Genomic DNA, 259,529 nt, shown 5'->3' on the forward strand with positions numbered 1-259,529 from the left:
TGTCTTTTGGACAGCAATATTTTAAAGTAGGTAAAGAGGAAGGAGGGTGGTCGGATGACCTTTAGAAGCTGTGGAAACCAGGTGGTTGAAAGTGTAGTGACCTCGTATTGTACCTATATGAAATTATAATGTTCATAGGCCTGCATGACTTTTGTTGATAATAAGCCCTGCATGTTTTGGGTAATGTCTATCATGAGCCAGATGCGACCATGCAAAGTAAATTTCATCTCCCTTCTCAAGATTCTGGACATTAATACAGGCCTGTTTAGCAGCAATATCTTTAGGAAGGTAGATAAAACTGGAGCCCCCCGATTACTGGATTTAGACCGGTGAGTAGACATCGAGGTAGAGTTTTGGTTGAGTACCAAACTGGACCCCCTTTCCTGCATTTCAGAGAAATGACCCAGTGTGATACTCTTGGCAAAAGTTCCAAACCAGTCTGCAATTGAACTGCCCTGTGATATCACTCGAGTTTTCCTCCAGATTTAGCAATGGCCTTTTCCTCAGCACCATTATTACCTTCTTTTGGAGTGCGAGAGTTTGCAGTGTAGAACTGCATAGCACTTAATGGCATGATACTGTGGGTCATTGATGGTTCTGGGAAACTCAATTTCCAAGACGATTAGGCACATGTTAAGGGAACTGATAGTGTCTCTGTAGCCCACATTACAGTTTTCTATGCAAGCTTGAAAGATCTGATCCGCAAAAGCGCAAGTGACCACAGTATAGTCCAATGCAGTTGCATCATTTACCTAATGCTCATATAAGCACGAAACAAACGTTGCATTGCTTTCAGTTATTTTTCAAGGTCATCCAACTACCCATTTCCCCCATCCAAAAGGCGCACATGTAGATAATAAAAAATAGAAGACTTTTTAGACATTTGACAAGTTAGCGAATAAGAAAACAAATGTTCTTTTACAAAAACTTTTGTTAATTTCTGCAAACGGATTTAAACACAGAAGACAGCTCTGTCTTTACCTTCGTTTGGCGTAATTTTAATAACAACCAGCTTAACTTTTAATTTCTACTTTAAATCTACATTAGGATCATCTAATTCTTTTTCCAAGCGGTACCTTGACAAGTACAAAGAAGTTATGTTCTCGGAATCTAACAAGCATTTAATTTTCTTCTGGTAAACATTCTCTTTTATGAGTTTAACAATTAGCTCCATTCTTTCTTGCCAGTCCTTCTAGCTGAGAGCGTTTGGGAGTTTTAATGTTGCCTCTTATTTCCTACACAGTCTTACTATTGACACATTCCACATCTTCCTGTATGTACATTGACAACTCTTCTGCTGCACAGTTTTGTGGAATTTCAGTGTAGAACATTAAGCGTAGAACATGAAAAACTAAGTTTTGAACTTCATTATGTTCAGGCAGTTTTGATTAAATGTAAAATAGTTATACAAGAAATATAATTTCAACTGTATAAATATTTAATCTGTTTTCTAATGGAATACAAACAAAATATAAGATATATGTTGTTTGTTTGATATGAAATATGTTTAAAAATTCGTAAATAATTTCAAATTATGGTCTAGAAGTTAAGAGGTGACATGACTACAGTGGTGGTCATGGGCAGTGTTGATGACGAAGAGAGCAGAGCATGTTTAGAGGTCTTTTAGTGGCTGTTCTCGGTCTGGGTAAGAGCTTGTGTGGTCTACAAGTCACTTATGATAACTTGGTGTGCAGATAATTGAACTTAATTATTTCAGTGCAACAGTTTGTAATTCTGGAGATGGGTTTTCACAGTGTGTTAGTATTAATAGTTACACTGTATTTTATTTGAGAATCATGTATTCAATAGATTTCAGTAGACTTCAGTCAGTAGATGAGATGTGAGAAATGTGCTTACATTAATGAACCAGTGTACTACGAAAAACTTTTGGCACAAAAGTAAATATTGTCTGTGTATGCTATGCTTCATTTGATTGTGCCTATATTCCAAAATCATACTTAATTCTTGAGTGTATTATAATGAAGCACCATTTCAAACAACTTGTTCTCTTGGCTTACATACAATTAACATTGAATGCAATTCTAGTGTCAGAATACAGCTTTAATCTAACGGACCATTCTTAATTCATCTTCTACAATATTTCATGTTTTAAGGACACAATGCACAGCACACAACCAGACCTGTGTGTTAGCAGATGAGTTACTAAATTTATTAAATAGTTGCGTGGTTGCCCATCTATTGTTAGGTAGCAGCAAACTGGTTCATCTGATAATTTCATTTCACTTTTCTTTGTTGTTGTTGTAGATCAACTGCTACATCACGACTGGTTAGCTTTTGTCAAAAAATAAAGCACCAGAAGCAAATCAGAAGTTGCAACTCCTTTCATCCTTTCTCTAATTAAACGACACTTCCTGTCCCTCCATGCCTGCATTACCAAGTCCCAGCATCGGCTGACTCCTTTCACTTTTCACCTCCCCCTTAAAAAAAATTTGGATGGATAAAACTTTTCCTAGCGAACCAGAGCGTTTTCTTTACATATAGTGCATACAAGTCACGCGAAACATTTCGACAAATTTATAAATGTATTAAATTTCATTTACACTTCTTAAATACAAATTAAAAAAAATTATGTACAAATTACATACAATTGTCAGTACATATGTAGTTCATCAGGCAACTTGTTCCTTTGACTTAGATAAAGTTAATACTGGATGTTATTCTGATGTGTGAGTGTGTGTGTGTGTGTGTGTGTGAGAGAGAGAGAGAGAGAGAGAGAGAGAGAGAGAGAGAGAAAGAGAGAGAGAGAGGGGGGATACACACGCATTCAAAGACGTGCAGCTTTATCAAAGTGGTTGGTTATTTTCCGTTATTTATGTCAATGGTTAAGCAGACACAGCTTTACAACATCTTAACTTTCTTCGGCATTTTTTATTTATAACTATTTGGTCTTATGGTTATTATTATGCTGTAGCCGTTCAAGAAAAGTCTTAATAACATTAGAAACTCACTCGTCCATGAATGACTTTTTCTGGCGTTAGAACTCTCTATGTTCAGCGCCTTAAATCCAAACTACCCAAATGCCCTTGCACGTCGTACATTTTGTTTCTACCTAAACTCCAATATCTGTGATCCTAGAATCGTGAGCCGTGGCGGATTAATATAAGGTACGTGTGGACGGGTGGCTAATTGCTCAACTGGCCTCTACGGAGCAATTTCCACCCAAGATATGGCCGAGAGTTGTATCAGTTTTTGAGATCTCCCTGGAGAAAGAAGGCGAGTGGAGCGACCTCGTGATCAAAAGATTAGAGAGAGAGAGACAGGAGCGAAGCACGAACACGATCGGCGCCACGTCAAGCTGTTGCAAGTCCAGCAGAACTTCCTGAAGTATCGCCCTTGCACACTTCGGCGTCGTTGCGATTAGTAATGTGTAAAAAAGGGCAAAATACGAAAATTATTCGAATAGACATTCATCTACATCTCATCTACGTGACCACTCTGCTATTCACAATAAAGTGCGTGGCAGAGGGTTCAATGAACCACCTTCAAGTCGTCTCTCTACCGTTCCACTCCCGAACGGCACGGGGGAAAAACGAGCACTTAAATTTTTCTGTGCGAGCCCTCATTTCTCTTATTTTATCGTGATGATCATTTCTCCCTATGTGGGTGATGCCAAAAGAATGTTTTCGCAATCGGAGGAGAAAACTGGTGACTGAAATTTCATGAGAAGATTCCGTCGCAGCGAAAAACGCCTTTGTTTTAATGGTTGCCACTCCAATTCACGTATATGTCTGTGACACTATCTCCCCTATTTCGCGATAATACAAAACGAGATGCCCTTCTTTGAGCATTTCCGATGTCATCCGTCAGTCCCACCTGATGCGGATCCCACACCGCACAGCAATACTCCAGAATAGGGCGGACAAGCGTAAGCAGCCTCTTTAGTACACCTGTTGCACCTTCTAAGTGTTCTGCCAATGAATCGCAGTCTTCGATTTGCTCTACCCACAATATTATCTATGTGACCGTTCCAGTTTAGGTTATTTGTAATTGTAATCCCTAAGTATTTAGTTGAATTTACAGCCTTCAGATTTGTGTAACTTAAAGGGTAATGGAAATTTAGCTGATTTCTTTTAGTACTCATGTGAATAACTTCACACTTTTCCTTATTCAGGGACAATTGCCACTTTTCGCACAGATGTACATCGTCACGACTGTTAGGCAACGTCTAGCACATTAAATAGAAGGAAACGATTGTGGGACCAGTTTTGTTTATTTATGAACCCAATAGTTACTTCCATCGTGAAGGCAGTAATCTTGAGAAAAAAAAGATAGAAATAGATCTTAATTTCAGATCGTGGAACGTGCTTAACGGTACGTTAGTTTGCTTCTCGCTAAGGTCGAATTAGCCAACTTTTGTGGAGAAATCGAAGAGCACTCTCACTTCCTGCAGAGAGTTACAATGTCCATTACTTTCTGAACAAGACGGTCCGGATCACGTTTTTATTTGGCGGCTAACCGTGTGAACGGGAGGATTTTCTAGTGTCTAGCCGTTACTAAGAGTTGAGACATAATTAATATAGAATCCAAGCACAGCCTCGAATTTTAGAGAGATTACAAACCAAATGACCGCAGTTATGCTTTGATTCCATAGGTAATTAAAGAGGTGGTAAATTTGACGGGTAAGATTCGCCCACAAAAGTAATTGTTCCTCCCGATTCCGAACACACTGACGTGTTGCCAAGGAAAAGGACCACTGAATGAAATGTTACACATAATTTTTAGACTTCTGGAAATCAGTTCAGTAAAATAGTCTTTATAGGTACATAAGGAAAAGCCCCAACAAGCTATGACAAAAATTTAAAACCAATGATAATAATTATTAGCGCGGCCGCTGTAAGCGCCGATAAAGATGTATTTTGCCACGCCTGAAGGCGGATAACAAATGATAAAAAATTCCATTCAATTTTTTTTTTTGTTATAGAGAGACTCTGTCCTTAGTTCTCGAGTGGAGAAGATGTATTTTTGTAAGATGTGTGTGGTAGCCATTTGTGTTGTCTAAATAAAAATGAATATTTGTGCAAAACAACGAAAGTTTTCCTTTCTTCCGCGCAATACGTAAATGTCATGTCACTAATGCAGCCTAAGTACGAGAAATTAAATTTACATTACCTACACGGTCAAGAAGAATAAGTTTTGCGACGTCAGAAGAAGAAGCACCTAACATGGAGTGTGTAGATCTCTACTGCAAGGAAGTAAGTTCAGCTTAATACGGACTCAAAGGAGCGAAACTCTAAAAACTAAAATTTGGGCATTAGTCGAAAATAATTGACTTCTATTAATCTCTTTATTTATGTACCTTTTCTTATTATTGCTATTTATATGTATACATATATAAATTTGCACAAGTCCCAAGATGGCGCGTTTCTCCAAAAGGAAGTCAGTGATTGTTGCTTTCTAACTTTCTCCGTTGCGAACCTTCCCCGGAGACAAACCTATTTCCCGTGGTGATTTTGAGCTGGAGCCACTGCAGAATGGCCGACTTAAAAGCTAAGGAGTCTCCCTCGCCACTCTGCTTGAACTGCCGCAGGAGTGTCAGTTCTGCCTCCCTGGGCAAGTTGGCTGCAAAGAACTACCTCCTACCGTAGGAGCCACTCCACAGCGTCTGCACTGAGGCAGCAAAAAAGTGAAGTACACGCTCCCATGTTCACCCTGGAACGGCAAAGTGTCACGGCCATTCTCATATTGTGAACGCTGCCTCAACATTTAACATGTGCCTGAGATCAATATACGGATTTTGAAGTCAGGTGTTGCTCTCTATTAGGGTAATCCAAAAAGAATGCTTTGATTTTCAAGTGCTACAGAAAAAACTGTTCAAGATAATGTAGTCGATGTGAGCTCCTTTTATTGCTCTGCGGACATCAAAATGATACTAGATTCACGCTATGTGTTTTGTAGCATCTCTGATGTTCTAATCGTAATGGCTGTCGAAATCCACTCCTGCAGATGCCTCAGATTTCCATTTTTTCTGCGTAGACAGTGTTCTGCACATAGCGCCACAGAAATAAGTGCGAAGGTGTAAGATCAGGACTTCTGGGAGGCCAGGGATATTGTGCATACCTGTCTATCCAGCTTCTTGGAAATCTGTTGTTTGTTGTGTTGCTGAATTTTGTAGGCATGCACTCGAAATGTTTTTTGCGTGACATTGAAGAGTGTTGTCTTACGTATGTCTCAGGCAAGAGACTTTTTCGGGCTTCCGATACAACACTGCCAGATCTCCTCAACTTTGTCTTCACTTGTTCTCGGCGTGCGTGGTGAATGTCCTTTCAACAAGCTTCCTGTCTCTCGAAACTGGTTGAACCATCGACGAATAGCTTCGTCGTTGGGTGATTTTGTTCAGGATAAGTTTCCCGAATGCGACGCTACGCACTAACAATCGATTTAAGCTCAGTAGACCAAATAATGCACTGTGTCTTCTGCTGCACCATCAACAACGTATTGGCATATGAGCCAAAGTGCCGGCACGCCGGTGCTCAACTCTTTTGCGCGTGTCAGTGTCAATGTTTAGCCCCATGCAATACGGTAAACAAGACTTGGTTATTTTGTCTTCAGTTAGTTCTTCAGAAACTCTTGTTTAAAATATCGGCGTTCTTTTTGGAGCACCCTGTGTTGTTATTCCGCAGCCCATCTACGTGTCCCCAAGAAACTCAAACAAGCCCATATTGAAACACCTGCTATATGTTGCTACCTCCGATGCTGAACGATTAAGGAGATTTGACGTTTTTGGAGGTAAGCTATAATTCGTTTGTAAAACTGCAGGAAGGAGTGACAGAGTTACAGGTGTACTGGTAATCATCGATAGGAATCAGCTATTACATTTCCATTTTAATCATAATTATCCTATGTGATAACTTCACGGCTGCTTTTCATTTATTGATCCCTGCACGAGCGGTGACGAAGCAACGCAATACATTTCTCAAGGGCTTCACAGGTCTGGAATATACACCAGTCCAAGAGGTTTGTATAACACCAGCTACAACAGGTTACGGCCGAATTGAACCATCTTCAGGTTTAAAACCAGGATGAAGAGAAATAGAAAATTAGTTATTGCCCATTGTTTAAGCTACATGACAAATAATATGTGAAAATGTTCAATACGTAAACGCCCTACGTTACCCAAAATACAGGAATGTCGCTACATCGGCGTCTTTTGCTGTGCTTCATTCGACTGACAACACACAAAAACTCCCGCCATTAAATATGACAATGAGTCAGATACTTGGCGTTACTATTACGATAAACTGACAGCGACAAATCATGGTTGATTGCTTGATTTGGGGAAGGGGACGAAACATCGGATTAGGGAAGGATTAGGAAGAAAATCGGCCCTGCCCTTTCAGAGGAAGCATCTCGGCATTTGCCTGAAGGGATTTAGGGAAATCACGGAAAACCTAAATCAGGATGGCCGGACGCGGGTTTGAACCGTCGTTCTCCCGATCGAGAGTCCATTGTGCTAACCACTGCGCCACCTCGCTCGGTGACAACTCATGTACGTATTTATTTGTGCAGTAGTTTCACTGGTACATTCATCACAAAATGCTAAAATGTATTAAAATGTAGTAAAGTGAAAGCAGTGTGCTGAGTGCGAAACCCATGCCCCTCCATACCGCATCCGCATGACACCACATGCCAGAGGATGACACCGTGACCGGTCGACATCGCGTGGTGCTAAGGGGCCTGATCATAGACATCAATTTTTTTCTAAATAAAGTAATGTAGTTTTTAAATGAAGCTACCGTTTTACATTCTACATCAACACCTGTGCTCCACAAGCTAACTTACGGCACGTGAGGGAGAGTGCCCTCTCCAACAGCCCCCACCCCTGCACCCGCCGAGTTAGTGACACTCGTGCGGAGTGGAGATGGAATGTGTTGACATTTCTGCGGGGCCCAAGACGTTTCAAGAAGCTTTCTTATTTTCGCATCCGTTGGCTTCACCAGCTTACTGCCTGTCACGTTCCATCCCAACCTACACTCATGCTCATGAATTAAAGATAATTGCAGAATGTGGCACTACACAAAACTGGCGGTAATAGTGTAGGCACATAGGGGACACACACGACACAGATCTTTAAGTCCACGTATTAGTGATAAGTTGAGAAAACCGTCCCGAAACACATGTGCTACAAAACGCCACTGTTTCCTGCACATGTACTCTGACATCAAATGGGATATGATCACCATGGACACGTACACAGACCGCACAATGGGTTGGCATACTATGGATCAGGTGGCCGAGCAGCTGCTGGGGTATAGCCTCCCATTCTTGCACCCGTGTCTGTCGGAGCTTCTGAAGTGTCCTAGGTGTTTGAAGACGTGCAGCGAGCGATACGTCGACCGAAAGCATCCCAGAATTGCTCGATGGGGTTTAGGTCTGGAGAACAGGCAGGTGACTCCATTCTCCTGATATCTTCTGTTCCAAGGTACTCCTCCACGATGGCAGCTCGGTGGGGCTGTGCATTATCATCCATCAGGAGGAAGGTAGGACCCACTGCACCCCTGAAAAGGCGGACATACTGGTGCAAAATGACGACCCGACACACCTAACCTCTTAAAGTTCCTCTGTCAAAGACATGCCGGGGTGGACGAGCACCAATCATGATCCCACACCACACCATCGAACCACGACCTCCATACAGGTCCCTTTGAGGGACATTAAGGGATTGGTATCTGGTTCGTGGTTCACACCAGATGAAAACCCGTCGAGAATCACTGTTCAGACTATACCTGGACTCGTCCGTGAACATAACTTGGGACCACTGTTCCAATGACCATGTACTGTGTTCTTGACACCAGGCTTTACGGGCTCTCCTGTGACCAGGGGTCAGTGGAATGCAGCTTGCAGGTCTCTAGATGAATAAATCATGTCTGCTCAGTCGTCTGTAGACTGAGTGTCTGTAGGCAACTGTTCCTGTGGCTGCAATAAGATCCCGATCAAGGGTACCTGCAGTACTCCGTGGCCGTCTGCAGGCACTGATGGTGAGATATCGGTCTTCTTCTGGTGTTGGACACTGTGGACGTCCCGTACTGTAGCTCCTGGACACTTTTCCTGTCTGCTGGAATCGTTGCCATAATCTTGAGATCACACTTTGTGGCACACGGAAGGCCCGTGCTACGACTTGCTGTGTTTGACCAGCCACCAGTCGCCCTAGTATTCTACCCCTCATAACGTCATCAATATGTGTTCCTTGAGCCATTTTCAACACACAGTCACCATTAGGACGTCTGAAAACGCCTGCACACTTATTCGCTGCACCCTACTCTGACATGCACCAACACAACGCTGCGTATGTGGACTGCTGCCAGCGCCACCGTGCGACAAGCGCAGGTCAAATGCAACGCATGGTCATACCCCGAGGTGATTAAAACCCGCAACCCGCCCACCAGAGAGTTGTTTCACCATGTATCAGCATTATCCTTAATTTATGAGCATGAGTGTAGATTTCACCTTAAGGTGGGTAAACCTGCCTGAAACTGGTAAAGGAAAAATAAATTATCAAAAAAAGTGACTGTTAAAACTAACTGCTAGTAACACGTGCCTTGAACTACTTCACGCATGCTACACTGGTAGACAAATTCTGTATAGTACCTGCGGAGAGCCGCTTATTCCACAAATGTCTCTCCTGCACAAATGTTCCCCCCCCCCCCCCCTTTCCCCACCCTCAAACTTTGGCCTGTTCTATTCGTGAATGGCGCGTAGCAAGAATGATTGTCGCTAAACTTCAGTTTTTCCGATTTTCTCGTTGTGGTCATTTTGCGAGAAGTATGTGGAAGTAATATGTTGCTTCCTGGAAGCCACTGTCTCGGAATGTCAATAGGAAACTGTACTGTAATAGTTGGGTTATCAACACAGTCTAAAATAATAAAAAAATTTCTTAGTTAGGATTCCAACTTCATACAATAAAGACAAAACGCAAAGCTATATACAGTGTAAAAGCTTGTCAAATAATTGCCTTTGTGTCATGTGCACTAATATAGGTTGATGTACTGATATAGGATGATATCTTTATAGATGCCACCTTGAAGCTTACTACTTGCTTACTCAGTGCAGGCTCAGTTGTCGTTCTGCCGTCGGTGTAGACGCGCCCCTCGCGTCACTGCTTCACGTCAAGTAACACACTAGATGTTTAAACTAGCCAGCCAGCCTGGGAGAATGCCAAAACTATCGACATTGAAGCAGCAGTAACTCTTATGCCTCTTTCATCAATTGAGATGTTTTGACTTAGATTAAAAGTTTCTTTAAACTTTTTGGAAAATAAATCAATTACGAACTGCACTTTGAAAAGCCGGTCGGCATTATCCGGTTCATTGTTGCTGTCGGAAAAATGCAAAAATGATAATATTTGTCTGAATCGGTTGCGAGACAACGTTTTGCGAAATATCGGTGTGTTTATCAACGGATTCGTTGACCAATAATCATCGATCCTTGCATTTTTTTTACATTTCCCATAAGGATAACAAGCCCAAACCATTTTCTAAGTTCTGGTTCCGTACTGGCATTTTTTTATCCAGTTTCCTTCTATTGCAATTTTGACTGTAGTACTTCTTGGTTTCGTTGCTCATATATTCAAATAGATCGTTCCGAATATATAATTCTACGATATCCTCGGCGCTCTGTGTATCTGTGGGAAATATGTTTGGATCCGGAGATCCTTCAAATTTATTATTGGTCCTCGGTAAATCAAAATATGACCACTATTCACTGTCTTCTTCGTCTGATTCATCAGAATCACTTAGCAACCGTAGCGTTCGCCGAATTCTTCTCGGATGTGTTTCACTATCTTCCGACGACTCTGCTTCACTTCCATTTTTTTTATATATATCCAACGTCTTCTTCCCAATCGACCAAGTCGTCCGGAAGGTCAGACAAGACGTCCGCGTATTCATCGTAAATAATCGTATCGTCTCTTTCGTCTGCCATGATGAAAGTACTTATAAAAACAAAAAACTTATTCACGTGTGTAACTTATTGTTACCTAAACGAAACACCAACAGAATGCAAAAGACACTAAAGTGCTGTCGCCGGCCACTGCGCGATACTATGCTCACGACCCCACTGTGGTGTCGCCGGCCACTGAGCGATACCATGAACACGACACCACTGTGGTGTCGCCGGCCGTTGACCGCTATTTCACGCACGACACCACTGTGGTATTAAGATTGTTGAATGTGATACATACGTTTATTCAATGCCTTTATTTTCTGTGAAGCTGTCCTTCCCCTCTGTGCAGTGGTTGGCAACATAGAGCGGCACAAATGTGACACAGTGCTGTGCGGTCAAAAACCGTGGGATCCCCACGAGTCAAATCTCACCTCCGGAACTGAGGTCTCTGAGGGGCCCCACAGCTGAGCGACGGTTCACAGCAATCTGTCGATGGCTGTCTAGCTATTTTGTTTTGTTTGGTTTGGACCACGCGGAGTAGGGACCATACGCTAGAATTTCTACTGGATGAACCAGAACTCCACCGACAAACGTTATGAGGTGATAGAATGAATCAAAACAAGAAAAAAGTCCAGTAAACACGGGGAGAGCTATGAACACTTGTTCATCTTTGCTACTATGAAATACATCTCTTCTACTGCTAGTACATCTTAAGTTGTGCACTTTACAGCCCACGTTTACTGGGCTTCTTTTTTTCTTGATGTGTTCCATAGTGCCTCCTCCAAAAACATGGAAAGCAAACAGCTTGCAGTAGATGAGATGTGTTTCACAGCATCGAAGATGAACAAATGCTCGTAGCTGTTAACGTATGTATTTTAGAGTTCATGTTTACTAGATATTTCTTTCTTGTTTTGGTCCATACTTCCATCTCTAAAAGTTCGTCGCTGGAGTCCTGGTTCACGCTAAGTTTATCCAGCGAAAACGAACCACTCTGAGAAGTTGAAGGCGGAGATGTTACTAATATTAAGAAAGAATACACGGATGAAAACATTGATACTCTTAGATTTTGCAGTGAGCAGAATTGTGTAAGCTGTGCTTTAAAAGGAGAAATTCGTTGGAAGTTTATAGTGAGAGTCGCCATATACTGGATTCCAACTGGTGATTTTAAGCTAACAACTAAACGCATTACTAAAGTTCTTAACTTCTAAACCAACTGCGGCAATATTAAGCGGACATTTCAACGGTTGTTTCCGACGTACTATTCTACAGTTATACGTACACTCATGAGCAAAAACATGATGCCTACCTTCTTAATAGCTTGCTTGTCCGTCTTTGGAACGAAATACATCATTGATTATGCATACCACGGATCCGAAAGTTTCTTGGTAGGTTTGTGGAGGTATGTGGCATTAGTTATCTACGCGCCGGTTTGCAATTCTCGTAAATAACGGGCCGCTGATTTGCGATAGCAACACATATGGGTTCCATAGGATTTACATCTGGCGAATTTGGCCACCGAGACATCAACGTCAGTTCAATACAATGTTCCTCAAATCACTGTAGCACTGTTCTGGCTCCGAAACAAGTACAATTATACTGCTGAAAGATCACATCGCCATCGGGCAAGACATCAAGCATGAAGGTGGTTCACAGCTGTCAGTTTGTCTTCAATAACTGCCACGAGTCCCATGCAAGCGCAGGGAATGTCTCCCATACCATAATACCGCTCCCGCCAGCCTGCTTCCGCATCGCGGTGCACGTTTCGAGCTGCCGGTCACCTCGATGACGGTGTTTGCGGAGTCGACCACCGACCTACCGTAGAAAAAATGTGATTCATCTGAAGAGCCGAAACTTTTCCACTGATCGACGGTCGAATCTCCATGGCCTTGTGCCCAATTCAGTCGTAATTGACGATGTCGTTGTGTCAACACGTAAACACGTAGGGGTGATCTGCTGCGAAGCTCTATGTTCAACAACGTACGATGAACGGTGTACTCCGAAACACTGGTGCATGCACCAGCATTGTGCTCTTCCGTTAGAGATGCCACAGATCACCATCTATCCTACTTTACAGAGCAAACAAGCCTCCGAACCCCACATTCCGCGCGGGGTAGCCGCTCGGTCTATGGCGCCGTGCCACGGTTCGCGCGACCTCCCCCGTCGGAGGTTCGAGTCCTCCCTCAGGCATGGGTGTGCGTGTTTTCCATAGCGAAAGTTAGTTTAAGTTAGATTAAGTAGTGTGTAAGCCTAGGGACCGATGACCTCGGCAGTTTGGTCCCATAGGAAATTACCACACATTTCCAAAATTTTCCCACGTTCTGTGAGGAGTCGTGGGCGCGCAACCATTTAGGGCCTAGTGGTAATTTCACTGCCCTTCTAGCTCTTTCCGTAGATGCTCACGACAGTAGCACGTGAACATGCGACCAACTTCGTCGTTTTCGAGATACTCGTCCACAGCTTCTGCAAAATAATAATCTCCCGTTTGTTAAAGTCGCTCCTAATGGATTTCCCCATTTGCAGCCATTTCTTCGCTACGATGATCCCCCGTCCGTGGCTGTTCCGCTTACATAATTTTGTTACCGCGTCACGTGTCCACAACGCCACCAGGCGGCATCCAACGTCGAGGTGATCAGTGGTCATAATGTTTTGGCTTACCAGTGTATCTTCCTTGTACTTCATAGGACTTAACTCCTCCTCAGACAATTTTGCAACAAGAGCTATGGTAAGCAGCAGTGCTGCAATCGATTGCCTTTCTGTAGACAATGGATGTCGTAAAGCCGTTATGTAAATATACGAATTTGGGGTACTGCCCTGATAAATGAAAAAGGAATTCAGCACCCATAATATTTTTGGGAAATGCAGACTGGAAAAATGTACAAAACATACTTGACTTCAATGAAAAATGTAACATATTCTGTAACACAGCCTGTGGTTCCCAAAAACACCGTTCCGAAACAAGCTTCATAAATTTCAACTCCCATTTTTTTAAAGTATTCGTCGACTTTCCACTGGTGCTAACCATAGAAGTTTGTTCTCCACACCAAAATTCCACAGATACAGCGCTATTCGAAATACTAGTGGAAACTACTTGGCAAATACAGGGCTTGGACAAAAATATGGAAACACGGCGAGAAATGCGTGCTTGAACATAAATGCAGATGCTAGACAAGCATGCACCATTGTATCTGACCGCGAGTGGCACCTGTGCAATGTCCGCAATACCGTGGAAGTGCCAGTCGCGGTCACAACATTGTTCTGTGTAGTGGTGAGTGCACTATGTCGAAGCTAAGTGAATTCAAATGCAGACAAATTTCTGGTGCTCGTAGAGGTTAGGTTAGATTAGATTTAGTTTTCCTTCCACAGACCCAAAAATGAGATGATTCTCGTGGGTGTGGAACATGTCAGAAAGTATAACAAAAAATAAAAAAATAAAAGCATTTGAATATAATACTTACTACACTGATCATTTGTCAGGAGATTGTCAAAGTTGTTGAATACATTACAGTAAACTGGAATTTACAGAATTAATACAATGTCAGAATAAAGCATTGTTATATACTTTTAATAAATTTATCTTACACAAAATACACTCCTGGAAATTAAAATAAGAACACCGTGAATTCATTGTCCCAGGAAGGGGAAACTTTATTGACACATTCCTGGGGTCAGATACATCACATGAACACACTGACAGAACCACAGGCACATAGACACAGGCAACAGAGCATGCACAATGTCGGCACTAGTACAGTGTATATCCACCTTTCGCAGCAATGCAGGCTGCTATTCTCCCATGGAGACGATCGTAGAGATGCTGGATGTAGTCCTGTGGAACGGCTTGCCACGCAATTTCCACCTGGCGCCTCAGTTGGACCAGCGTTCGTGCTGGACGTGCAGACCGCGTGAGACAACGCTTCATCCAGTCCCAAACATGCTCAATGGGGGACAGATCCGGAGATCTTGCTGGCCAGGGTAGTTTACTTACACCTTCTAGAGCACGTTGGGTGGCACGGGATACATGCGGACGTGCATTGTCCTGTTGGAACAGCAAGTTCCCTTGCCGGTCTAGGAATGGTAGAACGATGGGTTCGATGACGGTTTGGATGTACCGTGCACTATTCAGTGTCCCCTCGACGATCACCAGTGGTGTACGGCCAGTGTAGGAGATCGCTCCCCACACCATGATGCTGGGTGTTGGCCCTGTGTGCGTCGGTCGTATGCAGTCCTGATTGTGGCGCTCACCTGCACGGCGCCAAACACGCATACGACCATCATTGGCACCAAGGCAGAAGCGACTCTCATCGCTGAAGACGACACGTCTCCATTCGTCCCTCCATTCACGCCTGTCGCGACACCACTGGAGGCGGGCTGCACGATGTTGGGGCGTGAGCGGAAGACGGCCTAACGGTGTGCGGGACCGTAGCCCAGCTTCATGGAGACGGTTGCGAATGGTCCTCGCCGATACCCCAGGAGCAACAATGTCCCTAATTTGCTGGGAAGTGGCGGTGCGGTCCCCTACGGCACTGCGTAGGATCCTACGGTCTTGGCGTGCATCCGTGCGTCGCTGCGGTCCGGTCCCAGATCGACGGGCACGTGCACCTTCCGCCGACCACTGGCGACAACATCGATGTACTGTGGAGACCTCACGCCCCACGAGTTGAGCAATTCGGCGGTACGTCCACCCGGCCTCCCGCATGCCCACTATACGCCCTCGCTCAAAGTCCGTCAACTGCACATACGGTTCACGTCCACGCTGTCGCGGCGTGCTACCAGTGTTAAAGACTGCGATGGAGCTCCGTATGCCACGGCAAACTGGCTGACGCTGACGGCGGCGGTGCACAAATGCTGCGCAGCTAGCGCCATTCGACGGCCAACACCGCGGTTCCTGGTGTGTCCGCTGTGCCGTGCGTGTGATCATTGCTTGTACAGCCCTCTCGCAGTGTCCGGAGCAAGTATGGTGGGTCTGACACACCGGTGTCAATGTGTTCTTTTTTCCATTTCCAGGAGTGTATCTAATCTTGATATTTGTGACCATGCTGTCAAAATTGAAATCCAACAGGCATTTTTCCTTAAGCTGGTCTAATTGCCCTTGTAAAGATATTCATGTATAGAGTAGAAGGAGTTGCCTATCAAAAAGTCTTTCAAACTCTGTTTAAACATCGCTTTATCTGAAACCAAGTTTTCAACGGTTGCTGGCAATTTATTGGGAACATGCGTTCCTGAATACTGGACCTGTTTTTGGACCATGGTAAGTGATTTTAGGTCTTTATTTAGATTGATCTTATTCCTAGTGTTGATACCATGTATTGAGCTATTGATTGAAAATAGAGATATATTACTTGCAACAAACTTCATTAAGGAATAAATATATTGAGAAGCAACGGTTAGAAGGCAAAGTTCCTTGAACATGTTCCTATATGATGTTCTTGAATTTACACCACAAATGATTCTTATTACACGCTTTTGCACACTAAAGACTTTTGCTCGGTTTGATGAGTTACCCCAGAATATGATCGTATATGACAAAATGGAATCAAAGTAAGCAAAGTATGCAGGTTTTTTTATATAGTTGTATCTCCTACAACTCACATCATTCTCACTGCAAGTACAGACTTGTTGAGGTGCTTCAGCAATTCTGTGGTATATCCTTCCCAACTGTTTTTGTTATCGAGTCGCAATAACCAGAAATTTAACATTGACAACCTCTTCAATCTACATGTCTTCGTGTTATACACATGCTGGGAGCAAATCTCTTACATTTTTTTAACTACATATAGTGTGTCTTTTCAAAGTTTTATGACAGTGTATTAGCTTTGCATTTATTAATGTCAGTAAAAATTTGATTAGCAGCTATTTCTAAATCTGTACTTGACTAGTTACTTATTGCAACATTTGTATCATCTGCAAACAGCATCTGGCAATGTAACAGACGAGAGAAAATTAATGCACACAATAAAAAGCAATGGATCTAAGATGGAACCCTGAGAAACACCACATTAATTATTTCCCAATCAGATGAAGACTGGCCACTTACTGCACAGGTACTTTGTAATAACACCCTTTGTTTTCTATTAGTTAGATTAGACTCAAACCATTTCACAGCATTGCCACTGACACCTTAACATTCTAATTTAGTTAAGAGAATTCTGTGATTCACACAGTCAAAGGCTTCCGGCAGGTCACAGAAAATGCGAGTACCCTCTAATTTATTACCTAATGAATTAAGTACATTCTCACTGTGAGTGTAAATAGCTTTCTCTATCTCGGAATCTTTAAGAAACCCAAACTGTGACTTGGACGATATATTTTGCAGTCAGTTGCTTAAGGAGACGTTTTAACTCAAACTTTTAAAATATTTTTGAAAACGCCGGCAAAACTGTAATGGTCGAAAGTTTGATTGTATCTCTTTATCCCTCTTCTGGTAAAGAGGCTTAACTTCAGCATATTTTAGCCAGTCTGGAAATGTTCTGCCGATAAGAGATTGATTAAACAAATAACTTAAAATAGATCTTACCTCACATGAGCACTCTTTGATAAACTTCGTTGATAAGTTATCATACCCACTAGAATACTTAGATTTTATGATGGATGGTACTTCTTTGGGAGACGTGAGTGTCATTTCCATTTTATTGAATTTATTTCTAAACACTGGTCTCAGATCGCCATTTCACTGTTCACAGAACCTGATAACGCCAGACTGCCAGTAACAGAAGCAAAGTACCTGTCTAAGAGATTTGCAACACTACATGTACTTGTTGACAAAATCTCTTTTATTTTGAGAACTATCTGTTCTTCTTCCTTTTTGGCCACACCTGTCTCATCTTCACTAAATTCCAAACAGTTTTTATTTTGTTGCCTGGTGTATGTATCTTTTCCTCACAATAAAGCTGTTTCGATTTCTGGATTACTTGCTTCAATATTTTGCATCGTTCTTTGTAATGCATTACAGTGGTAACATCAGAGCTGTTCATAGATAGTAGATACAGTCTCCTTTTTGTCCCACATGATATCTTTATTCCTTATGTAATCTATGGTTTATTTTTTAACTTCTGTTTCATTTGAGTTACCTTTAGGGGAAAACAATTTTCAAGAGCAGAAGTAATTTTATTAATGAATGCTTTGTATTTTCCATTTGAGTCAGAAGTATTGTAAACATCTATCCAGTGTATGTCCTTGAACAGTCTTTTAAAGTTTTCAATTTTTGACTGATTTATTACCCTCCTGTACTCAGATTTAATAGATGTTTCATCCTGACAAGTTTCAACATTTAACACAACATGCTGCATGTCAAGATCATATAGCCCATTTACTACTGGTTTTGTGACATAACTTTTTTCTTAAATTTATCTACAAAGATATTATCAATATCAGTCTCAGAGCATTTATATATCTTAGTTGCAAAGTTCACAGTAGGAACTAAATTGCGTGGCAGTATTACTGATTGCAATAACTGTTCACTGATAGAGCTTTTCAGTAAAGCCACATTAAAATCACCAGCAACGACTATTCCCTTGTTTTTATTGTGAGACTGTACAATAGAGTTTCCAGATTTTTAAAGAAGAGGTTAAAGTTTCCTGAAGGTGCTCTATGTATGTAAAGGACTTATTACGAAATACTACTTCTGTTGCACAAGCTTCTATGTGTTGCTCTGAGCAAAATTTATTAATATCAGTATTCTTGAAATCAAGACAGTTTCTGACAGATGTGGCAACGCCTCTTTTCTGTATATTTTCTCTTCAGAAATAAGAAGCTAACTTGAATCCTGTAACATTTAACATAGCTGTACCAGTTGTCACATTATGTTCAGAGAGGCAGTTTATATCAGTTGGTTTGTTCAACTCTAATTCTTAAACACTAATAAGCAACTCATTAAGCTTACCTTTAGTCCTTGGCTTTTCTGATGCAATAAGGATAACACATTTTGTGCACTGGATGAATTACAAATGGATGAACCTAATTTTTCTATCTGTTTTTGAATATCTCTAGTTTCAATCAGAGGCCATCTGCATGAATTGTGTACATTAAAATTTGCTTTCTGGCTGCCTGTTTTTTCAATGTGAATGTCATTTTTAGCCTTTCTATGAACATCTTTTGTTTTTGCCCTCCCACCCTTCAAAAAACTGCTGTTCTGTCACTTGTAACCACTGGTACTTTACCACTTGTGACAGTGTCTCGTTGCTGAAGCTATCGTGACCAGATCACTCTCAACTGAATAATTAGGATTCCTGCCTGTGCTGTTGCCTGCACCACGCACTATTACCATGGTGTCTTCCTTTGTGAAGTTTTTGCAAAGTGAACCTACATCCTCTGTCACCTGACCCAGACTTGCACTAGGTTTAAAAAACATGTGACCTGGTAACCTGACCCTAGTTCATCCTGCAACAGTTGGCCAACACCTCTCGCACGTGAACTATTAAGCAACAGAACTTTCTTCTTCTTCACAACTTTTTCTGTCTCCTTACTTTTCAAACACTTTTTGAAAGTTTGTTGTGTCCTGTCTACTCCTACATCTACTTGTGGCTTATCAGTTTCCAAATGTGACAACAGATCAAACCTGTTTTCCACCTTCACAACAACACTGTCCGAGAAAGTCCTATTCCTGTTTCTTCTGTAACCTTTTGTCACTTCCCACTTCTCTTTTCCCTTCTCCCTCCTTAACTTTTCCGGATCTTGTTTTGCTTTATCTAGTTCCATCTGAAAGGCAGTAATCTTCTCCTCCTGTTCCACTATCTTCCTTCTCTACAGCAAATCCTACACAAACAATGAGCCTTCTTTATTTCCTCAATTTCCACGCCGCTACAGTCACCCACATGAAATAAACTGTAACAACCCTCACACCACACCCTGAAACTAACAACCCTACAAGTTTTACATGTCTCGCTCACGGAAAACAAATTTTAGCTTTAGTCTAAGTTAAACAAGAATAACTTCCTAGACTACTCAGTTAATATATTAAATTTCTTAGAAAGTTCAGGCTTAAAGTTCGGATACTAATTCAAAACTTCGAGAGAAACAGAAACGATTAAACCTGTATTGTTTACGTGACGAAACAAAAAGTAAACAAAGAAGTGAGCCTACACTACATGAACTTTTTACGTATTTCGGAACTTTTCACTTCGGCTGTTTACTAGAGAATCAAATAGATTGCATGTAAGACTACACTAACAACACAAACTGTACTTTATTGAAGTAATCACGCAACTTACAGTACACGAAAATGTAAACAAATCCTAGTCCAAAATTCGCGCCTATGAAATGTTTTCTTTTTCCGGAAAATGACACAAAAAATGTAAAACCTTCAACTGGCAGCTTACAGTAGATATTATTTTAGTAATTTATGATGTAATATTGCCTCAATTAATTGTTATTACTCAATAAAACACTTACCTTTACGAGAGCTCTGAATGTACACCTCTCATCGTCCAAAGATGCAAGAACCTTATCGTATGGTGGCTGCATCCGTAACCAAGGTAACCGAAGTGTCTGGTGTTTCAAGAGGCACCGCATACAGCGGAAAAAAATCATCCTCTTGTCACAACGCGGACGTAAGTGTTTGTTGTGTAATGGACGGCCTTCAAGAGAATTGAAGACGAAAACTAAGAGGACGACAGCTGCAAAAGTCACTGCAGAACTGACTGTCGCAATCCCGAAGCATGTCAGCACCAAAACAACACCAAGGGAGCTCCATAAGCAGGGAATCGCTGGGCGAACTGGAATTCCAAAACCGCTTATCAGTGATGCAAATGTCCGTCATGCGACACGTGGTGTCGAAGCCATAAAATCTGGGCTATGTAGAATGTCATGTGGACGAACGTGTCATGTTTCACTCAGGCCGGCCGCGGTGGTCTAGCGGTTCTGGCGCTGCAGTCCGGAACCGCCGGACTGCTACGGTCGCAGGTTCGAATCCTGCCTCGGGCATGGGTGTGTATGATGTCCTTAGGTTGGTTAGGTTTAAGTAGTTCTAAGTTCTAGGGGACTTATGACCTAAGATGTTGAGTCCCATAGTGCTCAGAGCCATTTGAACCATTTTTTGTTTCACTCAGATTCCAACTTCTGGCCATGTTTACGACTCGAGAATGAAACACGGCAGCATAGGGTGAAGATCTGGACAACCATATCGTGGTATTGGATGGGTCCCTTAGGTACTCTGCAAGATCGGATTACTGCCAAGGATTATGTGACCATTATGATTTATCAGGTCCATCCCATGGTACAATGTGTCTCCCCCAGTGGTGACGTTGCGTTCCAGTACGACATGACCCATGTTCACACAGCTCGCATCAACCAGGTTTGGTTTTGTGAGCACGAGGATGACTTATCGCATCTGCCCTAGCCACCATAGCCAGCAGATCCCAGTGTCATTGAGGCTTTGTCGTCTATTTTGGGGAGAAGGGTGAGTGACCGTTATCCACCTCCAGCATCGTTATCAGAACTTGCCACTATTTTGCAGGAAGAATGATGTAGGATGCTCTTGAAAACCATACAGGACCTGTATTAATTCCATTCCAAGACGTTGGTTTTCCTACACCGATTAGGCATGGAAATCTGTTGTGTTTTTGGTTTTTCCATATTTTTGTCCACCTCGTGCGCGGCAAAGTGGAAGCGAGCGCCTGACTGCAGGGAATATCGCCAGCGGTTTTGCCTCTCATTTCCAGGGCCCGTAAAGCACGGCACTGCTGCAGTATTCCAGCCGATTATAACCGTTGCAGTGGAATAAATTGTCCTTGCAACTATTTGGCCGGATGGGGGAGGAGACGTGGCGTAAACATCGTTTTTATCAGATCTTGCCCTCGTGGCCAGAGTTAAGCGTATAGTGATGATCCACTCGGTGGATCGGAGTTTTAAGCTCGGCGCCCTTCATAGAGCTAAATCAGGGAGGTAGCGTGTGTTGGCGTTTGTATAGCTATTCTCCTTCGCTCGTCGTTTGTCATCAACAATGCGAATTGTACGTACTACTGCAGCCTCTTTCACAGGAACACACTTGCGACACAGCATTTGTAGTTTGCAGGGAAAACATACCAAAGGACATAGAGAAAAGGAACTCAAACAATTAGGCCACTCGATGTTTGATGCCCAATAATACCATAAAAATCGACTGTTGATCTTCCACAGATCTCATGTCTGAAGCTATGTTCATACGTAACAAGTTAACATTACTGAAACTTGTCACGGATGCTTCCCTCCACCATCCTCCATACCTACAAGGTTTTTATCCGACCTACCCTCACCTTTGCAAATGTAGCCTGGATACCTGCCCCACCAACACTATGATCCTCTACAAATAATTGAACGGCACGAACTTCACCTCGCATTCCGAATCTGCTTACACTCGTCCACAAGTTTCGTTTAGCATCTGATCTCGAATCCCAATCCCTTCACGCCCACTGAAAACCTCCGTCTATCCCGGACTTCCTGTAAACATGACTCCAACAACCGTATGGTTTCTCCCCTCATCACCAATGCTGCTGTGCGTGTATCAATACATCTCACCCACTCTACACTTACAGTCTCTCCATATCACCGAGTGAGGCGACGCAGTGGTTAGCACACTGGACTCGCGTTCGGGAGGACGACGGTAAGCCCTCGTCCCGCCATCCTGACTTAGGTTTTCCATGATTTTCCGAAATCGCTTCAGGTAAATCCCGGCATGGTTCCTTTGAAAGGGCACGGCCGACTTTCTTCCCCATCCTTTCCTATTCCGATGGTACCCATGACTTCGCTGTTTGGTCCCCTTCCCACAAATCAAGCAACCAACCAATCTCCATATCCTCTCCAAGCGCAATTTTAACAGACTACCTCTCCCTAACAGCAGAATCCGCCCTGGAATGTGTCCCTTCTGTCAGTTTGAACCTGCTCCTTCCAATCCCTGTCCAATCTCAGGACTCCCCTCCCTGCCCATACTGTCCTTTTCTTTCTTCTTCCTGTCACCCACCCCCTTTTTCCGGTGTTTTTATCCCCAACCCCGTGTTTTCCTACAAACCGTCCTCCCACATAATATGTATCAACTCACTTGAACCCAGTAGCTCAACAAACACTGTAACTACCCACAATGGACCAATCCGCCTTCCCCCCTCCCATTAGTCTTCCAAAATGCAGGTGAAGTTTAAAACAAGCATTGTTTGGTATAACTTTCTCGCAACTTGTTGCTTTTAAATTTCGCACAACGGGTTTCTATGCATTATTTTAAATGTCATCAACGAAATGTGTCCTTTTATGTATAGGGCTAGTATAAATGATTCATTCGTTGTCATAGTTACATATTTCCCAAACTATTACCCGTACGAATAGATTGATGCATGAATAGAACGGTTAACTCACCAAGTTTCCACCGTGTTCACCGGTTGGCGTTACGCGTGCAATGACTTGACAAAATGACGACAAAGCAAGAAAGAAGTTTTTGTTTGTTGGAATATGTGAGATGTTTACCTGTTATAATAGCGCTGCGTGCATTCAGAAGGAATTGTGGAAGAGAATCCCCATGTAAACAGAGCATTCCATTTATCTGGCAAGGTTGATCATCACAATATGAGGCACTGAATTCTCATGAAAGAGAGTATGGTGCTCCGAATCCTCATGAAATTGTGGCACATGAACGAGTTTCGCAGAAGGTTATTGTTTTCTGTACAATTTCTCAGACGAAGCTGTAAGGGCCTTTTTCTTCTGTGAGAAGACTGTTACGGGGTAGCAGTAGTGGTTGTCCTCACAACCGACTGCCGATTAAGAGAATTTGATCTTCCAAAAAGACGGAGCACCTCCTCATTGGATCACCGAAGTTAGTCGTGTAGTGGTGAAGATGATGCGGCTCTGTTCCCTTAGCTCCCCATATCGCCTGATGTAAAGCCTTTTGACTTTTTCCTTTCGGTGTACGTTAAGGACCCTGTTTAGTACGCCCACTACCAGGAACACTGGAACGACTGAGAGAGTGCGTCATGCTGCAGTGATGACCGTTGACAGAATGTGCTACATAAACCGTGGAAGTAATTTGAGTACCGCTTGGATGTCTGTCGTGTGCAAAATGCAAACTTGGCGAGTTTAAAGTTCTGTTCATGAATTAATCATATTTCTATGCGTTATATTTTGGAAATACAGAGCACTGAAAACGAATTAATAATTCATAGTAGCCCACGTAATTTAAAAGTCTGAGTATGATATATTCTTTTAAAATGTTTATTCCAAATTTGTGTCTTTTAAACTCTGTTGGGTGAAGAGCAGAGTATTGTCCCGCTGGCAGGCCACCCTCCCTCCTCTAGAACGAGGAACTGAAATTACAACAGAAAAAAAAGGTATCAGAAAACACTATCAGGACACATATAATAACGTATCAAGCAGGTTTATACTGTGAAGGGATAACACTGATATTAATCGATCTGTGTCGCTGGCAAGAAAGAGTAAATACTCTCTGTGGAGGATACCGCGGTACACATTGGCGTGGTACTCTTGTAGAAAGAGGTGAAGGACGCTGTCTTCTAGGCAGCGATATTTATTGCGTGGCTCGCGTAGACACGGAGACCTTCACTCTAAGACAACAAGCAAACAAGTGCACCGAGGCTGAGCCACAGTGGATCCTACGTCGCAAACCATCCAAGAGAAACACTCAGTTGCTATTCTGCTGGAGGCGCAGGTGCGTTTTGGCTCAGCGAATGCAACAGTTCCTGGCAACTGGCCAGCTCGACGCTCCAAACAAACATACGAGCTGTTCTCGGTGTACCACGTAAGAAGGGAGAAGTCCCTCTATAAACATGGCTCAAACAGCAACAATATCTATCTGTAAAGGAACGTCCTTCGCAGCAACTAATGCGAGTGTTCGAATTCCGCCACTCTCGTGGTTCAAAATGGCTCTGAGTACTATGGGACTTAACATCTGAGGTCATTAGTCCCCTAGAACTACTTAAACCTAACCAACTTAAGGACATCACACACATCCATGCCCGAGGCAGGATTCGAACCTGCGACCGTAGCAGTCGCTCGCTTCCGGACTGAAGAGCCTAGAACCGCTCGGCTACAGCGGCCGGTTCAGTCTCGTGGCTGTGTCTCTTTGTTAATCAGAAACTTCTTCCTGAAGACAGTTTTGAACATACGAACTGGCTACGTTCAGTGTCCAATACAACGTAGGTAAAATTACACAGCATTCTCAGTGCAGTTCAACAGAGCACACTTTGTTTGCGGTGGTGAGTGGGGGAATATGGCTCGCGTATAGTGATCAGTCGGTCATCGCGCCTCGAAGGATCGTTTCAAGCTCTGTCAGCTTGCGCCAAGCAGAGCTGTCAACACGTAAATTGTCCGCCGAATGGTGTTCACAACAGTAATGTCATCTGAACATTTAACGGCTGTCATGACACACAAAACTTTGAAGATGTGCCTTGTAATGGTCGCTCGTGGTCCAAACCAGCAGCTGATGACCCCTGTTGCGTACATCATTCGTAGAACAACTTCCGTGCTGACGACTCTTCTTGGCACAAGATGGTAGCTTGAAATCATCGTTCGAGGCATAATGACATACGGCATGCTTGAACATAAACGCATATGGTAAGGAAGCCTGCGCGTGGGCCTTTGTTTTTAATCACGTCCGGCACCTTTGGAGCGTTCTTGATACGTTGCAAGTGTCAGTCGTGGTCAGAAAAGAGTCCTTTGTAGCTGTGAGTACGTTATGGCAGAGCTAAGTGAATTCGAACGTGGGCTAATTGTTGATGCTTGTATGGTAGATCCTTCCGTAACCAAGGTAGCCGAAATGTTTGGTGTTTCAAGAGATACCGATCGAAGGTTTGTACCGCATACAGGGAAAGAGGAAAAACATCACCAGCTACGTTACAACGTGGACGAAAGTGTGTCTTGAGTGGTCGTGACGAATGGTCATCGAAGAGAATTGTGACGAAAAATAAGAGGACACCAGCTGCAAAAGTCCTTGCGGAAATGAATGTCGCACTCGCGAACCCTGCCAGCACCGAAAGGAAGCTCCATAAGCAGGAGGGGACCGCAGGACGAGCTGGAATTCGTTGTAGTGAGGAGAGGCGTGTAGTTTGTAGAATAGCTGACGCACAGTAACCACTTTATCACTGTCGTATCTTTATCAACATGTGGCACACAAATACACTTTAAAATCAAAAGATAAAATTGAATTCTATTAACGTGTGACCTGTAGATCAACCCATCTGCAAAAGGAAACTATAACAACAACAGTCTTAAAATATGTTACTCCAAAGAGAGGGAAGAACAAATGTTGACTCTATGTGAGTAGCAGTGGTAATCCCGAGGTATCCGTCCTTTTGTCTTCTATCTTCAAATAGGCAGGCAGTGATCTCAGATTCCTCTTTTCTGCATATAAAAGCTCACGACAAACCACCGAAGCAGTTCAAATTCCATTCCAATCATCCATTAGGAATGTCGGAATGGCTCATTTAGCAAAGCGATGAACGCTTCAGTCTCCCACCTGTTCTTCACGTGAACTAGCGCACCGATCCGAATAACCACATTAAGCCATAATTAGAAATCTCACTTTTTATTATTGCCACCTAGGATTACAATCAAACACAACGGACAATTAGGCGTAATAGTATTTTGCAAACATTTTTGATGGCAAGTTGAAGGTAATAGGCTATATCAATTGCAGCACGGAACTGTAGGAAGAATATGGGAGTTTTCTTCGACAGCCTTGGCCTTACTGCTCTCCCATCTTCCGACAAAGAGGAATTTCGAGGCTAGTAGGATGATACTACTCGTAGGTATGATCATGGCCATGTAAGTCTGAAACTTGCTAGAAAGATAAGTAAATAGTGTGGAAAAACTTCAGTTTGTGCTTTCAGTGATAAAAATGAAATTTAATTTATCAAAGATATGTAGGAAACTTATGCCAAAAGCTCGTAACGTTCTGCACAGAATAATCCCTAAGGTTGTGAGGTCGATGAGAGGATGAAAAAGACGGCAGAAAAGGAAGATTTACACATAGTAACGATCTCAAAGAGATAGCGACAAATGTAATCTTAGTGTAAATTCTGTATTCGTGATTCTCGCCTTAGCCGCTTACGTTAATGCCGCTACTTTCCGTCTGCCGTTATCGTCCAGCATTCAGTAGCATCGTAATTTATTTATTTATTCGTGTCAGAAGCATTTACGAAGTATAAAATAATGTACAATATTTACGTGTCGTGTGTATATATATTTACAAGACAATTATTTACACTATTGCCGCCCAGAAAAAAAATGGTTCAAATGGCTGTGAACACAATGGGACTTAACATCTGAGGTCATCAGTCCCCTAGAACTTAGAACTACTTAAACCGAACTAAGCTAAGGACATCACACGCATCCATGCCCGAAGCAGGATTCGAACGTGCGACCATAGTGGTCGCGTGGTTGCAGACTAAAGCGCCTAGAACCGCTCGGCCACAGCGGCCGGCGCTGCCCAGAAGTTAGCGACCTCTATTGCACTTGGCGTTTCATGTAGCAGGTCTTCTGTCGTGCATGTTGCTGGACATTGGGTACACTGGGGCAGGTGGAAGGTCGTCTGCGTTGCTCCACACTCACCTTGTAACGTACCCTCTCAGTTATGTTATTGTTGTTTTGTGTTATTGTGCCGGACGAAGTGGCCGTGCGGTTCTAGGCGCTGCAGTCTGGAACCGCGAGACCGTTACGGTCGCAGGTTCGAATCCTGCCTCGGGCATGGATGTGTGTGTTGTCCTTAGGTTAGTTAGGTTTAACTACTTCTAAGTTCTAGGGGACTAATGACCTCAGAAGTTGAGTCCCATAGTGGTCAGAGCCATTTTTTTGTGTTATTGTAGTTGTAGAGACATGAAATTATTGTAGCGGTTTGCTTAGTCAGCCGTACTTCGGAATTTTTGACATTAAATGGAGCCTGAATCTTGCGTAATAAATACTTCGCGTGAAGTGCGATTTGCGGCATAATTAAAAATTAATTGCAGAGATGCAATCCACTGAATATTAAAGCTTTAGAACAATGCGCACGACTGACTAGACACATTCAGAGGGTACGTACATTCGCGTACGAGTGGTTGCGATCTGATGAGAAAGATCTATCTTAATTTTTTTCTTCGAAAATAATTACGTCGTAACACACTCGGAGATTGCGAACGTACAATCAGGGTAGAGGCACGTACGTTCTATCATTGCCCGTGGCCTGGGCAAAAGAATTGCAATTATTTAAATTTAAGAATATATCTTTTTCTATCGGACTCCTATTTTTATACGAAAAGGAAGGTTGCAGGTTCTGAATGTCTCGGCAAAAACACATCGAAATTAATCTTGGCGGCCACCAAAGGAAAGTAGTGAGCACAATCACGTACCTCTATTGTCGAGCAGCGCCGTCGTTGAATATCGTCGCCTCCATCTAAAATTCGCCTTCTCGAATTAACAGAATAATTTGTACTCCATTGGTATGGGATTTAGGCTTGATCTTGACAGAAATTATATAACACATTTTTCATCATTTAACACCTTCATTTAACACACATAGACATGAAATTCTACAGTACGTCTTTACGCCAGCACATCAGAACAAAAAGTCGCTAATACTAGAAGTAATAAAAGAATCTCGAAATTAGTCCTTTGTCTATCAAGGATAAAACAGTTTTTCAGAGTATTCCTCTGCTATGACAGTAGAACAAATATTCTTCTTGTATCTTTGAGATTAAATTACAACATTTTTTAGTTCCTTTCCATCCTCTAGGAAACCCCATTCAGTCATATTGCTCTTACATTTCGTGACACCCGAGCGTAGTCTGTTGAGCGATCTCCTTGTACTCCAATTCTTTGTGTAGCCGGGTGGTAGTAATGATTTGATCGTCATGCTTTGAACCTCAATGTCTCGAAAATGGCATCGTGCTAGAGCAGCAATATGACAAAACTGGTGATCTGTTGGAAGTATGCTTCCCTTGTATATCTACGCCCATGTGATTGCTCTGCAATTCACAATTAATTGTCTGGCAGAGAGTTCATCGAACCAGCTTCAAGCTATTTCTCTACCGTTCCGCTCTCGAACAGCACGCGGGAAAAACGAGCACTTAAATCTTTCCGTGCGAGCTCTGATTTCTCTTATTTCATTAAGATGGTTATTCCTACGTAGGTGAGCTCAAACAACAATTTCTCGTATTCGAAGGAGAAAATTGGTGATTGAAATTTCTTGGGAAGAGCCTGCCGCAACGATAGACGCCTTTGTTTTAATGACTGCCACCCAGATTCGCGCATCATATCCGTGGCTCTCTCTCCGCTATTTCGCGATACGAAAAGAGCTGCCCTTCTTTGAATTTTTTTCGATGTCCTTTGTCAGTCCTATCTGATGCGTATCCCACATCGCGGAGTAATACTCCAGAAGAGGACGGGCAAGCGTAGCAAGTGTAGTGTACGCAGCCTCTTTAGTAGACGTGTTGTATTTTCTAAATGTTCTGCCAATACATCGCAGTCTTTGGTTCTCTTTCTCCACAACATTATCTATGTGGTCATTCCAATTTAAGTTATTCGTAATTGCAATCCGTAAGTATTTTAGTTGAATTCACAGCCTTTAGATTCGTGTGATTAATCGTGTAACCGAAAGTTAGCGGATTCCTTTTAGTATTCATGTACATGACTTCACACTTTTCATTTCTTAGACTCAGCTGCCACTTTTCACACATACAGATGTCTTGTCTAAACAATTTTGCAATTGGTTTCGATCGTCTGATGACTTTACGAGACAGTAAATGTATCAACTGCATTTTGTACGTTCCTGGTGAGACAAAGAAGGAAAGATGGTTGTGAAAGAATAATAATATTGCTTTATACAGTCATTGTGCTAGTGAAATACCACTTCTGAACGAAGTGGTTCGGTGGGCCTTCAAACTGTGGCCAGTTCCTGATTTCGATTTCGATGGATCCCGTAAATTATTTCACGAGAACGCCATGTTGCATCCTATAACGTAGCGGTAGTTGATTATTCCTACGAATGCAGCCCCCACTGGTGCTTCATAAGTAATCGCTTTTCTGTTAGCAAGATATCGTCGCGAGATACGAGAGCAGCCCTTCATTGTGTCGTTAAAAGACGCTGAACCGTGTTTAGTGAAGATAATATCGCGGCAGATATCGGCAACGTCACAGTAGCAGCTGAGGGATCGTTAATTACACGGTCTTTGTTTTGGACAGGCGATACCGGATCAATAGGACTGTTATGCAGCTCATGAAAAGGACTACGTAATAATGTGTTGTAACTAACGTGCGCAAAGTTCACGTTGATTATATCAAGAAATACAGTCATTTCCCAGACACTTGATCCAAGTGATCGTCAGAAATAAGACATAAGCGATGGGTTGGTCAGGGATGTCGGATTTCTCCGACGCTGTTGTATTCCAATCTCAGGCTTCCTCTGAAGTTTTTACCCTCTACAGCTCCCTCTAATACCTTGGAAGTTATTCTCAGATGTCTTAATACATGTCGAAGCATCATGTCCCTTCTTCTTGCCGTGTTTTCCACATATTATTTTCTTCACCTGACCACCTCATTTTCCATCATACTTCTATAGCTCAACATCTCCAACACTTCGATCCTCTTCTTTTCCGGTTTTCCCACAGTCCATTATTCATTACCATACAATGGTGTTGTCTAAACGTTCATTCTCAGAATTTTCTTCCTCGGGTTGAAGCCGATGTCTGGTACTAGCAGACTTCACTTAACCAGAAATGCCCTTTTGACCTGCACTTGTTTGCTTTTTATGACTCCTTACTTCGTTCGTCAAATGTCATTTTGCTCTCTAAGGCAGCAGAATCCCTAAACTACTTCATAGTCCTCAGTTCCGACGTTATGTTTTCGCAAAACTTTTTTTCTATTACTCGTTCTCACTTTCGTCTTTCTTGGTTTATTCTCAATCATTAGATTGTTCATTCCGTTCAACATGTCCAGTAATTCTTCTTCACTTTCACTGAGGAGAACAATGTCATCAGCGAATCTTATCATTTATATCCTTGCACCCTGAATTTTAATCCCATTCTTAAACTTTTTTTAATTTCTGTAATTACTCCTTCAGTGTAAAGAGTGAAGACTAGAGACGAAAGACTGCATTCATGTTTTAAATCCTTTTAATCCGTGTACTTCGTTCTTAGTCTTCCATTCTTATGGTTACTCTTGGTTCCTGCACGTATTACGTATAATTCATGTTTTAAACAACAGCAGCTACAGCAATGAAACAAGTGTGGATCTCTCGACTTGGAACAACTCGACCTGGCCAACCCCTTCGGAAACCCTCCCACGTGGGCATAAACAGAAATGGATCCTGTGGAGGTCAATCATCCGCCTCAAATGTGGATTTGGAACATCCAGGACTAACCTTCAGAAATGGCACTTCCCTGTGGATACGACCAACTGTGACTGCGGAGAAGAACGAATGAAATTTTGATAAATCCCATTAAATAATACGCAGAAAATTAAGTATGACAAAAATCACATTAACCTAGATGACAATTGCCATGAGGTACAAAGATTACTTACGTAAAATTGCATTGCGAAAAAGCAATGGTCCTATTTTAGAGCAGCTATAATCAATTCAAAAATAAAAAAATTAAATGTTCCAACCTTTGCCACGTGTGCCTAGCTAGGAACAACATCATACTGACCGGGCGAGTAGCTTACATTGCTGCCACGAAAACGATACAAGTTGCGCCGCCTATCGGGCGCGGACGCATGTGCTCATCTGAAACATTGTAACAGAAATAAATAAACAAAAAACAACCAATTTTAAAAACTAATATGAAGGAAGAGACCATAACGTATTACTGAAAAAACACACTAGTCAAGTAGATTAAGTATAAATAAGAGCCATCTAGTAGGCTTTACAGAAATTACTATTACTTAAAGGACAGAATAATATAGAAAGCGTTTTTTCTACAAACAGCTGTACCACCCAGAAAATATTTGCATGGAGGTAACTTAAATAGCACATATTTATGAGATTCGAAGAAAATGATGTTTTCGGAACCAGAGGCAGGAAGATATAGTAAAAATAAAGGAATCAAAATTCTGCGAGCAGTGGACTGAAACCACTGAAAAACAATTTTTGTTACGTAGTTGTAACTGTTCATTGAGGATGCTGCGAAATTGAGGGAATTTTTGTTCCGTCGTTACAGCTATAAGAAAATGCGTGTTTTTTTTTTCATCAGACGCGTTACGCTTTATTGAGGTAAAGCATCATCAGTGATGCTGATTCCTGCTTGTTTTCTTGCCTACAGCGGGAAATACCGTCTGCCAGTACATCTTTGGTGTCTTTCTTCATTAGACACTGATATTTGTAGTCAAATTTTTCGTTGTTCTGCAGAACTGTGCATTTCTTACGTTTTACACAGCACACGTTTTCGCACACCACTATTTACTGTTTATTTTTATACTCTCTGGAACTGAAAAGCAACTACGGACAATATGGCCTCACAGAACCTATGAAATTTACTTGATTTTTCCTAAGTCTTATTTCCACTATCAGTAACAAAATCAGAACTGCCTGTCTCGGGCCCTTACCTTTCAGAAAGCCAAACTAGTCGTTATCCAACAGATCTTCCATTTCTTTTTCCATTCCTCTGTACGTCATTTTTGTCAGTAACTTGAACGTATGAACCATTAAGCTGACTGAGCTATATTTCTCGCACACACCTACTTGCTGGCGTTCGGCCAGCCCCATAAGGGTTTCCCGTGATTTCCCTAAATCGCTTTGGGCAAATGTCGGGATGGTTCCTTTGAAAGGGCACGGCCGACTGCCTTCCAAATCCTTTCCTAATCCGATGGGACCGATAACCTTGCTGTTTGGCCCCCAAATCAACCAACCAACCAACTACCTTGCTGTCTTTGTGATTATGTGGATGATATTTTTTCGAACGTCTAGTAGTATCTCTCCAGGTTCACAGAGTCTACACACCAGCTTGAATAGCTGCTTGGTTGTCACTTCCCGAACGGCTTCGGATATTTCAAAGGAATGACATCTACCCCTTCAGCCTTATTTCATCGCACGTCTGCCAAAGCACAACTAAACTCGCCTTCTATATCGACTCCCATTTCTTCCTCAGTGACGTTGTCAGACAGGTCTTCCCCTTTCTTAGAGACCTTCAGTGTGTTCCGTCCATCCGCTCACTCCTCTGCGCGTAACAGTGGAACTCCCATTTCGCTCTTAAGGTTGGCGCCCTTGCTTTTAATTTCAGCGAAGGTTGTTTTGACTTTTCTATATACTGAATCAGCCCTTCGGATGATAATTTCTTTGTCAATTTCTTCACATTTTTCAGGCAGCCGTTTCGCTTTGGAGTACCTGCACTTCCTTTTTATTTAATTCCTAAGTGGCCTATACTGTTGTTCACCTGTCTTTACTTAACGCTTTTGTACATCTCTCTTTCACTGATCAATTCAAATGTTTCTTCTGTTTCTCTGTTAGTCAAAGTTTATTCTTAGTTACTTCCTTGTACCAATGCTTACCTGTCCAACTTTTGTGATTGCCCTTTTTAGAGAGGTCCATTACTCTTCAACTGAACTACCTACTATGGTATTAATTATCGCAGTATCTATAGCCTCAGAGAACTTCAAACACGTCTCATTCCACTTCTTTGCACATCGATTCTTCCGGTCGAGTCTCTCAAATTTCAGACCACTCCACATCATTACTAAATTGTGATCTGAATCTATACCTGCTCCAGGGTACACCATAATATCAAATATCTGATTTCGGAATTTCTGTCTCATCACGTTGTGATCCAGTTGGAATCTTCTCGTATCTCCAAACCTTTTCCAAGTACACTTCCTCCTGCTGAAATTTTATTATAGAACTGAATTAGCCTTCTTCCTGTCTCACTTCTACTACCATATTCTCCCATAACTTTTGCTCCTATTTCTACTACCATATTCTCCCATAACTTTTTCTCCTATTGCAACTTTCCAACCCCTATGATTATTAGGTCATCATCTCCTTTGCATACTGAATTCCCTGTTCAATATACTTTCTGTATCTCCTCATCTTCTGCACGTGACATCTACATGCATATCTAAACCATTATTGTTGGCGCTGGTTTGCTGTCGGTTCTGATGAAAACAAACCTATCACTGAACTGTTCGTAGTAACTCACTCTCTGCCATATTTTCCTATTCATAAATAATCCTACTACATGCATATCTGGACCATTATTCTTGGCGCTGGTTTACTGTCGGTTCTGATGAAAAGAACCCTATCACTGAACTGTTCGTAGTGACTCACTCTCTGCCATACTTTCCTACTCATAAATAATCCTACTGCTGTTATACCATTTTTTTGCTACTGTTAATATTATTTTATTCTCATTTGACCAGAAATCCTTATCTTCTTTTCACTTCACTTCACTGATACCCACTGTATCTAGACTGAGGCTTTGTGCTTCCATTCTCATAATTTCTAGCTTCTTTATCACGTTCAAACATTTTCATTCCACGTTCCGACTCGCAGTCTTCTACGCTTTCATTGGTTGTTCCGTCTTTTACTCGTGGTTAACCCTCCCTCCCCCTCCCTTTGTCAGACCCTCCCGGAGATCCGAATCGGCAACTAATACGTAATCTTTTGCCAATGAGGAGATCATCAGTATGCTTTTTCATGTCCTGTGTGACTTAAATGCTGTGGTTTCCAATGCCTTCTGTATCCTCGACCTGACGTGGATCATTGCTCATTCTCCCGTCTTTGACAAGACTGCTGTTAGAAGCAGGGTGACTCCTTATACCAGGAGTCTTCGATCGCCATCGCTGATGATCTTTACTCAAAATTTTAGCAGTGGCTACTATCAAACGTGGGACTCAGGATATTTCGATTATCAGACAGACCCCTGGAGTGTAGGTCGGATTCTGCGTTTTTGACTTCTTCACTTCTGGCATAATAAGTTTCTTTACTACCCAGATAGCAAACTCCTCTTCTACTTTTAGTTTCTCGTTTCCTAATGTAATTTCCCCGGCATCACCTAGTTAATTTGACTACGTTCCAACACCCGTGCTTTACTTTTGCTGACGTTCATTTTATAATCTGTTTTCAAAACACTATCCGTTCCGTTCAACTGCTCTCCCAAGTCCTTTGTTGTTTTCGACGGAACTGTAATGTCATCGACAAAACATAAAGTTTTTATTTCTTCTCTTTGAACTTTAATTCCCTCTCCAAATTTTCTTTGGTTTTCCTTACAGCTTGCTCATTGTACAAATTTAATAACATCAGGGGATCGGCTACGAGTCTGTCTAACTGCCTTCTAACCACGGCTTCGCTTTTGCGTCCTTCGACTCTTATAACTGCCGTCTGATTTCTGTGCAAGCTGCAAATAGCCTACTCTCTCTGTATTTTACCATTACTAACTTCAGAGCTCCAGCGTATATTCCAATCAACAATGTCAGAACCTTTCTCTAAATCTACAAGCTCTACAAACGCAGGTTTGCATTACCTTAACCTATTTTCTAAAGCAGTGATTCCCAACCTTTCTTAGACCATTATCCCTGAGTGCAATTAGACATTAGCTAGTACCCCTGCCCCCCCCCCCCCCCCTGCTGTCTCTGACCCCCTCCCCCACATTATTGCCCGCTTTGGCGTCTAACTGAACTACTGTAGAATGGAAGACTTTTCTTTGAACACTTGTATTTTTAAAATAATGACACACGAACGATATTTAGTTTGTGTGTGCGTGTGTGTATGTGTGTGTGTGTGTTTGTTAGAATGAATGACGAAGGGATTCATGGTGCGTGGCAAGCGCTGCGCGCAACTCCTTCTCAGATAAGAAAGCTAACTATCCAAAGTAACGGTAGACACTTGTTACAAAACGCATTTCCCCTGAATAACTACTCTCCATTGCGACATTTGCTTGATCTGCATTCGGTAACCCTATTTTAAGTCAGCCGAGTTAAAATCTGTGCACTATGCTTAGTCTTCGTAAATCACTTGATTGCTGCATTCCATACTTCTGAACTGGCAGAAATTGGTACTATCTACAACATGGAGAAGACATTTTCTTGACATATTTAGCATTTATTACGTATATGCCTCACTTTTCTCATCAGCGACCTAAGGGACAAAGCACAACATGTGTGTCTAATGGACTGTGTGAGGAACCTGTAACCACTAATGCTACTAATAGAAAAAAATTATTAATAATTTATATAATTGTTATTAGAGTCTTACAAAATTATGATAATAGTAATGATCTTCTGAAAATAGTTTAGTTTCGTGACTGAGACAAAATCGAATCGTTTAGTTTTTATCCCTCAGAAAAGTTCATTTTACTCGTGAGGGGGTAATTACTCCAAGGTTGGGAACCACTGTTCTAAGGTAAGTAGTAGAACCAGCATTACCTCGCTTGTTCGTACATTTCTCCGGAATCCAAGTCCGCTGCTCGTGGGCTTGCGGGGTCCCGTGTTCGATTCCCTGCGGGGCCAGGAATTTTCTCTGCCTCGTGATGACTGGGTGTTGTGTGTTCTTCATCATCATTTCATCATCATTGACTCGCAAGTCGCCGAAGTGGCGTGAAATAAAAAGGACTTGCAATACGGCGGCCGAACTCCCCCGCATGGGGCCTCCCGGCCAACAATGCCATACGATCATTTCTTTCATTTATTTTCCGGAATCCAAATTGGTCTTCCCCAAGATCGGCTTCTGTCAGTTTTTCCATACTGATGTGCATCAGTATTTTTCGGCCATGCCTTATTAAAGTGGTAGTTCGGTGATATTCACATCTGTCAGCACCTACTTTCTTTGTTATTGGAATTGTTTATAACACTTAAACATAATGATAATGAATAATAATAACAATAATTATTAGTAGTATTTATATTACTTGTTATAAACGAAAAATTCTATTATAAAATTATTTATGCAAAGTTATATTGTATAGCGCTCCTCTAAAAATTGATTTTTCCCCTTGGTAAACATGTTGCTGCGTTCGAGGGAAAAAATAAACTGCCAGCATGACGTCCTAAGAGACTTGGCGATTATTTGATGAACCGAATTACATCTGTGTTTAATTTGCTTCTGGGCCCAGTCTCATTATGAAAGCTTACTGAATATGTTTCAAAGAACGACTCCATAAATTAAAAACGAATATGATTGCTAGATTTCACGACCCCAGGTATCGTTTCTGAAATCTTACTGTAGCCCAAGAGAAGGAAAGACCGAAAGCGAACGACTTAAGCTGAATTGTATGTTGTGGCTGCAGTATTCAGTCCGAAGATTGGTCTGATGCAAGTCTTCACACTAGCCTATCTTGTGGAAGTCTCTTCGTCTCTTCGTTACTACCTACTTTAGTGGCGTACGTAGCGAATATAACTGGTGTCCGGGCACGACACTTTTTTGCCCCCCTCTCCCCCATCGGCGCCCGGGGCACAATACACTTTGTTGGAATGCCTCCACCCCCCCCCCCCCTCCAACTCCACTTCCGCGTTCTCGGCTCCCGGGGTACGACAATACTCTTTATACCCTCCCCCCCCCCTCCAGAAACACATATATTAATATAATATATAGAACTTACTCTAATAATAATATATTTTCCGGAGAATCTTGATTTTCTTGGCGATCAATTAACTTGAAAACCATTAGTCGAGCCTTAGTCTTGAGGTCACAAGCTGTGTCCTGTCAGCCTATCCCTTCTTTTGGTCTATTTCAGGCAGAAAGCTCTTTTCTCCTCTGATCATTGCAGTACTTCTTGATTAGTTACTCGATCTACCAGTCTAATCTTCAGCCATTTCCTGTAACACGACATTTCAAAAGCTTCTGTTCGCTTTTTGTCTATACTTTTGTCATTCACATTTCACTTCCATATAAGGCTAAGCTTCATACAAACAGTTTTAGAGAATGTTTTCTATCAGTTAAATTTCTCTTCCCACAAAAGGCCTTTTTTTCCATTTTCCAGGCTGCATTTTATATCGTCTTGACTTTGGCCATTGTTCGTTATTTTACTGCCCAGATATCAAAACTCATCCACTACTTTTCTTAGCTCATTTTCTAATTACGTTCTTTCAGCGTCGCCTAATTCATTTCGACCACATCTCATTACTTCTGTTTTACTTTCGTTCATGCTCATGTTATAACGTCTTTTCAGGACGCTATCCATTCTATTCAACTTGTCTCTCGAGTTATTTCCTGTCTCTGAAACAATTACAATATCATCAATAACGCTTTAAGTCTTTACTTCCTCTCCCCAGACTTAAATTTCTGTCATAAGTCTCTTCTCATTTTCTTTACTTCTTATTCTATGTACAGACTGAATAACACGGGGATAGACTGCAACCCTGTCGCACTCCTTTCTCTGTTTCTGCCCTCCTTTCATGTCTTTCGACCCTTGTAACTACACTTTGATCTCTGTACACTTGTAGGATGCCATTCGCTCCTCGTATTTCATTTATCCCTCTTGGCTTCAGAATATTTGTAGTAAAGTACAGAGAAATTGTCAGTGGCTTCAATAGGAATTAGTTGGGATAAAAAATTGGGTAAATCGAACCCAACGACACGAGGTGTTATACCGGAAACTTCTCAGCAACGTGGACGTACACTGCAAACAATATATGTACTGTACAAGCTGATTTTAAAATAATTACATGTTACTGGGAGCAATGTACTCAATATTTGCAATTGTTGATGTTGCCAGATGGGCGGTGATCTCTTTGATGCGTATCAGAGTTCCATTTTTTTCTGTTCAGCAGCAAGTAGCGCTTTATAAAGTCATACAAATGCGTCATAATCTAAGATGTATGTTCTTAAAAGAGGTATTGTTAAGTTGTTATCGCTAGCACTTATCTTAATGAAAGCGAGAAAACACATAAACAGTTTGACAGGTCATCCGACCGTCTCATTCGTCATCCCAAATATCAGTGACATCGCTCACATTAGATAATAATCTTTGTTTCTTCTGCGATATAATGCTTCATAAGACAGTGACTTAGAGCAAAGGGACGTACTAGGAACGTAGACATGACTCTCAATGGTACGAAATACTGCAGATCAACAGGTTCCAAAGTTTGACTGTTGAAATGCACTAAGATGACAAAAGTCATGGGATAGAAACACGGCCGGCCGATGTGACCGAGCGGTTCTAGGCGCTTCAGTCTGGAACCGCGTGACCGCTACGGTCGCAGGTTCGAATCCTGCCTCGGGCATGGATGTGTGTGATGTCCTTAGGTTAGTTAGGTTTAAGTAGTTCTAAGTTCTAGGGGACTGATGACCTCAAATGTTAAGTCCCGTAGCGTTCAGAGCCATTTGAACCACAGAAACACGCTCATATATAGATGGCGGTAGTATCACGTACGCAAGATATAAAAGGGCAGTGCACTGGAGGAGCTGTCATTTGTACTCAGGTCATTCATGTGAAATGGTTACTGACTTGGTGACACGAGGGGATGAATGTGGAATGGTGGTTGGAGCTAGAAGCATGGGACATTCCAATTCGGAAATCGTTAGGGAATTCAGTATTCTGAGACACACAGTGTCAAGAGTGTGCCGTGAATACCACATTTCAGTCTTTACTTCTCACCATGAACAAAGCAGTGGTCGACGGCCTTCACATAACGACCGGGAGCAGCGGAGTTTGCGCAGCGTTATCAGCGCAAAAAGAAAAGCAACTCCGCGTAAAATAACCACAGAAATCAATGTGGGACGAACGTATCCGTTAGGACAGTGCGGCGGAATTTGTCGTTCGTTGGCTCTGGCAGCAGACGACCGAAGCGAGTGCCCTTGATAACTGCACGACATCGCCTGCAGTGCCGCTCCGGGGCTCGTGACCAGGTCGGTTGGACCCTAGACGACTGAAAAACCGTGGCCCGGTCAGATGAGTCCCGATTTCAGTTCGTAAGGGTTGATGGCAGGCTTCGAGCCCACGAAGCCACGGACCCAGGTTGGCAATGAGGCACTGTGTAAGCTGGTTTCGGCGCCGTAATGGTGTGGGCTGTGTTTACATGGAATGGTCTGGGTTCTCTGGTCCAACTGAACGGATCATTGGCAGTGCGACGTGTCACTGGGCCATAACTGTTCACGATTGGTTTGAAGAACAACCTGGACAATTCGGCAGAATGATTTGGCCATCCAGACAGCTCGACATAAATCCCATCCAACATTGGACATAATCAAGAGGTCAGCTAGTGCACAAAATCCAACACTGGCAAGACTTTCGCAATTACGGATGGCTTTAGAGGCAACACGGTTAAGTATTTCTGCAGGGGACTTCCAATGACTTGAGTTCATGCCACATCGAGTTACTGCACTATACCGGGGAAAAGGAGGTCCGACATGATATTGGAAGGTGTGCCATGAATTTTGTCACCTCATTGTATATTAACGCTATGACATATCGATTGTTATATCTGTATTAGATGAATGTTTATTCAGTGACAAGAAACCACTGGACGCGACAGTTGTTGTTGTTGTTGTGGTCTTCAGTCCTGAGACTGGTTTGATGCAGCTCTCCATGCTACTCTATCCTGTGCAAGCTTCTTCATCTCCCAGTACCTACTACAACCTACATCCTTCTGAATCTGCTTAGTGTATTGATCTCTTGGTCTCCCTCTACGATTTTTACCCTCCACGCTGCCCTCCAATGCTAAATTTGTGATCCCTTGATGCCTCAAAACATGTCCTACCAACCGATCCCTTCTTCTAGTCAAGTTGTGCCACAAACTTCTCTTCTCCCCAATCCTATTCAATACCTCCTCATTAGTTACGTGATCTACCCATCTAATCTTCAGCATTCTTCTGTAGCACCACATTTCGAAAGCTTCTATTCTCTTCTTGTCCAAACTAGTTATCGTCCATGTTTCACTTCCATACATGGCTACACTCCATACAAATACTTTCAGAAACGACTTCCTGACATTTAAATCTATACTCGATGTTAACAAATTTCTCTTCTTCAGAAACGATTTCCTTGCCATTGCCAGTCTACATTTTATATCCTCTCTACTTCGACCATCATCAGTTATTTTGCTCCCCAAATAGCAAAACTCCTTTACTACTTTAAGTGTCTCATTTCCTAATCTAATCCCCTCAGCATCACCCGATTTAATTTGACTACATTCCATTATCCTCGTTTTGCTTTTGTTGATGTTCATCTTATATCCTCCTTTCAAGACACTGTCCATTCCGTTCAACTGCTCTTCCAAGTCCTTTGCTGTCTCTGACAGAATCACAATGTCATCGGCGAACCTCAAAGTTTTGACTTCTTCTCCATGAATTTTAATACCTACTCCGAATTTTTCTTTTGTTTCCTTTACTGCTTGCTCAATATACAGATTGAATCTTTCTCCTGATAACGACGTCCTCTTGAGTAGTCCCCGCCCGGAGATCCGAATGGGGGACTATTTTACCTCCGGAATATTTTACCCAAGAGGACGCCATCATCATTTAATCATACAGTAAAGCTGCATGTCCTCGGGAGAAATTACGGACGCGACAGCTCCGAACAAAATGTTCATGGGTGCTCTGAGAGAGACAAATGGCAGAACGGCAAATAAAACAACAATGTCTGTTATTGAGAGTAACACTTTTTCACATTTAAACAGTGAGACGCTATCTCATTAGGTATTGTCAGCGGCTGTATGTCAAATCCTATTTAGTGCGAACTATTGCTTCATTCCGAACCCTTATCAAGTAGGTCTGATCTCGGAAACCAAAGGAACATAACCGGTCGGTATAGTTTGTACGAAAATGTAATAAATACTCTCACACAGTTGCAGCGGGAACCGTTGGAATAAATATTACGTAAATTTAGGGACAATTCAAGAAGCGGTATTTGAGGTAAACAGTGCAACTACTCTACAGCCGCCATGCTGGAAAGTGAGGATTTAACGTTCCATCAACGAAGAGGCACTGGAAACGAAATTCACGATCGAATTGGGCAATAAAAAGGAAATACTTCAACCATGCTCTATTCAAGGACCATCCTATCCTGCCTCCAGCGGTCTTAATCAATGTAGGAAAGGCACGGAAAACCTAAATCTGCAATGATGGACAGGGATTTGAAAGCAGGTCCTTCGAAATGCGGGTCGATTGTCTTATCCTCTCCCTCACCTCGTACGGTACTTCCAACGTATATCCAGCCCAATATCGCGAGAATAATGTAGCTGAGTTTAGGGCATTTAATTAGTTTTAAAAATTTGCCAGATTTCGGCCACGCTGCACACCAAAGGAATGCTATCACGTTTAATGAGGTTGTAGGCTCACGACGTCCTTAGAGAAGGATTGAATCTCTCGGGGATGTCATCAGTATCAAAGATCGTCAAGAACGTCGTGTGCTCGTGTGACGTCATTAACACACCTTACACCTTTCAAGAACTTTTGAGCTCTGGCTTATATTTCGCATGTGTTGACACCTCGCTGTTTGAGCCGAGCCTAGCCCACGGGTGACCTCGTAGGGTTGAAATGATTCAAATGGCATTGAGCACTATGGGACTTAACATCTGACGTCATCAGTCCCCTAGAACTTAGAACTACTTAAACCTAACTAACCTAAGAACATCACACACATCCATGCCCGAGGCAGGATTCGAACCTGCGACCGTAGCGGTCGCGCGGTTCCAGACTGTAGCGCCTACAACCGCTCGGCCACCTCGCCGGCTCCTCGTAGGGTGTTACTGCTTTTGCACAATTTCAGAGGAAGATTCAGATCATCTTTGAGCCAAATTTCAAACGTCTGCATCGCAACGGAACACAATTACGTGTTTTCGAAAAAATGATTATTTAATTTTCTTACGAAGTGTAGCCGTAAGTACTTGCTAGGATTTACTACTTCCGAAAGATGCAGAAGAAGTAGAAGAAATTCTTATTTTTAGGTAGTATAGTCGAACAGGTTGACAGGGGCTGACACATAATTTGCGTATGACCCTTGTGCTTCATTTTACATTTTCAGTATCGTAGTACATGACTTTGTCTCCTATGCTATAATTTTAATCCTTTTTCATTCTACGAGAGTTCATTCTAGCTGTGACTGGTTGAACTTGTTTCGCTTTGGCTGATCCATTCTTAATACAACCATTTACCTTTCGGTACTCTTGTGAGAATCTGTTGACTATGAACTTTTATGTATGTCGAATTAGTGGTCGAACTGCCATACTCTATTAATATGATCGTTTGCAGACTCGCTAGTTGTAGCCTGTAAGTCACGCAAGTCATGTATATGCTGCGGAACTGCACCATCCCTTCCCGTAAGTACTATGTATGCCGTCTGCGCAGATACGGGCCAACTTGGTTTGTTCACTTCCTGCATCAGTGAATCAATTTTGCAACAACAACATTCTTAAATAAATGTTGACTTTACTTTTAAAAAATCGAATTATAACTCATTTACAACTCAGAATTTAAATTTTTACAGTGGATCTTCAGCCAAGCTACAGAAAGCTGCTACTGTTAATGAAATATTCAAACTGCAGTTTGTTCACACGTTTCGTTTCCAGACAAGAACGTATTTCTTCCAGCCCACAGCTGTAGAGAACAGTTCGACGCAAAGTAACTGCCCTAGTGTGAAGAGTTATATGAGTAGTTTTCACTGACATTTCAGCACAACAGCATTTGATAAGGTTATCTAGAGTCCCAAGTTCAGCAGATAAATAAACAACTTATTTGTAATATATTTGATAACCCACCTTAACGGTCTTTTAGGAGAGCTAGTATAGGTCCGGATGGCTTTGGGAAGGATTAATGCATACGTTTACAACATGTCCTGTTTGGTGGGAAGGTATGTGGGTATCTCTAATGAACTTCTACATCTGAATATTTCTACACTACTGGCCATTAAAATTGCTACGAAGAAATGCAGATGACAAACGGGTATTCATTGGACAAATATATTATACTAGAACTGACACGTGATTACATTTTCACGCAATATGGGTGCATAGATCCTGAGAAATCAGTACCCAGAACAACCACCTCTGGCCATAATAACGGCCTTGATACGCCTGGGCATTGAGTCAAACAGAGCTTGGATGGCGTGTACAGGTACAGCTGCCCATGCAGCTTCAACACGATACACAGTTCATCAAGAGTAGTGACTGGCGTATTCTGACGAGCCAGTTGCTCGGCCACCATTGAGCAGACGTTTTCAGTTGGTGAGAGATCTGGAGAATGTGCTGGCCAGGGCAGCAGTCGAACATTTTCTGTATCCAGAAAGGCCCGTACAGGACTGCAACATGCGGTCGTGCATTATCCTGCTGAAAAGTAGGGTTTCGCAGGGATCGAATGAAGGGTAGAGCCACGGGTCGTAACACATCTGAAATGTAACGTTCACCCTTTAAAGTGCCGTCAATGCGAACAAGAGGTGACCGAGACGTGTAAGCAATGACACCCCATACCATCACACCGGGTGATACGCCAGTATGGCGACGACGAATACACGCTTCCAATGTGCGTTCACCGCGATGTCGCCAAACACGGATGCGACCATCATGATGCTGTAAACAGAACCTGGATTCATCCGAAATAATGACGTTTTGCCATTCGTGCATCCAGGTTCGTCGTTGAGTACACCATCGCAGGCGCTCCTGTCTGTGATGCAGTGTCAAGGGTAACCGCAACCATGGTCCCCGAGCTGAAAGTCCCTGCTGCTGCAAACGTCGTCGAACTGTTCGTGTAGATGGTTGTTGTCTTGCAAACGTCCCCATCTGTTGACTCAGCAGTGGCTGCACGATCCGTTACAGCCATGCGGATAAGATGCCTGTCATCTCGACTGCTAGTGATACGAGGCCGTTGGGATCCAGCACGGCGTTCCGTATTACCCTCCTGAACCCACCGATTCCACATTTTGCTAACAGTCGTTGGATCTCGACCAACGCGAGCAGCAATGTCGCGATACGATAAACCGCAAACGCGAGAGGCTACAATCCGACCTTTATCAAAGTCGGGAACGTGATGGTACGCATTTCTCCTCCTTACACGAGGCATCACAACAAGGTTTCACCAGGCAACGCCGGTAAACTGCTGTTTGTGTATGAGAAATCGGTTGGAAACTTCCCTCATGTCAGCACGTTGTAGGTGTCGCCACCGGCGCCAACCTTGTGTGAATGCTCTGAAAAGCAAATCATTTGCATATCACAGCATCTTCTTCCTGTCGGTTAAATTTCGCATCTGTAGCATGTCATCTTCGTGGTGTAGCAATTTTAATGTCCAGTAGTGTAGTTTCCGGAAAAGTTTTCAGAACTACGTCGTAAGACTGTCTGTCCCTGACCCCTGAAATGAGTCTATAGACGTCCCAGTCTATACTCGGTTAGCTAAAGTCACCTCCAATTAATATTACATAATGAGGGTATTTCTGCGCAATTGAGTGTACATTTTCTTTGAAGGATTATAAAACCGTCACGGCGGAATAGGGTGGTCTGTAAAAACGATCCGCTAATTAACTTGAGTTCTTCTGAGTCAGATAACTTCAGAGCTAGTCTAAATTTCGATCCCGATCAGCTGAAAATTGTGAGCTCTGTTTGCACCCTGCGAGCGAGGACAGCAGTCTTCACCACCTGTGTCAGTCGCCCGTACCAACTGAGGATAGCCTCAGAACCCTAGCGACAGACGTCGTCGATGCTGACGTGAAACTGGCAAACACTTGCACGCTGCACCCACAATAAACAGACTAGGTAGACTCCACCTGGTAGAGCATACGAGATTACGTCAGCATGAAATAACTTCGAAATCCACATCGAATTGTTAAATTCTCTGGAGCAGTTTTTGTTGTAGATAGATAGACGTAACTGACGACGTACATGTAAAGCGAAAACCATTTCACTGAATATTCTGGAAACAGTTATCGAACTGTTCAATGACTGGTCGTGACAACTATATTAATACCGCCTAACTTTACGAACGTCATAAGTTACGCGAATATTCTACTGAGGATAAAATACGAACATACTGAAAGATACAGACAAAAGCTGACTCAAGATAAAGCTGGTGAATAAAGTTAGTGTTTTGCACACCAGCAATGTAAAGTCGTGCTGGTAGAGCTCTGGAGCCCACAATAATACGGAAATACGATATTGCAGTGCCTGTGTTATTCTCATTACGATTCAAAGTTCCTTTGGACATACATGCATGTCCAAAGGAATAAACAAAACATTAAGTGTATTCGTAATTGCGAATAATGACAACCATCAACTGCAGAATGGAATGACGACAATCAACGTTTTCACTGTCGTCATTCCATTTTACAGCTGATGGTTGTCATTACTCCCAACTGCAAATATACTTAATGTATATAATACGGAAAGGTGCGTCGCACCCCAGAAACGGCCTCCTACAATGACGGGTTCCTCTAGAAACGTATCCAAGGTAATGCATCTGGCAGAACACGTAGACGAAGCGACCGCGCTGCGACTACTTCAACAATCAACTGAACTCAGGTAAGAACCGTGTCCTTCAAGTCTTACATTATAGCTGGTACAGTACAGTGAATTAGTACACAGAAATCTTCACAGTTAGAGCGATGGGCGCACCCTGGACGAAGAGTGTTCGTGTTCGTCAGAAACTACACGCCGGAAAAAAACGGTACTATCAAGGAGGGTGTTCAGTGGCACCAGGATGTAATATATGCTTACTTTAGTGCTAGTGATTCGTTTGCCACGTTCATCGGCGATAAGATGGCGCTCGGGAGACCTATCCGTGCACGCACTGTTTTGACTCTGAAGCCAACATCTGTGCTGAGTTTGAACGTGACCAGTGTTTGCAACATTCATTCTAAGGTACAAGCGTGCCCCACCCGAAGAGTACGCACTCCCGATGAACAACTTCAGCCATTTGAATGGGCTCGCATTGTGGGCCTGCAGGAAACCCTGCAATTAATTCTGGTGTCCGATTCCACTCGTCGGCTTTGAGCAATGAGGCCATACCAGAGGCAAGGACGCTACATGGGGGCAATCTCTGAAAACAGCAAATGGTATCCGTAAACAAAGGAATGTAGCATACGATAAAATTACAATCACAATTCACTCGATTATTTACTTAGCCTCGATTTATGTCGAAACGAACTGAAGGTAACAGAAGTAAATAACAACAAAGCAAAAGAGAAATATACACACATCAAAAAAAAGTTTTGCATCACCACGGTTCGTAGAACTTCTGAAAATAGACGTTGACTGTGGATATTGCATCAGCCCAGTACGTAGAACTCCTGAAAATAGACGTTGACTGTGATATTGTATCACAGACACAGTCCCTTTGACTGTTCAGAGATGTCACTAAACCCGCCCAAAGATGTAAACAACCATGCAAAAACACCGCCTATTAGATGGAGAGGGTTCGACAGCCGATCAGTTCCAGTCATTCCACCAGGAAGAAGGTACATGACTCGTGTTGTCTGTAGTTCAACCATGCCTAGACGGTCAATATCGCGGTTCGATCGCGTGCGCATTGTTACTTTGTGCCAGGAAGGGCTCTCAATAACGGAAGTGTTCAGGCGTCTCTGAGCGAACCAAAGCGATGTTGTTCGGATATGGAGGAGATACAGAGAGACAGTAACTGTCGATGACATGCTTCGCTCAGGCCGCCCTAGGGCTACTACTGCAGTGGATGACAGCTATCTACGAATTATGGTTCGGAGGAACCCTGAAAGCAACGCCACCATGTTGAATAATGCTTTTCGTGCAGCCACAGGATGTCGTGTTACGACTCAAACTGTGCGCAATAGGCTGTATGATGCACAACTTCGCTGCCGACGTCCATGGCGAGGTCCATCTTTGCACTCACACCATGCAGCGTGGTACAGATGGGCCCAACAACATGCCGAATGGGCCGCTTAGAATTGGCATTACGTTCTCTTCACCGCTGAGTGTCGCATATGCCTTCAACCAGACAATCGTCGGAGACATGTTTGGAGATAACCCGGTCAAGCTGAACGCCTTAGACACACTGTCCAGTGAATGCAGCAAGGTGGAGGTTCCCTGCTGTTTTGGGGTGTCATTATGTGGGGCCGACGTACGCCGCTGGTCGTCATGGAAGGCGCCGTAACTGCTGTACGATACGTGAATGCCATCCTCGGACCGATAGTGCAACAATATGGGCAGCATATTGGCGAGGCATTCGTCTTCATGGACGACAATTTGCGCCCCCAGTGTGCACATCTTGTGAATGACTTCCTTCGGGATGACGACATCGCTCGACTAGACTGGCCAGCATGTTCTCCAGACATGAACCCTATCGATCATGCCTGGGATAGATTGAAAAGGGCTGTTTATGGACGACGTGACCCACCATCAACTCTGAGGGATCTACGCCGAAACGCCGTTGAGGAGTGTTCAATCTGGACCAACAGTACCTTGATGAACCTGTGGATAGTATGCCACGACGAATACAGGCGTGCATCAATGCAAGAGGACGTCCTGCTGGGTATTAGAGATACCGGTGTGTAAAGCAGTCTGGACCACCACCTCTGAAGGTCTCGCTGTATGGTGGTACAACATGCAATGTGTGGTTTTCATGAGCAGAAAAAGGGCGGAAATGATGTTTGTGTTGATCTCTATTCCAATTTTTGATACAGGTTCCAAACTCTCGGAACCGAGGTGATGCCAAACTTTTTTTGAAGTGTGTATATGTGTGAAATAAATTATTATCTTAATTTATACGAGTAACAGAAGCACGGAGAACCTTTAAATTTCATTCAGAAGGATGTAGGTTGGAGTAGGTACTGGGAGATGAAGAAGCTTGCACAGGGTAGAGTAGCATGGAGAGCTGCATCAAACCAGTCTCTGGACTGAAGGCCACAACAACAACATCAACTGTATAGCACGTGGTGAAATCGTGTTAATTTATAATAATAATTACTGATCTAACGGAAATACCGCGGGTAAGTGGGCATTTGGGGCTTTAAAAATCTGGAATGTTACACAACAGAGGGAAAATGAAACAGATAATAACATGTCCAGAATGAGATTTTCACTCTGCGAGTGTGCGCTGATATCAAACTTTCTGGCAGATTAAAACTGTGTGCCGGACCGATGATTGAAATCGGGACCTTTGCGTTCCGCGGGCAAGTGCTCTACCAGTTGAGCTACCCAAGCACGACTCAGGACCTGTCCTCACTGACTTACTTCTGCCAGTACGTCGTCTCCTACCTTCCAAACTTCACAGAAGCTCTTCTGCGAATCTCATACTGGAAACATCCCCCTGGCTGTGGCTAAGCCATGTCTCCGCAATATCCTTTCTTCCAGGAGTGCTACTTCTGTAAGATTCGCAGGAGAGTTTCTGTGAAGTTTGGAAGGTAGGAGACGAGGTACTGGCAGAATTGAAACTGTACTTAGAGTATCGGTCCGGCACACAGTTTTAACCTGCCAGAAAATTTAAGGTACTAACGTAAATGAAAAAGTAGCATGAAATGTAGAAAAAATATCAGAGAACTCCTAAGAGAAGACAGTACACAAGCAATGAAAAGTCACAAAAAGCGACAAATACTGGAATTGATAACTAGAATTGACCTACATACATTAATTTTAGCTACCGATTCCAATATTAGTTACTTTTTCTCAGAATTCAGAGAGTAAATACAAGTGTAGAAATCCTGTTACATTTCAGTGCACACACCTGCTGCAGAAACGATGTAAATTTCGAACCATGGAGGATCAGTAACTAGAACTGACCAATTTTTTTGTGTAAAGACCTCTTTTTAAGGAGTTCTGTGTCGGTCCTTCCACATTTCGCGCTCATGTTCTTTTTGTGTTTCGTATACGTTATTATTTTCATTTTTCCACTCTTGTGTTGCGTTATAGTTTCTCACCGCCCGAGAACCCCACTTTCCCCAGGTAGTCCCGTTAGACTCTACAATTATTATTAAGAATTAACGCTATTTCAGAATATTACGGCTATACTGTAATGGATCTGAAGGCTCTCTGTGCTTTTCTTATTCGCATAAATTTCGATAACAATTTATTTCAGACAAGTATGTCTCTTTTTCTATTCTTATTTATTTTAGTAATCTTCAGTTGTTTTCGATATAATTCGTGGCGAAATAATTAATGTCGTGAACTGTGATTGGAATTTTATCATATGTAACATTCGTTTGTTGAAGTATGCGAACAGTTGCTTACAAAGATTCCCTCTATCTAGCGTCTTTTCCATCGGTATGACTTCGTTGCCTATAACACTTCGTTGGGGAACGCCGGATATTACTTATGTTTTACTCGATGACTATCCGTCTATTACTACGAACTGTGACATTTCTGACGGGAAATCACGAATCTAGTCGCACAACTGAGGCGATATTCCATAGGTACGCCGTTTGATTAGAAGACGCTTGTGAAGAACGATGTCAAAAGCCTTCTGGAAATCTAGAAATATGGAATCAATTTGACATCCCCTGTCGATAGCACTCATTACTTTCATGAGTATAAAGAGCTAGTTGTGTTTCACAAGAACAGTATTTTCCGAATCCGTGCTATGTGTCAATAAATCGTTTTCTTCCAGGTAATTCATAATGTTCGAACACAGTATATGTTCCAAAACCCTACTGCAAAATGACGTTAGTGATATGGGCCTGTAATTCAGCAGAAAACACCTATTTCCCTTTTCGGGTATTGGTGTGACTTGACCAATTTTCCAGTCTTTAGGTACGGATCTTTCTATGAGCGAGCGGTTGTATATAATTGCTAAATATGGAGTTATTGTATCAGCATACTCTGAAAAGAACCTGACTGGTATACAATGTGGACCGGAGAACTTACCTGTATTAAGTGGTTGCTACGCCGAGGACATTTACTTCTATGTTTCTCATCTTGGCAGTTGTTCTTGATTGGAATTCAGGAATATTTAATTCGTCTGCTTTGGTGGAGGAGTTTCGGTAAACAGTGTTTAATAACTTTGCTTTAGTGGCACTGTCATCAGCGACTTCACTGTTGTTATCACGCAGTGAAGGTATTGATTGGGTCTTTCCACTGGTGTGCTTTATATACGACCAGAATCTCTTTGGGATTTCTGCCAGTTTCCGAGACAGAGTTTCTTTTTGAAAATTATTAAAAGCATCTCGTATTAGAGCACGCGCCATATTTCGAGCTTCTGCAAAACTTTGCCAATCTTTTTGATATCGCATTCTTTTAAATTTGGCGTGCTTTTATCGTTGCTACTGCAACAGCGATCTGATCCGTTCTGTGTACCATGGGGGATCAGTGCCATCACACGTTACACATGTTGTGAAACGAGGGACCATTCGCGACCGTCTACTTGCAGCAGGACTAAGATTGCGATGTCTCTTGTCAGGCTATGCCGAATCCACGCACTACCAAACATGGCTACTCTGGCGTCGTGAAAGAATAGACTGGAGAATGGAATAGCACTCTGTTGTCATCAATGATTAAAGTAGATTCTGTCTGCGTGCGAGTAATGGACGTACACCTGTATGACGTAGACATGGTGAACTGCCTATTCCGGGTGCATTCGCCCACGACACACAGGTCTCATCCCAAGCTTTATGGTGTGTTGTGTGTGTGTGTGTGTGTGTGTTTTGGGAGGGGGGAGGGCATCAGTTGCAACTCGCGGTCATATTTGGTGTTACTGCAGGTAAAGTAACCAGTGCCTGCTACTTTTCACGGACTGTCATCCCCGTGCTGCTGGCATTTCTTCGACAGGAAGGTGATGCGTTTTTTCAGCAAGACAATGCACGTCCACATACGGCTTCTGCGAAGCAACGTGCTCTTCGTGGTGTACAACAACTGCCCTGGCCAGCAAGATCACCAGATCTCTCGCCCATACAGTATACATGGGACATGATAAAGCGGAACTTACTCATTCTCCATGTCTGCAAGAACCATTGCCGAATTGCAACAAAAGGCCCTAGATGCTTGGGATTGTAGGCACCTTTAGGATCATCTGCACGTAAGAACACTAGTCTGCGTTGTCGCAAAAAAAATGGCTCTAAGCACTATGGGACTTAACATCTGCGGTCATCAGTATCCTAGACTTAGAACTACTTAAACCTAACTAACCTAAGGGCATCACACGCAACCATGCCCGAGGCAGGATTCGAGCATGCGATCGTAGCAGCAGCGCGTTTCCGGACCGAAGCGTCTAGAACCGCTCGGCCAGAGCGGCCGGCTGCGTTGTCGCCAGAAGAGGGTACACTGTGTACTGACGCGACTGTTTGGACACCCTTTGCTGTGGCATCTGTGCTTCATTTGATCTGAATTAGTTAGGATACACCTCTGCAATGACGAACTACCTCATATCACTTGTCAATAAAATGACCTTGTCACTTTGGATGTTGCATTTTTTTTTTTTTTCGGGAGTATAAACGAACAATACGTGCGCCGCCTCAAGGAAGCGATAAATGCCTTGTAACGCCTTTAATAAAGATTCGTCTGCAGCAACGTTACGAATAAACTCTTAATGTCGTGCTGGCCGACCAACGTTACGAATAAACTCTAAATGTCGTGCTGGCCGACCATTGGACCTCTCAGCACCTATAATACCTGTAGCAATTACGCTGCATTTCCTAGCAATGTAACCACAGACAAACGCCACTGGATTTCAGTATTAAAGTCACAAAATTGCTATTGCTTATAAGAGCTGTGGTTAATATCTGGCCAACTTGAGCATCAGGACGTAACTGAAATTGACCATCTTGCTCCCGAAACATTATGTACCAGGCACGCGCGCATAGGAAGATAATGTCGAAACGTATTCAGCAACCCTGGTTATATGTGACTTAGTTTCCGTTGCGATTACCCCTAATTCAAGAATTTTATGTTTGGTAAGTTAGTTTGCAATACTCAATACGAAAAAGTTCTCGCCACGTGTCGGCATATCGTGTACGTGCTTACCGATCGTTTTCGGATTCTCGCTATGATTTTCTGTTTGAGTTGGCATTAGGAAAAGTAGTTGACCGGTGAGTCATATAGTCGTTCGTTAGTCTGGTGTGGACATCCATTAAGAGTCAGGTTTATTTCTGTACCTGGGAAGCAAGTGATCTTCGAGCAACCTATTACAAACAAACCATCTCCTCATCATAAAATGGTCATGCCACACTGAAATATTACATAATTTTATTTTATACTACAAAGTAAGGAAATGCTTTCCCTTCAGCTCCGGTTAATGCCTTGAGCAGGTCTGATATACCGGATGGAAATGTAGCGTAGCATTCAAGTGTTGTTCAGAGATGTTGGTCAACGAAACTATGACCTTGGATTATCGCGTCAACAGAGTTATCAGATCTCATTACTTTACATATTATATGATGTCTCTCATACCGTGATGGATGATAAATACCCAACGAAAACATTTTGAATTACCCTTCATCTTGCGGTATGTGTACCGCAATAAGAAAAACGAAACAGTACTACTGGCACGATGAACAAATAAACACTAAAAATTACCTCAATAATAGAATAGCGCGGCTCAGTTCTCGTATCATATTGTACCACACTTTCCACTTTACATTGTTCCTTTAAAGTAGTTAGTTAAAATCATAACGTAAACAGTAAATCGATACCTCGAAGAGGGTGGTGCACGTTCCACAGTCTGCATTTTCAGCAGCGGTGAGAATCCCAGAAACGTCGTAAATCGGAGATCGACCGAAATCTTAAGAACTAAGACCTCCACATGACCCCAGAAAGAAAAGTTTGGCATGGCGGAAGAGTATTTACATATTGATTTATTTGTACTGACATTATATGGAGCAGAAAATCAAGAAATGATGCAAGAAAAGAATGTAATTGCTCAGTAGTGGATATTTCGTTGTAATTCCTTGTGCACTCTGGATGGTGTGTGGAAAAGTTAGCTGCAGAGTTCAGTTCCACCTTGTACATGCACCAGCTACATAGCAAATGTTGAAACATACCTCATTGTGTATACACTGTGGTGAAAATAGTGATGAGATACCTCCTAATATCGTGTCGGATCTCCTTTTTCCCGGGGTAGTAGAGCAACACGATGTGAAATGGAGTCAACAAGTCGTTGTAAGACCCCCGCAGAAATAATGAGCCACGCTGCCTTTACAGGCGTCTGTAATTGCGAAACGGTTGCCAGTGCAGGATTCTGTGGACGAACTGACCTCTCGATTATGTCCCATAAATGTTCGCCAAGGTTCATGTCGGGCCATCTGGGTGGCTGCATCATTCGCTCGAATCGTCCAAAAAGCTCTTCAAACCAGTCGCAAACAACTGACAACTGTGGTCCCATAACATAGCGCACTGTCATCCATAAACATTCCGTCGTTGTTTGGGAACATGAAGTCCATGAATGGTTGCAGATGGTCTCCCAGTAGCCGAACACAACTATTTCCAGTCAAAGGTTGGTTCATCTGGACCATAGGACCCAGTAAACACAGCCCTCACCATCGTGGAACCACCACCATTGCACAATACCGTCGTTGACAACTTGGGTCCATGGCATCGAGGGGTCTGAGCCAACCTCTAACTATAACATAATCTCGTACCAACTGAAATCGGGACTCATCTGACCAGGCCACGGTTTTCCAGTCGTCTGGGTTCCAACCGATATGATCACGAGTCCAGAACAGGCGCTGCAGGGGATGTGCTGTTGACAAAGGCAGTCGTGTCGGTCATCTGTTGTCATAGCCCATTAACGCCAAACTCTGTTGCACTGTCCGAAAGGGTACGTTCGTCGTACTTCCCACACTGATTTCTGCGGTTATTTACGCAGTATTTCTTGCCTCTTAACACTGACACACTACGCAAACGCCGTTGCACCCGGTCGTTATGTGAAAGCCCTCGGCCAGTACGTTGTCCACGAAGAGAGGTAATGACTGAAATCTGGTATTCTCTACACACTCTTGACACTCTGTGTCTCTTAATATTGAATTCCCTAGCGATTTCCGAATGGGACATTCCATTCAGAAATCGTTAGGGAACTCATTATTCCGAGACACACATGACCCCATGCCCACTGAACTAGCTCCAACTACCATCCCACGTTCAAAATCTGTTGGTTCCCGTCGTGCGGCCATTATCACGTCGGAAGCCTTTCACGTGAATGACCTGAGCAGAAATGACACTTCCGCCGGTGCACTGCCCCATTATACCTTGTGTAAGTGATACTACCATGTATACGTACATACCGCTGTCCCATTACTTTTGACACTTCAGTGTATGTACCCACGTAACATTGACTGCTATTTTTCCTTGTAAGTTTGGTATACTGCATTCCAATATGCTTTCGTGAAAAATTAATGTGCTTTAGACACTAGAGGAAATGTCGTACGTAAACGTGTTCTGCATGATTGCCGTGGCCTTCGATGATAATACACATATTATCACCGAAGGCCACGGCGCCCTTGAAGCTAACGTCAAGGTGGCACCAAGATGCGTGACAGCTACCACGGCGCGTCGCTGTTTATGACAACTCGTGTAAATGATATATGCTGAAGTACTCTGCCAATATATGGGAATTCCGGGCTACTCATCCTGCTGAATTAACATTTCCAGTATCATAACACTTAGTAAGCTTTCATCGTCCCCGTAAGTGTTTGTAATATAATGCGGACAGTTGATTACTTTGGATCGTCTATCTTAAGAATTACATTTTGTTCTGTGAAGGAAACCTTGGTTTGTCGCTAAGTGTTGGTAAACATGAGCAGCTGAATGAAAGAGAGAAGTTATAGCTGGATGTTTATACTAGGACGCTAGATTTACTAAAATTTGCTCTGTGCAGGAAAACGCGTATTGGAAAAGAAGAAAAACTATTTTGGTTTCATTAGATACGAGTAGAATGTGTTTATGTCCTCGATAATTTAATACTGTGCTTCGGCTACATCACTCCCATGGATGATCTTAAAATTAAAAACAAATTCCAAAGAGTTAGGCCCTAAACTCATTTTAACGGTGGTGGTGGTGGTTAGTGTTTAACGTCCCGCCAACAACGAGAGAGACGAGGCGCAAGCTCGGGTTAATGAAGGATTGGGAAGGAAATCGGCCGTGCCCTTTCAAAGGAACCATCCCGGCATTTGCCTGAAACGATTTAGGGAAATCACTCATTTTAACGAATTCTGCTCTTTACTGTATTGGTGGCTGCACAACAAATTTATAACATTATTAACATGCACGTGTATTTCTAGCAGGTTGAACATTCCATTGTAATAAATTGAGCGGTCTTGAACATAAACTAAAACTGTGCTTGTGCATGCATTTTACGGCGCAACAATTGCTTCCGTCAGTTCTGCATTGCATTCGTTCTTTGTGTATTCTTTTACACTTCCCTCGTTTCCAGAGTTTCTCAATAGTAATGCAACGCTACCGTCATCTGCTCTCGTCACCTATTGTACTGTTTCTCCTGGGTGGATTTGGGTTTTAAAAAATGTAAACTAACTATTACGATAAATTTTATAAATAATCGACATTACGCCAGAGAAGAAGAGATAGAACCACATGTTATTCCATGGACTCTTGCCCTTCGGATGACTTAGTTGCGATGGCAGATTCGATTGAAAGTTTACAAAGTAATATTTCACAGCTAGATCAGAAATGTAAGGACTATGGTATGAAGATTAGCATCTCCAAAACGAAAGTAATGTCAGTGGGAACGAAATATAAACGGATTGAGTGCCAAATAGGAGGAACAAAGTTAGAACAGGTGGACGGTTTCAAGTACTTAGGATGCATATTCTCACAGGATGGCAACATAGTGAAAGAACTGGAAGCGAGGTGTAGCAAAGCTAATGCAGTGAGCGCTCAGCTACGATCTACTCTCTTCTGCAAGAAGGAAGTCAGTACCAAGACTAAGTTATCTGTGCACCGTTCAATCTTTCGACCAACTTTGTTGTATGGGATCGAAAGCTGGGTGGATTCAGGTCACCTTATCAACAAGGTTGAGGTTACGGATATGAAAGTAGCTAGGATGATTGCAGGTACTAGTAGAGGGGAACAATGGCAGGAGGGTGTTCACAATGAGGAATTCAAAGAAAAACTGGGAATGAACTCTATAGATGTAGCAGTCAAGGTGAACAGGCTTAGATGGCGGGGTCATGTTACACGCATGGGGGAAGCAAGGTTACCCAAGAGACTCATGGGTTCAGCAGTAGAGGGTAGGAGGAGTCGGGGCAGACCAAGGAGAAGGTACCTGGATTCGGTTAAGAATGATTTTGAAGTAATTGGTTTAACATCAGAAGAGGCACCAATGTTAGCACTGAATAGGGGATCATGGAGGAATTTTATAAGGGGGGCTATGCTCCAGATTGAACGCTGAAAGGCATAATCAGTCTTAAATGATGATGATGATGATGATGATGATGATGATGATAACGAGATAACATCCCAGGCAGAAAAGGTGTGGTCACAGTATTCCAGTTCCATTATAGGATTTCAATTGTAGATGCTACTCTTGTTATCTTATATTGGGGAATCGAGACGAAACCACGATAAGTTACAAATTTCAGTAGTGTACATCGAACAGACTTGGCAAATATTCTAAGCATCATAATGGCAGAGTGGTAAAATGTTTTGTTGTCCTTCATGCTTAGTTTGTGTTATGTTGCGTAGAAAGTCTCAGTCTGAAACAGAGTTCCTTGTTTGTTCTTAACTTCTTTGGTATGTTCTGCATTCCAGAATTAGAGAGGTTTCCTCGTTTTTACTAGAAGTGACATTACTAGAAATGGATGCATGCCACATCCGCTGCTGTTGTTCTTTTATGTAATGAAGAAGATGTACAGCTGTGTCGCCTATTCTCACTACTATATTTTTCATTATGTTTCAAGGCAAAATTTCACTTACGCGAGAGCACACGATGTATGTGTACAGATTTTATTTTTACTTTCATTGGTCTTCCAGATTTTCTACAATAGACTACCAGTATAATACGAGTAATGCTGAACAGATATGTAGATCGCAGTGAAGAACACGGTCAACATGCATCGTCTGCTATCGCGCATATTGCGTGACACTCATTTCCTTTCAGTCGCAGAGATAAGTTAAAAGTATGTTCCTTTGCTGTAACAGGCCTGCAGAATGTAGTTAACCCTGTAGTTTGGAAATTGCTACCTCGCCAGTACCCGTTTATCAAAGACCAATCGGTGTAACTGACGGCGCGTTATCACTGACGCATTTGCACTTGAGCGTTATATAACTGCATTCCTCGTAAATTTATGATACGGCTGTCGGCAAAGTAAAGAAAATACTTTAAAAGAATAGTAGTCCAACGAAATAAATTAAAGCAATAAGCCCGCCGGAGTGGCCGAGCGGTTCTAGGCGGTACAGTCTGGAACCGCGTGACCGCCACGGTCGCAGGTTCGAATCTTGCCTCGGGCATGGATGTGTGTGATGTCTTTAAGTTAGTTAAGTTTAAGTAGTTCTGAGTTCTAGGGGACTGATGACCTCAGCAGTTAAGTCCCATAGTGCTCAGAGCCATTTGAACGATTAAAGCACATATATCTTTGGAATACCGAAAGAGTAACTTTCAGCAATGTCCGGTGATCATTCTGGAAGGTTCTTGAAGTTTGGTTCCGCTTTGCTTAGCACAGACAGATAAACTTACTTAAGAGTGTTTCTGAAACGCAATTCAGCAACAGAATTAATCTACACTGCCTGACAAAAAAGTGAATCACGAGAAGGGCAGGAGGAAACGAAACGGAACTTCACGGGATGATAGGGTAAATGATGTTATTTCAGTGATTCACATAATTGGATCAAATGAACAAAGGACTTGGCAGTGTGATCACACTTATCAGTATGACGTTGCACCCTCTTTGCCCTGGATACCTGCACTAATTCGGTTGAGAAAGGAGTCATATTAGCCTTCGTATTCTCTCCTGAGGCGATCCTCGATACTCCCCTGTGGTGGTCAGAAAAGGTCGACCGGAACCTTGACGATGAGTATGCCTGTCCTCAGATTCCCAGGCAGTTGAACATCGGGCCACTGTCACATCCGAATGTGCCACAAATAATATTGTCCTATTCGATCAGACAGCCAAATGGAGATCCTCAATGAGATCCCTCTCAAATACTTGTCAGCTGCTGATAAACGCTATCTCATCGAGTACCCAAGATCTCCGTGTCACTCACAGTGATCACTCAACGTCTAAAGCTGTTCACGCCCGTTATATACACTATGTGATCAAAAGTATCCCGACACCTGGCAGAAAATGACTTACAAGTTCGTGGCGCCTCCATCGCTAATGCTGGCATTCAATACGGTGTTGGCCCACCCTTAGCCTTGATGACAGCTTTCACTCTCGCAGGAATACATTCAATCAGGTGCTAGAAAGCTTCTTGGGGAATGGCAGCCCATTCTTCACGGAGTGCTGCACTGAGGAGAGGTATCGATGTCGGTCGGTGAGGCCTGGCACGAAATCGACGTTCCAAAAGATCCCAAAGATGTTCTATAGGACTCAGCTCAGGACTCTGCGCAGGCCAGTTCATTACAGGGATGTTGTTGCCGTGTAACTACTCCGCCACAGGCCGTGCGTTATGAACAGGTGCTCATCGTGTTGAAAGATGCAATCGCCATCCCCGAATTGGTCTTCAACAGTGGGAAGCAAGAAAGTCCTTAAAACATCAATGTAGGCCTGTGCTGTGATAGTGCCACGCAAAACAACAAGGGGTGCAAGCCCCCTCCATGAAAAACACTACCACACCATAACACCAACGCCTCCGAATTTTACTGTTGGCACTACACACGCTGGCAGATGACGTTCACTGGGCATTCGCCATACCCACACCCTGCCACCGGATCGCCACATTGTGTACCGTGTTTCGTCACTCCACACAACTTCCTTCCACTGTTCAATTGTACAATGTTTACGCTCCTTACACCAAGCGAGGCGTCGTTAGGAATTTGCCGGCGTGATGTGTGGCTTATGAGCAGCCACTCGACCATGAAATCCAGGTTTTCTCACCACCCGCCTAACTGTCATAGTACTTGCAGTGGATGCTAATGCAGTTTGGAATTCCTGTGTGATGGTCTGGATAGATGTCTGCATATTACACATTACGACCCTCTTCAGCTGTCGACGGTCTCTGTCAGTCAACAGACGAGGTCGGCCTATACGCTTTTGTGCTGTACGTGTCCCTTCACGTTTCCATTTCACTGTCACATCGGAAACAGTCCACCTAGCGGTATTTAGGAGCGTGGAAATCTCTTGTACAGACGTATGACACAAGTGACACCCAATCACCTGACCGCGTTCGAAGTCCTTGAGTTCCGCAGAGCGCCCCATTCTGCTCTCTCACGATGTCTAATGACTACTGAGGTCGCTTATACGGAGTACCTGGCAGTAGGTGGCAACGCAATGCACCTAATATGAAAAAACGTATGTTTTTGGGAGTGTCCGGATACTTTTGATCACATAGTGTACCGTACCAGGCCTGCAATACTAAACACGAACAACACTAATGCACGGTGGTGTTCGCTCTAAATGTCATAATTACGACTCTTGTTCCTTACATACCGACCAATGATGCATACATGTACAAAGTTACATTGACATCCGACTATGTCTTCTGGGTGTTTCACTTGTTTTGTCAGGCAGTGTGTTGACTCCACTGGACTTGCTTGTAGATCACTAATAATAATTTGGGTTCTGGCATGAAACGGAGACATAATGGAAGCACAATATTTGTCGGTATTGTCTCTCTACCACGCAGCTGCTGCAGCTTTGAATGAAGACTTTGCTCTTACTTGTGGTAGGAATCTGGCAAGTAATACTGGAGTCGTCTTGGAGTGGTTTGATGAGGCGGCCAACTGATGCATTAATCATTGCAAAAATGTTCATTTATGGAACGTGATCAGGGGTCTCGGTCGACCGTTCCATTTAATTCGCCAGACCTCTCAGTTATGGCCTTGGTCGTACAAATGAGAGCGTCACAACGGTGAAAAAGAAAACGACCGTTTCCCAATGGTTGCTATTGCTTCGGTACCTAAGAAATTATCGAACATCATCGATAAACTTTGGAATTCTAGATTCGAGGATCAGAAACCACTGGACCAATACCAAACGTGAAAAAATGAACACATTACCGAGCATCCTCCATCTCACTCTAATAATTAATGCCATGTTGGTACTCCCTAATTTCGAAGCAACTCGTACAATTACCTGTGCGGAATTTCAGAGAGACCCACCAGTGAAACAAAAAGTCACGTCAAGTAAAAAAGCATCTGCCGTGGAACCTTCATCAGATGCCATCAGACTGTCCTAGTCTCAAATTAAGCCTCCTTCTCCTATGCCTGTGTCTCCAGTTTAGACTCATTAAATATACTGACGCACGTGTTTTAAGAGACTACAGTCAATACGAAGAGAGGATCTTCGTGGTGACAGGATTCAATGTTAGGTACCTAATAACACATTCCGCTTCTCAACATTTCGACTTACCGTCAAATTACTAGCAATTGACAGCAGAAAGTGTCTGTTCGCTTTATATGTGCCACTATATGATCCTAAAGACATAGAGGTTCTCGGAGACATTCTCAAGCGAGTCACTCCTCCATCCTGTTCTTTCCAGCTTTCAACACCCACAAAATAATACTGGTGTCTGCTAACACCTGCTCCTACTGATGAAGTATGGAAGCCGAGATACTGGACACCGTCCACTGAACAGATCCGAGGGACACGCTTCAGCACAGCAATAGGATAGATGTCGTCGACAACCGCACTGCATCTAAATACTTTCATTACAATCATCCATACTGTGACTGTCATTTCTAAGAAACAATGCTTAAATTCCGCGAAAAGGTGCAAATGCACACGGAGAAAGAATACATTTCCAGTTAAGTGGCCGAGTCTACGCCACGAGCTCTCCCACTCAATAGAGTCATACTACACTCCTTGTTACTTGTTACTCCCTGGACTTGAACTTCGAAGTGGAAGCGATAAAACTCTAGCACGTGATAGCGGCGTGATTTTTTTCCTAGAAAACTGAAGATGACCTGACTATCAAAACAGTTATCTTCCTCCACTTATCAGCGTGTAGCCATATCGTTCATCAGAGGCAGGAATAGTTTCATTGACGTCCAGGAGGTGAAACGTGTACATTAACTTCCGTTGTAGATAAAATTACTCTGCTCGTTTAATACTTCGAGAATCTTTCAATTTCGCGAACTTCGATTCAGAGTTACGCCATCTACTTTGTTTGCGTAAGAAAATACCACACAGTGGTGTTCCCATTCAGAAATCGCGTTTGAACGTTGGGCGTTTGCGAGAAGATCGTGCTGTGCGCTGTACAAGAAGAACAAAGCCATCTAGCGTGTGTCGGACAAGAGCGTGTTGAGACTAGTTTATCATAACCCTGTATAGCTGCTCGTATTGTTCGCCAAGCGAATGTGGAATTGATGGGATCAGGTGGGCCACATTCAACGTGATCTCAATGGCCCCACGCGACTAGCGCCCAAGAGGGAGACATCCGTATTGTTCACTCGGCTGTGCAGGATCGCTCAGAAACATCACGTACGCTGAGTCAGATAAGGGCCTTGTTTGTGGCAGGAAAAGTATCCACTCGGACAGCGCGACGGTGTCCGAAGCACCACACAATGTGAAGATGGCGACCATTGTGAATTCCCTTGACGTGCCAGCAATAAGAGATGTGTGACAGTGGCTCGCCCAATTACAACACTGGACACAAGAGTGGCAACATCTCGTCTTTTCAGACAGTTCTGCGTACAGCACCACTCTGGATGTACCTGTATGTGGAGACTCTGAGGAGAACGAATGTTACCAGATTGCATTCGTCATTGTTATGCGGGCCAGGCACCTGGCGTGATGAAACTAGGCGCTATTGGTCACCCAACACGATCATCTCTAGTCCGCACAGTTGGTGATTTAGACAGAGGACGTAACATTTCTAACATGTTGAAGCCAGCAGCTTTGCCCTGCCTTCAAGACCTCCCTGGCAGTTTCTTTCGACGATGTATCGCAATACCGCATTTTGCCTGTGCTGCCCTGACCTGCCTCGTTGTAGATGGTCATGGGACACCTCCTAACATCGTGTCGGACCTTCTTTCGTCCGGCGTAGTGCAGCATCTCGGCGTGGCATGGACTCAACAAGTCGTTCGATGTCCGCCGCAGAAATAATGAGTCATGTTGCCTCTATATCCGTTGCGAAAGTGTTGCTCGTGGAGAATTTTGTGCACGAACTGACATCTACATTCTGTCCCATAGGACGTCCGATGGATTTCATATCATTAGCTCGAACTGATCAAAATGTTCTTCAAACCAGTACCGAACAATTGTGTCCCGGTGACGTGGCACATTGTCATCCACAAAAAGTCCATCGTCGTTTGCAAACATGAAGTCGATGAACGGCTGCAGATGGTCTCCAAGTAACCGAACATAACCATTTCCATTTAATGAGGCGATTGAGTTGGACAGAGGACCCAGTCCATTCCATGCAAACACAGCCCACACCATTATGAAGCCACCACCAGCTTGCACACTGCCCTGTTGGCAACTTGGATCCATGGCTTCGAGGAGTCTGCGTCACACTCGAACACTACCATCAGCTATTACCACCTGGGTCCGGAACTCATGTGACCAGGCCACGGTTTTCCAGTCGTCTAGAGTCTAGCCGATATGGTCACGAGCCGGCCGGGGTGGCCGAGCGGTTCTAGGCGCTACAGTCTGGAACCGCGCGACCGCTACGCAGATTCGAATCCTGCCTCGGGAATGGATGTGTGTGATGTCCTTGGGTTAGTTAGGTTTAAGTAGTTTCAAGTCCTAGGGGACTGATGACCTTACAAGTTAACGTCTCATAGTGCTCAGAGCCATTTGAACTATTTGATATGGTCACGAGCCCAGGAAAGGAGCTGCAGGTAATGTGCTGTTAGCAAAGGCTGCCGTAGCCCATAAACGCCAAATTTCACCGCACTCTCGTAACGGGTATGTTCGTCATACTTCCCACACTGACTTCGGCGGATATTTCACGCAGTGTTGCTTACTTGTTAGCACTGACAAATCTACTCAAATGCCGCTGCTCTCGGTCGTTAACTGAAGTCAGTCGGCCACTGCACGTCTGTGGTGAGAGGTAATGCCCGAAATTTGCTACTTCTCGGTACACTCTTGACGGTGTGGTTATTGGAATATTGAATTCCCTAACGATTTCCGAAATGGAATATACCAAGCGTCCAGTTCCAACTACCGTTCCGCGCTCAAAGTCCGTTATCCCCGTCGTGCGGCTATAATGATGTCGGAAACCGTTTCAGATGAATCACCTGAGTACAAATGGCAGTTTGTACTGCGCCACCCCTTAGATATCACTAACGCCAACTTTGTACTGAGTTTCCCTTGAGATACCACTAACTGAGCAGGCTCTAACAGCACTGCAATACGTAGGTGAAAAGCGACGTCGGCCTATGTAGCTCACTCTTGAAATACTACAATAAGTTGTCCTGACAAGACCTTGCCTACATTCAACGACGTAATCTGTGTGACTTGATATAATCGTCTGTACTGATACAATGACGTCACGTAAGATTTAATATTCAGCTTCTCACGCTATAAATCACACTACAGCTCGCTACGATATCACTATGTGCGAATGGATGGACACAACAACACTTTTCGTGGTATAATGGGATCAGTGGTAGCTTCCTGGATATTAATTACAACAACGCATCTGACTATCTGGGTTCACTAGGTTCGAAAGACAAACTACCACCAAAGCTAGTGTCAATCACCGGAAAAATTCTAAATGTGAGAGTCTACGGGGTGTAAGACTGATGTATTTTACTTTATCAATAACAGCAGCCTACATTGAAGCTTACTCTGTGTACTCTGACAACACAAATAAACTTTCTCAATAATGTAAGTAGGCCTGCCAGAAGCTTTCGTATATAACTGATGACTACGTCATATACATCCGTTGCCTCTTGTAATTGCTCCTGTTTTAAAGTTTCAACGAATAATCATATGTATACTCAATCAATGTGAACGTTATAAATTTTTACGTAAAGCGGAGAATGCATTCATAAGGAAAAGATATATTTTATGTTGTTTATGTCTCGTTGTCTATCAACCATAACTTCTATAAGTACCACCTTGCTACAACAATATCCTTGACTCTATTGAAATTTTATCACACTAAACTATTTTGTTAATCTCAACCATTCAGAATTAAATGGATAACTTCTCATTTATGCCGGCCGGAGTGGCCGTGCGGTTCTAGGCGCTACAGTCTGGAACCGAGCGACCGCTACGGTCGCAGGTTCGAATCCTGCCTCGGGCATGGATGTGTGTGATGTCCTTAGGTTAGTTAGGTTTAATTAGTTCTAAGTTCTAGGCGACTGATGGCCTCAGAAGTTAAGTCGCATAGTGCTCAGAGCCATTTGAACCATTTGAACCTTCTCATTTATAATTAATCAGTTTTCCATAACATGCAAACTTGCTTTCCCTGTCTGAAGATTAATTATCTTTCTTTTCGTTGCAAGTCGTTTACTCAAAAATGCTATGCCTTCTCTTTAGTTTCTTTGGACTTTGCTTTTGCCGATATTCCAGTCTATTACTTTACTAGCCTTTGGATTTACTTTATTCTGAAAAGATATATTCAAGATATTAGTCTGCTTTCAAATAAGCCTTTGATTATTTTTTCTTGTAGTAGTTTGGGGATAAAGGACAAGTCGGGTACTGACTTTCTCAGTTTAAAACTGTTTTCTTTATTTCCTGCAATTAAACAATCTACAGGGCAAGTCAGCGTTTTATTTTTCAAGTGCTGGTTCTCTATTCAAAACTCCACTAAGCGTAAATGCAATAAAAAATTAAAAAATAAAAAACCTGAGTGTCACCGCCACTTTTCAGCTATATGAACTTCAAATAATCAAAGCTCAACCACTTCAGGCGTTGACTTCACGACCCACTAATATTTAAACCCAAAACACAGCAGTCGACGATCTCTTTCAAAGAGAATTAGCGTGTTTTCTTTTAAATGGTTCTTGATTTGTCGTTTAGGGACAAGGGGAAAAACCATCAAATTCTCAATAAACTTCCGACTGTTTCACAGTAAATAACTATTACATAGGACGACCGTTCTCTTTAATATAGCCTACACATTCAGTGCATCGAATGAGATTTCCGGAATTTACCATATTGCGACGCTCACACCGAAGTCACTCATTAATTCCTAACCAAATACCGCTAACTAAAAGATTTCGCGTGAACGCGTCTCTTCTCATACACCATCCAACGGAAAATCTCGCGAAAATATTGAAACACAATTCGGTTACCATCACGTGGCTATTAAACAGCACAACGCACCATTAATCACAACTAGGAGAAACTAATATCCCACTTAAATAAGTCGGAACTTTTCCTGTATCTGGCCAGTCTATACTCTACCAAAATCAGCAGGAGCACTCTTGTGGCTATCCCACGCACCCTAACTGAAAATTTGTACATCAATCTGGTGATTCGATCTGTTGTGCTGCCATCCATGAGCAGCATTCTAGAGGGTGTTTTCCAACAGGATAACGGTCGACCACATGCCGCCGTTGTAATCCAACATGCTCTACAGAGTGTCGACATTTTGCCTTGGCCTTTTCGATCACCAGATCTGCCTCCAATCGAGCACATATGGGACATCATGGGGTGACAAATCCAGCGACATCCACAAACAGCATTAACCGTCCCTATATTACCGACCAAGTGCAACAGGCATGGAAATGCATCCCACGAACTGACATCTGGCGCCTCTACAACACAATGCATGCCCGGTTACATGCTTTCATTCAGCAGTCTGGCTGTTTACGCCGGTTATTAATGTACCTGCATTTCACATTTGCAATGCCTAATCTCAAGTTTACATTAACCTATGAACTCGTGATGTTAGTAACTTAAATATGTTACCTAGACAAAAGCATTCCCGAAATCTCATAACTCTACATTCATTCATTTTTGCTCTTACAATTTTTTCCATCAGTGTATAAGTTAACTCTCATACTTTCTCCTCTAAATGGCAGGTGCATAAAATTACTATAATGTGTAACTCAGGCGCAATTAACCATTTAACGTGTGACAGTGATTTATGTACTTCCAGTGTGTCACAGATGAAAGAGGATGTCAACACCTCCCAGTCTGTTTTGCTGTTCCGACGTGTAGACGTGCTCTCCCACGCTGGTGATCCATCTCTCATCTGTCGACGACATTTGCGTTATTCTAATCGTAAACAATGTTGTCAGGCGAAAGCATACGAGTATTAACCCTGAAGCCCCCCGGCCAAGATAAGCGCCACTATAAAGATTGTGTCGTCCTCGCGTGCGGGCTTCTACAGTAGTTGGTGCCGTTTTGTCTGCAGACATTCGTACTTTAGTGACCGAACGTTCTCCGCTCGCGTTGAGCGTTTTAAACGGCTTCTATGTGTGAGTGAACGCGAGAGTGTGTCCAGAAGTAGAACTGCAAATAAATTAACATTTTGCCCGTGATACATTTCGACAGAGCTGTTCCAATTCTTTCATCTGTGGAAAGTCTTAAGCAGGTACGTCCTTCCTGATATAAGCTTTCTCTTATAACCTCCATACTATAATTAGTGATACGAAATGACTGGATTGTTCAAAGTTAAAAAATGTTTTTAATAAGTGAAATAAATAACCGTGCACTGTCATTATGATTTTTGTGTGTAATATCATGTGGGTCGGTTAAGGACTGTATTCTTTTTATTATTCCATGTTACACGTTCGGCGGATGTCACTTTTGGACACAGAACTTAGAACTCCTATGTTTGTGTCTCAGAATGCCACTGCCAAAACATGTAACGTGGTATGTAACAAAAATGCGTAAGCGATTGAGGCGGAATGGTTATAACAATGGGGTTCAATATCCCAGTATCTAAGATTTGTATACAGTTTGTATATGAAATGTCCGTATTTTTTTCAATGTCTGACAAACTGCTGTCTACTGGTAAGGCACATATTCTCTAGTAGACATCTCAAACGTCTGTACGTACTGTAGTATAATCGCACTGATTTGTATCCGGCATCTGTTCGTATCTGGAAGACTGCTCCAGTGCAGTGCCGTTTACTCTCTACGACGACGGTTGGCTTTATTATGCACTGCCTTCATAATCTTGTCACCGACTCTGCAAACATGCCTCGCACCCTCTCTCTCTCTCTCTCTCTCTCTTTTTAGCTCTCTCTCATTTTTATCTGGGTTTTAATTAAATTAGTTCCAGTCGTCCGGTTCCTACCAAGGTTTTCTGGTAGTTTATCTTCGATGTAAAACAAATGCCGGATCTTGTATTCCAAACTGGGAATCCCTCCGCATTATTATCAGCTCGGCAGGTAGTTGCGTGAAAGCAATGGCCCCTGTCTCGAACAGCCCGTTCTACACCTTTGAATGAAATGAAAAAAAAAGACAACTAATGCATTCTGTAATTCTCTGTTCCCACACAGAAATTCGCTGACTTGGGAAGCCCTCGTTGACTTCTTTCAGATGTCCATAAAGTTTCTTTAGTGACAGCACTTTCGACGTCTTAGCTATTCTGTATCTGTCGCAATATTAATTTATTCCTGCTGTGTTGCCCATAATGCGACTTGGCATCTATCTTGTTTGTATTATTGCGTCACATGCTCATGCATTATTGGTTTTTTAACATAATTAAGTTTTCCGCCAGCAATATGCTTTTCATTAATTTATATCAGGTGATCCGCAAATTTCAGTTCAAAGGCCTCACAGTCCAAAATAGGTATGCCAATCAGGCAAAATCGCCGTGAGCAATCAGACAATCAATCCACCGACCCACCAGATTCAAGATGCCCGTTTGGTAAAAAAATCGTGTCCTGTTGCATGAAGAAGTCCGTAACTGCCCGCTGCAATTCTCGTCCGACCGGAATTGTTGCCCCTTCAAGGGCTTTATTAAGGTACCGAAGGCGTAATAATCGCCTGAGGAGAGATCAGGACTACAGGGTGGGAGCTCGATTACTCCACAACAGTTAGCGTAATTTCTGCGAAAAAGCAGGCTAACCCCCCAGACCGACCAGTGCCTTGTATCGAATCACGACCAGTACGGGACTTGGCGCACCATTCCACATCGGTCGTTTTCGATAGACATGCTGCCACATACAAACATTGTTCATTCTTCGATGGATTTCTGTCGATGTTCGTCCTTCGGTAGCCAAGAAAAGAATAGCAGCACATTGGTCCTGTTTGGACGCATTTGGTAATAACCTCACTATAGTTCGCGTTTCCGCACCACACTTACCGCAAGCACGTCCTAAAGGCACGGATGCCACACTAATCCCTTGCCTACATACCGGTGCTTATATACTCGCGCGCTAGGTTGCATGTATGCTGCCGCAATGCCCTCAAACGTAAACTTTTTGATTGCCCTTAATACATTCTGAATGCTTCGTATAGCTATTTGGAAACAATTGGTGACATAAGACATAAGTAACGATGGAAAGTACAGATATTGTCTGCTAGATTCGATTCAGAATTTGCAGATAGGTTAGCTCCTATTTCAGTCACAATATATTGTAGATCACTCGAAGCCAAAACTGTGGCCAATGACTGAAGAAATCACAGGTCTCATCTGTCTGCAAGAAGGGTAACATAAGTGGCCCACAACACTAGCGTCCAGCATCGATGACATCCATCTACTGTAGACTCTTATGAAATACACTTACGGGCCAAAACAGTATGACCACTGTCCACCGCAGATAGGATATAAGCGGAGCGCAGATGACTGGGGATATATGTGGAGCAGAAACGAGGGGAAGAAACGAGGGAAGATCATGGTTTAATGTCCCACCAACAACGAGCTCATTAGAGGCCGAGCACAATGTAGGATTGATTCAAAGGTGGTGGTAAGTGGGCCGTGCCCTTTCAGAGAAACCATCCGGGATTTGCCTGAAGCGATTTAGGAAAATCATGGAAAAGCTAAATCAGGACGGTCAGTTGCCAGCACAACTCTCTCGCTCTTTGATCATAATCCGGTTTCACACACGCAAAGAAAGTGTCGCCGCAGCTAGTGGCATACTGCAGTTGCTTATGTGAAGTCTCAGTTTTTAATGGCGCAACGTAAGAGACGCAACTTTTATCAATCCACATAAAGTTCAACTCGGTTGTACTTTTTTGCGCCAATTTCCTTCCACCACTGGTCCCTGGTGGCAGTTCGAAACAGGAGCATTCTATCGCAATTGTCGAGGGCTAATTGTTGCCTTACTCCATTCGATTTCAGTTTTTTTTTAATTTTATTACTGAAAAAAGTAAACAGTTGTCGGCAGGTACACTGTATCAGCTTCTGGAACTACAAGAACAGCAACTTATGTTTGATTTTCTGCAGCAGTGTGTATGTGTGTGTGTGTGTGTGTGTGTGTGTGTGTTTGTGTGTGTGTGTGTGTGTGTATGGGGTAGAGGGGGGGAGGGCAATATTTGCAAACGAATGATGTATCCCACAATCTTAAAAGATTTTTGGATGAATAAATACCGGGTGATCAAAAAGTCAGTATAAATTTGAAAACTTGATGAACCACGGAATAATGTAGATAGAGAGGTAAAAATTGACACACATGCTTGGAATGACATGGGGTTTTATTAGAACCCAAAAAAATTGCTAGATGCGTGAAAGATCTCTTGCGCGCGTCGTTTGGTGATGATCGTGTGCTCAGCCGCCACTTTCGTCATTCTTGGCCTCTCAGATCCCCAGTCCGTGCGATTGTTGGCTTTGGGGTTACCTGAAGTCGCAAGTGTATCGTCATCGACCGACATCTCTAGGGATGATGAAAGACAACATCCGACGGCAATGCCTCACAATAACTCCAGACATGCTCTACAGTGCTGTTCACAACATTATTCCTCGACTACAGCTATTGTTGAGGAATGATGGTGGATATATTGAGCATTTCCTGTGAAGAACATCCTCTTTGCTTTGTCTTACTTCGTTATGCTAATTATTGCTATTCTGATCAGATGAGGCGCCATCTGTCGGACATTTTGTGAACTTTTGTACTATTTTGGTTCTAATAAAACCCCATGTCATTCCAAGCATGTGTGTCAATTTGTACCTCTCTGTCTACATTATTCAGTGACTTATTCAGTTTTCAAATTTATACTGACTGTTTGATCACGCGGTAAATATACTTAATATATGTAACCTAAAGGTCTAGGTGTATAAGCTTCCTGATTTCTGAAACCAAGCACTGTGTAAATTGTGTGTTATATGCAAGAAATAGCTCCCGTGTGTGATGTGGCAGCTATTAAACTAAAAATTAGTTATTCGAAATGCCTATATCAATTAACACAATAAGATTCTAAGACCTTGGAGGAGTTGTGTGTCTGTATATGATATTTACATACCAGCTGTTGTTAGTGTGCCACTGCAGAAAGCGTTTTCGTTTCCGAGAGTTATTCCTTTTATAAATGCTTTTATGGCCCCTGATTTTCCCCTGTGCGAAACCTGTTTTCGGATCCAACACTTGGGTTTCGTCTTCCTCTTGCCACAGCTCTAATGCCGTAACCTGCACAGTAACATGTATACGCGCGTATATGACTTCAATTGACGCCATGTTGAAAGCTGTGCCACTACGAAGAATTTGTGGCGTCCTGTGTGAACGGTAGCTCACGTTGCCGCTAAGGCTCCTTTCACACGGGAGGCAGTGCATCCAGCTGCAGACAGCTGAAGCAATTCGCGTTACATTGGCACTTATTGCGTTCTTTCACACGAGAGACTCAGAGCTCCGGCTTCGGCTCACAGTGCCGCAGTGTAGCTTGTCAAAGAATCACCTGCAGCTCGCTTTACACAGAGCCTTACGGGAGCTTTCACACGGGATACGGTGAGTCGCTCGTCGCCGTCCGCACGCAAACGTCTGCGTGAGTGTCTAAAACCACGGAGAAAACAGTGTGTTCGACGTAGAGAGTTTCATTGCGGAAGCGCAACGTAGGCCAGTGCTGCGGGACTGTTCCACACCTGATTATTCGAACAAAGTAAAAAAAAAAAAGTCCGAAGCTTGGAACGAGATCTGCGGAACGTATAACAAGGATTTTGACACCTTGCCGCCACAGAAAAAGAAAATCATAGGTAAGTAAGTGTAAATATTTTTATTAATCTGAATTAGGTATTTTCTGTACAAACATACGAAACGGCTACATCGTATTGCAGTTCATTTTGTGTTAAGTGACAAACACATCACAGTTATCTTCCTCAACATTTATATAACCATTATATTCGAGAATACTGTCATTCTCATTCTCCAGTACTGCTGACGAAGTAGTCTGCAAAGTTTTTGCGAATACTTTTCACTGCAATCGATCTACAGTTAGTAACTGACCACATTCTGTATCTTTAAAACCATCACACTGCCAACTATTTTCAAATTGTATTCCGTCTTTGGTGCGGGCAAAATTGTGAAGCATAACGCAGGCAGTTTATGATGCCTTCTGCAAACGCGAGGGAGACATTCAATGGTCGGTGAAAAATTCGCCACTTATTCGACAATATTTCAAATGTACATTCAATAAGATGTCTTTGTCTAGACAGCGGCAGGTAAAGGCTCTGTTTTCCACAGACAGAGATCTTGCAGCAAAAGGACGCATAACATCCATGGACAATCCGAATGGTTCATCTGCAACAATCACAAAAGGCGTATCTGGCTTTGTGGTCCCTGGCAATGAGCTTGGGCTAGGTAACTCAAATGTTTTATTTATAATTTTGTTTCCGAAAGTCGAGTTCATGAAGAGAGAAGAGCCAGAACTTTTTCCGTACCCTCCAGTGTCAACAGCAGTGAAGCAATAGTTATAATCGCAAACAGCTAGAACTACGATTGAAAAATAATACTTGTAGTTATAAAACTTTGTCTTGTGGACGAATAATTCTCACGTGCTTTCCATCTATTGCGCCAACGCGGTTCGGGATATCTGTTACTCTGAAAAACGTGCTGAGAGGAACGTTGTGTGTAAGCGCTATTTAACATGACTGTGGTTGTATGGGGGGGGGGGGGGGGGGGGGGGGAGGTTGGGTGACTTACTTCAAAGGCATTTGAGGAAAATTGCTAGAGTGGATGAAAAGCAACTGGTGGAACATCACATTGTTGTGCCATGTGTGCTGCAAAGTTTGCATGACCTGGCTGATGGACAGTCGTAAAAGCCGGTAGCTTATATTTAGAAATCACTCGTATTATTTCACATTTTGCCCGAACCTTGCCGTGTTCTGGAATACCTGCCAAGTTGTTACCAAAGCTAATAAAAAAGTTTATCCTGATCAGACGATGTTGTCCAGTTCTCTTTTCTACTTTCAACGCTTCGGTGTAAAACATTACACAATTTTTCTGTCTGATTTTGGACCTTTGTAATTCCTCTTATTTTTGAAGGGATCCGTTCTCCTTCACTAATACTAGCTCGAAATTCGTCGCTATCCTCTTCAGCTTCGTCGTTTCTAATTGTGCCATCTTCTTCACATAAATTAGAGAGTGTTCTGGAAATAATTATATATCTGACAGCATTAAAATGAACGCACTTTGAATGCGTTCAATTATACAGTAAGATAATACACGAGCAGCATATATTTTGTTTGGTTACATCCTGTGTTGAGTAAAAGGCGACAAAAATGACAGGAGGTCAGAATAAATATATTTAGTTTTGCCAGTTGCGGCAGAACCACTCTTTACGTCTCGACATCTTTTAATATCCCTCACGTACGATAACCTCAGATTCTCCCACTTCTTTTGCATATCATTCCCAAAAATATGATATTTGTCATTATTATATTTATGTAAACTTATTCTTCTTACATGTACTTGGCATCTGGTGCATCCCTTACTGATCTGTATTCCATTTTTCGAACTGGAATTTCAATCTTGTTTGAAATAATACAGGATGTAAGCAGGAAGATATGGGATCACACTACGCCAATGCCAATGCCGAACAAGGAAATGTGGAAAGCAGTAGCTGACGGATTTTTCAAAGTAACAGATTTCCCGAACTGCGTTGGCGCAATAGATGGAAAGCATGTTAGAATTATTCATCCACAAGGCAGTGGCTCAATATTTTATAATTACAAACATTATTCTTCGATCGTACTTCTAGCTGTTTGCGATCATAACTATTGCTTCAGTGCTGTTGACATTGGACGGTACGGAAAAAGTTCTGACTCTTTCTCTCTTCGTGAACTCGACTTTCGGAAATAAAATTATAAATAAAACATTTGATTTACCTAGCCCACGCTAGACATTATAAAGTGTTGCGTTGTGCTTCACAATTTTGCCCGCACCAGAGACGGAATAAAATTTGAAGATAGTTTGCAGTGTGATGGTTTTAAAGATACAGAATGTGGCTCAATTACTAACTGTAGATCGATTGCAGTGAAAAGTATTCGCAATAACTCTGCAGACTACTTCGTCAGCAGTACTGGAGAATGCGTGCAAATGGCAGTATTCTCGAATATAAGCGTTATGTAAGTTCAAATGGCTCTGAGCACTATGGTACTTTACATCTGAGGTCATCAGTCCCCTAGAACTTAGAACTAATTAAACCAAACTAACCTGAGGACATCACACACATCCATGCCCGAGGCAGGATTCGAACCTGCGACCGTAGCGGTCGCGCGGTTCCAGACTGAAGCGCCTAGAACCGCTCGTCCACACGGCCGGCCGTTATGTAAGTGTTGAGGAAGATAATTGTGATGTGTTGTCATTTAGCACAAAACGAAGTGCTTTAAGATGTGTCAGTTTCGTATGTTTGTACAGAAAATACCTAATTACAGATTGATAAAAATATTTACACTTTCTTACCTATGATTTTCTTCTCCTGTGGCGGCAAGGTGTCAGAATCCTTGTATGCATTCTACAGATCTCGTTCCAAGCTTCGGACTTTTTTTTTACTTTGTCCGAATAATCAGTCATGGAACAGTCCCACAGCACTGGCCTACGTTGCACTTCCGCAATGAAACTCTCTACGTCGAACACACTCACTGTTTTCTCCATGGTTTTAGACACTCACGCAGACCTTTACTACTGATCTACACTCGTCAATGGGCAGAAAGAATAGAGCTGCTGAGTCATCGATGTGTACCGCAACTACGCGCGGACGGCGACGAGCGACTCACTGTATCCCGTGTGAAAGCTCCCATAAGTCTGCGTGTAACGCGAGTTGCAGGCGATTCATTTGACAAGCTGCACTGCGGCTCTATGAGCCGAAGTCGAAGCTCTGAGTCTCTCGTGTGAAAGAACGCATAAGGGCCAATGTAACGCGAATCGCTTCAGCTCTCTGCAGTCTGATGCACAGCCTCCTGTGTGAAAGGGGCCTAAAGAAAGCCGCAAGCTGTGGCGCCACGTTAGTTGCGAGTGTGAACCTGGCTATATGCGGCTGCCAGACCGTTGCTTGCGAGAGCGGGCACCAAACTTGTAAGAGTGTAGAGGCTGACGAACCATACCGCTGTGAAGCGAGAGTGTGGTCTGACCTTGAGGCTGGCTGCACGTGTCACGCCCAGCTTTCCAACGAGCGCTCGGTGCGCTCCAAGACAGCTTCACGAAGGACTGACAGCTGCGAGATACAATGCGTAAACAGTGCTGGAGCCCACAACGGATAGATACTGTCTGTACCTAGACTTGGCCACTGTTTCTATGTTTCGATACAGTGTATCGATACGTGGAACTGTTTCAGTGTTTCGGAACGGCTGTGGTTCACTGTTTCGAAACAGTGGTGTTTCTTTCCGCCCCTGTCTCGGATAACCGGACCCGACTCGATCTCGAGCCAGACACAGGAACTGCATCGAAGTTTCAAAATAAGGCTCTTTCAGTCCACCTGTGCTTGGAACGGACTAATTGTATCGAAACAGTGATGTTTCATTCCGTTCTGTGTCGGACGAGATTCGGGCTCGGCACAGGCACTGAAACACAACATACCACTCCATGAAACACTTTCAAGAGTGTCGAAATCTTTTTGACAAGCAATAGCATGAAGCTTAAGATATCCGAAAATAAAGCTTCGTTTCTAGCTCACTGCCCTATTCCGAAATGGCGTAACATCTGCTTTATAAACACTAACCAAACAATAAAACAACGCATACTATTCACATTCCAAGTAATAAATATGTGAAAATCATTCAGTTAAATTACACTTTTTTGTATAACATACGCTTCTCTGTTCATGTACAGTAATCATATTATGAAACGCAAGTAAGCCTACAACATTTTGAATAAAAAAAAGGCGTAGAGTGACAGTTATTAGACATATACATAAATTTTATGTAGGTATAATTGCAAGCAATCTGTTTGACATATCACTGATAGTGTAATGGTGAACGGGAAGGGCTGGGAAGCATGGTGAATTTATAGTAACGGTTCGAAACACCTTGAAAGACGAAATTTTTTTTCTGTTATATTTTGTTATTTATTCGAATTATCGGGATCGAGTTCGAGTCTCGGTCCGGCACACAGTTTTAATCTGCCAGGAAGTTTCATATCAGCGCACACTCCGCTGTAGAGTGAAATTTCATTCTACAGCATATCCGTTGTTTCTACAGTTTGCTCCTATCTCAAGTTCCGTTCGTGGTGGTTCTTCTGTCTTCAGCTATGGCTGTCTTCAGCCAATTGAAAAGTATGAAAGTCACACGACACGAAAGCAGCGCATTTGCTGCAGGAAATACGAAACTGCCAAGACGCCTACGTGATAGTTTCATACTTTCTGCGATATGATTAGCGCTCTCGCACCTCATTTGTGTTTATATGTACATACTTATACACTAGACATTCAAGATGATAAAATGTGTAGGTTTATTAGATTACAAAACACAAACTGTTTCACTGTTTCGAAACATCGTATCGAAACATTACATTGTACTGTTTCATTTGTTTCGAAACAGTTACGTGTTTCAGTTTGCCCATCTCTATCTGTAACTTTTTGCCGCGCAATATTTGTTTTGTATGTGACGTCATCATATCACCGTAGACGCATGTGCATTAGCTATTTGTAAAGTCATGAACAAGCGCAGCGTGGAAACGTGTTTATCTTGGACATCGAATCTTGTGTCAGTGCGAAGAGCTTGCGGAACACTATTAGGACAGTAAAAATATTCCCCGGAAATATAAGTGGATATCGGTATTAAATTGTAAATTACAAAATAATTAATGACGTTGTCTCATGTGGCTCTAAATATACTTGCAATTATAGAAAACGCAAGTCTGAGGAAAGCTTGCATCGAAAGTAATCCAAAAAGCCTCAAAAGACCAGGGCGGAGCGAATGCGAAAGCTACGGCAGCGTCGAAAAGCAAAAGATAATCGGCGCAAAGCGGATTACGTAGCACCGAGCGACAGTCCAAACATACGTATAATGTACAGGGGTCTTGAAAAGCAATACAGAAAACAGTCATAATTATACGAAACACTTGTTATAATTTTATCACGACGTTTTCACGAAAAACCTACGGTGCGGACCCGAACAGCGAGCACAGAACTACTTCTTTTACATTCTTTTGACCACATCTTCGATGCTGATTTCGATTTCATCATCGACACCGATGACAGATGATGAATTTATAGAATGGTGTAAGAAACTACATACAAATACATCTAATACAATATTTATTAGTCAACAAATGCTGCAGTAATTAATAGTGGATATCCCACAGCGTTTTCTGTACAGACTATAAAAATAACATTTTGAGAGAAGTTTTCCCTTCTGACTGTTGCGTTCTTGACAAAGACCACATCCTGCTTTAGAGAACAATTTTTCAGCTCAAATATTTAAGTGAATTTCTTTTTGTAGATTTGGGTAGGTAGTACCGATGATGCGGTTCCATACGTGTAATGGATCTTATTTAATAACTAGGAGCCAACCTTTCTGGTGATAACTGCTCTGTGATGCTAAGTCCGCTCCTGTTCCAGTCCGCAAATTGCTCTTTTCTGGTCGTATTATAAAAGGTCCACTCCATAACCAAATTAGGTTTCTCTGTTTTTTTGTAATTTAGCGAGTTTTGCCTATCCTCACTGACAGTCGTTAAAACAGTTGCAAGCAAGTCCTCGGTGGTTTTGGTTGCCTTCGAATATCTTGAAAGTGTGTGATTTTGAATGTAGGATCGGGCAAAGTTGATATGGAAAATACGTAAATATGTTCGGTTGGTAATAAGCGCTTTTTGATTTTTGTTATAATTTAGCTGGAATCAGGGTTTATCCCAACACCTGAGTTTGTAACCGATACCCTCTGTTAATTCCTTAATATATAAAAAGAACTGTAATGGTCGTATTATATTCCCGGAGAAACGTCTTAATAACATCTATGGCTGTGGGAGACTGTCTATCCAGGATAACGTTGTGTGTACCAAAAAATTATAAGGGCAAAACCAAATGACAGACTTCTTACAGATAACAGTATCTTGTGCGAAAAGTGTGAGACTAACACTATCTACTAAGTCCACAAGTACAACATGAATGGCCGGCCGAAGTGGCCGAGCGGTTCTAGGCGCTTCAGTCTGGAACTGCGCGACCGTTACGGTCGCAGGTTCGAATCCTGCCTCGGGCATGGATGTGTGTGATGTCCTCAGGTTAGTTAGGTTTAAGTAGTTCTAAGTTCTAGGCTACTAATGACCTCAGAAGTTAAGTCCCATAGTGCTCAGAGCCATTTTGAACAACATGAATGACAATAGTTCTACAACTGTTTTGTGGAGCACATCGCATATTACTTCTGAGTGCTGATGATTCTTTGTACAGGATAACGAGCTACATTCTACCCGTTCAGAAATTTTCAGTCCTATCAGAAGATTGGTTACAAATTGCGTACGAATGCATTTCCTTTAGTACGAATCGGTGAACGGTGTGACACTGAATTAAAAACACTCACGCCAATAAATCTACACTCGTTGTCAGCCTTGCCTCGACTACAACGGGCGGTCCGTCATCTTTGTTAAGAAGAAAAGAAGCCACTGCTGTCTAGCGCAGGACGATCATTGTTGTCTTCTCATGAATATACTACAGTCAAGAACGAACGGTTTCTCTTTAGTTTTATGCCCATCTGCCTCTCCAGAACATGCTTACATCTGATTTCACTCCCTGTCGAGAGAATGCCCCTGCCATTATATACCGAAATTCTATCCCGTTATTCGTTAAACTGGTTCTCACTTTGTCTACTGCGATCTTTAAGATGGCCATCTTGAGTCGTATTTCGTGAATTAAAGATAAATGCCGCTTTGGTACACCTTCCGCAGTCGTCAGATACGTGAGCAACTGTTTCGAGCCAACGGATTTAGTAGTATAAGGTGTGTTAGAAACGTTCCTTAAATAAAAAGGTATTATCTTTAATTCTAAGTTACTCTCCGTTACATAAGATCTCCCAGGCAGTGAGGACTGCAACATTAAAATAAGGAGGCAACCAGAATTTTGTGTGAAAGGGTAACATAGTTCTGCCCGTACAGTTCCCTTGCAGACAGTTGACAAGACAAATGAAGTAGCTGTTTCAAAGCGAGGATGCAATTCTCGTCCGGCAACTGACCAGGTTTTGATCTTTCGCCCCTCTTCGCAACCGCAGCCACCTTCGCATTGGCCGGCGCAGCAGCATGGCAACAGAGCCTGACCGGAACGGGCTCCCAGCTACATATCGCGCATGCGCAATGCGATCGGATGCGCGCGCATCTGGGACTGGGAATCGATAGGATAAAGCCGCAGCTGCGTTTGTTGTGCTTCCAGAAGAGACTGAGAAGAGCAAGAGGTACTAGTGGAGAGATAGTGTAGCCCTGCACTTGTGCTGTTTTCTTTTTCTTTTCCGTTTCAAATAATGATATTAAGCGAGTGGGTTGAAAGTGGTTGTTGCGAATATCGAGTACTTGAAGTAGAGAAGGCAATCGTTTTATAGATTGTAAGGCTAACTGGACAGTATTTTACTAGTTAGTGTGGACTTTTTTGTTCTCCGTTGTCGTGAGATGTTATAAATTGCATCTCATCTGCGGGAATAGTGAGGAAAGAGAGTAGTGTTTTACTGGCACCAGGTTCCAGTTTTTGAATTCAGCCAGCAACAACACTGGCCACTAAAGACAGAGCGTGTATTGGCATGAGGCCAGACTTACAGCAGTCAATAAGGCATACTTCTTCGGATCACTTTTCAGAAGAGAAGAATCAACTCATTTAGTAGAAGGTCGTTGAACGCCGTATTGAAGCGGCTGGATTATCCTACAGATTGCTCGTGCATCATCTCTACGACGGAGACGAACGAGCCTGTGAAGCGGACGCTAGTGGTGCTGGCAGGCCTCGTTTCTTTGCTGTCGCACGTGGGAAAGTTGCTTGAGAGTGGTACCAGAAAAAAGGAAGAGATGGCTCCGACGCGTATGAGCCCACCGCAAACCATGCCGTCGAAGGACGAACTGGCTGTGCTGGAGGCTTCGCAGAAGGAGGCCAATAATGGCACCAGAGGTGAGTTGACCAGTGTACATCAGTATTCACTTAAGGCATTGTGATTGCGAAAAGACAATGAATTATCTGGTGCACCGTGGTGCAAACACTTTGGTGTAGGGTGTAATGAACAGACCGCTTCCATCAAGGAGGAGGGGGTGGGGGACACATCCCATACGTCAGTGACTTTTACTTATTAATCAACCACACATCGCGCACATCATGTAGGTGTCGTCGATTACATGTATATTTTTGGATACTTACATAAGTGATGAATACACAATTTTGTAGATTCGTACATGCTTTAAGGTTAGCAACATAATTTATTACAAACACACAGCCTGAGTTTCTATAATTATCGGTAAACAATTTTACACACCATACATTTCGTGATAAATGAAATTAGCTGCGAAACTTGCTCCATTTAACTCTTCTAGTTTGGTAAAAACTTGTTCACATTGACAGTTCTGGAAGACGAGGTACGCAGCTAGGAAGAAAAAATTTACCTTTCGTAATGAGATTTATTTTTGCACATACTGTATATTTCAGTAAGTCGAGGTATAAGATGGGGTAACGCGGTGAGTTACCAAGTTTATTTACAAAGGCCTTTATGAATATTATGTCTCGGGTTACACCACTTTTTGTGCTAAGAATAACACCTGGGTGACGTTCACTAATTCTTATTGTAAAAGCAACATCTGAATTGATTGTGCCGCACCAGTACAGTCAAGTGAACAGCAAAATAATTTACGGAGGCCCTATTCAAAAATCATGAGGAAGGGAAATTTTAGTTTTTGGGATGACCCATGTGCTCTGGGTGGATTCTTACCTGTGAAATGCTTTATAATGAACCTTGGCATTTTCAAGTAACTATTCAAATCTACAAAGATTCCTCAGTACACCATAAATATTAGTTAGTGTGTGTCTATCATTGTATTACCAAGACCTTTTGTAGCCTAACATAGCTTTTATTCCAGACCTTACACATGTATATTTATTGCAGGCACAAGCACACGTTCAGCAAAGGGATTGGTTGTTGTTATGGTTGGAATGCCAGCAAGGTCCAAGTCAGCTACAGCACATAAGCTAGATCGCTACCTGCGATGGACTGGTGAAATGTCAAAAGGTGAGCTTCTGCAAAATAATTGTGACTTATTAAGTATTGTGAATGAAGAAGTCTTGCCTTGTAAGAGTCGCATAGTGGGCACTGTTCATAATTGATGTACAATGAAGATCATAATATGCACGAAAGTACATCTTCAATATTTGCTTAATACGTATTAGACCATTTTTTAATTTATCTTGCAGTTTTAAGTTGTGTATTGAAGGGCCCATTGAATAAAGGATGAATGTGGACATCAGTCTATGCTGCAGAGCAGTTTGCTAATCTGTTATCACAACTTTTATATCATATTCTCATTATTTGGGTTTGCCTATACATGACTCTTATTTTCACCCTCCAATCTAACATAAGCATTGGTATACACTACAGATCAGTCTCTGTCACCAAGATGTTGTGGGAACGGGAGCCACCATCACACTCTAGCGCCCCGCCCCCCTCCCCCAATTTGCTTCCTCTTGTAATTTTTTCTTTTAGATACTGAAATTCATTTTGGAATTAATTCTGTAGACTCAGTTGAAATATATCATTCACCAGCACTACTGCAGGCAGGCTGCATGTGTAAGGTTTATGAAGTAGCTACATTGAAAAGAAAGGAAAAAAAATGCTTTCTGGTTGCAGGAGTTGGCACAATAAAGTACTGCCTCAACAACATTTTGGATCCATAATTTCTTTGTTGATAACCAGAGACTGAAAACAATAGGAAGATCTAGGAAGACTCTGTGGTTTTTTTTTTTTTTTTTTTTTTTTTTTTTTTTTTTTTTTTTTTTTTTTTTTTTACGGCCTCTACCTTCAACACTTTAAAATTTATTATCTGGGGGAGTAACCTTTGGTCTTAAAATTAAAATGTTACTGTCTCCTTGTGTAATTATAAGTGCAATTATTGTTCCTGAATATATTGAAGTCACTCTTTAAATCTGACTTGCTAGAGAAAGCAGGAACAGTGTTTCTCACTAGGTCATTTTGCAAAGTTATATTCATCCTACATTGTAGTGATTAGTGTTTATTTTGACTTTAGGCAATTGTAATATGTTTCAACACATTCTGTAAATGAAAAAGGCTGCATTACTGAAAATAATTTGTTTTAAGGTTTGTCCATAAATAAGAAAGACTACACTACTGAAATTTTGTTTTAGTGTCTGTCTAGCTAATTTCACCTTTTCAGGAAATATTAAGGAGGCTAGATGAATTGCGATTCTGGAAGAACTAGAGTTCAAATTCTTGTTCAGTTGTCAATATTTATATTGGTTACTGTTTCTTGACACCATTTCAGACAAATGATGGGAATGTTCCTTCTCAAATACTATGACAGATTCCTTCACACATCCTTGATCAGTCCAAGCATCTACTGTAATGTTAATGAACAATAGACCTCCCCATTCTTTCCTTCTACCTTTCACTTCATACGTAGACTTTTTTGTTATAAATAACTGCACTTTTTAAAGTTATGCTTTCGTCTTTGTCCATATTAAAATGTTACACATGTACACATTGAACACAGTTTTCTCCATATAAAATTGTTCATTGTTTATTTAATTTATTTACTATCTTGAGAGGCTTTGTAACTCATTTGTTAGAGCCTGCAAGTCTATCAGACAGAAACAATTGTGAGAAATAATGAACTACAGTATTTGCTATGAGCAACCACACAAAGAAAAGAAGACACATGTAAAGTGAGATGCATATATATTCGTGGAGCTGCATGTAACAACAGACTATTTTTCTGCATTCTGAGGAGTGTTTTCTTTTTTCTGCTATTGCAGTTTTTACAGTTAGCAATTACCGACGTAAGCTGGTGGAGCGGTATGACAACCACAATCTGTTTCGAGCAGATAATAAAGAAGCAATGGAGATCCGGGCTAAGAGTGCCCAGCTTGCCATGGATGATGCCACCGACTGGCTGAAAGGTGGTGGCAACATCGTGGTGAGTTCTGTGGTAATTTGGCTTAGGTACTTTAGGTACATATGCACTCGTAATCAAAATTAGCCTTGAATTCCTGGCGTACAATGTTACTGCCTTTCTGAGGTGATCTGCAAGTTCAGCAACTGTGTTATTTCACTCTAAGGTCAAATCTATTGGCTCATCGTTTTTTGTGATATGAACAAGAAAATATCAGTCTTCATAAGCTTGCTAGCTTCTGTATAATTGTGGCTGTATTCTGAAAGGAAACTTTTGTAGCCACTATTTAAATGAAAGCATTATGTCAGACCACTGTTATTAAATAGAAGAATGAATTGTGCGGAATGATACAAGAGTTAATTATGTGCCTTGCAAGCATTTCCCAGAGAATGAATTGCCCTTTTCAATCCGCTGTGGGTTAAGGTATTCTGAAATTTTAGTTGTCACTGATTCACTGTTCTTTTGTTTTATCACGGGAGATTAAACTTTTTACCTCTTCACTATAGCAATTTTAGAACAGTTAGGGTTGGAGAGATGATTTGCAATTCCTATCTGGTCATTCAGATGTAGGTTTTTGTGGTTTCTCCAAACACCTAAGGTGAAACCTAGATGTTTCTTCTCTAGAAAAGCATGGACAGTTTATTCCCGATGTTTACTTACTTCAGGCTTGTACTCAGTCTCTGTTGACCTTGTATATCAAACACTAAACTTACTTCATTATTTAGGCTCACGGGATTAATAAAAGAAATAATAAAGGAGGTTTGAGACAGGCATTCAGTCACAGTTTTTGCGAAGGTGAGTCAATAAGCAGACACTACAGTGCAGAGAAAGGAGGAAGTGAAATATAGTTTCTAAATAAAGTTCTAGATCTTTACAAACTGATTGATTTGCATATGTTTTTTGTGGGATGCTTGGCTCCTAGAGAGATATTGTAGGCACAAACTGGTTGATTTGTATGTGTTTTTTGTGGGCTAGGTGGCTACAAAATAGATATCATAGGCTCCTGAATCACTGTTAGTCAACTGCAAGAAAGAAAGGAAGAAAGAAAAACTCAGGGATTGGCTTTTAAATGAACTTAACACACAGTCATCAGTAAATGAGTTGAGTTAGTTGATAAATGCCACAACAGCTTTTGCATCACAGTTTGTTAAGAGTAATTATACAGTCTTGTATTCTTGTGCTAGTTTTCTTTTAGCCATTAGCACCACTATCATAACCACTACGAAACACCTCTTTTGAATTTTTTTCTTCTTATACACATTTACAACCCCAGTTTTCCTTTTAAAAAAACTGTGTTTTGTTTAAAGCCTGATTTGTAAATAATTCTATTTTCATTGGCCCCATTGTCCATTGCACCTTTTTCTTGAACCTCTGGAACAATAAGATTTGTACATATTTTAGTGTCTTTAAAAATTTACTCTTTGAGAAACAAGCTGGCCCCCACACAGAGCTGTTTTCCACTGAAATTCTTGTGAAATTAGATTGGGCCAGTTCATGCCATTAGATACTGCTGCTTAGTCCAGCATTATTATTAATAGTATCTGACAGTCAGGTGTAATATTTTGAAAGCTCAGTTGCAACATTGCAATACACAATTGTAAAAAAAAGTGTTAATGTTACTACTGTATCACACTATAGATTTTCTTCAAAGAAATAAAATGCAATTATAGTAAGCTACATTTGAGTTTCAGAAATTAGTAAAATTTCCACTGTTTGTCTTACATCTCTTTCTTAAAAATTGGTAAGATTCAAAGTTTTCATACGTCTTTCTTTTTTTCAGATCCTGGATGGGACACACATAGCTCATTATCAGCGGCAGAAAGTACATGACCATTTTGAGAAACGTATGGGCTATAGGTGCTTGTTTATTGAATGTATTTGTGATGACAATGGCATTCTTTCAAGGAATGTCAATGTAAGTACTTTCAAATATTTCACTGTACTGATTTATTTGACGAGGTGCTTCAGTTGGTCAGTGGCTTTAATTGTTACTGTTTTTTATTACTAGGAAACATTACAGAATAGCCCAGATTATAAAGATATGAATTCTGAAAAGGCTATGGATGATTTCAATCATAAAATACAGCATTATGTTGAACAGTATGAACCTATGAGCTCAAAACATGAGCCGCAATACCGTTTCATCAAGTACACCAATGATGGTGAGTTGGTTATTATGCTTACTGAAACTTACAGTTGATTAGAGAACTCAAATAAAAGTTTCGTGCATAAAGGATTTTAATTAAATGTGCCCTTCTCTAATTTCAGGAGAGTCAATTGCTACCCACAAGGTCACAGGTCATCTTGAGGCTAAAGTTCTGATGTTTCTTTCAAATTTCAGGCCAGCTCCAAAAACATTTTACTTTTCAAGGGTAAGTATGATATTTTCCATCAGATGTGCTATTAAATGGGCCTGTCCCAAAAGTCTTAAGATCTGGCCTACAGCTCTTTATACAATATATTTAGATCAAATAAGTGTGCTCGATTTTCTGATTTTCTTCTATTCAAGTCTGTGTGATGAAACACTAATCATGTATCATATTGTGACATTGCAGCACGGAGAGAGTGAGAATAATGTATTAGGTCGCATTGGTGGTGATGCAGATTTATCACCACGAGGTCGAATATATGCCAAATCTTTGGCACAACATATCAATGCTCTCCATATCCCCAACTTGAGGGTGTGGACCAGTGAACTGAAGCGCACAAAGCAAACAGTCCAGGGAATTGGAGCTCCTGTGGAACACTTTTCAGAGTTGAATGAATTGGATGCTGTAAGTAATGTGCACTGAGCGAATATAAAATCTAAAGTTTTAACATGTATACAAATCTTATGCTTGTACTGTCTTTGTTGTAGGGTGTTTGTGAAGGTCTCAGTTATGAAGAGATGCAAGAGAAGTTCCCTCAGGAATTTGCATGGCGTGACCAAGATAAACTTAGGTACCGTTATCCCTGGGGTGAATCGTATATCGATATAATGAATCGTTTGGAGACAATCTTGCTAGAGCTGGAACACAGTGAGAACATATTAGTTGTCAGCCATCAGGCTGTACTACGATGTGTACTGGGATATTTTCTCAATAAGCAACCAGGTATATATACTAAAATATTTTGTGTGATGCTACTGTGACAGAAGTACGTACTTCTAGAAACAAAGAAACTGATTTTTTATATCATAAGAAAATCCCAACATCATAAAGATGTTTGTTTATTTATTGCTGACTGGTTTCAACCACTGTTGTGGTCATCATCAGACCACTTACTCCATGTGAGTCTGCTGAGTCTGGTGAGGAGCAAGCACCACTGTGGGAGGGGTATAGAAGTTATTATATGCCTCCTAGACTGGCACCTGCTCCTCGCCAGCTTCAGCAGATTCCCATGGAGTAAGCAGTCTATGATGATCAGAACACTGAAACAGGCACCAGTAAATAAACTGCCAATTTTCCAATAGAATTAAGATAAAATGTTTCTAAAAATTTTAAACTTTATTTTTTGATCTGTGGATTAATAAAATAAATTTCTTAATATATAGTTATTTTTCTGATAATCGTAAGGAATCATCTGTTGGACCCTGGCGTGACCAATTCTATATTTTTCACATAAAGTACCAGCCAACTTTTAAATGTTTGTGTTTACAGAATTAATATTGGTTTTGTATTTAAATGAAAATTGTTTTGCATGTTGTTTGCAATTCTGAGAAAATGTTTGTATTTCAGAGGACCTTCCATACATAAATGTCCCACTGCACACAGTCATAAAGTTGACATCTGATGGCTACCACTACAAAATGGAATGTACAAGGTTGCCTGTAGAATGTGTTGATACCTACAGACAACAGCCAAAGGTGAGGAAATAGATAGTTGCGTAGTTTCAGTTCCATTTCATAACCTTGAATGTGCAAGGTACTAGTGGCTGTCTTTCACATTACTGATTTCCGGAGATTTTTAATTATGTGATCCTTTGGCACTAATTTTATTAGACACATTGAAAAAGGGGGGGGGGCAGACAGACAGACAGAGAGATATATGTGGAAAGAGATATTTTGTAGATTATAATTCCAAGCAATATTAGTATTGCCATAGTCAACATAATTTTCTGAGCAGATGTGTGGAAAATGGTATGTTGCAATGATCTTGATTGTTTTTGGTGGGGTTGTAACTTGCAGATTATTACATGTCTATTCCTTTCTTCATTTCAGAATTGCTCTCCAGATCGCACAACGCAAGATGCTCTCATTACTGTACCTTCCCATTATGATGCTCTTGACCTGTGGAAACTGAAACAATCACTTATTGAGCAGCATTGAACAGATCTAGTGTAGCTGGATTTTAAGTTTCACATGTGAACACAATGTTTTGTAAACATATGCTGAGTGCAAAAATGAGGTTTAGATACTGCTTGTTGAAATATGCTGTGTGTGACATCACATTGGCAGATTGAAAGTACAACTTAATTTTAATGAGAGACCAACAGACACTGTTGAAGTTTTTTATATATATTCTGAAATTAAAGTTTTTAGATCTATGTTCTATACCTTTTATGAATGTATTTTGTATAGAGCATCAAAGTAGTTTTGGACTAAAATTGTAGATTATCATTCAGAGTAGGAAAGAGTACTTTGTACCAGGCCATTTTATGAAATTTCTACATCCTTATTATCCCTGTCATTCCAGTGGTAAAACAAATTTTGACATAACCTGAAATTCAAATTTAAAATTCAGTATTTATGTTAAGCAGTATATGCATGCAGTAGGTTTTGTCTGTGGTCGAGATTACTTGCCAATTTTATTGTGAAGTTCCTATTAGATCAGTGAATAAACTGTATTATGGATAAAGAAGATATTGCTTCCTTGCATATGATCTGTGCTTCTGGGCATAAGAACCAGCAAAACAGCAATGTAACTGAACATAATATACTTTTAAGTGAGCTGTAACAGGATAATATCTGTGCCAATTGTTTGTTGCAAGTTAGCTCCATTTTTTTTATATTGCATTTTGCATGTTTTCATGCAAAACTTCTAGAATTGCAGTATCCTGTGTTCTGAAGGCTGTTAACACAATGGTAGCTTTTATTAAGTACTTAAGATCTTATTCGTTTGTTATAATAAGAAAGTTTTTAAAGACTACAGGCTTGGCTGCAGTTTGTATACTGCATCAGGTGTTGTATTCATGCAGTTCAATGCAAGTTTTATCAACAAAACCATTTTTTATTAAAAAAATACTCTAGTTATTGAATTGTGTTACTCTGTATTAATGTGAGTAAGGAAATTTGTCCCCCCATAGTCATGTAACAATAAAAGAAGTGCAAGATCTGACTGATAATGTAAGTAATCCCCAAATGTGCCTCATTGTGAACTATGTGGAAAGTGAACCTGAGTGTTGAGTGAAACAGTGACGCAAATTTTTGGGGTATCGTTTGAATATAAAATGTAGTGAATACAGAGTTACCTGTGGTATGACTGTTATAAGAGGGGCAAGCCCACAGGTGCTATTGTGTTGTTTATTGTGGTCAATTATGTCCGTAGTATTTAATTGCCATTCACAAATCTTTTTTATGTGATTACTGTGATCTTTTTTATATGCAAATAATATTTAATAAAAAACGTATTCAAAATTATTTATGCTTTTGGTTATTGGTAACACCCTAATTTGTATGTCAATGTCTGTTGGTTACTATTAGTATTCTATGTAAATCACTGTACACACTACTTTTTTTTTAACACAATAAAAGTCAGTCTTTCAAGCAGAATGTGTGAGATAGGACTCATTGCAGGCTATAAGGTGATGATAGGACTCATTGCAGGCTATAAGGTGATGTAACATCTGTAGAATATCAGGGAAACTGGCCTACCATAGAAATAAAACAGAATTCTATTACTTGGTATCAAGTCTTCAATTTGCTGACAGAAACAGGACTTTGTAACAGGATGTTGGTGTAAAGAAGTTTCGTACTTAGTGACATAATAAAGTTTATTTCCAGGAGAAAAATGTGGCCTAGAAGACTGGAAAGTATGAAATAATTTGTAATAGTGCAGGGATATTTTTACATTGAAGGATTAAGTAGAAAAGGCATCGTTTTCTCACAAATAGTCAGTAAAAATTAAGATTAAAAAAATTGTTTGAGTGTTTCTAAGAGATTGTGATGTTGGTCACTTATGATGAGAACTTAGTGCTGTAAAGGCTGACAAACACTGTCCTCCAGTCATTAGGCATAAACCTTTGTAATTGCAGTTGTACTTTCATGATAGAGAAAGTCTGCAATGCAATTACTATGTAAGAACTGTACATAACAATTAAAGTGTGTATCCTTATTGTCTGTGGCTTCAGTGTTTTCCATAGACAGAAGCACATTTGAAATCATAATATTCACTAAATTTACAGTAGTTAATAGAATTAGTTGTCCTGCAATGGTACTGGCCTTTTTATACACCTATATAGAAATAAATGATTATAACAGAGCATTATTTGGTGTTGATTAATAGTTAGACAGAGTATTCTGTTTTCATTCAGTCAGTTTTTCAAAAGGGTGTTCTGCTATATTAATAAAGTCAATATTTTGGAAAAAGTTGCCAGATTTACCAACAAGATTCGAAGTGATTAGCTTTTATGTGGTGTTATAACAAGCTCCTGAAATTTTACAAATATAATACTGTGGACACTCATCATTATTATCATTCATGAATAGCCAAAATCCAAGTAACTCTCATATACAGGTGTCTAAATAAATTTCCCATATTGCCGAAACTTTAATGTTTGACATTATGATCCAGAAATAGGTTATTTGGTTTGTTTGTTTGTAATGTAATGTAATTCTAGTGGAAACAGTGCTTGTTTTTCCTGTGAGGAGGCACTATGTGCAGTCTACGGCAATTATGTCACCTGTAAACAATGCATTACTGGTACTGCTGTGTGTCGTGAAAGTTCTGTTGCTTCAGAGTGGTCAGAAACCCCACACAATCTCACTAATGAAGCAGGGAATGAGATGTGGGCATTGCAGCAATTGTCACTTTGAGTCAAGGTAATGTCTAGACTTTGGAATAAGTTTCTAGTGACAGGATCACTTTAGGATCATTGCAGAAAGGACTATGGAAGAAAAACAACAGGTATGCAGGACCGATATTTGGGTGTAACAGCAAGTAGAAATCCTTGACACAATGCTAAGTGTCTACAGTGGCAGTTCCCCACAGCTGCAGGAGACCTTTCGAGGTTCCTCCTAAATTGAGTTCAGAAAGGGGCACATGTCATAAAGCCACAAAACCACTCTTTGTGGACTGGTCAACAATTAAACACAATGCTCTTTTCTGACCCATACCAGTGTTCACCCTGACAATACTGATATTCGTATGTGGAGGCAACAAGGGGAACGTTTACACCCTAACGTTATCGTAGACCACTACCCTTTTCGAGGTAGTTCAGTCATATTTTGAAGTTGAATCATGTGGTCACAGACATGCCTTGTGCAGATGCAGGGGATGAAGACTTGTGTGAAGTATCAGGACAACATCCTTGCATGCATTGTGGCTCCATTTGGTGAGGATATTGGAGCAATATTCACACTGATGGATAACAATGTATGCCTTCATTGTCACAATCTTTTGAACATCTTCCTAGTGGAGCACATAATTAGTCTGATGGAATAGCCTCATTATTCTCCAGATCTCAGCTGTGTTAACCATGCTAAAACGAGCAGTTTGCAATCATCCTGTCCCACCAAAGACCCTAGATGACATATAGAGGCACCCCGTAGAGGAAGGGGACAATGTCCCTGAGACTAATGTGGACCATTTGATGATGCGTATGCGGAACTTCATTCAGAAGGGTCTCCAATTACGAGAAGTGCTAATTGGTTCATAAACAAGGTGTGATGCAAGATGACAATGAGAAGAAATCAATATTATATTTGCAGAGAAATCTTTCGTTTTTCTTTTTTTTCCCCTTTCTTTTTTTTTTTCTTTTCTTTTTGTTATCAAGTAGAAATGTGGTTATTTTCATTATTTTTGTTTTCTTATTATTGCATATAACAGAACAAATCTGGTTTCTTTCCTGTTATGTCCAGAATTGACAGTAAAGTGATATGCAACACTTCTTTTGGCAACTGTGTTAAATGATGTTTTTACTTCCTCATTCAAACATATGCCACTGGTTTGTGGTGCATCCGCTTCATTTTCTTGTTCATCTTCCTTTCTCAAGCTCAACAAAAACTTGTTCACATTCACATTTACTGAAACAAGAACTTTTTAAGAATTTTATTAGTAACCGTGCCATTACAGTGTAAAACAGTGAAAGTGGGTCAGGCAAAGGAATGTGCTCTCTCACACCCTTCATGCTTCCTTCTTCTGTAACTGCCACTGTGAACTTTTGCCTTGGCCTGTGACTTTAAACACATGTTGTGGTCACAGTGACAGGCCCCACTATGGGTACCATTCAAATAGCATCAAAGTGAAAAAAATATTTACCAATCATCTATTCCAGCACGGTTTATGTGGCAATGCTATATTTGATTTATGCTGCTGTCATCAGTATAGTTCACTCGTGTTTAGCAACTGCACTATAGTACTGAATTGAAAATTCTGGTTTTGGGCTGGTGTTGCAGACAGGGGATGGTGCTGACTTTGTTTTTGACATTCTTTCCCTTAATAGTCACATCCTTCAGTTGACCAACCAAGCCATCACTAGGCAATGCTAAATCCAAGAATTTGAACAGTGTTTCTACCACATACACATCTGTTGTTATATAAATCATAACTGAGTGGCATGTACCTTCCAACAGACTACGAATAATTATGTCATTGTCTCATTGGGTTTTTACTCTTCCTCTGTATTCATTACTGTTGTTTATAAAGTATCTAATATGTGAACATTTCTTGTAGTGTATCTGTGGCTATAGGGTATATTCTCACCTCCCAAATTGTTTGGTACTAATCCTTGGGGAAAGGAAGAATACTAATCATTTTTAACGCGATACAGGCACAAAACTCATGGCTGCAGTATAATAGTATGTGTCATGAGACAGCAAAGTGTAATGTCTTAAGTGCTGTTTATATATATATATGTTTGTGTGTCTATCGACCTGCCAGCACTTTCGTTCGGTAAGTCACCTCATCTTTGTTTTTATATATAATTTTTCCCACGTGGAATGTTTCCCTCTATTATATTAATATTATAAACACACACACACACACACACACACACACACACACACACACACATATATATATATATATATATATATGTGTGTGGTGGGAGGGTAGCAAATTAGATCCAACAGACACATAACAAAAGCCACATGGAGCAAGTGGTGCGTTGTTTGATAGAAGTAGAAGAAAAGAAGTGAACTGCACAATATGGCTACTGATTAGTAGCAAAACAGATAGATGTTCCATGTTTAAAGTAAATCTTTCATTGGCATAAATAAGCAGATATTGCAAGTTGTACAGAAGGTGAAGAAACTATTGGCCATATGGTTACAAGGCATGACAAAGCACCAGAAGAGACTGTAGATTGTCGAGAGTACTGAAATTCCAGACTTTGAATGATAAGCAGTAGACAATTTATGCAGGAAAGGAGAAAACATTAACTTGAAAATAACATATCTATGAGACGTGTTAACACAGTGTTGAGAGTCACATGGGGAAAGGGGTATAAGGACATGGATCTGATCAGTGCAATGCCCCTCATTTGATTCAGTGGTATGTGAAACTGTCTGCCTACTTGTACAGTAAAGGCGTTTGGTGTACCCAAAACAGCTCCTATCTGCCCCCCCCCCACCTCAGTGTCTGAAACATTTTTACTAGACTTTCTTTAGGGCCAATTCTTTCGAAAAATTGAATAGAGAATGATTACAGTTGCAGTTAAGGAAACTAGTAGCAAAGGATAGTACTGCAGCCTGGCGGCACTATAGGCATTGAAGAACATTCATGTAGTACTATCCATTCCAACATAAGGAGCCTCACAAATAAACAGGATGAATATATGGCATCAGTAAGAAAATATAGAAGAGAAATTGGATGTCTTGTGCTTATCAGAACATCACTTGTACGATCACTAAAATCAAACAGAAACACCTCTAGGTGGATAGAAGGTAATATTATACTTTTAAAAAAATAGGAATTGAAAGGGAAGTGGCTAATACACAAAACCAGGACTTGGATCCCACATCTACAGGTGATGGAGAAGTGTATTGAACAACTGTTCGAATGCTGTGTCATAATCATAGATTTTTAAACTTCCAGATTAATAAGAGTGACAGACTGCAGGCCAGTAGCAGGCAATCTCTTCAGTTTTATCAAGCAGGATACTCAGTATTTATGAACACATTTACATCAATTTTCTGTTTTGTAGCAGGCTACTCATGCCGAGAACCTACAGTGGTTGATGTGCAGCTTCGAGTTATTTCCAACAGTGTGCAGTCCAGCAGCCACTAGATTTACCATGAAGATCAGATATTAACACTTAAATGTTCCAATCATTAAGTTTAGGTCAGGAAAGGAAAATACTGGTTTAATTAATCATAAGTAGGTCTGCAAATCCTCACAGTGACTACATAGAAACGCACACCAACAAAGAGTTGTACAAAATAAACAAAAGTTGTTAGGTAGGTGTGTTTCTACGTCTGAAAGATAATGTTTATTCAGATTTTGTGCCAGTCATATAAGAGTGGCACTACTAGCGCCACTACGAGACTGCAAATCGGGTTTGCTTTGCATACATGCTGTAACAGTAGCGAACATTAGTTACCCTTGAGATTGGACCTAGTGTGTTGATGTTAGTCAAGATTGCCTTTAAGATGGTGAAGATGCCATTATCAGCAGCTTACTGAGTTTGAACGAGGTCATGTAATATGGCTACGAGAAGATGGGTATTCCATCTGTGATATCGCAGAGAGATTTGGCAGGGCTGGAGCCACTGTACATGACTCTGTGCAATGGTGACCACGGGAAGATACAGTCGCAAGAGCAGGCTCCAGACAGCCAAATGGCACTACAGAGAGGGAAGACCGTTGTATGTGGCATACAGCTGTGGTGCATTGTACTGCATCTGCAGCAGCAATTTGAACAGCATTTGGCCCTACAGTGACGCAGCACTCCATTACAGAAAGGTTACTTCAAGAACAGCTCCGAGCCACATGCCCTGTGACGTGTATGCCACTGACTCCAAACCACTGCTGTTTGTGACTTCAGTGGTATCAAGCGAGAGCTCATTGGAGGGCAGAGTGAAGGTCTGTTGTATTTTCTGATGAAATCCTGTTCTACGCTGGAGCCAGTGAGGGCCATGTGTTGGTTAGGAGGGGGCCAAGTGAATGGTTGCAACCAACTTGTCTGCAGCCTAAACACACTGGACTTACACCTGGTATGGTCTGGGGTGCAATTTTGTATGACAGCGGGAGCACTCTCATGGTATCCCACACAACTTGACTGCAAATTTGTAGATCAGCCTGGTGATTCAACATGTTGTGCCACCATTCATGAACAGCATTCCAGGGGGCATTTTCCAAGAGGATAACACTTGCCCACATACTGCTGTTGTAATCCAACACATTCTACAGAGTACTGTCTGCAATTGAGCAAGTATTGGAAATCATCAGATGAGAACTCCAGTATCATCCACGAACGGCATCAACCGTCCCTCTATTCATTGACCAAGTGCAACAAGTATGGAACTTCATCCCACAAGTTGACATCCAGCGCCCGTACAACACAACGCAGGCACATTTTCATGCTTGTATTCAGTATTCTGGTGGTTACAAAGGTTATTAATGTACCAGCATTTCACATTTTCGATGGTTTTCCCCACGCTTACTTTCACTTGTGCTCTTGGAACGTTAATCACTTAAATATGTTACCTAGACATATGTATTCCCAAAATTTCATTACTCTGCATTAATTATTTTTTGACGATGGGATTTTTTTCCATCGGAGTATACTAATGAGTATCCTGATGAAGCTCACTGATGCAAGATATGTACTGCAGACTACATGAACCATTGGCAACTAAACAATGTTATTTCCTGCAAGCCCACATACAGGTCTTTTTGCCATGACTGCATTGTTGCACAAGTGCACAAATTCAAAAATAATGTCACGTGAGACAAATTGTTATAGGGAATTGGGATCCCTCTGCTCAGTGCTGGCTAGACTGGTATGGCACAAAGAACCAAGTTCTACAAGGGCCGCCCTCTCCTTTTCCGAAAGAAATGGGTGATGAGTGAAAAACTAAATGAAGAAATTGCAAGAACGGTTGGTGAGAAGCAGGCTGCCATCAGATAAATGGCAGGCCACATGTGGCTCATGGACTGTGCATCCCTGATTATAACCCATGACTCAGTTACAATGTTTAGAAACAAGAAGAAACTTTGAAGAAATCTCACAGTAGATCAAATATTTAACTATTTCTACAACATATTCCCACTGTACTTTAAATATTTGTTTCACTTAGAAGACCAGATACGAGAGAGAAAGTGGGGATGGTTGGGACACACCTTGAGAAAACCAGATGGAGCCATCGAGAAAAAAGCATTGGAATGAAATCCCCAGGGAACAAGGAAGAGAGGAAGACCAAGGGGCAAATGGAAGAGGACAGTGGAAGGGGAACCAAAAAGAGTTGGCAAGACCTGGGCAGAATTGAGGCAAATGGCCAAAGACAGAGACGGATGGCGAGTTCTCCTGGATGCCCTATGCCCCCATAGGGGCCAAAGGAATTAAGTCAAGTCAAGTAAGTCAAAAGATCAGAGCACAAAATTAGAGAGAAGCAAGAAGGAAAGTTTAAGACGTCAATGACCAGTGAACATTGTTATTTACCGGTAACTGCATTTTAAACTTCTTTCAGATGGAGTAAGGCTGGCACAAGGCTATACTCAAGGACAAAACAAGACTAGGCATTGCCAGCAAACAGCGAGGACTTCACAAAATCTTTTTAAAGCCATAAAAATTGCTTTTAGAGTTTGGCGTACTGTGTTATTACATTTTACTCCATTTCAGGGACAGAAATACATAAATACCACCTAAAGGATAGGACTGATTAATAGTAATACTTAGTAGCTCAAAGTCTTTCCCTGCACACAAAAATTTATTTCCAAGGAACTACGCTACATACAGCTATGTGGTTAGTTGCAAATTGGAGCTTAACTCAAAGTGTTTTTTACGGATGTGCTCCATTCGATGCTCATAGAATGTCGAGGTGATACTCACTTTCTCTCTATGTCTTTGCTAGCTCCTCTTTTGTCATCACCTTTACAGCATCTAGTATTGTATTTGTTCTTGCACATCACAAACTGATGAAATGAACACTCTATGCTTACCAAAAAAAACAGTGAAAAAGAACATTCCAGTAATTGTGTTGTGCATTAAGTCACACTACACATTTCCTTTGGGGCTGTCCCTTATCTCCTGTACCATGGTATGTGGGTTCTCAGAACCTCACATTCAGGAATTACACCTGTTTTAAATTCCCAAGAAACGTGAAAAGTCACTTTATCCCAAAAACAACCTTTAATAAAATAGTCATTGTCTGTATCGATTCATTCCAGCATCTTTCTAGTAAGTGCAGCACATGTGGGCCAATCATTTGGTTGCAAAGCTTGAAGGATTGCATTTTGTACACATGGAAATGCAGCAATTTGCCTAAAATCTACACCAAAGTGCTGTGAGGTATGTCTGTTTCTCCAGAAACACAACAAGTTGATTTCATTGTACTGCATTGAAATTGTATATGCATGGATCAACAATATTGTCATGCACTCTAGGTGTACCATTTCTTACCTCATCACCAACATGCCAATCTCTTTCAACTTTTCATAGTATACAGTACTCCGATGCTCTTTGCTTTTGGCAGATCACAACCATATGTACTTTAAAGCAGTTGCTAAACTGTAACAGGTGAAAGTGCTTCATAAAACCACAAAACACATAGTGCTTTCTCCCACATAGACAACACTGTGATAGCAGCACTTCTGAATTATGCTACATGTAACAAAAAAGGGAAAAGAAATCAAACGCTGTCAGAACACAAGTAGAAGTGCATTCATAAAAACTACAAGAGCTAAGAGAAAATGTGCAAACAAAACTGCATAGACATGTGGAAATGTATCCATAAAAAAACATTATGAGTTAAGCTACCAATTGTAACCATCCGCCCAGCTGTATGCAGTGTGTAGTTCCTTGGAAAAAAAATTTCTCGTCAGGGAAAGACTTACATTCCCCATGTACTGTTATAAAACATGCACATAAGAATATGTTGCTGTAAAACCTGATAATTATTTTATTTTATTGAGTCCACCTATGTTCTGCTTTTACTGTCAAGTAATTATTGTGGCCAAGATAGACACGAAGCCCACGCCTACCACATTAGTACAAGTTTATATGCCAACTAGCTCCGCAGATGATGAAGAGATTCATGAAATGTATGATGAGATAAAAGAAATTATTCAGATAGTGAAGGGAGACGAAAAATTCATACTCATGGGTGACTAGAATTTGATAGTAGGAAAAGGAACAGAAGGAAACATTGTAGGTGAATATGGAATGGGGGTAAGAAATGAAAGAGGAAGCCACCTGGTAGAATTTTGCACAGAGCATAACTTAATGATAGCTAACATTTGGTTCAAGAATCATGAAAGAAGATTGTATACATGGAAGAGGCCTGGACACACTGGAAGGTTTCAGATAGATTATGTAATGGTAAGACAGAGATTTAAGAACCAGGTTTTAAATTGCAGGACATTTCCAGGGGTAGATGTGGTCTCCGACCACAATCTATTGGGTGTGAACTGTAGATTAAAGCTGAAGAAACTGCAGAAAGGTGGGAATTTAAGGAGATGGGACCTGGATAAACTTAAAGAACCAGATGTTGGAGAGAGTTTCAGGGAGAGCATTAGAGAACGACTAACAGGAATGGGGGAAAGAAATACAGTAGAAGAAGAATGGGTAGCTTTGAGGGATGAAATAGTGAAGGCAGCAGATGATCAAGTAGATAAAAAGACAAGAGCTAGTAGAAATCCTTGGGGTACAGAAGATATATTGAATTTGATTGATGAAAGGAGAAAACATAAAAATCTGATAAATGAAGCAGGCAAAAAGGAATACAAACGTCTCAAGAATGGGATCGACAGGAAATGCAAAATGACTAAGCAGGGATGGATAGAGGTCAAATGTAAGGATGGAGAGGCATATCTCACTAGGGGTAAGATAGATACTACCTACAGGAAAATTAAAGAGATCTTTGGAGAAAAGAGAACCACTTGTATTAATATCAAGAGCTCAAATGAAAACCCAATCTAAGCAAAGAAGGGAAAGCAGAAAGGTGGAAGGAGTATATAGAAGGTCTATACAAGGGCAATGTACTTGAGGACAATATTATGGAAATGGAAGAGGGTGTAGATGAAGATGAATTGGGAGATATGATACTGAGTAAAGATAAGATTTTTGAAAACATATTCAGTGATCTTAAAGGTAGTATATTTTGTTAAAATATTTTTTTATTGGAGTGATTGACTGGTTTCGACTCTATGAAAGAGTCATCTTCAGACTCTGTGAAGGTATATTGCCAAAATAGTAAAGACGTTATAATAAGCATATGAAAAAATGTATAAAAATAAGATAAATTATACCCAGAACAGTGGATGGACACTGCTAGATGGGGTCCGTCAGCCCCCAACGCTCGTGTAACTGCTGACTGTGCATGGAGGGAATGGGAATTAAAAGGGCTGACCACATCCACCGTTCTGAGTATGACATCATAAATAGCCAATCAGAAAACATGTTCATCATTAGATAACTTTATATACAACTATGAAGGAACAGTTACAGTTGGAGTACATCATAATGTCAATTAGTTGTATATTAAGTTATCTAATCATGAACCTGTTTTCTGACTGGCTATTTATGATGTCATAATCAGAACAGTGGGTGTGGCCAGCCCTTTTAATACCCGTTCCCTCCATGCACAGTCAGCAGTTACACGAGCGTCGGGAGTTGACGGACCCCATCTAGCAGTGTCCACCTGATTCCATTGATATGCTGAAGTTCAGGCTGTTCTTCATAACCTAATTGCATTTTAAATCAGGAGGCTGGAAAGTGGGTTGCATGTGCCTTGCAAGATTATAGTTTTAATGGAACTTTGGTAATGGTGAGAGGTAGAACCACACAGCAGTACTCTACTAAAAAAAAGGGATACTGACAAAGTGAAGATGATCTTTGTTAACAACCTTCAACACAGTCAATATAGGTATCTATGATTGAGATGGACAGTACCTAAAGGAACTAATGTGTCAAGCAGATTTAAACCTTTCCCCACTAAAAATTTTATTTTGCTATCCAGTTTGTCTACTGAGCAGGCAGCAGGGAACGGGGGAGGATATATCTATTGTGGTGTAAATTGGGAAGCATCCAGTCCTTGGAAAGCTGCAGTATTCTTTCCTAATAGCCATGAACTGTGAGTCACATGTATTTATAATTAGAAAATATTTGGAAGTACCATCCAAAGCCATCACAAAACAAAATTGAAGGAAAATTATTGACACACATGTACCTCAAATTGACACTACCACCCAATTGAAGGAAAAATATTGACACACATGTATCACAAATTGACACTACCACTGATAAAATCACAAGAAGTCTACTGATAGAGGATTGTGCAGGTGTGAGAGGAGGAAGTCCTCTGTGCACATGCGCAACATGATCAGCATAGTCCCAGCAGCAAATATCCAGTGCTTTATCACCAAGAGTGTAATAAAACAGTACTGCATCTCTTTGCCTATTTATATGGAATACATTACATTTATGTGTGTAAAGATCCTTGTGGCAATCATTCATCCTCTGCAATTACAATTAATACTAACTATCCAGAGGCAACATCTACACTCCACTAAGCTAGCAGCTACTTGATGCTGTATCAGGGTGTGGATAAATATCTGATTCTGTCACAACACAAACCCTGAGTAACAAATCTAACATAAATTGTTACCTGTTGCCATATTTCATATTACGTTTGTAGCATTATACTGATTTTTTTAGAAACACCTAGAAAAAGCATTTTACAGTGAAAGTAATTGGTATTTGCAATAGATGCTGAGGGGTTTCAAATATATGCTCTAGATATAAAGTGAATTAGCTGATGTTAAAATGGACAAGCTGTCTGGACTACTGCTACACGTTTGCTTAGATGACAATTAGTGTATGCATTTGGATATAATGCAAGATTTTGGTAAGGATTTTTAACAGAATGGATACTCTGACCATCTAACTCGAACTTCTGTGTGCGAGGTAACAAGATTTGGCAGTAGCTTGTAGGAACCAACGTGAAAATGTATCTTGCACAATAATATGTGATGCATGATCAGTGCCATTGCTTGGACAACTCATTACATAAAGTGATCATAGTTTACTACAGTACAAATAAACAAATACCAGTTTAATGATTCTGTCATGGTTGCTGGCAGTTATTTTCTGTCGCGTGGATATCATGAAACCTACCAATTTGATAGTTGTGGAATGAGTTTGACGTTAAAGGAAAACGACGAAGGAATAGTACTCAGCTGGATGACTGACCACTTGTGATGTAATGATTTTAATAGTGGCTCATTAATGGCAGTATCCTCAGGAATTAGAGACATGTAATAAAAAATATTAGAGCGGTTTATACACACTGAAGCACCAAAGAAACTGGTATAGACATGTGTATTCTAACACAGGGATATGTAAACAGGCAGAATACAGCACTGAAGTTGGCAACAAGTGTCTGGCACTGTTGTTAGATCAGTTACTGCTACTACAATGGCAGGTTATCAAGGTTTAAGTTAGTTTGAACGTGATGTTATAATTGGTGCATGAGCAATGGGACACAGCATCTCCAAGGCAGTGATGAAGTGGTGATTTTCATGTATGACCATTTCATGAGTGTACCGCGAATATCAAGAATCCGGTAAAACATCAAATCTCCAACATCACTGCTGCTGCAAATAGATCCTGCTACAACAGGACCAATGACAACTGAAGACAATCCTTCAGTGTCACAGAAGTGCAAGCCTTCCACAAACTGCTACAGATTTCAATGCTGGGCCATCAGCAGGTGTCAGCATGCAAATCATTCAATGAAACATCATTGATATGTGCTTTGGGAGCTGAAGGCCCACTCATGTACCCTTGATGAGTGCATAACATAAAGTTTTAGCCTCACCTGGAGGGTATGGAGACAACCTCATGAATCTATGGACCCCGCATGTCGACAGGAGACTGTTCAAGCTGGTAGAGGCTCTGTAATGGTGTGGGCATGTGCATTTGGAGCGATGTGGGGCCCTTGATACATCTAGATGTGACTCTGACAGGTGACACATATGTAAGCATCCTGTCTGATCACCTGCAGCCATTCATGTCCATTGTGCATTCCGATGGATTTGGGCAATTCCATTAGGACAATACAACACCCCAAACATCCAGAATTGCTACAGAGTGGCTCCAGAACACTCTTCTGATTTTAAACACTTCTGCTGGCCACCAAGCTCCCAGACATGAACATTATTGAGCATATCTGGGATGCCTTGCAACGTGCTGTTCAGAAAAAATCTCCACCCCCTCATACTCTTACGGGTTCAGAAAAGATCTCCACCCCCTCATACAGGACGGGTTTAGTCAACTCCATGCCATGTTGTGTTGCAGTACTTCTGCATGCTCGTGGGGCCCCTACACTACATTAGGCAGATGTATTAGTTTGTTTGGCTCTTCAGTGGAAATTGTATTCTGTATCTTATCAAAGTCATTGCTGACAGCATGCCACCTGCCCACATCTTAATACTAGTATCCACGTGTACTTATGTCAAGTGTGTGGTTCACTTATTACCTATGCAAGTGTGAGGGTAAGTGCCCAACAGGTCATTCTCCATCACAGTCACTCTCTCCTGTAGCATTATCTATCTGGTGTGTAGGCACTGGCCAACCAGTGGGATGAATCTCCAGCTCTGCAGCTTCTGACATGGATATCCAGTGTCTAGTGGTGAGCAAGTGGTTGCTGTAATAAGCCTTGAGCTGGCTATCTGTAGAGTTGTGTGTGAACATGACTTCACTTCGGATTGTTACAATGTTTTGAATTTTTTGGGGCACCATGATTATTAATGACAGGGCTGTTGGAATAAACAGATCTGATATTGTTGTGTTTGACAGGGAAGCTAGAATAATTTTTGGTGGCAAAAATGCAAAGGATCTGGAATTATTTAACCTTACATTTTTCCAAATTTCCTCATTTTAGTATTCCTCTGTCACTGTCATTTTCTGGCAGATAAACACATCACCCTAATTGAGGAGAGTTTGGATTATTGTTTACCAACAGAAAAATACTCCTATTGGAGCAGAAGAAAGGCAAATATGCTCCTGTTTGGAAGACTGCCTCATTCTACCTTCTTCAGCACCTTTAAAAAATTTCTAAATCATTTTGGCACGCAAACATATTCAGGCTCTTTTTAACATGCAACTCACCTCTCACTCCCATGAGCTCCCTTAACTGTAACTCACTCAGGCACACTAGTCCACTGCTCAACTGTTGCTCATACTCATCCAATCCCACATCCCATTCTCACCTACTCATTCATCCCAACTCATTGCATTATCTCTTTGGTCTCTAACTGTCACTGTCCCCTGTCTCTCAGCCACAGTCTCCATCATTCTGTCCTACGAATACTTTCTCCTCTCACTGTCACTGTCTCCTTCTTGCTCTCTCTCACTACTGCTATCACATTTATTCCTTCCCACTTCTGCTGTCTCTTCTCATTATCATTATCTCTCTGCTTCTTGTTGTCATTGTTATAGACTCTGTCTCTCATTACCACTGTTTCTCACCTATTTACACTTTCTCTGTTTCCTTATTGCTCTCTCACTGGCATTCGTTCATTCTTTTCCTAGAACTGTTGTCTCTCCTTCATTCTTTCTATATCACAACCACTGTTAACTGTTTTCCAGTATTTAGTACTTCTCTGTCTCTCTCTCACTGTCACTGTCTCCATCTCTCTCAACATAAAAGAGCTCGAGTATGTTCGCATTCCAAACTTTCATGAAAAATTTTAAAGGTGCTGAAGAAGGTAGAGTGAGGTAGCTGGTTCCCCATCTTTTGAGTCAGAATCTTTTAAAAACGAGCATATTAATCTTTTTCGGTGCTTAGATAAAAGCATTTTTCCACTGGTTCCCTTATTTTCCCTGCTAAAGCAGGGTTTATTGCACATATGAAAAGAACTGCATGGGTCAGTAAAATTTTGATAGTTTACTTATGTGAAACAGAAATAACACAAAACTAATTTTACGCCTCATACCAGATTTTATGTGCATGCAAATTCTGCATATGCTTCAGCACAACAACAATGGGTTCCCAGAACCATTCTTATGATGATGGAGTCACTTTACCGAATATCTCTCCATGCTACATCACTTTATAAACTTTGTTTTCACCTTACACCAGATTTTACATGTGTATTTTTTGCCTACAAGTACAGTAAATTTGAACCATTGAATTTCAGAAATGAATAAAGATATCAATAAAATTTTCAATGTCGTTCAAGATCAGGATCTTACAAATCTATCGTAAAAATTTCAGCCATTTGCCATGCATAGCCATCTTCGAATCCTTGGTTCAGTTTTGGTACAAAAATGGTAAATACCCTTTTTTGTGTGTTCCTATGGAACCAATCATGAACTAATGGTGCCTCCATAAGCCCCATAAGGTTCAATACAGACCACATAAAATACAAATAAAGAAAACTGACATACTCCATTTGTCTAAGTAGGAGTAGGTGTGTAATATCCATATTTTGACACTGTAAAGTAGGATAGTGATACTAAGACGATCCTTCAATGGGTATACCTACATAATAGCTGGTATGTCCACCTTTGGCATGGATATCAGCAATGATGCACCATGGCAAGGAAGCAATAAGGTCCTGGTAGGTTACTGGAGGGAATTGGCACAGAAAAGTCACCTAATTGCCACAAATTCCAGGGAGTGGGTGATGAGCTCCGACGCCACATTCAGTCACACCACAGATGTGTTCAATTGGGTTCAGATCTGATGAGCTGGTGGGCCAGCACATCAACTGGAACTTGCCACTGTGTTTGTCAAACTGCTACATCACATTCCTGGCCTTATGACATGATGCATTATCTTGTTGGAAAACGCCACTGCCATCAGGAGACATTATCATCATGAAGGGGTGTACGTAGTCTGCAACCAGTGCACGATACTCGTTGGCCATAATGGTGCCCTGCAGGAGCTCCACTGGACCCACAAACCCCCATGTGAATGTTCCCCAGAACACAATGGAGCTGCCACCAGCTTGCCTCTGACCTGCAGTACAGGTGACAAGGAGCTGTTCTCCTGGAAGAAGATGAATTCTTGCCCTCCCATTGGCACGGTGAAGAAGGTATCAGGATTCATCAGACCATACAACACTCTGCCACGGCACCAGTGTCCAGTACTGATAATCAGATCCCCATTTCAGTTGTAGTTGCCATGTCGTGGTGTTAACATCGTCACATGTGTGGCTTGTCGGCTGTCATTACGACCCTTTGGTGCACTGTGTTTTCAGACGCACTTGTTCTCTGCCCTGCATTAAAGTCCGATGTTAGTTCTGCCACAGTTTGCCACCTTTCCTTTTTTACCAGTCTACCCAGCCTACAACATCTGACATCTGTAATGAGGGGTAACCACCTAACCCCATGCTGCCTGGCTGTGGTTTCAAATATGGTTTCGCCATGTGTTGAGGACACTCACCACGGCACTCCTCAAACACGTGACAAATTGCACAGTTTCCAAAATGCTCATGCTGAGCTTCCACACCATCACAATCTTTCCTCGCTCAAACTCAAATACATCGCGTGGCATCCCCATTCTACACACTGATACTACATGCACACCATTTGTGTGTCTGACTAACAGTCATTCCCTGCCAGGTGATGCTGCTATCACCTGGACAGGTTTAACTTGATAGTAGGTCGATGGTCATAATGTCCTGGCTGATCAATGTACAAATGGTCCCTACCCCAACGAAGGGCTATCCAAAGTACAGAATCCATTTTTATGCTTGGAGTTTTGGAATATGTTAGGTAGTACATGCTGTTACATCATGTGGATTTTAGTGCTGAGAGTCTCCAAAGAGATATTCTAGTCACCTTCAATGCAGTTCTTTTCATTTAAGCAGCAAGGCTGCAGCTTTCAGAGAATTGGAATCAGTCAGGAAAGAAAGGTACAAGGATGAAATTGGCCGTGGCCTGTAGTAAAGGAGGGTCACTCATAGTAACTCATATTACAAAATGATGTTTGCAATATAGATCTTGGACAATTAACAGAAGGAAATGTTTGTATTCAATATTTTTTTATAAATCAAAACATACTTTACGCAAACTGCTATATGAACCTGGATCACAACAATTGCTACATTATTATATTTATGAAACCAAATCTTATAATTATTCTTTGTAACTCATGTTACCTTTCCAATAAATGGGTCTTGCATATGATTAAGGAAACACAAAAGTCTGTTCTGTTTTATGTGAACGTTTCTTGGAAGTTTCACATACAATATCAGAAGATCTCAGAAGCATTCTAACACAATTATAAAATTCAATCTCCAATAAAAGAAATATAGAAAAATAATGAACAGGTAAGTCACATTACACCAAATGGTAACTCATGTTACATTGTCACAGATCACAATCAAACTTGAAATAACCACAACAGTTTACCACACTTGGAGGGTTCACTTTTCTGATTAGTTTCTCTTTAGTGTAGTACATTTCGTCTATAATTTCAGGCCATTTCCAAAGCTTCCCATCCCTCATCATAACAGCAACCTTAAACTCACCTTTTTCATTTTAGTAACATTACCTGGAAAATGTGAATTGTCATATTTTACCACCATTAAGTCATCTACTTGCAAATCTAGAGATTTTCCTGTTCAGTTAGTGTTTTCCTTTGCAACTGATGAAGTGGTGTGTCCTACAACTTCAGGATTATATAGTTTGAAGTGATGAATTCTAGTGATCTTCAAGAAAGGCTTGCAGTTCTAGATTAAGGCTGAGAAATGTAGTTTTTTGCTTCTTGCACCCATAAGAATTGCTGTCTCATTGGAAGGAGAACTGAAGAATGCTTTTACAAAATCAGTTGCATTGTTTACAATATATTTTCTGTTTTTAGCATGAGACTAAACTTGGTGCTTTACAGCCCCACCAATTCCATAAACTGGCCCCTTCCCAAGAGAAGCTGTAAAGTACTTCCATGTAATTGTTTTGCCATGACTCTTACTTATAACTTTTAGAGCCTTTGCATTATATCTATTTTCGAAATGGGAAGCAGAACCATCTGACCAGGTTATAACTTCTCTGATATTATTTGAGTTATTCAGGAAGTCTATCAATTACAGTGTTTTTGTGATATAAATTATCAGACATCAACACATAGTGTGAGAAGTACCTGAACACCAAATCGTTGGCAGTCAAAATGCTAATTTGATTCTGCTCCCAAAGTGAACTTCTTGACTTACACATGTAAAATTTTCAGCAAAATTAATTTGCACCATTGAAGATAGCATTGAAGAAGGTACTGATGCCATGTCTCTCTGATTGCTGTTTGACTGTTCTCTCTTGGAGTAGCAGTGCTCTAAAAATTTGGGTCCCATAGTAAGAATATGATCAACAAGATGCCTTACAGTACCTTCTTCCTCTGCTTTCAAAATTCTGCAATCTCTCTCTTGCTGTACATACCATGTCACATCATATCTTGTATGCCAATACATAAATCAAGAAGTTTAACTGATATTAAATCTTTACATTTTATACTCTTTCGTAAACAACGATCAGCCGTAGGCTCTACACATAGAAAAAATTTTGGCATGTTACTGGTGCACTCAGGTATTTGAGGCACTATGCTCTGAAGACACTTAACAGCACAAATGAAATTCTTGTGATATTTGCAGAGATACACGTTGCATGGAAGTTTACTGGCAAGCATGATGTGTTTGAGTCTTAACTCTGCAAATTTATTTTTTCCACTCACGTTTCCCATTTTCTATACGAAACACAGCATGGGCTTCTTTCACAGAAAACATCAAGCGTTGTACTTACTACTTATTCTTGCCTTTCTCATTTTTTACAGTCACATCTTTGTGTCCAGGAGCCTATCTGCTAATGTCATCCCTTTCATAGAAGTTGTTGGCTGCACTTATTGTTTTGGCATTTATTTTTGATCTAGGGATTCTTTCTACTACTAGAGGTTCAACAAATTTATGATACAAGCTTGTAATAACACTTTTTTTTGCTCCCTGGGTGATGATTGAAGTACAAGTTTCACTTTGGATACAGCTTTTCCAAATGAAGACCTACATTTATTTGGTGCAGAGGCAGAACTACTTGGTGTAGCCAAAGATGCTTGGTTTAGTTGCTTCTTGTACTTGGCTACTCTTTCTCTCACATTCATTTCCTTTATGTAGCAGTTATTTCTTGTTCTCTTGTACTCAAACTTTTTTCCTGTTCCTTCTTCTTTTTCCTGACTTTTTCATAGTTTCTTTGCATTTAATTTCATACTCTTCATATTTGACTTCATCTTTCAGTTTTTGCCTTCATCTTCTCATCTTTTCAGCTGCAGTTAAAAGCATTCTACAATAAATTGTAAGATACTGTTGTAACGATTTTAGTAATGTAAACTGTCAGAAATAGTTTCTTCCAGGTGGGACTTTATGTAGCATATGGAGATAATTTTACATTAAATATATTTAAATGCATTGTTAGTTATCTGGTATTTAATTCAGAAACACACGGACTGCTCAAAATTATAGCTAATGTTACAAAAATAATGGTAACTCATGTTACATAAATAAAGGTAAGTCATATTACATGAATTAAATATCCTATACCAGGAGAAGGACTTTACGTGGAAATTTATTTGACATGCCCAGTTATCAGGTATACTTATGTTAAGGACAGCATGACACATAAATTTCTATACTTTAATGCATTTTGCAAAAATCTTAAAAAATAGGCATTTGGTAACTTTATCAGAGAAGGGAAGTTGCTACTCACCAATAGCGGAGATGCGGAGTCGTGATAGGCACAATAAAAAGATTCACACACTCATAGCTTTCGGCCAATAAGACCTTTGTCAGCAGTAGACACACATACACACATGCACACACACACTCACGTAAACGCAACTTGCGCACACGTCTGCAGTCTCAGAGAGCTGAAACTACACTGCGAGCAGCAGCACCAGTGCATGATGAGAGTGGCGACTGGGTGGGGGGTAAGGAGGAGTGTGAGGCGGGGAGGGGGAGGGATAGTATGGTGGGAGTGGTGGAAGTGAAGTGTTGCATTTTAGACGGATGTCGGGAGAGAAGGTGCGGAGGGGGGAGGGGGCAAGTAGCGGAAAGGAGAGAAATAAAAATAAATTAAAAGACTGGGTGTGGCGGTGAAATGATGGCTGTGTAGTGCTGGAATGGGAACAGGGAAGGGGCTGGATGGGTGAGGACAGTGACTAATGAAGGTTGGGGCCAGGAGGGTTACGGGAACGTAGGATGTATTGCAGGGAAAGTTCCCACCTGCGCAATTCAGAAAAGCTGGTGTTGCTGAGAAGAATCCATACGGCACAGGCTGTGAAGCAGTCATTGCGATGAAGGGTATCATGTTTGGCAGTGTGTTCAGCAACAGGGTGGTCCACATGTTTTTTGGCCACAGTTTGACCGTGGCCGTTCATGCGGAGAGACAGCTTGCTGGTTGTCATGTCTACATAGAAAGCAGAATCCCAAATTCCTGGCACCCAAACACACATTGAAGCTCTTGCCCTGCAGGAACTTGAGCAACATGCACAATGCCACCTCAAAAAGCTCTCCATCCTGCTCAATTCCTGCTACCTCCTCAGAGTACCACTGTCCACCACTTCTACAACAACCTCCAAACTTCCCCGACACCCCCCCATAGCTGACAAACTCTGTCATGCAGACCTACTACACTTACCCCACCCTCCAAAACTCCCTGCCACCACCACACAGAACCCAAAACTGAATCAGACCCACGACACAGTCATGAATCTTTCCTCCAGAAGCCATAGTCCCACAGAAATATCAGTCCTTTCCAAAGGCCTCACCTTTTGCCCCACTCCCGAATTCAACCATGCAGGATTAGTTAAAGACCTTCTCTCCTTCTCCCGGTCCCTACAGTGGAAATACTTTTTCGCCACCAACCCGACCAATAAGACTCAATAAAAAATATTGAACCTTGCCTAACTCAGCTCACTCCTCCATCCAACCATGATCCACCCCCACTGCCTCCAAACCACCCCCTGTTAACTTTCCAGAATTTCTTTTTCTTGAACTTTGCCTCACCATCATTCCCCACATCCCTCAACATGTGTACTAGCCTTATATCCGCAGAAATGACCACGGTCCACCATATAAAAACTGATCCCGATCTTATAATCCTACCTTGCAGACAAAGGCTCCACCACCGTTGTTTTGAACGGCAAGGATTACGTGGCAGAAGGACTCCATCAGCTGTCAGGTACTTCCACCTACAAACCATGCCACAGTGATCCCATTCCAGCAATCCAGCAGGATCTCCAGTCACTACTCAAATCCTTAGGCCCATCCCAGAACCTCTCCCCAGAGTCCATCTCTCTACTTACCACTACCGTTCCCTGCACTCCCACCTTCGACATGCTTCCTAAAGTCCATAAACCCAACCACCCAGGACACCCCATTGTGGCCGGTTACTGTGCCCCCACAAAGAGAATCTCTGCTCTCGTAGACCAACACCTTCAACCTATTACCCAGGACTTATCCTCCTATATAAAAGATACCAAACATTTCCTCAACCAACTCTCCACAGTTCCTATTCCTTTACCACACGATGCCCCGCTCATCACTATTGATTCCACCTCCCTGTACACTGACATTCCTAATGCCCATGGCCTTACTGCTATCAAACACTACCTTTCCAGACACCCTATGGATTCCAAACCAACAACCTCCTTCCTAGTCTCCATGACCAACTATATCCTCACCCACAATTACTTCTCCTTTGAAGGCATTACCTACAAACAAATCTGCGTTACAGCTATGGGCACCCGCATGGCACCATCCTTTGCTAACCTATTCATAGGCCATCTAGAGGAATCCTTCCTAAAAACCCAGAATCATAAACCCCTCACCTGGTTCAGATTCATTGGTGACATTTTTGCTATCTGGATTGAAGGTGAGGACACCTTATTCACATTCCTCCAGAACCTCAACAATTTCTCCCCCATTTGCTTCACCTGGTCCTACTCAACCCAATATGCCACCTTCCTAGATGTTGACCTCCACCTCAGAGATGGCTACATCAGTACCTCCATCCATATCAAACCTACTAACCACCAGCAATACCTCCACTTTGAAAGCTGCCACCCATTCCATACCAAGAAGTCCCTTCCTAGCCACCCATGTTCGTCACATCTGCAGTGACAAGCAGTCCTTCTCTAAACATACCGAGGGTTCACTGAAGCCTTCACTGACCGTAATTATCCTCCCATCCTTATACAAAAACAAATCTCCCATGTCTTATCTTCCCAGTCTCCTACCACTTCCCAAAGTCCCACAGTCCAGCCACAGAGGAGCATTCCCTTCGTAACTCAGTACCATCTGGGGCTGGAGCAACTGAATTACATTCTCCGCCAGGGTTTCGATTACCTCTCATCATGCCCTGAAATAAGAAATGTCCTATCCACTATCCTTCCCATCCCTCCTACTGTGGTATTCCGCCATCCACCGAACCTACACAATGTACTCGTCCATCCTTACACAACCCCTGCTCCCAATCCCCTATCTCATGGCTCATACCCCTGCAATAGACCTAGATGCAAGACCTGTCCCATACATCCTTCTACCACCACCTACTCCAATCCAGACACTAACATCACCTATCCCATCAAAGGCAGGGCTACCTGTGAAACCAGCCATGTGATTTACAAGCTAAGCTGCAACCACTGTGCTGCATTCTATGTAGGCATGACAACCAACAAGCTGTCTCTCCGCATGAACGGCGACAGACAAACTGTGGCCAAAAAACAAGTGGACCACCCTGTTGCTGAACACGCTGCCAAACATGATACCTCTCATCTCAATGACTGCTTCACAGCCTGTGCCATATGGATACTTCCCAGCAACACCAGCTTTTCTGAATTGTGCAGGTGGGAACTTTCCCTGCAATACATCCTACGTTCCCGTAACCCTCCTGGCCTCAACCTTCGTTAGTCACTGTCCTCACCCAACCAGCCCCTTCCCTGTTCCCTTCCAGTACTACACAGTCGCCATTCCACCACCACACCCAGTCCTACACAGCTGTCATTCCACCACCACACCCAGTCTTTTTATTTCTCTCCTTTTCTGCTACTCCCCCCCCCCCCCCCCTACCCTGCCCCCTGTCTAATCTGCAACACCTCACTGTCTGCCACCCCCACCATACTATCCCTCTCCCTCCCCGCCCCAGTCCCCTTCTTGCCCCCAACCAGTCGCCATTCCCATCATGCACTGGTGATGCTGCTCGCAGTGTGGTTTCAGTTGCCTGATACTGCAGTCGTGTGTGTGAGTTGCGTTTGTGTGTGTGAGTGTGTATCCATTGTTGATGAAGGCCAATGGCCAAAAGCTTTAATTGTGAAAGTTTTTTTGTTGTGCCTATCTATGACTCAGCTTCCCCGCCCCCTTTCTCTCCTGACCTCCATCTAAACTGCGACCCAGTCGCCACTCCCATTATGCACTGGTGCTGCTGCTCGCAGTGTAGTTTCAGCCCTCTGAGACTGCAGACGTGTGTGTAAGTTGCGTTTGTGTGAGTGTGTGTGTGTGTATGTGTGTCTACTGCTGACAAAGGCCTTAATGGCCGAAAGCTAAGAGTGTGTGAATCTTTTTATTGTGCCTATCGCGACTCAGCGTCTCTGCTATATGGTGATATGGTGAATAGCAACTTTCCTTCTCTGCTATTGTTAAATTCCATCCTGGATTTTCCATTGCATTTGGTAACTTACATTTCACATTTTGGGTTACATTACATAAATGTTTTTGTATGTATCATGCCTAAAGCGTTTGTTTCTAAAAATATATCAAAAAGAAGAAGAAGTTATCCTCTTTAAACTGATGTATAAACCATACTGAATTATTATAAATTTCATGATTTTTTTTTTTTTGTTACCTTGAAATTGATCAAATCTTCTGCATGTACAAACTCAACAAAATTGTCTTGAAAACAATGGCTGCCATAAATAAACAACAGGTTTTGGAAGGAAAAATTAATTTTGCCAACAAAATTTAATACCCCACCTAAATGTATAACAGGAAAAAAAAAATCCTACAGAAAGATTAATTTTCGTTAACTATTTACTGTTTACATGGAATGACACAGGACCAACACCAAACTGAAAATGGAAAACCACAGACACCTATTTTCAAGATTTCCAGTGGAGAAATTCAAACGCCTTGCCTCCCAAATTCAGAGGTTGCTAGCTCAGGGCCTCAACCAGCAGATCTACCCTGATTGTTGGGGAATTGGGACAAACTGGTTGTTGTACTCTGTTTTAAAATAAAATTAAATGCATCACAATAAAAGAAGGAATTCTGATATTGTACGTTTTTCCTTTAATTGTGCATGTCTGGTCTTTTATATTGCACAGATGTAAGCATGTTTTAAGATTTAACTGTGCATGGAATTCCTGGCTTCAGTTATTATAGCATTACAAGAATGTTAACAGATGCTGGACGAGAGGGTGGGGGGGGGGGGGGGGGGGGGAGCGGTGGAATGCACAGCACAGTCGGGCTGAGATGAATTCAAACATCCCGTTGAAAAAATCTTTTAGAAATGAAAGAACTGCTATAGAACTTGCTGTCATCACGAGCTCCTTCCACTCTCTACAAACCACTCCCCATCCTTCCATACTGGAACTGGTTTTTGGAATTGAATACCAGCCAGGTGACCACATTGGGCAATATTTTGCCATTTGGGCTACTAATGATACAATTTTGAGCAAAGTTTTTAAGTAATGCAACCCTCAATGTTTGGGTGATATCCCTGTTGATTAATGCGATATTTAGATGACACAGGCCAATCCATGTATATTTCCACATACTGATTTTAGTATAATGTTATTTGTAGTGTTGTTTACCACTCTGTTGCCTTGTGATATACTGAATTATTGCAACCCCAAAGTTCTACCAGTCTCCAAATAATGACACCGGTGCTACCATTATGCAGCTGTAGATAGATAATTAGGTTTTTATAGTGGTGCATACATATTTTTAACTTATCGTAATGCAAGTAGGTGAATCACAATAAGTCTTCCTATTCTTTCTTTGTACAAATGTATCCATAATTAGAAACTATCATAACAGCACACAAACAATAAATGGCAGCGCTGTCATTAAATTCAACTGCAGGCAATAACTGAACTGATTACCAAAATAACAACCAAGCTAAAGAAAGACAAACAATGTACAGAAGTTTACCTTGGTTAATTAGGAATGAGCAATAGGGAGGGGTGTCCGAAACCCCTGCCCCCCCCCCCCTCTCCCCCCCAACTCCACCTTTGGCCACATCCTTGTCTGAGACATTCCAAAAGATAAGCTTATAAGCTTTGTAAATGCACACCATACAGTTCCTAAAAATTCACACACATACTCACCCCAACCCAAGATGCTCATTCACAGCATAGTGGCTGGTTGAGCTAGCCCACATAAAGTTTCCAAACTTTGATTCCTGAAAGTGAGTGCACTCCTTGGTGTTCCCATTGTTGTAGAGTTGAACATTGCACATATATTTAAATAATTCTACATAATATATGCCATTCATAGTATGAAAGGGTTACATTCATGTTACTATACTGGAGATTTTAAATCGTTACCACTAAGATGAACCCATGATTTGAGGGCAAGCTCACAATCCAACAATTACTACCAGTACATTTAGACTGTACATTATAGAGAATAACATCACTTTAACACACAAGTTATGCCATGGTAGTGGTCTGATGAGTGGTGTTCATGATGGTGATAACAGGAACTCAAAGACCTGTAACAGTAGTTGTACATCAGATAGGCCATCGCTGTGCTGCTGCTGTGTATGAACTGCATACACAGGAAACTTGAATGACTGATCTAATAAACCAGATAGGCTGACTGTGGGTTGCTGCTGTGGTGATGCAGACAATAGAAGCTTTAACACACACTTGTCTTGGTCCAGCATATCTGCTAGTGCTCATTCCTGATCCATTACATGAGGGAGGGTGGTGCACTGCTGGAAAAAAGTAAAAAAAACACAAAATTTATGATTAAATGAATAATAATGAGAGAGATGGACAGACAAATACTTACTTTCGAAAGTGATAGACTCCCTTTTTCCTTTTATTCTGCCCAGAGACATTGTCTGATCCCTGATGGCACTTCACAATGATGATCCTTCCACTACAGTGTACAGACCTTGAATGATGAGGCTCACATAATTGAACTAGAGAAAAAAGGGGAGTAGAAATTTCATTTATCACCATTTTAAATCATTCTATTGACCTACACTCATGCTCATAAAGCAAGGATAATTGAAGAATGTGGTGTCCCGACATCAGTATGGGATATGATCACCATGCACACATACACAGGCCACACAACGGGTTGGCATACTCTGGGTCAGGTTGTCGAGCAGCTGCTGGGCTATAGCCTCCCATTCTTGCACCAGTGCCTGTCGAAGTTCCTGAAGTGTCGTAGGAGTTTGAAGACGTGCAGCGATACGTCGACTGAGAGCATCCCAGACATGCTCGATGGGGTTTAGGTCTGGAGAACAGGCAGGCCCCTCCATTCGCCTGATATCTTCTGTTTCAAGGTACTCATCCACGATGGCAGGTCGGTGGGGCCGTGCATTATCATCCATCAGGAGGAAGGTGGGACCCACTGCACCTCTGAAAAGGCGGACATACTAGTGCAAAATGACATCCTGATACACCTGACCTTTTACATTTCCTCTGTCAAAGACATGTAGGGGTGTACGTGCGCCAATCGTAATCCCACCCCACACCATCAAACCACAACCTCCATACAGGTCCCTTTCAAGGAGTCAGTGGAATGCACCTTGTATGTCTCCGGTCGAATAAACCATGTCTGTTCAGTTGTCTGTAGACTGTGTGTCTGGAGACAACTGTTCCAGTGACTGTGGTAAGGTCCTGAGCAAGGCTAACTGCAGTACTCCATGGCCGTCTGCAACCACTGATGGTGAGATATCAGTCTTCTTGTGGTGTTGTGCACTGTGGACGCTCCACACTGTAGCGCCTGGACATGTTTCCTGTCTGCTGGAATCGTTGCCATGATCTTGAGATCACACTTTGTGGCACACAGAGGGCCTGTGCTACGACCTGCTGTGTCTGACCAACCTCCAGTCGCTTCATTCTACCCCGCATAACGTCATCAGTATGTGTTCTTAGGGCCATTTTCAACACACAGACTCCATTAGCACGTCTGGAAACATCTGCACACTTACTCCCTGCACCGTACTCTGACATGCACCAACACGCCTCTGCATATGTGGACTGCTGCCAGCACCACTGTGCGACGACCGCAGGCCAAATGCACCGCATCGTCATACCCTGAGGTGATTTAAACCCGCAAACCGCCAACCAGAACGTTGTTTCACCATGTATCAGCATAATCCTTAATTTATGAGCATAAGTGTAGATTAGTTGGAGGGGGGAGGGGATGAGAGAGGGTCACCTTGATTTTGGTTCCCATGTGGCCACTGTGGATGGGTGACTTTCATTTTCCTGAAACTTTTATGTCATACAATTGGCCTACAGGTGTGGGCTACAGAAGTGGGGTTCTTAGCTTGACACATGATTTGTGTCAGGTCATCCCTGATCTGGAATTCGTTACCTGCAATTGCTGGAGAGGCCTGGGTGTGGTAACAGGTTACAGCATGACCTGGAGATTAGGTCGTTTACAGTGCCAGAAAGTACCTTGCTCCACTACTGTTCATAAGGCAACCAATTTTTTTAACATCTTCCCTCCAGGCCTCTAAATGCAAAAAGAGGTTACAATTATATTACTAAGGCTTTTACTGGACCCTTCTAATCACGTTTTTCAAGTGGTGGTGATAGAAGAGAAGGATATAAAAGCGAAACTGAGGCAGTAAATAAAATAAGTTGATGCTTCTTGCGAAAATTGAAAGTAAAATGCTTGCTTGTAGACCAATCTGTAGGTCAGGGGAAGGCAAGGATGTTATTCGTGTTAAATACTGGAAGACCTACTTCAGTACATCATTACATATTGACTGTTTCTTTGAAAGCATTTGGCAATCACTCAAAACAGTAATGGAATGGTCCATGTTTAAGCAGGGCTTATAAAAACTGTGAGTATTGCTTGATGCGAAATTAGCAATAAATAAATTATTCGCGATTTTGGTTCTATGTATCTAGCTACAGGTTTTCAACATGCGTAACCTGGGGACAATAAAAATAATATCTGCTCTTGTCATAACTTACACTGTCAGTGACCTTCCAAAGTTCCCTGACTCTTCAACGCGTATCCTGTTTTCGTTCCCTACTTCCCCTCACCCATACATGCACTATCGGATTCGACATTTTAAATCGTGGTTGCAGATTTACTTCGACAACAGCTGCGTGTCTGCTTATTTGTCGCTAATGGGGCAGCTAACTGGCACGTAGGTAGACAATGGAAACCTGTTTACATTAACTAAAACTATTTTCTCTGTGAGATATACTAAAAAACTTGTTAAAAATGGATCTTACCTGTTCGTGTCTGAGAGCATGTAGATGAGTTCGTCAAACTACAGCCAGGACAGACATCAGTACGCCACTACGTGCGCGATCACACTTATGCTGATATTTCTCCCGAACTTCGCACGACAGTCGGTGAAATTCAAATCAGTCCTGAGGATGAAAATATCATAATGGGGTTATAGTTCGAAATTTATCGACTGAAATCGCAGGTTTATTGGAAAACTCAAATAGGCAAAATGTTTATTGGAAATTTTAGGTATGGATTGTAACTTCAAGAAATAATTTGTTCAAGTGAAAAGGGTTGTGTATCTTGCATGCTTACAGGTACTGTAATGGATATTTTGTGTAGCAGGTTGTCATAAGTTGTCTACAAATTATTGTTACTGCTTACTGGAGTTTTATGCAAGTAGGGCAGAGATTTTGTTAATATGAAGCGGTTTGCAAATGTGGTATACGGTATGTATTTCCACTTTTAAGTGCTTTAGGTTTTCAGAGTATCGTATGCTGCTGTTTATGCTTGTCTTTCACTCGTGTGCCAAATGACAGTCGTTGAAGATTAACCGACGTACGTCTGCATAACAGAGTATTTATTATAACTTGTTTTTCAATATCACCTCGAATTATCTCGAGTGTGTAACAGAACGTTTCTCGCGTCATCTCATATATTCGTAAAACTTATCTGATTATTCCGATAACTGAGGACAGAGTGTATAGTACTCTTTATGAATCAGGAAAGCTCACTCACATGCATTTGGCATCTCTTTAATAGCAGAAGCCGCTATGCAGCACTAGTATCCAAGCACAGAGGCGTCGTGGTATCAACACACCCTAAGGGGTTAAAATCTAACCTACTTCATGCATACCGTAGAATAGATTTTAACCTAACCTCCTAGAGCTCGTTGTTAGGCGATTTTATCGGGCGATTGTGTCTGATGACCATTGTCGGTACCACTGTGAACGCAGCCTTAGAGGCAAGTGTGTGCGTGCACGAACAGCACACAGGGCAGACAGTGCGATAGATCATGGAATCACTCCAAGAAAGATTTAATAAGGCTCCACCGTAAAAGGTAACACTTTTGGTTTGGGAAATAGGCGCTTTTGATTTTGGCAGATGTAAGGCAGAAGACACGAGAAGAAACATGTACCAACTCTCTGTTTTGACTGGGCAATCTCCTATGAAGTCGATATGAAAACGTGCTTTTGAACTCACTATACAACCTTACGAGATCACATGAAGAAAGACCTGAAGATCAGACCTTTTCGACCGATGTTCTTGAATGAGTTAACGGATACAGATCGGAATGAAAGTGTTTTAGCGTGCCGTGCTTTGTTAACTCAGTTTCCAAATGCAGCGAACCGTTCCAAGGTTAAAGTTTTCAGATGAATGTGCCATTTATTGCGGCTCTCTTTGTAGAAATATTGTTGTTTGGGGCAAAGAGAATCCTCACTATACAGTCAAGTTACACTACTGGCCATTAAAATTGCTACACCACGAAGATGACGTGCTACAGACGCGAAATTTAACCGACAGGAAGAAGATGCTGTGATATGGAAATGATTAGCTTTTCAGAGCATTCACACAAGGTTGGCGCCTGTGGCGACACCTACAACGTGCTGACATGAGGAAAGCTTCCAACCAATTTCTCATATACAAACAGCAGTTGACCGGCGTTGCCTGGTGAAACGTTGTTGTGATGCCTGATGTAAGGAGGAGAAATGCGTACCATCACGTTTCGGATTGTAGCCAATCGCGATTGCGGTTTATCGTATCGCGATATTGCTGCTCGCGTTGATCGAGACCCAATGACTGTTAGCAAAATATGGAATCGGTGGGTTCAGGAGGGTAATACGGAACGCCGTGCTGGATCCCAACGGCCTCGTATCACTAGCAGTCGAGATGACAGGCATCTTATTCGCATGGCTGTAACAGATCGTGCAGCCACGTCTCGATCCCTGAGTCAACAAATTGGGACGTTTGCAAGACAACAACTGTCCACACGAACAGTTCGACGACGTTTGCAGCAGCATGCACTGTCAGCTCGGAGACCATGGCTGCGGTTACCCTTGACGCTGCATCACAGACAGGAGCGCCTGTGATGGTGTACTCAACGACGAAACTGGGTGCACGAATGGCAAAACGTCATTTTTTCGGATGAATACAGGTTCTGTTTACAGCATCATGATGGTCGCATCCGTTTTTGGCGACATCGCGGTAAACACACACTGGAAGCGTGTATTCGTCATCGCCGTACTGGCATATCACCCGGCGTGATGGTATGGGGTGCCATTGGTTATACGTCTCGGTCACCTCTTATTCGCATTGACGGCACTTTGAACAGTGGACGTAACATTTCAGATGTGTTACGACCCGTAGCTCTACCCTTCATTCGATCCCTGCGAAGCCCTACATTTCAGCAGGCTAATGCACGACCGCATGTTGCAGGTCCTGTACGGGCCTTTCTGGATACAGAAAATGTTCGACTGCTGCCTTGGCAAGCACATTCTCCAGATCTCGCACCGATTGAAAACGTCTGGTTAATGGTGGCCGAGCAACTGGCTCGTCACAATACGCCAGTCACTACTCTTGACGAACTGTGGTATCGTGTTGAAGCTGCATAGCAAGCTGTACCTGTACACGCCGTCCAAGCTCTGAATCAATGCCCAGGCGTATCAAGGCCGTTTTTATAGCCAGAGGTGGTTGTTCTGGGTACTGATTTCTCAGGATCTATGCATCCAAGTTGCGTGAACATGTAATCACATGTCAGTTCTAGTATAATATATTTGTCTAATGAATACCCGTTTATCATCTGCATTTCTTCTTGGTGTATCAATTTTAATGGCCAGTAGTGTATAACAGGAATCGTATCACGTAATGACTCATAATAGGCAGTGATGACATCACAACATCTGCTTAGATCGTATTTTTGAAGGGACTGTGAATGGTGCAATGCTACAAACATGGTTAAAAGGGGCTTCACAGAACGCATATGGTTGCAGCAACGTGGAGCGCCTCCTCACTACACTTTTGCAGTGCGAGAGTTTCTAAACGGACACTTTCCAGGACGGTGGATAGGTCGTGGTTCATCAACAACACCAGCTCCCTTGAAATGGCCACCAAGAAGTCCTGACCACACCACACCTGACCAATCGTCACAGGGAGTCATTAAGGTGCATGTATCAGCACGTCGTTCGCTACAATCGAAGTTGAGGATGCATTTGGCACTCTAACATGAGACATGATCCAAAATATGTCAAGAAGAACATGGTGGCATATGGAAATCTGTTTACAGTATGATGGGGAAAGTGCAGATATATTAGGCGCTTAGTGTATAAGTAAGTACTTGTGATAAAACAAATTAAATCAATTAGAATTCGATATCAGGAGGTATGTGGACTTCTCGCGCACCCCAGTAAGCATCATGGAGCGAAAGTATTGTTGGTAAGAATCTTACAAGGGGAGGCCACGACGTTGGGATGACAGATTTACTTCAAGCGATGTACACCTCTAGTAGGCCATTATAACAACGTAATGTGCGGGTAGTAAGGTGCATTACTCTGGCAATTCCGAGAAAATCGGATGAGAAGTTTGACGCCTCTGTTATGTAATGCACGCCGTCACGGTAGCCCAGCGTGTTCGGTCAGAGGGTTAGCTGCCCTCTGTAATAAAAGAAGTGAGTGAACGCATCAACGATGGACTTGATCAGGTGTCATGGGACGTCCGCCACGAAAAAAAAGAAAAGAAAAGTGATTAGCGTTCGAGCTTCGTAAGCCGAACATGTATGACCCGACGGTTCGACTGCTGCATACACTAAATTAACAATATACTTTTTCATCACTGGTCATATCATTTAATTTATATTGTATTAGCGCAATGTTTTAGTGAATTTCATGTTATTTCACTAGTTACTATTTTTAATCAAATTTAATTATTAGAACAAATATATTTATAACTATCGACAACTAAATGAAGAAACGCATAGAGCTTTTCCGAAAATTTATGCCTATCGTGATTTGTGAAATCCTTCATACATGGTAATGTATCCTGAACTGCTTTGCACCTCGACGCTTCGAGCTGCAGACACAGGGACAGGCCCCATTTGGCATTTAACCTGCGTAGCGGTGAGACGTTGCTAATGTAGCAAGATCGAAAAGTGTAGGTGCAAATTTTTTGAGTATCACAAAATTTACATTTGTACTACAAAAATGAAGCTTTGAGCGGGAGTAGAACCGTCATCTCATACCCGTTCGTCTTACGAAACTCGAACGTTAACCACTTGTTTTAATTATTATTACATAAGAAAATTTTAATACATACATAATAAGTAAGCACTTATTGACCAACGCACATATACATCAGTTCATAATAGACGCGTGAAACTTCTCTCGTGATTTTCTCGGCATTTCCAGAGTAGTGGACGTTACTATTTGCACATCATGTTGTTTTAATGGCCTACTAAAGGTGCACAAAGTTTTAAGTAAATCCGTGATCCCAACGTCGATAACCTTCCCTTGTTAGTCATCGACATATCCGTAACAGTTTTTCCGAATAATTGTTCTCAGCCTTCCAGTTTAACGACTCTCGTCTACACCAGTAAGAAACTCATTTACAATGTCACATGCTTAGACAATACTCCGTGGGACAAGATAGGTTCAAGGGCGACGGCGGAAAGCGAATACATATTGCATGAGTTCGCGATGTCTGCCTGCAGCGGACCAAGTAACACGTTCAATTAGTGACATATGGGAGTAGCGCGAATGCCTCGTGTTATAAAAAGTTACCAGCAAACATTGCGTAGTGAGGACGGCTGGGCTGGAAACCCGAGTTATTGCAACACGACTAAATGACGACGTCCCGACGGTAAGCTACTTAAACAACTACTGGTAATAGTAATACGTTCCTATAGCTCACATGTTATCCATCATGTTTTTTTTTCGAAAACATTGGTTTCATTTTTGTAGGCAAAGCTTGAAACTAAATCTATAGACTCTCCGTAATACTGAAATCTGTGGTAGATTACTTTAATACCAAATGAGTAAACTGCAGTTACATCGTGTACCGCCGCGCGGGGTTAGCCGAGCGGTCTAGGGGCGCTGCAGTTATAGACTGTGCGGCTGGTACCGGCGGAGGTTCGAGTCCTCCCTCGGGCATGGGTGTGTGTGTTTGTCCTTAGCATAATTTAGGTTAAGTAGTATGTAAGCTTAGGGACTGATGACCTTAGCAGTTAAGTCCCATAAGATTTCACACACATTCGAACATTTGAACATCGTGTACCAATCAGTATATAGCAGTATAGCGCGAATGTGATCACAATAGATGCAGAAATAACAACTGCAGGTGTAAATGATAGTAACACAATATCGACACTAGATAAAATATGATGCAGGTATCGGCACTAGATTGAAATATGATGTAGGCGTATAGTAGTGGCATATAATGAACTTTTCGTTAAGTTAAACAGTTACAAAAGAACAAAATGTCTTTTTTAAATATGAAATTATCATTTCGGCGAAAGATCTCAGCCGCCCCAAGGGCTCCTTTTTAGTTAACAATAGAATTAACTTCGTAAGCCGTTCTTAAGTTTGTGAACTACATACACACTCTTTTTTATCCTTTTAACGGCTGAAAAGCTTCTTACAACTGAGGTACTGGATACAGGATAGTCAAAATAAGTTCAAAGAGTCTTACAATTTCCCAATATCCCGTCTGAAGTCCATATAACAATAAATCGTCAACACTTTTGTGAGGCATTTCTCCGTAAATATACACAAACACAAGCTCTGATCTAAAAAGGGAAAAAACAGAAAAATGATTCATAGCAATCTGTTTCTGTAGCGTAGACTTTCTGAGTAACACTGTTCATATTGATCAAAATGATATACATTTAAAAGTTCCAAAAACAACAGAATCCAAGTTAACCTACTGTATAACGATCCCATTACTCCGTACAAAAATTTAGAGTACATTCTTACAATATCTGTTTTCCTGTTGACTTCAGCTTCATGTCTATTGGACGTTTAGTTATTGGTTCATCCATCTGTCGGCCATGACTCCTCCCCATATTCTTGGAATTCCGTCATGTTTGGTTTTCAGCATTTCCTGGAATTTATTAAATTTTGTTACTCGTTAGCCAATGTCGTAAACTCTGGCTGGCTATATACCAAACCAGCGAACCTGGCAATGCCTCACAATTCCTAAATATGTATGTGAATTGGACATGAGTCCTAATCGGGAGTATCCATGGAAATTGTACCGGGACGCAAATTCCGGCTCCTTGTAGCGACTTTGCCCGCTTCCAAGCTATGGAACTCGAAGTTATAATAAATCATGTAGAATATGAGTTGTTTTTTCCGTTTTTGTTTGTTATTTTATTTCATTGTTTTGCAAATTGTGCAGAATACAATTACAAAACTTCAGAATATGCAACATATTTTTTTGTTGCTGGCTACTTTGTAGTAAGAGTATGAACTAGTTTTCTGTATTACTAATTCGTGAAAGGGCTGTGTGCAAAATGGCCATGCGAAAAACGCTCTGATCGTAAATAAATTCCAACGTATTTTAATGTCTGACTTTGAGCTTTGTGTGCTGTTACTGCGAACGAGCCGGCCGGTGTGGCCGTGCGGTTCTAGGCGCTTCAGTCTGGGACCGCGTGACCGCTACGGTCGCAGGTTCGAATCCTGCCTCGGGCATGGATGTGTGTGATGTCCTTAGGTTAGTTAGGTTTAAGTAGTTCTAAGTTCTAGGGGACTGATGACCACAGATGTTAAGTCCCATAGTGCTCAGAGCCATTTGAACCATTTGTCCTGCGAACGAAACCTTGGGAATCGAAGTCGCTTAAAATGAATGGTTAAATGGGTTGGGATCATTGGTATACTGGCTATGAGAGAGACACCTCTAGTTGCTGGATCTGTGAGGAGAACATCTCCAATGACAGTATTTCGCATAGTTTTAATCTGTGGACGGGTAGCATTGCACCATTACAAAGTTTCGGACGATTCAAACTGCGTAGGCCAAGTAGTATTCTAATCATTAACGTGATAAACCATAAGTACGTCATTCGTAATACACAAGTGTTCTGTTAAAATCAACGGTTGAGGAGGAGACAAAACGGCACATTGTTGTGCATTCAATTTTTGTTTCAAATTATTATTTCTCAAAAATTTGCCTTACGATTCAAATGTTCTTTTATCATGGCCAACTACACGAAAGGAAAAGAATTCACAGCACATCAGCATTTTCTTACTCGCAGTTAATTTTGACAGAAAACCAGTATAATCTTCTTGAAAGAAATATATCTACAATCGTCCGAATTTTTAACACAGTATCGAGTAAAAATTTGAAGTAAATTGGTCAATAACTTTCCGAAAGTTTTCCTAACAACGTTTCCGTTTTGTACTATTAGTATATATTAGGTGTCAATGAGAAGAAAAATATCTGCAACTAAATTACTTGCATCATGATTTTAAATCACCGAGCAGTAGTAGAGGCTTCTTTATCCCACTTATCTGGATATGTTATTTTTTTTGTAAAGTGAAACAAAGTGACTGTGATTAAGGCTTTCACCAAACTACATGTAGTAAACACATGTTTCCCAAGATTGAAGAAATACTCACAAAGGGACCGGGAAAATTCCAGGAACGAATGATACAAATCAAATTGACTATATATGGGTATCCAAAAGATGGGCAAGGAACGTTGAAAATGTATGCGTGCTTCAGGGAGCCAACTTAGACCTCTATCTTGAAACTGCAGAAGTGAGGTGGCGGGGTGCTATGGCGTATAACGGGAAAACTACGAGTATGAGAATGCTGAAATGGAATGCAGGAAAACTGGAAGACAGAGGAAAATATGAGTAAACTGAAACAGACATTACAGGTATTGTGGCACGTTAATGACATAGTGGGCGTGTAAGACGGCGTGCTGAAAAGCGGTGCCTCCGAGTTTTTTATGTGAAAACTCTTAAAGCTTTTTAAATAATACAAACGTTATTTACGTTCTACATCTTTGTTCTTCATGTCTGCCTATTTATTTATCGACGTAGTCACCACCCTGGCGATGAACACATTTCTCCCAACGAGAGTCCAGTTTGTTGGAACCATCATTGCAGAATGTCTGTTGATGGAGCCACAACCTCACTCTGCTTGCATCGTTTCATCACTATTAAAGTGAAGTTCTCGAAGGTATTCTTTAATTTTTGGAAACATGAAAATCGAATGGGGCCAAATCGAGACTCTGTGACTGACAGTGGTGCCAAGACTCATGAGTGCTCTCTCATTGTCATGTTCAAGGAGAGGGTGCTCGATGTGTGGACAAACTCTTCGAAATCGAAACTCGATTACAGCATGCTGTTTCTCACGCACCGACATAATTATGTTACGTGCAGTCATGTTACACGCTGCAATTTGGAGCCCTCTAGCAGCAGAGGCTTACAACTTGTGTGAACGAAGCGGAAAAGTCGATTGAGTAATATCCATAACGTGCAGTACAGCAAGCAATATTGAGAACAGAATAAAAAATTTGATGGCATTAGTTTTCAGAACGCCCTCATACTAAGAATGATAAGATACTTGTGGCAAAGGGATACAGAACACCTAGAAATGGGGAAAGTGTGATAATGAATATACAGGGTCTTACAAAAAGGTACGGCCAAACTTTCAGGAAACATTCCTCACACACAAATAAAGAAAAGATGTTATATGGACATGTGTCCGGAAACGCTTAATTTCCACGTTAGAGCTTATTTTAGTTTCGTCAGTATGTACTGTACTTCCTCGATTCACCGCCAGTTGGCCCAATTGAAGGAAGGTAATGTTGACTTCGGTGCTTGTGTTGACATGCGACTCATTGCTCTACAGTACTAGCATCAAGCACATCAGTACGTAGCATCAACAGATTAGTGTTCATCACGAACGTGGTTGCAGTCAGTGCAATGTTTACAAATGTGGAGTTGGCAGATACCCATTTGATGTATGGATTAGCACGGGGCAATAGCCGTGGCGCGGTACGTTTGTATCGAGACAGATTTCCACAACGAAGGTGTCCCGACAGGAAGACGTTCGAAGCAATTGATCGGCGTCTTAGGGAGCACGGAACATTCCAGCCTATGACTCGCGACTGGGGAAGACCTAGAACGACGAGGACACCTGCAATGGACGAGGCAGTTCTTCGTGCAGTTGACGATAACCCTAATGTCAGCGTCAGAGAAGTTGCTGCTGTACAAGGTACCGTTGACCACGTCACTGTATGGAGAGTGTTACGGGAGAACCAGTTGTTTCCGTACCATGTACAGCGTGTGCAGGCACTATCAGCAGCTGATTGGCCTCCACGGGTACACTTCTGCGAATGGTTCATTCAACAATGTGTCAATCCTCATTTCAGTGCAAATGTTCTCTTTACGGATGAGGCTTCATTCCAACGTTATCAAATTGTAAATTTTCACAGTCAACATGTGTGGGCTGACGAGAATCCGCACGCAATTGTGCAATCACGTCATCAACACAGATTTTCTGTGAACGTTTGGGCAGGCATTTGTTGGTGATGTCTTGATTGGGCCCCATGTTCTTCCACCTACGCTCAATGGAGCACGTTATCATGATTTCATACGGGATACTGTACCTGTGCTGCTAGAACATGTACCTTTACAAGTACGACACAACATGTGGGTCATGCACGATGGAGCTCCTGCACATTTCAGTCGAAGTGTTCGTACGCTTCTCAACAACAGATTCGGTGACCGATGGATTGATTGGTAGAGGCGGACCAATTCCATGGCCTCCACGCTCTCCTGAACCCAACCACCTTGACTTTCATTTATGGGGGCATTTGCAAGCTCTTGTCTACGCAACTCCGGTACCAAATGTAGAGACTCTTCGTGCTCGTATTGTGGACGGCTGTGATACAATACGCCATTCTCCAGGCTATGTATAACGAAAAGAGGATAGAAACGCAAGTGCATGCAGAGGAAAGAAAACAGAAGCTTAAAAGGAGAGAGCATTACAATAGAAATGAGAGTAAAAAGCTTTATAAGAAGTTAAGGGAAGGAACACTATGGCATAAACCTACAATAATTGGCTTCAAGGGTAAAGATGGAAATCTGCTGATATACAAGGAGAAAATGATGGACAGATGGAGAGGGTATTTTAAACATGTACTGGAGGGTGATCGCACTTATGGGGAGCAATCTATATACCATACAGTGGAACCAAAAAAGAAGAGCCTACTCTTGTAAAAGTACAGAGGGTGGTAAACTGTCAAAAAATCAAAATCTCCAGAAAATGACGGAATAATTGCTGAGCGTCTAGGGAGAGGGGGCATTACTTTACACAAACGGATAAACAAACTTATCTGTTTAATTTTGAATCAAGAATGAATTCCAGAAGAAAGGACAATAGGTGTTATTCATCCTTTCTTTCAGGAGTGCTAGTCCTGCACGGTTCGCAGGAGAGCTTCTGTAAAGTTTGGAAAGTAGGGAACGAGGTACTGGCAGAAGTAAAGCTGTGAGGAGGGGGCGTGAGTTGTGCTTGGGTAGCTCAGATAGTAGAGCACTTGCCCGCGAGAGGCAAAGGTCCCGAGTTCGAGTCTCGGTCCGCACACAGTTTTAATCTGCCAGGAAGTTTCATATCAGCGCACACTCCGCTCCAGAGTGAAAATCTCATTCTGGGAACTTCAAGGTGATTTCATGAACCCTCTGCCAAGCACTTAATCGTGAGTTGGAGATTAATATGTAGATATAGATGAAGAAATCTAAAACTCTTTTTGAAAGACACTGGAAAATATCTTCTTGACGACGCACTTCGATTTGTGAAGGAAACGTGATGAGATGTGTATTCCTATAGATAAAAGTAGAAATATCAGGAAGAAGAAAATGATGCTTGGAAAAAATAGTACAAAAGGGACTCAGTTCCAGGTACTGAGAAGACCAATGTTAAATAGCATCTACAGATTTCTATAAGAAATCGATACACGTTGCAAAACAATGGAACTTATATCAGATCGTTTTGCTGTTTGATAACCCAGTAATCTGGGTAAAACCTGAGGAGCAGAACTTCCCAAGATTGTAAAAAGTTTACTTGACTGTTATGATGAGATTTCTGCAAGCTACGGAATTTCCATCTCTTTGTTGGACATCTTTAAGATTCTTACAGTTAGTTGTTTGATATGAATTTCCAAATGTTATCCAAACCTTATTGGGCGTTAAGATTGTTCTTAATTTCATATTTTTCACTTGCGTCCCGTGAGAGGAGTTCTTCAAAACTCAAATTGATGAAGAGTTATTTAAGGTCCAATAATTTCCATTCATAGAAAATGTTTACAAAATAGTTAACATTATAATTTATTTACTGATTTTGTCAACTGAAAATAATGTAGCTACAGGTATCGATTCGGATGCCGCAATTTCAAAATTTGCAGCGGAAAAAGTTGGAAGCAAGAGATTCTAAGCTGCATGTTCAGCTCACTAAGAACTCTTTATGTGCATCTTTTTAGAGATGATTGCGGGACATGGCTGTTCAATAGATGATGTCAAATTAAACACTTTTCAGCCGTCAACTTTTCAGCCTTATTTTATTTGGCAACCAGTTTCAGCGTTTTTCTACGCCATCTTCAGGCCCCTGACCGACGTGTAGGAAGAATCTACCTCGGTTGCGATCAAAACAGGGGCCAGCAATACTGGTATTAGTAGATTAAGTGATCACTTCCACCATCATCTGCTGATTCACTATAGCAATAATCTGCTAATACCAGTATTGCTGACCCCTGTTTTGATCGCAACTGAGGTAGATTCTTCCTACACGTCGGTCAGGGGCCTGAAGATGGCGTAGTAAAACGCTGAAACTGGTTGCCAAATAAAATAAGGATGGAAACTTGACGGCTGAAAGATGTTGGATTTGACATCCTCTATCACTAAGAAGATCTTAGTTTAACTGTTCCGCTCATTAATAATCAGCTGAAGTGTGGTATGTGTAAAATGCCTTTTTACTTATAACTTCCATTCATAAAAAGTGTTTACAAAATCGTAAACATTATAATTTATTTACTGAACCAGTTATATCAAAAAACTTCATCCTAAAAAAAAAATTTGAAGTTTTTGTGGGGTTGGTGGAAGTGGAACAAGTTAAAATTCTACACCGGGTGGCTGCCACTGCATCAGAGGGGCCACGGAGTTCACAGTGTGCAACAATAACTTGAACCAGAACAGTGATTGTAATTTAGTACTACATGACATGGCTTCCCAAGATAGATAGACGAGAAAGAAATTCAGTAATTTTTTATGTTTCAATCAATGGATCCAATGGGTACCACATGCTGCATACACATCGACGCGATCTCTCGCCACACGACTATATTCCGACAAACGTGATGAGAAGCTCGAGTTTTTCTTCGAATCTGATCTGGGAAGAGTATTTAAACAAGGATGCCATCACGAGAAAGCGTGTTTCCGTATTATTGTATTTTCAAGACAAATATAATTACTTATCTGGAATGGAACATCTTTCTCAATGACGACCCACATGTATTCTGAAACCATCAGTTATATGATGATATCCTGAAAGCCATCCCTAGAGGTCACTGAGATAATTTAGTGTATTATACTTAGAAAACTTTTAATTTAGAACCATGTGGTGCCCACTGAAGAAACTACATTCATGTGCGATATCTAGCCAGATCTACAAACAGACTGCATGCTTCTTTACAGAGCTTACATTCTTAGACAGAGAATCTTCTGCAGATGTACGGTATGCCCTAAATGTGCTTGTATGTTGGGGTGTGACTAGGCTGGTGCAACCACAGCATGGTGCTGAGACTACCAAGGAACCTGAACGAAAGAAGCGAAAAAAAGGAAAAAAAATAGCGCAGAAATTAGCAAATCGACGAGTCAGATGAAGTGTTCCCTTGCATTAAAATAATCAGTTGATTTTGGAAATCATCCTAATCATTTGGCAAACTTTAGTTAGCAGGCAGTCCTGCGTTCAGTGTATCTACACTATGTGATCAAAAGTATCCGGACACCTGGCTGAAAATGACTTACAAGTTCGTGGCGCCCTCCATCGGTAATTCTGGAATTCAGTATGGAATTGGCTAGGGTGTCCATTCGTCCCGTTTTCCCCGGGACAGTCCCGTTTTTTATCAAAATGTCCCGCTGTCCCAAAAGTTTTTTTGGGAACGCTCAAATGTCCCGTTTTTTTATGATTCCGCTTCGTTAGAGTATTTTACGCTACTGGTTGTTTGACTTGTTATTAACTGCGTAATTATATACGCTAGGAAGCGTGTGATGACTTTCAGCATACCCCAAACATGTACCGAACTGCCAAAAACCGCAAGTAATTTTAAACGCACTATAGGTTACGAATAACAACGAAGATTCTTCTCTTCTAAATCGATCCACTGAATCCGTCCATCCGGTCCAGAAATACTCTACACCACTGATTACTTGCTATCTGGCTTTCGTCACCACACTGTTAATGTTTTGCACTGTGCAATCATTGTTTAATTATGCCAAAACGAAAGTGTTATTTTAACAGCAATATAAAAAGCTAGTTTCCTTTTATCACTAGTAGTGGAGAAACTGTAGAATGTACGTTGTCCAGATCAAAATTTGCTATTGGTCATGGTGGAAGATCTGACATTGTGAATCACATTAAGACGAAGAAACATCGTATGAGTGATCAAACGAAAAGAGCAAATAAATGCGTGAGTGACTACTATGTAAACTTAAAATCAGTAAGAGAAATGGATAGGTAGTTGGCATCACAAGAAGCTACGTTTGCGTACCACAGTGCAATGTATAACCATAGCTTTAAGTCAATGGGCTGTATTACAGCAGTTGTTAAAAAACTTTTCAATCCTAAATTCACATGTGGACACACAAAATGTAATGCAATCATTTCAAATGTTATTGCACCGTATGCAGCTCAGCGGGTTTTAAATGAACTGAAAAGTGCTCGATTCATTTCTGTAGTGATTGATACATCGAATCATCTGTATTTGACGTTGGTTCCTCTCCTTATCAGATATTTTCACCCTGAAAATGGCATCACGGTGAAAGTGCTCGAATTGGTTAATTTAGCTGGATAAACTTAAGATTTACTTCAGAATTATGTGCTGGAGATTTTAAAGAAATGTGATCTTGAGGGAAAGGGGATTGCAGTTTCTGCAGACAACACTAACACCAATTTTGGTGGTAAGCAGAGGAAAGGAAAAAAACAATTTCTTCTATAAACTGCAACAGAACACAGTGAATAATATAGTAGGTGTTGGCTGTCCAGCACATGTGGTGCACAATTCCTTACAAACTGGCTTAGATTGCCTACCCATCGACTGCCAATTAATTGTAAACAAAATCTACCAGCATTTCCACATATATACAGTAATGGTTGAATCTCTGAAGTCATTCTTTAAGTTTACTGAAACTGAATACAAAACTGCACTTGGGCACAGCAAGACAAGTTGGCTATCTCTGCTACCAGCATTGGAAAGAATTGTAGAGTTATTTCCTGCTTTGAAATCATATTTCATTTCCCTTGATAAGTGTCTTGTTATCCTTAAACAATCCTTTGATAACCCTGTGTCTATTGTTGTTCTACATGCTCTTGTTAGCCAGGTAAAACCTTTCTCCACAACAATTAAATGTATTGAGAAACAAGAAATCACAATAGTGGAAGTTTATCAAGAAATAAACAAATTATTGGGCAAATTACAATGTAGAAAATCTGAAAGATTTCTCACGTCCTTTGTTCATGAGATTGAGAAAGCTGGAAGAAGAGGGTGAAATTACTGTAGAACAATTTCATATTTATGCTGACATCTTCTATGACTCTTGCATTGAGTATATTAAAGAATGGTGTTTACCATTTCTCACACCTTTTAAAGCATTTGACTGGGTTAATACTGAAAAAGGAGCAGCTACAGTGGAAGCATATTCAGGACTGTTGTGTTTTTGTTAAAAGTATTGTACCAAATTTTCCTGTTGATGAAGACGAACTGTTCGGTTAATTTTCATGTGCACAGAACTTCATAAAAAGAGTAGAAGGAGACAGAGAAAGTGTTAGTGCAATGTGGTGTAAAATATTTGCTTATTTCAAAAGTAAAAACATTAACATGAAAAACATGATTCATTTGGTGGAGTTTTGTCTGACAATTCCTGGGTCAAATGCTGCTGTGGAACGTGTGTTTTCGTTAGTGAACTCTTTGTGGTCAGATGAAAAAAACGATGAAAGTTGAAACAGTGAGGGCCTTGCTTACTGTCAAAACACACTTTAATGGTGTATCGTGTATTGATTTTTATGATACAATTTCAAACGAAAACGCACTTCTTGATGAAGTACATAAAAGTGAAAAGTACCGTGACAGTGTGGCAGAATAATTGTAAAATGTGATTTGGGATCATCTGAGCGCACGTTGTAAAGGTAAACTTGTATGTGTATTAAATTTAGTCAATACAATATTTATGTCCCGTTTTTTTCTTCATTGTCCCATGTTTTTCTCTAATTTATTTTAAATGTCCCCTTCTTCAATGAAAATGAAATGGACACCCTAGTATTGGCCCACACTTAGCCTTAATGACAGCTTCCACTCTCGCAGGCAAATCTTCAATTACGTGCTAGAAGCTTTCTTGGGGAATGACAGCTCATTCTTCATGGAGTGCTGTATTGAGCAGAGGTATCGATATCGGTCGGTGAAGCCTTGCACGAAGTCGGCGTTCCAAGACATCCCAGAGGTTGTCACTAGGAATCAGGTTAGGACTCTATGCAGGACAGTCCATTACAGGGATGTTATTGTCGTGTAACCACTCCGCCACAATGAAGATACACTTTGCACACAATACTGAAAGTCAGGATTGACAGATAATTGAAACAAGTGAATGCCAGTCCAAAGCCATACATAGTCTTTCAACTTCTATTGAAACAACCGTCTCAGAGTGAACGAATAACGCTTGTTGTGTTAGATGAGGAGGAACAAAACGGTGTAAGAATCTACGTATACGTTGATCCTCACAGCTACAAATTACTTATCACTGGAATGAAACAAATCATTACACAATTTATAACTATAACGTCAGGTCCACTACATAGAGTGTCATTTGATCGCGAAAGTTGGCAGCGAGAAGAATTTACGTGTTAAAGCCACTTCACATTGGTCATCACAGGGCACCATTATGATAATCTGTTGTTCGCCGTCTGTTTCATCCATTTGGAACAGACAAGCCCCTAGTCCTGTAGAAGATGCATCAGCAGCAATGCAAAAATCTTTCTCCATGTCGGGGTGATACAGAATACCTGAGTTGACTAATGCTCGCTTGATTCTATTGAACTCTCTCTCGCAGGCGAAATTCCATTGCCAAACTATATTCTTCTTGAGCAGATTTAATAACTTTGTGCTCTTCACATGCGGGAGTCATAGTCACATTATCATTCACATATACGGCGACTCTATCAACCCCACATGCGGGAGTCACAGACAAATTATCATTCACATATACGGCGACTCCATCAACCAACCCTAGACCCAACACCGAATCAAGAACTGCTATAAATACTCCAGCACCCGTATTTAAACCGAATGGAAGTACTGTAAACAGGTAACTCCAACCAGCGAAATTGAAAGTTGCATACTTTCTCCACTGTTCTGTCAAAGAGATTTGCCAATATGAAAATCACAAATCAAAGGAGAATAGACACTTCACTCCAAAGAACCTTTGCAACTGTTCCTCCAAATCCTCTGGCCTAGTCCTTACTGACACATTAATGTCACGAGCATCTAACACCAGACGTATTTTTCCACTAACTTCGGTAACTGCTAGTAACAGGCTGCTGTGAGGTGACATTGACGGTTCAATTATTCCCCATTCTAGCATCTTATATATCTCTAGTTTCACTGCCTCCTCCTTGGACCATGAAATGGAGTAAGTAGCGTTACAAAATGTTTTGTGTGGTATCACATCAATATTTACATATAACCTCTGATGACCCCTAGTCTCTCCAAGAATACCTCTATAAGTCTATATGTTCCTTCAATAGCTGAGATAACTGTAATTGTTGCTCTGGTATCAGATAGATGGATTCATCTACTTTATCTTTTATTGACTGACAGGACTCTGTGGTACTAACATTCTCTCCACCGTGATGACTATAATCTCGCCCCCCAAAACGCTGCTGTAGATGCAGTATTTTTGGCAGGTTACACTTCACTTTAACATTCTGACAATACTTGCCAAACCGGCCGAAGTGGCCGAGCGATTCTAAGCGCTTCAGTCTGGAACCGCGCGACCGCTACGGTCGCAGGTTCGAATCCTGCCTCGGGCATAGATGTGTGTGATGTCCTTAGGTTAGTTAGGTTTAAGTAGTTCTAAGTTTTATGGGACTGATGACCTCAGATGTTAAGTCCCGTAGTGCTCAGAGCCATTTGAACCAAAACTTGCCATGTATAGCTTTAGTGCGCAGCAATTCCAGTTTCACTGTTACTCCTTCACCTTGCAAATACTTGAGAGAGGTCCATTCCTTTCTCCAAAAAACTCCCATCCCAGAATACAGGCGACCCTCAATCCCTTTACAACTAGGAACGTGCAATTGAAATCTCTATTTTCCACAAATACGTCCACTTGTACCTGACTCATCACTACCTGTGCTTGGGCACCAATGGCACCCGACACTTTGCAATTCTGAATTGCCAACACTGGCACTTCATGCAGTTGGCACAGTTTCCTATAGAAATCATAACTCATCACATTAACCGTAGCTTCAGTATCAGTCATGATATTGACAGGAATATTAAGAACTTTAGCCTGAAGCACAGTCTGTATCAACTCAATGTCTACTTGTTTACCTCTCTTATTCTCAGATAAAAGTTCCTCCTTCATTCCAACACCATCGTCACCGGTATATCTTAACATATTTACTACATCATGTTTCTCCTTACTCTCTTGTGAGCTCTCTCTCCGTCCCACGGCCGACAACGGAGAGCTAATTGCGGCCGTCTTTAGTTTGTCGAATCCGTTGATGTAGGACGATTTTCATTCGTCACACCAACTATTTTCACACTTTGATTCTCATTCTGCCAAGCCTGGTTGTTTGAAGTACCTGCTTGACCATGTTCGTTCCTGTTATTGCTATTGTTCGAGTATCTTCCTGTATTATTCTGATTATCCTGTCTCGGACACCATGGCATTGGAAACGTATTCTTCCCCTGTGGCCCTGCGAGATCTTCCCCCGTGGCCCTGCGTCTCGCATCGGCTGTTGATTGCCACCTCCTGGGCCAAACCTTTCCTCATATCTTCGTTTTCTCCTGTATTGAGGTGAACTGTTTCCCCAAGCCTGTCTATTGTTGTTACCTTTGTCATCATTCGGATGACCGTTAAATGACTGATTTCCGTCCATAGGTTTACCATTGTGTATATCCCATTAGAACAATTCCCTCAATTATTCCAACCATTTTGTCTAATATTGTTCTTTTCCTTGTACTCATAACCATTTCCATTGCTGCTTTGCAACTTTAAGTCTTCCTGGATTAAATCTGTTGAATCCAAGACAGACAAGAAGTTATCCAAATCGTTGTCTAATACATCGATTAATTTCTCTCTAATATCTGATCACATCACGATTTGTGATCGGTTCGCCCCAATATCGCGTTTTGTTAATATATTTTTCGAAATACTTTCTTAGATTTTCTTGTTTAGGGCTATTTGCCTCTGGACTGTATACTTCTTTTCTAAGTCTTTCCTGAATACAAGGTGACCAGTACTTATTTAGAAATACTTTCTTAAATTGTTCACATGTGTAGCTGGTTTCAGCTGGATCTGTCGCCTATAAAGCAGCATCTCCTACTATGTACGAAACAATAACCTGAATCTTTCGTTTCTCGGTCCATGCTCTGGGCAGTATGTTTCAAAAACTTTTTAAACCGGGTGAATGTTTTTCTTGTCGGTGGAGAAGATTTGGAACTGGCGGTGTTTAATTAAACTCTCCTCCATCATTATTGAAGATACAGTAGGCACAGCCCCCGAACCATTCAACATTTCACTGTTAGGACTACACGTTCCTGCCTGTACCCCACAAATTCTATTATAGGTGGCAGAGAACGGCGGATTTTCGTCAGAAACACGAGAAGCAGGTACATAATTGTCCTCCATTCTCATGTTATTTACTCTATCCTGTTCCACCTGATTGATCTGACTAGCTGAGTGAACTGCGCGTCTCACTTCTGTTTGTATTTTATCGTTTATCTGTTTCTCTTGGTTATCTGTCCATCTTTCTACTTTTTCTACGACCTTTTTGGTACTTTTTGGTATGTTCCACGAGGCGATTCTGTATTCTTTCTTTATTTCCTATCTCTATATTTTCTACCCTCTCGGTTATGTTCTGAATATCTTCCTTCATGCTATTCTGCTCTATCTGCAGATTTTGTATGTCTGTTGTTAGACTAGCTACCAGATTTGGCAATTCTTGGTACGCTTATTTCAGACTGGCTATGTCCGCTTTCATGACTTCGAAACTTATACGCTATTCATGTATTCTGTTTTCCCTCTCCTTTTCTCTCTCCTCATGCTGTCTCCACATTTCTGACTGTATTCTCTCCTTCTTTCTTTCTCTCTCCTCCGGCTGCTTCTGGAACTGATCTAACTTCCGAAAATAATAATCCTGGTACACATGAAACAGATTACATTTAAACCATTAATTTTCTTACATTAATAATATATTATTTCCACATACATAAATTTTCTAAAACATCGAGCCCCACGTTGGGCGACAGTTATCGCGTAACTTTTTGAAAATGCTCTTAATTCATACAACGATAACTGTGCCGTTATTCCTATCGTATGAAATAGTTTTGAAAATACTCTTTTATGTTTGTTAAAAGTCACGGCTAAATTTTCACAGGGCGCTATCGCCAGAAATATCATACGTACCCCACGTGAAGACATCCATGTTACTCATTATGGATTAAAAATCTTTCTTTAATATTACGCGATAATCCATTAAACACAATGCTTAATTATTTTTTTCTGTGAGGCTTGATGCTCCAGGATAGCTGCCTATGTGCAATGGCAGCTAAAGCATTTATAGAAATTCCAGTTGTTAAAAAAAACTGTACCTCTGGCCTAATATGAATTGGAAAATATTACAAGACGCCGTTTTCCATTTATTGAGATTATTCTTTTCAACACTTTTAGCATGGAATTACTATTAAAAGAGCTTTTATCATTAATGGCGTTGCTACAACAATGCGCCTACAAAAAATGGCCAGGGAAACATTTAATTATTACGCAACTAAATCATATTCAGGAAAGGTACTCGCTACTGACAAAAACACATTGTATAACCAGTAGTTTCATATACATTCAAACAAATTCCATTATTGCTACAGATAATTGTACGACTTACAGACCGTGAACAATAAGTGTCCGTCTGGTAGAACATCAGAATCCAGAAGACAACGAAACAGAAAACGCTCATTCTTTTCATACAGATGGACAAAGATCATAATTATTTCGATTCGGAGAGCGCAGATCACGTTTCTTTATTGTTGCGTATCGGTAACCTACTTATACTCCTTTTTTACCGGAGGCTATCCTATAATGTCACGGCACCGTCACGTCAAGGTATATTCACAATGTCCCACGTGTCACGGCACGTCACGTCAATTAAAGTCACGTGATTTCAACTCGCAAGGCTGTCCTCAGCGGATTTTTCGCGGGAATTGCGATTTTCACAAGACGATTTTCAACGGTTTTTATGCACGAAGTGCACAACACTACGTTTACATGCGACGCACCTTCCGAAAAACAAAAACCGAACTTCGAAACACGTTTTTGACCGTCGTTGTTTACATGTTAAGGTCTGAAGCGGATTAGCTAGCCCAATTAAATATAGCGCCCCGAAAACAGCTGTTACAGTTTCTGATTTAGTCAGCACAATCGCTATTTCTCTTCAATTACACGAGGTGTAAACACCTTTAGTCTAATATTTCTACTTATCCTTCACTGTACGAAAAACCACTCCGTCCATATTAGCCGAAATTTTTTAAATACAAGACAAAACCTGACAGACCAAACACGTTTCAAAACCGGTTGCATTTACATGGGCGCAAAAATCGATTGCGGAATTGAAAAACCGACAATTAAAAGCGGATTTCCAAAATCGATTTTGAAGTGTTTATATGACCACTCAGAAACGGTATTGGGAAGTCGATTTTGCGAAATTCGGTTTTGGGACCCCATGTAAATGGGGTGACACACAACGCCATAGCTTATACAGGGTGTTACAAAAAGGTACGGCCAAACTTTCAGCAAACATTCCTCACACACAAATAAAGAAAAGATGTTATGTGGACATGTGTCCAGAAACGCTTTATTTCCATGCTAGAGCTCATTTTAGTTTCGTCAGTATGTACTGTACTTCCTCGATTCACTGCCAGTTGGCCCAATTGAAGGAAGGTAATGTTGACTTCGGTGCTTGTGTTGACATGCGACTCATTGCTCTACAGTACTAGCATCAAGCACATCAGTACGTAGCATCAACAGATTAGTGTTCATCACGAACGTGGTTGCAGTCAGAATGCAGAGAATCCGCACGCAATTGTGCAATCACGTCATCAACACAGATTTTCTGCGAACGTTTGGGCAGGCATTGTTGGTGATGGCTTGATTGGGCCCCATGTTCTTCCACCTACGCTAAATGGAGCACGTTATCATGATTTCATACGGGATACTCTACCTGTGCTGCTAGAACATGTACCTTTACAAGTACGACACAACATGTGGGTCATGCACGATGGAGCTCCTGCACATTTCAGTCGAAGTGTTCGTACGCTTCTCAACAACAGATTCGGTGACCGATGGATTGATTGGTAGAGGCGGACCAATTCCATGGCCTCCACGCTCTCCTGAACCCAACCACCTTGACTTTCATTTATGGGGGCAATTGAAAGCTCTTGTCTACGCAACCCCGGTACCAAATGTAGAGACTCTTCGTGCTCGTATTGTGGACGGCTGTGATACAATACGCCATTCTCCAGGGCTGCATCAGCGCATCAGGGATTCCATGCGACGGAGGGTGAATGCATGTATCCTCGCTAACGGAGGACATTTTGAACATTTCCTGTAACAAGGTGTTTGAAGTCACGCTGGTACGTTCTGTTGCTGTGTGTTTCCATTCCATGATTATTGTGATTTGAAGAGAAGTAATAAAATGAGCTCTTCATGGAAGGTAAGCGTTTCCGGACACATGTCCACATAACATATTTTCTTTCTTTGTGTGTGAGGAATGTTTCCTGAAAGTTTGGCCGTACCTTTTTGTAACACCCTGTATATATGAATGCTGGCGTCTACATCTGGGCGTAAATGACATTTTGTTGGAATCTAATGATTTGCAGCTTGGAGGGAAGGCTTCTATATTAGTGAAGGGAGACATAAACGTAAAACAATGCAAAAAAGAATGTGAGTCCGAAAAATGTCATTACGTGGTACAGAAGGAGAATTTCACACGCTATACAAGGAGCTTGAGGAAGAGGAATCTTCATTTTGTATCTTAGAAAGTCGAAGCGCCAGCTTTTTTTTTATTTGTTACTGAACCCAGAATATCGAAAAGGAATATTATGTTATTAGCTGCCATCACATCTCGTGAAAACTGGTTTGTTAGGGTTAAGTTTAGCTGCCAGTCCAGGGCAAATTTTTGTACAATATTTATATCTCCCTCAATATCTTTCCCTTCAAGATTTATAGGTTTTCTTTACATCTTGTAATAGGCTTTTAATAATGCCTTATTTGTGCTGGAGTTAGCTAGTGAAAAGACATAAATATTAATCACTGGTACTTGCAAAAGAATTTCACACAATCCAGGGAGCCATTTAACAATAAATAAGCCTGCCATAAATGAATACTTAACCATGCAACGCTAATACATTACTGCACTTATCACAAATAATGCATTTTGTCACTAATGCAGTGTCCAAAGGTTTCAGTTCACTTCTTTATCAGACATCACAAATGCCTGACAACATACAAATAAGTTCCACCCACTAATCAACCTGATTCTAATTCGCAGTACTTTTTTCACTTCAAGTTGCAGCCATATTGCAATCCATTTCATCGTAAAATATTAAATACGGTATCGGTACATATAAAAATCCAGTTTATAAATGTAGCAGAGGGCTAGTAATTTAGTACTCTCATGTCATACTATTTAGATTGCCGCCTCGCTGCTTCAGTTAATCTTCGTCATTTATTATAAGTTTTAAGAAAAATAACGAAACGAAAAAATGTATAAGAAATAATGAACAACAAACAACTGATAACCACGAAAACCACAATGAAACGAAGTATTGAGATCTGCACATGCCCATGTAGCAGGATGACAAGAGCTCTGAGGTCACATGATCATCAATGGACGGATGACGTCAGCTGTCAAATTCTTATTCCTGACAAACATTGACGGTGCCATGACACTAGGTGACATGACGGGATGGCCAGTGCGGATGACATCATTTGAAATGCATTGCAGAATGTTTTGACAGGATGTGCCATGACATGACTTTAACAGCTCGAATCCCAGTGACCTCTACCAACACAGTTCTTAGGTAGGCCGGTGTTTGAGCGCGACTTGAACTGCTTAAACATTTTCCGTTTCGGGAAAAATCGAGTTCTGTTCAATCTTTCGATCAGCACATACTCTAATGACTTTTGTTGGTACTATTGCAACTGTCTGTCATAGCGTTATTAATGCACTATGGATTTTCACAATAAAAATAATTGTGAAGTAAGGTCTTATCTTCTACAGTTCGTGAATCTGTCAAATTCTCGAACTTTCGCTCGTCCTGCTACCTAATGACGCCTGGTGGTACCATATCTCTGAGACAGATCTTGCCACTGTAATTTATTCTCGCAGTTGCAGGGACAGCCCTTTTATCACGATATGTTTGTATGTTTGGCATTTAATTCTTGAATAATTTTCTTCCTTTTTTTTCAATTGAATGGTACCATCTTGTGTGTGAAGAGATTAAAATCTGGTAACGTTTTAACTTGCATTCCCATATTGGTTGATTATAATTAAAGTACAACTACACACTGAGGCCCAGTCCCCTCTTTTATGTGTCCTCTCACTCCATCGGCTGCCCCTCCTTTTTGCTTTCCCCCCTTTTTTTGCCCTCATCTGCCCGGGTCCTCCCCCACCCCCATCTTCCTTATGCTGTGGTGTGTTATCTTCGTGTCTCCTTTATAGTGCTGTGTTTAAGTGAGTGTTCAGTGTTGTGCATCCCCTAGTGTTGCGAACAGAAACCGTACTGTCGCTAGATGTGTTTTTTGTCTTTTGCGAATAGAAGCCAGACTGTCACCGTGTTTTTTAAATTGTGCCTGTCTACTTACTGTGTGTCTTCATTAGCATCGTCAACCACTGGTTTTTCTATTTTAACTTCCACAACTTTCCGTCATTTTACAGTTTCTATAAGTCACCGTTTTATCGCCGGTTTTTTATTGTTTGTTATCTTCTCATTATGTTTTTTTAACTCTTCTGTAGGCTGTAGAGCGGCATATTAAGCTGCTGGTAGTCCCCCCCCCCCCCCTCTGCAGGGGGAATCGAAATTCAATAAAGGAAAAAAAAACAGAGGCCCAGTTGGACGGTAATTATTGTATGGCTACAAAATTGGGTAGATGTTCTAATGCGTTAATGCAGAACCGATTTACGCTTGAAAAAAATAGTTACAGTTTTCACCACCAGCTGTAAATCTGGCACTTTGAATACAAGAAAGACATTGAGAAATGTTTCCATATGTAATGAACTAGTAACAGAACATTGGCAGAAAAGATCAAACAAATGATAAAGGTATAATATTGGTTTTATTATTAACCATCGGTTACACAATTTGTTAAGTATGAGCACCAGAGATGTTGACGAGATGCTATATCCATAAACCGACATGATCAACAGTTGGTCGCAGCAGTACCATAGGAGTCTGAACACCATGTTCCTGTATATACCGACATTCAGATCAGGTAGTCACCGAATGTGGCCCTAGTAAATGTGATGTTTTAGGTATCCCTAGAGCCAAAAGTCACATGGATTGAGACCAGGTGATCTTGCAGGTCATGCATCTGGAAAACCGCTGGAGATAACACGTTCGAGGAGGAGTGCATTAAACAAATCTTTCACTGCACAAGCAAATGAGGTTTTTCCCTGTTTTGCATGAATACAATGGTTTCCACATATTGCATTCGTCAGAAGCAGGAATCACATGCTGTACAAGGAGGTCTCGATAACGTGCAGATGTCATGGTACACCTGAAATTTCATCTGGATGTATTCTCTTCAAAGAAGAACGGATCGAGGATAAAGGTGCTTGCGAATCCACACCACACAGTGACATATGGCGACTGCAATGGCTCTTCATGCGCAACACACAGTTTAAAAGTACCCCAAATTTGGCAATTCTGGGTTTTTGCTGAACCCTGTAGTGTAAAATGTGCCTCGTCATTCTATAGAACATTGCCCAGTCACTTGCCATCAGCTTCGATCCATGCTAGAAACATAAAAACTAAGTTCAGAACATTGCTGCGTATTATGAGGTTTCAGTTGCAGCACCGTCTGGTTCTTGTACGGGTACTGGTATATATGGACCACAGTACCGTCCATGCTGTTGACAATGGGTCAGAAAATTCTCATGATACTGCTTGAGCACTACCACTACCCTGGGCACATGCTCCAAGGTCAGTTACAGCAATTTGCAGCATCAAATTACACTTAATAAAACTGCAGTGTTAAGGTCTCCAGCTTTATTAAGTACTAGCTTTTACCTGCCACTTCGTCTGCATGGATCTCAAGCCTGCATGAAGTTTGTGAGAAATCCTGAAGCTTATTACTGGTGAGAAAAATAGATACACAAAGCTGGAGGTGAAAGTGTCAAACCGGCACAGCGGTAAATAATTAATATATTTGTATGCACAGATTTATTTATTTATTTATTTTGAGTTCTGTAGGTATATCTCTGTATATAGAATGAGTCAAATTTTTACAAATTATTGTTAGTAGTAGGGTAGTGGCGGCATCAGTGCAATTTTGGTATCAAATTGATATGCAAATTAATTAAGATTATCCATTAATCACCCCCGACCACCCTGTCCCCGACTTCGCCTAACCCCGCCGCCCCCAACCACCCCCACCCCCAGATGACATCATGTGTTCTTCTCACCTGCACGTGGCCTCCAGCCCCTCCCCCTCCCCACCTTCCCCCTCCCCCAACCTACACTATTGGCGGGAATTTCTTTGTCCCAGGGCTGTGCTGACGTCCCAACACACTTCCCACCCGGGAATTGGCGGGAAATTAAAAATGGCGGTGCCCTTTCTGGAACTCAAACCCTGATCCTACTGGAGGAAAGCTCAAGTGCACTCCCCAACACACTGTAACTGTCCAGATGCAGGAGAGAATGATAAGCCTTTATTCATTTTAGTAGGGTACTGACACAAAGATCAGTCCTAATTACGCAATTAATCATAAAAATCGGGCCTAATTACACAACTATATGCATAGCGCTACACAAGGATGGCATAAAAACGCTATACAGCTAAAAATTGACGATGCCATACAACTGGTGTTATCCTGTTGGGAAAAAATTTCGCAAACAACTCGAAACTAGTGACAGACACATTTAAACTTTACGCTTCACCTAAAGCGGGCGGGAAAAAAGGCTGAGGTGTAAGGTACTACCTTTATTCTTTTTGGTGGGAAATATGTTCAACTGACGAGATACTGGTGTTGGACAGAAAGGAGTTTAAAAAGTGTATTGCTTGTGACCATACAGTATCTGTTGTTGTTTGACATCAGAGTTCGCTACAGATGCCTACTCAAAAACTACTCTGCAGCCAAGGTAACCAAAGCCAATACACGATACCATAACTGATGGAAAAAATGGGTCACAGTTCTAACTGCACTTCGAAATTGTCGTGAAAAAACCAGCACTTGTAATGAAATGGTCGTAATGCAGCACATGTACTGGGGAAAATCATTGCCCTAAAAGACTGCAAAGGGGGCGGTAGTTGAACGAGCCAAAACTGCCAAAAATCGAGGGCCTCTTACCCCCCTCCCCCCCTTAAGCCTCCCCTCCCTCCCACTTCCCTCCCACGGTCCACCTACAGCAGGACACAGGCTTTTTCAAACGGCCAGCTGCTCCACCAAAAGCCTCATGGCACTTTCTGGCCTCTGGCCACACTAGGCTATCTGCTCTCTGCTGTTTTTCTGCCACCCCTCTGTGGCCGATAGCCGCACTCAGCCTTCCACCATGTGGCCACCCTGAGATGATGCTTCTACGCCAACACAGTAGCGTGTATAGGCAACTCAACAATAGGACATAAAAGGATGGCTACCTCAAGTGAAACTTCTTTGTCTAAAATATAGCGACAGAACCCCACGCTTCACCACACTTCACTAACATCCTCGACATTCACGCATCTGGAGAAGTCTTGTGCTCTTGGATGGGTGTGGGACAGCAGTTCGGTTCGCACTGTTCCTCCACAAAACGCGAAATGTAGCGGTCTACGTCTGGTCAGCTGCAGATTAAATCGGTGCCAGTGCTGCAGGGAACGTTGATAAAAAACAATACGAGGAGATCTTTCGGTCTCTAGCTTTATCGTAAGAATACGAGAATGCTTGGTGACTCCCATCCACACAGAGAAAGATCGCAAATTACGCACTACGATCGAAGTTCTAGAGATATGTAGGTCACTGTCTGGTATACTTTGGTGTATATGTTCGAGAATTAACAATGAATGAACGTGCTGTGCAGTCATCTATTTACATTCACAATGGTATTCGCAAAGTAGTGGAGGGGCTGATAACGACGATACAGAAAATGGGGGGGCATTCTGACGCGTCATTGGTCAGTGTCGAAATCGCGGTTTAATTGCTAAAATTGATCACACAGTCATCCGCGATGCTTATTATTATAGTATACCGATGGTGCCTTTACCACCCCATCTGTCCACTGGTACGCTGTTGATTACCACATAATGATTGACTGACATCGCTTGTTTGAGATGGAGAAAGAGTCTTGGTGGAGGGGGCAACACCTTCCAGCGATGGCTAGCACTGAAATAGTGGTCGCGTATATGGCAGCAGTATGAGGAATGAATCAAATGGGACACAGCGCTATCAAGTATCCTGTCACTGTGAATGATGAGTTTAAATGTAGAGGTCGTCAGTCACCTTCGGACAGCACTTTGGGAATGCTCCACAATGTGTCAAAACTCTTCCAGTTTCCTTATGTTGTGACTGTCTTTTATTTAAAATCATCCAGTGTGTGTGGCGTGTTACGGTAGCTGGAGTAACAAGATGATTTACATCGTGCAATGTCTAGTTTTCTGTGAGAGCCAATAGATCAAAACGCGTTAATGTCAGTTTAGAACCCGACACAGACCTCAAAGTCGTGGCAGGTGTATCAAACAACAAAACATGGACTCTCTCTTGCGACTGATAATCTGTGGGACATGGCCCTTGTACTGTACAGGCAATGAAACTTTACCTGGTCTGTACAAGTGACGTTGATCACTGGCTGCCTGCTCCAATGGATCAAAACCTGTATACAGGGTGTTACAAAAAGGTACGGCCAAACTTTCAGAAAACATTCCTCACACACAAAGAAAGAAAATATGTTATGTGGACATGTGTCCGGAAACGCTTACTTTCCATGTTAGAGCTCATTTTATTACTTCTCTTCAAATCACATTCATCATGGAATGGAAACACGCAGCAACAGAACGTACCAGCGTGACTTCAAACACTTTGTTACAGGAAATGTTCAAAATGTCCTCCGTTAGCGAGGATACATGCATTCACCCTCCGTCGCATGGAATCCCTGATGCGCTGATGCAGCCCTGGAGAATGGCGTATTGTATCACAGCCGTCCACAATACGAGCACGAAGAGTCTCTACATTTGGTACCGGGGTTGCTTAGACAAGAGCTTTCAAATGCCCCCATAAATGAAAGTCAAGAGGGTTGAGGTCACCATCGGTCACAGAATCTGTTGTTGAGAAGCTTACGAACACTTCGACTGAAATGTGCAGGAGCTCCATCGTGCATGAACCACATGTTGTGTCGTACTTGTAAAGGCACATGTTCTAGCAGCACAGGTAGAGTATCCAGTATGAAATTATGATAACGTGCTCCATTGAGCGTAGGTGGAAGAACATGGGGCCCAATCAAGACATCACCAACAATGCCTGCCCAAACGTTCACAGAAAATCTGTGTTGATGACGTGATTGCACAATTGCGTGCGGATTCTCGTCAGCCCACACATGTTGATTGTGAAAATTTACAATTTGATAACGTTGGAATGAAGCCTCATCCGTAAAGAGAACATTTGCACTGAAATGAGGATTGACACATTGCTGGATGAACCATTCGCAGAAGTGTACCCGTGGAGGCCAATCAGCTGCTGATAGTGCCTGCACACGCTGTACATGGCACGGAAACAACTGGTTCTCCCGTAGCACTCTCCATACAGTGACGTGGTCAACGTTACCTTGTACAGCAGCAACTTCTCTGACGCTGACATTAGGGTTATCGTCGACTGCACGTAGAATTGCCTCGTCCATTGCAGGTGTCCTCGTCGTCCTAGGTCTTCCCCAGTCGCGGGTCATAGGCTGGAATGTTCCGTGCTCCCGAAGACGCCGATCAATTGCTTCGAACGTCTTCCTGTCGGGACACCTTCGTTCTGGAAATCTGTCTCGATACAAAAGTACCGCGCCACGGCTATTGCCCCGTGCTAATCCATACATCAAATGGGCATCTGCCAACTCCGCATTTGTAAACATTGCACTGACTGCAAAACCACGTTCGTGATGAACACTAACCTGTAGAGCAATGAGTCGCATGTCAACACTAGCACCGAAGTCAACATTACCGTCCTTCAATTGGGCCAACTGGCGGTGAATCGAGGAAGTACAGTACAAACTGGCGAAACTAAAATGAGCTCTAACATGGAAATTAAGCGTTTCCGGACAGATGTCCACATAACATCTTTTCTTTATTTGTGTGTGAGGAATGTTTCCTGAAAGTTTGGTCGTACCTTTTTGTAACAACCTGTATTTAATAGGATCTCCACAAGGTAATAGAATGTCTGGTTGATAGACGTGAATGGGCTGTGAGGGATGCGGACGTGCTTCGGACTGCAGTACCTGTATGATGTTGAGTCTCCCTAATTTTCCCAATAAGAAACACCACCAAAACAGTTTGTACTGTCTTTATAGTACCTCGTGTTGCAGGAGCAGGCTTTATTTGGCTATGACCTTATACATCGTACACAGTTGGCGGAGCTATGACAACATGTTCCTATTTCCACCAAGCGGTCAAAACACGGTCTTATACCATTAACTCAGCTCACTCTATTTCTACATGGTTGGAGAATATGATGGAAATAGCTCTCTCCGACTTCTGCTCACTTCCGACTTAAATTGGTACAATCACGAGTGCAAAACTGTAGGGATGGCGGGGCAGAGTCTAATGAGCAGTTAGAAGATGTATAAGGACTGTCGCCTGATAAACAAAGTAAGAGCCTACGGAATATCAGACCAGCTGTGTGGCTGGATTGAAGAGTTTTTAGCAAACAGAACACAGCATGTTGTTATCAATGGAGAGACGTCTACAGACGTTAAAGTAACCTCTGGCGTGCCACAGGGGAGTGTTATGGGACCATTGCTTTTCACAATATATATAAATGACTTAGTAGATAGTGTCGGAAGTTCCATGCGGCTTTTCGCGGATGATGCTGTAGTATACAGAGAAGTTGCTGCATTAGAAAATTGTAGCGAAATACAGGAAGATCTGCAGCGGATAGGCACTTGGTGCAGGGAGTGGCAACTGACCCTTAACATAGACAAATGTAATGTATTGCGAATACATAGAAAGAAGGATCCTTTATTGTATGATTATATGATAGCGGAACAAACACTGGTAGCAGTTACTTCTGTAAAATATCTGGGAGTATGCGTACGGAACGATTTGAAGTGGAATGATCATATAAAATTAATTGTTGGTAAGGCGGGTACCAGGTTGAGATTCATTGGGAGAGTGCTTAGAAAATGTAGTCCATCAACAAAGGAGGTGGCTTACTAAACACTCGTTCGACCTATACTTGAGTATTGCTCATCAGTGTGGGATCCGTACCAGGTCGGGTTGACGGAGGAGATAGAAAAGATCCAAAGAAGAGCGGCGCGTTTCGTCACCGGGTTATTTGGTAACCGTGATAGCGTTACGGAGATGTTTAATAAACTCAAGTGGCAGACTCTGCAAGAGAGGCGCTCTGCATCGCGGTGTAGCTTGCTGTCCAGGTTTCGAGAGGGTGCGTTTCTGGATGAGGTATCGAATATATTGCTTCCCCCTACTTATACCTCCCGAGGAGATCACGAATGTAAAATTAGAGAGATTAGAGCGCGCACGGAGGCTTTCAGACAGTCGTTCTTCCCGCGAACCATACGCGACTGGAACAGGAAAGGGAGGTAATGACAGTGGCACGTAAAGTGCCCTCCGCCACACACCGTTGGGTGGCTTGCGGAGTATCAACGTAGATGTAGATGTAGATGTAAAACGACACTGTAACAGATAGATTCGAAAAAGGTGACTCGTTTCAAGATATGAGAGTGACACGAATATGATTCACTGGAGGTTGTAATCATTAAAAGACTTCTCCGTTGGAGCCAACACGAGTGTGTGGTTGAATGGAAAGACTTGATTCTAAGTCGCATACAGTACTTCTACTAGAAAGCGTAACACTAGAGATCCAAAAAGCCAGTATACATTTCTTACGACCTCAATCAACATACCATCTACTGTATATGATCATTCTCAATCAACCATCACCTATAACCCAATGAATATATCGTAGAACCTCTGATGTGGTATTGAGCCAGAATGCATTATAAATACTGGAGAAATATCTAGTGGCAGCATGAGGGAGCTGCACGTACCGGCTTCTTACTGCATTCCATATCCGAATCGCTTTCTAAATTCAGTGATTTTATTACGAGCTTATACCGTCGGCGAGTTGTAATAGCTCTGTCGGTTTGTTCATACATACTCCGGCGATCACCGTCGATATTCAGTGTCGAGATATTTGTGTGGGAAAACCACTTCTTTTGGAGATATTGACAGATTTACATGTCTTGTATAGTTTTTAACATGGACATCGTTAGTGATACTTATGAGACCTGTAGAAGCAAGACTGCATGTGACAGTAACATGGTTGTCGCGATCATCTTTTTAACATCAGGCGGCTTGTGAGACGTTTACACGTCTCTTTCTAAGACACACTGGTACCACACGCTAGGAAAAATCTTATGGGACATGTCCACCTATCGCTGATTTTCGGCCGGCCGCGGTGGCCGTGCGGTTCTGGCGCTGCAGTCCGGAACAGCGGGACTGCTACGGTCGCAGGTTCGAATCCTGCCTCGGGCATGGGTGTGTGTGATGTCCTTAGGTTAGTTAGGTTTAAGTAGTTCTAAGATCTAAGGGACTTATGACCTAAGATGTTGAGTCCCATAGTGCTCAGTGCCATTTGAGCCATTTTGAGCTGATTTTCGCCTAGTATTGTTTCCTTATTCATAAAAAATGTCAAATGTAAGCATACAGATGGTAATTCGTTTCGATTCAATGGAAGAAACACGTGATAGAAATTATCATCGCGATTGTGTTTCCTTTTTTTAATAGTTGCTTTACTATAGGAGTCGCGTTGATGTTAAATACAGTCCAGTACTCAAAACGGCATGTGGCCGAGTTCTGTAAGAGGTCGCAGCTGTCCCTTTTGACATACAACCCACGGTCAGAACAGCCCTCATTTATCGCTGCTTTGTTCTGAGGTATGCCGGCATCATGCTCTATTGTATGTGTAGCTGACTGCCCGTCAGTGTGCTCGTCGGAGTGCATTGTACTGAAGACACTACAGTGTGAGGCTACGGTCACTTTACACAGAAGGCTCCCTGTTTCGCAAGCAGCCGACTTCTGAAAAAGCCATCTAAGCGTTCTCCGTAATTTCGTTGTTGTTCCAGAGGGGTCCAATGTTTCTGAGATATACGTTAAACAGATTGCAAGAAAGAGTTGCGTTGACCTTAAATACAATTGTCTTCATTACAGAACAGCGGGTTGCTGGGTGCGAAGGGGGAGGGCGTGTCTACTGGGTGGTGGTCGCTGGACCTAGCCACGCTCTGACCATGGAGGCGAAATAGTGTGAGATCTCTGTCGCTATATTTTACACAAAGAAGTTGTACTTGAGGGAGCTGTCCTTTTATCTCCTATTGAGCTGGCCGTTGTGGCCGAGCGGTTCTGGAACTGCGCGACCGCTACGGTCGCAGGTTCGAATCCTGCCTCAGGCATGGACGTGTGTGATGTCCTTAGGTTAGTTAGGTTTAAGTAGTTCTAAGTTCTAGGTGACTGATGACCTCAGATGTTAGGTCCCATAGTGCTCAGAGCCATTTCAACCATTTGATATCCTATTGTTTAGTTGACTATACACACTAATGTGTTGGCATAGGAGCGTCGCCTCAAGGCGGCCAGATGGCGAAAGGACCGAGTGCGTCCAGTTACCACAGAGAGGTGGCAGAAAAACAGCAGACAGCACGTGCCACGAGGCGCTTCGGTGGAGCAGTGGCCGTTTGAAAAAGCCTTTGTCCTCCACATATGTGGATGGTGGGAGGAAGGCGTAAGGGGGGGGGGGGGTAAGAGGCCATCGATTTTCGGCAGTTTGTGATAGTACGAGGGTGGTTTAAAAAGTGCTCGGAATCACCGAGAGAGGTCAGCGCTAGCGCAACGAGTTCTTCACATGATATTCATTGGACTGTTGCCTCTAAACACATGCCACGTCTGTGCTCTTGGAAGAGAGCTTTAGCGGTGACATGGCTCTGTTGTTGTTCCCGTGTAGTGATTTGCAAAGATGGAATAAATCGAGATTCGAGCAGTGATTAAGTACTTCGTAAACAAATGTATGAAAGCAAAGGATACTTTCGCCGATTTCCAGAATACACTGGGGGACTCTGGTCCTTCATATTCAACTGTTGCCAAGTGGACAAATGAACTTAAATTTAGTCGGGAGAGCTTACATGATGATCCGCACAGTGGTCGGCCAATATGTGTTACTACTCCAGAAATCATTGCAAAAGTGCACAAAATGGTCATGGACGATTGCCGATTTAATGTGCATGAAATTGCTCATGCTTACCACAATCATTTGAAAGGGTATATCAAATTTTAACTGAAGAATTAGACATGAAAAAATTAACGGCAAGATGGGTGCCGCGACTCTTGACGCGCCCCACACACATGTCCCATCACCATAGCAAAATTACACGAACTAAGGCATAAATTGTTGCCACATCCGCCTTATTCACCTGACATGGTTCCGTCAGACTTCCATCTCTTCCCAAAACTGAAAATTCTTCTTGGTGGACGAAGGTTCACTTCTAACGAAGAATTGATAGCTGGAGTTGACAACTATTTTGCAGGCCTGGAGGAAATTCATTTTCGAGATAGGATCAAGGCACTGGAACATCGTTATTCCAAGTGCATTAATCTACAAGGAGACTACATTGGAAAATAAAAAAAAGTTTCATCGATGTAAGTACTTTTTTCTATTCTGTTCCGAGAACTTTTCAAACCACGTACATCGAGGTGAACACTCGTTCAACTACCGCCACCTTTGCAGTCTTTTATGACGATGATTTTCCCCAATACATGTGCTGCATTATGACCCATTCATTATAAGTGCTGGTTTTTTCATGACCATTTCGAAGTGTTATTAGAACTGTGACGCATTTTGCCCTCAGTTATGATATCGTGTATTGGCTTCGGATACCTGGGCTGCAGGGTAGTTTTTGAGTAGGCGTCAGTAGCGAAATCTGACGTCAAACAACGATAGACATTGTATGCTCACAAGCAATACACTTTTTAAACTCCTTTCTGTCCAACACCAGTATCTCGCCAGTTGAACATATTTCCCATCAAAAAGAATAAAGATAGTACCTTACATCCCAGCAATTTTTCCCGCTAGCTTGTAGGTGATGGTAAAGTATGAGTGTGTCTATCACTAGTTTCGAGCGGTATTGCGAAATTTTTTCCCAGTAGGATAACACGTTTCGTATGGTATCATCAGTTTTTCAACTGTATTGCGTTTTTATGCCATCCTTGTGTAGCGCTATGCATATAGTTTTGTAATTAGGCCCTATCTTTGTGATTAATTACGTAATTACGATCGATCTTTATGTCAGTTTTCCAACCAAAATAAATAAAGTACACTAACCTAACCTTCGTCTTCTGCATTTGGACAGCTTCCATGAATTGGGGGGTGCACTTGGGTTTTCTATCCAGTAGAACTAGGTTTCGAGTCCCAGAAAGGGCACTGCTGTTTTTAGTTTCCACTCGATTCCAAGCTCCTCTGGTGGTATAATTGTGTTACGGGGTTGCACTTGTGCCTTCCGTCCCGGAGGATCACCGAGCGAGATGGCGCAGTGGTTAGCACACTGGACTCGCATTCGGGAGGACGACGGTTCAATCCCGCGCCCGGCCATCCTGTTTTAGGTTTTCCGTGATTTCCCTAAATCGCTCCAGGCAAATGCCGGGATGGTTCCTTTGAAAGGGCACGGCCGACTACCTCTCCCATCCTTCCCTAATCCGATGAGACCGATGACCTCACTGTCTGGTCTCCTCCCTCAAACAACCCAACCCAACCCCAGAGGACCAGGGTTCAAGTCCTGGAAAGGATATTGCTAATTTTAATTTCCTGCCAATTCCTGGGTGGGGGGGGGGGGGGGGCGGGGGTGGGAAGTCAGCACAGCCTTGGGACGAATAAATTCCCAATAAAATTCGAAATTCCCGCCAAAATTCGAAATTTCCGCCAATAGGGTAGGTTAGGGGAGGCGGAAGGTGGGGAGGGGAGAGTGGGCTGTATCCCATGTGCAGGTTGAGAAAAACGCATGACATCATCTGGGGGTGGGGGTGTGCATGGTCGGGGGTGGGGGTGGGCATGGGAAGGTGCAGGGGGTGATTAATTAATCAATTTAATTAATTTGCTTATCAATTTGATATCAAAATTGCATCGATGCCGTCACTATCCTACTACTATAGCTTAGTGCACAAATACATTGTTCTTATCATATAAATAACAAGGACAAGGTAACATTGACTTCTGAATGAATGTACTGTTATACATACAGAAATACATACATTTCAGTTTTAAATTGCATTGTAGATAGACAAAGAATGATGATTAGGCCATAAAGGCCACAAAAATAGATCTAAGCATTATTAGAAGGTATTATACATTTTGGCTAGGAAAAAAAGTTTTGCGTCACCTCGGTTGTGAGAGTTCCAGAACCTGTAAAGAAAATTAGAATAGAGATCAACATAAACATCATTTCTGCCCTTTTTATTGCTCATGAAAACCACACATTGCAGTTTCTACCACCATACAGTGAGACCTTCAGAGGTGGTGGTCCAGACTGCTGTACACAACGGTACCTCTAGTAGCACGTCCTCATGCATTGATTGCATGCCTGTACTCACCGTGGCATACTATCCACAAGTTCATCAAGGTACTGTTGGTCCAGATCGCCCCACTCCTCAAAGGCGATTCGGCGTGGATACCTCAGAGTGGTTGGTGGGTCATGTCGTCCATAAAAAGCCCTTTTCAGTCTATCCCAGACATGATGACTTGGGTTCATGTCTGGAGAACATGTTGGCCACTTTATTAGAGCGATGTCGTTGTCCTGAAGGAAGTTATTCACAAGATGTGCACGATAGGGGCGCGAATTGTCGTCCATGAAGACAAATGCCTCGCCAATTTACTGCCCATATGGTTGCACTATCGGTCGGAGGATGGCACTGACTTCTCGTACAGCCATTATGGCGCCTTCCATGACCACTAGTCGGCCCCACATAATGCCACCCCAAAACAGCACGGAACATCCACCTTGCTGCACTCGCTGGACAGCATGTCTAAGGCGTTCAGCCTGACCAGATTGCCTCCAAACACGTCTCCGACAATTGTCTGGTTGAAGGCATGTACGACACTCATCGGTGAAGAAAACATGATGCTAATCCTAAGCAGTCCATTCGGCATGTTGTTGGGCTCATCTGTACCGTGCTGCATGGTGTCTTGTTTACAAAGATGGACATCAGGAGTGAAGTTGCGCATTATGCAGCCTATTGTGCACAGTTTGAGTCATAAGGCGATGTCCTGTGACTGCACAAAAAGCATTGTTCGACATGGTGGCATTGCTGTCAGGGTTCCTATGAGCTATAATCGGTAGTTAGCGGTCATCCACTGCAGTAGTAGCTCTTGGGCAGCCTCAGTGAGGCATGTCATCGACAGTTCCTGTCTCTCTATATGTCCTCCCCGTCCGAACAACATCGCTTTGGTGCACTCTGAGATGCCTGGACACTTCCCCTGTTGAGGGCCCTTCCTGGCATAAAGTAACAATGCGGACGCGATCGAACCGCAGTATTGTCCATCTAGGCATGGTTGAACTACAGACAACATGAGCCGTGTACCTCCTTCCTGGTGGCATGACTGGAACTGATTGGCTGTTGGACCCCCTCCGTCTAATAATCGCTGCTCATGCATGGTTGTTTATATCTTTGGGCGGGTTTAGTGACGTCTATAAACAGTCAAAGGGACTGTGTCTGTGATATAATATTCACGGTCAACATCTATCTTCAGGAGTTCTGGGAATCGAGGTGATGCAAAATTTTTTTTGATGTGTGTATAAAGGGATCCATCTGGAAGGAACTGCCTCAGTTTTTCTTTGAACTTGGGTATGTTTCCAACCAGTTCTTTAATTATTGGTGGAAGGACATTAAAAAACTGGATGCCACTGTATAAAATTGTGCACCCTCATTTTCGCTCTGTTAATACACACCACAGCAATCACTGTCTATATTCAGTGTCAGGGTATTTGTGTGGAAAAAACCACTTCATTTGGAGACAATACCATACCTCGATTTATAAACCCAGTATAGTTTTTAACATGGATACTTATGAGCACCTGTAGAACCAAGGCTGCTTGTGACAGTAACAAAGTCGCTGCGATCGTGCTCTTAACATCTGGTGGCTTGTAAGACGATTATGCCTCTCTTTCTAAGACACAGTGATAGCACTCGCAAGAAAAACTTATGAGACGTGTCCACCCACTGCTGATTTTCTCAGTATTGTTTTGTATCGCCAGCATTCAGTGATTGGTGAAGTATTATAGTTAGTAGTAGGGGATGCGTGTTGATTCGCCTTGAGCAGCAGGCTTATAAAGTATGTGTGTGTTCCAGCATGTTCAAAAGAAATGGTATGGATTGAGCATGGAAAACTGCGATGGCCGCAAAGAGAAAGAAAGATTTTTTTACTTGCAAAATTATGTCAAGTCATATGTATGGTACAGATATTTCTGTTTCCAGAGCCACAGCCGTCTGCAGGTGGTATTTCCGATACGTCTCTCATTGTAGAATGTCATCCAATTGAGACCGCAATCGTAATATTTAACTGTAAGTACGCTGAGAAAAGATATGTGGCCAGTTTCCTAGGACGATTCTGCCTGGTGTGCGAGGAATATATGGCGGCGGTGGCCTATGGTGGGAACAATTAACGTTCCTGGCTTACGGCAGGAGCAGTCTGAATCGAACGACCGGTTGGGCTGCAGGAATATAGCAGATCTAACCGTGTCTCCTGTAGAGAGCTGAATAACAAACTAATACTCAGTATGTGTTGGGACAGCCTTCGTGATTATGGGTGTTCACCGTGGAAATTTGAGAAGATTCAATATGGACCATTATTCCCTCTCATGTAAACTGTGCTGTTGACTACTTCTGGGCATTTCTCCTCTTTATTTGGTTGAGAGAACATCGATTGTGGTGTGTGTTGTGTGCATCTATCAGGTGAAAGACGGGTGGAAGACATGACACCGATGTCGATATTCGCGAGAGGAGTTATCAGTTTCCTCTATTTTTCGAGTTTTAACCTCAAGATCTTCACAGAAAAGATAAGTTTTTAGAACTTAGTGGTTCACAGCATGTTCCACCTCGCTACATCTCACTAAAGTTTCGGGTTTCTAGAGAAATAATTTCCGATCTATATCATCGGGATTATATTGTGAAACGACACTGCTGAGCAAGTGATATTGCTGTGTGCTTGATACCGAGAAGTATCACGTAAATGGCATGATATTCTGGTACACCATGTGAAAATACATATGTTCTTGTAAGCCCAGACTCAGGAGATGGGTGTAGAAAGTAAGCAAGTACGCAGGTCGGGGCCAGAAACTGTATCGCCTTTCTGCAAGGGGAACCGACCCAGCCTTTGTACAATGTTCGGAGGCTACCCTCGATCTGCTGATGGCGCTCTGGTCACGCATCAGGACAGTGTGTGTGCGGGTGCAGATGACTTGTGACCATCGGCTTCAGTGGATGGCCTACCGAGGTCCTGGGAAATATCCAGTGCTGCAATGCGTATATGCGGTACTTGTGCTTATCTGTCTGTCATTGCAGTGTATGTATGAGTGTCTGATGGTTGATAGCTATGTGCAGGATACTGAAGCGATGGTTTTGTATGGCGCAGGATACGAATTGTGTGTGTACTATGTCGATATGGTATGTGGTGATATAGCCAGATTGGAGCTCAGTTTCACACTGAAATATTCACGCTTTCCTCAATAGTTTAAGCTTATCTGTTATGGATATTTTAGAACTCGTGACTGTTAACTGAATGTAAATAAGTTATATAAAGCTGCAACCAGTCATTTGTTTGAATAATGTTGTTTTATTAGACGAAGCGGTTTTCGAACCTATTCAGGTTATCTTCATATGGTTTCTGGAGGTTACATAATTATTTCTAACATGAAGCTGGGTGTCGGCTCTGTGACAAAAAGATGCAACACGCTTTAATGTATCGCCATGAGTACTGTTTATCTGTAAATATGGATGTAAATTTAGTTTTTTACTTACTGCAACATTATAGTTTTTTTTTTTCGTTAGTGTCCATCTGTTTGCTTCCATTTTGAGGGTCCATTAGTTCCAAGTAAGAGGTGGTGGTTGGATGACTTAGGTTAGCAGAGGTAGCCCAATTGACCTATTTTCCTGGCAAAATTTTGCCGACATTTGTAAGGGAGGGGAAGGGAGATGGGAGGGGTTTAGGTTATTGCAGGTAGCCCAATTGACCTATTTTCCCGCCACTAGCTGGGGAAATTCTAATATAGGTAACATGCATTTTGCTGACTGATCTATCACCATACTGGTATAGCTCCCACATGTCTTTATGAATTTATATGAGCGCATTTTCTCTCCACTTGTGGGTTGCAGTATTTACTTGGAGACTATGGGGCTTAACAGGATAGAGAAGTATGGAGAGTTGCATCAAACTAGTCTTTGGACTGAAGACCGCTATAACAACAACAACATATCTGTGAGGAAGTGATTACTGTACACTTACCAGCTTCGAGTTCGTTATTTGCTATTCACTCTTTGAGACAGGTACTCAGAAACGGTTAGCACTCACTGGAAGAACGCAGTTGCTCAAAATTAAAGTATGTCTGTGTGTGGGAGCAGAATGCCCTTCTGCAAGTACCGTTCCATTCAGCGTTGCACTGATTACAGCACTGCACACTATATAGTTAGGGCATTGTGTCTGGGTACAGCAGCGTTTTGGTACATCAGTGCACACCGCAAAATTCGGACATTGTGTTCGGGTAAAGCAGCGTGCATAACATAGTTCGGGTACTGTGTTTGGGTGCAGCAGACTGTACCACATAGTATGGACATTGCCTCTGTGCACTACATAGTCTGGGCATTGCATCCGAGTACAGTGCCATGAACACTTAGTCCGGGCATTTCATCCAGGTACTCCACCATCCGTGTGTAAGGGTAGCTGAATGGGGTGGTGCTTGCAGCGGAGTTGTCTCCTCCCTCCAGCAAGTGCCCACTGTTTCTGGTTGTCAACCTTGAAGAGTGAAGAGTGAGACCTGGTGCTGATAACCATACAGTAATCTCCTTATTTTTACATTGTTATCCACCTGTATAAAGAAAACGTGCTATATAGAGTGACAGAAAGGTGTAGAGGTATAGCAAGAAGTAGGTTACCTCTATGAAAACTCCCTCTTCTGATGGTAACTTCAGTTATCCTAATTGATTTGACTTTCAATTAGGATAACTATTTTTACTGTACTGATAAACAACTGTGAAGTCCAACAACAACTGAAAATGCGTGTGAACTGTGTAAGTGATCCCCAGTAGGGATACACAAAAAGAACGCCTCCTTTCCTTTAGAGACTCCCACCCGAGTTCCTGAAGCATTTCCGTGACACTCGCGTGATGATCAAACCTACCAGTTACAAATCTAGCAGCCTGCCTCTGAATTGCTTGTATGTCCTCCCTCAATTTGACCTGATAGGGATCCCAAACGCTCGAGCAGTACTCAAGAATAGGTCGTATTAGTGTTTTATAAGTGGTCTCCTTTACAGATGAACCACATCTTCCCAAATTTCCACCAATGAACCAAAGACGACTATCCGCCTTCCCCACAACTGCCATTACATACTTGTCCCACTTCATATCACTCTGCAATCTTAGGCCCAAATATTTAATCGACGTGACTGTGTCAAGCGCTACACTACTAATGGAGTATTCAAACATTACAGCATTCTTTTTCCTATTCATCTGCATTAATTTACATTTATCTATATTTAGAGCTAGCTGCCATTCCTTACACCAATCACAAATCCTGTCCAAGTCATCTTGTATCCTCCTACAGTCACTCAACGACGACATCTTCCCGTACACCACAGCACCATCAGCAAACAGCCGCACATTGCTATCCACCCTATCCAAAATATCATTTATGTAGATAGAAAACAACAGCGGACACACCACACTTCCCTGGGGCACTCAAGATGATACTCACCTCCGATGATCATTCACCATCGAGGTCAACGTACTGGGTTCTATTACTTAAGAAGTCTTCGAGCCACTCACATACTTGGGAACCAATCCCATATGCTCGTACTTTAGTTAGGAGTCTGCAATGGGGCACCGAGTGAAACGCTTTCCGGAAGTCAAGGAATATGGCATCCGTCTGATACCCTTCATCGATGGTTCGCAAGATATCACGTGAAAAAAGGGCGAGTGGGGTTTCGCAGGAGAGATGCTTTCTAAAGCCGTGCTGATGCATGGACAGCAACTTCTCTGTCTCAAGGAAATTCATTACCTTCAAACTGAGAATATGTTCGAGAATCCTGCAACAAACCGATGTTAAGGATATTGGTCTGTAATTTTGACGATCCGTCCTTCTACCCTTCATGTATACAGGCGTCACCTGCGCTTTCTCCAGTCTCTCGGAACTTTACGTTGGGCAAGAGATTCGCGATAAATGCAAGCTAAGTAAGGAGCCAATGCAGTATAGTACTCTCTGTAAAACCGAATTGGAATGCCATCAGGACCTGGCGATTTATTTATTTTCAACCCATTCAGCTGCTTCACAACCCCAAAGATGTCTATCACTATGTCCTCCATACGGAAATCTGTATGAGACTCAAACAGCGGTATGTTTGTACAATCCTCCTGCGTGAAAGATTTCACAAATGCTAAATTTAAAATTTCAGCTTTCGTTTTGCTGTCTTCCGTTGGCAGGCCATACTGATCAGTGAGTGACTGGATGCAAGCCTTCGACCCGCTTACCGATTTTACGTAAGACCAGAATTTCCTTGGGTTTTCAGCAAGATCTTTTGCTAAGGTATGACGGTGGTAGTGGTTGAATCTTCACGCATCGCTCTTTTTACAGCAGCACGAGTCTCTACTAACTTTGCCTGTCCTCATTTCTCCCGATCTTTCTTGTACCGCGAGTGCAACTGCCTTTGCTTCGTGAGCATTCTCCGAATTGCGCTGTTAAACCACGATGGGTCTTTTCCGTCCGTAACCCACTTTTTCGGCACATACTTGTCCAATGCGTGATTTACAATGTGTTTAAAATTTTCCCATAATTCTTCCACGTTCATCGTACCGGAAGTAAATGAAGTCGATTCATTCACTAAGTGGGATGCTAACAACTGCTTATCTGCTCTTTCTAGTAAGAATACTCCCCTAGCCTTCTTGACCGACTTTTTAACTTTCGTAACCATAGTCGTAATGACAACATCATGATCACTAATCTGTGTCTCAACACTGACACCGTCGATGAGGTCTGGTCTGTTCGTGGCTACCCGATCTAAAATATTTCCATTACGCGTTGGCTGTCGATTTAGCTGCTCAAGACAGTTGTTCAAAAGTAGTTCACACGACGGCTTGTCTGTACCATCTTTAATGAATCCATAGACATCCCAGTCTATACTAGGTAGATTGATGTCGCCTCCGACTAATATAGCATGATCCGGGTACTTCTGTGATACAGAATGTAGACTCCCTTTGAATGATTCTAGAACTGTCACGGTGGAACCTGGTAGCCGGTAATAACACCCCACAATTAACTTTATTTCCCCTAGCCCTGTTAAACGTGTCTAGATAACTTCACAATTACACTCTACTTCGACCTCAGTAGACACAAGATTTTTGTCAGCTGCAATGAAGACACCAGCTCCTACGGTGTCTAATCTGTCTTTCCGATACACGTTCCAACCCTCACTAAATATTTCAGAACTTCCTATCTCAGGGTTCAGCCAGGACTCAGTCCCGAGAGTAATTTGCGCACCACATACTTCCTGGAGGGCAGCAAATTCAGGAAATTTATTCCGAACACTCTGAAAATTTACTCCACTACTTTGCATGTACCATACAGTAGATGGCAAATGTGGAAAGATGACTGTGCAGTATGTTCAGTCATGTTAAATTCTGAAAAGTACACACCAAAGTATACCAGGCAGCGTCCTATACTGATGCAGTTAGGTTATCTGCATATTTCTAGCACTTTGGTCATAGTGCATAATTTACGATTACGATTGCCCATGTTTCCATACACAGAAGGGAGTCAGAGAGGATCCTCATATTCTTAGGATGAAGTTGGAGCTTGAAGGATCTCCCCACATTGTCGTTGACCAACCCTCCTTGCAACACTGTCACCGACTTAATTTGCAGCTGAACAGCGGCAGTAGGCTACTATATGTGCTAAATTCCACATCTCATGAAGGAATAGAGCGAGCTGAATCTGTAAACGTTTTCAGCGAAGACTTTTCTGCACCAATCTTACTCACAGCCCCCATCAAAGTACACAAGAGCTCTCCAGATGCGCGCTTGTCGAAAAGCTTAACCCCCGTTATTGGAGTATAGTAGATATGAGAGTGTTGTGATGATATAACAGATGGTTATGAAGAAGATATGTGTAGTTTATGCATGATGGAGCTCCAGATGGAGGTAGTTTGAAGAATCAACTGCAGTATCAATTCTGAAGTATTGTTCTAGTGTCTGGGGCCAGTACCAAGAATGTATTTGTAAGAGAAAAATGATTGTGGAACATAAACACATGCATTGCTAAGGTTATGTGGTTCTGCACTTAAAACACGCTATAATGCTCCCGCTGGTGGATCCAACATCAGACATAGAACACATCTCCAGATGTAATGCATGGTGGATCCACCTTCGAACCCTATCCAGCATGTTATGTATTGCAGATCCATATCCGAACATCGCTCTGGACAGAACACTCGCTTGGCTCTACTCTGGGTTATGGGAACCATCTGTGCCACATGCACAGATATAGACATACAGGAAACAAAGCAAATTCTCGGCAACTGCAGAATTTGTGGTTGGAGGTGACTGGATGCATAAGAGTACAGTGTTATACTATGCCGTCTGACGAGAAAAATAGTGCATTTTCGCTAAGTGTTGACAAATGTACTACATTTACAAGCAATTTTGTAATATGTGGCGAGAAGTGATGTTGCATGGGCAGAAGTGACATAAAATCTATAAAATTCGAAAAATGAATGAAAATGCATATAAACTGAGGGAAAATACATCACAATGCGGGGGAAATTGAAGGGGAATGAGGGAGTACTTGCAAGTCTTCTGCTTGGTGCAGGAAAATTCTTGTACATGGGAATGAGTATGCAACAGCAAGAGAAATACAAGAAAAAGTTGACATGGAAGCATTGGGAACCAGGGAAACAGTCTTTTTGCATTGACAGTGATAAGAGGTTGGAATAGAATGTTTAATGCGGATGACCACCAAATGTAGAGTAATAAATTTATATATGTCGGATCACAAACCCAGGCATGACCCCAAAGTCATCAGCAACTCTGTTATACTTTTTTATAAAGTGACCTTAGCTAAGGAGCGTTGTATTACCAGCCGGGGTGACTGCCATATACAACTACAGAATGGATCGCGTGTTTGACCCTGCGCAGGACTGTTTTGGTATTTTAAACCCTAACAGTCAGTACTTACAATGTGCTTCTCTGTACTCCCCACCAATCACAGCCATGCACTGTCAGCTAATATATGCCTTACAAACTTTTGGTGCATAGTTTTTTTAACAACATTCAACTGTATATCTATTGAAGTAATAGTGATACATGCAAGTTCACTGCTGTCCCTCATACTTTCCTGGAAAAGAGAGTCATTTGCCTCTAAATTGACATGGATTGACGTTAAATAATGATATAAAGTTGATGGAATGATCGGTTGACAGAGGTTGTACCTAGGTATGATTTAATGGTAGACTGATGATCTATTCTAGAGAAAGGAAGAAATTGCTGCAGGTCATTTATCACACATTTAACCATTTGAACTCTCTGTTGCTATGATGGTCTGTGGACTATGGTCCTCCTACAGCACAGGTGACTGGGAGTTAGGTACAAGGAATGCGCCGACCTGTCTTCCCTTGTCTGCAGTAGCTGGGGCTAGCGAAGTGACCAGTGTGCTGGGCAAGTGGAATTAAATGCAGACCTGTGTGTTGCCTGAGAGAAGATTCAAAATGACAGGTGTTTGTGCTGAACATATTCATAACATCTGTAATCTTACCACCCCAATCATTCCCAGATGCACCCCATGCCCAGAGCTGATGTACCCTGGTATACACGTGCGTGCACGACTGTGGCTGTGACCCCAGTGGTAGCTTTCCTCGACATCTGAACATTGACGTCGACGGCGTATGGGGGGATTGGCGCTCTGTGTGTGTACATCAGGACATGAGCGCAGGATGTGCGAGTGTTTCAGCAATCTCCGACATTTAACCATGACAATTACAGGTACGGACTGGATCGCGATTTAAGTGTATTCTGTTTAGTACTTCTCAATACATCGCAGTGGACCCTGTCTTGCAGAATTATTTGTTGTTGTTCTTGTTACTATTCCATCACATGGTAGACCCTTCCTCCTTCTTTCGAATGTCGACCACCCCAACTCTGGGCAGCTTGAGCGGATGGCGAGACGCAAGAATGTTTTTCAGTTATGTCTAAGCGATCTGCAACAGTGTAATTATGCGAACACATTGAAAGAACGCACCAATTGACATTTGGTTACGTTAAGAGAGCTCGAAAGTGAGGAGGCGTCCTGTGACAGTGGTAGATCTTAGCACTCCACCATGAGACAAAAATGAGTTCAATATTCTAGTCCTGTGATGCAGTGGTATTTGCTGTGGTCTGTATCCTGTCATACAATAGGTCTTTACTCCCTCCAAATGAGTGTAGAGAACTAATTTAGGAATTCTATAGTGCTCTAAAAACCAAATCGCAATGTCAAATTCCCGATTGATAGCGATCTCTGACATCTAGCCATGACAACTTATTACTACAGATTGGATCGCAGGTTAAGTGAACCATATTTAATGCTTCTCAATACATCACAATGGGATCTGTCTTGCTGAGGTATTTGTTGTTGTTGCTATCCCATCTCAGAGTAGACCCTTCCTCCACCATCCGAATGTAGCAGAGAGAATCAATTCGAAAATTCTATAATTCTTTAAAAAAGAAAATACACTTAGCAGACCCTTAGGTCGGAAATTCCATAACCATGATGGTATGAATTCACGTCTAAATTTGAAATTACAACTATCATTTCATGTGTCACCACTTCCGGTTGTGACATCAAATAATAATGTTGTTGTTGTTGTTGTTGTGGTCTTCAGTCCTGAGACTGGTTTGATGCAGCTCTCCATGCAACTCTATCCTGTGCAAGCTTCTTCATCTCCCAGTACCTACTGCAACCTACATCCTTCTGAATCTGCTTAGTGTATTCATCTCTTGGTCTTCCCCTATGATTTTTACCCTCCACGCTGCCCTCCAATACTAAATTGGTGATCCCTTGATGCCTCAGAACATGTCCTACCAACCGATCCCTTCTTCTGGTCAAGTTGTGCCACAAACTTCTCTTCTCCCCAATCCTATTCAATACTTCCTCATTAGTTATGTGATCTACCCATCTAATCTTCAGCATTCTTCTGTAGCACCACATTTCAAAAGCTTCTATTCTCTTCTTGTCCAAACTATTTACCGTCCATGTTTCACTTCCATACATGGCTACACTCCATACAAATACTTTCAGAAATAACTTCCTGACACTTAAATCTATACTCGATGTTAACAAATTTCTCTTCTTCAGAAACGCTTTCCTTGCCATTGCCAGTCTACATTTTATATCCTCTCTACTTCGTCCATCATCAGTTATTTTGCTCCCCAAATAGCAAAACTCCTTTACTATTTTAAGTGTCTCATTTCCTAATCTAATCCCCTCAGCATCACCCGACTTAACTCGACTACATTCCATTATCCTCGTTTTGCTTTTGTTGATGTTCATCTTATATCCTCCCTTCAAGACACCATCCATTCCGTTCAACTGCTCTTCCAAGTCCTTTGCTGTCTCTGCCAGAATTACAATGTCATCGGCGAACCTCAAAGTTTTTATTTCTTCTCAATGGATTTTAATACCTACTCCAAATTTTTCTTTTGTTTCCTTTACTGCTTGCTCAATATACAGATTGAATAACATCGGGGAGAGGCTACAACCCTGTCTTACTCCCTTCCCAACCACTGCTTCCCTTTCATGTCCCTCAACTCTTATAACTGCCATCTGGTTTCTGTACAAGTTGTAAATAGCCTTTCGCTCCCTGTATTTTACCCATGCCACTTTTAGAATTTGAAAGAGAGTATTCCAGTCAACATTGTCAAAAGCTTTCTCTAAGTCTACAAATGCTAGAAACGTAGGTTTGCCTTTCCTTAATCTTTCTTCTAAGATGAGTCGTAAGGTCAGTATTGCCTCACGTGTTCCAGTATTTCTACGGAATCCAAACTGATCTTCCCCGAGGTCGGCTTCTACTAGTTTTTCCATTCGTCTGTAAAGAATCCGTGTTAGTACTTTGCAGCTGTGGCTTATTAAACTGATTGTTCGGTAATTTTCGCATCTGTCAACACCTGCTTTCTTTGGGATTGGAATTATTATATTCTTCTTGAAGTCTGAGGGTATTTCGCCTGTTTCATACATCTTGCTCACCAGATGGTAGAGTTTTGTCAGGACTGGCTCTCCCAAGGCCGTCAGTAGTTCCAATGGAATGTTGTCTACCCCGGGGGCCTTGTTTCGACTCAGGTCCTTCAGTGCTCTGTCAAACTCTTCACGCAGTATCGTATCTCCCATTTCATCTTCATCTACATCCTCTTCCATTTCCATAATATTGTCCTCAAGTGCATCGCCCTTGTATAGACCCTCTATATACTCCTTCCGCCTTTCTGCTTTCCCTTCTTTGCTTAGAACTGGGTTTCCATCTGAGCTCTTGATGTTCATACATGTGGTTCTCTTATCTCCAAAGGTCTCTTTAATTTTCCTGTAGGCAGTATCTATCTTACCCCTAGTGAGATAAGCCTCTACATCCTTACATTTGTCCTCTAGCCATCCCTGCTTAGCCATTTTGCACTTCCTGTCGATCTCATTTTTGAGACGTTTGTATTCCTTTTTGCCTGCTTCATTTACTGCATTTTTATATTTTCTCCTTTCATCAATTAAATTCAATATTTCTTCTGTTACCCAAGGATTTCTACTAACCCTCTTCTTTTTACCTACTTGATCCTCTGCTGCCTTCACTACTTCGTCCCTCAGAGCTACCCATTCTTCTTCTACTGTATTTCTTTTCCCCATTCCTCTTAATTGTTCCCTTATGCTCTCCCTGAAACTCTGTACAACCTCTGGTTCTTTCAGTTTATCCAGGTCCCATCTCCTTAAATTCCCACCTTTTTGCAGTTTCTTCAGTTTTAATCTACAGGTCATAACCAATAGATTGTGGTCAGAGTCCACATCTGCCCCTGGAAACGTCTTACAATTTAAAACCTGGTTCCTAAATCTCTGTCTTACCATTATATAATCTATCTGATACCTTTTAGTATCTCCAGGGTTCTTCCATGTATGTAACCTTCTATCATGATTCTTAAACCAAGTGTTAGCTATGATTAAGTTGTGCTCTGTGCAAAATTCTATCAGGCGGCTTCCTCTTTCATTTCTTAGCCCCAAGCCATATTCACCTACTACATTTCGTTCTCTCCCTTTTCCTACACTCGAATTCCAGTCACCCATGACTATTAAATTTTCGTCTCCCTTCACTATCTGAATAATTTCTTTTATTTCATCATACATTTCTTCAATTTCTTCGTCATCTGCAGAGCTAGTTGGCATATAAACTTGTACTACTGTAGTAGGTGTGGGCTTCGTATCTATCTTGGCCACAATAATGCGTTCACTATGCTGTTTGTAGTAGCTTACCCGCATTCCTATTTTCCTATTCATTATTAAACCTACTCCTGCATTACCCCTATTGGACTTTGTGTTTATAACCCTGTAGTCACCTGACCAGAAGTCTTGTTCCTCCTGCCACCGAACTTCACTAATTCCCACTATATCTAACTTTAACCTATCCATTTCCCTTTTTAAATTTTCTACCCTACCTGCCCGATTAAGGGATCTGACATTCCACGCTCCGATTCGTAGAACGCCAGTTTTCTTTCTCCTGATAACGACATCCTCTTGAGTAGTCCCCGCCCGGAGATCCGAATGGGGGACTATTTTGCCTCCGGAATATTTTACCCAAGAGGACGCCATCATCATTTAATCATACAGTAAAGCTGCATGCCCTCGGGAAAATAACAATATGTTTGGATTAATTAATGAAATTTCACAATTGTTTTTGTATGCGGACTACTGTGCAGTGTCGATCTTTTTATTTTAAGTAGTTTTAAACTATGTGTGTGTATGTGTGTGTCTGCGCAAATTGTTTAAATGCCTATATTCACGACCGAATTAAAATTTCCTGAGGCCCATCTTGTGAAGCAAAATTTGTGACATTTTCGAGATATCATACCCCGCACCAGATTTAATAACTCCTGAAGCAGCTCATTAACTGTACTACATGAAAGTGCACCAGGAAGGCTGGGGCAGAATGAAAAAGTGTAATTGTTTAAATATCTCATGCTAGTCCTCATGTCATCTGCAAAGCAAACTACAGATCTCTCTCTCTCTCTCTCTCTCTCTCTCTCTCTCTGTCTCTCTCTCTCTCTCTGTCTCTCTTTCTCTCTCTTTGTTTGCAATAATCTTTTTCAAAATGTATTTCGAGTCAATCTGCTACTAATTTTGTGACCGTCAATTTGCGTGTATGTGAAATAGCTACTGCTATTCTCTACAGTATAATCGTGTGACCAGAAATTAATTATTTATTAACTTCAGTAGTATTTCTCGATCGATTCCCTGTCAGGCATTTCCTTTGGAAGGAAGGCGTCTCTCTTGTGTGCTGGTATCCGACAGGTTGTGTCACGTATGCAGAAACAGGACATGACCACTTGAGATGGTGGGGGATGCCAACAGGACGTGTGCTTTTGTTCTTGGGATTAGTATGTTGCTACTTGCAGCAGATGTCACAGACATCAGCAGTTCCAAGTCCTCCCGGCACACCCTGACTCCAGGGAGCGTGCATGGATGTCGAGATGCAAGAAAGTTTTGAAGATTCGTTTAAGATATTTATTACAGTGTAATTACTTGTTTCCTTATTCGATTGGATTGAGAAAGTGCCGTAATTGTTTAAATATTCCACACACTGCAAACTATATTCCATACACCACACATTGTCTAATTTGCTTAAACAATATTCCATACACTGCAATCGATTTCCCACCAAATTCTTCAACTAAGCAAATAAACTATTTGCCATACCCCATCTCGTTTCCCAAAAATTATTGAAATAAACAATATTCCACACATTGCCTAAGTTGTTTAAACAGTATTCCATACACTGCAACCGATTTCCTGCCAACTTCTTTAAATAATAATTAAACAATATTCTATACACCATCTTGTATCAAATAAATTATTTAAATAAACAATATTCTACACATTGTCTAAATTGGTTAAACAATATTCCGTACACTACAATCGATTCCCCACCAAACAGCTATTCAACTGAATGTTTTTCCTGCTAATTTCTAGCTGGGGGAGGAGAGAGGGAGGTTTCCAACATGGGAGAGGTCAATTAATTGCTCGAGTTAATTAATTAGCCAATCGAATTGATATCAAAAGTTCGCTTGTATCGGCGAGGGGAGTTCCAGAGGGGTGAGGGAGGGGGATAGGGGTGGGGGCGGTTCTCTGAAGGACCGATTATCCCCAGGGAGTCATAATCCACTTAGCAGAACAATAGGTTAAGGATCTGTCAATCAAAAGAGAACAATCGGTTTGTCCCTGAATGTATACTTGTCCCTGATGTAGGCAACCCACAATGTGGGGTGATACCCCTTTACACTATCACTAACATTGTCTCAATCTTTGAATGTTAAAATCCACGCGAGAAAGCATGAAATTCAGACGCATGTGGACATTACAGCATCTAAAAAGGCCAAATATCTGTCACAAAATTGTCAGAGAAGTATTTTCTAGTGATTTTATGCCTGAAATTGTTTTTGACACTTTGCAAAGGACTGTCCAGCACTAACTTCATATCTTGTCTCCAAACCACAAATAGCAATTGATATTTCACAATAGTCAGACTGTGCCTAACAACAGTGAACTGTTCCAAGAGGCTTTCTCCTTACTTCCCAGCCAACCACGACATGACACCGGAGAACCTCTGGAGCTTTGGAAGCCAAAGAGAGGTCATTGCCTCTTGATGTGACTATCAATAAGTGCTGACATGGCACAATGCTAAAACATTTCATCTATTAACTGCCCTGCATATCAGCATGATTAGTATGTGAGTGATGAAAATCTTGCTCCAATCTGCAGTCTGCCCTACAACTGCCTTCGATGTCTTTTGGTGAATTTTGATGTAACAAAGTGGTGTATTGCGTGATCTGTCACAATTTTTGCTATGCCATGGAACAGTTTATTTCAATTTCACTGTAATAGGGACATTTTCTTACAATTTTACTCCAAGATGGAGCATTTGTCACAATTCCACTATAACATTAGATGTTATTTCACAATTTTTGCTGAAACTTGGGATAATTAGTAATAAATTGTGCTATAACATGTCGATGTATGCGATGCAATATCATGTAACTTCCATAGTATGATAGCATAAGTTATAATTCCCAATCCACTGCATTCATCAGTTACACAACAGCATCACACAATGCGAATTGTATGTAAGTCCAACTACAGTCAAGCATATTTTAGTGTTCCTCAAGTTGCCCAAGCAGGTGTTCCAAATTTGCAAGTCATCCTCCAAATACTGGTTGTTGTCATCACAGTAACCTTGGCCACCAAAAGTCCACCCACACAAGTGAGATTAGATTAGATTTATACTTGTTCCATAGATCATTAATATGACACTTCGTAATGATGTGGAACGTGTCAGGTTAATAAAAGATGTCTATACAAGATATTACATTACACAAAATACTGCATGACACTAATGTTTATGTTTTTTTCCCTTAATTTACATCGAAAAATTCAGCCAATGAGTAGAAGGAGTTGTCATCTAGAAATTATTTTAATTTATTTTTAAATGTTAGTTGGCTATCTGTCAGGCTTTTGATGCTGTTTGGTAGGTGACCAAAGACTTTCTGGCAGCATAATTTACCCCTTTCTGTGCCAAAGTCAGATTTAACCCTGCATAGTGAAGATCATCCTTTCTCCTGATGTTATAGCTATGGACACTTCTATTACTTTTGAACTGGGTTGGATTATTAACAACAAATTTCATAAGTGAATATATATACTGTGAGGTTACTGTGATGATCCCTAGATCCTTAAATAGATGTCTCCAGGATGACTGTGTGTGGGCTCCAGCATATTATTCTGATTACACGTTTTTGAGCAATGAATACTTTCCTACTCAACGATGAATTAACCCAGAATATGATGCCATACGAAAGCAGTGAATGAAAGTAGGCACAGTAAGCTAATTTACTGAGATTCTTATCACCAAAATTTGCAATAACCCTAATAGCATACGTAGCTGAACTCAGACGTTTCAGCAGACAATCAATGTGTTGCTTCCAGTTTAACCTCTCATCAATGGACACACCTAAAAATTTTGAAAATTCTACCTAAGCTACAGACTTCTGTTCAAAGTCTATATTTATTACTGGAGTTGTGCCATTTGCTGTACGAAACTGTGTTTTATCAAAATTTAAAGAGAGTCCGTTTGCTGAGAACCACTTAATAATTTTGTGAAAAACATCATTTACAATTACATCACTTAGTCCTTGGTTTTTGGATGTTATTACTATACTTGTATCATCAGCAAAAAGAACTAACTTTGCATCTTCATCAATGTGGAATGGTAAGTCATTAATGTATATCAAGAACAGTAAAGGACCTAAGACCAAACCCTGTGGGACCCCGTACTTGATAGCCCCCCCCTCCCCCAGTTTGAGGAATCAGCTGTTGTTTTAACATTACATGAACCACTTATTTCAACTTTCTGCATTCTTCCAGTTAAGTATGAATTAAACCATTTGTGAACTGCCCTCCTCAAACCATAATGATTTAGCTTATCTAAAAGAATTCCATGATTTACACAATCAAAGGCCTTTGAGAGATCACAAAAAATACCAATGGGTAATGTCCGGTTATTCAGAGTATTTAATATTTGATCAGTGAAAGTGTATATAGCATTTTCTGTTGAAAAGCCTTTCTGAAAACCAAACTGACATTTTGTTAGTACTTTATTTATACAAATATAGAAGGCTACTCTTGAATACATTACTTTCTCAAAAATTTTTGATAGAGCTGTCAGAAGAGAGATTGGGCAGTAGTTGTTGACATCAGACGTATCCCCCTTTTTATGCAATGGTTTTACAATGGCATATTACAGTCTATCGGGGAAAACACCCTGCTCCAAAGGGCTATTACATACGTGGCTGAGAATCCTACTTATCTGTGGGGAACGAGCTTTAAGTACCTTGCTGGAAATGCCATCAATTTTGTAAGAGCTTTTACTTTTCAGTGAGTTTGTTATTTTACTGATTTCAGAGTGAGAGGTTGGTGGAGTTATAGTTGTTTCAAACTGCACAGGTATGGCCTCTTCTATTAGTAGCCTTGCCTCTTCTAGTGAAGATCTAGATCCTATTTTCTCCACAACATTTAAATAATGATTATTGAAAATATTTTCAATTTCTGATTGTTTGTTAGCACACTTGTCATTCAGTTTTATGGCAATAAAGTGTTCCTGTGCTCTTGGTTGCCCTGTTTCCCTTTCAATAATATTCCAAATTGCTTTAATTTTATTATTAGAATTACTGGTCTCAGACATGATACACATGCTTCTGGCCTTTTTAATAACTTTTTTTAGTACTGCAAAATAGTTTTTATAATATTGAACAATTACGGAGTCAGTACTCCTTCTTGCTGTTAGATACAGTTCTCTTTTACGGTTACAAGATATTCTTATTCCTTTAGTTAGCCAAGATTTTTTATATGTTTTCTTGGAATTATGTTTAACTATTTTCTTGGAAAAACAATTTTCAAATACCCTTAAAAATGTATCGTGAAATAAGTTATATTTCAAGTTTGCATCGGGTTCCTTATACACTTCATCCCAGTCTAGCTGCTGTAGGCTTTCCCTAAAGTTTGCAACATTTATATTGTTAATTGAACGCACTGCTTTGAAAGTCTGATTTGATATACTGCATGGAGCTATGTCATGTACTGTAACTGACTGTGTGTGGTATAAGTTTCAAATAGTGCTACAGTGCTTTCAGCAGCACTCATATCAGTGTCTTAGTCATCAAGTCTGTTTCATAAGAATGAATCTGGGACCTATTGGACATCAACTTGGCACCTGTAATTTATGGACCTGTGTAAACATGGGATGCCAGACAACTCTGAAAACCTGGAAGAATGTGCTGTACCACTGCTTCGTTAACAAGCTTGATCTGTCGACAATTCTAAGGTATCATGTGGAGTGCAGTGTAAGTCATACAGAAGACCATCGCTATCATGATCATCTGCAGCCTTAGCCAGCAAGAGACTTGCCACACAAACACAATTTTGAAAGAACCGCATCATTATTAGAAATGATTTAGAAATCATGTGGCAGCATGGAGTGTCTGTGCCTGACAATTAATTCTTTGCACGCCTTGTGCAACACTTCTGAATGGAGTGTATGACATTGTCAGTTATGTTAGATCGCAAACAAATGACACTTGTCATGGCTCATCTAGTATACAGAAATGGAAGACTTCTACCAATCTAAAGGGTTATTTAGCTACATCTAGAACTATTGGTGCAGAAGGTTTACCAGCACACTATTAAACATGTCTTCATTTGTGCTACTTATATTGTACAATTGTAACTCTACTCTGATATGAATGCTAACAAATATCTATCACAGCAAAGTATACCTACAATGTACATCAGTGTCAGTTAAACATTAATACTGAATGAGTGTAGAAAGTGTGTGATTGTTGCCGTTTCTATGTGACTGATGTGCAGGAGTTTCATCACCATGAAGTTTTGTCCAGTTCTGTGATCTGCATTGCTCTCCAGGAAATATATTTCACTGACGACCATTAAGTAACTTTTTGAGGATACATTGCAGCTTATTAACTGCAGCACACACAGAGGCATCCAAACAATTATTCTTTCTGCACTCCACAGGTGAATGGAACGAGTGAAAACCCTTATAACTGGTACAATGGGATATATCCTCTGCCCCACACTTCACAAGGGTTTGCAGGGAATATATATAAACATTTAAGTAAAATACATAATGCGTAGACAATTGTTATGATACCATTCGCCAGCAGAAAAGAAAAACGTATTGAACATTAAATTATGTCAAATGAATGTCACGTACAGAAAAATTACAGTCATATAAAAAATCTAGTGCAACTTGCTTTCTGCACGTGTGAGGGAAACGGTGATGAAAATGCAAGTGAACACATGACTTTGATGTTCGATCAAACTGAACTTTCTGGAAATGCTCTGAACATATGGTGCTGTATTTGACAGCTGTGCTATATTTCGTCAAAATAGCTTGATCCACGAGCTTTTCCTAGTACTGTTCTTTGTGAACCTACATATTGCAACATAAAAGTCAGTTAGTGCAAGCATCGAAACGAGTAGTCCGCATTTAAACCAAAAGTATTATTTTATTTCAAGCATTTATCAGTAGAAAGTAACAGCAACCTTTCTGCTGCTGTTTGTGCATCTGCAGGTAACGTGAGTAACCATTTTCATACAATTTTATGTTTGTATTTCCATGAATAACACTACAACATGCATACACTACTCACAATGTCTTGTCCTCAATAATATGGTGACATGCATAATTGGCTGGCTTCACATTTAGGACATCTTTGTGATCTCTGTACTACCCAGATGAAGAACTCTGATCTCAGTGCATGGAAGTTCGGCATGCTTGCAGATCCTTGTCCTTTGTGTAGGCCACCATAGTTATGCAAAAAAAGTTTCCACCAATCTGTATATGATAAAGAAGTCTTAACTTATTTCTGGCTTTGAACTTTATTATGTGATGTAATAGGTTGACATCTGAGCAGAATAGAACAGCATTTTCATTTTGCTTTCTAGTGACATTTCATAACAGCAATATTGTAATTAATCAAGAAGTGAAATATGAGCATTTTTGACCAGCACATTCATACAGCTGGAGTTCGACGTTCAGATAGTATACAGATCACTGACACATTGGCAGCATGGAGGTAAGAACTTATTTATTTATTTACACATCAACTTCCATAGGATAAAATTGAGGAGCAAATTTGGATCAGACTGCATGGCTACCCCACGCAGCTAGGAGCAAATCTTCAAGGTCATGGAACGTGACAGTACATGAAACTACAACATAAAAGTAATAAAAGATAAAAATAAAATGTTTATGAACACGAAAAAAGTCAATCCACGAGTTTAATTAAACGCAACCAACAATACAACAAGAATCAGCTTAATTTTTCAAGGAATTCCTCGACAAAATAGAAGGAGTGACCCATGAGGAAACTCTTCAGTTTCGATTTCAAAGTGCTTGGATTACTGCTAAGATTTTTGAATTTGAATGGTAGCTTATTGAAAATGGATGCAGCAGTATACTGCACACCTTTCTGCACAAGGGTTAAGGAAGTCTGATCCAAATACAGGTTTGATTTCTGCTGAGTATTAACTGAGTGAAAGCTACTTATTCTTGGGAGTAAGCTAGTACTGTTGACAAAAAATGGCAGTAAGGAATATATATATTGAGAGGCCAATGTCAAAATACCCAGGCTCATGAACAGGGGACGACAAGAGGTTTGTGGACTTACACCACTTAATACTCAAACCGCTCGTATCTGAGCCAAAAATATGCTTTTAGAGTGGGAAGAGTTACCCCAAAATATAGTACCATACGACATAAATGAATGAAAATAAGCAAAGTAGACAAATTTTCATGTCGAATAATCACTCACTTCAGATACCGTTTGAATAGTAAACATTGCAGCATTAAGTCTTTGAACAAGATCCTGAACTTGAGCTTTCCATGATAGTTTACTACCCATCTGAACATCTAGAAATTTGAACTGTTAAGTTTCACTAAACATATGCCCATTCTGTGAAATTAAAATGTCAGGTTTTGTTGAATTGTGTGTTAGAAACTGTAAAAACAGAGTCCGACTGTGATATGCCTTTAGCTTATTTTCTACAAACCATGAACTTAGATCATGAACTGCCCTATTTGAAACCGAGGCAATGTTGTACACAGCATCCATTACTACCAAGATAGTGTCGTCAACAAACAGAAATATTTTAGAGTTACTCATAAACCTCGAGGGCATATCGTTTATATAAATAAGGAACAGGAGTGGCCCCAACACTGATCCCTGGGGGCACCCCCTATTTGACTGTACCCCACTCAGACCCTACATCACAACCTTTCTCAACATCGTGAATAATGACCTTTTGCTGTCTGTTGCTAAAGTAAGAGGTGAACCAGTTGTGAGCTACCTCCATATTCCATAATGGTCCAACTTCTGGAGCAATATTTTGTGATCAACACAATCAAACACCTTATTTTAATCAAAAAATATGGCTAGCGTTCAAAACCTTTTGTTTAACTCATCCAGTACCTTACAGAGAAAAGAGAATATAGCATTTTCGGTTGTTAAATGACTTCTAAAGCCGAACTGTACATTTCAAAGCAAATCGCGTGATATAAAATGATCAATTATCTTTACATACACAGCCTTTTCAATAACTTTAACAAAGACTGATGGCATTGAAATAGGTCTAAAATTGTCTACATTATCCCTTTCTCCCATCTTATAAAGCGGCTTTACTACTGAGTACTTTAATCGTTCAGGAAACTGACCATTCCTAAAGGAAAAATTACAAATGTAGCTAAATACAGGGCTAATATGTGCAGCAAAGTACTTTAATATTCTGTTAGGCACTCCATCATAACAATGAGAGTCCTTAGTCTTAAGTGATTTATTTACTGACTCAATCACCCCCTTGACTATGTACAGAGGAGTGTTTCACACATCAATCTCAGAAAGGCATTTGCCAAGAAAGTTATATGATTCCCTGCAGAAACTAAATTTTTATTTAATTTACCAGAAATGCTCAGAAAATGATTGTTAAATACTGCACATATATCTGATTTATCAGTAATAGATATATTTTTGCTACGAAATGACTTTATATCGTCGACCTTGGGAAGCTGACCACACACTTCCTTCACAACTGACAATACTTTTTTAATTTTATCATGTGAATTGGCTTTTGTATTTGCTTACCCAATACTCTTTGCCTTCCTAATAACATTTTAAGCGCCTTACAATACCGTTTGTAATGGGCTACTGTAGCTTGATTGTGACTACTTCTAACATTTTGATATAATTCCTGTTTTGTTCTACATGATATCCTTATCCCACTTGTCAGCCACCCGGGCTGCCTACTACTGCTAGTACCCCATTTAGAATGTTCTAATGGGAAGCAACTCTCAAAGCGCATGAGAAACGTGTTAAGGAAAGCATTATATTTATCATCTATGTTATCGGCACTATAAACATCCTGCCACTTTGTTCCTTGAAAAGGTTTAAAAAACTGTCAGTTGCTGTTAGATTAACTTTCCTATCTAGTTTGTACTCATATGTGACATCTGTTTGACTACAAAAGCCTTTTAATATTAAAATTTGTGCATCATGGTCTGAATGGCCATTCACCCTTTTACTAACAGAATGCCCATCTAGTAATGAAGAATGAATAAAAATATTGTCTATTGCTGTGCTACTGCTCCCCTGCACCCTAGTTGGAAAAAACACAGTCTGTATCAGATCATGAAAATTTAGGAGATCTACCAACATCCTTTTTCTTGCACCATCATATACAACCAATGTCTGGTACTCCCTCCAAAGTGAATCAAGAACCCTCTCCAGCTTGAGCAGAAATGCTCTGACATCACAGTTAGGGGACCTATAACCTACAACAATTAGAGGTTTAGTTTCACTAAATTGAACTGCCCCCACACAAAATTCAAATATCTGTTCAGTGCAGTGCCGTGATACGTCTATGGACTCAAATGGAATACTGTTTTTACGTACCTTGCCACTCCCCCATCCAACAAGGAACTCCTTGAAAAACAGCCAGCTAATCAGTATTCTGATAAAGGAAGCCTCTGAATTGTCAAATTATTTAAGTGGTGCTCCAACATACCAATAATTTTAGAGTCAACATCTATAAGAAGTTCACTAACTTTAATATGCCTTATATCTTGATGAAATATGCTACTTCCTTCTCTACTTGGAAACATGGCGTCCTCTGGAGATGAGCCCTTAGTTAGAGGGACTTTCTTTAAGCAGGTATGCCTATCAGCTGACTTCAGTCTAAAAAAGGTGCAGCTCTAACACCAACTACTACAGGCATTTTTCCATGAGTGATCACACCACCACCCACTACACTGTCATCTGTAAGTTTTGTCAGCCTCCCCTTCCCGTACCTATTGAGGTGCAGGTCATGCCTAGTGAAACCCAATCTACTGATAGACCCAACTGGCACCACCGAAATGTGATCCATGCCCTCTGCCATCAGCACCCTCTCCAGCCCCATGTTAACGCGCCTAACAGCTGCATTAAGATAAGGCCGATCATGACGCTAAAACAACTGGACTAAATGCACATTAGTGTCACCAGTTTGAGTAGCTATCTTTACAAGGTCACCACCTACATCATATTCCCTGTCCCTATCAAGACTGTTCCCAAGTCTACCCACTATCACTATCTGATCCCCCTTCGTAAAATTCCTACATAACTCCCCTATGCTGTCAGTCACCTGAGCCAACAATGCTGGGGACCTGGTACTTACTCCCCAACACTTCCTTCAACTGCTGGCCCACACCTCTACTGTGCGAACTACCTAGCAGCAGAACCTTTTTCTTTCTGTTAGACTTTTCAACTCACATAGACCTCCTAACTGTTGAGGACTGCTGGATGTTCCCTACATTTACAGCTACAAAGGCTCCTCTCCACTCAACTCTGACAGTTGGTCAAATCTATTGCATATATGCAAAGTATAACTGTCTGAATACCTCCTCCTCCTAGCTGCCTTCTTGTCAACTGCCACTTCCCATTCCCCACCACCCTTCACCCTCTTCAACCTATCTAGTTTCTCCGTTGCGCATTGTGACTGCACCTGAAGGGCACAGATCTTACACTCCTGCTCCTCTGTCAACTTATTTCTACTGCAGATTCTGCTTTCCCAGGAGAGGATCTCACTAAAATGCCCACTGTCTTCCCTGCTGCATTCCCCCCAATGAAAATACTTTGAACAAATCCCACACCATAACCCACTGCTCACAAACCTATGAAAGAGCCCACACTTCTCACTCATAGTCAAATTTTACAGTTACTGAAAAAAACTGTATGTCTACGTTACCTAAGTACTGTGAAACACTTTGTTGTTGCAAGTGAGAGCCTACCATTTCTTTGTTGCTGTGTTCTGAGTTAAAAAAGAAGAACAAATGTGTTTGCTCAAGGCGGAACCTATCAAAAAAACTTATTTGTAAGCAAATGCACGCATAATAGTGTGCTTCAACCACAAGATAATATTTTTTTCTTTGTTGTTATTTTATCTCAGTTCACATGGGCAAGGAATGGGTGGGCGGCCAGTGGTACAATATCACACTTTTCAGCTTAGAGCATTTACAAATTAGTGAAGAAATGCTAAAACATATTTATAGATGCAAATATTTAAAAAGATTTTAAAGTACAGTGTATAAATGGTTACAAATAGAAAGAGTTTTTTCTCATTTAAAGTTTGAAAAGGAAATAAAATGTCTGACAGGTAAAGATGAAAAGACAAAAATGGACATTCAAAACTTTAAAATGAAAATGAAACTGCAAAGTTCGTTAAAAAGAAGCACTGCACTTTCACTAAAGAACTGAAGACCCTGTGTTAGGTGAAGAAGCTGTGGCCCATTAAACATTTCAATAGTGGTAGGTATAAATATATGGAGCTGTTTGGTGGTAACCATAGAGGGCAGGTAGTAAGGTGGGTACTGGGAAAGACAAAAAGGAAGGCCGAGAGAGGAGGGCGAGGGTGCCCCAAGATGATATGGAAATAGGTGTGAAAAGCTATAGCTGGTAAGAAGGATAAATACTGGAGCAGATTTCATTGTCTGTGAGAGGGTGTCAGATGAAGTTGCGTTGGAACAGGTTCAGAAGTGTGTAGGTGTAGGAAAGGCACGACAAGATTGTACAAGTAACCCACAGTTCACAAGATTTTGTGCAAACGCGAGGCAGTATTGAAGACAAAAAGAGGTCTCTATCGACTTTCCCGATCACTTGATTCACAACACACGAGGCAAATGTGACTTCGAAGTGATAACATTCACATCAAGCAGTGACAACTGGAGGTTATGCTATTTCTTTGCTGCAGGATATGTTAATCTCAAAGTTACATCGTTTATATATTGAAAAGATCTGTTTTCATATTGACTGAGCTGTGGATAAAGGAGGGATTAAAGTGTTGGCAAGATTTAACTCTGAAACTTACTGAAAAAGTTATATTAGCCATTTTTCCTAATGCAGCTTCAACAGCTCTGAAAGTGATACAGCTTACTGATGTACAAGCAAAAACAGCTGAAGCCAGCCAGCTTTGGCTCCAATAACGTATATGGTATATTCAGCAGCGTCCATTAAGGTATCTCAATAACATAAGTTTAGTTTCAGAAACACTGAAAACTAGTTTCAGGTGTTCGTCCGTGATTAGAAAGGGAAGGTAGCCGTTCTAGCAGACGAATTAAAGGAGCAGTTCATTTATCTTATGTCCAATGAATCAATGCTATTTCAAAACACCAACACATTGAGTATCTCTCTCGAAACACCTCACTGTTGGTAAAATTTGTTGCAGTAACATTACGAAAAGTGTAATATTGGTGGTTAAAGATATACTTTAATTGAAAACATATGTTTGGAAACGAAATGGAACCTTTCAGAAACGCTTCATGGCTACCTCACCATTTGTAACGCAATGCTAAAAATCAGTACACCTTAATGAATTTGTGAAATTCCAGCATGTGTACTGTAACCTAGACCAAGTCCATATGGTTCCAATCTACTGCTCGCCGCCATCTGTAGGTGCAGAAAAGACATATCAGTTCCCAGGGCTCAGGTAATCTCAAAAAAATTCATTTATTCAGAAATAGAGGAAATTTTGTTATGTTTTGTGTCCGCAACTTCTATTCAAACAAAAAAAAATGAAAGAAACAGAAAGAATGATCAAAATGTTCTAGACAATAGTAACTGCTTAAACGAAGGCAGTTTTCACACATAATATTACTTCACGAATTTTAGCATGGACCTGACAACTGGGGTAATTATTTCGTGTGGATCTGGAAACTTATAATTATCTTTTGATGCTCATGTGTCCTCGGATAACAGAAAAATACTTGTATATAGGGAGCAATTTCTCTACATGAGTGGCTGACGACGACTTGATTCGTGGCAACGGGAAGAAGCTACAAGGATCTAGATATGTCTACTGCAATTGCGAAACAAGTATTAACAGAAATTTCCTAGCTGTGGAAGTGACCTGCTGATATTGCAAACCTCGAACGTTTCCGCCTCTGTGTTTGAACTATTCACATAAACATGACATTTCTGTGCATCAAGTTAAGGGGACATGCACGTGAATAACTGTCAAAAAGACGATTTTTTTATATTTTTGTCTTAAAAATTCTCTGCAGTTTTCTGAACGAGAAAAAGTTTTCTTCCAGGAAAAAGGACCACGGAAAGTACCAAAATTAGAGGAATTTAAAAGTGGCTGCATGCACCACGTCTTCCCTATAGCCGGGTTGACACACGCAACGAAAGTATCGCCACAAGTCAAGTCATTCTGAGCTACCGTTCACACAGGACGCCACAAATTCTTCGTAACTGCGAAGTTTGCAAAATGGTGTCACCTGTCTCAGCTGATTAAACGGCTGTACATATTACTAAATACGGTGTTTTGGAAACATAATAAATGTAAAATAATGCTTGCCAAAGTGTTTCTCGTCTCTCTTGTCTCGACTACATGTTTTAAGAACCGGTCTGCAGCTTCAAACCAAGCAAGGCTGGGTACATAAATACCGTCTGTAGACGCACCACTCTTAAGTGATTTCAGTACCTTTTTATGTTCATTCATATGAGCATTTCGAATGTTTCGAATTTTTAATTTTGTTGTAGCTACATCAATTCCAGTTACATATTCACGCATACTGCTTACTATTTCAATTAACGCAGCATCTCTCAAATTTCTGTCTTTGTATGATTCGGTTTTGTGGTTCCAGAGGCATTCTCGTTCTTGATACACCTCCAAGAATCACATAATTGTCGCTGTTGACCACTTTTTCGACATATTAATAGCAAACGCACAAACAAAAAGCACTATCTGCAAACTTATAGGCACTAGAAAGGTTTGAATCCAGCCGCGAGGTAACAATCGAATGACGTTATTCGATTGTGAAGGCAAAATGGCGCAACAAAGTAGAACCAAGTTCAACTTTTTGTGGCATGACAAAAGTTGCGCTTCTTAAATGGCGCCACCTAAAACTAGGAGTTCACACATGCAACTACAAAGCAACTGCAGTTCGCCATTAGCAGTAGCGATACTTTTGTTGCCTGTGTGAACCCGGCTTATGGCACACAGTCAGCTCCACAGTCTAATATAACAGTCGCGACACTCACTGCTGTAAAAGTTGTTGCCGTTTGACAGATGGAGCGACACTAGCGCTCCAAGCGGTAGGTAAGGTGAACGTCAGACGCGTCGTAAGCATAATGTTTGTTTACATCCATTTCCTACGTAATTTCCGCATTATTTGAGTTATTTTCTTGCCTCCAAGGGTTTGTGTGGTATCAGAAGGCATATATGTTTCTAAAAATGATTCTAAAATAAGCGCCAGCACGGACAAAAATCATGAATAGAGTGGCAAGCTACAACACATTCGTGAAGAAACACTTGTGACATTGGACAGAATTGCAGCTTACCACGTTCATATCAAAAAAATATAAACACACAGATTCACATGTCAGAAGCACAGACATGTACCTTTACTTGCAAAAACGATCGACAGCTCGTTTATCGTTCTGTAGGCCTACTGCGTTTGTTTGTCATTTTCGCCTGTTGCCACAAGTACGACCTTCATCTTTTTATTATTCTAAGTGGGACAAGCAACTGCCAAATAGTGGGAAGAATATGCTGAAAACACTATAATGAGCTGATTACACTACATTTCACGAAAAACCAAATATTTGTATAATTTTCAAACAATCTGTCAGTGAAGAAGGTGCTGACAAAATAATGTCATCACACGAAAGAAGCAAGGGAAATTAAGTGACTAACAACAGAAGTGAATGAAATACATACCAAAGAAATCAGCAGCCCAAATGAGCCAACTTCTTCAGTTTCTTATTTGCTTTCTTGTTGTTAGAAACTACGTCTTGATTCCAATATTTCAGCCTGTAAACGAGTCTCACTTTAACAAATAACTTGATTAACAGCAGCTTAGTTTCTTCACAACATCCAGGAGGAAAACTTGGGACAGCCATCAACAAGTTCACATATAATTCACCACAGTTTTTCTTGTGAGAATGTTCATCAAAAACTGAAGCCATCTGATTTTCACAATCCCTAAAAAATAAACAAATATTTTCACTGCAAATAACCAAGCTTCCAAAATTGTCTTCGTAACTTTTGAAATAGCAATAAAATTTGTCATTTGCATCTAAGTCCTGGCTGTTGTCTAGAAGTAGATTCCTGCACTTGACACAATTATGTAAAGAAAAAAGTTTCTTCAAGATGTAACCAAACACATATCTCATACTGTTTTGTTCTCCAAGGTCTGCTGGAACTTCCACATTTGGTAGCTTTGTTGCAGAACTTGTATCACTACTGCATAACAACTGTGAGACCTTTAATGTTTGAGCAGATTTAATGTCCAGTATTGCCTGACCCCAGTCAATTCCTTCACAATTACTGCTTGCCACATTAGAAGAATTTATCAGTTTGCTTAGTGTACAGTTGTTAAATGCAGCACAAAACTGCCTTGGAGATGGGTTGCTGCAAAAACCACCTCTCTGCCTTATAGTTGAAAAAAAGTTTTCCAATGTGTCTTGGTTAATTTTACGTGAGAATAAGTACAATTTTGTTCCAGTCAGTACCTCGGCAGCAAGCATTTCCAAAGCACATATATTGCTTAGAAGCCCCTTTACACATTTTATCCTCAGGGAGTAATCTTTTCCATCAGAGCCTACAAATTTCCAAGAGTGAATCCATGGCTTCATCACATGTAGAACATCCAGATGCTCTGAATCACTCCTAATACAGTTCCTTAGATGCACAGGCCCTTTCACACTGTATGTATTAAAGATATCAAAAATGTCATTAACTTTCTGACAAAAGTCTGAAGTGCCAGTTGCAGATAATGGCATACTACCACAAAACACAAGTGTGTCAATACCAGCTGCCACTGTATGGCTTAACACACGAACTGCAGTACCCACTTTCATTTTTGAAAAAGCTGGCAGTTCGACAGCTTTTTTAGTCAGCTTGGGAGCTAACTTGTATTTCCTGTGCAAGTCATTTGAATAGAGCTGAGAAATGTCCTTCCAAGAAGCAGTACCAACCAAACCATCATTTGATGTATGAATTATGTCATACCTAAATAGGTTGTTTCTGATGCTCTTAAACAAATGTGGGGTGTCATAGAAGAAATAGATCTTCTGCTCCTCATATACCAAACTTAGATTGTCTTGTGTAGTTCCCAGTCTCTTTCTCCAGTCCACAAAATTTGAACCCTGATCAGTCACACAGGTCTTCACAACCAAGCCAATTTCCTTAAGTCTTTTGACTACTTCATAAAATATAGCAGTCAAATGAATAGCTCCCACTGTTCCTTCACAAAAACAGTAAAGCAATGGTTGTTTGAAACATGAAAAAATGCCATTAATCATTATCACCAACACACTGTTGGCAATTTTAGCTGTGCGTGTAAACCCCAAGTCCTCAAAACCAATAACAGTGTCAGAAGTGCTGTCATATGTCAAATTTGCCATTAGCGACATTTCATCCAATGACATATTCACAAGTTTATCATTATCAGAAAAATGTTGCACCTTTTGCTTTAAAAGATGGAATATATTGTCACTTATCCCACATTTTATTTGTATGCCTTCCACATACCTTTGTAGTGTACGCACTGATGGAAGCATAAAACATTCTGATAAAAACCTGTATGCCTGAGTGCTGTAATATAGTAAATTTAGAGCAAACAGCTTATTTTCGTCTTTCCATCTTGCAGCACGTTTCTCTTTCAATGGCATGCTAATCTGGCTTAACAACAAGTCAAGGGCATCTTTTTTTAAATATCGGGATCCTATAGTCTTTAACATTCGTTTGTCCTTGTTCACTTGCTCCTTCTGATACAATTTCTGTCGCTGTCTGTAGGCACTTTCCTTGTCCCGTAATAGTTTCGCTCGAAGTCTAGCGATTTGCACATTCTGACACTTCACACGCTTTTGCAAGACACGAACAGCTGCACTTAATCTAACCACTTCATCGTCAAAGCAGGTCTGTGTTGACGATTCACACGAATCTGGCACTGATACATGGTGAGCTGAACCAGCTGCTTCTGTGTCATAGGACTGTTTTACTGCTTTAGATTGACTGTCGAATCTTTGTGGCAGTTTCCTCTTCATCGTCAGCTGAGGTGGCTTATTTGGAATGTCAAACAGGGTGGGTACTGCATTCCACACGAGTTTGTTGTTGTCTGCGTTCATGAACTGGTTTTGTTCGAAATGTAGCGAACAAAACCTAATATTACTATACAGGTACACTGGGTCTTTCTTCATGAGGTCTTCTCGCCTGCTATTAACAAGCCATTTTCTGCTCCTAAAACGAAACATTCATCATTTATACACATATAGTTTGCAAGTGAATCCTGACGATACAGTTTAGTAACATGATGGTTATACCTCTCAGGATCCTTAGGAAACCTAAAAAAAGACAGCTTTGGTGTCTTCTTTCTGTTGTTGGTGCAATTTATTGCGCTACAAACGCTCCCGCCAGTAAAAGCCATTGTAAAAATCAAAATAAACAACCACTATTCTCCTTCACGATCGCGCCGAACTCACAGTGTAACCTACCAGCCGCTTGGGGCGCTGCTGGCGCTGTAGGCAACAAAATCGAGGCGAAGTGTCGCGACTGTTAAGCCCGGTCCACACGCAACGATCTGTCTGCGCAGACATCGGCGCAGATGTCTGCACATGCAAAAGATCGCTGCAAATGTGGTGTGTTTACACGACACAAACCCCAATCTACTACTCGCCCGCCATCTGTCGGTGTAGAAAATAAATATCAGTGGCAAGCGACTACGCTCCCCGAAAACGTCAAAATTTAATTCAGTTATTTTGAAAAATAGAAATGGAGGAAGTTCTGTTGTGGTCTGTGTTCGCAACTTGTGTTGCAAAAAACATTCAGACCAACCGCAGGAAACAGACAGCGGTCAAAATGGTGCAGACAGTGGTTGCTAAAGCGAAAGCAGTTTTGTCACGTAAATTTACTGCGAGAGTTGCAGGGCGAACCTGTTTTGTTTTACATAACCTCGTGTTCCATTTCCTCGCACATTGACACTCCAATTTCATCTTCAATTGTACTCCTGCTTGGTCTTGGCGTTTCTTGATCACTAAGAAAGCCAAGTAGATCAAAATACCATAACGTTGGCTGGTATACTTGATCTACTCCTACACCAGATCTTCTAGATTTCTGAACTTTGGATAACTCTTTTCGGTAAACAGTTCGCTGACAGACTAATTTACTTGACTTGCCTTCATGAACTCATCCTTCAGGAAAGCGTAAATAGCTTCACATGTGTTGGGTATTATTTCACTCAATGCTTGTTTCGATATTGCAGATGAAAATTCCAAATCATTGTAGCTCCTTCCTGTTGCTAGGAATCTTAATGTTACTGCCAGGCGTTCATGAGGAGAAATTTCCCTTCTCACACAAGTATTTTTCTCATAATATGAGGGGTTACATGCTTTAAGAGATAATTATAAGTTTCGACATCCATCCGCAAATAATTTCGGCAGTTCGCAACGAAATTATTTTTTTATTACCGTTTCTCTGTTTGCCGAGGCGCCAACTGCCCGCAATTTTTCAATTAGAGCATTGTATGCTGCTGTCTTTTTGTCTCGGTCACTATATTCTTTACTTTTAATCTTCCACAAACATGGGTGGTTTCTGTATATTTCAATGAATTCACTTACAAACTCTCGAGAACACTGACGAGTATCAGCCATTTTAATGCCCTGTGCACACAAATACAAACACTAGACTGAGCAAACAGCTGTTTCGCGCCAGATTTGCGACGATCTCCTGTCCACACGCTCCAACTTGTCTGCGCAGATGTGGTTTGAACCGACAGATTTGAGAGGTTTCGCTCAAACCTCCAACTCCAACTTCCAGGTTTGCACACACCTCAGGTTGGTGCAAATCTTCTGTTCACACGCAACGATCTGTCTGCGCAGAGGTGATGTGCGCAGACATTTGCGCAGACAGATCGTTGCGTGTGGACGGGCCTTTATATTAGACTGTGGTCAGCTCTGTTACGAAATAAAGTTTTGCTCTCATTTGTTTCGTTTTTATGACATTTTACTCCCTTAAGTTGGCTAAGCTGCGAAAGGTTTAGGGTTGCTCGTCTTTTGTTTCTACAGAGGGTTTAGTCATTGTTTGCTGTTGTTTTAACGCGAATGTTTTGTTTACAGCAAAGTTACTGTGTTTATTAGTTTCGTATTATGTGAGAGAGTTTCTTATTCCACTTGAAAGCAGTGGGAAGAACTAAGAAGTTCGATGTTACACAACATAAATTTTATGGAAACCGAATCACCAAACGGATTAATTTTGCTAATACTGAAATATAACGTGATACAACACTTCAATCAGCTTCTACTCAAAGTGCTTTGAAGCTGAAACTGGAATATTTGGACAATGGGCTTGACAGTATCAATGCTGATACTATAGAGACGCCAACTATTCATTCAGGTTGTGTTATTGTTGAACTATACTCTATCTGAACTTATAAATAAAGCTTTGCAATGGAAGGAATGTGGCAATACTGGCGTGAAGGTAGTTGAAAGAGATACGTACCTGAAGAGGTTATGCATTAAAATTTAGAATTGTTTGTAATTTTTGTGATTTAAGCGAATGTGGTTATTCTTGTGGTGTAACTAATAAGGCGATGTATAAACAAATAATTAACCTGCTTGTGCTATGAGGTGTATAGGCAAAGGATACAGAAGTGCAAATTTTTGGCGCTCTTATGGACTTATCTCCTCATACTAGGTTTGACAGGTACATTAAAATTATTGTACAGACTTTAGAAGAAGTAGGAAATTATAGTATGAAAAACGCTGTTCAGGAAAGTGTAGACATAAATGACAGCAATACATGATTGTCTGTAGCCATGGGTGCATTCTGGCAATGAAGAGGCCATAATTCCCTAAATGGTGAAGTGACAGCTGTCTCCTTGGGCAATGGTAGTCATTGATGTGGACTGTATTACCAAGTACTGTCATGGCTATACTAGTGGAGCTGAAAATCATAAATGTTGGATTAATTTCAGTGGTTACAGTAGAGGGATGGAATCTGAAGATGTGAAGATATTTCACAGGTCAGTGGAGAAATAGAGTGTGATGTATATATCTTAACTAGGAGATCGAGACTCAAAAGAGTACCAAAAAGTTTGTGACTCCAAACCTTATACTGACAAAAATTGAATAAATGGAGTGCTTTTGACATGTCCATAAAAGCTTAGGTACAAGACTGAGGAACTTGAAGAGGAATTTGAAAGGAAAGAAATTAGCTGCTGTTAAGTGCATTAGTGGATGTTGTTGGCTTACAGACAAAGAAATAGGTTGCAGTATTATTATGGACAAAACATAAGACAAAATAAAAATTATCTTGAGGGAATAAATCCTCCACAGATGTCAACCTATGTCAAGCACTCTGCCCACCTGGCAGTGACTCATGGTGTGGCTACCAGAGGGCTGTTACCCAAGGTGAGACCTACAACCATAAACATTCTTTGCCATTTGCTACAATGGAAGTTATAACACCTATACATAGGGCCCTTAGTGACACAAGATTATTATAAGAATGTTTACATGGTAGGACTCAAAATCCAAATGAAAGTTTCAACGATTGATGTGGGAATTGATATCAAAAACTGTTCTAGTAGGACTAAATACTTCAAAAATAGTTGTACTAGATAATGTTCCATGTTTCAATGACGATGCAGTGTCAAGGCTTAATGTTACGGAACTGATGGGAGTGCCTGGTGAACTAAATATGCAAAGAGCTCTAATACCCGTTGACCACAGGAGACTCTTCGAAGCAGAAAAATCGGTGTTTGACGCCACCAAAGAAGCAAGAATAACAAGAAGTGTAAAAAAGAGGACGGAGGAAGAACAACACAAGAAATAGGATGAATATGGACCTGGGATGCATTAGTGCCACGCAAGTTTTAACTTGAATTTTCCGAAAGTTAAATAATTTCCCTTTCTGGTACACTTTGGCAAAAACTATTAGAGATCTGAAATTATGTATACTGTCGTAAAAAAAACGCTTAACTAAAAAGCAGACTACTCTTGTGACTTAACTTCGAAAATAAAATGCTTTTTTAAAGAAAAACCCAGAATTCATTTCGAAAATTTTTGATAATCAAAGTGTCTTTGTATAACAATTTATGACAGCACCATATTTTCAATAGTCTGCTTTATCGATAATAGTGTAAAGAACTTACAGGAAAAAAATCTCCCTTTGTTTGTATTTTGAGTAAAGAGTACCTATGATGTACATAAATAATTTACATGGTTTATTTCACTTGCAACAAATAAAAAAGTATGAGAGCCGAAGCTGTGATTCATACATAAAAATGTGCCCGAAAAATGGTAAGCATTATATGGGCCTACAAACCTTATTCTTTGTGTTGCACTGTTTAGAAAACTCATTTTTTTTTTTCAAGGTTTCCCATGGTGATATCGGACAAGTCCCCTTAACCGCATAAAACGCTTTGGTAGCACGTCACTTATAGTAAATAGCGTTTTTCTCAAAATTAGAGAATTGTGTTGCCGTATACGTCGTACCTATATAAAAGTTGTTGGTAACATCGAATCTCACGAAAATCGTGGTATTTTGTGTGTATGTTACCGGCAGTGCATTAATTTGAAAGTGTTCTAACAATAAATTTCTACGATTGTACATGTTCAAAATACAAAAAACTACTGCTTTATGTCTGTCAAAAACTAATTACTGCTTTCTGTTGTGGAAAACAGGCTGCAGTTGCGTAGTACGATCTGGTCTTTGTGCATACCGACGAAAGAAATGGTATCGACGCATTGTTGTGCGGTCGCAAGTCATGTGATTTGCGGGATTGAAATGTTTGCTGACGGAGTGACGGGCCGTAGGTGTCAACTGTCAGTGTACAGTTAGCCGCAGGTGTTTTTTAGTTGTTACAACGTTGTGAAAATAGATTTATCCTTTGTGACGATTTGGACGGTGAATGTGGAAAACGAAATAAAACTTCACTTGGGAAATATATGGGCATAAACTGCTAGTCTGTTTTTCTCTACGTAAAATGCATTGTAAGTACAGTACTGTAATATCGTCTGTGTGTGCTGCTCCAGTTCTAAAAAGGGGAGAAGAGTCAATATTACATCGTAAACTTCATGTACAGTAAAATACTTCCTTTCATAATATACAGAACATTTTTATTTAAGGTTACATAATTCCTGACATCGACTTATAAACTGATGATCGGTACAATTGCGCCCATTTCATGGGACAGGAGGACAACAAAAGTTTCAGTTCTTTTCATTTAACCAACATTCTGTTGTCAGTTGTAGATTTATCTCTCTCTTCACATAAACTTGACTTGGACATTTTCGCAAGTATAAAATCTCTCTCTCTCTCTCTCTCTCTCTCTCACACACACACAAACCTCTTGAATTTTTCGTACTTCATGTATGATATATGTACAAAATATGATCAAAAAATCGTTAAGATCTGTCGTTTATGAAATTAGTTTTTCAGGATTTACGTTGCCGTCTTAAGATTATAAAATGTGCGTCAAGTATGGCAAAGTGCATTAAATATGCCGCGAGCGTAAATGTTAAGGTAGGCTACAGGTCAGTCTGTTACCGCAACTTTCTCATGGCATTCGCATTCATTCGCTTCACCAGCACAGAACCAAATTAACACTGTCGAACCTAACCTAGACCTCGTGCTGCACTACAGATCAGTCTGTCACCACAACCAGGACGTCTGGGGAGGCTGTCTGATATCGCATTCTTCTCATTTGGAAATTTCCGTGTTAGTTAAATCAGTGGAATAAATTGTGATTAATTGCCCTCATTTGATATACTGGTATAAGTTATTAATTTTTTGCTCTCTTTTAAAAAATCCAAATGTAGAAGAAAGGAAAGCACTACTAAAGGATTTAACACACTATAGCACCGTGGGCCTAATCCTTCAGTTAGGTAGGTGTGATTTGAATAATTTGGTATGCTGCTCCTCTGTTGAGTCACAAATGAGATAGATAATGAACAGCTGTACTGACTGTGTCTGACATAGAAAAAACTGCTGTACAGTAGTATGCAACATTTGTTACATTGTTTTAATATGTTACTGTCCTGGATTGTGTTCTTTGGTCTTGAACTTTTGCTGTACCTGGTAGGTTTAATATTCTGCATAACTACTGCAACCTACATCCATTTGAACCAGAGCCCTGGGAATCACCTGAAAGCTAACAACATTCTCAGTCTGTTTATGTACCTGCTGATGACTCTGTATCTCAATTACTAGATGAGTGCAGTAAATGCATTGTGGACTTCTTGCTGCATTAGATTTTGATGTAATCTCAAACTTTCAACTACTTCCTCCATTGTCGTGTGTTATCTGGAGGCTGTGAGATAGTTTATTTACTTGGCCAAATTTTGTCATGAAGATGTCAAGTAAAGGAATTTCCAGTTGCTCTTGGAGAATATTTCCATGTCTGTGATGGAGGAGCATTGTTGGCAATGCTGATGTTGTTAGATAGTGGATAATTCAGCATATTTCTTTGTAGCCTTTCAGCAGCAAGTGCCTGTTTCAATGCACCTCTAAGGAAACAGCAGCTGTCCCAGTTAAATTTTTGTTGCATGTTCTGATCTCATCAGCTCTTTAATGACAGACTCCCAGTAAATAGATGCGTGACATAAGATTTCCACGTCTCCAGTCATAGTTGTATATCTGTTCATGTGGCTGTGTACAGCGATAGCAGATTTGTCAAAATTATTATATTAATATAGTGCTGGTGTTCTGTGCAAAGTTGTTCCAGGAATAGTAAGACCAAGGCTGTCTATTGTGGGCACCTCTCCTTGTATTCTTGGGTGGTTGGAAAATAGGCTGAATACCATGTCTGTCCAGGACTCTGTTTCATTTAGCTCTCAAGAAAGGATGGAGTGCTATACACTGATCATCTTATGACGATTGAATATCTCCATGTTTTCATTTCTTAGCGATGGCTAACTTAATATCTCATTCCCTATAACCATTCTTTTGGACACACCTTTTTTAGATATCAAATGTCAGATTCCATATGGTCTAAGTCAGAAACAATTTAGCCAAAACACACACACCTATCTCTTAGTGCACAAAGCTTTCATCATCCAGCCTGGAAGTAAATAGTTTTAAACGCTCTGCTACATAGAGCTAAGCCTGTTACACTGAAAGTGTTAAAGTTTAAAGTGGTGCCAAACTTTACTTTATTGTCCAAGTTGAACACAGACACAGTGGAAGGGACTCAGTAGAACAGAATAAAACCCTGTATAGTCAGTAGCAGGTGTGTGATCTCACAAAATGACGACTACAAGAATCTCCATAGGAAATAGTGAAACAGCAGTGAAGCACTAGCACTGTCACGCTTAAGATAAATTCAGTCATATACGCATTCATGATCAGTGGTTAATTGTTAAGTAAACAGGATGTAGTATGAGGGCAGTCATAGTAAACACTGGTTGAGTGCTCTTCTTAGCATAAGTTGTGACCATATTTTTTTATTGTATTTTTGTTGTTTCCTGCATTTTGAGTACCTTTTTAGTATATTTAGTGTGTGTTATATTGTGGGTTTGCCTGTACAGAGAATTTTTGATAGCCATTTTATAAGTCTTACTTTTGTTTAAATACTGGTCTCAGCAATTGTAATGAACTGTGTACGTTTGCAAATATATTTATAAATACCTTTTGCAGTGAATAGCTGCACTAGTGTCTCTTTTTTCCTGCAGACAAGGGAAGTTTTGGTGGTATCTCTGTGTTAGGGTTCAGAAATATTGCAAGTTGGTTTAAATTGCTGTTAGTTGTGACTTCTGACAAATGTTTGTTTGCATCACCTGATCTTTCATGTGATGTTTCTGAGTTTGCAGTAGTAATGAAATTGCACTCCTTTTATAGCAAAGTGAATGTGATAAATTTCAGAACATTCCTTTAGTGTTTCGTATTCAAGCTTGCTTTTTTCCCCCTGTAGATATTTTTTGACCGTAAATGGATGCTGTGAGAGCTGCTGTAGGAAAGTGGGTAGTGAAATGCATTTTGGGAGCTGCATTAAATGGTTTCTATTGGGATAATCTAGTGGTAAGGACTCTGTGGAGATTGCTGAGGCTCTTTTCTAGAATAGAGGAGCAGGAAGGGGAGATCTGTGCCCTTCAGGAACAGTTGGATCAACTTAGGAAAGAACTGTTGTGGATGAGGGAAGGTGGGGGGGGGGGGGGGATGACAGGAACTTGCAGTTGGTAATAGAGCTAGTAAGAGGAGAGTGCAGTCTGATTGTTTTGTTGTGGCTATCGGGTGCCAGAGTCAAGAGGAGATGAGCCTCAAAGTGATGTAGGAGTAGGATGTGTGCAGAAGACTATCAGAGAGAAGTATGAGGTCACCAGCATTTTCTAGCTGAGTGCTGGGCTGGATCAGCAGATTGAAGGTTTAAGGCCAATGAGTAAGGATTTCACGAAAGGTGATAATGATAGTGGGTGGGGCAGGGAACTGCCTCGGTAAGCATACAACATAGATGGTGACCTGAATAGGATTGCTTCCCTTGCTTGTGGCACCAATGTCCCAAGGGCATGATTAGCCTTGTCTGGGCAGTGCTGTAAGGCATGTCATTGCTGAGCTGGTGATGGTGATGTGACTGCTGGCCAGGTGCACATTGTGACGGTGCCTGTGCGGACTATTGCGAGATGAAGCTACACCAGGCATGGTCTGCACCTCAAGAGGTTTAGGAAAGGAGGTTGCTGGATTTGATTAGTGAGAGTATAGTGGGTACGGGGCCACACATGGTCAAATACCTGCCGTCATCTGTGAAAGTATGAGGCCTTAATTTTTTTATTTATTTATTTTTTTGGATAAACCATGACAACAGGCTCTCCTCCCTTAAAAGTACCTCAACCAGCATAGAGACTTCTGCACTGTGTATGCGGGAAATAGAATGTACTGTACGGGAGTGTGCAAGTGCCATGGAAATTTGCTCAGAATTAGCTATTATTCATCAAAATGTGCCATCTTATGAATATAATAATGTCGTGTGACGAGGGCCTCCCGTCGAGTAGACCACCTGCCTGGTACAAGCCTTCCGATTTGATGCCACTTCGGCAACTTGCGTCTCGATAGGGATGAAATGATGAAGATTAGGCTAACACAACACCCAGTCCCTGAGCGGAGAAAATCTCCGACCGAGCTGGGAATCGAACCCGGGCCCAAAGGATAGACAGTCTGTCATGCTGACCACTCAGCTACCGGGGGCGGACATCATATGAATATGCAAGTTGCTATTGTAGGTCTACCTTAAGGAGATCAGCAGTGGAATCTCAGAGCCGAAGATTTCTCCGTCAGAGGATGTCATTGGAGATTTGTTAGCAGTAAACAGGTCTAGCTTTATGTCTGCACCTGTTGATGCAGCTGCACGCTGGCCAGAGATGTTGTTTCCATCTCCATTGCCACCCAGGCATGTTTCTTTGATATGGGCTAGAGCTTGTGGTGGAGGAGGGGCTCAATGGAAGGGGTAATGTCTGAGGTACATTGATTCTTGAGCAGAGAGAGGTTGTATCTGTATAGCTCACAGTTGCATCACAAGAGACACTGCACACTGTTGTTACATTCACCTCAAGGATATCTATGTACTATAATGCTTAGTTATCAGCTGGTGTTGTCAGGGAGGTGGTGGTCTGAAATGCTGCAGAGACTGCCTACGATGATGATGCAAGCAGTGAGGTGTTCTTATAGCTGTGTCTTTCACTTTTTCTTGTGTGATGTAAGATGTGCATTTGGTTCAAGTCACAAAACATTTGCTGTCTCCATTCACCTAAAATTGTGTCTGGCAACCAGTCAGATGCAAGCCCAAATCTGCATGCACACACTTCAGCCCCTTAGACGGTAAAGAGTCTGCACTTGTGATGCCACTCAAGGCAATGGGTGCGGGAGCTCAAACACGAACTTGTGGCAGTGACTGTGCATGATCTTGGCTGGGTTTCATCCTTTCATTGGTGTCCACTTGTATAAGGTCAGGAAACTAATTAGAATAATAGTGAGCGATGGTGGATGAAATATTTGCCCATAGGAGTAGTTTGATAAGGTGTCTCTTACCAGGGGGCCACATTGAGTACAGGAAAACCCTTGCATAGTCTTCATGGATTCTTTCCTAATGCTGCTGTATTGGCAGAGACGAAAAATGTGGCACCAGTGATGACCACTGTTCTGAACTTTGGTAGTCTTTTCAATTTCTGAATTGATGCCAGACCAATAGGCATGCCATCAAGCTAAGTTATTGTTATGTGTTGTACCTCAGTGTACTTGTAGTAATTTGAGGATTAGCATGTAGAGTGCTTGTGGAATTATTGTTCTGCAGCCCAGGGCCAGTAGCAGTTTACTGTGAAGTTTAAAGCACTATCACAATAAATGAAAGGTGTGCAGTGCTGTCAGAATCCACAAGACCATCCCTGTTACACATGTTGGAGCACTGAGTCCATTGAAGCAGTGACACCGACTTCCTTCTCCGTAACCAGGACCTTGTATGAAATATGTTTTAAACTCTGCTGTAGTTGAAAACATGTTTCCTGAAAGCTGAAATCCTCATCCAAGTTCATAAGAAAGTGCAGGGGTCATCAGCATTTGAATTCCATGCCATGAGGCAGTAATTTATTAAGCACTGAATGTTGATTAAGTACTGTGCTTATCTTGTAGCCATTGACATGAACCTCATTAAAACATAATTAGGCGCAGTTGAAATTTGCAGTGTGTTGTAGCAGCAATGCTTCCCACACATTGGATGTTGTCAGGAGGACCACCATTGAAGGCTTAAGCAGTAGGCTGAGCAATATCCAAACAGCTTACAGTGCAGGGATGGAGCATCACAGTGTTGAATGTCACCCAGTAGCGGATTTTGATTTCACAGATGTACATGTTCAAAGTGACCACCTTTTTATTGATTATTATTTTGTTTTTATTTCACAGTAAAACTTCTATTTGTTTGTTTCACAATGCTTATTCTTTCATTTCCTTCTCTCCTTTGGGGATTAGCATACAGAGTGCTTGTGGAATTATTGTTCTAAAGTCCAATGAATCCAGGGCCAGTAGCAGTTTACTGTGAAGTTTGAAGCAATAACACAATGAATGAAAGGTGCACAGTGCTGTCAAAATTCACAAGACCATCTCTGTTACACATGTTGGAGGATCTGGTTGAGGATTGAGGCCATTGCAGCGGTAGCACAGACTTCCTTGTCCTTAACCAGGACCTCGTATGAAATATTCTTAATCAGAGATATGCAGGTGGTGCAAAACATTTTTTGAGCAGTTTAGTTTACCTTTTCTTTGATATGTCATTGAGTTGGCATTACCATATCTTTGATTATGCTGTGGACTTATTATTACACTGTAGGCAGAGCAGATGTGCACTTTTTAGGATTACACATAATGTCTTTCTTTATTCAGTTTTACAGAGTTGATTCTGTTACAATAATGTTGTTAGGTAGTGCACACATAGAGGGATCTTTTCTATTAATTGTTCCAAATATTACCGAGCAATTGCAAGACCCTGGCAGCTCCAAATGACAGGCAGTTACACTTATACAGTCCAGAAAGTATGTGATGTGCTTTCACTCACGACAGGCGCAATTTCAGAGAGCAGACATCCATACAGTTCACAGGCCTGCTTATAGAGGCCACCTGGGTTGGCCCTTGGCACACGCTGGTGAGCCGCCAAAGGAACAACATTACTTAAGTGATCGCAAATTAGTGCTTAGCCTATTCTTTATGCCTTATTACTGTTGCCCAGTCAATTTGTTCAAGGTTACGCACAACCTGTATCTTATGTATCACTCTATAAAGTAATATGTTCCATACATCGTATTTATTCTTGCTATAACAAACTTGGTGACAAATGAGGGTTATATTTTCTCCAAATGTTAGTGTTGGTGCTAAGTCATTCGACAAACATCTTGATAGAAGAAATACTCCAACGTCTCATTGCCCAGCAGCAAGCTTTCACAGAACAACATCAGGCTTTGACTACCGCCATCGATCAAGTGGTGTCTGCATGTTTGCGGAGGTTACTTTCCTGTTGCAAACTCGTGTAGGGCTTTCTTTCTTTCCTGGCCTTCGATGCACATATATCAGTTGTTGTGCCAACTTGCACCTTTGCAAAAACTGGTCATCGTATCATTTGATGAAATGTGCAAGTTTCTCTCAACCTATTACTGTGACAGAATGCATGTTGTTGTGACATGTAGAATTTTACTGTTGTCAAGAAATGTCCAAACCAATCTTGCAAAACCTGGGCTGCAAAATTACACGGTTGAGCCTTTGTTGTAAATTTGTAACTTGTACCTGTCGTGAACCTATCGCTGATCACATAGTGCGTGATGTTGTTAATAGTCTGACCCCAGATAGGGAAGTCTGCGACAAGGAACAGTGTGAGAGTCTGACGCTTACGGCTGTGCTCAATATAGCACAGTCTTTTGAAGTGTCACTGCCACTGGCAATCATATTGCTGTATGGAGGGGAGGTATCGGAAGTTGCTCAGTCAATTGCGTTAGGCACGCTGCAAGTGTTCAGGATGACGGGGAAGGCGTTGCAGCAATACAACCTTCAACTCAGCGTCACATGGGCAGCATTGGTTATGGCCACGGCGGCAACAAACCGCATAACAACAGTGGTCACATACCCTTTTCTGTCTTCCTCGTACTGTATCATCCAACATGAGCATGCTGTGTGCCCTAAGTGTTGGGCAATTTGCAACAAATGCTGAAAGAAAGGTCACATTGCATCAGTGTGTTACTCCTCTTCAGGCGTGGCAGACACAGTAGTACTGATGGTCATAAACTGTATCTCTACAATGGCTGTCTTCCCATATAAATTGTTTATTGACTTGCGTGTGTTTAATAAACCACTAAAAATGCTAGTTGATACAGGAGCTGCAGTGATTTTATTAAATGCAGAGGCATATGTGGACTTGAACTCACCTCCCCTCACACAGGTTTCACGGAAGTTGGTTAGCTACAGTAAACAGCAGATTACGATTCTAGGTCAGTTCTCCCCTCCTGTCTCTTACAAATTTGCTGTTCATTCCCTCATATTCCTCATCACGGATCATCCCCATACCATAGATCTGTCTTGGTTAGATGTGTTAAATGCTTTGTGTTTCGCCATTGCTGAGAGGTAAATTTAGTGTCCAGGTGAAGTTTCTGATCAGCAACTGGAGATCCTCTGCTCTGAGTTTTCATCTCTGATTTCCCCTGGGCTATGTTGTGCTGTTGGTTTTCAGGTACACATTACGTGAAGGAATCCGCCCACCATCGGTTTACTTTGGATGCAACAGGTGCCTCTCACATTGCACGACTCTGCCAAGGCCGAATTAGACTCCGCTCAGTGTCATTCAGCTTGTTTCTTCTAGTGAATGGGCTACACCACTGGTCATCGATAAGAAGCCGACGGGTAAGCTTCGCCTCTATGGTGACTTAGTGTCACATTTAATGCACAGTCTGTAATAAATGTGTACCCTTTGCCCCACCCCGATGAGTTGCTCACAAAATTGTCAGGTGGCCACTACTTTACCAAGATTGATTTCCCAGAAGTGTACCTCCATCTCCTCTTGGAAGAGGCCATTAGGTGCCTTCTTGTTATCAATACACCTATCAGTGTATACCAATGTCAATACTTGCCTTTTGGCACCACAAACACAACTGCAATTTTCAGCATTTTTTAGATAGCTGACAGCCTCTGTATCCAGCTACATCAATTACCTCGACGATATCATTGTTTCGGGTTCTTCCATCGAAGACCACCATAACAAACAATCTCAGATCATTGTTTTCTGTTTTGCAGTCTGTGGGTTTCAAGTGCAATCTTGGCAAATCCTAGCTCTTTTTTTTCCAGCCATCAGTTGAGTACATAGGTTTTGAGGTTTCTCGCACAGGGGTCACGACGTTGACGCAATTGTGGGTTTGCTGTGGCTGACCTCTGTTATGGAACTGCAGGTGTTTCTAGCTAAAGTTGTGTACTACCATAAATTTTTACCAGATGCATTCACTGTTGCTCAGCGACTGCATGCAATTTTGTGTAAAAATGTGCCTTTTTTCTGGTCCCTGGCTTGTGACGGAGCATTTTCTTTGCTTAAATCTAAGCTTCAATCTACGCTGTGTCTGGCCACTTTTCAGCCATGTCATCATCTCATGTTAACCACGGATACCTCCCAGCATGGTATTTGTGTGGTAGTGGTGCACAAATATTCAGACAGATCTGAACAACCCATTGCTTACGCTTCTAAGACTTTAAGTTCTGCTCAGCAGTGGTATTCTCAGATTGAAAAGGAGGCTTTAGCGATTGTGTTCACCCTCAAGAAAATTTACATCTTCTTGTATGGTTCTAAGTTCCATTTAACTGCAGATCATAAACTATTTATTGGTTGCTCTTTTTAACTCTAAGGCTTCCATGTCAGACAAGGCAGCACCAGTGGTCAGTTCTCTTCCTCTCCCATTATCATTATCAGATCCATTACTGGCCGACAGCACAACACACCAGCACCAATGCCTTATCTCGCCTTCCAATAGGCTCAGACCTGGCATTCGATAAGCATTAGTTGACTTGTTTCTATTTAGATACCATGAAACAGAATGCAATCAATGGTTCTCCCATCACTAGTGCCACAATAGCATTGGCCTTCACTGTGGATCCTGTACTTAGTTGGGTCCTCCCTTTTGTGCAGTACAGTTGGCTAGAAAAACCCCCAGACTGTGCCTCAGATCCCTTGTGTAATCACTTCTTCCTCCAGCTCCACCTTTCTGTGTTTGATGGGGTTCTTTTCTTAGCTACGGAGGACACTGCTCCCTGGGTTGTGATTCCCACTTCCTTACGCCATAATGTACTGCAGCTTCTGCATGCCAGTCATTGGGAGACCTCTTGCACCAAAGCTTTGGCCTGCTGGCATGTGTGTTGGCAGCCATATGATGGGGGCGTTACGCAGCTTATTGCCGCTTGCACTCACTGTGTTCAGCAACAGGCAGCCCTGCGGGCATCTTTGCCCCCCTGCCCCTGGCCAATGCTGCAGCGGCTGTGGAAGCATCTACTTTTTGATTTTGTTGGGCCCTTCATAAATCAGTTTTGGCTCATTTTAGTGGATGTCTCTTCCATTTTTCCCTTCATGGTGTGCTGTCTGTCCACATCAGCAGTGGCCACTGTTTTGGCCCTGCCTAAGATTTTTGCTATTTTGCGTCTTCCGTGATTACCATTAATGACCCCAGTTTGTTTCTCAAGAATTTACATCATTTTGTCAGGCTAATGGTGCTCGCCATCTCACGGCTTCCCTCTTTCATCCTCAAACTAATGGTGAAGTCAGATGCATGGTTTGGATGTTTAAAACTCAGATGCAGAAGTTCGTATCTAGCAGGTCCACTGAAGCTGCTTTAGACCGTATTTGACTTTGTACCATTTCACTCTGGTGGGGTACAAGAGCCCAATGGAGCTGCTGCATGGGCACCAACCACGCACACTCGTTCACTTGCCAACAGCGGTTCAGCAATTGTTATGACCATGCACACCTGTTTGGGCTCATAGTTTCGGCTGCCGGCTGAACTCTGTTCCTGCCACCATCAGACATTACCGGGGCTGGTGCCTGTGCGTCGTCCACACTCCTGTTGGGTGAACATCCCATCACTTCGACCAGCTGTGGCTGCGCTGTCCCTGGTCCTGCCCTATGGCCTCTTACAAGTGGGGAGATGGCATGCCAACCTGCACGCTCATCACTTACACCCCTACTCGCTGGTGCTTGTTTGCCACATGCTGCAGCAGCCACCATCATTGGCTGATGAGATGGGTGTCACTACCGTCATTGGTGTTTTCCATGATTCATAATCTCAGTGCCTTGTAAGATCAGTGTTTTTACAATACCAGTGCTTTTTCAGTGCCAATGTTTCTTTGTTACCAGTGCTTTCTCAGTACCATGCATTTTTCTGTGTCTAGTGTTTTTTATGCATGTATTTAGGTATGTGGTTTTCCCATTCCCTAGGAGGGAGGGTGATTTCAGAGAGTGTGCATCCATGCAGTTTGCAGGCCGACTTGCAGAGGCCACCTGGTTCAGTCCCTGACATGCTCTACTGAGACACCAAAGAAACAGCATTATTTAAGTGAACACAAACGAGTGCTCAGCCTACTCTTTACGTTGTATTACTGTAGTCCAGTCAATTTGTTCAGTGCTACACACATCCTGTAGCTTAAGTGTTGCTCTATGAAGCACTATGTTCCGTACATCATCTTTGTTCCTGCTATAACAGCATGTTTTTGATTCATTGAGATGAAGTTGCAGATATGCATCAGATAAGTTGATTTTGGAAAAGTATTGTCCACCTGATGTAGGAGACATTGTTGCTTCAAGCCTTGTAGTGGGATACATGTCAACTTTTGGTTGTGATTTCATTGTAGATTTAATATTGCCTGAAACATTTAATGGCCCATTAGGTTTGTGAATAATGACTAATGAAGTAGCCCAGTGAATAGAAAAATGGATTAATTTACTTGCTCTAGTAAATGATCTAACTCTCTCTTTGTCACCTAGAAGTGCAGATGGGATTGGCTTACCTCTGGAGAATCTCGGTTGCTTTGATGATTTTTGTGATACATCCTTCAATATTGTAAGAATAATTTTAAACAATATCAAAAGCATTTTCATTGCATAATGCTTCTAAAAATCAGTAAAGGGGATTCTTTTTTCTGAAACAATGTTTACTGAGCCATGCATTTGAAATCCAAACAGTGATAAAGCACACAGCCCAATTTTTTTAAGCTATAAGATGAGCCATAAGCAAGCAATAATGTTAAAGCACAATAGAAATATTTTTGTAACTAGCTATAAGAAATAATTTGCACTTTGTAGGTTGGTTTAAAGGAGACTAGTTTCTCCATTAATGATAGCCTCCTGTCTCAGACTAACTGTACCTCTGTGTTTATGACTTGACAGTTGTGCCTAAGCTTCATAATACAATGACTGAGTGGTAAATACTTGCTGTATTTGAAGTGGCAAAAGTAGGCCAATTGGTGCCATCGAATTTCTGACACAATGCAGCAGTGTGACTAGATTTGTCACTTAAAATACAGATCACTCAGTGCTGATGACAGTTACTGTGTTGTAAGTCTTGAAGCAACTTATACAAGATTCATTTCTAGTTGCTTTCCACCTTTTAAGATTGCAAGTAAGTACACTTAAGCATCAGTTTGAGATATGACTTTCTTTACAATAATACAGTGGAAAATCCAGGCTGGAATAATAACAACATTCCTTAAAGTAAATATGTAACTGATACTGATATGAACCCCAGTCATCTGTTTTAGCAAGCAGGTAGGGGGAAGGGGGTGCAGTTTGTAGCTTTGTGCTGTTCCAATTGTTGCTGTTGCTGTGGTCAGAATTCCTAGACTGTGCCTGTTATTGCAGTTGGATTTGCTGCCACTTTTTGAGGAATCCTTGACCCATCCTCAGTATTAAATTATCATATATATAAAAATAATAATGATAAAAAACCACATGTTGCAGATCATATTCAGTGATTCTTGTTGCCATGATATTGTTGTTCCAAAGTATGTTTTTTATGTATAAGTTCAACACAGATTCCACTGGAGCAAGTTCTCTTACACCAAATAAGAACACAATTACTGTGTGACCATTGTTGGCTGGTACAGAATCATACAAAAGGAACAGCAAGAGAAGTCCATATTGATAGCCAATAATCAAACTCCAGTGAAGCATTATCAAACCAGAGAACCATCTAGTCATATACAGAGTACAAAGGTGTTGCTAATGTTTCTTAAAAGACATCATAGTCACCGTTGACTGCATAAAATATTTATTATTACAATTACAATTTCGGCCTTAGGGCCATTTTCAAGTAACACTGCAAAAGTTACCTAAACACAAAGAAATACAAAAGTGAAGCATAGGGTGTATATACGTAATTAAGCAAACATTTCATTAAGGTAGTAGCATAATTATAAAAATTGGTGAGAAATGTACATAACTTACATTCTGTCAGAATATAAGACTGTCGGACATGAGTACATGTCGTCATCAAAATGCAGCCTTTTGACTGTGAGAGTCCCACGAGATCCAATGAGTACAACACTTATTACATCGTAAAATGCTGTTAAATATGTACTGAACTGTCAATGTTGCCATTGTTCTAATAATCTGTCACACATACAAGCTCAGGTGCATCAGAGAGGAGGAGATCAACATCTAGGAAGGTGCCATGCTGGGTTGAGGAGGACCTGGTGAAGTGCATGGGAGAGGTGTTGAGGTTGTGAAGGAATGAAAATAGGGTGTCTTGGCCTTGAGTCAGATTGTAAAGATATCATCTATGAACCTGAACCAGACAAGGGGTTGGGCTAGAAAGGTTTTCTTTAGATAGCCCATGGTTTGGGAGGGTGCACTGTTATGGAGGTTCTGTTTTCAGAAGGCAGTAAAATGGAAGAAAGTGAGAAGCTCAACATTTTGAAGGCCAAATGAAAAGAATTCCCTGTGAGACAATATTTTTATTGTAAACAGGAGTTCCTCATAGTAGATTGCAGCCTCCCACTGCAATATGTTACTTATTTGAAATTATAGCTTCATTCTGATTTTGGGCGTAAGTAAATGCAGTTAACTGTGTACAAAACAACAATAAATTATCTTAGCATGGGAAAAATAACATACTGCCAACAGATTGTATGTGACTGACAAATTATCTTTTTTTTATTTACTTGTGATAACAATCATAAAAACATTTCAGAAGCAGTTACTGGTTTTGGGTTATCAACGTGAGTATGTTGACCACACAAGGGAAACCTCACATCACCACTTCCAGCACCTGTGTTTAGACAGGGTTAGTTGTTGCAAGAAACTAAAACAATATTTTTGTGTATTGTGATTAATAATAAAATAATAATGATGATGATGATGCTGAAACACAACCTGCAGAGATGAAAAAAGTTATGTTTGCACACTCTATCCCTCACAATAGTTGGATCCCACTCTTAATGTAGGGTCACAATGACCTGCAACGCCATCCTTTCCTACCCTCCATAACTAATCTCACTTACCTCTTTGAGGGTGTACATGATGTTTCTAAAATGACTTCATATACACTCCTGGAAATGGAAAAAAGAACACATTGACACCGGTGTGTCAGACCCACCATACTTGCTCCGGACACTGCGAGAGGGCTGTACAAGCCATGATCACACGCACGGCACAGCGGACACACCAGGAACCGCGGTGTTGGCCGTCGAATGGCGCTAGCTGCGCAGCATTTGTGCACCGCTGCCGTCAGTGTTAGCCAGTTTGCCGTGGCATACGGAGCTCCATCGCAGTCTGTAACACTGGTAGCATGCCGCGACAGCGTGGACGTGAACCGTATGTGCAGTTGACGGACTTTGAGCGAGGGCGTATAGTGGGCATGCGGGAGGCCGGGTGGACGTACCGCCGAATTGCTCAACGCGTGGGGCGTGAGGTCTCCACAGTACATCGATGTTGTCGCCAGTGGTCGGCGGAAGGTGCACGTGCCCGTCGACCTGGGACCGGACCGCAGCGACGCACGGATGCACGCCAAGACCGTAGGATCCTACGCAGTGCCGTAGGGGATCGCACCGCCACTTCCCAGCAAATTAGGGACACTGTTGCTCCTGGGGTATCGGCGAGGACCATTCGCAACCGTCTCCATGAAGCTGGGCTACGGTCCCGCACACCGTTAGGCCGTCTTCCGCTCACGCCCCAACATCGTGCAGCCCGCCTCCAGTGGTGTCGCTACAGGCGTGAATGGAGGGACGAATGGAGACGTGTCGTCTTCAGCGATGAGAGTCGCTTCTGCCTTGGTGCCAATGATGGTCGTATGCGTGTTTGGCGCCGTGCAGGTGAGCGCCACAATCAGGACTGCATACGACCGAGGCACACAGGGCCAACACCCGGCATCATGGCGTGGGGAGCGATCTCCTACACTGGCCGTACACCACTGGTGATCGTCGAGGGGACACTGAATAGTGCACGGTACATCCAAACCGTCATCGAACCCATCGTTCTACCATTTCTAGACCGGCAAGGGAACTTGGTGTTCCAACAGGACAATGCACGTCCGCATGTATCCCGTGCCACCCAACGTGCTCTAGAAGGTGTAAGTCAACTACCCTGGCCAGCAAGATCTCCGGATCTGTCCCCCATTGAGCATGTTTGGGACTGGATGAAGCGTCGTCTCACGCGGTCTGCACGTCCGGCACGAACGCTGGTCCAACTGAGGCGCCAGGTGGAAATGGCATGGCTAGCCGTTCCACAGGACTACATCCAGCATCTCTACGATCGTCTCCATGGGAGAATAGCAGCCTGCATTGCTGCGAAAGGTGGATATACACTGTACTAGTGCCGACATTGTGCATGCTCTGTTGCCTGTGTCTATGTGCCTGTGGTTCTGTCAGTGTGATCATGTGATGTATCTGACCCCAGGAATGTGTCAATAAAGTTTCCCCTTCCTGGGACAATGAATTCACGGTGTTCTTATTTCAATTTCCAGGAGTGTAGATTTTTTCATATGATTTATGAAAATGGTTTTTGTTTCGTTTTTACAAAGTACATCATGTTTTTTACCTCATAGGTAAACATGAGTAAGTCTCGATGGCTGTCGTTAAGTGCCAAACTCCTAGAATTTTAATGTATCAATTATCGCTTGTTTCTCCTCTGTCAGTGTTTGTTAATGTGAAAAATGCATAGTTGCAGTGTGCTTCAGATTCCATCTTAAGGGGGGAAACCACATTAGGAGGCTGTTTTGACACTGATTTTTTGGGATGTTTTTGGGTGGGAAGAATTAATTAGAATTTAATCAAATTTTGACATCATTTCATTCATATTTCGAACAGTTTTTGTGACTTTTTTAAAATAATTTCAGCCAAAAATACGAAGTTACGCTGTGATGTTCACTGAAAGTTGTGAGTATACTTCTCCAAATGCATGCAGTGTAGCCATTCCGATTTTCATCTGAAATCAAAAAGGTTTTTATTTTACATTAATAACTTATTTTCTAGGAATATGAACCTCAATGCAGGTGAAAATAATGAAAACTTTGCAAGTGTTGCAACAATTTACTTCAGTTTTCACGATTTTTTTTCTCTAATTAGGCAAAGAAAAAATACCCTTAAAATCATGATATCATCTCAGAAGTGGCTTCATATAATTTGTAATTTTATATAGAATCCTACTATCAGTTTTCACAATGATCGGTTCTACACTTTTTGATTTAGACTGCATGCAAATGTGAAAAAAGTCATTTCAAGATAAAGGCGTTTGAAAAAAAAGTTCTCGGAAAGTAGAAATTCAAGGAAGTTAACAATAATGTAAAATGCTTACTGATTAATCTGCGATTCCAGCACCATATAGTAACCCTTCTTCTTCCTCATAGGCTTCGTTTTGTACTTGCAGCAGTGCTTTCTGAGCTTTCCGACCTTCCTTCAATTCCAATGATGTACGTTGATTCTGCCGGCTCACACGCTGGTTATCCATTTGTCTGGCATAATAGTAGCTTTGCGTGCCTACTAAAATTCCTGCCATGTTCATGACCATCAGAAGGGCTTCATTGAATAAGCCTGCTGCTAAATACAATGCCAATTCAACGACTTTTAGTCCAGAGTGCAAGTATTTAGGAGCTAATCGCCAAGTAGTGGTATTAAAACTTTCATTCACATTTTGTGTGTGGCCACCTAAACATCTCTCCTGTAATTCATCCCTTGATAGCCCTATCTGTGCTCGAGCTTGTACATGATGTGCACTCAGTTCTACACTCATAAAATCTAAACGAATGCGAATTTCGCTTTGAAATTTTGATGGCATATTCTTGGACAGTTAAGCTAATGATTTATGCAATAGAAAAATCACATTTTTTGAACTTCCTAATGTGGTTGCCCCCCTTAAATTGTAGGTCGCCCCATAACTAGCTGACACGGAGTGTGAGGCCACAAAAGGGCAATGATATTTACAGCATTTGACACTTCACATATTGTCTACCATGGGACCACAATATTGCCTGCTAATGGCAACAGGGGGACTGGAGGTATCTAATGGTGAGCACAGCATGAGGCTATGGAGTGTACTTGAAATGCTTAGCTGCTGAGTAATTCACAAAATTGCTATAGTGGAAAGCAGCTACAAAGGCGGGTGCCTCATGCATTCTGCACAGAGAGAGAGAGGAAAGATACGTTGCGATGCTGCCAGTTTCTTTCTGTCAGTTCACGCTCTGAGACAGCTGATGGCGCACTAGCATAAACATTGTTCCACAGGGAACTTGCCTCGTGATGATTGGGTGTTGTGTGATGTCCTTAGGTTAGTTAGGTTTAAGTAGTTCTAAGTTATAGGGGACTGATGACCATAGATGTTAAGTCCCATAGTGCTCAGAGCCATTTGAACCATTTTGAACAGGGAACTTTACGAACTGCATTCTTAGTAATGAGAGACTTCACGCGCACACACACACACGACTTCCACATAGAATTAATTAATGTTGAACTCAATCACAACATTCCCAATCATAAAAAATAGTGAGATAAATAATTTCTCTACATTAAGTTTTATAAAGCTGAACGTGACAGACTCTGAAAGTAAAACAGCTGTAAATAAAAACATAAAAAGCCAGGAAAACCGCTGCATGTGGTACCAAGGTATATATGCAAAACTTTGTTGTTTTCAGATTTGTAAAAACTTTCTTAAAAACTCTAATTTATATATATGTAAGTAATAACAAATATTTTTCCTATTGTATAACAGAAAGCAAGTGAAAGCCCAACGATGATGCTGAAACCTCAATGAAACATCTCTGGGTGATAGCACAAAAAGAAACAATTGTGTTTTGCTCAAGGTGAATCCCTTCCAAAACAACAATTTATTTGTAAAGCAAACACAGATGGAAGAGCTTCAACTTAAAGACACACACTATTTTGTCAGTAATCATGATGTAGCTTCATTCTTTCTTTAAATAGTGTCAATGTTTAATGTTCTTTTGAACGATAACAATTTGTTTCATTAATCAAACGAATTTTTGCATTGCTTGCATTAGGCACCCACAGTGATCAAATACATTTAAAGCATTTTCAAGTTTTAATAATTTGTGACCATAAGGATATCAGAAACAACTTGTTTAATGTATTACTAAAAGCTAATTTTCTTTCATTGTGCAACCTGCTACGGTGTTATACACTCGTGCTCATAAATTAAGGATAATGCTGATACATTGTGAAACAATGCTCTGGTGGGCGGTTTGCGGGTTTAAATCACCTCGGAGTATGACCATGCGGTGCGTTTGACGCACGGTGGCGCTGGCAGCAGTCCACATAAGCAGAGATATGTTGGTGCATGTCAGAGTACAGTGCAGCGAGTAAGTGTGTAGACGTTTTCAGATGTGCTAAAGGTGACTGTGTGTTGAAAATGGCTCAAAGAACACATATTGATGACGCTGTAAGGGGTAGAATACTAGGGCGACTGGAGGCTGGTCAAACACAGCAGGTTGTAGCACGGGCCCTCCGTGTACCAAAAGTGTGATCTCAGGATTATGGCAACAATTCCAGCAGACAGGAAACATGTCCAGGCATTACAGTACAGGACGTCCACAGTGTACAACACCACAAGAAGACTGATATCTCACCATCAGTGGCCGCAGACGGCCACGGAGTACTGCAGGTAGCCTTGCTCGGAACCTTACTGGAGCAGTGTCTCCAGACACACTATCTACAGACAACTGAACAGACATTGTTTATTCGCCCGGAGACCTGCAAGGTGCAGTCCGGTGACCCCTGGTCACAGGAGAGCCCGGAAAGCCTGGTGTCAAGAACACAGTACATGGTCATTGGAACAATAGGTTTTGGAACAACAGGTTTTGTTCACGGACGAGTCCGGGTGTAGTCTGAACAGTGATTCTCGCCGGGTTTTCATCTGGCATGAATCAGGAACCAGATAGCAACCCCTTAATGTCCTCGAAAGGGACCTGTAAAGGAGGTCTTTGTTTGATGGTGTGGGGCTGGGATTATGATTGGTGCACATACACCCCTGCATGTCTTTGACAGAGGAACTGTAACAGGTCAGGTGTATCGGGAAGTCATCGTGGAGGAGTACCTTGAAACAGAAGATATCTGGCGAATGGAGTGGCCTGCCTGTTCTCCATACCTAAACCCCATCGAGCACATCTGGGATGCTCTCGGTCAACGTATCACAGCACGTCTTCACACCCCTAGGACACTTCAGGAGCTCTGACAGGCACTGGTGCTATACCCCAGCAGCTGCTCGACCACCTGATCCAGAGTATGCCAACGCATTGTGCGACCTGTGTACATGTGCTTGGTGATCATATCCCATATTGATGTCGAGGTACATGCGCAGGAAACAGTGGCGTTTTGTAGCACATGTGTTTCGGGGCAGTTTTCTCAACTTATCACCAATACCGTGGACTTACAGATCTGTGTCGTGTGTGTTCCCTATGTGCCTACGCTATTAGCACCAGTTTTGTGTAGTGCCACGTTGTGTGGCACTACATTCTGCAATTATCTTTAATTTATGAGCATGAGTGTAGTATGTGTTCTTAATTGAACGAAATATGTTTTATGGAGAAAATGGCATTGTTACAAGGTCAAAGGTGAAACATGAGCTAGTAATAATTTTTTGTGCTTCTGCAGACACAGTCACACAAATAAAGTCATAAGTAGCAGTAATTGATACTTACATACTTCACACCAAGAAATCAACGCCATTGTCTTTGCTGTCCGATGTAGATGAATCAGACTCAGCAAGATTTACGGCGAATGGTTCCGTAACCGTGTCCCTGCCAATTTCTCTGTTGTAATCTTCATCTTGCAGTTTTTCTGCATGTCATACGCAAGCTGCCCATGCAGGTGTTGAGGTGCTGTCATGTATAAGTCTCTCGACAGCTGCAATTTTGAATGTATTGTTCTTTTCTGCAATATATGCTTTAACGTGAACCCATACCAGCTCAATTGTGTTGTAATAGCAATGGTGTGAGGGTTATCTAATGATACGGTGTCCATACTGCTTTGCAATTTCATCTATCTCATAAACTCTGTATGCAGGCTTGTGTTGATTGACAAGAACCAGCAATTCTGCTCTGGTATGTGACGAGTTGTGAGGTGTTTCGTTAGATGACAGTCATGCAAAATGTCTGCCTTTTTGGAGTTCGTATTTGAAGCTTTGTTCACTTGGACTGAGTGGATGCTCACATTGTCCATGGCTATAACTGAAGACACAGGAATATGTGGCTATAATTGTTGTGTAAACCACCTTTTGAAGATGCCGTACGTCGTTTCAGAGTGGTAATCTTCAGAATTCTTAGCCTTTGATGCCTTAAGAATCAGCTTACCCTCGGGAATAAAGCCAGTATCTGCTGATACGACATGAAGCACTATAATTCTGTTACCCTTACCAATAGGAACTTCTAATCCACCATACCCATCACTCATTTTCCAGCACATAGCCCTTGTGTGGTTCTGATTAATGAAAGTTTCATCTAAGTAGTAAATTCGAGATGTGTCAGCTTCTCTGATCTGCTGCATTGTTCTCAAAAACACAGTTCTTGCAGCTACAATATTGCTTCGTTCCATTAATAATTTCCTACCATAGTTTTTTTTCTGATACCTGAACCCCATGTTTTTCAGTATCCTCAACATGGTCTATTTGCTTCCGTTAAAATTTTCCGCTTCTTTAATACGCGAAACTAGTTTCTCTGCTGCTGGATATTCACCTTCAGCATACATACTGGACACTATGTGCTGCAAAACGTTTTTCATGAAATCGTCTAGCTCACCCACTTCTCTTTTGTGGTCGTGTTACTTCCCTGGTGATTTGAAAACAGCTGAGCCACAGGCTTGCATATACGTCTTAGCTTCGCTGGATATTCTCTGAATGGTCCTCAAACCAACACCACATGCTTCAACTTTGTGCTCCTGGCATTTGGCAATGGTACAACCTGCGCTTTGTGCCAGCGTGGATTGCAGAAGATTGTCTCTTAAAGTATTGGTACACATGGGACACTATACCTCTTGCCTGTTTGTGTAGCACTCGGAGTGATTGCATACCATCACTCACAATGAACACTATGAAGGCAGTCAGTGCTCAGTACGGAACACTATGACTGAAATAAACTGTTAGAACTTCCGAACACAGCACGGCCCACACAGAAAGAAGACAAGAATGTCACTGGCACGTAATTGGCTGTGAGTCACGTGGTACACTTCCGCATGCTTCTGCGCATCCAACCCTCACCCACTTTCATAGCTGCTCTCCTCTCTAGTGGTGGTAATACAAAGCAGAGCAATAGCAACAATAAACAAAGCAAACATTGCATTGTATCTACAACAGTTGTCAAAGTTACCATTTCGTCAGATAGGAACCCAAGGAATTTCGCTGAGTGAGAAAGAAGTGGCAGATGAAGAATTAGCTCTGCAAGATGAGTCAGTGGAACGTATGGTGTCACATATGCTCAACTGTGCGGTTAACGCATGAGGAGTACAATGATGATACACGCTTAAAAACTGAAAGTGATAGTGAAACAGGTGTCAAGCCATTTAGTTCACCACCCCTGTTGGACAGGAAACCACAAATCCCATCTTCAGTGAAATGTAGTAAAGGACAATCGTTGTCCAAGGAGCAGGTTCTAAACATAATAAGATATGTGGGAGATCATTTGCAGCATAGTAAAAAAATAATTATGAACAGATTTCGAATAAGTGCACAGCATTATGACCGTGTAGTGCACAAGAAAAACTATGGATATTCAAGGGAGGACAAGGCACACTTGTTACAAAAACTGGTGTTTGCACATTTCAAGGATGCTTGGTACAATTTACAGGATGTGTACAATAGTGACCTACTATGTTATGCAGATGAAACTGCGCGTAACATAGATTACAGTGGTTTCAAGGGAAGCAGTGGATGGTTGCATAACTTCAAACATTGCTACAGAATTGGAAGACACAAGATAACGAAATTTCAAACAAAGAGTCATCTTGACAATGCACAGCATAGAGTAGAATTGGTCTAAAAAGACTATTTTTTTTGGCCAATAGCTGGTCAAAATAACTTGCGTTTTCTTGATTCCTGGTCTGTGTATAAAAATAATACTCCTTCAGAGCAAACTATCTCTCCTGAAAAGTGTGTGACATTGCAAGGCATACCACCTGGAACCATTCAGTCTCTGAATGTTTTTTTTTCCATGCCTATATGGCGTATTGTCACACTATCTGCAGCTATGCCTTAAAGGATAGCCAGCTGAACGACAAGCTTCATGACAGACTGTTTTGCATTTGTTTGCATCCCTTCATATTCCATCAGTTCTCATCACCCCTTTACACCAAAATATTCTATGTGCATTCTGTAAGAATGGATACCTAGCTGAATGTCCTGTATAGTTTGTAATTCCCAAGGAGTTCACCTTCAATTTGACAGTGTGAACCTTTGAGATTGCCGTGGCATGCCATTTTTCATTCGTTGTTCATGGTGCAAGTTAATGGTTTGTTTTGAACATTTCTTGAATGTTGATGATGCCCATTTTTTGAAGTGTAACACATACATCCCATAGTAAGTTGGACCCTGCACCTCCTGGGCACTCATTTTCCGTCACCCTCCTGATGCACATAGTGAGTCATTAACAGCTAATGATTTTCCTGTTGTAATTGTTAACATAACACTTTCGAATGAGCCTCTCTAAAGACTGAACTTGCAACCTTGCTCTCAAGGGGTTCCTTGTGAGTTAAGTTAAAATCGGAAAAAGGCAACAGCATACCAGCTCAAATGGGACCATGCCTAGTAAGCACTGTAATGGTCAAACCAACCTTCAGATCGATTACAGCTTTACTTAGCTATGCAGTTTGGATGTGACTTCCATTGATTATGTGGCACACATCCCATCTGAAGTTGATTTCGTGGCAGACTTGCTGCAGAATGTCAGGCGTAGCTACTTTGGCAGCCAGAGACAGTGGTCATGTGTATGCGAGTTGTGTTTTCATGAATATGTGTGTGTGTGTGTGTGTGTGTGTGTTGTTTAATTCAGAAGAAGGCCTTTTGGCCAAAAGCTTACTTACTAACAGTCTTCTTGTTGTGCATATCTGCAACTCAGTGTCTCTGCTGTATGGTGATTTATAAGTATTGAGAAAGAAAGACAGGAACCCTTTAGAATGAAACATGAATTGGGCAATTGCAACATAGAGGAAGTTGAAGGCATCTTGATTGGAGACTACCAGTACTCTGACCTGGATGAAGATAGGGCTGCATCTGTAATTTAAAAATAATTTTATATTTGTTCTCAAATGACCTGATTGTTACATTGCTGAGTCAGTGGGAAAAACATTTTGAGTGCTTCAGAAATGTGAGATATACATTGTATTTAATGCACTTTCTTTACTCATTTTATGTGTAGAACTGTATTTGTACAGGTGCACACTGTTATGTCTTTTGTATACAAGTGACACATTATACAAATCCAACCTGTCAAACAGTTCTTTTAAAAGGATTTTATTTACTCTGTCAAAAGCAGAAAACTACTTATGAAGTTCAAATAAGCTTTGCTGAAATTTCTGCGTGAAATGTGATTGTCATATTGTGTATTAAAACACCTTATGATGGAAAGCTCAGTTGTGTGTATGTATCAGTTACAATGAGGTTTTTTTAAGAAATAAATTGATGAACTAACCAAAGCTTTACACTTTTGTGCAGGATGGTTCTACTCAAGCATTCATTTTTCTCTGGAGGGAAAGTTTTAACTTTGAGAGCTACAATGGCTTCACGAAATCGACCAATATCTGACATGGCAGCCTTTAAGGATGTGCTCAGAAAATCAAAAAACTGTGTTGTGTTATCTGGAGCAGGTGTATCTGCAGAATCAGGTATACCAACCTTCAGGGGATCTGGAGGATTCTGGAGAAAGTATCAAGCACAAAACTTAGCCACACCTGAAGCTTTCCAGAGAGATCCTTCTCTTGTGTGGGAGTTTTATCATTATAGAAGAGAACTTGTGATGACAAGAAAACCAAACAAGGTACTGTATGTTCCTTAACCTAGTACTCATGTGGGTGCAGATTTTGTTGCCATACTTACAATAATATAGTAGAAAAGTTAATTTCTTTGCTGTGATACAGCTGTATGAGATTGTGAGCTTATGCCCCTGATCAAAACTTTATTTGACCTTATTTTTGTGTGCGGGTGTGTGTTGGGGGGGGGGGGGGGGGGGGGGTGGGTTGCCTTCATAGACTCTGCAAATTACTGTCCAGCAGTTGTGAGCACATGGGTACTATGCTATGGTGTCAGTAATATTTAAATAAAGCGCTGGAATGCTGTAAATAAAATTCACAAACATTAAGTTTTTCTGCATCATTATATCCCAGTACTGACTGTACCTCAGCATTCACTAATTGAGCCATGCTCCAACTTAATGCAAATTATAAAAGTTGCAGAATGTGAAATCAAAATGTAACTAAGTTAAAAGTACAAGCCACGCCATTCAAAGACTTCCTGAGACTGCACTAAAGAAACTGGGCATCACCTGATCACCAATCAATCTCCAAGTTCCACTACCCAGAAAACATTCTATCAGCATAGCAGTATGGCTCATCACTGACCAGAATTAAGAGTCCAGACTGTGAAACAAAGTGATGATGTTCCATTGCTTATGGCCCCACATGAGCTAACGACACAGGTCAGTTGGATGCCGTATCTTTTAATCTCCCACATCTGGCTTGTACAAAGAAGCTTCTTTACATTCATTAATACAGTAGTACTAATATGTTTCAATGAAATGTAGGTAAATGCCAGTTTTAGTCACATTGATATAATACACAATACAAATTTATCTTTAAATTTAGGCATCTGTGCAAGTTGAGTATTTTCTAGCATAGTCTTTAAACAAGCTATCTGGTGGTACCATTCATTTTATAGTCTCTTGTATCATTTTTATTAGTTGTGGATCAATTACAGGCATATAAAATAAAATTGCAGTTTTGCATAATGAAACCATCTTATATTTAATGAAGCCACTGGATCATGATAAGGACATGGTAAGTTTTATTGGTTGTCTTATACTGTATTACTGTGTATGATGTGTTACTGGCATGTGTAAGGTATTTACAATATTGTTGCAACGTGCATAGCCAAACTGTAGAACAAGTTAATATGATACGTTGTATCTAGCATTGAGGTCTTTAGTTTAAAATATTGCGTGGCTCTGTAGCTTCACACATTTAATGGCTGTACATTTTAATAATTTAGTGGAATTTATTGGCTAGTATTTGATTAACAATGCTGTAGTTTTTATAATTTTTGTGGTACAGTTAAGTGGCCTGTATCACTGTACTCGCCTCTCAGAGTACTCTCCTTTTGAGCTGTGCAGATTGGATATCATAGAAATGATTGATGGATATAGGGTACAACTATTGAATGCCAGTTTTGTATGACCGTGAGGCTGTTTGAAGCTCGTACTAACCATCATCTACCTCTTACTGTGGGAAAGACCCATTAGTAACTCACTTCCTCCCCATCTCCTGATGTTTCATAAATGCCTCTTCTATGCGCAACACCCTGACGCCACTTACCTGCTAAGGCAAATTTGGCCTTTTAGCTGCAGCCTTACCAGCCTCCCACCATGTACCAACATTTCCAAATTTGACACTCGCACCCACTTTTGTAATGTTATCAGGTGTAGCCTACGTTTGAGGGTGGTGGAAATACATGAAGGTTTTATCAGAATGTTCTTTGAAATTGCTGCTTATTTGAAGATTTGCTAAGGAAAGATTAATTTGAAATTTCTTGAATTACTGTGGTATCTTACACAGAAAACTTTTGTTTCTTTGCTGTGAAGTTTTCTTTCTCTTTCTTTTGGCTATGCCAGTTCTTCTGTTGTAAATTTAGCACTCACTGTCACAACAGTTACATTGTACAATGGTTCAGCAGAGGACTGTAATCAAAATGTAATATTAGAATTATAGAAATCTGTAGAATGGAACTTTATTGTTACGCCTTTGCCTAGTGTTAAATTATTTAGTGACATTGTCACCATTCCAGTTTACATTCATACTTAGGTGTTATAAACTTCTTTCAGCTCACAAAAAAAAGGCGTGTTGCTCATAAAGATTTCTTGCAAACTTATCAAACTTTTGAGTACTGATTTGATTGACGAGCATGTCAGTAAGGGCATTGAAAATCTACTAAGAATAGTACTAGATTGTTATAAATAGAAGTCTAAAAATTAGCACATTTTATGATTGGGCCTACAACATAATTTTCTGGAGAGCTATTAATTCCAATGGTTGTAGCTGTTTTCAATTAAAATGGTGTTAAAGTAATGAAACAACTGTTGCAGGCTCATTTTGCCATAGCAGATTGCCAAAAGAGATTCAGAGATCAAGGGAAATCATTTACAATAATTACACAAAATATTGATGGGCTGCATCAACAAGCTGGTGCTGAAGATGTTATAGAGCTGCATGGTTCACTTTTCAGAACAAGGTGCACCAAATGCCATGAAGTGTTAGAGAACAGAGTCAGTCCAATATGTCCATCGCTGGCTGGAAAAGGGTATGTCACCTTGCTTGTTTTGGACATTTACTTTATCTTAGTCCACAATGCATTGATGAGAGTATTATCTATGAAGATTATAGCAGTACATTTCTATGCAGTTGTTGTACTTGTATGTTGTTCATGGATGCTCTCCCTTCCTTTTAAAATTTCCTTGAAAGTCACTGATTATTCAGTAAGCAGCAGCAATTTTTAGTGCAAATATTAAGTGACAATGTTTCATTTGTCATAAATATTTTTATTTCCTAACATCTGTTGTTTGTCATGCAAAATTTGAATAAAAACTAGGACTGATTCTTCAGTTAGAAACTTTGTATATGATACCAGAAATGACAGAGAATATACATTATTAGAATTTGCAAAGAAGAGTAACATGTTTGTCTGTTACATCTCCTTTCTGGAGAAAACAGTAATTAGATAATGGACCACATGTGACAGTTATAAATTGTTATAAACCATACTTGAAGTGGCATTGTGGTTAACCCTGTGGATTCCCATTCAGAAAAAGCAGGCTTTAAATTATTTATCTAAAGATCCTGAATTGGATTTTTAAGGGTTCCCTGAAATCTAATAATGGATACACTGGGCTGTTTCCTGTGAGAATGAAATGACCCATTTCCTTCCTCATACTTTCTGTACCTGAGCTTGTGTTTCATATTTAATATCTTTGCCATTAATGCAGTCCTAAATCCCATCTTCCTTCCTTTTAGATTTTCAAGTGATTGTAGACAAGTAAGATGTAGAGTAAAAATGGATGCAAAGCTTGGGAGTTATTGTGAGCTAGTATTGAGAAGGAAGTGTGGTGATGATGTGTGGACACCAAGAAATGCAGGTGGAAGTCAGACAAGCACTGAGACAAGAATGTTGACCATCACCCATATTATTTAATACCAGTAAACCCCAGTTATTTAAAGAATTGGACTCCCATGTATAAAACAGTGTCAAGCCTCTTATCACTTTACAAATGAGTTAATGTGTTAAATATTTTATGTTAAGCATGTAAACATGAAAGCTTGGAAAAGGTTTGAAATTATGTTTAAAGTTTGTCGGAAGTCGCTAAGTGCTCTCACTCTCAAATGCAGGATGAATGTAGTCTGGGTAATTAGCGCGTCATGATCTGCGCTGCATCAAGACATATACACAGTTTCTAAATGTAACATCTGTCTTGCTGTGTTGGACTTTTAATATAAGATTGTACCTCTTAATGGGTAGATTACGATAGTGTTTAAAAAATTTTCAATTCAGTCAATAATTAATATGAAATACTGAAAATCAAATCCTCGAAAGCCATTAGATAGGCAACCTGCAACTAGGACCAATGACTGTGCAACATGTTAGCTGTTTAGTAATATAGATACACATACAAAAAGCATTAGATGAAGTAGAGAAAATTTATAGATAGCGGGAGTTAAAGTTCATGGTCAGAAAACAGAAAGGTCACATTTAACAGGAGATGCAGCAATCTTGATTAATAGTGAGGACTATCAGCAGCAAATACTGCCTCAGATAGAAATAATTCTTGCAAGATATAATCTAAAACTAAATAAGACCAAAACTAAGGTATTAGTTACAAGTAAAGTAGGTCCTAGACTATCTGGCATAATGTGGTGGGATGTCGAGCCAGACAACTAAAAAGCCTGATAGACCCGAGTTCTACAATTCTCTCTTCTGACCCCATCTGTACCATTCAGCACACCCTTTTTTATACCAAAACCCAATTTTATTAACATTTTCTGACTTCTTACATAATACATGTTAGTTGTAATTCTTTGTTATATATATACTGCACCCTTCAAAACTTGTTACAGGAAACATCCAATAATCTGCATCGTAAAGTATGAATGTATGATTACACATATGGGAAAAGCCAGACCTAACAAAAACAGATGAAAGTTACAGGTTTTAACCTTGGATAGATGACTGTTTCTCCTCTTCTGTGCTGCAATATCCCTCCACTTATGCAAACAGATGGCATCATTACGCAAACAGATGATATCATCTGGCATCACATTCTCCTGCTCGCTGATGTTGTGCAGCACTGTCTCAGTTGTCTTGAACCCTTCTGAATGTAGAACTGGATTTCTCATGTCATCTAAGTTTGTCTCCTTCTCTTCTGTTACTTGTCCCTAGCCACAATTTTCACAATTTCGTTTCGTTTTCAGCTACTTCATCATTTGCTATTCATTCTGCAATGTCCTCTGCACTGACATCTCACAGCCTGGTACATTTTTTAGCAACAAAATGATATCATCATTTCCATCTTTGACTTTGGTTTCACTCATTTCCATCTTTGACTTTGGTTTCACACATGGATTCAAAGTTAGAAGTCCATCTTCACGGTCTAAAAGAATCTTCCAAGACCTTACTAGTGACACATTCGGAATCTCTTCCCATGCTTCGAGCAACCAGCTTATTACATCTAACAAATCAGTCCTCTTCAGAATGATTACACTGTCTTCATTATTATCTAGCAAAAGACCAAGAACATTGTTTTACAGTAGTTAGTTAGTCAAAGAAGAAGACATTTTGTTGAAACATATGTAAAAGTGACCTTACAATGAAAGTTTTTGGATTTGCTCTGATATAGCTGAATTATTTTAAAAAGCTTTAGAATTAACTGGGATGTACTGAACTGAGTTTTGTTTTACGAGAAAGCTGTTATTGTCAAAAAGTTGGATTTTTTTCCATTCCGTTTGTAAGAGTATATGAACTAATACTTTTTGTGCTGTAGAAGTCTCTTCAACAGCCATACTCTGGAGAGGATGTTGTTTGGAAAGGCTGCAAAGGTAATAAATTGCATAGAATGCTGTGTCGGGGTTCCTGCATAGTGTGCACAGCAGAAATATGTTTTTCATCCTGTTAATTACTTGTTTTTCTACATTTCTATTAGCCCAGATACCTCCTTCATTCCTATACTGAAATTAATATACTGAATGTAAGGTCACAGCTACAGAATGAGTAGAGAAGCCAGGAAGAATGTTGAAGTTGGAAATACTTGGACAAAATACTTAAATAAATAAGCCGTAATGAATTACAGAAAGGGCAACCTGCATATGTTAGTTTAGCAGAGGACACACACGTGAGTGAGTGTGTGTGTGTGTGTGTGTGTGTGTGTGTGTGTGTGTGTGTATTTTGCTATTAAAATTACTTTGTGACTGACAGAATACAGTGGCTGGGGGCCAGCATTACCGGCACACAGCCAGCTATATTTCACAAAGTATTGCACATTCCTACAAAATGAACAGCACAGCAAGCATGTGGCACTCGAAAAAGTATGATTGGATGACAGCTGACTCCTACCTCTTGACTCGATAAAACATCATTCACAAACTAATTTTAATCAGAGTTTAGCATTAAATGACTTACTGGCTAATTTTTCATTTGAAAGAGTGCTTCTTTCCTGTTCATAGGTTGATGTAGAGCCAATCTGTTACCACCTGATTTCATTAATGTTTAGGGCTCCAGACCCAGGTGCAGTCTCAGCAGACATTCCTGTCTCTGAATTGCCACACTGCAAATCAAATGGCTGTGGAGGACTTCTGCGACCTCATGTTGTCTGGTTTGGGGAGGGGTTAGATCCTGAAGTCTTGGTGCAAGCTGGTATGTAAATTTGCATTTGGAAATTATAAATAAAAATACAGAGAGTCATCGTTGAGTTCAAATGGCCCAGAGAGTTTTCAAATCGTACAAAGGCCAAAATTTGATAAAACAATAGAGTCTATGTACTTTTTGTGTGTTTGAAAATATAACAATATCAGAATTGTGTATCAAAATATAAACATATTTATCAAACAACGGAAAATCCAGGATGGAATGTAACGATATTATGAGAAGGAAAGTTGCTACTAACCATATAGCGGAGAAGCTGAGTCGTAGATAGGCACAACAAAAATAAACTTTCACAATTAAAGCTTTTGGCCATTGGCCTTCATCAACAATGGACACACACACACACACACACAAACGCAACTCACACACATGACTGCAGTATCAGGCAACTGAAACCACACTGCAAGCAGCAGTTCCAGTGCATGATGGGAATGGCGACTGAGTGGGGGTAAGAAGGGAGAAGGGTACTGGGGCGGGGAGAGAGAGGGATAGTATGGTGGGGGTGGCAGACAGTGAGGTGCTGTGTATTAGACGGGGTGCAGGGTAGAGGTGGGGGAAGTAGCAGAAAAGGAGAGAAATAAAAAGACTGGGTATGGTGGTGGAATGACAGCTGTGTAGGACTGGGTGTGGTGGTGGAATGGCGGCTGTGTAGTGCTGGAAGGGAACAGGGAAGGGGTTGTATGGATGAGGACAGTGACTAATGAAGGTTGAGGCCAGGAGGGTTACGGGGATGCAGGATGTATTGCAGGGAAAGTTCCCACCTGTGCAGTTCAGAAAAGCTGGTGTTGGTGGGAGGGATCCATATGGCACAGGCCATGAAGCAGTCATTGAAATGAAGGATATCATGTTTGGCAGCAGGTCCAGCAACAGGTTGGTCCACTTGTTTCTTGGCGACAGTTTGTCGGTGGCCGTTCATGCGGACAGGTAGCTTGTTGATTGTCGTGCCTACATAGAATGCAGCCCAGTGGTTGCAGCTTAGCTTGTAGATCACATGACTGGTTTCACAGGTAGCCCAGCCTTTGATGGGATAGGTGATGTTAGTGACCAGACTGGAGTAGGTGTTGGTGGGAGGATGTATGGGGAAGGTCTTGCATCTAGGTCTGTTACAGGGGTATGAGGTAAGGGATTGGGAGCAGGGGTTGTGTAACGATGGATGAGTATATTGTGTAGGTTCGGTGGCCGACAGAATACCACTGTGGGAGGGGTGGGAAGGATAGTGGGCATGACATTTCTCAGTTCATCGCACGACGAGGGGTATTCGAAATGCTGAAGGAGAATGTAATTCAGTTGCTCCAGTCCTGGGTGGTACTGAGTTACGAGGAGAATGCTCCTCTGTGGCCAGACGGTGGGCCTTTGGGAGTTGGCGGGAGACTGGAAAGATAAGGCATGGGAGATTTGTTTTTGTACAAGATTGGGAGGATAATTACGGTCAGTGAAGGCTTCAGTGAGACCCTTAGTATATTTTGAGAGGGATTGCTTGTACCCTCGGTATGTTTCGAGAGGACTCACTAAAATTTTTATCTATATAGTTTTATCAAAAGAAAAATTCAGTTAAGAAAAACTACTAAATTATGAGACAGAATAGCTAGTCAGTATTCAGCTTTAGGGGGCAAAATATTTAGTACTGCCGATAGACATGTATAAAGGCATATGACCCTACACTTGCTTTCAGAAAGCTTTTACTTGGATATGTGTCTATTGGCAGTACTAAATTTTTTTTCTCTCTGAAATTACTTACTAGCCGGCAGTTTTGTATAATAATTTAATATTTATGTAGGGTGTTTGTGGGTGGTGATGTCTTCAGTTCAGAGACCATCTTGATGGAGCTCCCCACTCCAGTCTATCCTGTACAAGCGCCTTCATCGCTGCATAACTACTGTGACCTAAATTAATATGAACCTGCTTATGGTATTCAGACCTTGATCTCCTTCCTCACTTTTTACTCCCTATACTTCCCTCCATTACCAAACTGACAATACCTTTTTTGATGCCCCAGGGTTTTTCCTGTCAACCAGCCTCATTTTAGTTGAATTTTGTCACAGATTTCTTTGCTCCCCAATTCGATTCAGTACCTTCTCATTAGTTAATCGATCCACCCATTTCATCTTCAGCATTATTTTGTAGCATCACATTTAAAATGCCTATATTCTCTTATTATCTGAACTGAATTGTGCAGAAGTGAAAATTGGGTGATAAACATTGTTTGATATGGTATACTTACTTTTACTTTGATGTGTTGATCTTGAAATTTATAGTTCACAAGATACTATTTTAACTATTTTTTTGGTCAACAGGCTTACATTTGGATTCTTGTGACCTGTGTTTAGTAGTGGGTACATCTTCTGTTGTGTATCCGGCAGCAATGTTTGCTCCTCAGGTAGCAGCCAGAGGTGTACCTGTGGCAGAATTCAACCTAGAGGAAACTCCTGCCACAAATGAATTTCAGTAAGTATTGTTACAATATAACACAGGCCAGTCACTTAATTACGTCAAAGACCTCTTCTACATTTAAACTTTGCGGGATTGCATGGCAGTCTCTCTGAATCTTTAAACAACACCTCAAGCTATAATGATGGATTCAGCTAGTGAATAGGGAGTGAGTATTTTATTGGGAGCTGAAGAATGTGAGGGTGTTGAAAGATCAGATCATGAGCACAGAAAGCTACTGTTTCGATGTTGCAAGTGAATGTACTGATGGAATGCTCTAAAACTGCCATACTTTGTGTCACTTGGTTCAGCTATTGATATTTAACTGTGTGTATGGAGCCATGGAGCCTTTGAACACTGTCCAGTTACTGTGCACCACAGATGTCAAATGACACATAACTTCTCAAACATTTTCAGTAACTTGCCTTGGGCGGCCTTGAGACCAATTGGACAACTGGAAGGACATTTGTTGTTCAGATTCAGCACAATTTTTGTTCTATAGAGGATGTATGCTTCTTTAGTGTCATGTTCATGAATCTGTTGCACATGGTGTGCACAGAGCACACAATTGGTTGTGGTGGTGTTGTGTGGTATTGAACCTATTGACACAGCAAATACTTGAGATTTGATGCCTATTGCAGAACACACAATTGTTTTGTTTTCCATTATCACAGTCACACTGTAGTCTAGGTGCATCTTCGAGTGTCTTACTCTTCCCGAATTTAAAATGGCATCCTCCAACACAGTAGTTCAACTAACCATCATACATTCAGTGCAACGATGGTTTGGTATTATGTCACCATTCTGAATTACTCAAATACTGCTACCTCTCAATCCTTGAGAATAGTAAGGGATTTAATGACATTTAGATTTGTTCACTTGGTACTTTTTCCACTTACATATCAACATGCAGTGTGGTCAGTATGCCACAAAATCTTGATTAAGATATGTGTATGTGCAGCTTGAGACTTGTTTGTTTGAGATTATCTAGCTTTCCTAATCACCTGTTATGTTCATTGGCAAAAATATGTAAAGAAAGATTGCATGAGTCCATGAGAAAAGTAATGTTTGTCACTTGCATGGTAATTTTAAAAGTTTCAAAATCCAGATGTGATTAAAATGTTACTTTGTGAAGTTACATGAGTATAAAAACATCTTCAGTCAGAAAATGTGTAATTTACTAATGTGTTGAGAGATTTTTGAGTCCTGAGTTCAGGGCCGTGGAATTTTTAGTTACATTCCATTACTGTTGTCAAGTTCGTATACCAATGAATATTAAATAATTTATAGAGCGCAATAGTTATTACTTATAAGGATACAAAAATAAAAATAATATGCTAAACACTCAAAACCACTTAATGACAAATCACTGACTGCATTGTATTGCACATAATTTATAGAAAACAGCCTCCACCTGTAACTAAAAAACTTTTCTAGAAGAATTTGAAATTTACTTATTAACAGTCAGTTGATTGACATATTTTTTTAAAAAAAGTATTCAGTCATGTTTTTCTGCAGTTTTACACATATGTTGCCACACATTTCCACCAACAGTACCGTCATCTGCGTAGGCATGTTTGTAGTCTCTGAGACTGAAGGAACAAGTAAATATAATAAATCTTCTCTCTCTCTGTAATTTTTGCTATGTTGAGCATCTGTGAAAAATCTCTTCACACCTAGTCACCATCTGTTTATTTTAATATATCTCTGGCTTGTTTATGTACACTATGACTTATCTGTATGTTCATCTTGTGTGGACAGTGTTGTGGTTACTTGTTGAGAATGATTTACAATAGTGTGCAGAACTACATGAAGTTATGTTGAGTGTTTAATATATATATTATTTTTATTAGTACAGCCATAAAGGTAATTACTGAACTGCTATGAAGTAAGACTTGCATAGTGGAGTAAAATTTTGATGCCTTCCCCTTGTAACACAAATGGCAGGCAAAGCAGGTCTCTACACAACAGTCGGGCGGAGTGCCAATAGAGGAGAACTACTGATATTGCACATAATATGGCTGCAAGACAGGGTTAATTGCTACACACTGTAAGAACTGTGTGCTCAAGACACCAGTGCAACAGCTTGACATCATAGAGAGAGAAGTTAGCCATCATTGTGATGGCCATGCAGAGGGGAGTAAAAATGCATAAGTCTGACACAAAGACACCAGTCAGCTACAACTGGGGTGAGCACAGGAGCTAGCTGGGTGAGAAAAGTAGGTCAAGTGATGTCACTGTTGCTTAACAGTAACAAAGCATATGGCCAATCCTATATAAATGTTACTCTTGTTCTGGTGGGGAATGTACTTAGCTATCCAGCAAGGAGGTTGGACCTATGTCATGATATTTCCTGCTCGTTTAAGCCATCTATAATCTTTCTTGGAGCAGAAAGTCCCACCTGGGGGACATAGCTCCCATGAACTGCAGTGCTGCCATCTGGGTCAAGACTGATGGGGAACTGTGGGCATTATTGTCCAGCAGGCTTTCTGGTGGCCTAACCCCCCAGTGTGTCCAGTGAGCAGACAATCATCCATCATCATGGAGTTGTGCAGCTGCCACTGACACTTTTTGTTCCTCTCCTACATGTCATCTGTGGTACAATCACATGTGCTCTTTGTCACTCACTTTCTGGAGATGCTAGTAGCTGTGACTGGAGCGAGCGATACCATTCACACATTGTGTCTGCTGTCCCCATGACATCACTGGGTGCTGACATCATGGTTCCGCCACTGCCGCAAGATGAAACTGGGAATGGCGCATTCCTGGCATGCAGTGTGCCACTGCAGCTTTGAGCAATAAATTTTTACTGTGTTAATGATGTGAAGGTTTTTCTATGTTCATTTTTTGTTCTCACAATGCAAGGTAGTAATGTGTGCTGCTTTGAATTGGAATGTGATAGTATCTCATCGCGTGCCAAATTAGCTCTTGCAAAGCCCAGGTATCAACATTGCCTTGCTGGTTAATAACAAAAACAATGAAATGTGACTGAAAAATAGACCATTAGGATCCAAAATGTTACTCTGCACTTTTAAACTGATTTTTTTGGTGACCTTCATTTATGACAGCCATTTATAATGACTATAGATAAAACCATGCACTCATTATGTAACTTCAGTCACTCACAAATAAAATTTCCATGCTGGAAGCACTACTCCAGTATGCACTAAATGTAGACATAATTTGCATTACTGAACATTGGCTGCGAAATGACGAAATAAAATTAACCTCAATCTCAGGATATAGATTAGCAAGTCATTTTAGCCGAGAGTTTTCCAAGCATGGTGGCTCTGCTATCTTTGTGAAAGAACAAATAAAGTTCTGTGATGTCAGTAAAAGTTATATTGAATCAATTGAAAAAGACTTGAGCTTTCCATTACTAAACTGCCAGAGCTTAATTTCATAGTTATTAACATATATATAGAGCACCAAGTGGAAACCTGCCAGTCTTCATGAATAAACAAGAGGTTCTGCTAAACAGGATCAGTACACCAAATATGAAGATAGTGCTTTGTGGGGATTTCAATATTGATTTTTCAAAAGATAGCAGCACCAGAGATGCTTTGATAAATATGACCAACACATTCAATATGATCCCCACAATACACTGCCCAACAAGATTAACAGAATGCACAAATTCCATTATTGACCAAATATTCACGTCAGAAACAAATTACAGATTCACAAGCAAAATACTAAGCATGGGTTATAGTGATCATGAGGCTTAGCTGCTGTGTATAGAAATGCCAACAAGTAGTAGCAGTTCCGAAAAAGTAGTTGAAAAAAGGAACCTTTTCTGAAGATAACATTAGAATTTTTAATCTCTTACTGGTGAAGGAAAACTGGGAAAGCATTGCCACTCAGAACAATGTTGATAGCATGTACACGAGTTTTCAGAGCATCTTTCTTCACTATTTTAATGTAGCATTTCCAAAAGTAGTAAAACCTAACAATAATAAGTAATGGGTAACTAAAGGCATAAAAATTTCCAGTGAGAGAAACAGATTTCTGCAGTACTATTGTAAGAAATATAGAGTAATGCAAGAATTTGCAGATTATTCAAAAGCCTACAAAAGAATCTACGGTAGAGTAGTCAAAGAGGCAAAAATTATGTGGAATGACAATTTAATAAGAAACTCATCTGAGAGCCATATGGAGAGTTATAAAGAAAGAAACTTTTAGTTCAGTGCTAAAGAAAAAGAATGTATCATTAACACTAGAAGGCTCAAAAGTCACAGACCCAAATTCAGTTGTGGAAAAATTCAATGAATACTTCACTTAACTGGCTGAAGACCTCATTGAAGTAAACTGTCAAGGACCAGTCCCAAGTTTCTCCAGCAAGTCAGTGATCTCGACTGCTTCTATGTATGTTTATGAAACAAACCCCAATGAAATTATAAGTAAAATTAAATCATTAAGCAATAAAATGTCAAGTCGTCTTGATGAAGTACCTGATTTCATATTAAAAGCATGTGCTCACCACATAGCAAACCCCTTGGCAAAAATTTTCAACCTCTCTTTAAAAACTGGTGTATTTCCATAAAATAGCAAAAGTTTCACCACTGCTAAAAAAAGGTTCTTCTGAAAAAATATCAAACTACTGACTCAAGCCACAGTTAAGTTCCCTCTCAAAAATTCTAGAAAAACTCTTCTATGACAGGTTTTTAAGTTTCATAAATAAATATCCACCTCTTACAGTACAACAATATGGTTTTAGAAAGTCTAAATCTAAACAGACAGCGATTTTCGAATTCTTAGACTGCATTTTAAAATCCCTTGATCAACATAAATTGGCTGCGGGTATTTTTCTAAATCTATCAAAAGCCTTTGACGTCCTGGACCATAACATTCTGCTCAAAAATTTAGAAATTAGAAAGACGAGGAGTAAGAGGTGTAGCACATAGCTGGTTGTGTTCATGCCTAAAAAACCGCAGGCAGAAAGTATCACTTCAGTATGAATTCAACAAAATGAATAAAACAAAAAACAACTCCTTTCTTTTTAGTGAATTACCAATAAAATATGGCGTACCACAGGGCTCAATCTTAGGTCCACTACTCTTCTTGATTTATGTGGACAACTTAGTTGAATATATGAGTCCCACAAAAACTATCCTGTTTGCTGATGACACCAGCATATTGCTCAATGGATCCAGTCCAGAAACTTTGCAGTCCACAGCAGAAATTTCTATGAAAAGGCTGTCTGAGTGGTTCACAAAAAACAAACTCATTATAAATACTGAAAAAACTGTGTGTGTCAATTTTCATTTAATTCCTCTAACTAATCAAATGTCTATTCAAGCACAATTAAAAAATGATCGCCTAGAAAATGTGTCACAAAATTTTTGGGTCTATGAGTTCAGCAAGACTTAAAGTGTGACACACATATAAATAACTTGTCTAGAAAACTATCATCTGTGTGCTATGGCCTAAGAATTTTAAAGGCTAACAACAAGCAAAACAACAGTACTGCGGGCATACTATGGACAGTTTCACTCACTAGTCTGATATGGGATCGTTTACTGGGGATACTCAACTCATAGTGTAAAGGTTTCTAGAATGCAAAAAAGAGCTCTAAGAATAATTCGTGACCTTAAAAATCTGGAGTCCTATAAATCCCATTTTACTGAGCTTGGTGTTCTAAATGTTCCAAGGTTATTCATTTATGAAACTATCTTGTTCACTAGGGACTACCTCCTCAAAACAGGCAAACTGTTACAGAACAAAAATGTACACAGAATGAGATTTTCACTCTACAGCGGAGTGTGCGCTGATATGAAAATTCATGGCCAATTAAAACTGTGTGCCGGACCGAGACTTGAACTCTGGATCTTTGCCTTTCACGTGCAAGTGCAGAAAGTATCACTTCAGTATGAACCCAAAAAATGAATAAAACAAGAAACAACTCCTTTGTTCTTTGCTCCTGCTACCCAAGCACGACTCATGACCTGTCCTCACAGCTTCAATTCTGCCAGTACCTCGTCTCATATCAGCGCACACTCCGCTGCAGTGTGAAAATCTCATTCTGGAAACATCCCCCAGGCTGTGGCTAAGCCATGTCTCCGCAATAGCCTTTCTTCCAGGTGCTAGTTCTGCATGGTTCGCAGAAGAGCTTCTGTGAAGTATGGAAAGTAGGAGACGAGGTAACGGCAGAATTGAAGCTGTGAGGATGGGTCGTGAGTCGTGCTTGGGTAGCTCAGATTGTAGAGCACTTGCCCACGAAAGGCAAAGGTCCCGAGTTCAAGTCTCGGTCCAGCACACAGTTTTAATCTGCCAGGAAGTTTCAAAAATGTACACAACTATAGTACCAGAGGGAAATCAAATGTACATCAAAAATATCACAGAACAACCACCTATCAGAGGAGCATAATTAACATTTGTGTAATAATACACAATAAGATACCAGGGGAAATAAAAAATGCTACTCATCCAATATTTAAAGCTAAACTAAAGGCATTTCTAATAAAGCACTGTTTCTGTTCTGTCAGAGAATTTCTGAATACGTAACAAAATTAATTGTAATAGGTACATATTTTTAATTTGCCTACTATTTTGCTAATACTATATATTATTGTAACTTATCTTTGATGTGTCCTATATCAATTATACAATTTGTGCTGTATGATAAAACTGGACCAATAAAAAATCAAATCAAATTTTTAAATAGCAATTTTGTACCATTTTCTGTATGCAAGTATTGAACATGTCTGCTTGGCTAATTTGCTTCACTTGATTGTCACAGCAAAATATAACCAACTTCCCTACATGTTATAGACAAAGAAAGTGTCCTGGATTCTAGGATGTTGATTGACCTTGCACCCATGATCTTTCCTATGCCTGTAGTAAGGAGAATAACTACTGGGCAACATGTAGTTCTCCCCTAGTTTCAGCAGGGGGTTAATATTGCTGCCCTGCATGAGCCAGATAGTTCTCAGTCAGCCAGATTTGATTAAAGACTACAAGGAGGATACATTTTGCTGTATTGAATTCAGTCATATTCAAAAGCACTTTGGAAGTTTTGGGCAATGGCAAATCCAGCTCTACAAGGAGAAAGGACAATGATATACCTCTGTTTTTTTTTTCCATCAGCATCTGATAGCGGCAAAGAGCTGGATCCTATGCATCAGCAATGGTGACTAAAACTAAACATCCAGCAAGTGTCTGTGTAATGTCTTCACAAGTTATTTGAATACACCTTCCCAATAGCTTCCACTGTTTTAGTGCAACTCTTTGAATAATTTTTCATGTCCAGAAACGTCTGTCATGACAAGTTCTTGGCCTCTCATGTTGTTTCTTGTGCTTTTGCTGTCACAGCCTGTAAGGCTGCAAAGTTCTCTGCAGATGATGATTGTTATTATTTGAACCATCACAGAAATGTGCATTTGTCCCAATTTGCAGGCTGACACTTATTGCTCCACCATGGATCAGGCTGCCTATTAAGCTGTTTAAAGTGCTTTAATACAGGGCGTTTCAAAAAGAAAGAGCAGATTTCAAACATTTATTTCTCAAAAACTACAAATGATAGAAACACAATTCCAACGGTCCTTCACTCAATATGAGTACCAAATGTTACACAACAAATATCAAAACTGTACCTCAATATGAGCACCATTTGTTACACGACAAATATCAAACCGGTATCTCATTTCTTGCCACACACGACGCAACTGGTCTTTAGTTACCGAATTCACGGCCGCAACAATTCGATGTCGTACCTCTTGAAGAGTAGCGGGCATAGGTGGGACATAAACACAGTCCTTTATGTACCCCCACAAATAAAAATCGCAGGGAGTAAGGTCTGGTGACCTGGGAGGCCACAGACGATGACATTGATCTTGTGCTCCTGCTCTTCCAATCCACCGTCCTGGAATGGTGTTATTTAGGTACCGTCGTACAGGTTCAGAGAAGTGTGGTGGGGCGCCATCTTGCATGAAGATGAAGTGATTTGAATCTTCCTGAAGTTGAGGAAATAGCCAGTTTTCTAACATGTCCAGGTAAATGGTTCCTGTGATAGTTTTCTCCATGAAAAAGAAAGGTCCATAAACTTTGTTTACCGAAATTGCACAAAAGACGTTAACCTTTGGTGAGTCTCTTTCATGTTGAATAACGTCCCTCGGAGTTTCACTCGCCCAAATTCGTACGTTATGCCGATTAACTTTACCAGAAATGTGAAACGTTGATTCATCTGAAAAAATTAATCGTTCGGCAAAATTGTCCTCTTCCATGTCCTGTAGAATTGCAGTTGAAAATTCGAACCTTTTGTTGTGGTCGTCAGGACGCAATGCTTGCAATAACTGCAGTTTGTACGGCTTCATGTGCAGACGCTTACTCAGAACGCGCCATACCGTTGTTTTAGACATGTTTAGTTCGTGACTTGCCCGTGTCGTGGATTTTCTAGGGCTCCTTTCGTAAGCTGCACGGACACGCTCGACATTTTCATCCGATGTGCGTGGACGACCCGTGCTTTTTCGCTTGCAGATGCAACCATCTTCTACGAATCTGTGATGCCACTCATAAATTTGCTTATGACGAGGCGGCTGTTTGTTGAATTGACGGCGGAATGCACGTTGCACACCAACAATGGACTCTAACTTTGCAAATTGCAGCACACAAAATGATCGTTCCTGTGGTGTCGTCGCCATTTTCCTACAAACAAACGCCAGCGCCACTGCGGATTTGCATGGAACTTCTGCGCGGACCATTGAAAAACTTTGAACCTTTCTCTGACAAGAAACGTTTGAATTGTGTTTCTATCATTTGTAGTTTTTGAGAAATAAATGTTTGAAATCTGCTCTTTCTTTTTGAAACGCCCTGTATGGCTGCGTCAGTGTCATAGTGGATCTGGCTTGTCATGTTCACCCAGTTGTGAATACTGTTTTAGTATTCAAAAACAGCCAGCTGGCTATATCATGAAAAGTTTTCTCTGCTCACCACTCATCTCGGTAGCTTCCCTTCAGGGAGTACTATAAATGTTAGAGTGAGAGGCCATTGGAAGTATGTTACCAAGCAGAATTAAATCTTCTGAAATATAGGGCTTGAAACAGTCCAACATCTGCTGCATGTGGGTCTATACCCTCACAACTCTTTAGTATCTGGTGTCTTAATGACTGAAGAAAAAGGTATATTAAATGCCGGAAATTGAAATGCTTTTAATTTCTTTTTGACCTCTATGTATGAGATTTGTCTAGTAACAGTTATTTCTTGTATTTTCTTTGCCTCTATAAATACAGGATGCCCCACAAAGGTGTTTACATTGTTTGAACTTTTAATAACTGATATAAGAAGATGGACTTCAGGACATGCCCAAAAGAACAGATACCATCTTCATATGGATAAGCCTCACTGGCCAAAGATCTTTTTCAGTGCGGAAGCACTCACATTGCCTGAACTCTTACGGTAATCAGTAGATTGACTGCCGCAAGTAATGAGTATAGTGGACAGGAGCACGACAAATGTAGTGTGTGGACAGTAAGTTGGGAATGTGGGTCTCACAGAGACTGTGCCGGAGATAAGTCCCTGCACTCGCACTATCCTCTGTGTCCTCAGTGGCTCAGATGGATAAAGCATCTGCCATGTAAGCAGGAGATGCTGGGTTCAAGTCCCGTTTGGGGCACACATTTTCAACTGCCCCCGTTGATATTTATCAATGCCTGTAAGCTGATAAATGGTCTGGATTTAATTGTAATTTCATTTAATAATTGAGGATGTATTAATGATGACCTTGATCCTGTTGTGATTATATGGTGCTCTCACAACCAGTGAATGTTTCTCTTTTGTGTACATTCAGTTGCCAGTAACTACATGTAAGTAACAAGATGGCTGAAAACTTGCCTTTGGAGCAAAGAAAGTGGGTTTTAAAGTGTTATTGGAAATGTGAAAACATGAAAGAAGTGCAGAGACAATTGCAAGCAAAGTTTAGTACTGTGCCAATTTCGCATGTAACAAGAACGAAATTATGCAACAAATTTGAGGGGGAAGGAAGTGCGTATGATCTGAAAAAGGGACATTATGGCAGAAATGAAATAGTAGCAGACAAAATAAGGGTGGATGCAGTGGTACAAGCTTTCACAAAATTTCCAAAGAAGACCATATGGCAAGCTGTGCATGAATCAGGTGTAAGCAGAGCAAGTGTTCATCCCATTTTAAAGCAAGCAAGGTGGAAACCCTACATTTCTAGTTTGCTCTGCACGATGAATGAGTTTGATTTGGATGGGTACCATGGATGTTGTGAATGGATTTGTGATAATGAACAGTGGACTGATTTCATTGTTTGGTCTGGTGAGGCAATGTTTAAATCAAATGGAATAATCAATTGCCATAACTGTGTGTACTGAGCAAGAGAGGATCCCCATGCTACAGAAGAACAAACTGTTAATCTTCCTTGGTTGTCAGTGTGGTGTGGTATGTGCATCAGAGGACTTTTTTGAAGGAACAGTGGCAGGTTTAAAGTACCTTACCATGTTGCAGAAACAAATTGTACCAGCTCTTCAACTGTACTCAGATGATGATTGCTTTTTTCAACAAGACAGTGCACAGTCATATTACTATTGTGACATGCGGCAATTCCTAGATGAAATATTTGTTGAGAGGTGGATAGGTCAATGAGGAAGTATTGTTTCCACCCAGATCTCTGAATCTAATGCCATTAAAGTATTTTCTATGGGGAGGAGTACCATCTATGCCACAAAGTGATGTACACTGGATGATATGAGAGATGCAATTGTGACTGCCTGTAAATCTATTTCAACAGCAAATATAACACATCTAACAATCTGTTTCACAGTGTTGCACATGCTGTATTGCTGCCAATAGGGGACATTTTGAACATCTTCAACAGTAAAACATCAACAGTTATGTCATGATCATCTATGTGGCTTAAAAAATTCATAGTTTTTGCTACTTTTGTTAGAGTTTTTAAAGTTTAAATAACGTAAACCACTTTGTGGGACAATCTGTACTTTGCAGTCCATAATCTAAACCATGTGGTTGCCACATATTTGTGGTGATGAATATAATGTTTCTGATCCATGAATTTCCGTTGGAGCTTGTTTGGCCTTACAAGGAAGAATGATGTACTCTTATCTTTGACAGCTGAAACACCATAATGAGTTAGGCTCCTCTTAAGCAGACAATTCCAGTCTTAATATAATATACCCACACTGCAGAGCACAATAAGTATTAAAGCAGGTGTTTTCTCCAATACATCAATGTTTCCCTTCAGTATGTTGCTCACTTTGATCTCACATGCCGGCAACCAGTCAAATTATAAGTCTTTAATCTCATTTGTCCGCAGCTCGTAGTCTTACGGTAGCATTCTCGCTTCCCACACATGGGGCCCCGGGTTCGATTCCCGGCGGGGTCAGGGATTTTTCCTGCCTCGTGATGACTGGGTGTTGTGTCGTCTTCATCATCATCATTCATTCCCATTACGGTCGGAGGAAGGCAATGGCAAACCACCTCCACTAGGACCTTGCCTAGTACAGCAGTGCGGGTCTCCCGCATCGTCCCCTATGCTCCTCGGAGTATGTGACCTCATCATCATCAATGTCGTTTTAAGAGATTTCTTGAAACCTTTCCTCATATTTGATTGAATTACAACTGCTGCATATTCCTGCTGAACATTTCGTGGTTCAACATGTAAACTACCATTATGAAACTTTTTCACACATTTGAGTGTTTTGGTTAGTTTTTGTGTTCTTTCCATACAGAATGGGAAACTCTCAAATGTTTCCCACTAATAAGTATATTGCCTTGAGCCATCCATCCAAGTGGTGCATTTCATATTTTGTTTTCTTTGTCTTTTTTTAATTTGTTGCAGTTTGAGCAAAAAACAAAACTTTCCTGCTGTGCCTTGTGATAGTCACTGAACTATGGTTGGAATTTGTGGTACTAGAGGAGTGGTAGCATTGATCAGTCCCCGGCTCATGCATACATGAAATCTGTTCCCAGCTTAGACCAGCAAACATCCTTTAGGTGCATGCTATTCACAGTGACACAGAAGGGTGTGGAGGCGTGTATGGCTTTATCAAAATATCATGGAGATTGCAAACATTACCACACTCCACTCCCACACACATTGAGTAATCAATCTAGCAGTGTGTGATGTCCTTAGGTTAGTTAGGTTTAAGTAGTTCTAAGTCTAGGGGACTGATGACCTCAGATGTTAAGTCCCATAGTGCTTAGAGCCATTTGAACCAATTTTTTATTTTTAAAACTGTCACTGTTGTCTGTAGACATTTTATTTCATCTGGTAATTTATCAAATAGTTTTACAGCAGCATATTTTACCTCTTTCTGTGCCAAAGATAAGTTAAGCAGAGGATAGTGTAAGTCTTTCTTTCTTCTGGTATTATAATCATGAATGTCACTGTTGTTTTTAAACTGGTCCATATTGTTGAGAACAATGTCATTACTGAATAAATGTACTGTGAGGCTGTTGTAAGAATTCCTAACCTTTAAAGAGATGCCTACAAGATGTGTGACTATGAGCCCCACACATTATTCTAACCACTTTCTTTTGAGCATTGAATACTTTTGCCTAAGTGTTGGGTTACCCCAAAATATTTTTCTGTGTGACATCAGAGTGTGAATGTATGCAAAGTATGATGGCTTGCTAATTTCTGTACCCTCAAAATTAGCAATTAATCTGATTGCAAAAGTTGCTGAACCCAGATGCTTTAGAAAATCCAAAATATGAATTTTTCAATTTAAGATTCTCATCTATATGTACACCCAGCAACTTTGTATGCTCTACCCTGTGTTATATTTATTGAAGGATCTGTACTCCTTGCAGTAGAAAATTCAGTGTACTGTGTTTTTTTGAAGTTCAGAGCAAGTCCATTTCTAGAAAACCAATCAATAACTTTTCCAAGGACATTATTTGTATCATTTTCTATTGGAGTTTCTTTTACTGGATTTATAATGGTGCTTGTATCATTAACAAACATTGTCAGTTTAGCTTCTTGCTTCAGATAAGAAGGGAGATCATTCACATATATCAAGAACAGAGGGGGACCCATGATCGAACCCTGTGCAACACCTAATGTAATTTCACCCCAGTTAGATGAAGTGGGAAACTTTCTTAAATCACTCAAAGCATATAAAGAAACTTTTTGCTTCCTGTCCTGTAGGTATGACTTAAACCACTCATATGCTGTTCCATTTATATCACAGAATTGTAATTTCCGTAACATAATGTCATGGCTCACACAATGAAATGCTTTGGATAAGTCACAAGAAAATTCCTTTTGGTGACATTTTAGTGTTAAAAGACTCTGTTATGTGGGCAGTGAAGTTGTATATTGCTGTCTCAGTGGAACAGCATTTTTGAAATCCAAACTGTGATTTACTAAGTATCTCATTACTGCTGAGATGGCTAACCACTCTTGAGTACATTACTTTCTCAACAATTTTTGAAAATGCTGTGAGCAAGGATACTGGCCAGTAATTATTGGCATCTGTGGTGTCCCCTTTTTTGTAGATAGTGTTGACAATGGCATATTTTAACCTGTCTGGGAAAATACCTTGAGTTCTTGATGCATTAAAGATGACACTTCGAACATCAGCTGTAACTGCTTGTTAGAGATGTCATCTACTCCAACAGAACATTTATTTTTCAAAGATTTAATGATTTTCCTTATTTCATAAGAGGTTGTTAAATTAAAATTAATCTGACTAGGATTTCGTAAAACTGACTCTTCGGTGTACTGCTTGGCTTTTTCTTTTGAACTATTCTCACCAATTTTTTTCACCCACAAATAAGAAATGGTTGTTAAATACGTTAGCTACTTGTGTACTATTGGTTAAGATGGTCTCATTCTCTTCAATAGTAATACTACCTCCCAGTGGTTACTTTTCCTGTGTCTCATCTAACAACATTCCATACTGGTTTGATTTTATTGCCCAAGTTGCTAATTTCATCACTAATATTTTAATTTTCTGACAACTTTTCTCAGTATGTTAGAATAATTTTTATAGTATAAAATTACTTCTAGGTCTTTACTAATTCTTGCTGCCTCATACAATTTTCTTTTCCTTTCTGAAGACACTTGAATATCTGTAGTGATCCAAGGTTTCTTTGAAAACTGTTTGGTGTTACATTTAGTAATTTTTTGGGGGCAACAGTGTTCAAAAAGCGATATAAATTTATCAAAAAACATGTTGCATTTGTCATTGACATTTGGCTCATTATATACATCTCCCCAATTAACATTTCTTAAACTTTTTCTGAAGTGCTCTACAGATACTGGGTTGACCTGACCAGCCTTACACTTTTACTTACTGGTTTCTGAACTGTACACCCTGCTAAATTTTGTAAGTTAATCAGTTGTGCATCATAGTCTGATAATACATTTGTCACAGGGAAAGCATGTGTTAGCTTTACATCCTCTTACTGCACAAATATATTATCTATTAGACTGCTGCTGCCTTGAGCTGTATATGTAGGGAAACTGATCACTAAGTTATGTCATTAAGAACACTTATAGTTCACTTTTCCTATCAGAATTGCTTAGAAAGTTCACATTGAAATCACAGCAAATTAATAACTTCTCTTTTTTGTCTGACAGACAGTGTAATAGGGAGTCACAAACTTTTTTACGAATAGCTCTCACTCTCCTAATGGGGACCTGTGCACAGTTGCTAATATCAACACTACATTATCTAGCTTTAGTTCACAAGCACTAACTTCAAAGTGCTGATTGACACAAAATTTGCTGACAATTGCAGTAGGCATGTGACTATTGGGATTCAACTGTTGATCAGTGGAAATGTGTTGCATCCTTAGGTGAATCACACTTTTGCTACACTAAGTCAATGGTTGTTTTCACAAATGCTGTCATCAAGGTGAATGATGGCTCAGAATGTGCTGCACACCACAGATGCAAGCTGGTGGGAGCAGTATTATGCTTTGGGAGACATTCTCCTGCACTTGCATGGGATCTGTAGTACTAATTGAAGACACGCTGACAGCTGCGAACCACATGCGTCCGTTCGTGCTTGATGTCTTCCCTGACAGTAATGTCATCTTTCAGCAGTATAATTGTCCATGCCTTGGAGCCAGAACCATGCAACAGTGGTTTCAGGAGCATTATAGTGAACTCATGTTGATGTCTCAGTGACCAAATTTGCTTGATGTAATCCTATGGAACCGATCTGGGTCTCTATCAGACGCCATCATCGCGTACACATATCAGCGGCCCGTTATTTACGCAAATTGCATGACCTATGTAGACATCTAATGCCACAAACCTACCAACAAATTGTTGGATCCCTGATACACATTATCAGCTATACAGGGTGTACATAAAGTCGGGGGAACACTTTCAATTATTTATTGCACTAGAACTAAACATGGTGCAGATGTCATACACATTGTATTTTGAAGAGAAACTCTGAAAGTTTTTTTTTTTTTGCAAACATTCGATATGTGAACCATGAGTCACCCGGCAGGCGTCAATGCGGTAATCGAACGCACTTCACATTCACTTCACTCGCACACGGACGTCCGCTTCTCTTTGCCGGGCACAAGCAACCCGTCATAATGAATTTGTTATGCCAGTGGTAAATGGGCTTCCTTGTTGGTGGCTTCTTACCATATGAGGTTCTAAACATCCATTGAACAGCTGTAACAAATCTGTTTTTGTCGAACTCCAACACAGCTACGCACCTGAACCCGCCATGTTTGCGAATAGTGCTGACTATCGGCAAATTACAAAACTACGCTGTGGTGGTATACATGGAAAAAAAAAAACTTTCAGGGTTTCTCTTCAAAATGACATATGTATGGTATCTGTATAATGTTTGTTTCTTGTGCAATAAATAATTGAAAGTGTTCCCAGACTTTATGTACACCCTGTATATTTCGTTCAAAAGACGGACAAACAAGCTGTTAAGAAGGTTGTATAATGTTTGTTTCTTGTGCAATAAATAATTGAAAGTGTTCCCAGACTTTATGTACACCCTGTATATTTCGTTCAAAAGACGGACAAACAAGCTGTTAAGAAGGTGGTCATATGTTTTGGCTCATTGGTATAAGTATTATGTATGTTCCACATCTTTTAAACTAATGGATCAATTTGAACCAAACTTGGTACACATGTCACTTACTGTCTTGGTGTGAACCTTGTACCTATTAAAAGGGGTGGAGGTGAGAAAGGAGTATAGCCCAAGACATAACTCATCCAGTATTTGAGAATGAGAGTACTTTGCCACTTGCAACAAACTTTGCATATAATTTCAGACATTTGTAAAATTTGTTCTCACTAACAACCCTGACAAAATGATGAAAGGTAAAAAGTTTTTCACTGTTTATGTAGTAAACTGCTGCATTATGCATGATCTACATCTATGTCTTTGTGATTACTCTGCTATTCACAATAAAGTGCCTGGCAGAGGGTTCAGTGAATCACCTTCAAACTGTCTCTACCATTCCACTCTCGAATGGCACGCAGGAAAAACGAGCACTCAAATTTTTCTGTGTGAGCCCTGATTTCTCTTATTTTACCATGATAAATGAAATGTCGTGTGGCTAGGGATGATGATCATTTCTCCCTATGTAGGTGGGAGCCAACAGAATCAGTTGCCACTTTTCTCATCATACAGATATCTTACCTAAATCATTTTGCAATTCATTTTGGTCATCTGATGACTTTACAAGACGGTAAATGACAGGGTCATCTGCAAATAATCTAAGACGGCCACTCAGATTGTCTTCTATGTCATTAATATAGATCAGGAATACTAAGAGGACCTATAACACTTCATTGGGGAATGCTGGATATTTCTTCTGTTTTACTCAATGACTGTCCATCTGTTACTAAGAACTGTGACCTTTCTGACAGGAAATCACGAATCCAGTTGCAGAACTGAGATGATATTCCGTAGGCATGCAGTTTGGTTAGAAGATGCTTGTGAGGAACGGTGTCAGAAGCCACCCGGAAATCTAAAAAATGGAATCAATTTGATATCCCCTCACAACAGCACTCATTACTTCAGGAATATAAGGAGCTAGTTGTGCTTCACAAGAACAGTATTTTCTGAATCCGTGCTCACCATGTGTCAATAAATCATTTTCGTTGAGGTACTTCATAATGTTCGAACACAGTATATGTTCCAAAACCCTACTGCAAATCAACATTTGTGATATGGGCCTGTAATTCAATGGATTACTCCTACTTCCCTTTTTGGGTATTGGTGTGACTTGAGAAATTTTCCAGTCTTTAGGTACGGAGCTTTCTGTGAGTGAGTGGTTGTATATAATTGCTGAATATGAAGCTATTGTATCAGCATACTTTGAAAGGAACCTGACTGGTATACCATCTGTACCGGAGGCCTTGCCTTTATTAAGTGATTTAAGCTGCTTTGCTACACCGAGGATATCTACTTCTATGTTTCTCATGTTGTTTTGATTTGTTACTCTGTACTATTAACTGTAATCCCAACATATGTTGTAGAGTGTACCCACTTACACCACTGAATGTACTTGCAAAATTATATCATTGTATGGAACGTAGTTGAGGAGATAAGATGCCGTAGGTGGCATAAACAATCAACTGCATGAAAATGAAACGGCAGGGTGAAATTCACTAGAGAGGCTTACTGACAATCGTTCTTCCCACGAAACATTTGCCAGTGGAATAGGGTGGGGTGGGGGGAGGGGGGGATCAGTTAGTGGTACCAGAAGTTCCTCCGCCACGCCCCATTAGGTGGCTCGTAGATTATGATCAGGGTTGCCATAAGTTCTGGAAATCAGGGAATTTCAAACATGTCAGGGAAATTTGGAAAAAAAAGGAAAAAACAACAAAAACACTGGAAAATCTCGTTTTTGTGCATGAAATGGTTTGTTTACTGAGATGTCATACATCGTCACTGGCTGGACACAGTTGAGTATGTGCGGCCCTTCCCTACTTCTTCATTCCTCTAGCTTCTCCCCTTCCTACCACTCCCTGCAGCTTGCAGTCAGTACTGCAACTAGCGCAACAGGGCAGCTGCCGTCGAGAGACAGGCAGGTGTGAAGAGTGGTTTCTTTGGATCTGATTCTCAGAGATTTTTGTCACAGCAGGCGGATATGGTGGCCATGTGTGCATGGTTGTCTGATGATCGTGTGAATTGGTGTGTGTGCGCGTGCGTGCGTGTGTGTGTGTGTGTGTGTGTGTGTGTGAGAGAGAGAGAGAGAGAGAGAGAGAGAGAGAGAGAGAGAGAGAGAGAGAGTGCACTCACGTGTGTATGCTTCCGTTTTCTGACAAAGTCTATGACCGAAAATTTAGTTCTGAGATTGTGATTGTCTTTTTTACACATGTCTGCGCATCAGCAACGATCTTTACAGTCAGTTGTTCCAGTGAGTTGTTATTGATTCTCAGAATGTTTGAACAAGCTATCTGTTATATGGATTGATCATGGCAGCCTCATTTCATTGGTGTCTGTGGCTCAAGGATAGCTGGCCACATGAGTGGATTTCCGTGCCGGGCCAAAACCGCAGGCGATTTCTGTGGGTATCTCTAATGGATCAGGCCTGCTGATCTGAAGCCCAACATTTCCCATTAATGTGCAGGCCACGCACGTTGGATCTAGTGTCACTGATCTGTCCACATGCCGGATCTGTCTGTGTATGGCGTAATGCGTTGGATTTTCGTCGTTTAACCAAGGACTGTAGTGCTCCTTGGCAGGCTATAAGCCATGGGCGATGGATTTAAGGAGTTGCGACTGTCTCACCATAAGTACATTGTACAGTGCAGCGTTGTATAGACATTTTATTATTGTAGTATATTTTGGCACTTCGAAAGTAGTTTATAGATTAGAAAGACTGGACGATAAGAAATAGAAAATTGTGGCAGTTACTGGTTGTTCGTACGTTATGTACTCTTATATTTCTCAAAAGAAAAATCACACAATACCTGTAAAAGAATATACATAACACGGTGGATAATAACCGACAATAACAAACATAGTAGAACCAACATTTTATTCGTGGTCACCTATAGTGTTGGCTTACACAACTCTTTCCTGCCTTATATACTTCTTTCAAGAGGCCTACTTTTTTCCGACATTATTTCTCAAAACAGTAAAGATATTTTAAATTTGTCTTGCAGCACCAAGGAAATGCACATTTTTGTCACCAGATGTGTTTCATTTTATTGAAATGAAATAACAACAGTGATCTTAATGAAACACATGTACCATTTGGTTTGCTTTCTCCATCTAAAAACAATTCATTATAAAAGTTGTTGATGTTAATACTTCAGATTTTTGCACACACGAGGGAGAAATACAGGAATCCTTACAGATTTTTGAGATCTCAAAATTTGTCAGGGAAAAACGCTAAAACTTGTCTGGAAATCAGGGAATTTAAATTGGGAAACTTGTGGCAACCCTGATGATGTAAATGTAGAGAATATATGTGAAATACATGTGCAAAGCCACCGGTAAAAAGCTCATTGTAAACCTTTGGATAAATGTCAGTCAAACTTGGTATACACTGTACTCTCAATTATTGTGGGTAACATGGGGGAGATGATACATGGATAATTCAGATATTTTCAAACATATATTCAGGACTATGTCTATTGGATGGGTAGTAGAGGCAGCATCAGCAGCTGATGTCTCTGTGTGCATGCAGTCATCTTCCACTGTCAATCTGGGTTAGCATCCTGCGCTGCCAGTCTCTGTGTGTGTGTGTGATGCATGTACATTTTAGATGCACAAATTATCTGCAAACCAGATAATCCGTACACGGATAATCAGGAGTACACTGTACATAGTACTTACTGTCTGGAAAGAAATACTTGGGGTTAAGAACCAGCAACCTCCTATTGGGATGTGGGTGGAGGAGGAAATGAGAGACAGGGACAGGGAGGGAGAAAGAGAGGGGTGGATGAGGAGGATGAGGAGAGGGTCACACATGGGAAGGAGGGAGCGGGGCAAGAGGAGGTGGAGTGAAAGGAGTTGGGAATACATGTATACTTGGTCAATGTCAGGTATTCAGCTTGTGTGTGTGTGTGTGTGTAGGTGTGTGTGTGTGTGTAGGATATTTTTCTAGATATTTCAATGTTTACAAAATTTCAGTTCATCAGTTCATTTCATGGCCTTTTATGGTATGTTGTTTGACACTGATATCCAGTTGATCCTTGTGTACTTCATTAATTCCTTCTTCTTTTCAACTTCTAGCTAATTTATTTTTGAATAAAAATCTGAGAGAGGGAAAAACCTTACGAGGTTTACTATATTTTGTTGATCTTAAAAAGATAATTTCCCACATTGTTTTGTCAAATACATGTAGCTGTGTTTTTGTTTCAGATTTCATTTTGAAGGTCCATGTGGATCAACTGTTCCAGAAGCACTGTCAGTGTAGTATTACTGAAACATTTATGTTCTATATCTGGACTTAAATCAAATGTAATAGTATTCTGATGAGAATGACAAACTGTTGAAAAAAAATGTATATATTTGAAATGTTGTGTTACCTGAGTGATAAATGTTTTTAAAAAATCAGTTGCTTTGATTCATTCTCCTTTCCATTTTGTAACTGTTCACTGTTTTTCCAACAGCTCAGACCCCATTACTTTTTTCTCTGAAGCAAAGAACATAAATTCTAAAAACAAGTTTTGTCACAATTTGGAAATATTCTTGTTGTACCTTATGTGTAAAGCAAGTGTCTCAAGAGTTGTTGAGGTTTGAAGCTCTGCTACTTGTCATTATTTTGTCTATGTAATACTATCTCCAAATTGCAAGCATTCAGATTCAGAAAATGAGGTGAGCACAAACCTTTGCTTATTGTGTCTTCTTCTGTGAAGGCTTCAAGAGTATAAGACAATAGTTGGCAAGATGTGTGGCAGAGAGCTCTGTCTTGCTGAAAAGAGCAGTGCTGTCTTTTATGTTCCTTTAACTGAGAGTAGAAGTTATCAAAATTTGATAATGCTCATCTCTATTGACAGTGGTTTCAAAGAACATTGGGTTAATGATCCAGTTACCAGAAATTCCAGCTTTTGGAGTCATTGAAAGGAATTTGATGCACAGTAATTATTCTGGCTATTCACAATTCAAAGTACACTTTTGGGCCAAGTTTGCCAGCCACAATCCTTTTAACCAATCACCCTTAACACTTAACCATGTTTCTTTATCAGCTGAAAATAATGCCTGAACACATGAAATGCACTAAGGTTGGAGGGGTAAGTACAGAATGACAAGTTATACATTTAATGCCCATATTTTACAAAAACTGCATGACAGAGTTTTTGGGACAGCAGTAGTTTTCTGCAAAGTATTTGTAACTGCTTTCAGAGTTTGAATAGAAGACTTACAGTTATACTTAGAATTAGAGATATTGCCACTAGACTGCCATTTTGTTATCAACTTGTGAAACTACTTTTTGCAAGAATATTCGGAGTTCAGGAATTTCCAGGCATCAAGATAGAGCCAAATTGTTGAAAATAATTAATCATTTTGGCAACAACATTTTGAGTATTTCAAATTAAAATTACTCAGGAAGCAAAAATGTAATTTCATCATTCCAATGACCAGTGTATTGGACAGTTTCTTAATACAGTCATTACCAAATTTTTACTCGCTCTCTGAATGTTTTGATCATGAAAATACTGAAGACGGAACTCTTACTCTTTGTTTTGAAATTGGGGGGAGGGGGGGGGGGGGATCCAGAACCACCATTTTTGCTAAGAAAATAAGAGAAGATTTTATGAACTGTTTTGTAAATGAAGATGCAGTTTCCTGACACAGGAACTTTTAACATAATTTATGTTGGTTTACTGAGGTACGGAATTTATAATATGTAGCTGGTGGTAAATTCAAGTATTTTTAGGTAGTTCAATATAAGGTTTATGAAAATTATTTTAATCTGCCTCAGTTCCAGTATCCTACACTTATCTCAATATTTGAACATGAATTTTGTGGAATATCTCACTCTCAAGAAACCCAGCAGTATGAAGTACCATAGCTTTGATTCATATAATTCAAATTAATTGTTTTTCAGTTCCAAGATTCCTCCATGTATTGTTTCAGAAATAACAGTAATTCTTTTGGCAACAGGTTGTATTGATTTCAGTTTCTGTTTCAATTTTGAATATACCATTTCTTTCTTACTGCAGGATTCATCTATATATAAACTGGGATTTACATGAACATTACACACACACACACACACACACACACACACACACACACATGTATGTTTGCATGTACAGCCAAGGCCCACACAGCTGTATTAAATGATTCCATGTTTTTCATCTGCCTGTCTGGCATCCATATGTTTGGATTTGGCTCAAAAGACCCCAGACCTTATCAGTTTACCTGAAAGTGAACAGTAGCCTTAGGATGGAAGAGTGCTTGGAATCAAAAGTGATGGATGTATTGAGGTGGTGTAGTGGTGGTGGTGAGGGGGGGTGAATTTGGCAATCCCCTCTTCAACACATTAAATCTCTCTCTCTCTCTCTCTCTCTCTCTCTCTCTCTCTCTCTGTGTGTGTGTGTGTGTGTGTGTGTGTGTGTGTGTGTGTCTCTCTCTGTCTCATATTTATCGTAAGGAGAGGAATTTTTCTCGGCTGATAAAATAACTAATTTGTTGAGAATCTCAAAGTGTCTGTAGTATCAGCAGTTCTGAACTTTTTTATTACCACATAAATAAGAAGCATACTATTAACTGCACTTGAATTAAGCCATGCACTGACCACACCCAGCTGCAATGGTCTTATAAACAGTGCACATACAAACAAACTGTTACATGCAGTTAGTACAATAATTGTACTCGTGTGCTGTTGACAGTCTGTGCTCTAAGTTGTTATGAACATGGGAGCCTGTTTAAAGACAAAGTCTGTCTTTAGAAGTGAACACTGACCTCATACAATCTTGTAAATATAGTGAAATCTGGCACCAGAGTGACAGACACATGTTCTGCTAGAATAGATTATGCTATAATCAACAAAGATGTTTTAGGTAGGTAAATTACAGTAAAAGATTTTCTTTATTCTGACCACTTCTGGCTGGTGATAGAATACATAAATTCAGTTATGCTTAAAATAACAAAAATTGTACTAAAGAAACGAATGCTGAATACCTCAAATATTAATGCTCTTAAAGACAAACTAGCGAATGAGAAATGGAATTCTGTGTACCAGGTAAAGGGGCCGGATGAGATATGGAATGAATTCTACTCAACCCTGCTGCATCGTTATGAATATAGTTGCCCAGTCAGAGAGATCCAGAAGTTAAATACTGTCCAGAAGGTAGTTAAACACTGTCAAAATAGAAGTAATCCTAGACTAAAACTCCCACCAAATCTGATTAGGCTCAGGCAGCAAGTACATGATCTAAACCAGCTTTATAAAGCTACTGCTATGCAAGTTTTCAAGGAAAAATACAATAGGGCGAAGCAAACTTTTAAAACTGAAATTGTTAACCTGAGGAAGCAGATTAACAGCAAAACAATAGAACAGTCTGACAACATAAGCAAAGCATCTTGGAAGCTGATTGACAAACACCGAGAAGGTCCCAACAAGATGAACATGGAACCACTCAGCATAAGACACAATGGTAGCATTATAAAAAACCCAGATACTATATGTAATATTTTTAATAACTACTACATTTCTGGCGAACAATCAAGCCATATTGTAGATTCACAGGTAGAGACCCGATGCCATCTAACCCAGTGTACCGAATTTGAATTTGTGGAAGTGAATGAGCAGGAGGTTCGCAGGGCAATATACACATGCTAAAATAATAATAATAATAATAATAATAATAATATCATCTGAATGGGATGGCATATCCAGTGCTATTACTAAAGTGTGCTTAAAAGAAATCTCTAAACCTCTTACTCACCTGATTAATTGCAGCATTAGAGAAAACATGTATCCAACAGTTCTAAAAATGAGTGAAGTGAAACCAGTGTATAAAAAGGGAAGTAAGGAAGATGACTCCAACTAGAGACCAATATCATTAATTCCCACTTTTAGTAAGATATTCGAAAGCATTATCCTTTTTCAGCTAACAGTAAGTGCCTTTTTCACAAAACATAAACTGCTTGTAGATTCGCAGCATGGCTTCAGAAAAGAGCTCAGTACAACCACAGCAGTTACACAGTTCATCCATGAAGTCTACTGTCTGTTGGACCAGAAGATGCACACTACAGGTATATTTTTGGGCCTGACAAGAGCATTTGATACGGTAAACCATAGGGTACTTCTTAAAAAGCTAAAATCTTATAGTATTGGGGATCAAGCCATGAATCTTCTAACCACATACCTGCTGAATCGTAAGCAAAGCACTAAATTGTCATACAAACTAGGTAATAAAATCATGAGCTCACTGTCCATCAGGGAACCTGTATTACAAGATGTACCACAGGGCTCAATCTTTGGACACACTCTCTTCCTTACATATATTAACCGAGTAGTGTGTGCAACATCTCTGCAACAGGAAATGATAACTGTAAATTCCTGGGTGTGTATGTTGATGAAAATTTGCGGTGGACATACCACATTAATTTCGTATGCGGAAAAGTCAGTAGTGCCATATATCTCCTCAGCCAGCTCACAAAGATATTTCCTAGCCAAGCACTGAAATTAGTATATTATGGAACACTTTACCCCTTTCTCAATTACGGAATTGAACTGTGGGGCTGTGCAGCTGATGTACATTTAAAAAGAATACTACTACTACAGAAAAAAGCAATAAGACATATACATTTGATGGGACATAGAGATTTATGTCATGAAGTGTTTGTGCAGCACAAATATCTGACAATATATTCTCTGTACATCTTCAAAATAGTTGTATTTTTTATAAGTCAACCAACAGAAGCTATCAAGGGCAGTGATGTTCATGATCACAACACTAGAACAAAGTGTAACTATTTCCATAACAGAACAACGTTAAAAATGACTGATAGAAGTCCACATATCAGTGGTTTGATTTGGTATAACAAGCTACCAAATGCTCTAAGAATGTACATGGGAAATGTTTTTAAAACAAAATTAAAATCTTTTCTAATAGAAAAATGTTTATATTCTTTCAACGAATTTTAAGATAGTGAATGTAACATGAGGCATTAGCATATCAGTTGTAACGTGATAAATGTAAAAAATAGACATATAAAGCAACAGCTACAGAATATAGTGTATTTTATAAGTGTAAATATAATCATAGTATTAAGCCTTATGTTTGCAAAAGCCATCATTACGATGGCTCCATGCAAAGAAAATGTAAATAAATAAATAAATTTTCTTGTCATTCATTGAATAAAATTCAGAACATAGTTCACACTGCAGATTTTTTTCCTTTATTAAAGATAATGGTTTTTACATCAGTGTGTGCTGCTATCTTTCTAATTTTACATCTACGTTATACGTACAATACATTGCAACTGCCATGCCACAGAAATTGCAATCAAAGTTCACTGCTTCAGTGGTTATGATTAATTTGAAAATTGGTAGTGTATATCTATACATAGTTTGTAAACACAGTCTGTTAGTCAGTTTGCTTTGTGTTTGCAAAAGAAGTGTGTGGTCTTCCCTCAATAAGTAGCATTGCATTACTCATACACAAGTTTTAGGGAGACTTGCAGTATTAAATTAGTTTTTTCATCCCATTAGGAACCTACAGTGCTTTGAGAGACCTGTGAGAAAGGTGGACATTCTGGCCAAGGGTTCCAACCAACCCTCTGCCAACATCAGTATATCACTTATTAGAAGAAATTACTGGAAATTCAGTAGCTGAAAAATTAGAGGTAACCTTACATCTTGTCAGGCAACCAAAGTCACACTATGGGATACCACAGGTATACCTGGAAATGGCAGAACAAGAATGTTACTGATCAACATAGTGTAAAATCATTTAACTCTGAGGTAAGAGAGGCATCCATAAATTGATTCCAGCAATACCTCACCCAGTAAGCAGCCCATGATGGTGTTCCGCAGGTATGAATGATAATGGATTCTAACTCAGAACCGTATCTTTAATGGGGCTGTGCTTTTTTTGACTGAGCAATCCAGTCTTGAAGATGCAAGTTACGAGGGTAGGTCATGAATTGTGTCTAGATGGCTCATCCAATAAGAGCATTACCCATGACAGGCAAGCTAATCCTGATTTGGCATACACTTTTGACATCAGGAATTGAATTCATGCCAAATGTCAACATGATAGCCAATGCTATGAACATTCTGTAGAAGAGAAGATCAATACACTATCAAGTACCTTCACAAAAACATTGTAGTTACCAAAGCTATTGCAAATTCTTATCTTGACCATCATAGTTTACATTGTCTCCTGTTGTCCAAAACCCATGTTCCCCGGTCCCACAGGAAATGGCACAACCTACCAAAACTCACCAGCAAAATTCACAGCACATTAGGTACAATACTCGGGCTCAGAGTAACACCTAAAATTTGATGAGGTGTGCTTCCTTGTTTCAGCATTAAGCTAACTGGATCCAAATGTGTCACATACTCCAGATGGAGTAATCTGTATCTTCATCTTGGTGAATGATACCTTTCTGAATCATCAGTCTTCTGACTGGTTTGATGCGGCCCGTCACAAATTCCTCTCCTGTGCCAACCTCTTAATCTCAAGAGTAGCATTTGTAACCTATGTCCTCAATTATCTGCTGGATGTATTCCAATCTCATGTCTTCCTCTACAGTTTTTGCCCTCTACAGCTCCCTCTAGTGCCATGTAAGTCATTCCCTCATGTCTTAACAGATGTCCTATCATCCTGTCCCTTCTCCTCGTCAATGTTTTCCACATATTCCTTTCCTCTCCGATTCTGCACAGAGCCTCCTCATTCCTCACCTTATCAGTCCACCTGATTTTCAATATTCGTCTGTAGCAGCACATCTCAAATGTTTCAATTCTCTTCTGTTCCAGTTTTCCCCCAGTCTGTGTTTCATTACCATACAATGCTGTGCTCCAAATGTACATTCTCAGAAAGTTCTTCCTCAAATTAAGGGCTATGTTTGATAGTAGTAACCTTCTCGTGGACAGGTATGCCCTTTTTGCCAGTACTAGTCTGTTCTTGATGTCTTCCTAGCTCCATCTGTCACTGGTTATTTTGCTGCCTAGGTAGTAGGATTCCTTAATTTCACCTACTTCGTGACCATCAATCCTGGTGTTAGATATGTCACTATTCTCATTTCTGCTACTTCTCATTACTTTCATATTTCTTTGATTTACTGTCAATCCATATTCTGTACTCATTGCATTCCATTCAGCAGATCATGTAATTCTTCTTCATTTTCACTCAGGGTAGCAATGTCATCAGCAAATCATATCATTGATATCCTTTCACCTTGAGGTTTAATTCCACTCTTGAACTTTTCTTTTATTTCCATGATTGCTTCTTCGAGGTACATATTGAACAGTAGGGGTGAAAGACTACATCCCTTTCATACACCCTTTTTAATCTGAGCACTTCACTCTTGGTCATCCACTCTTATTATTCCCTCTTGGCTCTTGTACATATTGTATATTACCCATCACTCCCTATAGCTAACTCCTATTTTTCTCAGAATTTCGAACATCTTGCCCCATTTTACATTGTCGAAAGCTTTTTCCAGGTCAACAAATCCTACAAACGAGTCTTGATTTTTCTTTAGTCTTGCTTCCATTATCGACCGCAATGTCAGAATTGCCCCTCTATTGCCTTTACCTTTCCTAAAGCCAAACTGATCATCATCTAACACCTACTCAATTTTCTTTTCCATTCTTGTGTATATTATTCTTGTCAGCAACTTGGATGCATGAGGTGTTAAGCTGATTGTGTGATAACTCTCGCACTTGTCAGTTCTTCCAGTTTTCAGAACTGGGTGGATGATATTTTTCTAAAAATCAAATGGTATGTCGCCAGACACATACATTCTACACATCACCTTGAACAGTCATTTTGTTGCCACTTCCCCCAATGATTTTAGTAATTCTCATGGAATGTTGTCTATCCCTTCTGCGTTATTTGATCCTAAGTCCTCCAAAGCTCTCTTAAATTCTGATTCTATTATTGGATCCCCTGTCTCTTCTAAATTGACTCCTATTTCTTCTTCTATAACATCCAACAAATCTTCTCCCTCATAGAGGCCTTCAAGGTACTCTTTCTGCCTATCTTCTCTCTCCTCTGCATTTAGCAGTGGAATTCCCATTACATTCTTAATGTTACCATTCTTTCTTTTAATTTCACCGAAGGTTCTTTTGTCATTCCTATATGCCGAGTCAGTCCTTCCAACAATCATTACTTTTTTTATTTCTTCACATTTTTCATGCAGCCATTTCATCTTAGCTTCTCTGCACTTCCTATTTATTTCATTCCTCAGTGACATGCATTTCTGCATTACTGAATTTCCCTGAACATTTTTGTACATCCTTCTTTCATCAGTCTACTGAAGTATTTCTTCTGTTACCCATGGTTTCTTTGCAGTTACCTTTTTTGTACCTATGGTTTTCTTTCCAACTTCTGTTATTGCCCTTTTTGGAGATGTCCGTTCCTTCTCAACTGTATTGCCTACTGAACTATTCCTCATTGCTGTATCTACAGCTTTAGAGAACTTCAAGCATGTCTCATCATTCCTTAGTACTTGCATACAGTACTTAAAATCCTCCAATGGAAAGCACAATCACTGAGATAACAGAGAAAGTGTACTCCCCATGGTGCATATCACTTATCAATTGATCTTGGTGATTACAGTGATTCGATTCAATGTCAACTACCAGATTAGATTCTCCAGATACAACATAATTACAGCAATCAGATTGATGTGAAAAGTGGCACTATCATCTGCATCCATGAAGCAGTATTTTATGATAGTGCATGTTGTACAGTCACAACTCCACAGCTTGTGGCAACACATACAGAACTACCAGTGGCTCATTTACAACTGTGTCAGTTTACACCACAGTGAGAGCAGTCACATCAATTGATATTCGCCAGGACCTCCCCCGTCCCCCTCCCCCAGTATCCATTGACCTTCCTTAATTTGGTGCACTGTTAATCGCACTCTTAATACTGTGTTATTACATGGGTTGCCAGGCAATAGACTAAGATGGTCATATTCTATCTTTTACAGCAGAGGCAGTGTCCATCATCTAAGCTCTTCAGTTTGTTGGGTCATTTTGAATGAGACCCTGATGGTAAACGGTGGCACAAAAAGAATGCATGACTTTCAGACTAGTATAATTGGCTCTATTTTGATAACATGCACAATGCACTCACATCACTACAATTGCTAATGTATCCAATTTATGAATTGTCACATTTTAAAGATAACATCTGACAGATAGTGGCCCTCTTCATGAATACACATTACAAATCTTTCTTCAAAGTTCGCTGTCACTTTCATCAACATGTCATGTGAAACAGCAGCAGTTTCTTGATGTGTTGCAACTTTCAGGTCATTGAGTGTACAAGTTTTGTTGCAGCACACTTTACTTCTTATGTAGTCCCATAAGAAGAAGTCACAAACTGACAAATCTGGCAAGTGTTCTGGCCACTGAATATCACTGAAACATGAGATTGCGTGTTGGGGAAACATTTCTCAAACAACTGCCATGGAATCCTTAGCCTTGTGGTCTGTGGCTCCATCTCGTTGGAACCACATGTCTACCATGTTCATCACTATCGTGTCCAGTTGTGGCCGCATGAAATTGCATAGCATTGCAATATAACATGCAGCATTCACTGTTACACTAACACTGCCTTCTTCAAACAAATAAGACCCAACAATTCCCGCATTGCACACTCCTCATCACACTGTCACTTTTGCACTGTGCTGTGGATTTGATGCACTTCTTGTGGGTTATCTGCTGCCCAAAAGTGACAGTGTTGTTTGTTCACATAACCGTCTAAGTGAAAGTGCACTCATCATCAATGCAATACCATCAGCAGCAAGAACATCAATCATTCTCTCATGAAACTGTCTCTGGTCATCATCATAATCATGGTTGTGAATCTTCTACACAATCATAATTTTGTAAGGATGAACTTATCCTTCAAGGTGCGCTGCACCAGAGATGGAGCACACCACCTAGTAGAGTGCTGAGGATTTTGAAGAACAGATACTCTTATTCTCTTGACATTGTCCTGCTTTTGCTCCATGCAAGGACAACCAGGTGACGTCTGCTCCATGACTGATCCAGTTGTGTGAAAAGAGGCAACCCAATTCAATACTGTGTTGCGATCAGGCATCAAACCATTTCATGGAATTTTTAAGTGTGTATGGAAAAGCCATTGAACTGCGATCACAGAATCAGTATTGTTGAAGAAATGTACAATAGTGAAAACGTGGTGACATACAGTCCACTGTGCCACTGCTACTTAAACTGGATAACTCTAACCTACAAAATGACAGGTCCCCCACTCTACCATTCCACTCCCACCATTCTCGTCCCACCACTGATACTAAGCAAGTCAATTCCATGTGTTCTTGTTGTGTCATCACGTATCTGCCTTTCCGAGTGTACTGTCAGGGCTCAATACTCTTTTGTCATATGGAAGGAAAGCAATATTTATCTTATGAACATAATGCAGCAGCTGGCTAAGCTACAGTGGTGTGGAATTTGGTGTACTTTATCTGGATACAAGCATATCAAGACATCCAACAAAATATGAATATGGACACCCCGATGAAGGACAACTTGCTTGGAAAAATATATCTAAAAACAATGGGTGTGTGTGATTGTATACCTGTCCTTTTCCCCCCTAAGGTAAGTCTTTCCGTTCCCGGGATTGGAATGACTCCTTACCCTCTCCCTTAAAACTCACATCCTTTCGTCTTTCCCTCTCCTTCCCTCTTTCCTGATGAGGCAACAGTTTGTTGCAAAAGCTTGAATTTTGTGTGTATGTTTGTGTTTGTTTGTGTGTCTGTCGACCTGCCAGCACTTTCATTTGGTAAGTCACATCATCTTTGTTTTTAAATATATTTTTCCTACGTGGAATGTTTCCAGATGATGTGACTTACCAAACGAAAGCGCTGGCAGGTTGATAGACACACAAACATACACACAAAATTCAAGCTTTTGCAACAAACTGTTGCCTCATCAGGAAAGAGGGAAGGAGAGGGAAAGACGAAAGGATGTGAGTTTTAAGGGAGAGGGTAAGGAGTCATTCCAATCCCAGGAGCGGAAAGACTTACCTTAGGGGGAAAAAAGGACGGATATACACTCCCACACACACACATATCCATCCACACATATACAGACACAAGCAGACATATTTAAAGACCTAAAATATGTCTGCTTGTGTCTGTATATGTGTGGATGGATATGTGTGTGTGTGGGAGTGTATACCCGTCCTTTTTTCACCCTAAGGTAAGTCTTTCCGCTCCCGGGATTGGAATGACTCTTTACCCTCTCCCTTAAAACCCACATCCTTTTGTCTTTCCCTCTCCTTCCCTCTTTCCTGATGAGGCAACAGTTTGTTGCGAAAGCTTGAATTTTGTGTGTATGTTTGTGTTTGTTTGTGTGTCTGTCGACCTGCCAGCACTTTCATTTGGTAAGTCAGTTTCAAAAATGACCGGTATATTTGAAACGGCAATAAAAACTAAACGAGCAGCGATAGAAATACACCGTTTGTTGCAATATGCTTGGGACAACAGTACATTTTCAGGCAGACAAACTTTCGAAATTACAGTAGTTACAATTTTCAACAACAGATGGCGCTGCGGTCTGGGAAACTCTATAGTACGATATTTTCCACATATCCACCATGCGTAGCAATAATATGGCATAGTCTCTGAATGAAATTACCCGAAACCTTTGACAACGTGTCTGGCGGAATGGCTTCACATGCAGATGAGATGTACTGCTTCAGCTGTTCAATTGTTTCTGGATTCTGGCGGTACACCTGGTCTTTCAAGTGTCCCCACAGAAAGAAGTCACAGGGGTTCATGTCTGGCGAATAGGGAGGCCAATCCACGCCGCCTCCTGTATGTTTCGGATAGCCCAAAGCAATCACACGATCATCGAAATATTCATTCAGGAAATTACAGACGTCAGCCGTGCGATGTGGCCGGGCACCATCTTGCATAAACCACGAGGTGTTCGCAGTGTCGTCTAAGGCAGTTTGTACCACCACAAATTCACAAAGAATGTCCAGATAGCGTGATGCAGTAATCGTTTCGGATCTGAAAAATGGGCCAATGATTCCTTTGGAAGAAATGGCGGCCCAGACCAGTACTTTTTGAGGATGCAGGGACGATGGGACTGCAACATGGGGCTTTTCGGTTCCCCATATGCGCCAGTTCTGTTTATTGACGAAGCCGTCCAGGTAAAAATAAGCTTCGTCAGTAAACCAAATGCTGCCCACATGCATATCGCCGTCATCAATCCTGTGCACTATATCGTTAGCGAGTGTCTCTCGTGCAGCAATGGTAGCGGCGCTGAGGGGTTGCCGCATTTGAATTTTGTATGGATAGAGGTGTAAACTCTGGCGCATGAGACGATACGTGGACGTTGGCGTCATTTGGACCGTAGCTGCAACACGGCGAACGGAAACCCGAGGCCGCTGTTGGATCACCTGCTGCACTAGCTGCGCGTTGCCCTCTGTGGTTGCCGTACGCGGTCGCCCTACCTTTCCAGCACATTCATCCGCCACGTTCCCGGTCCGTTGAAATTTTTCAAACAGATCCTTTATCGTATCGCCTTTCGGTCCTGTGGTTACATTAAACCTCCGTTGAAAACTTCGTCTTGTTGCAACAACACTGTGTTCTAGGCGGTGGAATTCCAACACCAGAAAAATCCTCTGTTCTAAGGAATAAACCATGTTGTCTACAGCGCACTTGCACGTTGTGAACAGCACACGCTTACAGCAGAAAGACGACGTACAGAATGGCGCACCCACAGAATGCGTTGTCTTCTATATCTTTCACATCACTTGCAGCGCCATCTGTTGTTGAAAATTGTAACTACTGTAATTTCGAAAGTTTGTCCGCCTGAAAATGTACTGTTGTCCCAAGCATATTGCAACAAACGGTGTATTTCTATCGCTGCTTGTGTCTGTATATGTGTGGATGGATATGTGTGTGTGTGGGAGTGTATACCCGTCCTTTTTTCCCCCTAAGGTAAGTCTTTCCGCTCCCGGGATTGGAATGACTCCTTACCCTCTCCCTTAAAACCCACATCCTTTCGTCTTTCCCTCTCCTTCCCTCTTTCCTGATGAGGCAACAGTTTGTTGCGAAAGCTTGAATTTTGTGTGTATTTTGTGTTTGTTTGTGTGTCTGTCGACCTGCCAGCACTGTCTAAAAAGTATCCGACCTTTGATTTTTTCACACAAAATAGAGACGATAGCACGGCACTACTGTACACAGTAAAGGAAGATACCTTTATGCTCATGCGTGAAAGCGGAGAGTGATCAGTGTTCTGGCAGGCTCCAAACTGCTTGGAGTGCAGCTGTTGTTGAGAATGTGCAAAATTTGGCGATGGCAGATTGTCATTTGACCATGCAGGAGATTGCCCAAGAGGTTGGAGTGAGTAATTTTGCATGATGATTTGAACATGCACCAAGTGGCTGTGAAATTCGTGCCCAAGTTGTTGTCGCCGGAACAAAAAGACCTTTGTTTTGACATTGCACAGGACCTTCTGGACACCACCAACACTGATCCTGGGTTTCTGACACCGTGATAACTGGAGATGAGTCAACCCAGAAACATAACGACAGTCATTACAATGGAAGCATCCCAAGTCTCCATGGCCGAAGAAAGTGCAGCAGGTGCGAAGCAAAATCATGGTGATGCTGGCTGTCTTCTTTGATGTCCATGGAATTGCGCATCACGAATACACACTGGAAGGACAAACAGTGACAAAGGAGTATTATCAAGATGTTCTCTGGCAACTCCATGACACAGTTCGGTGCAAAAGACAAGACATGTGGATGGCGAAAAACTGGCAACTGCATCACGACAATGCCCCTGCACACTCATCCCACTTGATAAAAAATTTCTTGGCCAAACATGGAATTACAGCTGTTCGCCAACCCCCCTACTCTCCAGACATGGATCCTTGTGACTTCTGGTTGTTTCCAAAATTGAAGACGCCACTGAAAGGATCCCATTTTGGGAGTAGGGAAGAGATAATGCCGAACACAATGACGGAGCTGAACACCATTCCAAAAGAAGACTTCCAGAGGTGTTTGCAGCAATGGTAGGATCGGTGGGCTAAGTGTGTGCAAGCACAAGGGGCCTACTTTGAAGGGGATTAGGGTCCCGATCCCATCAGGTATTCAAAATATTTTTTCTGGCCAAAGGTCGGATACTTTTTAGACAGGCCTCATAGTTTGAATCACTTTCCCCATCATTTCAATAGGATGGGCATCAGAGACTCTTATCTTGATTGTGTGACACACAAGACAATGTCAAAAACCTTACCCAATATTTTAAGGAGAAAAGAAACCCTAGTTGCACGATATCTGCCCTATCAATCAATCCCATGCAAAAATTTTGATTCAGAGCTTGGATGGCACACAGTTATGAACGTCTGAAAATACACTGTTTAAAGTTTCACATGATCCAGTTGTCTGTCACTCATTCTGCCCCACAGTAGTACCTAATGCCCCAGCATGAAGTACCATACAACAGAGTAACAACCAGAGTCCTGCTGTTCAGGGGCTGTTGAAGGTGAGGCAAGAGAGGGAAGAAGGAAAAGAGGAGAAGGAGGAGGAGGAGGAGGAGGAGGAAGTAAAGGTAGACACATTTGCCCAAAGTGTTTTGAACTTTTGTTCAAGAACACGTTTTTCTACACAAAAAATAGTAAGTAACATGAGTAGCTAACATGTCAACCTCACACACGTATACATTAAATATTAAATCAGCAATATTCTCACATTGGTATTCTGCAGCTACATATACACCCCGCAAGCAAAATTAATAAACCAGAGCAACAGAAGAATTATTATATAATGAATTTCATGATTTAATCATGCCAGTCACGTTAAAGATTAGTGCATCTCCTGCAAATGTACTTCACTTTTACAGCATCAACTTTACAATCCAAATAAAATAATGTGCAATGATGATGTTAATAATTAAATAGTGGTATACAACTTCTTTAATGAGATTCATTTGTTTAATTCATTTACACTACATTTATGAATCACAATATAAAAATATTCAAAGCAAAGACATCTCTGGCACTATCTACATGTTGTAAACCACATACTTTGACACAATGAACACTGCATATTACCAACATCAAAATAATATTTTGCAAACTTATTCCTTCCAATGCACAGTACCTTGCACTTGGACATTAAGTGGTGCAGGGGGACGAGTGAATGATAACCAGTGTGAATGCATGATTAAAAGCTGTGCTTTCAGAAAGTCATAACTGCTTACTGTAAGAGCTATAGCCCCAATTTTCATATGGGATTGATTACTAGGGCTGATATCTTGCATGTGTGCTTTTTCTCCTTAAAATACGATGTCAAGTTGATGGTGTTTTCTTGTTAGTATCAGAAGGAATTTAAAATAATCACTTACTTTCATGTGAGCGATCTTGCTAGCAGCAAGTGACTTTAAGAGATTAAAAAAACTGTTAACACCAGGAACCTTTCCACCAGAAAATACACCTTAGAGAATAATTATTGTTTTCAGAGAATGCACATATAATTTACTGTATTCCCATGGCCATCCTATGAGGGTACTATATCTAAGTATTGCTAAATCCTTACTTTCAACATCATCATCATCCAGCTAACATCCATTTTCTGGTTAAATGCACCCTCTAAACTTCCCCATGAATCCAGACTTCATTTGCATGCATCCATTTTGGTCCTGCATGATTTCTGATGTCAATTGGCCACATTCAATCAGGTCACCGGCTTTGGTTTTTTCTTTCAAAATCCAGCAAAGATTTCCTTAGTCCATCTAGCATCCATTTGCTTGGCTGTGTGTTCCAACCAGCTCCAATTTATTTTCATTAATCACAAATGAGACTTCCAATCTAGATTTTTTCTTGATCCATATGTTTGTTCATCTCTCTCTTAGTAATTACCAACATGCATATATCCAATTCAGTGTGATGTGATTGGAGCCCGTCTTGCACAAACCACTTGGTGGCTGGTCGATTCTCCAACACTTGCTGTGTGGCAACAAACTGTTCAAAAATTGCAATGCTCAGTATTGAATGTGTGCTGAAATTCCAGTTCCTTTGACTGATTTCATTGGTTGTTGCTGAATAAGTCTAGAAACTTTGGCTACATTGTCAGAACTAGCTACAGTTCGCCTAAGGCCATCCACTAGATCATCAGCCATGCTGCCTGTCCATTTGAATTGAACAAAGAGCTTGTAAATGGCAGTTATAATGGATTTCACATTAAATCTTTATGGAACATTAAATCATGTTTGAAAACTGCACCATGCTGCCATAATGCTGTGTTCTAACCTGCAATATTTCAGAACCAGAAACATATTTTTCAATGGAATTCATGATTTCAACCTTTTCCTTCAGTACACTAACATCTTTTCTTGTTTCAACAGAGAAACTAATCACTTCGGGCTTCAGAAGCAAAAGAGAGAGAGAGAGAGAGAGAGAGAGTGAGAGAGTGTGTGTGTGTGTGTGTGTGTGTGTGTGTGTGTGTGTGTGTGTGTGTGTGTGTGTGTGTTTCCTTTCCGAAGGAGGCTTTGGCTGAAAACTCAATCTGTAGCAGCCTGTTTGTTGCAACTTACTGTGTCATCTTCATGGTGAGCAGCAGCCTAGCCTTTTCAGAATACAAATTATTTTGTGTAAATTATTAGTCTCAAAACTCCAGTTTGGATTGATTTCAGACAGTATTATTATTCAGATTACCAATTACTTGTAACTGATGAAAAACATGAAGTTCTTAATTACCACCATAAGGTGCCGCTATAAATAGTGGGAATCAAGAACCAACGAGATAGTTAGACAGTGATATTGGTTAAGAACCGACTATGTCATAAATATCAGAGAACAGTGTAATGTTGTGTGGTGCATATGGATACTGTGGCAAAGAATAAGCACTATAGTATTATAAGGAAAATGATAGGCATTAATCTATTATTATATGTGAGAACTCCAAAGCATCATTGGAAGTAGTATCAGGCATCTTCATTTATCCTACAAATTGATCTTCTGGTACGCATAAAAGTAAGTCTGATGATCTTCAGCTTTATTGTAAGAAGTAATAAGGAAAGTACATAAAATTAACCACAAAATCTGAAAAACATATATATTTCAGTTGTTATAGAATTACTTAAGATGGAAGATTTCTGTGAAATTACAACAGAGTCATTTTGCAGTATGCAACAGAAGGAAACAATGAGGTGTAGTTCTGTGAAAGAAGCATTTTTAATGAAACTGTCTGCATATCTTGCATGAAAACCAGTCCCATAATTTTAGTCATATTTTCCATTTGCAGTATATTTTTACATTTTGTTTCTGGACTAAATGTGACAATAACACACTGACAGGGACTTAGCTGTATTAAGTAAATGAAATCCTTACACAAGGGAATACCAGGTCACAGTGAAATCAAGTCGCATAATTTATTATACAGATCTGTACCATAGACCGCTGAATGGATGAGAAAGCTGTAAATTCAGTAACTTGAGGTGATTCTGCTGAACTTTAACCATACAAAAATTATATCATTGTATAATTAAACAATTGGAAAAATAGTATTTCATATAAACAACCAAAAGTTGCTGATACTCTTTCTGTGTACAAGTGCTACCACAGGCGCCACAATATTTGCAGCCC

The 259,529-nt window shown here is 41.0% G+C and overlaps 2 protein-coding genes across 9 annotated transcripts; both read left to right on the forward strand.

Annotated features, from left to right (window-relative positions):
* The first annotated feature begins 79,307 nt into the window (after positions 1-79,307).
* Positions 79,308-88,658, forward strand: LOC124593185 (6-phosphofructo-2-kinase/fructose-2,6-bisphosphatase-like). The gene is made up of 10 exons (XM_047131905.1): positions 79,308-80,042; positions 81,025-81,147; positions 82,905-83,065; positions 84,822-84,956; positions 85,050-85,203; positions 85,310-85,413; positions 85,597-85,815; positions 85,899-86,133; positions 86,758-86,885; positions 87,240-88,658. Exons 1-10 carry the CDS (start codon positions 79,943-79,945, stop codon positions 87,345-87,347), a joined length of 1,467 nt encoding a protein of 488 aa, XP_046987861.1. The 5' UTR covers positions 79,308-79,942; the 3' UTR covers positions 87,348-88,658.
* A 32,866-nt stretch (positions 88,659-121,524) lies between these two features.
* On the forward strand, positions 121,525-242,320 carry LOC124596063 (NAD-dependent protein deacylase sirtuin-5, mitochondrial-like). 8 transcript variants are annotated; one of them, XM_047135044.1, is made up of 7 exons: positions 186,384-186,703; positions 197,505-197,674; positions 212,949-213,270; positions 215,587-215,801; positions 219,259-219,401; positions 221,705-221,855; positions 242,126-242,320. In XM_047135044.1, exons 3-7 carry the CDS (start codon positions 212,950-212,952, stop codon positions 242,178-242,180), a joined length of 885 nt encoding a protein of 294 aa, XP_046991000.1. In that variant the 5' UTR covers positions 186,384-186,703; positions 197,505-197,674; position 212,949; the 3' UTR covers positions 242,181-242,320. The 8 variants fall into 8 exon arrangements, with proteins under 8 accessions (XP_046990996.1, XP_046991000.1, XP_046990999.1 ...); XM_047135042.1 differs by lacking the exon at positions 186,384-186,703 and adding an exon at positions 189,097-189,303; XM_047135040.1 differs by lacking the exons at positions 186,384-186,703; positions 197,505-197,674 and adding an exon at positions 121,525-121,661.
* The last annotated feature ends 17,209 nt before the right edge of the window (positions 242,321-259,529 follow it).

This window comes from Schistocerca americana, chromosome 2 (genome assembly GCF_021461395.2).
Source record: "Schistocerca americana isolate TAMUIC-IGC-003095 chromosome 2, iqSchAmer2.1, whole genome shotgun sequence".
NCBI classification, from domain to species: Eukaryota; Metazoa; Arthropoda; class Insecta; order Orthoptera; family Acrididae; genus Schistocerca; species Schistocerca americana.

Coding starts and splice junctions, on each gene's coding strand:
- LOC124596063 (XM_047135039.1), top strand. CDS start 207,041: ATGAAACATCTCTGGGTGATAGCACAAAAAGAAACAATTGTGTTTTGC. Junction 213,271..215,586: donor TGACAAGAAAACCAAACAAG/GTACTGTATGTT, acceptor CAACTGTTGCAG/GCTCATTTTGCCATAGCAGA. Junction 215,802..219,258: donor CCATCGCTGGCTGGAAAAGG/GTATGTCACCTT, acceptor ATTAATGTTTAG/GGCTCCAGACCCAGGTGCAG.
- LOC124593185 (XM_047131905.1), top strand. CDS start 79,943: ATGGCTCCGACGCGTATGAGCCCACCGCAAACCATGCCGTCGAAGGAC. Junction 85,816..85,898: donor AGTTGAATGAATTGGATGCT/GTAAGTAATGTG, acceptor TCTTTGTTGTAG/GGTGTTTGTGAAGGTCTCAG. Junction 86,134..86,757: donor TTTTCTCAATAAGCAACCAG/GTATATATACTA, acceptor TTTGTATTTCAG/AGGACCTTCCATACATAAAT.